We start from the raw sequence: 282,046 nt of genomic DNA, 5'->3' as shown, positions 1-282,046 counted from the left end.
ATCTGTCTCTAATTCTTCAATCAGTCTCTCACTCTGTCTCTCATTCTTCAATCAGTCTCTCCCTCTGTCTCCCATTCTTCAATCAGTCTCTCCCTCTGTCTCTCATTCTTCAATCAGTCTCTCCCTCTGTCTCTCATTCTTCAATCAGTCTCTCCCCCTGTCTCTCATTCTTCAACCAGTCTCTCACTCTGTCTCTCATTCTTCAATTACTCTCTCCCTCTGTCTCCCATTCTTCAATCAGTCTCTCGCTCTGTCTCTCACTCTTCAATCAGTCTCTCCCTCTGTCTCTCATTCTTCAATCAGTCTCTCCCTCTGTCTCTCATTCTTCAATCAGTCTCTCGCTCTGTCTCTCATTCTTCAATCAGTCTCTTCCTCTGTCTCTCATTCTTCAATCAGTCTTTCGCTCTGTCTCCCATTCTTCAATCAGTCTCTCCCTCTGTCTCCCATTCTTCAATCAGTCTCTCCCTCTGTCTCTCATTCTTCAATCAGTCTCTTCCTCTGTCTCTCATTCTTCAATCAGTCTCTCCCTCTGTCTCTCATTCTTCAATCAGTCTCTCGCTCTGTCTCTCATCCTTCAATCAGTCTCTCCCTCTGTCTCTCATTTTTCAAGCAGTCTCTCCATCTGTCTCTCGTTCTTCAATCAGTCTCTCGCTCTGTCTCTCATTCTTCACTCAGTCTCTCCCTCTGTCTCTCATTCTTCAATCAGTCTCTCGCGCTTTCTCTCATTCTTCAATCAGTCTCTCCCTCTGTCTCCCATTCTTCACTCAGTCTCTCCCTCTGTCTCTCATTCTTTAGTCAATCTCTCCCTCTGTCGCACATTCTTCAATCACTCTCTCCCTCTGTCTCTCAGTCTTCAATCAATCTCTCGCTCTGTCTCTCATTCTTCAATCAGTCTCTCCCTCTGTCTCCCATTCTTCAATCAGTCTCTCCCTCTGTCTCTCATTCTTCAATCAGTCTCTCCCTCTGTCTCTCATTCTTCAATCAGTCTCTCCCTCTGTCTCTCACTCTTCAATCAGTCTCTCGCTCTGTCTCTCATTCTTCAATCAGTCTCTCCCTCTGTCTCTCATTCTTCAATCAGTCTCTCCATCTGTCTCTCGTTCTTCAATCAGTCTCTCGCTCTGTCTCTCATTCTTCACTCAGTCTCTCCCTCTGTCTCTCAGTCTTCAATCAGTCTCTCCCTCTGTCTCTCAGTCTTCAAACAGTCTCTCCCTCTGTCTCTCATTCTTCAATCAGTCTCTCCATCTGTCTCTCATTCTTCAATCAGTCTCTCCCTCTGTCTCTCATTCTTCAATCAGTCTCTCCCTCTGTCTCCCATTCTTCAATCAGTCTCTCCCTCTGTCTCTCACTCTTCAATCAGTCTCTCCCTCTGTCTCTCATTCTTCAATCAGTCTCTCCCTCTGTCTCTCATTCTTCAATCAGTCTCTCCCTCTGTCTCCCATTCTTCAATCAGTCTCTCCCTCTGTCTCTCATTCTTCAATCAGTCTCTCCCTCTGCCTCTCACTCTTCAATCAGTCTCTCGCTCTGTCTCTCATTCTTCAATCAGTCTCTTCCTCTGTCTCTCATTCTTCAATCAGTCTTTCGCTCTGTCTCCCATTCTTCAATCAGTCTCTCCCTCTGTCTCCCATTCTTCAATCAGTCTCTCCCTCTGTCTCTCATTCTTCAATCAGTCTCTTCCTCTGTCTCTCATTCTTCAATCAGTCTCTCCCTCTGTCTCTCATTCTTCAATCAGTCTCTCGCTCTGTCTCTCATCCTTCAATCAGTCTCTCCCTCTGTCTCTCATTTTTCAAGCAGTCTCTCCATCTGTCTCTCGTTCTTCAATCAGTCTCTCGCTCTGTCTCTCATTCTTCACTCAGTCTCTCCCTCTGTCTCTCATTCTTCAATCAGTCTCTCGCGCTTTCTCTCATTCTTCAATCAGTCTCTCCCTCTGTCTCCCATTCTTCACTCAGTCTCTCCCTCTGTCTCTCATTCTTTAGTCAATCTCTCCCTCTGTCTCACATTCTTCAATCACTCTCTCCCTCTGTCTCTCAGTCTTCAATCAATCTCTCGCTCTGTCTCTCATTCTTCAATCAGTCTCTCCCTCTGTCTCCCATTCTTCAATCAGTCTCTCCCTCTGTCTCTCATTCTTCAATCAGTCTCTCCCTCTGTCTCTCATTCTTCAATCAGTCTCTCCCTCTGTCTCTCACTCTTCAATCAGTCTCTCGCTCTGTCTCTCATTCTTCAATCAGTCTCTCCCTCTGTCTCTCATTCTTCAATCAGTCTCTCCATCTGTCTCTCGTTCTTCAATCAGTCTCTCGCTCTGTCTCTCATTCTTCACTCAGTCTCTCCCTCTGTCTCTCAGTCTTCAATCAGTCTCTCCCTCTGTCTCTCAGTCTTCAAACAGTCTCTCCCTCTGTCTCTCATTCTTCAATCAGTCTCTCCATCTGTCTCTCATTCTTCAATCAGTCTCTCCCTCTGTCTCTCATTCTTCAATCAGTCTCTCCCTCTGTCTCCCATTCTTCAATCAGTCTCTCCCTCTGTCTCTCACTCTTCAATCAGTCTCTCCCTCTGTCTCTCATTCTTCAATCAGTCTCTCCCTCTGTCTCTCATTCTTCAATCAGTCTCTCCCTCTGTCTCCCATTCTTCAATCAGTCTCTCCCTCTGTCTCTCATTCTTCAATCAGTCTCTCCCTCTGCCTCTCACTCTTCAATCAGTCTCTCCCTCTGTCTCTCATTCTTCAATCAATCTCTCGCTCTGTCTCTCATTCTTCAATCAGTCTCTCCCTCTGTCTCCCATTCTTCAATCAGTCTCTCCCTCGGTCTCTCATTCTTCAATCAGTCTCTCCCTCGGTCTCTCATTCTTCAATCAGTCTCTCCCTCTGTCTCTCACTCTTCAATCAGTCTCTCCCCCTGTCACTCATTCTTCAATCAGTCTCTCCCTCTGTCTCTCATTCTTCAATCAGTCTCTCCCTCTGTCTCCCATTCTTCACTCAGTCTCTCCCTCTGTCTCTCATTCTTCAATCAGTCTCTCGCTCTGTCTCTCATTCTTCAATCAGGCTCTCCCTCTGTCTCTCACTCTTCAATCAGTCTCTCCCTCTGTCTCTCATTCTTCAATTAGTCTCTCCCTCTGTCTCTCATTCTTCAATCAGTCTCTCCCTCTGTCTCTCAGTCTTCAATCACTCTCTCCCTCTGTCTCTCACTCTTCAATCAGCCTCTCGCTCTGTCTCTCATTCTTCAATCAGTCTCTCCCTCTGTCTTTCATTCTTCAACCAGTCTCTCCATCTGTCTCTCATTCTTCAATCAGTCTCCCCCCCTGTCTCTCATTCTTCAACCAGTCTCTCACTCTGTCTCTCATTCTTCAATTCCTCTCTCCCTCTGTCTCCCATTCTTCAATCAGTCTCTCGCACTGTCCCTCATTCTTCAATCAGTCTCTCCCTCTGTCTCTCATTCTTCAATCAGTCTCTCGCTCTGTCTCTCATTCTTCAATCAGTCTCTCCCTCTGTCTCTCATTCTTCAATCAGTCTCTCCCTCTGTCTCTCATTCTTCAATCAGTCTCTCGCTCTGTCTCTCATTCCTCAATCAGTCTCTTCCTCTGTCTCTCATTCTTCAATCAGTCTTTCGCTCTGTCTCCCATTCTTCAATCAGTCTCTCCCTCTGTCTCCCATTCTTCAATCAGTCTCTCCCTCTGTCTCTCATTCTTCAATCAGTCTCTTCCTCTGTCTCTCATTCTTCAATCAGTCTCTCCCTCTGTCTCTCATTCTTCAATCAGTCTCTCGCTCTGTCTCTCATCCTTCAATTAGTCTCTCCCTCTGTCTCTCATTCTTCAATCAGTCTCTCCATCTGTCTCTCGTTCTTCAATCAGTCTCTCGCTCTGTCTCTCATTCTTCACTCAGTCTCTCCCTCTGTCTCTCATTCTTCAATCAGTCTCTCGCACTTTCTCTCATTCTTCAATCAGTCTCTCCCTCTGTCTCCCATTCTTCACTCAGTCTCTCCCTCTGTCTCTCATTCTTTAGTCAGTCTCTCCCTCTGTCTCACATTCTTCAATCACTCTCTCCCTCTGTCTCTCAGTCTTCAATCAATCTCTCGCTCTGTCTCTCATTCTTCAATCAGTCTCTCCCTCTGTCTCCCATTCTTCAATCAGTCTCTCCCTCTGTCTCTCATTCTTCAATCAGTCTCTCCCTCTGTCTCTCATTCTTCAATCAGTCTCTCCCTCTGTCTCTCACTCTTCAATCAGTCTCTCGCTCTGTCTCTCATTCTTCAATCAGTCTCTCCCTCTGTCTCTCATTCTTCAATCAGTCTCTCCATCTGTCTCTCGTTCTTCAATCAGTCTCTCGCTCTGTCTCTCATTCTTCACTCAGTCTCTCCCTCTTTCTCTCAGTCTTCAATCAGTCTCTCCCTCTGTCTCTCATTCTTCAATCAGTCTCTCCCTCTGTCTCTCATTCTTCAATCAGTCTCTCCCTCTGTCTCCCATTCTTCAATCAGTCTCTCGCACTGTCCCTCATTCTTCAATCAGTCTCTCCCTCTGTCTCTCATTCTTCAATCAGTCTCTCGCTCTGTCTCTCATTCTTCAATCAGTCTCTCGCTCTGTCTCTCATTCTTCAATCAGTCTCTCCCTCTGTCTCTCATTCTTCAATCAGTCTTTCGCTCTGTCTCCCATTCTTCAATCAGTCTCTCCCTCTGTCTCCCATTCTTCAATCAGTCTCTCCCTCTGTCTCTCATTCTTCAATCAGTCTCTTCCTCTGTCTCTCATTCTTCAATCAGTCTCTCCCTCTGTCTCTCATTCTTCAATCAGTCCCTCGCTCTGTCTCTCATCCTTCAATCAGTCTCTCCCTCTGTCTCTCATTCTTCAATCAGTCTCTCCATCTGTCTCTCGTTCTTCAATCAGTCTCTCGCTCTCTCTCTCATTCTTCACTCAGTCTCTCCCTCTGTCTCTCATTCTTCAATCAGTCTCTCGCGCTTTCTCTCATTCTTCAATCAGTCTCTCCCTCTGTGTCCCATTCTTCACTCAGTCTCTCCCTCTGTCTCTCATTCTTTAGTCAGTCTCTCCCTCTGTCTCACATTCTTCAATCACTCTCTCCCTCTGTCTCTCAGTCTTCAATCAATCTCTCGCTCTGTCTCTCATTCTTCAATCAGTCTCTCCCTCTGTCTCCCATTCTTCAATCAGTCTCTCCCTCTGTCTCTCATTCTTCAATCAGTCTCTCCCTCTGTCTCTCATTCTTCAATCAGTCTCTCCCTCTGTCTCTCACTCTTCAATCAGTCTCTCGCTCTGTCTCTCATTCTTCAATCAGTCTCTCCCTCTGTCTCTCATTCTTCAATCAGTCTCTCCATCTGTCTCTCGTTCTTCAATCAGTCTCTCGCTCTGTCTCTCATTCTTCACTCAGTCTCTCCCTCTGTCTCTCAGTCTTCAATCAGTCTCTCCCTCTGTCTCTCAGTCTTCAATCAGTCTCTCCCTCTGTCTCTCACTCTTCAATCAGTCTCTCGGTCTGTCTCTCATTCTTCAATCAGTCTCTCCCTCTGTCTCTCATTCTTCAATCAGTCTCTCCATCTGTCTCTCATTCTTCAATCAGTCTCTCCCTCTGTCTCTCATTCTTCAATCAGTCTCTCCCTCTGTCTCCCATTCTTCAATCAGTCTCTCCCTCTGTCTCTCATTCTTCAATCAGTCTCTCCCTCTGTCTCTCATTCTTCAATTAGTCTCTCCCTCTGTCTCTCATTCTTCAATCAGTCTCTCCCTCTGTCTCCCATTCTTCAATCAGTCTCTCCCTCTGTCTCTCATTCTTCAATCAGTCTCTCCCTCTGCCTCTCACTCTTCAATCAGTCTCTCCCTCTGTCTCTCATTCTTCAATCAATCTCTCGCTCTGTCTCTCATTCTTCAATCAGTCTCTCCCTCTGTCTCCCATTCTTCAATCAGTCTCTCCCTCGGTCTCTCATTCTTCAATCAGTCTCTCCCTCTGTCTCTCATTCTTCAATCAGTCTCTCCCTCTGTCTCTCACTCTTCAATCAGTCTCTCCCCCTGTCACTCATTCTTCAATCAGTCTCTCCCTCTGTCTCTCATTCTTCAATCAGTCTGTCCCTCTGTCTCCCATTCTTCACTCAGTCTCTCCCTCTGTCTCTCATTCTTCAATCAGTCTCTCGCTCTGTCTCTCATTCTTCAATCAGGCTCTCCCTCTGTCTCTCACTCTTCAATCAGTCTCTCCCTCTGTCTCTCATTGTTCAATTATTCTCTCCCTCTGTCTCTCATTCTTCAATCAGTCTCTCCCTCTGTCTCTCAGTCTTCAATCACTCTCTCCCTCTGTCTCTCAGTCTTCAATCAGTCTCTCCCTCTGTCTCTCACTCTTCAATCAGCCTCTCGCTCTGTCTCTCATTCTTCAATCAGTCTCTCCCTCTGTCTTTCATTCTTCAACCAGTCTCTCCATCTGTCTCTAATTCTTCAATCAGTCTCTCACTCTGTCTCTCATTCTTCAATCAGTCTCTCCCTCTGTCTCCCATTCTTCAATCAGTCTCTCCCTCTGTCTCTCATTCTTCAATCAGTCTCTCCCTCTGTCTCTCATTCTTCAATCAGTCTCTCCCCCTGTCTCCCATTCTTCAATCAGTCTCTCCCTCTGTCTCTCATTCTTCAATCAGTCTCTCCCTCTGTCTCTCATTCTTCAATCAGTCTCTCCCTCTGTCTCTCACTCTTCAATCAGTCTCTCGCTCTGTCTCTCATTCTTCAATCAGTCTCTCCCTCTGTCTCTCATTCTTCAATCAGTCTCTCCATCTGTCTCTCGTTCTTCAATCAGTCTCTCGCTCTGTCTCTCATTCTTCACTCAGTCTCTCCCTCTTTCTCTCAGTCTTCAATCAGTCTCTCCCTCTGTCTCTCATTCTTCAATCAGTCTCTCCCTCTGTCTCTCATTCTTCAATCAGTCTCTCCCTCTGTCTCCCATTCTTCAATCAGTCTCTCGCACTGTCCCTCATTCTTCAATCAGTCTCTCCCTCTGTCTCTCATTCTTCAATCAGTCTCTCGCTCTGTCTCTCATTCTTCAATCAGTCTCTCGCTCTGTCTCTCATTCTTCAATCAGTCTCTCCCTCTGTCTCTCATTCTTCAATCAGTCTTTCGCTCTGTCTCCCATTCTTCAATCAGTCTCTCCCTCTGTCTCCCATTCTTCAATCAGTCTCTCCCTCTGTCTCTCATTCTTCAATCAGTCTCTTCCTCTGTCTCTCATTCTTCAATCAGTCTCTCCCTCTGTCTCTCATTCTTCAATCAGTCCCTCGCTCTGTCTCTCATCCTTCAATCAGTCTCTCCCTCTGTCTCTCATTCTTCAATCAGTCTCTCCATCTGTCTCTCGTTCTTCAATCAGTCTCTCGCTCTCTCTCTCATTCTTCACTCAGTCTCTCCCTCTGTCTCTCATTCTTCAATCAGTCTCTCGCGCTTTCTCTCATTCTTCAATCAGTCTCTCCCTCTGTGTCCCATTCTTCACTCAGTCTCTCCCTCTGTCTCTCATTCTTTAGTCAGTCTCTCCCTCTGTCTCACATTCTTCAATCACTCTCTCCCTCTGTCTCTCAGTCTTCAATCAATCTCTCGCTCTGTCTCTCATTCTTCAATCAGTCTCTCCCTCTGTCTCCCATTCTTCAATCAGTCTCTCCCTCTGTCTCTCATTCTTCAATCAGTCTCTCCCTCTGTCTCTCATTCTTCAATCAGTCTCTCCCTCTGTCTCTCACTCTTCAATCAGTCTCTCGCTCTGTCTCTCATTCTTCAATCAGTCTCTCCCTCTGTCTCTCATTCTTCAATCAGTCTCTCCATCTGTCTCTCGTTCTTCAATCAGTCTCTCGCTCTGTCTCTCATTCTTCACTCAGTCTCTCCCTCTGTCTCTCAGTCTTCAATCAGTCTCTCCCTCTGTCTCTCAGTCTTCAATCAGTCTCTCCCTCTGTCTCTCACTCTTCAATCAGTCTCTCGGTCTGTCTCTCATTCTTCAATCAGTCTCTCCCTCTGTCTCTCATTCTTCAATCAGTCTCTCCATCTGTCTCTCATTCTTCAATCAGTCTCTCCCTCTGTCTCTCATTCTTCAATCAGTCTCTCCCTCTGTCTCCCATTCTTCAATCAGTCTCTCCCTCTGTCTCTCATTCTTCAATCAGTCTCTCCCTCTGTCTCTCATTCTTCAATTAGTCTCTCCCTCTGTCTCTCATTCTTCAATCAGTCTCTCCCTCTGTCTCCCATTCTTCAATCAGTCTCTCCCTCTGTCTCTCATTCTTCAATCAGTCTCTCCCTCTGCCTCTCACTCTTCAATCAGTCTCTCCCTCTGTCTCTCATTCTTCAATCAATCTCTCGCTCTGTCTCTCATTCTTCAATCAGTCTCTCCCTCTGTCTCCCATTCTTCAATCAGTCTCTCCCTCGGTCTCTCATTCTTCAATCAGTCTCTCCCTCTGTCTCTCATTCTTCAATCAGTCTCTCCCTCTGTCTCTCACTCTTCAATCAGTCTCTCCCCCTGTCACTCATTCTTCAATCAGTCTCTCCCTCTGTCTCTCATTCTTCAATCAGTCTGTCCCTCTGTCTCCCATTCTTCACTCAGTCTCTCCCTCTGTCTCTCATTCTTCAATCAGTCTCTCGCTCTGTCTCTCATTCTTCAATCAGGCTCTCCCTCTGTCTCTCACTCTTCAATCAGTCTCTCCCTCTGTCTCTCATTGTTCAATTATTCTCTCCCTCTGTCTCTCATTCTTCAATCAGTCTCTCCCTCTGTCTCTCAGTCTTCAATCACTCTCTCCCTCTGTCTCTCAGTCTTCAATCAGTCTCTCCCTCTGTCTCTCACTCTTCAATCAGCCTCTCGCTCTGTCTCTCATTCTTCAATCAGTCTCTCCCTCTGTCTTTCATTCTTCAACCAGTCTCTCCATCTGTCTCTAATTCTTCAATCAGTCTCTCACTCTGTCTCTCATTCTTCAATCAGTCTCTCCCTCTGTCTCCCATTCTTCAATCAGTCTCTCCCTCTGTCTCTCATTCTTCAATCAGTCTCTCCCTCTGTCTCTCATTCTTCAATCAGTCTCTCCCCCTGTCTCTCATTCTTCAACCAGTCTCTCACTCTGTCTCTCATTCTTCAATTACTCTCTCCCTCTGTCTCCCATTCTTCAATCAGTCTCTCGCTCTGTCTCTCACTCTTCAATCAGTCTCTCCCTCTGTCTCTCATTCTTCAATCAGTCTCTCCCTCTGTCTCTCATTCTTCAATCAGTCTCTCGCTCTGTCTCTCATTCTTCAATCAGTCTCTTCCTCTGTCTCTCATTCTTCAATCAGTCTTTCGCTCTGTCTCCCATTCTTCAATCAGTCTCTCCCTCTGTCTCCCATTCTTCAATCAGTCTCTCCCTCTGTCTCTCATTCTTCAATCAGTCTCTTCCTCTGTCTCTCATTCTTCAATCAGTCTCTCCCTCTGTCTCTCATTCTTCAATCAGTCTCTCGCTCTGTCTCTCATCCTTCAATCAGTCTCTCCCTCTGTCTCTCATTTTTCAAGCAGTCTCTCCATCTGTCTCTCGTTCTTCAATCAGTCTCTCGCTCTGTCTCTCATTCTTCACTCAGTCTCTCCCTCTGTCTCTCATTCTTCAATCAGTCTCTCGCGCTTTCTCTCATTCTTCAATCAGTCTCTCCCTCTGTCTCCCATTCTTCACTCAGTCTCTCCCTCTGTCTCTCATTCTTTAGTCAATCTCTCCCTCTGTCGCACATTCTTCAATCACTCTCTCCCTCTGTCTCTCAGTCTTCAATCAATCTCTCGCTCTGTCTCTCATTCTTCAATCAGTCTCTCCCTCTGTCTCCCATTCTTCAATCAGTCTCTCCCTCTGTCTCTCATTCTTCAATCAGTCTCTCCCTCTGTCTCTCATTCTTCAATCAGTCTCTCCCTCTGTCTCTCACTCTTCAATCAGTCTCTCGCTCTGTCTCTCATTCTTCAATCAGTCTCTCCCTCTGTCTCTCATTCTTCAATCAGTCTCTCCATCTGTCTCTCGTTCTTCAATCAGTCTCTCGCTCTGTCTCTCATTCTTCACTCAGTCTCTCCCTCTGTCTCTCAGTCTTCAATCAGTCTCTCCCTCTGTCTCTCAGTCTTCAAACAGTCTCTCCCTCTGTCTCTCATTCTTCAATCAGTCTCTCCATCTGTCTCTCATTCTTCAATCAGTCTCTCCCTCTGTCTCTCATTCTTCAATCAGTCTCTCCCTCTGTCTCCCATTCTTCAATCAGTCTCTCCCTCTGTCTCTCACTCTTCAATCAGTCTCTCCCTCTGTCTCTCATTCTTCAATCAGTCTCTCCCTCTGTCTCTCATTCTTCAATCAGTCTCTCCCTCTGTCTCCCATTCTTCAATCAGTCTCTCCCTCTGTCTCTCATTCTTCAATCAGTCTCTCCCTCTGCCTCTCACTCTTCAATCAGTCTCTCGCTCTGTCTCTCATTCTTCAATCAGTCTCTTCCTCTGTCTCTCATTCTTCAATCAGTCTTTCGCTCTGTCTCCCATTCTTCAATCAGTCTCTCCCTCTGTCTCCCATTCTTCAATCAGTCTCTCCCTCTGTCTCTCATTCTTCAATCAGTCTCTTCCTCTGTCTCTCATTCTTCAATCAGTCTCTCCCTCTGTCTCTCATTCTTCAATCAGTCTCTCGCTCTGTCTCTCATCCTTCAATCAGTCTCTCCCTCTGTCTCTCATTTTTCAAGCAGTCTCTCCATCTGTCTCTCGTTCTTCAATCAGTCTCTCGCTCTGTCTCTCATTCTTCACTCAGTCTCTCCCTCTGTCTCTCATTCTTCAATCAGTCTCTCGCGCTTTCTCTCATTCTTCAATCAGTCTCTCCCTCTGTCTCCCATTCTTCACTCAGTCTCTCCCTCTGTCTCTCATTCTTTAGTCAATCTCTCCCTCTGTCTCACATTCTTCAATCACTCTCTCCCTCTGTCTCTCAGTCTTCAATCAATCTCTCGCTCTGTCTCTCATTCTTCAATCAGTCTCTCCCTCTGTCTCCCATTCTTCAATCAGTCTCTCCCTCTGTCTCTCATTCTTCAATCAGTCTCTCCCTCTGTCTCTCATTCTTCAATCAGTCTCTCCCTCTGTCTCTCACTCTTCAATCAGTCTCTCGCTCTGTCTCTCATTCTTCAATCAGTCTCTCCCTCTGTCTCTCATTCTTCAATCAGTCTCTCCATCTGTCTCTCGTTCTTCAATCAGTCTCTCGCTCTGTCTCTCATTCTTCACTCAGTCTCTCCCTCTGTCTCTCAGTCTTCAATCAGTCTCTCCCTCTGTCTCTCAGTCTTCAAACAGTCTCTCCCTCTGTCTCTCATTCTTCAATCAGTCTCTCCATCTGTCTCTCATTCTTCAATCAGTCTCTCCCTCTGTCTCTCATTCTTCAATCAGTCTCTCCCTCTGTCTCCCATTCTTCAATCAGTCTCTCCCTCTGTCTCTCACTCTTCAATCAGTCTCTCCCTCTGTCTCTCATTCTTCAATCAGTCTCTCCCTCTGTCTCTCATTCTTCAATCAGTCTCTCCCTCTGTCTCCCATTCTTCAATCAGTCTCTCCCTCTGTCTCTCATTCTTCAATCAGTCTCTCCCTCTGCCTCTCACTCTTCAATCAGTCTCTCCCTCTGTCTCTCATTCTTCAATCAATCTCTCGCTCTGTCTCTCATTCTTCAATCAGTCTCTCCCTCTGTCTCCCATTCTTCAATCAGTCTCTCCCTCGGTCTCTCATTCTTCAATCAGTCTCTCCCTCGGTCTCTCATTCTTCAATCAGTCTCTCCCTCTGTCTCTCACTCTTCAATCAGTCTCTCCCCCTGTCACTCATTCTTCAATCAGTCTCTCCCTCTGTCTCTCATTCTTCAATCAGTCTCTCCCTCTGTCTCCCATTCTTCACTCAGTCTCTCCCTCTGTCTCTCATTCTTCAATCAGTCTCTCGCTCTGTCTCTCATTCTTCAATCAGGCTCTCCCTCTGTCTCTCACTCTTCAATCAGTCTCTCCCTCTGTCTCTCATTCTTCAATTAGTCTCTCCCTCTGTCTCTCATTCTTCAATCAGTCTCTCCCTCTGTCTCTCAGTCTTCAATCACTCTCTCCCTCTGTCTCTCACTCTTCAATCAGCCTCTCGCTCTGTCTCTCATTCTTCAATCAGTCTCTCCCTCTGTCTTTCATTCTTCAACCAGTCTCTCCATCTGTCTCTCATTCTTCAATCAGTCTCCCCCCCTGTCTCTCATTCTTCAACCAGTCTCTCACTCTGTCTCTCATTCTTCAATTCCTCTCTCCCTCTGTCTCCCATTCTTCAATCAGTCTCTCGCACTGTCCCTCATTCTTCAATCAGTCTCTCCCTCTGTCTCTCATTCTTCAATCAGTCTCTCGCTCTGTCTCTCATTCTTCAATCAGTCTCTCCCTCTGTCTCTCATTCTTCAATCAGTCTCTCCCTCTGTCTCTCATTCTTCAATCAGTCTCTCGCTCTGTCTCTCATTCCTCAATCAGTCTCTTCCTCTGTCTCTCATTCTTCAATCAGTCTTTCGCTCTGTCTCCCATTCTTCAATCAGTCTCTCCCTCTGTCTCCCATTCTTCAATCAGTCTCTCCCTCTGTCTCTCATTCTTCAATCAGTCTCTTCCTCTGTCTCTCATTCTTCAATCAGTCTCTCCCTCTGTCTCTCATTCTTCAATCAGTCTCTCGCTCTGTCTCTCATCCTTCAATTAGTCTCTCCCTCTGTCTCTCATTCTTCAATCAGTCTCTCCATCTGTCTCTCGTTCTTCAATCAGTCTCTCGCTCTGTCTCTCATTCTTCACTCAGTCTCTCCCTCTGTCTCTCATTCTTCAATCAGTCTCTCGCACTTTCTCTCATTCTTCAATCAGTCTCTCCCTCTGTCTCCCATTCTTCACTCAGTCTCTCCCTCTGTCTCTCATTCTTTAGTCAGTCTCTCCCTCTGTCTCACATTCTTCAATCACTCTCTCCCTCTGTCTCTCAGTCTTCAATCAATCTCTCGCTCTGTCTCTCATTCTTCAATCAGTCTCTCCCTCTGTCTCCCATTCTTCAATCAGTCTCTCCCTCTGTCTCTCATTCTTCAATCAGTCTCTCCCTCTGTCTCTCATTCTTCAATCAGTCTCTCCCTCTGTCTCTCACTCTTCAATCAGTCTCTCGCTCTGTCTCTCATTCTTCAATCAGTCTCTCCCTCTGTCTCTCATTCTTCAATCAGTCTCTCCATCTGTCTCTCGTTCTTCAATCAGTCTCTCGCTCTGTCTCTCATTCTTCACTCAGTCTCTCCCTCTTTCTCTCAGTCTTCAATCAGTCTCTCCCTCTGTCTCTCAGTCTTCAATCAGTCTCTCCCTCTGTCTCTCACTCTTCAATCAGTCTCTCGGTCTGTCTCTCATTCTTCATTCAGTCTCTCCCTCTGTCTCTCATTCTTCAATCAGTCTCTCCATCTGTCTCTCAGTCTTCAGTCAGTCTCTCCCTCTGTCTCTCACTCTTCAATCAGCCTCTCGCTCTGTCTCTCATTCTTCAATCAGTCTCTCCCTCTGTCTTTCATTCTCCAACCAGTCTCTCCACCTGTCTCTAATTCTTCAATCAGTCTCTCACTCTGTCTCTCATTCTTCAATCAGTCTCTCCCTCTGTCTCCCATTCTTCAATCAGTCTCTCCCTCTGTCTCTCATTCTTCAATCAGTCTCTCCCTCTGTCTCTCATTCTTCAATCAGTCTCCCCCCCGTCCCTCATTCTTCAACCAGTCTCTCACTCTGTCTCTCATTCTTCAATTACTCTCTCCCTCTGTCTCCCATTCTTCAATCAGTCTCTCGCACTGTCCCTCATTCTTCAATCAGTCTCTCCCTCTGTCTCTCATTCTTCAATCAGTCTCTCGCTCTGTCTCTCATTCTTCAATCAGTCTCTCCCTCTGTCTCTCATTCTTCAATCAGTCTCTCCCTCTGTCTCTCATTCTTCAATCAGTCTTTCCCTCTGTCTCTCATTCTTCAATCAGTCTCTCGCTCTGTCTCTCATTCTTCAATCAGTCTCTCCCTCTGTCTCCCATTCTTCAATCAGTCTCTCCCTCTGTCTCTCATTCTTCAATCAGTCTCTCCCTCTGTCTTTCATTCTTCAATCAGTCTCTCCCTCTGCCTCGCGTTCTTCAATCAGTCTTTCCCTCTGTCTCTCATTCTTCAATCAGTCTCTCCCTCTGTCTCTCGTTCTTCAATCAGTCTCTCCCTCTGTCTCTCATTCGTCAATCAGTCTCTTCCTCTGTCTCGCACTCTTCAATCAGTCTCTCCCTCTGTCTCTCATTCTTCAATCAGTCTCTCCCTCTGTCTCTCATCGTTCAATCAGTCTCTCCTTCTGTCTCTCACTCTTCAATCAGTCTCTCCCTCTGTCTCTCATTCTTCAATCAGTCTCTCCCTCTGTCTCTCATTCTTTAAAAAGTCTCTCACTCTGTCTCTCATTCTTCAATTACTCTCTCCCTCTGTGTCCCATTCTTCAATCAGTCTCTCGCACGGTCCCTCATTCTTCAATCAGTCTCTCCCTCTGTCTCTGATTCTTCAATCAGTCTCTCGCTCTGTCTCTCATTCTTCAATCCGTCTCTCCCTCTGTCTCTCATTCTTCAATCAGTCTCTCCCTCTGTCTCTCATTCTTCAATCAGTCTTTCACTCTGTCTCTCATTCTTCAATCAGTCTCTCGCTCTGTCTTTCATTCTTCAATCAGTCTCTCCCTCTGTCTCCCATTCTTCAATCAGTCTCTCCCTCTGTCTCTCATTCTTCAATCAGTCTCTCCCTCTGTCTCTCATTCTTCAATCAGTCTCTCTCTCTGCCTCGCGTTCTTCAATCAGTCTTTCCCTCTGTCTCTCATTCTTCAATCAGTCTCTCCCTCTGTCTCTCGTTCTTCAATCAGTCTCTCCCTCTGTTTCTCACTCTTCAATCAGTCTCTCCCTCTGCCTCTCATTCTTCAATCAGTCTCTCCCTCTGTCTCTCATTCTTCAATCAGTCTCTCCCTCTGTCTCTCATTCTTCAATCAGTCTCTCCCTCTGCCTCTCACTCTTCAATCAGTCTCTCCCTCTGTCTCACATTCTTCAATCGGTCTGTCCCTCTGTCTCTCATTCTTCAATCAGTCTCTCACTCTGTCTCTCATTCTTCAATCAGTCTTTCGCTCTGTCTCCCATCCTTCAATCAGTCTCTCCCTCTGTCTCCCATTCTTCAATCAGTCTCTCCCTCTGTCTCTCATTCTTCAATTAGTCTCTCCATCTGTCTCTCATTCTTCAATCAGTCTCTCCCTCTTTCTCTCGTTCTTCAATCAGTCTTTCCCTCTGTCTCTCATTCTTCAATCAGGCTCTCCCTCTGTCTCTCGTTCTTCAATCAGTCTCTCCCTCTGTCTCTCACTCTTCAATCAGTCTCTCCCTCTGTCTCTCATTCTTCAATCAGTCTCTCCCTCTGTCTCTCATTCTTCAATCAGTCTCTCTCTGTCTCTCATTCTTCAATTAGTCTCTCGTTCATTCTCTCATTCTTCAATCAGTCTCTCCCTCTGTCTCTCATTCTTCAATCAGTCTCTCCCCCTGTCTCTCGTTCTTCAATCAGTCTCTCGCTCTGTCTCTCATTCTTCACTCAGTCTCTCCCTCTGTCTCTCATTCTTCAATAAGTCTCTCCCTCTGTCTCCCATTCTTCAATCAGTCTCTCCCTCTGTTTCTCATTCTTCAATCAGTCTCTCCCACTGTCTCTCATTCTTCAATCAGTCTTTCCCTCTGTCTCTCATTCTTCAATCAGTCTCTCCCTCCGTCTCTCATTCTTCAATCAGTCTCTTCCTCCGTCTCTCCTACTTCAATCAGTCTCTCCCTCTGTCTCTCATTCTTCAATCAGTCTCTCGCTCTGTCTCTCATTCTTCAATCAGTCTCTCCCTCTGTCTCTCATTCTTCAATCAGTCTCTCCATCTGTCTCTCGTTCTTCAATCAGTCTCTCGCTCTGTCTCTCATTCTTCACTCAGTCTCTCCCTCTGTCTCTCATTCTTCAATCAGTCTCTCGTTCTTTCTCACATTCTTCAATCAGTCTCTCCCTCTGTCTCCCATTCTTCACTCAGTCTCTCCCTCTCTCTCTCATTCTTTAGTCAGTCTCTCCCTCTGTCTCACATTCTTCAATCACTCTCTCTACTCTGTCTCTCAGTCTTCAATCAATCTCTCGCTCTGTCTCTCATTCTTGAATCAGTCTCTCCCTCTGTCTCCCATTCTTCAATCAGTCTCTCCCTCTGTCTCTCATTCTTCAATCAGTCTCTCCCTCTGTCTCTCATTCTTCAATCAGTCTCTCCCTCTGTCTCCCATTCTTCAATCAGTCTCTCCCTCTGTCTCTCATTCTTCAATCAGTCTCTCCCTCTGTCTCTCATTCTTCAATCAGTCTCTCCCTCTGTCTCTCATTCTTCAATCAGTCTCTCCCTCTGTCTCTCACTCTTCAATCAGTCTCTCCCTCTGTCTCTCACTCTTCAATCAGTCTCTCCCTCTGTCTCGCAGTCTTCAATCAGTCTCTCCATCTGTCTGTCTTTCTTCACTCAGTCTCTCCCTCTGTCTCTCATTCTTTAGTCAGTCTCTCCCGCTGTCTCACATTCTTCAATCACTCTCTCCCTCTGTCTCTCATTCTTCAATCAATCTCTCGCTCTGTCTCTCATTCTTCAATCAGTCTCTCCCTCTGTCTCCCATTCTTCAATCAGTCTCTCCCCCGGTCTCCCATTCTTCAATCAGTCTCACCCTCTGTCTCTCATTCTTCAATCAGTCTCTCCCTCTGTCTCTCACTCTTCAATCAGTCTCTCCCTCTGTCACTCATTCTTCAATCAGTCTCTCCCTCTGTCTCTCATTCTTCAATCAGTCTCTCCCTCTGTCTCCCATTCTTCACTCAGTCTCTCCCTCTGTCTCTCATTCTTCAATCAGTCTCTCGCTCTGTCTCTCATTCTTCAATCAGTCTCTCCCTCTGTCTCTCACTCTTCAATCAGACTCTCCCTCTGTCTCTCATTCTTCAATCAGTCTCTCCCTCTGTCTCTCATTCTTCAATCAGTCTCTCCCTCTGTCTCTCAGTCTTCAATCAATCTCTCTCTCTGTCTCTCTGTCTTCCATCAGTCTCTCCCTCTCTCTCTCACTCTTCAATCAGTCTCTCGCTCTGTCTCTCATTCTTCAACCAGTCTCTCCCTCTGTCTCTCATTCTTCAATCAGTCTCTCCTTCTGACTCTAATTCTTCAATCAGTCTCTCCCTCTGTCTCTCATTCTTCAATCAGTCTCTCCCTCTGTCTCCCATTCTTCAATCAGTCTCTCCCTCTGCTTCTCATTCTTCAATCAGTCTCTCCCTCTGTCTCTCATTCTTCAATCAGTCTCTCCCTCTGTCTCTCATTCTTCAATCAGTCTCTCCCTCTGTCTCTCATTCTTCAATCAGTCTCTCCCTCTGCCTCTCACTCTTCAATCAGTCTCTCCCTCTGTCTCTCATTCTTCAATCAGTCCCTCTGTCTCCCATTCTTCAATCAGTCTCTCCCTCTGCCTCGCGTTCTTCAATCAGTCTTTCCCTCTGTCTCTCATTCTTCAATCAGTCTCTCCCTCTGTCTCTCGTTCTTCAATCAGTCTCTCCCTCTGTCTCTCACTCTTCAATCAGTCTCTCCCTCTGCCTCTCATTCTTCAATCAGTCTCTCCCTCTGTCTCCCATTCTTCAATCAGTCTCTCCCTCTGTCTCTCATTCTTCAATCAGTCTCTCCCTCTGTCTCTCATTCTTCAATCAGTCTTTCCCTCTGTCTCTCATCCTTCAATCAGTCTCTCCCTCTGTCTCTCGTTCTTCAATCAGTCTCTCCCTCTGTCTCTCACTCTTCAATCAGTCTCTCCCTCTGTCTCTCATTCTTCAATCAGTCTCTCCCTCTGTCTCACATTCTTCAATCGGTCTGTCCCTCTGTCTCTCATTCTTCAATCAGTCTCTCGCTCTGTCTCTCATTCTTCAATCAGTCTCTCCCTCTGTCTCTCATTCTTCAATCAGTCTTTCGCTCTGTCTCCCATCCTTCAATCAGTCTCTCCCTCTGTCTCCCATTCTTCAATCAGTCTCTCCCTCTGTCTCTCATTCTTCAATTAGTCTCTCCATCTGTCTCTCATTCTTCAATCAGTCTCTCCCTCTTTCTCTCGTTCTTCAATCAGTCTTTCCCTCTGTCTCTCATTCTTCAATCAGGCTCTCCCTCTGTCTCTCGTTCTTCAATCAGTCTCTCCCTCTGTCTCTCACTCTTCAATCAGTCTCTCCCTCTGTCTCTCATTCTTCAATCAGTCTCTCCCTCTGTCTCTCATTCTTCAATCAGTCTCTCTCTGTCTCTCATTCTTCAATTAGTCTCTCGTTCATTCTCTCATTCTTCAATCAGTCTCTCCCTCTGTCTCTCATTCTTCAATCAGTCTCTCCCCCTGTCTCTCGTTCTTCAATCAGTCTCTCGCTCTGTCTCTCATTCTTCACTCAGTCTCTCCCTCTGTCTCTCATTCTTCAATAAGTCTCTCCCTCTGTCTCCCATTCTTCAATCAGTCTCTCCCTCTGTTTCTCATTCTTCAATCAGTCTCTCCCACTGTCTCTCATTCTTCAATCAGTCTTTCCCTCTGTCTCTCATTCTTCAATCAGTCTCTCCCTCCGTCTCTCATTCTTCAATCAGTCTCTTCCTCCGTCTCTCCTACTTCAATCAGTCTCTCCCTCTGTCTCTCATTCTTCAATCAGTCTCTCGCTCTGTCTCTCATTCTTCAATCAGTCTCTCCCTCTGTCTCTCATTCTTCAATCAGTCTCTCCATCTGTCTCTCGTTCTTCAATCAGTCTCTCGCTCTGTCTCTCATTCTTCACTCAGTCTCTCCCTCTGTCTCTCATTCTTCAATCAGTCTCTCGCTCTTTCTCACATTCTTCAATCAGTCTCTCCCTCTGTCTCCCATTCTTCACTCAGTCTCTCCCTCTCTCTCTCATTCTTTAGTCAGTCTCTCCCTCTGTCTCACATTCTTCAATCACTCTCTCCCTCTGTCTCTCAGTCTTCAATCAATCTCTCGCTCTGTCTCTCATTCTTGAATCAGTCTCTCCCTCTGTCTCCCATTCTTCAATCAGTCTCTCCCTCTGTCTCTCATTCTTCAATCAGTCTCTCCCTCTGTCTCTCATTCTTCAATCAGTCTCTCCCTCTGTCTCTCACTCTTCAATCAGTCTCTCCCTCTGTCTCTCATTCTTCAATCAGTCTCTCCCTCTGTCTCTCATTCTTCAATCAGTCTCTCCCTCTGTCTCCCATTCTTCACTCAGTCTCTCCCTCTGTCTCTCATTCTTCAATCAGTCTCTCCCTCTGTCTCTCACTCTTCAATCAGTCTCTCCCTCTGTCTCTCATTCTTCAATCAGTCTCTCCCTCTGTCTCTCATTCTTCAATCAGTCTCTCCATCTGTCTCTCGTTCTTCAATCAGTCTCTCGCTCTGTCTCTCATTCTTCACTCAGTCTCTCCCTCTGTCTCTCAGTCTTCAATCAGTCTCTCCCTCTGTCTCTCATTCTTCAATCAGTCTCTCCCTCTGTCTCTCATTCTTCAATCAGTCTCTCCATCTGTCTCTCATTTTTCAATCAGTCTCTCCCTCTGTCTCTCATTCTTCAATCAGTCTCTCCCTCTGTCTCCCATTCTTCAATCAGTCTCTCCCTCTGTCTCTCATTCTTCAATCAGTCTCTCCCTCTGTCTCTCATTCTTCAATCAGTCTCTCCCTCTGTCTCTCATTCTTCAATCAGTCTCTCCCTCTCTCTCCCATTCTTCAATCAGTCTCTCCCTCTGTCTCTCATTCTTCAATCAGTCTCTCCCTCTGCCTCTCACTCTTCAATCAGTCTCTCCCTCTGTCTCTCATTCTTCAATCAGTCTCTCCCTGTGTCTCCCATTCTTCAATCAGTCTCTCCCTCTGTCTCTCATTCTTCAATCAGTCTCTCCCTCTGTCTCTCATTCTTCAATCAGTCTCTCCCTCTGTCTCTCATTCTTCAGTCTCTCCCTCTGTCTCTCACTCTTCAATCAGTCTCTCCCTCTGTCTCTCACTCTTCAATCAGTCTCTCCCTCTGTCTCGCAGTCTTCAATCAGTCTCTCCATCTGTCTGTCTTTCTTCACTCAGTCTCTCCCTCTGTCTCTCATTCTTTAGTCAGTCTCTCCCGCTGTCTCACATTCTTCAATCACTCTCTCCCTCTGTCTCTCATTCTTCAATCAATCTCTCGCTCTGTCTCTCATTCTTCAATCAGTCTCTCCCTCTGTCTCCCATTCTTCAATCAGTCTCTCCCCCGGTCTCCCATTCTTCAATCAGTCTCACCCTCTGTCTCTCATTCTTCAATCAGTCTCTCCCTCTGTCTCTCACTCTTCAATCAGTCTCTCCCTCTGTCACTCATTCTTCAATCAGTCTCTCCCTCTGTCTCTCATTCTTCAATCAGTCTCTCCCTCTGTCTCCCATTCTTCACTCAGTCTCTCCCTCTGTCTCTCATTCTTCAATCAGTCTCTCGCTCTGTCTCTCATTCTTCAATCAGTCTCTCCCTCTGACTCTCACTCTTCAATCAGACTCTCCCTCTGTCTCTCATTCTTCAATCAGTCTCTCCCTCTGTCTCTCATTCTTCAATCAGTCTCTCCCTCTGTCTCTCAGTCTTCAATCAATCTCTCCCTCTGTCTCTCAGTCTTCCATCAGTCTCTCCCTCTCTCTCTCACTCTTCAATCAGTCTCTCGCTCTGTCTCTCATTCTTCAATCAGTCTCTCCCTCTGTCTCTCATTCTTCAATCAGTCTCTCCTTCTGACTCTAATTCTTCAATCAGTCTCTCCCTCTGTCTCTCATTCTTCAATCAGTCTCTCCCTCTGTCTCCCATTCTTCAATCAGTCTCTCCCTCTGCTTCTCTTTCTTCAATCAGTCTCTCCCTCTGTCTCTCATTCTTCAATCAGTCTCTCCCTCTGTCTCTCATTCTTCAATCAGTCTCTCCCTCTGTCTCTCATTCTTCAATCAGTCTCTCCCTCTGTCTCTCATTCTTCAATCAGTCTCTCCCTCTGTCTCCCATTCTTCAATCAGTCTCTCCCTCTGTCTCTCACTCTTCAATCAGTCTCTCCCTCTGTCTCTCATTCTTCAATCAGTCTCTCCCTCTGTCTCTCATTCTTCAATCAGTCTCTCCCTCTGTCTCTCACTCTTCAATCAGTCTCTCCCTCTGACTCTCATCCTTCAATAAGTCTCTCCCTCTGTCTCTCACTCTTCAATCAGTCTCTCCCTCTTTCTCTCATTCTTCAATCAGTCACTCCCTCTGTCTCTCATTCATCAATCAGTCTCTCCCTCTGTCTCTCACTCTTCAATCAGTCTCTCCCTCTGTCTCTCATTCTTCAATCAGTCTCTCCCTCTGTCTCTCATCCTTCAATCAGTCTGTCCCTCTGTCTCTCACTCTTCAATCAGTCTCTCCCTGTGTCTCTCATTCTTCAATCAGTCTCTCCCTCTGTCTCTCATTCTTCAACCAGTCTCTCACTCTGTCTCACATTCTTCAATTACTCTCTCCCTCTGTCTCCCATTCTTCAATCAGTCTCTCGCACTGTCCCTCATTCTTCAATCAGTCTCTCCCTCTGTCTCTCATTCTTCAATCAGTCTCTCGCTCTGTCTCTCATTCTTCAATCAGTCTCTCCCTCTGTCTCTCATTCTTCAATCAGTCTCTCCCTCTTTCTCTCGTTCTTCAATCAGTCTTTCCCTCTGTCTCTCATTCTTCAATCAGGCTCTCCCTCTGTCTCTCGTTCTTCAATCAGTCTCTCCCTCTGTCTCTCACTCTTCAATCAGTCTCTCCCTCTGTCTCTCATTCTTCAATCAGTCTCTCCCTCTGTCTCTCATTCTTCAATCAGTCTCTCCCTCTGTCTCTCATTCTTCAATCAGTCTCTCGCTCATTCTCTCCTTCTTCAATCAGTCTCTCCCTCTGTCTCTCATTCTTCAATCAGTCTCTCCCTCTGTCTCTCGTTCTTCAATCAGTCTCTCGCTCTGTCTCTCATTCTTCAATCAGTCTCTCCCTCTGTCTCCCATTCTTCAATCAGTCTCTCCCTCTGTCTCTCATTCTTTGATCAGTCTCTCCCACTGTCTCTCATTCTTCAATCAGTCTTTCCCTCTGTCTCTCATTCTTCAATCAGTCTCTCCCTCCGTCTCTCATTCTTCAATCAGTCTCTTCCTCCGTCTCTCATTCTTCAATCAGTCTCTCCCTCTGTCTCTCATTCTTCAATCAGTCTCTCGCTCTGTCTCTCATTCTTCAATCAGTCTCTCCCTCTGTCTCTCATTCTTCAATCAGTCTCTCCATCTGACTCTCGTTCTTCAATCAGTCTCTCGCTCTGTCTCTCATTCTTCACTCAGTCTCTCCCTCTGTCTCTCATTCTTCAATCAGTCTCTCGCTCTTTCTCTCATTCTTTAGTCAGTCTCTCCCTCTGTCTCCCATTCTTCACTCAGTCTCTCCCTCTCTCTCTCATTCTTTAGTCAGTCTCTCCCTCTGTCTCACATTCTTCAATCACTCTCTCCCTCTGTCTCTCAGTCTTCAATCAATCTCTCGCTCTGTCTCTCATTCTTGAATCAGTCTCTCCCTCTGTCTCCCATTCTTCAATCAGTCTCTCCCTCTGTCTCTCATTCTTCAATCAGTCTCTCCCTCTGTCTCTCATTCTTCAATCAGTCTCTCCCTCTGTCTCTCACTCTTCAATCAGTCTCTCCCTCTGTCTCTCATTCTTCAATCAGTCTCTCCCTCTGTCTCTCATTCTTCAATCTGTCTCTCCCTCTGTCTCCCATTCTTCACTCAGTCTCTCCCTCTGTCTCTCATTCTTCAATCAGTCTCTCCCTCTGTCTCTCACTCTTCAATCAGTCTCTCCCTCTGTCTCTCATTCTTCAATCAGTCTCTCCCTCTGCCTCTCATTCTTCAATCAGTCTCTCCATCTGTCTCTCGTTCTTCAATCAGTCTCTCGCTCTGTCTCTCATTCTTCACTCAGTCTCTCCCTCTGTCTCTCAGTCTTCAATCAGTCTCTCCCTCTGTCTCTCAGCCTTCAATCAGTCTCTCCCTCTGTCTCTCACTCTTCAATCAGTCTCTCCCTCTGTCTCTCATTCTTCAATCAGTCTCTCCCTCTGTCTCTCATTCTTCAATCAGTCTCTCCATCTGTCTCTCATTCTTCAATCAGTCTCTCCCTCTGTCTCTCATTCTTCAATCAGTCTCTCCCTCTGTCTCCCATTCTTCAATCAGTCTCTCCCTCTGTCTCTCATTCTTCAATCAGTCTCTCCCTCTGTCTCTCATTCTTCAATCAGTCTCTCCCTCTGTCTCTCATTCTTCAATCAGTCTCTCCCTCTGTCTCCCATTCTTCAATCAGTCTCTCCCTCTGTCTCTCATTCTTCTATCAGTCTCTCCCTCTGCCTCTCACTCTTCAATCAGTCTCTCCCTCTGTCTCTCATTCTTCAATCAGTCTCTCCCTCTGTCTCCCATTCTTCAATCAGTCTCTCCCTCTGTCTCTCATTCTTCAATCAGTCTCTCCCTCTGTCTCTCATTCTTCAATCAGTCTCTCCCTCTGTCTCTCATTCTTCAATCAGTCTCTCCCTCTGTCTCTCACTCTTCAATCAGTCTCTCCCTCTGTCTCTCATTCTTCAATCAGTCTCTCCCTCTGTCTCTCATTCTTCAATCAGTCTCTCCCTCTGTCTCTCAGTCTTCAATCAGTCTCTCCATCTGTCTGTCTTTCTTCACTCAGTCTCTCCCTCTGTCTCTCATTCTTTTGTCAGTCTCTCCCTCTGTCTCACATTCTTCAATCACTCTCTCCCTCTGTCTCTCATTCTTCAATCAATCTCTCGCTCTGTCTCTCATTCTTCAATCAGTCTCTCCCTCTGTCTCTCATTCTTCAATCAGTCTCTCCCTCTGTCTCTCATTCTTCAATCAGTCTCTCCCTCTGTCTCTCACTCTTCAATCAGTCTCTCCCTCTGTCACTCATTCTTCAATCAGTCTCTCCCTCTGTCTCTCATTCTTCAATCAGTCTCTCCCTCTGTCTCCCATTCTTCACTCAGTCTCTCCCTCTGTCTCTCATTCTTCAATCAGTCTCTCGCTCTGTCTCTCATTCTTCAATCAGTCTCTCCCTCTGTCTCTCACTCTTCAATCAGGCTCTCCCTCTGTCTCTCATTCTTCAATCAGTCTCTCCCTCTGTCTCTCATTCTTCAATCAGTCTCTCCCTCTGTCTCTCAGTCTTCAATCACTCTCTCCCTCTGTCTCTCAGTCTTCAATCAGTCTCTCCCTCTGTCTCTCACTCTTCAATCCATCTCTCGCTCTGTCTCTCATTCTTCATTCAGTCTCTCCCTCTGTCTCTCAATCTTCAATCAGTCTCTCCATCTGTCTCTAATTCTTCAATAAGTCTCTCCCTCTGTCTCTCATTCTTCAATCAATCTCTCCCTCTGTCTCCCATTCTTCAATCAGTCTCTCCCTCTGCTTCTCATTCTTCAATCAGTCTCTCCCTCTGTCTCTCATTCTTCAATCAGTCTCTCCCTCTGTCTCTCATTCTTCAATCAGTCTCTCCCTCTGTCTCTCATTCTTCAATCAGTCTCTCCCTCTGTCTCTCATTCTTCAATCAGTCTCTCCCTCTGTCTCTCATTCTTCAATCAGTCTCTCCCTCTGTCTCCCATTCTTCAATCAGTCTCTCCCTCTTTCTCTCACTCTTCAATCAGTCTCTCCCTCTGTCTCTCATTCTTCAATCAGTCTCTCCCTCTGTCTCTCATTCTTCAATCAGTCTCTCCCTCTTTCTCTCATCCTTCAATCAGTCTCTCCCTCTGTCTCTCATTCTTCAATCAGTCTCTCCGTCTGTCTCTCATTCTTCAACCAGTCCCTCACTCTGTCTCTCATTCTTCAATTACTCTCTCCCTCTGTCTCCCATTCTTCAATCAGTCTCTCGCACTGTACCTCATTCTTCAATCAGTCTCTCCCTCTGTCTCTCATTCTTCAATCAGTCTCTCGCTCTGTCTCTCATTCTTCAATCAGTCTCTCCCTCTGTCTCTCATTCTTCAATCAGTCTCTCCCTCTGTCTCTCATTCTTCAATCAGTCTTTCCCTCTGTCTCTCATTCTTCAATCAGTCTCTCCCTCTGTCTCTCATTCTTCAATCAGTCTCTCCCTCTGCCTCGCGTTCTTCAATCAGTCTTTCCCTCTGTCTCTCATACTTCAATCAGTCTCTCCCTCTGTCTCTCGTTCTTCAATCAGTCTCTCCCTCTGTCTCTCACTCTTCAATCAGTCTCTCCCTCTGTCTCTCATTCTTCAATCAGTCTCTCCCTCTGTCTCCCATTCTTCAATCAGTCTCTCCCTCTGTCTCTCATTCTTCAATCAGTCTCTCCCTCTGTCTTTCATTCTTCAATCAGTCTCTCCCTCTGTCTCTCATTCTTCAATCAGTCTTTCCCTCTGTCTCTCATTCTTAAATCAGTCTCTCCCTCTGTCTCTCGTTCTTCAATCAGTCTCTCCCTCTGTCTCTCACTCTTCAATCAGTCTCTCCCTCTGTCTCACATTCTTCAATCAGTCTCTCCCTCTGTCTCTCATTCTTCAATCGGTCTCTCCCTCTGTCTCTCATTCTTCAATCAGTCTCTCGCTCTGTCTCTCATTCTTCAATCAGTCTCTCCCTCTGTCTCTCATTCTTCAATCAGTCTCTCCCTCTGTCTCTCAGTCTTCAATCAGTCTGTCCCTCTGTCTCTCAGTCTTCAATCAGTCTCTCCCTCTGTCTCTCACTCTTCAATGAGTCTCTCGGTCTGCCTCTCATTCTTCAATCAGTCTCTCCCTCTGTCTCTCATTCTTCAATCAGTCTCTCCATCTGTCTCTCATTCTTCAATCAGTCTCTCCCTCTGTCTCTCATTCTTCAATCAGTCTCTCCCTCTGTCTCTCACTCTTCAATCAGTCTCTCCCTCTGTCTCTCATTCTTCAATCAGTCTCTCCCTCTGTCTCTCATTCTTCAATCAGTCTCTCCCTCTGTCTCTCACTCTTCAATCAGTCTCTCCCTCTGTCTCTCATTCTTCAATCAATCTCTCCCTCTGTCTCTCACTCTTCAATCAGTCTCTCCCTCTGTCTCTCATTCTTCAATCAGTCTCTCCCTCTGTCTATCGTTCTTCAATCAGTCTCTCGCTCTGTCTCTCATTCTTCAATCAGTCTCTCCCTCTGTCTCTGATTCTTCAATCAGTCTCTCCCTCTGTCTCTCACTCTTCAATCAGTCTCTCCCTCTGTCTCCCATTCTTCAATCAGTCTCTCCCTCTGTCTCCCATTCTTCACTCAGTCTCTCCCTCTGTCTCTCATTCTTCAGTCAGTCTCTCCCACTGTCTCACATTCTTCAATCACTCTCTCCCTCTGTCTCTCATTCTTCAATCAGTCTCACCCTCTGTCACTCATTCTTCAATCAGTCTCTCCCTCTGTCTCTCACTCTTCAATCAGTCTCTCCCACTGTCACTCATTCTTCAATCAGTCTCTCCCTCTGTCTCTCATTCTTCAATCAGTCTCTCCCTCTGTCTCCCATTCTTCACTCAGTCTCTCCCTCTGTCTCTCATTCTTCAATCAGTCTCTCGCTCTGTCTCTCATTCTTCAATCAGTCTCTCCCTCTGTCTCTCACTCTTCAATCAGACTCTCCCTCTGTCTCTCATTCTTCAATCAGTCTCTCCCTCTGTCTCTCATTCTTCAGTCAGTCTCTCCCTCTGTCTCTCAGTCTTCAATCACTCTCTCCCTCTGTCTCTCAGTCTTCAATCAGTCTCTCCCTCTGTCTCTCACTCTTCATTCAGTCTCTCGCTCTGTCTCTCATTCTTCAATCAGTCACTCCCTCTGTCTCTCATTCTTCAATCAGTCTCTCCTTCTGACTCTAATTCTTCAATCAGTCTCTCCCTCTGTCTCTCATTCTTCAATCAGTCTCTCCCTCTGTCTCCCATTCTTCAATCAGTCTCTCCCTCTGCTTCTCATTCTTCAATCAGTCTCTCCCTCTGTCTCTCATTCTTCAATCAGTCTCTCCCTCTGTCTCTCATTCTTCAATCAGTCTCTCCCTCTGTCTCCCATTCTTCAATCAGTCTCTCCCTCTGTCTCTCACTCTTCAATCAGTCTCTCCCTCGTTCTCTCATTCTTCAATCAGTCTCTCCCTCTGTCTCTCATTCGTCAATCAGTCTCTCCCTCTGTCTCTCACTCTTCAATCAGTCTCTCCCTCTGTCTCTCATTCTTCAATCAGTCTCTCCCTCTGTCTCTCATCCTTCAATCAGTCTCTCCCTCTGTCTCTCACTCTTCAATCAGTCTCTCCCTGTGTCTCTCATTCTTCAATCAGTCTCTCCCTCTGTCTCTCATTCTTCAACCAGTCTCTCACTCTGTCTCTCATTCTTCAATTACTCTCTCCCTCTGTCTCCCATTCTTCAATCAGTCTCTCGCACTGTCCCTCATTCTTCAATCAGTCTCTCCCTCTGTCTCTCATTCTTCAATCAGTCTCTCGCTCTGTCTCTCATTCTTCAATCAGTCTCTCCCTCTGTCTCTCATTCTTCAATCAGTCTCTCCCTCTTTCTCTCGTTCTTCAATCAGTCTTTCCCTCTGTCTCTCATTCTTCAATCAGGCTCTCCCTCTGTCTCTCGTTCTTCAATCAGTCTCTCCCTCTGTCTGTCACTCTTCAATCAGTCTCTCCCTCTGTCTCTCATTCTTCAATCAGTCTCTCCCTCTGTCTCTCATTCTTCAATCAGTCTCTTCCTCTGTCTCTCATTCTTCAATCAGTCTCTCGCTCATTCTCTCCTTCTTCAATCAGTCTCTCTCTCTGTCTCTCATTCTTCAATCAGTCTCTCCCTCTGTCTCTCGTTCTTCAATCAGTCTCTCGCTCTGTCTCTCATTCTTCACTCAGTCTCTCCCTCTGTCTCTCATTCTTCAATCAGTCTCTCCCTCTGTCTCCCATTCTTCAATCAGTCTCTCCCTCTGTCACTCATTCTTCCATCAGTCTCTCCCACTGTCTCTCATTCTTCAATCAGTCTTTCCCTCTGTCTCTCATTCTTCAATCAGTCTCTCCCTCCGTCTCTCATTCTTCAATCAGTGTTTCCTCCGTCTCTCATTCTTCAATCAGTCTCTCCCTCTGTCTCTCATTCTTCAATCAGTCTCTCACTCTGTCTCTCATTATTCAATCAGTCTCTCCCTCTGTCTCTCATTCTTCAATCAGTCTCTCCATCTGTCTCTCGTTCTTCAATCAGTCTCTCGCTCTGTCTCTCATTCTTCACTCAGTCTCTCCCTCTGTCTCTCATTCTTCAATCAGTCACTCGCTCTTTCTCTCATTCTTCAATCAGTCTCTCCCTCTGTCTCCCATTCTTCACTCAGTCTCTCCCTCTCTCTCTCATTCTTTAGTCAGTCTCTCCCTCTGTCTCACATTCTTCAATCACTCTCTCCCTCTGTCTCTCAGTCTTCAATCAATCTCTCGCTCTGTCTCTCATTCTTGAATCAGTCTCTCCCTCTGTCTCCCATTCTTCAATCAGTCTCTCCCTCTGTCTCTCATTCTTCAATCCGTCTCTCCCTCTGTCTCTCATTCTTCAATCAGTCTCTCCCTCTGTCTCTCACTCTTCAATCAGTCTCTCCCTCTGTCTCTCATTCTTCAATCAGTCTCTCCCTCTGTCTCTCATTCTTCAATCAATCTCTCCCTCTGTCTCCCATTCATCACTCAATCTCTCCCTCTGTCTCTCATTCATCAATCAGTCTCTCCCTCTGTCTCTCACTCTTCAATCAGTCTCTCCCTCTTTCTTTCATTCTTCAATCAGTCTCTCCCTCTGTCTCTCATTCTTCAATCAGTCTCTCCCTCTGTCTCCCATTCTTCAATCAGTCTCTCCCTCTGTCACTCATTCTTCCATCAGTCTCTCCCACTGTCTCTCATTCTTCAATCAGTCTTTCCCTCTGTCTCTCATTCTTCAATCAGTCTCTCCCTCCGTCTCTCATTCTTCAATCAGTGTTTCCTCCGTCTCTCATTCTTCAATCAGTCTCTCCCTCTGTCTCTCATTCTTCAATCAGTCTCTCACTCTGTCTCTCATTATTCAATCAGTCTCTCCCTCTGTCTCTCATTCTTCAATCAGTCTCTCCATCTGTCTCTCGTTCTTCAATCAGTCTCTCGCTCTGTCTCTCATTCTTCACTCAGTCTCTCCCTCTGTCTCTCATTCTTCAATCAGTCACTCGCTCTTTCTCTCATTCTTCAATCAGTCTCTCCCTCTGTCTCCCATTCTTCACTCAGTCTCTCCCTCTCTCTCTCATTCTTTAGTCAGTCTCTCCCTCTGTCTCACATTCTTCAATCACTCTCTCCCTCTGTCTCTCAGTCTTCAATCAATCTCTCGCTCTGTCTCTCATTCTTGAATCAGTCTCTCCCTCTGTCTCCCATTCTTCAATCAGTCTCTCCCTCTGTCTCTCATTCTTCAATCCGTCTCTCCCTCTGTCTCTCATTCTTCAATCAGTCTCTCCCTCTGTCTCTCACTCTTCAATCAGTCTCTCCCTCTGTCTCTCATTCTTCAATCAGTCTCTCCCTCTGTCTCTCATTCTTCAATCAATCTCTCCCTCTGTCTCCCATTCATCACTCAATCTCTCCCTCTGTCTCTCATTCATCAATCAGTCTCTCCCTCTGTCTCTCACTCTTCAATCAGTCTCTCCCTCTTTCTTTCATTCTTCAATCAGTCTCTCCCTCTGTCTCTCATTCTTCAATCAGTCTCTCCATCTGTCTCTCGTTCTTCAATCAGTCTCTCGCTCTGTCTCTCATTCTTCACTCAGACTCTCCCTCTGTCTCTCAATCTCTCCCTCTGTCTCTCAGTCTTCAATCAGTCTCTCCCTCTGTCTCTCACTCTTCAATCAGTCTCTCGGTCTGTCTCTCATTCTTCAATCAGTCTCTCCCTCTGTCTCTCATTCTTCAATCAGTCTCTCCATCTGTCTCTCATTCTTCAATCAGTCTCTCCCTCTGTCTCTCATTCTTCAATCAGTCTCTCCCTCTGTCTCCCATTCTTCAATCAGTCTCTCCCTCTGTCTCTCATTCTTCAATCAGTCTCTCCCTCTGTCTCTCATTCTTCAATCAGTCTCTCCCTCTGTCTCTCAGTCTTCAATCAGTCTCTCCCTCTGTCTCTCAGTCTTCAATCAGTCTCTCCCTCTGTCTCTCATTCTTCAATTACTCTCTCCCTCTGTCTCCCATTCTTCAATCAGTCTCTCGCACTGTCCCTCATTCTTCAATCAGTCTCTCCCTCTGTCTCTCATTCTTCAATCAGTCTCTCGCTCTGTCTCTCATTCTACAATCAGTCTCTCCCTCTGTCTCTCATTCTTCAATCAGTCTCTCCCTCTTTCTCTCGTTATTCAATCAGTCTTTCCCTCTGTCTCTCATTCTTCAATCAGGCTCTCCCTCTGTCTCTCAGTCTTCAATCAATCTCTCGCTCTGTCTCTCATTCTTGAATCAGTCTCTCCCTCTGTCTCCCATTCTTCAATCAGTCTCTCCCTCTGTCTCTCATTCTTCAATCCGTCTCTCCCTCTGTCTCTCATTCTTCAATCAGTCTCTCCCTCTGTCTCTCACTCTTCAATCGGTCTCTCCCTCTGTCTCTCATTCTTCAATCAGTCTCTCCCTCTGTCTCTCATTCTTCAATCAATCTCTCCCTCTGTCTCCCATTCATCACTCAATCTCTCCCTCTGTCTCTCATTCATCAATCAGTCTCTCCCTCTGTCTCTCACTCTTCAATCAGTCTCTCCCTCTTTCTTTCATTCTTCAATCAGTCTCTCCCTCTGTCTCTCATTCTTCAATCAGTCTCTCCATCTGTCTCTCGTTCTTCAATCAGTCTCTCGCTCTGTCTCTCATTCTTCACTCAGACTCTCCCTCTGTCTCTCAATCTCTCCCTCTGTCTCTCAGTCTTCAATCAGTCTCTCCCTCTGTCTCTCACTCTTCAATCAGTCTCTCGGTCTGTCTCTCATTCTTCAATCAGTCTCTCCCTCTGTCTCTCATTCTTCAATCAGTCTCTCCATCTGTCTCTCATTCTTCAATCAGTCTCTCCCTCTGTCTCTCATTCTTCAATCAGTCTCTCCCTCTGTCTCCCATTCTTCAATCAGTCTCTCCCTCTGTCTCTCATTCTTCAATCAGTCTCTCCCTCTGTCTCTCATTCTTCAATCAGTCTCTCCCTCTGTCTCTCAGTCTTCAATCAGTCTCTCCCTCTGTCTCTCAGTCTTCAATCAGTCTCTCCCTCTGTCTCTCATTCTTCAATTACTCTCTCCCTCTGTCTCCCATTCTTCAATCAGTCTCTCGCACTGTCCCTCATTCTTCAATCAGTCTCTCCCTCTGTCTCTCATTCTTCAATCAGTCTCTCGCTCTGTCTCTCATTCTACAATCAGTCTCTCCCTCTGTCTCTCATTCTTCAATCAGTCTCTCCCTCTTTCTCTCGTTCTTCAATCAGTCTTTCCCTCTGTCTCTCATTCTTCAATCAGGCTCTCCCTCTGTCTCTCGTTCTTCAATCAGTCTCTCCCTCTGTCTCTCACTCTTCAATCAGTCTCTCCCTCTGTCTCTCATTCTTCAATCAGTCTCTCCCACTGTCTCTCATTCTTCAATCAGTCTCTCCCTCTGTCTCTCATTCTTCAATCAGTCTCTCGCTCATTCTCTCCTTCTTCAATCAGTCTCTCCCTCTGTCTCTCATTCTTCAATCAGTCTCTCCCTCTGTCTCTCGTTCTTCAATCAGTCTCTCGCTCTGTCTCTCATTCTTCACTCAGTCTCTCCCTTTGTCTCTCATTCTTCAATCAGTCTCTCCCACTGTCTCTCATTCTTCAATCAGTCTTTCCCTCTGTCTCTCATTCTTCAATCAGTCTCTCCCTCCGTCTCTCATTCTTCAATCTGTCTTTCCTCCGTCTCTCAATCTTCAATCAGTCTCTCCCTCTGTCTCTCATTCTTCAATCAGTCTCTCGCTCTGTCTCTCATTATTCAATCAGTCTCTCCCTCTGTCTCTCATTCTTCAATCAGTCTCTCCATCTGTCTCTCGTTCTTCAATCAGTCTCTCGCTCTGTCTCTCATTCTTCACTCAGTCTCTCCCTCTGTCTCTCATTCTTCAATCAGTCTCTCGCTCTTTCTCTCATTCTTCAATCAGTCTCTCCCACTGTCTCCCATTCTTCACTCAGTCTCTCCCTCTCTCTCTCATTCTTTCGTCAGTCTCTCCCTCTGTCTCACATTCTTCAATCACTCTCTCCCTTTGTCTCTCAGTCTTCAATCAATCTCTCGCTCTGTCTCTCATTCTTGAATCAGTCTCTCCCTCTGTCTCCCATTCTTCAATCAGTCTCTCCCTCTGTCTCTCATTCTTCAATCAGTCTCTCCCTCTGTCTCTCATTCTTCAATCAGTCTCTCCCTCTGTCTCTCACTCTTCAATCAGTCTCTCCCTCTGTCTCTCATTCTTCAATCAGTCTCTCCCTCTGTCTCTCATTCTTCAATCAGTCTCTCCCTCTGTCTCCCATTCTTCACTCAATCTCTCCCTCTGTCTCTCATTCTTCAATCAGTCTCTCCCTCTGTCTCTCACTCTTCAATCAGTCTCTCCGTCTGTCTCTCATTCTTCAATCAGTCTCTCCCTCTGTCTCTCATTCTTCAATCAGTCTCTCCATCTGTCTCTCTTTCTTCAATCAGTCTCTCGCTCTGTCTCTCATTCTTCACTCAGTCTCTCCCTCTGTCTCTCAGTCTTCAATCAGTCTCTCCCTCTGTCTCTCAGTCTTCAATCAGTCTCTCCCTCTGTCTCTCACTCTTCAATCAGTCTCTCGGTCTGTCTCTCATTCTTCAATCAGTCTCTCCCTCTGTCTCTCATTCTTCAATCAGTCTCTCCATCTGTCTCTCATTCTTCAATCAGTCTCTCCCCCTGTCTCTCATTCTTCAATCAGTCTCTCCCTCTGTCTCCCATTCTTCAATCAGTCTCTCCCTCTGTCTCTCATTCTTCAATCAGTCTCTCCCTCTGTCTCTCATTCTTCAATCAGTCTCTCCCTCTGTCTCTCATTCTTCAATCAGTCTCTCCCTCTGTCTCCCATTCTTCAATCAGTCTCTCCCTCTGTCTCTCATTCTTCAATCAGTCTCTCCCTCTGCCTCTCACTCTTCAATCAGTCTCTCCCTCTGTCTCTCATTCTTCAATCAGTCTCTCCCTCTGTCTCCCATTCTTCAATCAGTCTCTCCCTCTGTCTCTCATTCTTCAATCAGTCTCTCCCTCTGTCTCTCATTCTTCAATCAGTCTCTCCCTCTGTCTCTCATTCCTCAATCAGTCTCTCCCTCTGTCTCTCACTCTTCAATCAGTCTCTCCCTCTGTCTCTCATTCTTCAATCAGTCTCTCCCTCTGTCTCTCATTCTTCAATCAGTCTCTCCCTCTGTCTCTCAGTCTTCAATCAGTCTCTCCATCTGTCTGTCTTTCTTCACTCAGTCTCTCCCTCTGTCTCTCATTCTTTCGTCAGTCTCTCCCTCTGTCTCACATTCTTCAATCACTCTCTCCCTCTGTCTCTCATTCTTCAATCAATCTCTCGCTCTGTCTCTCATTCTTCAATCAGTTTCTCCCTCTGTCTCCCATTCTTCAATCAGTCTCTCCCTCGATCTCTCATTCTTCAATCAGTCTCTCCCTCTGTCTCCCATTCTTCAATCAGTCTCTCCCTCTGTCTCTCATTCTTCAATCCGTCTCTCCCTCTGTCTCTCATTCTTCAATCAGTCCCTCCCTCTGTCTCTCACTCTTCAATCAGTCTCTCCCTCTGTCTCTCATTCTTCAATCAGTCTCTCCCTCTGTCTCTCATTCTTCAATCAATCTCTCCCTCTGTCTCCCATTCTTCACTCAATCTCTCCCTCTATCTCTCATTCTTCAATCAGTCTCTCCCTCTGTCTCTCACTCTTCAATCAGTCTCTCCCTCTTTCTTTCATTCTTCAATCAGTCTCTCCCTCTGTCTCTCATTCTTCAATCAGTCTCTCCATCTGTCTCTCGTTCTTCAATCAGTCTCTCGCTCTGTCTCTCATTCTTCACTCAGACTCTCCCTCTGTCTCTCAGTCTTCAATCAGTCTCTCCCTCTGTCTCTCAGTCTTCAATCAGTCTCTCCCTCTGTCTCTCACTCTTCAATCAGTCTCTCCCTCTGTCTCTCATTCTTCAATCAGTCTCTCCCTCTGTCTCTCATTCTTCAATCAGTCTCTCCCTCTGTCTCTCAGTCTTCAATCAGTCTCTCCCTCTGTCTCTCAGTCTTCAATCAGTCTCTCCCTCTGTCTCCCATTCTTCACTCAGTCTCTCCCTCTCTCTCTCATTCTTTCGTCAGTCTCTCCCTCTGTCTCACATTCTTCAATCACTCTCTCCCTTTGTCTCTCAGTCTTCAATCAATCTCTCGCTCTGTGTCTCATTCTTGAATCAGTCTCTCCCTCTGTCTCCCATTCTTCAATCAGTCTCTCCCTCTGTCTCTCATTCTTCAATCAGTCTCTCCCTCTGTCTCTCATTCTTCAATCAGTCTCTCCCTCTGTCTCTCACTCTTCAATCAGTCTCTCCCTCTGTCTCTCATTCTTCAATCAGTCTCTCCCTCTGTCTCTCATTCTTCAATCAGTCTCTCCGTCTGTCTCTCATTCTTCAACCAGTCCCTCACTCTGTCTCTCATTCTTCAATTACTCTCTCCCTCTGTCTCCCATTCTTCAATCAGTCTCTCGCACTGTACCTCATTCTTCAATCAGTCTCTCCCTCTGTCTCTCATTCTTCAATCAGTCTCTCGCTCTGTCTCTCATTCTTCAATCAGTCTCTCCCTCTGTCTCTCATTCTTCAATCAGTCTCTCCCTCTGTCTCTCATTCTTCAATCAGTCTTTCCCTCTGTCTCTCATTCTTCAATCAGTCTCTCCCTCTGTCTCTCATTCTTCAATCAGTCTCTCCCTCTGCCTCGCTTTCTTCAATCAGTCTTTCCCTCTGTCTCTCATACTTCAATCAGTCTCTCCCTCTGTCTCTCGTTCTTCAATCAGTCTCTCCCTCTGTCTCTCACTCTTCAATCAGTCTCTCCCTCTGTCTCTCATTCTTCAATCAGTCTCTCCCTCTGTCTCCCATTCTTCAATCAGTCTCTCCCTCTGTCTCTCATTCTTCAATCAGTCTCTCCCTCTGTCTTTCATTCTTCAATCAGTCTCTCCCTCTGTCTCTCATTCTTCAATCAGTCTTTCCCTCTGTCTCTCATTCTTCAATCAGTCTCTCCCTCTGTCTCTCGTTCTTCAATCAGACTCTCCCTCTGTCTCTCACTCTTCAATCAGTCTCTCCCTCTGTCTCACATTCTTCAATCAGTCTCTCCCTCTGTCTCTCATTCTTCAATCGGTCTCTCCCTCTGTCTCTCATTCTTCAATCAGTCTCTCGCTCTGTCTCTCATTCTTCAATCAGTCTCTCCCTCTGTCTCTCATTCTTCAATCAGTCTCTCCCTCTGTCTCTCAGTCTTCAATCAGTCTGTCCCTCTGTCTCTCAGTCTTCAATCAGTCTCTCCCTCTGTCTCTCACTCTTCAATGAGTCTCTCGGTCTGCCTCTCATTCTTCAATCAGTCTCTCCCTCTGTCTCTCATTCTTCAATCAGTCTCTCCATCTGTCTCTCATTCTTCAATCAGTCTCTCCCTCTGTCTCTCATTCTTCAATCAGTCTCTCCCTCTGTCTCTCACTCTTCAATCAGTCTCTCCCTCTGTCTCTCATTCTTCAATCAGTCTCTCCCTCTGTCTCTCATTCTTCAATCAGTCTCTCCCTCTGTCTCTCACTCTTCAATCAGTCTCTCCCTCTGTCTCTCATTCTTCAATCAATCTCTCCCTCTGTCTCTCACTCTTCAATCAGTCTCTCCCTCTGTCTCTCATTCTTCAATCAGTCTCTCCCTCTGTCTATCGTTCTTCAATCAGTCTCTCGCTCTGCCTCTCATTCTTCAATCAGTCTCTCCCTCTGTCTCTGATTCTTCAATCAGTCTCTCCCTCTGTCTCTCACTCTTCAATCAGTCTCTCCCTCTGTCTCCCATTCTTCAATCAGTCTCTCCCTCTGTCTCCCATTCTTCACTCAGTCTCTCCCTCTGTCTCTCATTCTTCAGTCAGTCTCTCCCACTGTCTCACATTCTTCAATCACTCTCTCCCTCTGTCTCTCATTCTTCAATCAGTCTCACCCTCTGTCACTCATTCTTCAATCAGTCTCTCCCTCTGTCTCTCACTCTTCAATCAGTCTCTCCCACTGTCACTCATTCTTCAATCAGTCTCTCCCTCTGTCTCTCATTCTTCAATCAGTCTCTCCCTCTGTCTCCCATTCTTCACTCAGTCTCTCCCTCTGTCTCTCATTCTTCAATCAGTCTCTCGCTCTGTCTCTCATTCTTCAATCAGTCTCTCCCTCTGTCTCTCACTCTTCAATCAGACTCTCCCTCTGTCTCTCATTCTTCAATCAGTCTCTCCCTCTGTCTCTCATTCTTCAGTCAGTCTCTCCCTCTGTCTCTCAGTCTTCAATCACTCTCTCCCTCTGTCTCTCAGTCTTCAATCAGTCTCTCCCTCTGTCTCTCACTCTTCATTCAGTCTCTCGCTCTGTCTCTCATTCTTCAATCAGTCACTCCCTCTGTCTCTCATTCTTCAATCAGTCTCTCCTTCTGACTCTAATTCTTCAATCAGTCTCTCCCTCTGTCTCTCATTCTTCAATCAGTCTCTCCCTCTGTCTCCCATTCTTCAATCAGTCTCTCCCTCTGCTTCTCATTCTTCAATCAGTCTCTCCCTCTGTCTCTCATTCTTCAATCAGTCTCTCCCTCTGTCTCTCATTCTTCAATCAGTCTCTCCCTCTGTCTCCCATTCTTCAATCAGTCTCTCCCTCTGTCTCTCACTCTTCAATCAGTCTCTCCCTCGTTCTCTCATTCTTCAATCAGTCTCTCCCTCTGTCTCTCATTCGTCAATCAGTCTCTCCCTCTGTCTCTCACTCTTCAATCAGTCTCTCCCTCTGTCTCTCATTCTTCAATCAGTCTCTCCCTCTGTCTCTCATCCTTCAATCAGTCTCTCCCTCTGTCTCTCACTCTTCAATCAGTCTCTCCCTCTGTCTCTCATTCTTCAACCAGTCTCTCACTCTGTCTCTCATTCTTCAATTACTCTCTCCCTCTGTCTCCCATTCTTCAATCAGTCTCTCGCACTGTCCCTCATTCTTCAATCAGTCTCTCCCTCTGTCTCTCATTCTTCAATCAGTCTCTCGCTCTGTCTCTCATTCTTCAATCAGTCTCTCCCTCTGTCTCTCATTCTTCAATCAGTCTCTCCCTCTTTCTCTCGTTCTTCAATCAGTCTTTCCCTCTGTCTCTCATTCTTCAATCAGGCTCTCCCTCTGTCTCTCGTTCTTCAATCAGTCTCTCCCTCTGTCTGTCACTCTTCAATCAGTCTCTCCCTCTGTCTCTCATTCTTCAATCAGTCTCTCCCTCTGTCTCTCATTCTTCAATCAGTCTCTTCCTCTGTCTCTCATTCTTCAATCAGTCTCTCGCTCATTCTCTCCTTCTTCAATCAGTCTCTCTCTCTGTCTCTCATTCTTCAATCAGTCTCTCCCTCTGTCTCTCGTTCTTCAATCAGTCTCTCGCTCTGTCTCTCATTCTTCACTCAGTCTCTCCCTCTGTCTCTCATTCTTCAATCAGTCTCTCCCTCTGTCTCCCATTCTTCAATCAGTCTCTCCCTCTGTCACTCATTCTTCCATCAGTCTCTCCCACTGTCTCTCATTCTTCAATCAGTCTTTCCCTCTGTCTCTCATTCTTCAATCAGTCTCTCCCTCCGTCTCTCATTCTTCAATCAGTGTTTCCTCTGTCTCTCATTCTTCAATCAGTCTCTCCCTCTGTCTCTCATTCTTCAATCAGTCTCTCACTCTGTCTCTCATTATTCAATCAGTCTCTCCCTCTGTCTCTCATTCTTCAATCAGTCTCTCCATCTGTCTCTCGTTCTTCAATCAGTCTCTCGCTCTGTCTCTCATTCTTCACTCAGTCTCTCCCTCTGTCTCTCATTCTTCAATCAGTCACTCGCTCTTTCTCTCATTCTTCAATCAGTCTCTCCCTCTGTCTCCCATTCTTCACTCAGTCTCTCCCTCTCTCTCTCATTCTTTAGTCAGTCTCTCCCTCTGTCTCACATTCTTCAATCACTCTCTCCCTCTGTCTCTCAGTCTTCAATCAATCTCTCGCTCTGTCTCTCATTCTTGAATCAGTCTCTCCCTCTGTCTCCCATTCTTCAATCAGTCTCTCCCTCTGTCTCTCATTCTTCAATCCGTCTCTCCCTCTGTCTCTCATTCTTCAATCAGTCTCTCCCTCTGTCTCTCACTCTTCAATCAGTCTCTCCCTCTGTCTCTCATTCTTCAATCAGTCTCTCCCTCTGTCTCTCATTCTTCAATCAATCTCTCCCTCTGTCTCCCATTCATCACTCAATCTCTCCCTCTGTCTCTCATTCATCAATCAGTCTCTCCCTCTGTCTCTCACTCTTCAATCAGTCTCTCCCTCTTTCTTTCATTCTTCAATCAGTCTCTCCCTCTGTCTCTCATTCTTCAATCAGTCTCTCCATCTGTCTCTCGTTCTTCAATCAGTCTCTCGCTCTGTCTCTCATTCTTCACTCAGACTCTCCCTCTGTCTCTCAATCTCTCCCTCTGTCTCTCAGTCTTCAATCAGTCTCTCCCTCTGTCTCTCACTCTTCAATCAGTCTCTCGGTCTGTCTCTCATTCTTCAATCAGTCTCTCCCTCTGTCTCTCATTCTTCAATCAGTCTCTCCATCTGTCTCTCATTCTTCAATCAGTCTCTCCCTCTGTCTCTCATTCTTCAATCAGTCTCTCCCTCTGTCTCCCATTCTTCAATCAGTCTCTCCCTCTGTCTCTCATTCTTCAATCAGTCTCTCCCTCTGTCTCTCATTCTTCAATCAGTCTCTCCCTCTGTCTCTCAGTCTTCAATCAGTCTCTCCCTCTGTCTCTCAGTCTTCAGTCAGTCTCTCCCTCTGTCTCTCATTCTTCAATTACTCTCTCCCTCTGTCTCCCATTCTTCAATCAGTCTCTCGCACTGTCCCTCATTCTTCAATCAGTCTCTCCCTCTGTCTCTCATTCTTCAATCAGTCTCTCGCTCTGTCTCTCATTCTACAATCAGTCTCTCCCTCTGTCTCTCATTCTTCAATCAGTCTCTCCCTCTTTCTCTCGTTCTTCAATCAGTCTTTCCCTCTGTCTCTCATTCTTCAATCAGGCTCTCCCTCTCTCTCTCAGTCTTCAATCAATCTCTCGCTCTGTCTCTCATTCTTGAATCAGTCTCTCCCTCTGTCTCCCATTCTTCAATCAGTCTCTCCCTCTGTCTCTCATTCTTCAATCCGTCTCTCCCTCTGTCTCTCATTCTTCAATCAGTCTCTCCCTCTGTCTCTCACTCTTCAATCAGTCTCTCCCTCTGTCTCTCATTCTTCAATCAGTCTCTCCCTCTGTCTCTCATTCTTCAATCAATCTCTCCCTCTGTCTCCCATTCATCACTCAATCTCTCCCTCTGTCTCTCATTCATCAATCAGTCTCTCCCTCTGTCTCTCACTCTTCAATCAGTCTCTCCCTCTTTCTTTCATTCTTCAATCAGTCTCTCCCTCTGTCTCTCATTCTTCAATCAGTCTCTCCATCTGTCTCTCGTTCTTCAATCAGTCTCTCGCTCTGTCTCTCATTCTTCACTCAGACTCTCCCTCTGTCTCTCAATCTCTCCCTCTGTCTCTCAGTCTTCAATCAGTCTCTCCCTCTGTCTCTCACTCTTCAATCAGTCTCTCGGTCTCTCTCTCATTCTTCAATCAGTCTCTCCCTCTGTCTCTCATTCTTCAATCAGTCTCTCCATCTGTCTCTCATTCTTCAATCAGTCTCTCCCTCTGTCTCTCATTCTTCAATCAGTCTCTCCCTCTGTCTCCCATTCTTCAATCAGTCTCTCCCTCTGTCTCTCATTCTTCAATCAGTCTCTCCCTCTGTCTCTCATTCTTCAATCAGTCTCTCCCTCTGTCTCTCAGTCTTCAATCAGTCTCTCCCTCTGTCTCTCAGTCTTCAATCAGTCTCTCCCTCTGTCTCTCATTCTTCAATTACTCTCTCCCTCTGTCTCCCATTCTTCAATCAGTCTCTCGCACTGTCCCTCATTCTTCAATCAGTCTCTCCCTCTGTCTCTCATTCTTCAATCAGTCTCTCGCTCTGTCTCTCATTCTACAATCAGTCTCTCCCTCTGTCTCTCATTCTTCAATCAGTCTCTCCCTCTTTCTCTCGTTCTTCAATCAGTCTTTCCCTCTGTCTCTCATTCTTCAATCAGGCTCTCCCTCTGTCTCTCGTTCTTCAATCAGTCTCTCCCTCTGTCTCTCACTCTTCAATCAGTCTCTCCCTCTGTCTCTCATTCTTCAATCAGTCTCTCCCACTGTCTCTCATTCTTCAATCAGTCTCTCCCTCTGTCTCTCATTCTTCAATCAGTCTCTCGCTCATTCTCTCCTTCTTCAATCAGTCTCTCCCTCTGTCTCTCATTCTTCAATCAGTCTCTCCCTCTGTCTCTCGTTCTTCAATCAGTCTCTCGCTCTGTCTCTCATTCTTCACTCAGTCTCTCCCTTTGTCTCTCATTCTTCAATCAGTCTCTCCCACTGTCTCTCATTCTTCAATCAGTCTTTCCCTCTGTCTCTCATTCTTCAATCAGTCTCTCCCTCCGTCTCTCATTCTTCAATCTGTCTTTCCTCCGTCTCTCAATCTTCAATCAGTCTCTCCCTCTGTCTCTCATTCTTCAATCAGTCTCTCGCTCTGTCTCTCATTATTCAATCAGTCTCTCCCTCTGTCTCTCATTCTTCAATCAGTCTCTCCATCTGTCTCTCGTTCTTCAATCAGTCTCTCGCTCTGTCTCTCATTCTTCACTCAGTCTCTCCCTCTGTCTCTCATTCTTCAATCAGTCTCTCGCTCTTTCTCTCATTCTTCAATCAGTCTCTCCCACTGTCTCCCATTCTTCACTCAGTCTCTCCCTCTCTCTCTCATTCTTTCGTCAGTCTCTCCCTCTGTCTCACATTCTTCAATCACTCTCTCCCTTTGTCTCTCAGTCTTCAATCAATCTCTCGCTCTGTCTCTCATTCTTGAATCAGTCTCTCCCTCTGTCTCCCATTCTTCAATCAGTCTCTCCCTCTGTCTCTCATTCTTCAATCAGTCTCTCCCTCTGTCTCTCATTCTTCAATCAGTCTCTCCCTCTGTCTCTCACTCTTCAATCAGTCTCTCCCTCTGTCTCTCATTCTTCAATCAGTCTCTCCCTCTGTCTCTCATTCTTCAATCAGTCTCTCCCTCTGTCTCCCATTCTTCACTCAATCTCTCCCTCTGTCTCTCATTCTTCAATCAGTCTCTCCCTCTGTCTCTCACTCTTCAATCAGTCTCTCCGTCTGTCTCTCATTCTTCAATCAGTCTCTCCCTCTGTCTCTCATTCTTCAATCAGTCTCTCCATCTGTCTCTCTTTCTTCAATCAGTCTCTCGCTCTGTCTCTCATTCTTCACTCAGTCTCTCCCTCTGTCTCTCAGTCTTCAATCAGTCTCTCCCTCTGTCTCTCAGTCTTCAATCAGTCTCTCCCTCTGTCTCTCACTCTTCAATCAGTCTCTCGGTCTGTCTCTCATTCTTCAATCAGTCTCTCCCTCTGTCTCTCATTCTTCAATCAGTCTCTCCATCTGTCTCTCATTCTTCAATCAGTCTCTCCCCCTGTCTCTCATTCTTCAATCAGTCTCTCCCTCTGTCTCCCATTCTTCAATCAGTCTCTCCCTCTGTCTCTCATTCTTCAATCAGTCTCTCCCTCTGTCTCTCATTCTTCAATCAGTCTCTCCCTCTGTCTCTCATTCTTCAATCAGTCTCTCCCTCTGTCTCCCATTCTTCAATCAGTCTCTCCCTCTGTCTCTCATTTTTCAATCAGTCTCTCCCTCTGCCTCTCACTCTTCAATCAGTCTCTCCCTCTGTCTCTCATTCTTCAATCAGTCTCTCCCTCTGTCTCCCATTCTTCAATCAGTCTCTCCCTCTGTCTCTCATTCTTCAATCAGTCTCTCCCTCTGTCTCTCATTCTTCAATCAGTCTCTCCCTCTGTCTCTCATTCCTCAATCAGTCTCTCCCTCTGTCTCTCACTCTTCAATCAGTCTCTCCCTCTGTCTCTCATTCTTCAATCAGTCTCTCCCTCTGTCTCTCATTCTTCAATCAGTCTCTCCCTCTGTCTCTCAGTCTTCAATCAGTCTCTCCATCTGTCTGTCTTTCTTCACTCAGTCTCTCCCTCTGTCTCTCATTCTTTCGTCAGTCTCTCCCTCTGTCTCACATTCTTCAATCACTCTCTCCCTCTGTCTCTCATTCTTCAATCAATCTCTCGCTCTGTCTCTCATTCTTCAATCAGTTTCTCCCTCTGTCTCCCATTCTTCAATCAGTCTCTCCCTCGATCTCTCATTCTTCAATCAGTCTCTCCCTCTGTCTCCCATTCTTCAATCAGTCTCTCCCTCTGTCTCTCATTCTTCAATCCGTCTCTCCCTCTTTCTCTCATTCTTCAATCAGTCCCTCCCTCTGTCTCTCACTCTTCAATCAGTCTCTCCCTCTGTCTCTCATTCTTCAATCAGTCTCTCCCTCTGTCTCTCATTCTTCAATCAATCTCTCCCTCTGTCTCCCATTCTTCACTCAATCTCTCCCTCTATCTCTCATTCTTCAATCAGTCTCTCCCTCTGTCTCTCACTCTTCAATCAGTCTCTCCCTCTTTCTTTCATTCTTCAATCAGTCTCTCCCTCTGTCTCTCATTCTTCAATCAGTCTCTCCATCTGTCTCTCGTTCTTCAATCAGTCTCTCGCTCTGTCTCTCATTCTTCACTCAGACTCTCCCTCTGTCTCTCAGTCTTCAATCAGTCTCTCCCTCTGTCTCTCAGTCTTCAATCAGTCTCTCCCTCTGTCTCTCACTCTTCAATCAGTCTCTCCCTCTGTCTCTCATTCTTCAATCAGTCTCTCCCTCTGTCTCTCATTCTTCAATCAGTCTCTCCCTCTGTCTCTCAGTTTTCAATCAGTCTCTCCCTCTGTCTCTCAGTCTTCAATCAGTCTCTCCCTCTGTCTCCCATTCTTCACTCAGTCTCTCCCTCTCTCTCTCATTCTTTCGTCAGTCTCTCCCTCTGTCTCACATTCTTCAATCACTCTCTCCCTTTGTCTCTCAGTCTTCAATCAATCTCTCGCTCTGTCTCTCATTCTTGAATCAGTCTCTCCCTCTGTCTCCCATTCTTCAATCAGTCTCTCCCTCTGTCTCTCATTCTTCAATCAGTCTCTCCCTCTGTCTCTCATTCTTCAATCAGTCTCTCCCTCTGTCTCTCACTCTTCAATCAGTCTCTCCCTCTGTCTCTCATTCTTCAATCAGTCTCTCCCTCTGTCTCTCATTCTTCAATCAGTCTCTCCCTCTGTCTCTCATTCTTCAATCAGTCTCTCCCTCTGTCTCTCATTCTTCAATCAGTCTCTCCCTCTGTCTCCCATTCTTCAATCAGTCTCTCCCTCTGTCTCTCATTCTTCAATCAGTCTCTCCCTCTGCCTCTCACTCTTCAATCAGTCTCTCCCTCTGTCTCTCATTCTTCAATCAGTCTCTCCCTCTGTCTCCCATTCTTCAATCAGTCTCTCCCTCTGTCTCTCATTCTTCAATCAGTCTCTCCCTCTGTCTCTCATTCTTCAATCAGTCTCTCCCTCTGTCTCTCACTCTTCAATCAGTCTCTCCCTCTGTCTCTCATTCTTCAATCAGTCTCTCCCTCTGTCTCTCATTCTTCAATCAATCTCTCCCTCTGTCTCCCATTCTTCACTCAATCTCTCCCTCTATCTCTCATTCTTCAATCAGTCTCTCCCTCTGTCTCTCACTCTTCAATCAGTCTCTCCCTCTTTCTTTCATTCTTCAATCAGTCTCTCCCTCTGTCTCTCATTCTTCAATCAGTCTCTGCATCTGTCTCTCGTTCTTCAATCAGTCTCTCGCTCTGTCTCTCATTCTTAACTCAGACTCTCCCTCTGTCTCTCAGTCTTCAATCAGTCTCTCCCTCTGTCTCTCAGTCTTCAATCAGTCTCTCCCTCTGTCTCTCACTCTTCAATCAGTCTCTCGGTCTGTCTCTCATTCTTCAATCAGTCTCTCCCTCTGTCTCTCATTCTTCAATCAGTCTCTCCATCTGTCTCTCATTCTTCAATCAGTCTCTCCCTCTGTCTTTCATTCTTCAATCAGTCTCTCCCTCTGTCTCCCATTCTTCAATCAGTCTCTCCCTCTGTCTCTCATTCTTCAATCAGTCTCTCCCTCTGTCTCTCATTCTTCAATCAGTCTCTCCCTCTGTCTCTCAGTCTTCAATCAGTCTCTCCCTCTGTCTCTCAGTCTTCAATCAGTCTCTCCCTCTGTCTCTCATTCTTCAATTACTCTCTCCCTCTGTCTCCCATTCTTCAATCAGTCTCTCGCACTGTCCCTCATTCTTCAATCAGTCTCTCCCTCTGTCTCTCATTCTTCAATCAGTCTTTCGCTCTGTCTCTCATTCTTCAATCAGTCTCTCCCTCTGTCTCTCATTCTTCAATCAGTCTCTCCCTCTTTCTCTCGTTCTTCAATCAGTCTTTCCCTCTGTCTCTCATTCTTCAATCAGGCTCTCCCTCTGTCTCTCGTTCTTCAATCAGTCTCTCCCCCTGTCTCTCACTCTTCAATCAGTCTCTCCCTCTGTCTCTCATTCTTCAATCAGTCTCTCCCTCTGTCTCTATTTCTTCAATCAGTCTCTCCCTCTGTCTCTCATTCTTCAATCAGCCTCTCGCTCATTCTCTCCTTCTTCAATCAGTCTCTCCCTCTGTCTCTCATTCTTCAATCAGTCTCTCCCTCTGTCTCTCGTTCTTCAATCAGTCTCTCGCTCTGTCTCTCATTCTTCACTCAGTCTCTCCCTCTGTCTCTCATTCTTCAATCAGTCTCTCCCTCTGTCTCCCATTCTTCAATCAGTCTCTCCCTCCGTCTCTCATTCTTCAATTTGTCTTTCCTCCGTCTCTCATTCTTCAATCAGTCTCTCCCTCCGTCTCTCATTCTTCAATCAGTCTTTCCTCCGTCTCTCATTCTTCAATCAGTCTCTCCCTCTGTCTCTCATTCTTCAATCAGTCTCTCGCTCTGTCTCTCATTATTCAATCAGTCTCTCCATCTGTCTCTCATTCTTCAATCAGTCTCTCCATCTGTCTCTCGTTCTTCAATCAGTCTCTCGCTCTGTCTCTCATTCTTCACTCAGTCTCTCCCTCTGTCTCTCATTCTTCAATCAGTCTCTCGCTCTTTCTCTCATTCTTCAATCAGTCTCTCCCTCTGTCTCCCATTCTTCACTCAGTCTCTCCCTCTCTCTCTCATTCTTTCGTCAGTCTCTCCCTCTGTCTCACATTCTTCAATCACTCTCTCCCTCTGTCTCTCATTCTTCAATCAGTCTCTCCCACTGTCTCTCATTCTTCAATCAGTCTTTCCCTCTGTCTCTCATTCTTCAATCAGTCTCTCCCTCCGTCTCTCATTCTGCAATCAGTCTTTCCTCCGTCTCTCATTCTTCAATCAGTCTCTCCCTCTGTCTCTCATTCTTCAATCAGTCTCTCGCTCTGTCTCTCATTATTCAATCAGTCTCTCCCTCTGTCTCTCATTCTTCAATCAGTCTCTCCCTCTGTCTCTCATTCTTCAATCAGTCTCTCCCTCTGTCTCTCAGTCTTCAATCAGTCTCTCCCTCTGTCTCTCAGTCTTCAATCAGTCTCTCCCTCTGTCTCTCATTCTTCAATCAGTCTCTCCCTCTGTCTCCCATTCTTCAATCAGTCTCTCCCTCCGTCTCTCATTCTTCAATCAGTCTTTCCTCCGTCTCTCATTCTTCAATCAGTCTCTCCCTCCGTCTCTCATTCTTCAATCAGTCTTTCCTCCGTCTCTCATTCTTCAATCAGTCTCTCCCTCTGTCTCTCATTCTTCAATCAGTCTCTCGCTCTGTCTCTCATTATTCAATCAGTCTCTCCATCTGTCTCTCATTCTTCAATCAGTCTCTCCATCTGTCTCTCGTTCTTCAATCAGTCTCTCGCTCTGTCTCTCATTCTTCACTCAGTCTCTCCCTCTGTCTCTCATTCTTCAATCAGTCTCTCGCTCTTTCTCTCATTCTTCAATCAGTCTCTCCCTCTGTCTCCCATTCTTCACTCAGTCTCTCCCTCTCTCTCTCATTCTTTCGTCAGTCTCTCCCTCTGTCTCACATTCTTCAATCACTCTCTCCCTCTGTCTCTCATTCTTCAATCAGTCTCTCCCACTGTCTCTCATTCTTCAATCAGTCTTTCCCTCTGTCTCTCATTCTTCAATCAGTCTCTCCCTCCGTCTCTCATTCTTCAATCAGTCTTTCCTCCGTCTCTCATTCTTCAATCAGTCTCTCCCTCTGTCTCTCATTCTTCAATCAGTCTCTCGCTCTGTCTCTCATTATTCAATCAGTCTCTCCCTCTGTCTCTCATTCTTCAATCAGTCTCTCCCTCTGTCTCTCATTCTTCAATCAGTCTCTCCCTCTGTCTCTCAGTCTTCAATCAGTCTCTCCCTCTGTCTCTCAGTCTTCAATCAGTCTCTCCCTCTGTCTCTCATTCTTCAATTACTCTCTCCCTCTGTCTCCCATTCTTCAATCAGTCTCTCGCACTGTCCCTCATTCTTCAATCAGTCTCTCCCTCTGTCTCTCATTCTTCAATCAGTCTCTCGCTCTGTCTCTCATTCTACAATCAGTCTCTCCCTCTGTCTCTCATTCTTCAATCAGTCTCTCCCTCTTTCTCTCGTTCTTCAATCAGTCTTTCCCTCTGTCTCTCATTCTTCAATCAGGCTCTCCCTCTGTCTCTCGTTCTTCAATCAGTCTCTCCCTCTGTCTCTCACTCTTCAATCAGTCTCTCCCTCTGTCTCTCATTCTTCAATCAGTCTCTCCCTCTGTCTCTCATTCTTCAATCAGTCTCTCCCTCTGTCTCTCATTCTTCAATCAGTCTCTCGCTCATTCTCTCCTTCTTCAATCAGTCTCTCCCTCTGTCTCTCATTCTTCAATCAGTCTCTCCCTCTGTCTCTCGTTCTTCAATCAGTCTCTCGCTCTGTCTCTCATTCTTCACTCAGTCTCTCCCTTTGTCTCTCATTCTTCAATCAGTCTCTGTCTCCCATTCTTCAATCAGTCTCTCCCTCTGTCTCTCATTCTTCAATCAGTCTCTCCCACTGTCTCTCATTCTTCAATCAGTCTTTCCCTCTGTCTCTCATTCTTCAATCAGTCTCTCCCTCCGTCTCTCATTCTTCAATCTGTCTTTCCTCCGTCTCTCATTATTCAATCAGTCTCTCCCTCTGTCTCTCATTCTTCAATCAGTCTCTCCATCTGTCTCTCGTTCTTCAATCAGTCTCTCGCTCTGTCTCTCATTCTTCACTCAGTCTCTCCCTCTGTCTCTCATTCTTCAATCAGTCTCTCGCTCTTTCTCTCATTCTTCAATCAGTCTCTCCCTCTGTCTCCCATTCTTCACTCAGTCTCTCCCTCTCTCTCTCATTCTTTCGACAGTCTCTCCCTCTGTCTCTCATTCTTCAATCAGTCTCTCCCTCTGTCTCTCCTTCTTCAATCAGTCTCTCCCTCTGTCTTTCACTCTTCAATCAGTCTCTCCCTCTGTCTCTCATTCTTCAATCAGTCTCTCCCTCTGTCTCTCATTCTTCAACCAGTCTCTCCATCTGTCTCTCGTTCTTCAATCAGTCTCTCGCTCTGTCTCTCATTCTTCACTCATTCTCTCCCTCTGTCTCTCAGTCTTCAATCAGTCTCTCCCACTGTCCCTCAGTCTTCAATCAGTCTCTCCCTCTGTCTCTCACTCTTCAATCAGTCTCTCGGTCTGTCTCTCATTCTTCAATCAGTCTCTCCCTCTGTCTCTCATTCTTCAATCAGTCTCTCCATCTGTCTCTCATTCTTCAATCAGTCTCTCCCTCTGTCTCTCATTCTTCAATCAGTCTCTCCCTCTGTCTCCCATTCTTCAATCAGTCCCTCCCTCTGTCTCTCATTCTTCAATCAGTCTCTCCCTCTGTCTCTCATTCTTCAATCAGTCTCTCCCTCTGTCTCTCATTCTTCAATCAGTCTCTCCCTCTGTCTCCCATTCTTCAATCAGTCTCTCCCTCTGTCTCTCATTCTTCAATCAGTCTCTCTCTCTGCCTCTCACTCTTCAATCAGTCTCTCCCTCTGTCTCTCATTCTTCAATCAGTCTCTCCCTCTGTCTCCCATTCTTCAATCAGTCTCTCCCTCTGTCTCTCATTCTTCAATCAGTCTCTCCCTCTGTCTCTCATTCTTCAATCAGTCTCTCCCTCTGTCTCTCATTCCTCAATCAGTCTCTCCCTCTGTCTCTCACTCTTCAATCAGTCTCTCCCTCTGTCTCTCATTCTTCAATCAGTCTCTCCCTCTGTCTCTCATTCTTCAATCAGTCTCTCCCTCTGTCTCTCAGTCTTCAATCAGCCTCTCCATCTGTCTGTCTTTCTTCAGTCAGTCTCTCCCTCTGTCTCTCATTCTTTCATCAGTCTCTCCCTCTGTCTCACATTCTTCAAGCACTCTCTCCCTCTGTCTCTCATTCTTCAATCAATCTCTCGCTCTGTCTCTCATTCTTCAATCAGTCTCTCCCTCTGTCTCCCATTCTTCAATCAGTCTCTCCCTCGATCTCTCATTCTTCAATCAGTCTCTCCCTCTGTCTCCCATTCTTCAATCAGTCTCTCCCTCTGTCTCTCATTCTTCAATCAGTCTCTCCCTCTGTCTCTCATTCCTCAATCAGTCTCTCCCTCTGTCTCTCATTCTTCAATCAGTCTCTCTCTCTGTCTCTCATTCTTCAATCCGTCTCTCCCTCTGTCTCTCATTCTTCAATCAGTCTCTCACTCTGTCTCTCACTCTTCAATCAGTCTCTCCCTCTGTCTCTCATTCTTCAATCAGTCTCTCCCTCTGTCTCTCATTCTTCAATCAATCTCTCCCTCTGTCTCCCATTCTTCACTCAATCTCTCCCTCTGTCTCTCATTCTTCAATCAGTCTCACCCTCTGTCTCTCACTCTTCAATCAGTCTCTCCCTCTTTCTTTCATTCTTCAATCAGTCTCTCCCTCTGTCTCTCATTCTTCAATCAGTCTCTCCATCTGTCTCTCGTTCTTCAATCAGTCTCTCGCTCTCTCTCTCATTCTTCACTCAGACTCTCCCTCTGTCTCTCAGTCTTCAATCAGTCTCTCCCTCTGTCTCTCAGTCTTCAATCAGTCTCTCCCTCTGTCTCTCACTCTTCAATCAGTCTCTCGGTCTGTCTCTCATTCTTCAATCAGTCCCTCCCTCTGTCTCTCATTCTTCAATCAGTCTCTCCATCTGTCTCTCATTCTTCAATCAGTCTCTCCCTCTGTCTCTCATTCTTCAATCAGTCTCTCCCTCTGTCTCCCATTCTTCAATCAGTCTCTCCCTCTGTCTCTCATTCTTCAATCAGTCTCTCCCTCTGTCTCTCATTCTTCAATCAGTCTCTCCCTCTGTCTCTCAGTCTTCAATCACTCTCTCCCTCTGTCTCTCAGTCTTCAATCAGTCTCTCCCTCTGTCTCTCATTCTTCAATTACTCTCTCCCTCTGTCTCCCATTCTTCAATCAGTCTCTCGCACTGTCCCTCATTCTTCAATCAGTCTCTCCCTCTGTCTCTCATTCTTCAATCAGTCTCTCGCTCTGTCTCTCATTCTTCAATCAGTCTCTCCCTCTGTCTCTCATTCTTCAATCAGTCTCTCCCTCTTTCTCTCGTTCTTCAATCAGTCTTTCCCTCTGTCTCTCATTCTTCAATCAGGCTCTCCCTCTGTCTCTCGTTCTTCAATCAGTCTCTCCCTCTGTCTCTCACTCTTCAATCAGTCTCTCCCTCTGTCTCTCATTCTTCAATCAGTCTCTCCCTCTGTCTCTCATTCTTCAATCAGTCTCTCCCTCTGTCTCTCATTCTTCAATCAGTCTCTCGCTCATTCGCTCCTTCTTCAATCAGTCTCTCCCTCTGTCTCTCATTCTTCAATCAGTCTCTCCCTCTGTCTCTCGTTCTTCAATCAGTCTCTCGCTCTGTCTCTCATTCTTCACTCAGTCTCTCCCTCTGTCTCTCATTCTTCAATCAGTCTCTCCCTCTGTCTCCCATTCTTCAATCAGTCTCCCCCTCTGTCTCTCATTCTTCAATCAGTCTCTCGCACTGTCCCTCATTCTTCAATCAGTCTCTCCCTCTGTCTCTCATTCTTCAATCAGTCTCTCGCTCTGTCTCTCATTCTTCAATCAGTCTCTCCCTCTGTCTCTCATTCTTCAATCAGTCTCTCGCTCTGTCTCTCATTATTCAATCAGTCTCTCCATCTGTCTCTCATTCTTCAATCAGTCTCTCCATCTGTCTCTCGTTCTTCAATCAGTCTCTCGCTCTGTCTCTCATTCTTCACTCAGTCTCTCCCTCTGTCTCTCATTCTTCAATCAGTCTCTCGCTCTTTCTCTCATTCTTCAATCAGTCTCTCCCTCTGTCTCCCATTCTTCACTCAGTCTCTCCCTCTCTCTCTCATTCTTTCGTCAGTCTCTCCCTCTGTCTCACATTCTTCAATCACTCTCTCCCTCTGTCTCTCATTCTTCAATCAGTCTCTCCCACTGTCTCTCATTCTTCAATCAGTCTTTCCCTCTGTCTCTCATTCTTCAATCAGTCTCTCCCTCCGTCTCTCATTCTTCAATCAGTCTTTCCTCCGTCTCTCATTCTTCAATCAGTCTCTCCCTCTGTCTCTCATTCTTCAATCAGTCTCTCGCTCTGTCTCTCATTATTCAATCAGTCTCTCCCTCTGTCTCTCATTCTTCAATCAGTCTCTCCATCTGTCTCTCGTTCTTCAATCAGTCTCTCGCTCTGTCTCTCATTCTTCACTCAGTCTCTCCCTCTGTCTCTCATTCTTCAATCAGTCTCTCGCTCTTTCTCTCATTCTTCAATCAGTCTCTCCCTCTGTCTCCCATTCTTCACTCAGTCTCTCCCTCTCTCTCTCATTCTTTCGTCAGTCTCTCCCTCTGTCTCACATTCTTCAATCACTCTCTCCCTTTGTCTCTCAGTCTTCAATCAATCTCTCGCTCTGTCTCTCATTCTTGAATCAGTCTCTCCCTCTGTCACCCATTCTTCAATCAGTCTCCCCCTCTGTCTCTCATTCTTCAATCAGTCTCTCCCTCTGTCTCTCATTCTTCAATCATTCTCTCCCTCTGTCTCTCACTCTTCAATCAGTCTCTCCCTCTGTCTCTCATTCTTCAATCAGTCTCTCCCTCTGTCTCTCATTCTTCAATCAGTCTCTCCCTCTGTCTCCCATTCTTCACTCAAACTCTCCCTCTGTCTCTCATTCTTCAATCAGTCTCTCCCTCTGTCTCTCACTCTTCAATCAGTCTCTCCCTCTGTCTCTCATTCATCAATCAGTCTCTCCCTCTGTCTCTCATTCTTCAATCAGTCTCTCCATCTGTCTCTCGTTCTTCAGTCAGTCTCTCGCTCTGTCTCTCATTCTTCACGCAGTCTCTCCCTCTGTCTCTCAGTCTTCAATCAGTCTCTCCCTCTGTCTCTCAGTCTTCAATCAGTCTCTCGGTCTGTCTCTCATTCTTCAATCAGTCTCTCCCTCTGTCTCTCATTCTTCAATCAGTCTCTCCATCTGTCTCTAATTCTTCAATCAGTCTCTCCCTCTGTCTCTCATTCTTCAATCAGTCTCTCCCTCTGTCTCCCATTCTTCAATCAGTCTCTCCCTCTGTCTCTCATTCTTCAATCAGTCTCTCCCTCTGACTCTCATTCTTCAATCAGTCTCTCCCTCTGTCTCTCATTCTACAATCAGTCTCTCCTTCTGTCTCCCATTCTTCAATCAGTCTCTCCCTCTGTCTCTCATTCTTCAATCAGTCTCTCCCTCTGCCTCTCACTCTTCAATCAGTCTCTCCCTCTGTCTCTCATTCTTCAATCAGTCTCTCCCTCTGTCTCCCATTCTTCAATCAGTCTCTCCCTCTGTCTCTCATTCTTCAATCAGTCTCTCCCTCTGTCTCTCATTCTTCAATCAGTCTCTCCCTCTGTCTCTCATTCCTCAATCAGTCTCTCCCTCTGTCTCTCACTCTTCAATCAGTCTCTCCCTCTGTCTCTCATTCTTCAATCAATCTCTCCCTCTGTCTCTCATTCTTCAATCAGTCTCTCCCTCTGTCTCACAGTCTTCAATCAGTCTCTCCATCTGTCTGTCTTTCTTCACTCAGTCTCTCCCTCTGTCTCTCATTCTTTCGTCAGTCTCTCCCTCTGTCTCACATTCTTCAATCACTCTCTCCCTCTGTCTCTCATTCTTCAATCAATCTCTCGCTCTGTCTCTCATTCTTCAATCAGTCTCTCCCTCTGTCTCCCATTCTTCAATCAGTCTCTCCCTCGATCTCTCATTCTTCAATCAGTCTCTCCCTCTGTCTCCCATTCTTCAATCAGTCTCTCCCTCTGTCTCTCATTCTTCAATCCGTCTCTCCCTCTGTCACTCATTCTTCAATCAGTCTCTCCCTCTGTCTCTCACTCTTCAATCAGTCTCTCCCTCTGTCTCTCATTCTTCAATCAGTCTATCCCTCTGTCTCTCATTCTTCAATCAATCTCTCCCTCTATCTCCCATTCTTCACTCAATCTCTCCCTCTGTCTCTCATTCTTCAATCAGTCTCTCCCTCTGTCTCTCACTCTTCAATCAGTCTCTCCCTCTTTCTTTCATTCTTCAATCAGTCTCTCCCTCTGTCTCTCATTCTTCAATCAGTCTCTCCATCTGTCTCTCGTTCTTCAATCAGTCTCTCGCTCTGTCTCTCATTCTTCACTCAGACTCTCCCTCTGTCTCTCAGTCTTCAATCAGTCTCTCCCTCTGTCTCTCAGTCTTCAATCAGTCTCTCCCTCTGTCTCTCACTCTTCAATCAGTCTCTCGGTCTGTCTCTCATTCTTCAATCAGTCTCTCCCTCTGTCTCTCATTCTTCAATCAGTCTCTCCATCTGTCTCTCATTCTTCAATCAGTCTCTCCCTCTGTCTCTCATTCTTCAATCAGTCTCTCCCTCTGTCTCCCATTCTTCAATCAGTCTCTCCCTCTGTCTCTCATTCTTCAATCAGTCTCTCCCTCTGTCTCTCATTCTTCAATCAGTCTCTCCCTCTGTCTCTCAGTCTTCAATCAGTCTCTCCCTCTGTCTCTCAGTCTTCAATCAGTCTCTCCCTCTGTCTCTCATTCTTCAATTACTCTCTCCCTCTGTCTCCCATTCTTCAATCAGTCTCTCGCACTGTCCCTCATTCTTCAATCAGTCTCTCCCTCTGTCTCTCATTCTTCAATCAGTCTGTCGCTCTGTCTCTCATTCTTCAATCAGTCTCTCCCTCTGTCTCTCATTCTTCAATCAGTCTCTCCCTCTTTCTCTCGTTCTTCAATCAGTCTTTCCCTCTGTCTCTCATTCTTCAATCAGGCTCTCCCTCTGTCTCTCGTTCTTCAATCAGTCTCTCCCTCTGTCTCTCACTCTTCAATCAGTCTCTCCCTCTGTCTCTCATTCTTCAATCAGTCTCTCCCTCTGTCTCTCATTATTCAATCAGTCTCTCCCTCTGTCTCTCATTCTTCAATCAGTCTCTCGCTCATTCTCTCCTTCTTCAATCAGTCTCTCCCTCTGTCTCTCATTCTTCAATCAGTCTCTCCCTCTGTCTCTCGTTCTTCAATCAGTCTCTCGCTCTGTCTCTCATTCTTCACTCAGTCTCTCCCTCTGTCTCTCATTCTTCAATCAGTCTCTCCCTCTGTCTCCCATTCTTCAATCAGTCTCTCCCTCTGTCTCTCATTCTTCAATCAGTCTCTCCCACTGTCTCTCATTCTTCAATCAGTCTTTCCCTCTGTCTCTCATTCTTCAATCAGTCTCTCCCTCCGTCTTTCATTCTTCAATCAGTCTTTCCTCCGTCTCTCATTCTTCAATCAGTCTCTCCCTCTGTCTCTCATTCTTCAATCAGTCTCTCGCTCTGTCTCTCATTATTCAATCAGTCTCTCCATCTGTCTCTCATTCTTCAATCAGTCTCTCCATCTGTCTCTCGTTCTTCAATCAGTCTCTCGCTCTGTCTCTCATTCTTCACTCAGTCTCTCCCTCTGTCTCTCATTCTTCAATCAGTCTCTCGCTCTTTCTCTCATTCTTCAATCAGTCTCTCCCTCTGTCTCCCATTCTTCAGTCAGTCTCTCCCTCTCTCTCTCATTCTTTCGTCAGTCTCTCCCTCTGTCTCACATTCTTCAATCACTCTCTCCCTCTGTCTCTCAGTCTTCAATCAATCTCTCGCTCTGTCTCTCATTCTTGAATCAGTCTCTCCCTCTGTCTCCCATTCTTCAATCAGTCTCTCCCTCTGTCTCTCATTCTTCAATCAGTCTCTCCCTCTGTATCTCATTCTTCAATCGGTCTCTCCCTCTGTCTCTCACTCTTCAATCAGTCTCTCCCTCTGTCTCTCATTCTTCAATCAGTCTCTCCCTCTGTCTCTCATTCTTCAATCAGTCTCTCCCTCTGTCTCCCATTCCTCACTCAATCTCTCCCTCTGTCTCTCATTCTTCAATCAGTCTCTCCCTCTGTCTCTCACTCTTCAATCAGTCTCTCCCTCTGTCTCTCATTCTTCAATCAGTCTCTCCCTCTGTCTCTCATTCTTCAATCAGTCTCTCCATCTGTCTCTCGTTCTTCAATCAGTCTCTCGCTCTTTCTCTCATTCTTCACTCAGTCTCTCCCTCTGTCTCTCAGTCTTCAATCAGTCTCTCCCTCTGTCTCTCAGTCTTCAATCAGTCTCTCCCTCTGTCTCTCACTCTTCAATCAATCTCTCGGTCTGTCTCTCATTCTTCAATCAGTCTCTCCCTCTGTCTCTCATTCTTCAATCAGTCTCTCCCTCTGTCTCTCATTCTTCAATCAGTCTCTCCCTCTGTCTCTCATTCTTCAATCAGTCTCTCCGTCTGTCTATCATTCTTCAATCAGTCTCTCCCTCTGTCTCTCATTCTTCAATCAGTCTCTCCATCTGTCTCTCATTCTTCAATCAGTCTCTCCCTCTGTCTCTCATTCTTCAATCAGTCTCTCCCTCTGTCTCCCATTCTTCAATCAGTCTCTCCCTCTGTCTCTCATTCTTCAATCAGTCTCTCCCTCTGCCTCTCACTCTTCAATCAGTCTCTCCCTCTGTCTCTCATTCTTCCATCAGTCTCTCCCTCTGTCTCCCATTCTTCAATCAGTCTCTCCCTCTGTCTCTCATTCTTCAATCAGTCTCTCCCTCTGTCTCTCATTCTTCAATCAGTCTCTCCCTCTGTCTCTCATTCCTCAATCAGTCTCTCCCTCTGTCTCTCACTCTTCAATCAGTCTCTCCCTCTGTCTCTCATTCTTCAATCAGTCTCTCCCTCTGTCTCTCATTCTTCAATCAGTCTCTCCCTCTGTCTCTCAGTCTTCAATCAGTCTCTCCATCTGTCTGTCTTTCTTCACTCAGTCTCTCCCTCTGTCTCTCATTCTTTCGTCAGTCTCTCCCTCTGTCTCACATTCTTCAATCACTCTCTCCCTCTGTCTCTCATTCTTCAATCAATCTCTCGCTCTGTCTCTCATTCTTCAATCAGTCTCTCCCTCTGTCTCCCATTCTTCAATCAGTCTCTACCTCGATCTCTCATTCTTCAATCAGTCTCTCCCTCTGTCTCTCATTCTTCAATCAGTCTCTCCCTCTGTCTCTCACTCTTCAATCAGTCTCTCACTCTGTCACTCATTCTTCAATCAGTCTCTCCCTGTGTCTCTCATTCTTCAATCAGTCTCTCCCTCTGTCTCCCATTCTTCACTCAGTCTCTCCCTTTGTCTCTCATTCTTCAATCAGTCTCTCGCTCTGTCTCTCATTCTTCAATCAGTCTCTCCCTCTCTCTCTCACTCTTCAATCAGACTCTCCCTCTGTCTCTCATTCTTCAATCAGTCTCTCCCTCTGTCTCTCATTCTTCAATCAGTCTCTCCCTCTGTCTCTCAGTCTTCAATCACTCTCTCCCTCTGTCTCTCAGTCTTCAATCAGTCTCTCCCTCTGTCTCTCACTCTTCAATCCGTCTCTCGCTCTGTCTCTCATTCTTCAATCAGTCTCTCCCTCTGTCTCTCATTCTTCAATCAGTCTCTCCATCTGTCTCTAATTCTTCAATCAGTCCCTCCCTCTGTCTCTCATTCTTCAATCAGTCTCTCCCTCTGTCTCCCATTCTTCAATCAGTCTCTCCCTCTGCTTCTCATTCTTCAATCAGTCTCTCACTCTTCAATCAGTCTCTCCCTCTGTCTCTCATTCTTCAATCAGTCTCTCCCTCTGTCTCTCATTCTTCAATCAGTCTCTCCCTCTGTCTCTCATTCTTCAATCAGTCTCTCCCTCTGTCTCCCATTCTTCAATCAGTCTCTCCCTCTGTCTCTCACTCTTCAATCAGTCTCTCCCTCTGTCTCTCATTCTTCAATCAGTCTCTCCCTCTGTCTCTCATTCTTCAATCAGTCTCTCCCTCTGTCTCTCACTCTTCAATCAGTCTCTCCCGCTGTCTCTCATCCTTCAATCAGTCTCTCCCTCTGTCTCTCATTCTTCAATCAGTCTCTCCCTCTGTCTCTCATTCTTCAATCAGTCTCTCCCTCTGTCTCCCATTCTTCAATCAGTCTCTCCCTCTGTCTCTCACTCTTCAATCAGTCTCTCCCTCTGTCTCTCATTCTTCAATCAGTCTCTCCCTCTGTCTCTCATCCTTCAATCGGTCTCTCCCTCTGTCTCTCACTCTTCAATCAGTCTCTCCCTCTGTCTCTCATTCTTCAATCAGTCTCTCCCTCTGTCTCTCATTCTTCAACCAGTCTCTCACTCTGTCTCTCATTCTTCAATTACTCTCTCCCTCTGTCTCCCATTCTTCAATCAGTCTCTCGCACTGTCCCTCATTCTTCAATCAGTCTCTCCCTCTGTCTCTCATTCTTCATTCAGTCTCTCGCTCTGTCTCTCATTCTTCAATCAGTCTCTCCCTCTGTCTCTCATTCTTCAATCAGTCTCTCCCTCTGTCTCTCATTCTTCAATCAGTCTTTTCCTCTGTCTCTCATTCTTCAATCAGTCTCTCGCTCTGTCTCTCATTCTTCAATCAGTCTCTCCCTCTGTCTCCCATTCTTCAATCAGTCTCTCCCTCTCTCTCTCATTCTTCAATCAGTCTCTCCCTCTGTCTCTCATTCTTCAATCAGTCTCTACCTCTGCCTCGCGTTCTTCAAACAGTCTTTCCCTCTGTCTCTCATTCTTCAATCAGTCTCTCCCTCTGTCTCTCGTTCTTCAATCAGTCTCTCCCTCTGTCTCTCACTCTTCAAGCAGTCTCTCCCTCTGTCTCTCATTCTTCAATCAGTCTCTCCCTCTGTCTCCCATTCTTCAATCAGTCTCTCCCTCTGTCTCTCATTCTTCAATCAGTCTCTCCCTCTGTCTCTCATTCTTCAATCAGTCTCTCCCTCTGTCTCTCATTCTTCAATCAGTCTTTCCCTCTGTCTCTCATTCTTCAATCAGTCTCTCCCTCTGTCTCTCGTTCTTCAATCAGTCTCTCCCTCTGTCTCTCACTCTTCAATCAGTCTCTCCCTCTGTCTCACATTCTTCAATCAGTCTCTCCCTCTGTCTCTTATTCTTCAATCGGTCTCTCCCTCTGTCTCTCATTCTTCAATCAGTCTCTCGCTCTGTCTCTCATTGTTCAATCAGTCTCTCCCTCTGTCTCTCATTCTTCAATCAGTCTCTCCCTCTGTCTCTCAGTCTTCAATCAGTCTGTCCCTCTGTCTCTCAGTCTTCAATCAGTCTCTCCCTCTGTCTCTCACTCTTCAATGAGTCTCTCGGTCTGCCTCTCATTCTTCAATTAGTCTCTCCCTCTGTCTCTCATTCTTCAATCAGACTCTCCATCTGTCTCTCATTCTTCAATCAGTCTCTCCCTCTGTCTCTCATTCTTCAATCAGTCTCTCCCTCTGTCTCTCACTCTTCAATCAGTCTCTCCCTCTGTCTCTCATTCTTCAATCAGTCTCTCCCTCTGTCTCTCATTCTTCAATCAGTCTCTCCCTCTGTCTATCTTTCTTCAATCAGTCTCTCCCTCTGTCTCTCATTCTTCAATCAGTCTCTCCCTCTGTCTATCGTTCTTCAATCAGTCTCTCGCTCTGTCTCTCATTCTTCAATCAGTCTCTCCCTCTGTCTCTCATTCTTCAATCAGTCTCTCCCTCTGTCTCTCACTCTTCAATCAGTCTCTCCCTCTGTCTCCCATTCTTCAATCAGTCTCTCCCTCAGTCTCCCATTCTTCACTCAGTCTCTCCTTCTGTGTCTCATTCTTCAGTCAGTCTCTCCCTCTGTCTCACATTCTTCAATCACTCTCTCCCTCTGTCTCTCATTCTTCAATCACTCTCTCGCTCTGTCTCTCATTCTTCAATCAGTCTCTCCCTCTTTCTCTCATTCTTCAATCAGTCTCTCCCTCTGTCTCTCACTCTTCAATCTGTCTCTCCCTCTGTCACTCATTCTTCAATCAGTCTCTCCCTCTGTCTCTCATTCTTCAATCAGTCTCTCCCTCTGTCTCCAATTCTTCACTCAGTCTCTCCCTCTGTCTCTCATTCTTCAATCAGTCTCTCGCTCTGTCTCTCACTCTTCAATCAGTCTCTCCCTCTGTCTCCCATTCTTCATTCAGCCTCTCCCTCTGTCTCCCATTCTTCACTCAGTCTCTCCCTCTGTCTCTCATTCTTCAGTCAGTCTCTCCCTCTTTCTCACATTCTTCAATCAGTCTCTCCCTCTGTCTCTCATTCTTCAATCAGTCTCTCCCTCTGTCTCTCGTTCTTCAATCAGTCTCTCCCTCTGTCTCTCACTCTTCAATCAGTCTCTCCCTCTGTCTCACATTCTTCAATCAGTCTCTCCCTCTGTCTCTTATTCTTCAATCGGTCTCTCCCTCTGTCTCTCATTCTTCAATCAGTCTCTCGCTCTGTCTCTCATTGTTCAATCAGTCTCTCCCTCTGTCTCTCATTCTTCAATCAGTCTCTCCCTCTGTCTCTCAGTCTTCAATCAGTCTGTCCCTCTGTCTCTCAGTCTTCAATCAGTCTCTCCCTCTGTCTCTCACTCTTCAATGAGTCTCTCGGTCTGCCTCTCATTCTTCAATTAGTCTCTCCCTCTGTCTCTCATTCTTCAATCAGACTCGCCATCTGTCTCTCATTCTTCAATCAGTCTCTCCCTCTGTCTCTCATTCTTCAATCAGTCTCTCCCTCTGTCTCTCACTCTTCAATCAGTCTCTCCCTCTGTCTCTCATTCTTCAATCAGTCTCTCCCTCTGTCTCTCATTCTTCAATCAGTCTCTCCCTCTGTCTATCATTCTTCAATCAGTCTCTCCCTCTGTCTCTCATTCTTCAATCAGTCTCTCCCTCTGTCTATCGTTCTTCAATCAGTCTCTCGCTCTGTCTCTCATTCTTCAATCAGTCTCTCCCTCTGTCTCTCATTCTTCAATCAGTCTCTCCCTCTGTCTCTCACTCTTCAATCAGTCTCTCCCTCTGTCTCCCATTCTTCAATCAGTCTCTCCCTCAGTCTCCCATTCTTCACTCAGTCTCTCCTTCTGTGTCTCATTCTTCAGTCAGTCTCTCCCTCTGTCTCACATTCTTCAATCACTCTCTCCCTCTGTCTCTCATTCTTCAATCACTCTCTCGCTCTGTCTCTCATTCTTCAATCAGTCTCTCCCTCTGTCTCTCATTCTTCAATCAGTCTCTCCCTCTGTCTCTCACTCTTCAATCTGTCTCTCCCTCTGTCAATCATTCTTCAATCAGTCTCTCCCTCTGTCTCTCATTCTTCAATCAGTCTCTCCCTCTGTCTCCAATTCTTCACTCAGTCTCTCCCTCTGTCTCTCATTCTTCAATCAGTCTCTCGCTCTGTCTCTCACTCTTCAATCAGTCTCTCCCTCTGTCTCCCATTCTTCATTCAGCCTCTCCCTCTGTCTCCCATTCTTCACTCAGTCTCTCCCTCTGTCTCTCATTCTTCAGTCAGTCTCTCCCTCTTTCTCACATTCTTCAATCAGTCTCTCCCTCTGTCTCTCATTCTTCAATCAGTCTCTCCCTCTGTCTCTCATTCTTCAATCAGTCTCTCCATCTGTCTCTCAGTCTTCAATCAATCTCTCCATCTGTCTGTCTTTCTTCACTCAGTCTCTCCCTCTGTCTCTCATTCTTTCGTCAGTCTCTCCCTCTGTCTCACATTCTTCAATCACTCTCTCCCTCTGTCTCTCATTCTTCAATCAATCTCTCGCTCTGTCTCTCATTCTTCAATCAGTCTCTCCCTCTGTCTCCCATTCTTCAATCAGTCTCTCCCTCGATCTCTCATTCTTCAATCAGTCTCTCCCTCTGTCTCTCATTCTTCAATCAGTCTCTCCCTCTGTCTCTCACTCTTCAATCAGTCTCTCCCTCTGTCACTCATTCTTCAATCAGTCTCTCCCTGTGTCTCTCATTCTTCAATCAGTCTCTCCCTCTGTCTCCCATTCTTCACTCAGTCTCTCCCTCTGTCTCTCATTCTTCAATCAGTCTCTCGCTCTGTCTCTCATTCTTCAATCAGTCTCTCCCTCTGTCTCTCACTCTTCAATCAGACTCTCCCTCTGTCTCTCATTCTTCAATCAGTCTCTCCCTCTGTCTCTCATTCTTCAATCAGTCTCTCCCTCTGTCTCTCAGTCTTCAATCACTCTCTCCCTCTGTCTCTCAGTCTTCAATCAGTCTCTCCCTCTGTCTCTCACTCTTCAATCCGTATCTCGCTCTGTCTCTCATTCTTCAATCAGTCTCTCCCTCTGTCTCTCATTCTTCAATCAGTCTCTCCCTCTGTCTCTCATTCTTCAATCAGTCTCTCCCTCTGTCTCTCATTCTTCAATCAGTCTCTCCCTCTGTCTCTCAGTCTTCAATCACTCTCTCCCTCTGTCTCTCAGTCTTCAATCAGTCTCTCCCTCTGTCTCTCACTCTTCAATCCGTATCTCGCTCTGTCTCTCATTCTTCAATCAGTCTCTCCCTCTGTCTCTCATTCTTCAATCAGTCTCTCCATCTGTCTCTAATTCTTCAATCAGTCTCTCCCTCTGTCTCTCAGTCTTCAATCAGTCTCTCCCTCTGTCTCTCAGTCTTCAATCAGTCTCTCCCTCTGTCTCTCACTCTTCAATCAGTCTCTCGGTCTGTCTCTCATTCTTCAATCAGTCTCTCCCTCTGTCTCTCATTCTTCAATCAGTCTCTCCATCTGTCTCTCATTCTTCAATCAGTCTCTCCCCCTGTCTCTCATTCTTCAATCAGTCTCTCCCTCTGTCTCCCATTCTTCAATCAGTCTCTCCCTCTGTCTCTCATTCTTCAATCAGTCTCTCCCTCTGTCTCTCATTCTTCAATCAGTCTCTCCCTCTGTCTCTCATTCTTCAATCAGTCTCTCCCTCTGTCTCCCATTCTTCAATCAGTCTCTCCCTCTGTCTCTCATTCTTCAATCAGTCTCTCCCTCTGCCTCTCACTCTTCAATCAGTCTCTCCCTCTGTCTCTCATTCTTCAATCAATCTCTCCCTCTGTCTCCCATTCTTCAATCAGTCTCTCCCTCTGTCTCTCATTCTTCAATCAGTCTCTCCCTCTGTCTCTCATTCTTCAATCAGTCTCTCCCTCTGTCTCTCATTCCTCAATCAGTCTCTCCCTCTGTCTCTCACTCTTCAATCAGTCTCTCCCTCTGTCTCTCATTCTTCAATCAGTCTCTCCCTCTGTCTCTCATTCTTCAATCAGTCTCTCCCTCTGTCTCTCAGTCTTCAATCAGTCTCTCCATCTGTCTGTCTTTCTTCACTCAGTCTCTCCCTCTGTCTCTCATTCTTTCGTCAGTCTCTCCCTCTGTCTCACATTCTTCAATCACTCTCTCCCTCTGTCTCTCATTCTTCAATCAATCTCTCGCTCTGTCTCTCATTCTTCAATCAGTTTCTCCCTCTGTCTCCCATTCTTCAATCAGTCTCTCCCTCGATCTCTCATTCTTCAATCAGTCTCTCCCTCTGTCTCCCATTCTTCAATCAGTCTCTCCCTCTGTCTCTCATTCTTCAATCCGTCTCTCCCTCTTTCTCTCATTCTTCAATCAGTCCCTCCCTCTGTCTCTCACTCTTCAATCAGTCTCTCCCTCTGTCTCTCATTCTTCAATCAGTCTCTCCCTCTGTCTCTCATTCTTCAATCAATCTCTCCCTCTGTCTCCCATTCTTCACTCAATCTCTCCCTCTATCTCTCATTCTTCAATCAGTCTCTCCCTCTGTCTCTCACTCTTCAATCAGTCTCTCCCTCTTTCTTTCATTCTTCAATCAGTCTCTCCCTCTGTCTCTCATTCTTCAATCAGTCTCTCCATCTGTCTCTCGTTCTTCAATCAGTCTCTCGCTCTGTCTCTCATTCTTCACTCAGACTCTCCCTCTGTCTCTCAGTCTTCAATCAGTCTCTCCCTCTGTCTCTCAGTCTTCAATCAGTCTCTCCCTCTGTCTCTCACTCTTCAATCAGTCTCTCCCTCTGTCTCTCATTCTTCAATCAGTCTCTCCCTCTGTCTCTCATTCTTCAATCAGTCTCTCCCTCTGTCTCTCAGTCTTCAATCAGTCTCTCCCTCTGTCTCTCAGTCTTCAATCAGTCTCTCCCTCTGTCTCCCATTCTTCACTCAGTCTCTCCCTCTCTCTCTCATTCTTTCGTCAGTCTCTCCCTCTGTCTCACATTCTTCAATCACTCTCTCCCTTTGTCTCTCAGTCTTCAATCAATCTCTCGCTCTGTCTCTCATTCTTGAATCAGTCTCTCCCTCTGTCTGTCTTTCTTCACTCAGTCTCTCCCTCTGTCTCTCATTCTTTCGTCAGTCTCTCCCTCTGTCTCACATTCTTCAATCACTCTCTCCCTCTGTCTCTCATTCTTCAATCAATCTCTCGCTCTGTCTCTCATTCTTCAATCAGTCTCTCCCTCTGTCTCCCATTCTTCAATCAGTCTCTCCCTCGATCTCTCATTCTTCAATCAGTCTCTCCCTCTGTCTCTCATTCTTCAATCAGTCTCTCCCTCTGTCTCTCACTCTTCAATCAGTCTCTCCCTCTGTCACTCATTCTTCAATCAGTCTCTCCCTGTGTCTCTCATTCTTCAACCAGTCTCTCCCTCTGTCTCCCATTCTTCACTCAGTCTCTCCCTCTGTCTCTCATTCTTCAATCAGTCTCTCGCTCTGTCTCTCATTCTTCAATCAGTCTCTCCCTCTGTCTCTCACTCTTCAATCAGACTCTCCCTCTGTCTCTCATTCTTCAATCAGTCTCTCCCTCTGTCTCTCATTCTTCAATCAGTCTCTCCCTCTGTCTCTCAGTCTTCAATCACTCTCTCCCTCTGTCTCTCAGTCTTCAATCAGTCTCTCCCTCTGTCTCTCACTCTTCAATCCGTATCTCGCTCTGTCTCTCATTCTTCAATCAGTCTCTCCCTCTGTCTCTCATTCTTCAATCAGTCTCTCCCTCTGTCTCTCATTCTTCAATCAGTCTCTCCCTCTGTCTCTCATTCTTCAATCAGTCTCTCCCTCTGTCTCTCAGTCTTCAATCACTCTCTCCCTCTGTCTCTCAGTCTTCAATCAGTCTCTCCCTCTGTCTCTCACTCTTCAATCCGTATCTCGCTCTGTCTCTCATTCTTCAATCAGTCTCTCCCTCTGTCTCTCATTCTTCAATCAGTCTCTCCATCTGTCTCTAATTCTTCAATCAGTCTCTCCCTCTGTCTCTCAGTCTTCAATCAGTCTCTCCCTCTGTCTCTCAGTCTTCAATCAGTCTCTCCCTCTGTCTCTCACTCTTCAATCAGTCTCTCGGTCTGTCTCTCATTCTTCAATCAGTCTCTCCCTCTGTCTCTCATTCTTCAATCAGTCTCTCCATCTGTCTCTCATTCTTCAATCAGTCTCTCCCCCTGTCTCTCATTCTTCAATCAGTCTCTCCCTCTGTCTCCCATTCTTCAATCAGTCTCTCCCTCTGTCTCTCATTCTTCAATCAGTCTCTCCCTCTGTCTCTCATTCTTCAATCAGTCTCTCCCTCTGTCTCTCATTCTTCAATCAGTCTCTCCCTCTGTCTCCCATTCTTCAATCAGTCTCTCCCTCTGTCTCTCATTCTTCAATCAGTCTCTCCCTCTGCCTCTCACTCTTCAATCAGTCTCTCCCTCTGTCTCTCATTCTTCAATCAGTCTCTCCCTCTGTCTCCCATTCTTCAATCAGTCTCTCCCTCTGTCTCTCATTCTTCAATCAGTCTCTCCCTCTGTCTCTCATTCTTCAATCAGTCTCTCCCTCTGTCTCTCATTCCTCAATCAGTCTCTCCCTCTGTCTCTCACTCTTCAATCAGTCTCTCCCTCTGTCTCTCATTCTTCAATCAGTCTCTCCCTCTGTCTCTCATTCTTCAATCAGTCTCTCCCTCTGTCTCTCAGTCTTCAATCAGTCTCTCCATCTGTCTGTCTTTCTTCACTCAGTCTCTCCCTCTGTCTCTCATTCTTTCGTCAGTCTCTCCCTCTGTCTCACATTCTTCAATCACTCTCTCCCTCTGTCTCTCATTCTTCAATCAATCTCTCGCTCTGTCTCTCATTCTTCAATCAGTTTCTCCCTCTGTCTCCCATTCTTCAATCAGTCTCTCCCTCGATCTCTCATTCTTCAATCAGTCTCTCCCTCTGTCTCCCATTCTTCAATCAGTCTCTCCCTCTGTCTCTCATTCTTCAATCCGTCTCTCCCTCTTTCTCTCATTCTTCAATCAGTCCCTCCCTCTGTCTCTCACTCTTCAATCAGTCTCTCCCTCTGTCTCTCATTCTTCAATCAGTCTCTCCCTCTGTCTCTCATTCTTCAATCAATCTCTCCCTCTGTCTCCCATTCTTCACTCAATCTCTCCCTCTATCTCTCATTCTTCAATCAGTCTCTCCCTCTGTCTCTCACTCTTCAATCAGTCTCTCCCTCTTTCTTTCATTCTTCAATCAGTCTCTCCCTCTGTCTCTCATTCTTCAATCAGTCTCTCCATCTGTCTCTCGTTCTTCAATCAGTCTCTCGCTCTGTCTCTCATTCTTCACTCAGACTCTCCCTCTGTCTCTCAGTCTTCAATCAGTCTCTCCCTCTGTCTCTCAGTCTTCAATCAGTCTCTCCCTCTGTCTCTCACTCTTCAATCAGTCTCTCCCTCTGTCTCTCATTCTTCAATCAGTCTCTCCCTCTGTCTCTCATTCTTCAATCAGTCTCTCCCTCTGTCTCTCAGTCTTCAATCAGTCTCTCCCTCTGTCTCTCAGTCTTCAATCAGTCTCTCCCTCTGTCTCCCATTCTTCACTCAGTCTCTCCCTCTCTCTCTCATTCTTTCGTCAGTCTCTCCCTCTGTCTCACATTCTTCAATCACTCTCTCCCTTTGTCTCTCAGTCTTCAATCAATCTCTCGCTCTGTCTCTCATTCTTGAATCAGTCTCTCCCTCTGTCTCCCATTCTTCAATCAGTCTCTCCCTCTGTCTCTCATTCTTCAATCAGTCTCTCCCTCTGTCTCTCATTCTTCAATCAGTCTCTCCCTCTGTCTCTCACTCTTCAATCAGTCTCTCCCTCTGTCTCTCATTCTTCAATCAGTCTCTCCCTCTGTCTCTCATTCTTCAATCAGTCTCTCCCTCTGTCTCTCATTCTTCAATCAGTCTCTCCCTCTGTCTCTCATTCTTCAATCAGTCTCTCCCTCTGTCTCCCATTCTTCAATCAGTCTCTCCCTCTGTCTCTCATTCTTCAATCAGTCTCTCCCTCTGCCTCTCACTCTTCAATCAGTCTCTCCCTCTGTCTCTCATTCTTCAATCAGTCTCTCCCTCTGTCTCCCATTCTTCAATCAGTCTCTCCCTCTGTCTCTCATTCTTCAATCAGTCTCTCCCTCTGTCTCTCATTCTTCAATCAGTCTCTCCCTCTGTCTCTCATTCCTCAATCAGTCTCTCCCTCTGTCTCTCACTCTTCAATCAGTCTCTCCCTCTGTCTCTCATTCTTCAATCAGTCTCTCCCTCTGTCTCTCATTCTTCAATCAGTCTCTCCCTCTGTCTCTCAGTCTTCAATCAGTCTCTCCATCTGTCTGTCTTTCTTCACTCAGTCTCTCCCTCTGTCTCTCATTCTTTCGTCAGTCTCTCCCTCTGTCTCACATTCTTCAATCACTCTCTCCCTCTGTCTCTCATTCTTCAATCAATCTCTCGCTCTGTCTCTCATTCTTCAATCAGTTTCTCTCTCTGTCTCCCATTCTTCAATCAGTCTCTCCCTCGATCTCTCATTCTTCAATCAGTCTCTCCCTCTGTCTCCCATTCTTCAATCAGTCTCTCCCTCTGTCTCTCATTCTTCAATCCGTCTCTCCCTCTGTCTCTCATTCTTCAATCAGTCTCTCCCTCTGTCTCTCACTCTTCAATCAGTCTCTCCCTCTGTCTCTCATTCTTCAATCTGTCTCTCCCTCTGTCTCTCATTCTTCAATCAATCTCTCCCTCTGTCTCCCATTCTTCACTCAATCTCTCCCTCTATCTCTCATTCTTCAATCAGTCTCTCCCTCTGTCTCTCACTCTTCAATCAGTCTCTCCCTCTTTCTTTCATTCTTCAATCAGTCTCTCCCTCTGTCTCTCATTCTTCAATCAGTCTCTGCATCTGTCTCTCGTTCTTCAATCAGTCTCTCGCTCTGTCTCTCATTCTTAACTCAGACTCTCCCTCTGTCTCTCAGTCTTCAATCAGTCTCTCCCTCTGTCTCTCAGTCTTCAATCAGTCTCTCCCTCTGTCTCTCACTCTTCAATCAGTCTCTCGGTCTGTCTCTCATTCTTCAATCAGTCTCTCCCTCTGTCTCTCATTCTTCAATCAGTCTCTCCATCTGTCTCTCATTCTTCAATCAGTCTCTCCCTCTGTCTTTCATTCTTCAATCAGTCTCTCCCTCTGTCTCCCATTCTTCAATCAGTCTCTCCCTCTGTCTCTCATTCTTCAATCAGTCTCTCCCTCTGTCTCTCATTCTTCAATCAGTCTCTCCCTCTGTCTCTCAGTCTTCAATCAGTCTCTCCCTCTGTCTCTCAGTCTTCAATCAGTCTCTCCCTCTGTCTCTCATTCTTCAATTACTCTCTCCCTCTGTCTCCCATTCTTCAATCAGTCTCTCGCACTGTCCCTCATTCTTCAATCAGTCTCTCCCTCTGTCTCTCATTCTTCAATCAGTCTTTCGCTCTGTCTCTCATCCTTCAATCATTCTCTCCCTCTGTCTCTCATTCTTCAATCAGTCTCTCCCTCTTTCTCTCGTTCTTCAATCAGTCTTTCCCTCTGTCTCTCATTCTTCAATCAGGCTCTCCCTCTGTCTCTCGTTCTTCAATCAGTCTCTCCCCCTGTCTCTCACTCTTCAATCAGTCTCTCCCTCTGTCTCTCATTCTTCAATCAGTCTCTCCCTCTGTCTCTATTTCTTCAATCAGTCTCTCCCTCTGTCTCTCATTCTTCAATCAGTCTCTCGCTCATTCTCTCCTTCTTCAATCAGTCTCTCCCTCTGTCTCTCATTCTTCAATCAGTCTCTCCCTCTGTCTCTCGTTCTTCAATCAGTCTCTCGCTCTGTCTCTCATTCTTCACTCAGTCTCTCCCTCTGTCTCTCATTCTTCAATCAGTCTCTCCCTCTGTCTCCCATTCTTCAATCAGTCTCTCCCTCCGTCTCTCATTCTTCAATTTGTCTTTCCTCCGTCTCTCATTCTTCAATCAGTCTCTCCCTCCGTCTCTCATTCTTCAATCAGTCTTTCCTCCGTCTCTCATTCTTCAATCAGTCTCTCCCTCTGTCTCTCATTCTTCAATCAGTCTCTCGCTCTGTCTCTCATTATTCAATCAGTCTCTCCATCTGTCTCTCATTCTTCAATCAGTCTCTCCATCTGTCTCTCGTTCTTCAATCAGTCTCTCGCTCTGTCTCTCATTCTTCACTCAGTCTCTCCCTCTGTCTCTCATTCTTCAATCAGTCTCTCGCTCTTTCTCTCATTCTTCAATCAGTCTCTCCCTCTGTCTCCCATTCTTCACTCAGTCTCTCCCTCTCTCTCTCATTCTTTCGTCAGTCTCTCCCTCTGTCTCACATTCTTCAATCACTCTCTCCCTCTGTCTCTCATTCTTCAATCAGTCTCTCCCACTGTCTCTCATTCTTCAATCAGTCTTTCCCTCTGTCTCTCATTCTTCAATCAGTCTCTCCCTCCGTCTCTCATTCTGCAATCAGTCTTTCCTCCGTCTCTCATTCTTCAATCAGTCTCTCCCTCTGTCTCTCATTCTTCAATCAGTCTCTCGCTCTGTCTCTCATTATTCAATCAGTCTCTCCCTCTGTCTCTCATTCTTCAATCAGTCTCTCCCTCTGTCTCTCATTCTTCAATCAGTCTCTCCCTCTGTCTCTCAGTCTTCAATCAGTCTCTCCCTCTGTCTCTCAGTCTTCAATCAGTCTCTCCCTCTGTCTCTCATTCTTCAATCAGTCTCTCCCTCTGTCTCCCATTCTTCAATCAGTCTCTCCCTCCGTCTCTCATTCTTCAATCAGTCTTTCCTCCGTCTCTCATTCTTCAATCAGTCTCTCCCTCCGTCTCTCATTCTTCAATCAGTCTTTCCTCCGTCTCTCATTCTTCAATCAGTCTCTCCCTCTGTCTCTCATTCTTCAATCAGTCTCTCGCTCTGTCTCTCATTATTCAATCAGTCTCTCCATCTGTCTCTCATTCTTCAATCAGTCTCTCCATCTGTCTCTCGTTCTTCAATCAGTCTCTCGCTCTGTCTCTCATTCTTCACTCAGTCTCTCCCTCTGTCTCTCATTCTTCAATCAGTCTCTCGCTCTTTCTCTCATTCTTCAATCAGTCTCTCCCTCTGTCTCCCATTCTTCACTCAGTCTCTCCCTCTCTCTCTCATTCTTTCGTCAGTCTCTCCCTCTGTCTCACATTCTTCAATCACTCTCTCCCTCTGTCTCTCATTCTTCAATCAGTCTCTCCCACTGTCTCTCATTCTTCAATCAGTCTTTCCCTCTGTCTCTCATTCTTCAATCAGTCTCTCCCTCCGTCTCTCATTCTTCAATCAGTCTTTCCTCCGTCTCTCATTCTTCAATCAGTCTCTCCCTCTGTCTCTCATTCTTCAATCAGTCTCTCGCTCTGTCTCTCATTATTCAATCAGTCTCTCCCTCTGTCTCTCATTCTTCAATCAGTCTCTCCCTCTGTCTCTCATTCTTCAATCAGTCTCTCCCTCTGTCTCTCAGTCTTCAATCAGTCTCTCCCTCTGTCTCTCAGTCTTCAATCAGTCTCTCCCTCTGTCTCTCATTCTTCAATTACTCTCTCCCTCTGTCTCCCATTCTTCAATCAGTCTCTCGCACTGTCCCTCATTCTTCAATCAGTCTCTCCCTCTGTCTCTCATTCTTCAATCAGTCTCTCGCTCTGTCTCTCATTCTACAATCAGTCTCTCCCTCTGTCTCTCATTCTTCAATCAGTCTCTCCCTCTTTCTCTCGTTCTTCAATCAGTCTTTCCCTCTGTCTCTCATTCTTCAATCAGGCTCTCCCTCTGTCTCTCGTTCTTCAATCAGTCTCTCCCTCTGTCTCTCACTCTTCAATCAGTCTCTCCCTCTGTCTCTCATTCTTCAATCAGTCTCTCCCTCTGTCTCTCATTCTTCAATCAGTCTCTCCCTCTGTCTCTCATTCTTCAATCAGTCTCTCGCTCATTCTCTCCTTCTTCAATCAGTCTCTCCCTCTGTCTCTCATTCTTCAATCAGTCTCTCCCTCTGTCTCTCGTTCTTCAATCAGTCTCTCGCTCTGTCTCTCATTCTTCACTCAGTCTCTCCCTTTGTCTCTCATTCTTCAATCAGTCTCTGTCTCCCATTCTTCAATCAGTCTCTCCCTCTGTCTCTCATTCTTCAATCAGTCTCTCCCACTGTCTCTCATTCTTCAATCAGTCTTTCCCTCTGTCTCTCATTCTTCAATCAGTCTCTCCCTCCGTCTCTCATTCTTCAATCTGTCTTTCCTCCGTCTCTCATTCTTCAATCAGTCTCTCCCTCTGTCTCTCATTCTTCAATCAGTCTCTCGCTCTGTCTCTCATTATTCAATCAGTCTCTCCCTCTGTCTCTCATTCTTCAATCAGTCTCTCCATCTGTCTCTCGTTCTTCAATCAGTCTCTCGCTCTGTCTCTCATTCTTCACTCAGTCTCTCCCTCTGTCTCTCATTCTTCAATCAGTCTCTCGCTCTTTCTCTCATTCTTCAATCAGTCTCTCCCTCTGTCTCCCATTCTTCACTCAGTCTCTCCCTCTCTCTCTCATTCTTTCGTCAGTCTCTCCCTCTGTCTCTCATTCTTCAATCAGTCTCTCCCTCTGTCTCTCCTTCTTCAATCAGTCTCTCCCTCTGTCTTTCACTCTTCAATCAGTCTCTCCCTCTGTCTCTCATTCTTCAATCAGTCTCTCCCTCTGTCTCTCATTCTTCAATCAGTCTCTCCATCTGTCTCTCGTTCTTCAATCAGTCTCTCGCTCTGTCTCTCATTCTTCACTCATTCTCTCCCTCTGTCTCTCAGTCTTCAATCAGTCTCTCCCACTGTCCCTCAGTCTTCAATCAGTCTCTCCCTCTGTCTCTCACTCTTCAATCAGTCTCTCGGTCTGTCTCTCATTCTTCAATCAGTCTCTCCCTCTGTCTCTCATTCTTCAATCAGTCTCTCCATCTGTCTCTCATTCTTCAATCAGTCTCTCCCTCTGTCTCTCATTCTTCAATCAGTCTCTCCCTCTGTCTCCCATTCTTCAATCAGTCCCTCCCTCTGTCTCTCATTCTTCAATCAGTCTCTCCCTCTGTCTCTCATTCTTCAATCAGTCTCTCCCTCTGTCTCTCATTCTTCAATCAGTCTCTCCCTCTGTCTCCCATTCTTCAATCAGTCTCTCCCTCTGTCTCTCATTCTTCAATCAGTCTCTCTCTCTGCCTCTCACTCTTCAATCAGTCTCTCCCTCTGTCTCTCATTCTTCAATCAGTCTCTCCCTCTGTCTCCCATTCTTCAATCAGTCTCTCCCTCTGTCTCTCATTCTTCAATCAGTCTCTCCCTCTGTCTCTCATTCTTCAATCAGTCTCTCCCTCTGTCTCTCATTCCTCAATCAGTCTCTCCCTCTGTCTCTCACTCTTCAATCAGTCTCTCCCTCTGTCTCTCATTCTTCAATCAGTCTCTCCCTCTGTCTCTCATTCTTCAATCAGTCTCTCCCTCTGTCTCTCAGTCTTCAATCAGCCTCTCCATCTGTCTGTCTTTCTTCAGTCAGTCTCTCCCTCTGTCTCTCATTCTTTCATCAGTCTCTCCCTCTGTCTCACATTCTTCAAGCACTCTCTCCCTCTGTCTCTCATTCTTCAATCAGTCTCTCACTCTGTCTCTCACTCTTCAATCAGTCTCTCCCTCTGTCTCTCATTCTTCAATCAGTCTCTCCCTCTGTCTCTCATTCTTCAATCAATCTCTCCCTCTGTCTCCCATTCTTCACTCAATCTCTCCCTCTGTCTCTCATTCTTCAATCAGTCTCACCCTCTGTCTCTCACTCTTCAATCAGTCTCTCCCTCTTTCTTTCATTCTTCAATCAGTCTCTCCCTCTGTCTCTCATTCTTCAATCAGTCTCTCCATCTGTCTCTCGTTCTTCAATCAGTCTCTCGCTCTCTCTCTCATTCTTCACTCAGACTCTCCCTCTGTCTCTCAGTCTTCAATCAGTCTCTCCCTCTGTCTCTCAGTCTTCAATCAGTCTCTCCCTCTGTCTCTCACTCTTCAATCAGTCTCTCGGTCTGTCTCTCATTCTTCAATCAGTCCCTCCCTCTGTCTCTCATTCTTCAATCAGTCTCTCCATCTGTCTCTCATTCTTCAATCAGTCTCTCCCTCTGTCTCTCATTCTTCAATCAGTCTCTCCCTCTTTCTCCCATTCTTCAATCAGTCTCTCCCTCTGTCTCTCATTCTTCAATCAGTCTCTCCCTCTGTCTCTCATTCTTCAATCAGTCTCTCCCTCTGTCTCTCAGTCTTCAATCACTCTCTCCCTCTGTCTCTCAGTCTTCAATCAGTCTCTCCCTCTGTCTCTCATTCTTCAATCAGTCTCTCCCTCTGTCTCTCAGTCTTCAATCACTCTCTCCCTCTGTCTCTCAGTCTTCAATCAGTCTCTCCCTCTGTCTCTCACTCTTCAATCAGTCTCTCCCTCTGTCTCTCATTCTTCAATCAGTCTCTCCCTCTGTCTCTCATTATTCAATCAGTCTCTCCCTCTGTCTCTCATTCTTCAATCAGTCTCTCGCTCATTCTCTCCTTCTTCAATCAGTCTCTCCCTCTGTCTCTCATTCTTCAATCAGTCTCTCCCTCTGTCTCTCGTTCTTCAATCAGTCTCTCGCTCTGTCTCTCATTCTTCACTCAGTCTCTCCCTCTGTCTCTCATTCTTCAATCAGTCTCTCCCTCTGTCTCCCATTCTTCAATCAGTCTCTCCCTCTGTCTCTCATTCTTCAATCAGTCTCTCCCACTGTCTCTCATTCTTCAATCAGTCTTTCCCTCTGTCTCTCATTCTTCAATCAGTCTCTCCCTCCGTCTTTCATTCTTCAATCAGTCTTTCCTCCGTCTCTCATTCTTCAATCAGTCTCTCCCTCTGTCTCTCATTCTTCAATCAGTCTCTCGCTCTGTCTCTCATTATTCAATCAGTCTCTCCATCTGTCTCTCATTCTTCAATCAGTCTCTCCATCTGTCTCTCGTTCTTCAATCAGTCTCTCGCTCTGTCTCTCATTCTTCACTCAGTCTCTCCCTCTGTCTCTCATTCTTCAATCAGTCTCTCGCTCTTTCTCTCATTCTTCAATCAGTCTCTCCCTCTGTCTCCCATTCTTCAGTCAGTCTCTCCCTCTCTCTCTCATTCTTTCGTCAGTCTCTCCCTCTGTCTCACATTCTTCAATCACTCTCTCCCTCTGTCTCTCAGTCTTCAATCAATCTCTCGCTCTGTCTCTCATTCTTGAATCAGTCTCTCCCTCTGTCTCCCATTCTTCAATCAGTCTCTCCCTCTGTCTCTCATTCTTCAATCAGTCTCTCCCTCTGTATCTCATTCTTCAATCGGTCTCTCCCTCTGTCTCTCACTCTTCAATCAGTCTCTCCCTCTGTCTCTCATTCTTCAATCAGTCTCTCCCTCTGTCTCTCATTCTTCAATCAGTCTCTCCCTCTGTCTCCCATTCCTCACTCAATCTCTCCCTCTGTCTCTCATTCTTCAATCAGTCTCTCCCTCTGTCTCTCACTCTTCAATCAGTCTCTCCCTCTGTCTCTCATTCTTCAATCAGTCTCTCCCTCTGTCTCTCATTCTTCAATCAGTCTCTCCATCTGTCTCTCGTTCTTCAATCAGTCTCTCGCTCTTTCTCTCATTCTTCACTCAGTCTCTCCCTCTGTCTCTCAGTCTTCAATCAGTCTCTCCCTCTGTCTCTCAGTCTTCAATCAGTCTCTCCCTCTGTCTCTCACTCTTCAATCAATCTCTCGGTCTGTCTCTCATTCTTCAAACAGTCTCTCCCTCTGTCTCTCATTCTTCAATCAGTCTCTCCCTCTGTCTCTCATTCTTCAATCAGTCTCTCCCTCTGTCTCTCATTCTTCAATCAGTCTCTCCGTCTGTCTATCATTCTTCAATCAGTCTCTCCCTCTGTCTCTCATTCTTCAATCAGTCTCTCCCTCTGTCTCTCATTCTTCAATCAGTCTCTCCCTCTGTCTCTCATTCTTCAATCAGTCTCTCCCTCTGTCTCCCATTCTTCAATCAGTCTCTCCCTCTGTCTCTCATTCTTCAATCAGTCTCTCCCTCTGCCTCTCACTCTTCAATCAGTCTCTCCCTCTGTCTCTCATTCTTCCATCAGTCTCTCCCTCTGTCTCCCATTCTTCAATCAGTCTCTCCCTCTGTCTCTCATTCTTCAATCAGTCTCTCCCTCTGTCTCTCATTCTTCAATCAGTCTCTCCCTCTGTCTCTCATTCCTCAATCAGTCTCTCCCTCTGTCTCTCACTCTTCAATCAGTCTCTCCCTCTGTCTCTCATTCTTCAATCAGTCTCTCCCTCTGTCTCTCATTCTTCAATCAGTCTCTCCCTCTGTCTCTCAGTCTTCAATCAGTCTCTCCATCTGTCTGTCTTTCTTCACTCAGTCTCTCCCTCTGTCTCTCATTCTTTCGTCAGTCTCTCCCTCTGTCTCACATTCTTCAATCACTCTCTCCCTCTGTCTCTCATTCTTCAATCAATCTCTCGCTCTGTCTCTCATTCTTCAATCAGTCGCTCCCTCTGTCTCCCATTCTTCAATCAGTCTCTACCTCGATCTCTCATTCTTCAATCAGTCTCTCCCTCTGTCTCTCATTCTTCAATCAGTCTCTCCCTCTGTCTCTCACTCTTCAATCAGTCTCTCACTCTGTCACTCATTCTTCAATCAGTCTCTCCCTGTGTCTCTCATTCTTCAATCAGTCTCTCCCTCTGTCTCCCATTCTTCACTCAGTCTCTCCCTCTGTCTCTCATTCTTCAATCAGTCTCTCGCTCTGTCTCTCATTCTTCAATCAGTCTCTCCCTCTCTCTCTCACTCTTCAATCAGACTCTCCCTCTGTCTCTCATTCTTCAATCAGTCTCTCCCTCTGTCTCTCATTCTTCAATCAGTCTCTCCCTCTGTCTCTCAGTCTTCAATCACTCTCTCCCTCTGTCTCTCAGTCTTCAATCAGTCTCTCCCTCTGTCTCTCACTCTTCAATCCGTCTCTCGCTCTGTCTCTCATTCTTCAATCAGTCTCTCCCTCTGTCTCTCATTCTTCAATCAGTCTCTCCATCTGTCTCTAATTCTTCAATCAGTCCCTCCCTCTGTCTCTCATTCTTCAATCAGTCTCTCCCTCTGTCTCCCATTCTTCAATCAGTCTCTCCCTCTGCTTCTCATTCTTCAATCAGTCTCTCACTCTTCAATCAGTCTCTCCCTCTGTCTCTCATTCTTCAATCAGTCTCTCCCTCTGTCTCTCATTCTTCAATCAGTCTCTCCCTCTGTCTCTCATTCTTCAATCAGTCTCTCCCTCTGTCTCCCATTCTTCAATCAGTCTCTCCCTCTGTCTCTCACTCTTCAATCAGTCTCTCCCTCTGTCTCTCATTCTTCAATCAGTCTCTCCCTCTGTCTCTCATTCTTCAATCAGTCTCTCCCTCTGTCTCTCACTCTTCAATCAGTCTCTCCCGCTGTCTCTCATCCTTCAATCAGTCTCTCCCTCTGTCTCTCATTCTTCAATCAGTCTCTCCCTCTGTCTCTCATTCTTCAATCAGTCTCTCCCTCTGTCTCCCATTCTTCAATCAGTCTCTCCCTCTGTCTCTCACTCTTCAATCAGTCTCTCCCTCTGTCTCTCATTCTTCAATCAGTCTCTCCCTCTGTCTCTCATCCTTCAATCGGTCTCTCCCTCTGTCTCTCACTCTTCAATCAGTCTCTCCCTCTGTCTCTCATTCTTCAATCAGTCTCTCCCTCTGTCTCTCATTCTTCAACCAGTCTCTCACTCTGTCTCTCATTCTTCAATTACTCTCTCCCTCTGTCTCCCATTCTTCAATCAGTCTCTCGCACTGTCCCTCATTCTTCAATCAGTCTCTCCCTCTGTCTCTCATTCTTCATTCAGTCTCTCGCTCTGTCTCTCATTCTTCAATCAGTCTCTCCCTCTGTCTCTCATTCTTCAATCAGTCTCTCCCTCTGTCTCTCATTCTTCAATCAGTCTTTTCCTCTGTCTCTCATTCTTCAATCAGTCTCTCGCTCTGTCTCTCATTCTTCAATCAGTCTCTCCCTCTGTCTCCCATTCTTCAATCAGTCTCTCCCTCTCTCTCTCATTCTTCAATCAGTCTCTCCCTCTGTCTCTCATTCTTCAATCAGTCTCTACCTCTGCCTCGCGTTCTTCAAACAGTCTTTCCCTCTGTCTCTCATTCTTCAATCAGTCTCTCCCTCTGTCTCTCGTTCTTCAATCAGTCTCTCCCTCTGTCTCTCACTCTTCAAGCAGTCTCTCCCTCTGTCTCTCATTCTTCAATCAGTCTCTCCCTCTGTCTCCCATTCTTCAATCAGTCTCTCCCTCTGTCTCTCATTCTTCAATCAGTCTCTCCCTCTGTCTCTCATTCTTCAATCAGTCTCTCCCTCTGTCTCTCATTCTTCAATCAGTCTTTCCCTCTGTCTCTCATTCTTCAATCAGTCTCTCCCTCTGTCTCTCGTTCTTCAATCAGTCTCTCCCTCTGTCTCTCACTCTTCAATCAGTCTCTCCCTCTGTCTCACATTCTTCAATCAGTCTCTCCCTCTGTCTCTTATTCTTCAATCGGTCTCTCCCTCTGTCTCTCATTCTTCAATCAGTCTCTCGCTCTGTCTCTCATTGTTCAATCAGTCTCTCCCTCTGTCTCTCATTCTTCAATCAGTCTCTCCCTCTGTCTCTCAGTCTTCAATCAGTCTGTCCCTCTGTCTCTCAGTCTTCAATCAGTCTCTCCCTCTGTCTCTCACTCTTCAATGAGTCTCTCGGTCTGCCTCTCATTCTTCAATTAGTCTCTCCCTCTGTCTCTCATTCTTCAATCAGACTCTCCATCTGTCTCTCATTCTTCAATCAGTCTCTCCCTCTGTCTCTCATTCTTCAATCAGTCTCTCCCTCTGTCTCTCACTCTTCAATCAGTCTCTCCCTCTGTCTCTCATTCTTCAATCAGTCTCTCCCTCTGTCTCTCATTCTTCAATCAGTCTCTCCCTCTGTCTATCTTTCTTCAATCAGTCTCTCCCTCTGTCTCTCATTCTTCAATCAGTCTCTCCCTCTGTCTATCGTTCTTCAATCAGTCTCTCGCTCTGTCTCTCATTCTTCAATCAGTCTCTCCCTCTGTCTCTCATTCTTCAATCAGTCTCTCCCTCTGTCTCTCACTCTTCAATCAGTCTCTCCCTCTGTCTCCCATTCTTCAATCAGTCTCTCCCTCAGTCTCCCATTCTTCACTCAGTCTCTCCTTCTGTGTCTGATTCTTCAGTCAGTCTCTCCCTCTGTCTCACATTCTTCAATCACTCTCTCCCTCTGTCTCTCATTCTTCAATCACTCTCTCGCTCTGTCTCTCATTCTTCAATCAGTCTCTCCCTCTGTCTCTCATTCTTCAATCAGTCTCTCCCTCTGTCTCTCACTCTTCAATCTGTCTCTCCCTCTGTCACTCATTCTTCAATCAGTCTCTCCCTCTGTCTCTCATTCTTCAATCAGTCTCTCCCTCTGTCTCCAATTCTTCACTCAGTTTCTCCCTCTGTCTCTCATTCTTCAATCAGTCACTCGCTCTGTCTCTCACTCTTCAATCAGTCTCTCCCTCTGTCTCCCATTCTTCATTCAGCCTCTCCCTCTGTCTCCCATTCTTCACTCAGTCTCTCCCTCTGTCTCTCATTCTTCAGTCAGTCTCTCCCTCTTTCTCACATTCTTCAATCAGTCTCTCCCTCTGTCTCTCATTCTTCAATCAGTCTCTCCCTCTGTCTCTCGTTCTTCAATCAGTCTCTCCCTCTGTCTCTCACTCTTCAATCAGTCTCTCCCTCTGTCTCACATTCTTCAATCAGTCTCTCCCTCTGTCTCTTATTCTTCAATCGGTCTCTCCCTCTGTCTCTCATTCTTCAATCAGTCTCTCGCTCTGTCTCTCATTGTTCAATCAGTCTCTCCCTCTGTCTCTCATTCTTCAATCAGTCTCTCCCTCTGTCTCTCAGTCTTCAATCAGTCTGTCCCTCTGTCTCTCAGTCTTCAATCAGTCTCTCCCTCTGTCTCTCACTCTTCAATGAGTCTCTCGGTCTGCCTCTCATTCTTCAATTAGTCTCTCCCTCTGTCTCTCATTCTTCAATCAGACTCTCCATCTGTCTCTCATTCTTCAATCAGTCTCTCCCTCTGTCTCTCATTCTTCAATCAGTCTCTCCCTCTGTCTCTCACTCTTCAATCAGTCTCTCCCTCTGTCTCTCATTCTTCAATCAGTCTCTCCCTCTGTCTCTCATTCTTCAATCAGTCTCTCCCTCTGTCTATCATTCTTCAATCAGTCTCTCCCTCTGTCTCTCATTCTTCAATCAGTCTCTCCCTCTGTCTATCGTTCTTCAATCAGTCTCTCGCTCTGTCTCTCATTCTTCAATCAGTCTCTCCCTCTGTCTCTCATTCTTCAATCAGTCTCTCCCTCTGTCTCTCACTCTTCAATCAGTCTCTCCCTCTGTCTCCCATTCTTCAATCAGTCTCTCCCTCAGTCTCCCATTCTTCACTCAGTCTCTCCTTCTGTGTCTCATTCTTCAGTCAGTCTCTCCCTCTGTCTCACATTCTTCAATCACTCTCTCCCTCTGTCTCTCATTCTTCAATCACTCTCTCGCTCTGTCTCTCATTCTTCAATCAGTCTCTCCCTCTGTCTCTCATTCTTCAATCAGTCTCTCCCTCTGTCTCTCACTCTTCAATCTGTCTCTCCCTCTGTCAATCATTCTTCAATCAGTCTCTCCCTCTGTCTCTCATTCTTCAATCAGTCTCTCCCTCTGTCTCCAATTCTTCACTCAGTCTCTCCCTCTGTCTCTCATTCTTCAATCAGTCTCTCGCTCTGTCTCTCACTCTTCAATCAGTCTCTCCCTCTGTCTCCCATTCTTCATTCAGCCTCTCCCTCTGTCTCCCATTCTTCACTCAGTCTCTCCCTCTGTCTCTCATTCTTCAGTCAGTCTCTCCCTCTTTCTCACATTCTTCAATCAGTCTCTCCCTCTGTCTCTCATTCTTCAATCAGTCTCTCCCTCTGTCTCTCATTCTTCAATCAGTCTCTCCATCTGTCTCTCAGTCTTCAATCAGTCTCTCCATCTGTCTGTCTTTCTTCACTCAGTCTCTCCCTCTGTCTCTCATTCTTTCGTCAGTCTCTCCCTCTGTCTCATATTCTTCAATCACTCTCTCCCTCTGTCTCTCATTCTTCAATCAATCTCTCGCTCTGTCTCTCATTCTTCAATCAGTCTCTCCCTCTGTCTCCCATTCTTCAATCAGTCTCTCCCTCGATCTCTCATTCTTCAATCAGTCTCTCCCTCTGTCTCTCATTCTTCAATCAGTCTCTCCCTCTGTCTCTCACTCTTCAATCAGTCTCTCCCTCTGTCACTCATTCTTCAATCAGTCTCTCCCTGTGTCTCTCATTCTTCAATCAGTCTCTCCCTCTGTCTCCCATTCTTCACTCAGTCTCTCCCTCTGTCTCTCATTCTTCAATCAGTCTCTCGCTCTGTCTCTCATTCTTCAATCAGTCTCTCCCTCTGTCTCTCACTCTTCAATCAGACTCTCCCTCTGTCTCTCATTCTTCAATCAGTCTCTCCCTCTGTCTCTCATTCTTCAATCAGTCTCTCCCTCTGTCTCTCAGTCTTCAATCACTCTCTCCCTCTGTCTCTCAGTCTTCAATCAGTCTCTCCCTCTGTCTCTCACTCTTCAATCCGTATCTCGCTCTGTCTCTCATTCTTCAATCAGTCTCTCCCTCTGTCTCTCATTCTTCAATCAGTCTCTCCATCTGTCTCTAATTCTTCAATCAGTCCCTCCCTCTGTCTCTCATTCTTCAATCAGTCTCTCCCTCTGTCTCCCATTCTTCAATCAGTCTCTCCCTCTGCTTCTCATTCTTCAATCAGTCTCTCCCTCTGTCTCTCACTCTTCAATCAGTCTCTCACTCTGTCTCTCATTCTTCAATCAGTCTCTCCCTCTGTCTCTCATTCTTCAATCAGTCTCTCCCTCTGTCTCTCATTCTTCAATCAGTCTCTCCCTCTGTCTCCCATTCTTCAATCAGTCTCTCCCTCTGTCTCTCACTCTTCAGTCAGTCTCTCCCTCTGTCTCTCTTTCTTCAATCAGTCTCTCCCTCTGTCTCTCATTCTTCAATCAGTCTCTCCCTCTGTCTCTCACTCTTCAATCAGTCTCTCCCTCTGTCTCTCATCCTTCAATCAGTCTCTCCCTCTGTCTCTCACTCTTCAATCAGTCTCTCCCTCTGTCTCTCATTCTTCAATCAGTCTCTCCCTCTGTCTCTCATTCGTCAATCAGTCTCTCCCTCTGTCTCTCACTCTTCAATCAGTCTCTCCCTCTGTCTCTCATTCTTCAATCAGTCTCTCCCTCTGTCTCTCATCCTTCAATCAGTCTCTCCCTCTGTCTCTCACTCTTCAATCAGTCTCTCCCTCTGTCTCTCATTCTTCAATCAGTCTCTCCCTCTGTCTCTCATTCTTCAACCAGTCTCTCACTCTGTCCCTCATTCTTCAATTACTCTCTCCCTCTGTCTCCCATTCTTCAATCAGTCTCTCGCACTGTCCCTCATTCTTCAATCAGTCTCTCCCTCTGTCTCTCATTCTTCAATCAGTCTCTCGCTCTGTCTCTCATTCTTCAATCAGTCTCTCCCTCTGTCTCTCATTCTTCAATCAGTCTTTCCCTCTGTCTCTCATTCTTCAATCAGTCTCTCGCTCTGTCTCTCATTCTTCAATCAGTCTCTCCCTCTGTCTCCCATTCTTCAATCAGTCTCTCCCTCTGTCTCTCATTCTTCAATCAGTCTCTCCCTCTGTCTCTCATTCTTCAATCAGTCTCTACCTCTGCCTCGCTTTCTTCAATCAGTCTTTCCCTCTGTCTCTCATTCTTCAATCAGTCTCTCCCTCTGTCTCTCGTTCTTCAATCAGTCTCTCCCTCTGTCTCTCACTCTTCAAGCAGTCTCTCCCTCTGTCTCTCATTCTTCAATCAGTCTCTCCCTCTGTCTCCCATTCTTCAATCAGTCTCTCCCTCTGTCTCTCATTCTTCAATCAGTCTCTCCCTCTGTCTCTCATTCTTCAATCAGTCTCTCCCTCTGTCTCTCATTCTTCAATCAGTCTTTCCCTCTGTCTCTCATTCTTCAATCAGTCTCTCCCTCTGTCTCTCGTTCTTCAATCAGTCTCTCCCTCTGTCTCTCACTCTTCAATCAGTCTCTCCCTCTGTCTCACATTCTTCAATCAGTCTCTCCCTCTGTCTCTCATTCTTCAATCGGTCTCTCCCTCTGTCTCTCATTCTTCAATCAGTCTCTCGCTCTGTCTCTCATTGTTCAATCAGTCTCTCCCTCTGTCTCTCATTCTTCAATCAGTCTCTCCCTCTGTCTCTCAGTCTTCAATCAGTCTGTCCCTCTGTCTCTCAGTCTTCAATCAGTCTCTCCCTCTGTCTCTCATTCTTCAATGAGTCTCTCGGTCTGTCTCTCATTCTTCAATTAGTCTCTCCCTCTGTCTCTCATTCTTCAATCAGTCTCTCCATCTGTCTCTCATTCTTCAATCAGTCTCTCCCTCTGTCTCTCATTCTTCAATCAGTCTCTCCCTCTGTCTCTCACTCTTCAATCAGTCTCTCCCTCTGTCTCTCATTCTTCAATCAGTCTCTCCCTCTGTCTCTCATTCTTCAATCAGTCTCTCCCTCTGTCTCTCACTCTTCAATCAGTCTCTCCCTCTGTCTCTCATTCTTCAATCAGTCTCTCCCTCTGTCTCTCATTCTTCAATCAGTCTCTCCCTCTGTCTCTCACTCTTCAATCAGTCTCTCCCTCTGTCTCTCAGTCTTCAATCAGTCTCTCCATCTGTCTGTCTTTCTTCAATCAGTCGCTCCCTCTGTCTATCATTCTTTAATCAGTCTCTCGCTCTGTCTCTCATTCTTCAATCAGTCTCTCCCTCTGTCTATCGTTCTTCAATCAGTCTCTCGCTCTGTCTCTCATTCTTCAATCAGGCTCTCCCTCTGTCTCTCATTCTTCAATCAGTCTCTCCCTCTGTCTCTCACTCTTCAATCAGTCTCTCCCTCTGTCTCCCATTCTTCAATCAGTCTCTCCCTCTGTCTCCCATTCTTCACTCAGTCTCTCCTTCTGTCTCTCATTCTTCAGTCAGTCTCTCCCTCTGTCTCACATTCTTCAATCACTCTCTCCCTCTGTCTCTCATTCTTCAATCACTCTCTCGCTCTGTCTCTCATTCTTCAATCAGTCTCTCCCTCTGTCTCTCATTCTTCAATCAGTCTCTTCCTCTGTCTCTCACTCTTCAATCAGTCTCTCCCTCTGTCACTCATTCTTCAATCAGTCTCTCCCTCTGTCTCTCATTCTTCAATCAGTCTCTCCCTCTGTCTCCAATTCTTCACTCAGTCTCTCCCTCTGTCTCTCATTCTTCAATCAGTCTCTCCCTCTGTCTCTCACTCTTCAATCAGTCTCTCCCTCTGTCTCTCAGTCTTCAATCAGTCTCTCCATCTGTCTGTCTTTCTTCAATCAGTCACTCCCTCTGTCTATCATTCTTCAATCAGTCTCTCGCTCTGTCTCTCATTCTTCAATCAGTCTCTTGCTCTGTCTCTCATTCTTCAATCAGTCTCTCCCTCTGTCTCTCACTCTTCAATCAGTCTCTCCCTCTGTCTCCCATTCTTCATTCAGCCTCTCCCTCTGTCTCTCATTCTTCAATCAGTCTCTCCCTCTGTCTCTCAGTCTTCAATCAGTCTCTCCCTCTGTCTCTCACTCTTCAATCAGTCTCTCCCTCTGTCTCTCATTCTTCAATCAGTCTCTCCCTCTGTCTCTCATTCTTCAATCACTCTCTCCCTCTGTCTCTCAGTCTTCAATCACTCTCTCCCTCTGGCTCTCAGTCTTCAATCAGTCTCTCCATCTGTCTCTCACTCTTCAGTCAGTCTCTCGCTCTGTCTCTCATTCTTCAATCAGTCTCTCCCTCTGTCTCTCATTCTTCAATCAGTCTCTCCATCTGTCTCTCATTCTTCAATCAGTCTCTCCCTCTGTCTCCCATTCTTCAATCAGTCTCTCCCTCTGTCTCTCATTCTTCAAGCAGTCTCTACCTCTGTCTCTCATTCTTCAATCAGTCTCTCCCTCTGTCTCCGATTCTTCAATCAGTCTCTCCCTCTGTCTGTCATTCTTCAATCAGTCTCTCCCTCTGTCTCTCATTCTTCAATCAGTCTCTCCCTCTGTCTCTCGTTCTTCAATCAGTCTCTCCCTCTGCGTCCAATCCTTCAATCAGTCTCTCCCTCTGTCTCTCATGCTTCAATCAGTCTCTCGCTCTGTCCCTCATTCTTCAATCAGTCTCTCCCTCTGTCTCTCTTTCTTCAATGAGTCTCTCGCTCTGTCTCTCATGCTTCAATCAGTCTCTCCCTTTGTCTCTCATCCTTCAATCAGTCTCTCCCTCTGTCTCTCACTCTTCAATCAGTCTCTCCCTCTGTCTCTCATTCTTCAATCAGTCTCTCCCTCTGTCTCTCACTCTTCAATCAGTCTCTCCCTCTGTCACTCATTCTTCAATCAGTCTCTCCCTCTGTCTCTCATTCTTCAATCAGTCTCTCCCTCTGTCTCCAATTCTTCACTCAATCTCTCCCTCTGTCTCTCATTCTTCAATCAGTCTCTCCCTCTGTCTCTCACTCTTCAATCAGTCACTCCCTCTGTCTCTCAGTCTTCAATCAGTCTCTCCATCTGTCTGTCTTTCTTCAATCAGTCACTCCCTCTGTCTATCATTCTTCAATCAGTCTCTCGCTCTGTCTCTCATTCTTCAATCAGTCTCTCCCTCTGTCTCTCATTCTTCAATCAGTCTCTCCCTCTGTCTCTCACTCTTCAATCAGTCTCTCCCTCTGTCTCCCATTCTTCATTCAGCCTCTCCCTCTGTCTCCCATTCTTCACTCAGTCTCTCCCTCTGTCTCTCATTCTTCAGTCAGTCTCTCCCTCTTTCTCACATTCTTCAATCACTCTCTCCCTCTGCCTCTCATTCTTCAATCAATCTCTCGCTCTGTCTCTCATTCTTCAATCAGTCTCTCCCTCTGTCTCTCATTCTTCAATCAGTCTCTCCCTCTGTCTCTCACTCTTCAATCAGTCTCTCCCTCTGTCACTCATTCTTCAATCAGTCTCTCCATCTGTCTCTCATTCTTCAATCAGTCTCTCCCTCTGTCTCCCATTCTTCACTCAGTCTCTCCCTCTGTCTCTCATTCTTCAATCAGTCTCTCCCTCTGCCTCTCATTCTTCAATCAGTCTCTCCCTCTGTCTCTCACTCTTCAATCAGTCTCTCCCTCTGTCTCTCATTCTTCAATCAGTCTCGCCCTCTGTCTCTCATTCTTCAATCAGTCTCTCCCTCTGTCTCTCAGTCTTCAATCACTCTCTCCCTCTGGCTCTCAGTCTTCAATCAGTCTCTCCCTCTGTCTCTCACTCTTCAATCAGTCTCTCGCTCTGTCTCTCATTCTTCAATCAGTCTCTCCCTCTGTCTCTCATTCTTCAATCAGTCTCTCCATCTGTCTCTCATTCTTCAATCAGTCTCTCCCTCTGTCTCCCATTCTTCAATCAGTCTCTCCCTCTTTCTCACATTCTTCAATCACTCTCTCCCTCTGCCTCTCATTCTTCAATCAATCTCTCGCTCTGTCTCTCATTCTTCAATCAGTCTCTCCCTCTGTCTCTCATTCTTCAATCAGTCTCTCCCTCTGTCTCTCACTCTTCAATCAGTCTCTCCCTCTGTCACTCATTCTTCAATCAGTCTCTCCATCTGTCTCTCATTCTTCAATCAGTCTCTCCCTCTGTCTCCCATTCATCACTCAGTCTCTCCCTCTGTCTCTCATTCTTCAATCAGTCTCTCCCTCTGCCTCTCATTCTTCAATCAGTCTCTCCCTCTGTCTCTCACTCTTCAATCAGTCTCTCCCTCTGTCTCTCATTCTTCAATCAGTCTCTCCCTCTGTCTCTCATTCTTCAATCAGTCTCTCCCTCTGACTCTCAGTCTTCAATCACTCTCTCCCTCTGGCTCTCAGTCTTCAATCAGTCTCTCCCTCTGTCTCTCACTCTTCAATCAGTCTCTCGCTCTGTCTCTCATTCTTCAATCAGTCTCTCCCTCTGTCTCTCATTCTTCAATTAGTCTCTCCATCTGTCTCTCATTCTTCAATCAGTCTCTCCCTCTGTCTCCCATTCTTCAATCAGTCTCTCCCTCTGTCTCTCATTCTTCAATCAGTCTCTACCTCTGTCTCTCATTCTTCAATCAGTCTCTCCCTCTGTCTCCGATTCTTCAATCAGTCTCTCCCTCTGTCTGTCATTCTTCAATCAGTCTCTCTCTCTGTCTCTCAATCTTCAATCAGTCTCTCCCTCTGTCTCTCATTCTTCAATCAGTCTCTCCATCTGTCTCTCATTCTTCAATCAGTCTCTCCCTCTGTCTCCCATTCTTCAATCAGTCTCTCCCTCTGTCTCTCATTCTTCAATCAGTCTCTACCTCTGTCTCTCATTCTTCAATCAGTCTCTCCCTCTGTCTCCGATTCTTCAATCAGTCTCTCCCTCTGTCTGTCATTCTTCAATCAGTCTCTCCCTCTGTCTCTCAATCTTCAATCAGTCTCTCCCTCTGTCTCTCATTCTTCAATCAGTCTCTCCCTCTGTCTCTCGTTCTTCAATCAGTCTCCCCTCTGCGTCCAATCCTTCAATCAGTCTCTCCCTCTGTCTCTCATGCTTCAATCAGTCTCTCCCTCTGTCTCCAATCCTTCAATCAGTCTCTCGCTCTGTCACTCAATCTTCAATCAGTCTCTCCCTCTGTCTCTCATTCTTCACTCAGTCTCTCCCTCTGTCTCCCATTCTTCAATCAGTCTCTCCCTCTGTCTCTCATTCTTCAATCAGTCTCTTGCTCTGTCTCTCATTCTTCAATCAGTCTCTCGCTCTGTCCCTCATTCTTCAATCAGTCTCTCCCTCTGTCTCTCGTTCTTCAATGAGTCTCTCGCTCTGTCTCTCATGCTTCAATCAGTCTCTCCCTCTGTCTCTCATCCTTCAATCAGTCTCTCCCAATTCCAATTCCAATTCCAATTCCAATTAAAATGCTTTATTGGCATGAAAGTTTACAGAGAACCATATTGCCAAAGCTTACATAGCAAAAAGGTACAGTTTTCCAACATTCTGTAGGTGTCAATCGATTTGACATTTGTTGGGTACATACAATATTACTTTTAAACAATATTAATTTTAAACAGTCTTTGTACTTCATTTGGTACGTTCAATATTAATTTTAAACAGTCTTAATTTTAAACAGTCCTCAGGTTGTGACATGTTGTTACATATTTGGCCCCAAGGTATGGTCTGTCTCCTTCTCCTAGGACTAATCTCAATTTTGACAGATCATCCAATTCCTTGAAATCTGGGGTTGTTTGGCTTAGCTTGTTGAATAATATGTTTCTTGATGTGTTGAATTTTTCGCATTTTTCTCTCATTCTTCAATCAGTCTCTCCCTCTGTCTCTCACTCTTCAATCAGTCTCACCCTCTGTCTCTCAGTCTTCAATCAGTCTCTCCCTCTGTCTCCCATTCTTCACTCAGTCTCTGCCTCTGTCTCTCATTCTTCAATCAGTCTCTCCCTCTGTCTCTCTTTCTTCAATCAGTCTCTCCCTGTCTCTCTTTCTTCAATCAGTCTCTTGCTCTCTCTCTCATTCTTCAATCAGTCACTCCCTCTGTCTCCCATTCTTCAATCAGTCTCTCCCTCTGTCTCTCATTCTTCAATCATTCTCTCCCTCTGTCTCTCATTCTTCAATCAGTCTCTCCCTCTGTCTCTCATTCTTCAATCAGTCTCTCCCTCTGTCTCCCATTCTTGAATCAGTCTCTCCCTCTCTCTCATTCTTCAATCAATCTCTCCCTCTCTCTCTCATTCTTCAATCAGTCTCTCCCTCTGTCTCTCATTCTTCAATCAGTCTCTCCCTCTGTCTCCGATTCTTCAATCAGTCACTCCCTCTGTCTCTCATTCTTCAATCAGTCTCTCCCTCTGTCTCTCATTCTTCAATCAGTCTCTCCCTCTGTCTCCAATTATTCAATCAGTCTCTCCCTCTATCTCTCGTTCTTCAATCAGTCTCTCCATCTGTCTCTCATTCTTCAATCAGTCTCTCGCTCTGTCTCTCATTCTTCAATCAATCTCTACCTCTGTCTCTCATTCTTCAACCAGTCTCTCCCTCTGTCTCTCATTCTTCAATCAGTCTCTCCCTCTCTCTCTCGTTCTTCAATCAGTCTCTCCCTCTGCCTCCAATCCTTCAATCAGTCTCTCCCTCTGTCACTCATTCTTCAATCAGTTTCTCCCTCTGTCTCCAATCCTTCAATCAGTCCATCGCTCTGTCTCTCAATCTTCAATCAGTCTCTCCCTCTGTCTCCCATTCTTCAATCAGTCTCTCCCTCTGTCTCTCATTCTTCAATCAGTCTCTCCCTCTGTCTCCGATTCTTCAATCAGTCTCTCCCTCTGTCTCTCATTCTTCAATCAGTCTCTCCCTCTGTCTCTCGTTCTTCAATCAATCATTCCCTCTGTCTCTCATTCTTCAATCAGTCTCTCCCTCTGTCTCCCATTCTTCAATCAGTCTCTTCCTCTGTCTCTCATTCTTCAATCAGTCTCCCCTGTCTCTCTTTCTTCAATCAGTCTCTCCCTCTGTCTCTCTTTCTTCAATCAGTCTCTCGCTCTGTCTCTCATTCTTCAATCAGTCTCTCCCTCTGTCTCCCATTCTTCATTCAGTCTCTCCCTCTGTCTTTCATTCTTCAATCAGTCTCTCCCTCTGTCTCTCATTCTTCAATCATTCTCTCCCTCTCTCTCTCATTATTCAATCAGTCTCTCCCTCTGTCTCTCATTCTTCAATCAGTCTCTCCCTCTGTCTCCCATTCTTCAGTCAGTCTCTCCCTCTGTCTCTCACTCTTCAGTCTCTCCCTCTGTCTCTCATTCTTCAATCGGTCTCTCCATCTGTCTCTCATTCTTCAATCAGTCTCTCCCTCTGTCTTTCAATCTTCAATCAGTCTCTCCCTCTGTCTCTCATTCTTCAATTAGTCTCTCGCTCTGTCTCTCATTCTTCAATCAGTCTCTCCCTCTGTCTCTCATTCTTCAATCAGTCTCTCCCTCTGTCTCTCATTCTTCAATCAGTCTATCGCTCTGTATCTCGTTCTTCAATCAGTCTCTCCTTCTGTCTCTCGTTCTTCAATCAGTCTCTCCCTCTGTCTCCGAGTCTTCAATCAGTCTCTCCCTCTGTCTCTCATTCTTCAATCAGTCTCTCGCTCTATCTCTCATTCTTCAATCAGGCTCTCCCTCTGTCTCTCATTCTTCAATCAGTCTCTCCCTCTGTCTCTCCTTCTTGAATCAGTCTCTCCCTCTGTCTCTCACTCTTCAATCAGTCTCTCCCTCTGTCTCTCGTTCTTCAATCAGTCTCTCCCTCTGTCTCTCAATCTTCAATCAGTCTCTCCCTCTGTCTCTCATTCTTCAATCAGTCTCTCCCTCTGTCTCTCATTCTTCAATCAGTCTCTCGCTCTGTCTCTCATTCTTCAATCAGTCTCTCCCTCTGTCTCTCAGTCTTCAATCAGTCTCTCCCTCTGTCTCCCATTCATCAATCAGTCTCTCCCTCTGTCTCTCATTCTTCAATCAGTCTCTCCCTCTGTCTCTCATTCTTCAATCAGTCTCTCCCTCTGTCTCCCGTTCTTCAATCAGTCTCTCCCTCTATCTCTCATTCTTCAATCAGTCTCTCGCTCTGTCTCCCATTCTTCAATCAGTCTCTCCCTCTGTCTCTCATTCTTCAATCAGTCTCTCCCTCTGTCTCTCATTCTTCAATCAGTCTCTCCCTCTCTCTCTCATTCTTCAATCAGTCTCTCCCTCTGTCTCCGATTCTTCAATCAGTCTCTCCCTCTGTCTTTCATTCTTCAATCAGTCTCCCCCTCTGTCTCTCGTTCTTCAATCAGTCACTCCCTCTGTCTCTCATTCTTCAACCAGTCTCTCCCTCTGTCCCTCATTCGTCAATCAGTCTCTCCCTCTGTCTCTCATTCTTCAATCAGTCTCTCCCTCTGTCTCCGATTATTCAATCAGCCTCTCCCTCTGTCTCTCGTTCTTCAATCAGTCTCTCCATCTGTCTCTCATTCTTCAATCAGTCTCTCCCTCTGTCTCTCATTCTTCAATCAGTCTCTCCCTCTGTCTCTCGTTCTTCAATCAGTCTCTCCCTCTGCGTCCAGTCCTTCAATCAGTCTCTCCCTCTGTCTCTCATGCTTCAATCAGTCTCCCCCTCTGTTTCCAATCCTTCTATCAGTCTCTCGCTCTGTCACTCAATCTTCAATCAGTCTCTCCCTCTGTCTCTCATTCTTCACTCAGTCTCTCCCTCTGTCTCCCATTCTTCAATCAATCTCTCCCTCTGTCTCTCATTCTTCAATCAGTCTCTTGCTCTGTCTCTCATTCTTCGATCAGTCTCTCGCTCTGTCCCTCATTCTTCAATCAGTCTCTCCCTCTGTCTCTCGTTCTTCAATGAGTCTCTCGCTCTGTCTCTCATGCTTCAATCAGTCTCTCCCTCTGTCTCTCGTCCTTCAATCAGTCTCTCCCTCTGTCTCTCATTCTTCAATCAGTCTCTCGCTCTGTCTCTCATTCTTCAATCAGTCTCTCCCTCTGTCTCTCATTCTTCAATCAGTCTCTCCCTCTGTCTTTCGTTCTTCAATCAGTCTCTCCCTCGGCCTCTCACTCTTCAATCAGTCTCTCCCTCTGTCTCCCATTCTTCAATCAGTCTCTCCCTCTGTCTCTCACTCTTCAATCAGTCTCTCCCTCTGTCTCTCATTCTTCAATCAGTCTCTCCCTCTGTCTCTCATTCTTCAATCAGTCTCTCCCTCTGTCTCTCATTCTTCAATCAGTCTCTCCCTCTGTCTCTCATTCTTCAATCAGTATCTCGCCCTGTCTGTCATTCGTCAATCAGTCTCTCCCTCTGTCTCTCATTCTTCAATCAGTCTCTCCCTCTGTCTCTCATTCTTCAATTAGTCTCTCCATCTGTCTCTCATTCTTCAATCAGTCTCTCCCTCTGTCTCCCATTCTTCAATCAGTCTCTCCCTCTGTCTCTCATTCTTCAATCAGTCTCTACCTCTGTCTCTCATTCTTCAATCAGTCTCTCCCTCTGTCTCCGATTCTTCAATCAGTCTCTCCCTCTGTCTGTCATTCTTCAATCAGTCTCTCTCTCTGTCTCTCAATCTTCAATCAGTCTCTCCCTCTGTCTCTCATTCTTCAATCAGTCTCTCCATCTGTCTCTCATTCTTCAATCAGTCTCTCCCTCTGTCTCCCATTCTTCAATCAGTCTCTCCCTCTGTCTCTCATTCTTCAATCAGTCTCTACCTCTGTCTCTCATTCTTCAATCAGTCTCTCCCTCTGTCTCCGATTCTTCAATCAGTCTCTCCCTCTGTCTGTCATTCTTCAATCAGTCTCTCCCTCTGTCTCTCAATCTTCAATCAGTCTCTCCCTCTGTCTCTCATTCTTCAATCAGTCTCTCCCTCTGTCTCTCGTTCTTCAATCAGTCTCCCCTCTGCGTCCAATCCTTCAATCAGTCTCTCCCTCTGTCTCTCATGCTTCAATCAGTCTCTCCCTCTGTCTCCAATCCTTCAATCAGTCTCTCGCTCTGTCACTCAATCTTCAATCAGTCTCTCCCTCTGTCTCTCATTCTTCACTCAGTCTCTCCCTCTGTCTCCCATTCTTCAATCAGTCTCTCCCTCTGTCTCTCATTCTTCAATCAGTCTCTTGCTCTGTCTCTCATTCTTCAATCAGTCTCTCGCTCTGTCCCTCATTCTTCAATCAGTCTCTCCCTCTGTCTCTCGTTCTTCAATGAGTCTCTCGCTCTGTCTCTCATGCTTCAATCAGTCTCTCCCTCTGTCTCTCATCCTTCAATCAGTCTCTCCCAATTCCAATTCCAATTCCAATTCCAATTAAAATGCTTTATTGGCATGAAAGTTTACAGAGAACCATATTGCCAAAGCTTACATAGCAAAAAGGTACAGTTTTCCAACATTCTGTAGGTGTCAATCGATTTGACATTTGTTGGGTACATACAATATTACTTTTAAACAATATTAATTTTAAACAGTCTTTGTACTTCATTTGGTACGTTCAATATTAATTTTAAACAGTCTTAATTTTAAACAGTCCTCAGGTTGTGACATGTTGTTACATATTTGGCCCCAAGGTATGGTCTGTCTCCTTCTCCTAGGACTAATCTCAATTTTGACAGATCATCCAATTCCTTGAAATCTGGGGTTGTTTGGCTTAGCTTGTTGAATAATATGTTTCTTGATGTGTTGAATTTTTCGCATTTTTCTCTCATTCTTCAATCAGTCTCTCCCTCTGTCTCTCACTCTTCAATCAGTCTCACCCTCTGTCTCTCAGTCTTCAATCAGTCTCTCCCTCTGTCTCCCATTCTTCACTCAGTCTCTGCCTCTGTCTCTCATTCTTCAATCAGTCTCTCCCTCTGTCTCTCTTTCTTCAATCAGTCTCTCCCTGTCTCTCTTTCTTCAATCAGTCTCTTGCTCTCTCTCTCATTCTTCAATCAGTCACTCCCTCTGTCTCCCATTCTTCAATCAGTCTCTCCCTCTGTCTCTCATTCTTCAATCATTCTCTCCCTCTGTCTCTCATTCTTCAATCAGTCTCTCCCTCTGTCTCTCATTCTTCAATCAGTCTCTCCCTCTGTCTCCCATTCTTGAATCAGTCTCTCCCTCTCTCTCTCATTCTTCAATCAATCTCTCCCTCTCTCTCTCATTCTTCAATCAGTCTCTCCCTCTGTCTCTCATTCTTCAATCAGTCTCTCCCTCTGTCTCCGATTCTTCAATCAGTCACTCCCTCTGTCTCTCATTCTTCAATCAGTCTCTCCCTCTGTCTCTCATTCTTCAATCAGTCTCTCCCTCTGTCTCCAATTATTCAATCAGTCTCTCCCTCTATCTCTCGTTCTTCAATCAGTCTCTCCATCTGTCTCTCATTCTTCAATCAGTCTCTCGCTCTGTCTCTCATTCTTCAATCAATCTCTACCTCTGTCTCTCATTCTTCAACCAGTCTCTCCCTCTGTCTCTCATTCTTCAATCAGTCTCTCCCTCTCTCTCTCGTTCTTCAATCAGTCTCTCCCTCTGCCTCCAATCCTTCAATCAGTCTCTCCCTCTGTCACTCATTCTTCAATCAGTTTCTCCCTCTGTCTCCAATCCTTCAATCAGTCCATCGCTCTGTCTCTCAATCTTCAATCAGTCTCTCCCTCTGTCTCCCATTCTTCAATCAGTCTCTCCCTCTGTCTCTCATTCTTCAATCAGTCTCTCCCTCTGTCTCCGATTCTTCAATCAGTCTCTCCCTCTGTCTCTCATTCTTCAATCAGTCTCTCCCTCTGTCTCTCGTTCTTCAATCAATCATTCCCTCTGTCTCTCATTCTTCAATCAGTCTCTCCCTCTGTCTCCCATTCTTCAATCAGTCTCTTCCTCTGTCTCTCATTCTTCAATCAGTCTCCCCTGTCTCTCTTTCTTCAATCAGTCTCTCCCTCTGTCTCTCTTTCTTCAATCAGTCTCTCGCTCTGTCTCTCATTCTTCAATCAGTCTCTCCCTCTGTCTCCCATTCTTCATTCAGTCTCTCCCTCTGTCTTTCATTCTTCAATCAGTCTCTCCCTCTGTCTCTCATTCTTCAATCATTCTCTCCCTCTCTCTCTCATTATTCAATCAGTCTCTCCCTCTGTCTCTCATTCTTCAATCAGTCTCTCCCTCTGTCTCCCATTCTTCAGTCAGTCTCTCCCTCTGTCTCTCACTCTTCAGTCTCTCCCTCTGTCTCTCATTCTTCAATCGGTCTCTCCATCTGTCTCTCATTCTTCAATCAGTCTCTCCCTCTGTCTTTCAATCTTCAATCAGTCTCTCCCTCTGTCTCTCATTCTTCAATTAGTCTCTCGCTCTGTCTCTCATTCTTCAATCAGTCTCTCCCTCTGTCTCTCATTCTTCAATCAGTCTCTCCCTCTGTCTCTCATTCTTCAATCAGTCTATCGCTCTGTATCTCGTTCTTCAATCAGTCTCTCCTTCTGTCTCTCGTTCTTCAATCAGTCTCTCCCTCTGTCTCCGAGTCTTCAATCAGTCTCTCCCTCTGTCTCTCATTCTTCAATCAGTCTCTCGCTCTATCTCTCATTCTTCAATCAGGCTCTCCCTCTGTCTCTCATTCTTCAATCAGTCTCTCCCTCTGTCTCTCCTTCTTGAATCAGTCTCTCCCTCTGTCTCTCACTCTTCAATCAGTCTCTCCCTCTGTCTCTCGTTCTTCAATCAGTCTCTCCCTCTGTCTCTCAATCTTCAATCAGTCTCTCCCTCTGTCTCTCATTCTTCAATCAGTCTCTCCCTCTGTCTCTCATTCTTCAATCAGTCTCTCGCTCTGTCTCTCATTCTTCAATCAGTCTCTCCCTCTGTCTCTCAGTCTTCAATCAGTCTCTCCCTCTGTCTCCCATTCATCAATCAGTCTCTCCCTCTGTCTCTCATTCTTCAATCAGTCTCTCCCTCTGTCTCTCATTCTTCAATCAGTCTCTCCCTCTGTCTCCCGTTCTTCAATCAGTCTCTCCCTCTATCTCTCATTCTTCAATCAGTCTCTCGCTCTGTCTCCCATTCTTCAATCAGTCTCTCCCTCTGTCTCTCATTCTTCAATCAGTCTCTCCCTCTGTCTCTCATTCTTCAATCAGTCTCTCCCTCTCTCTCTCATTCTTCAATCAGTCTCTCCCTCTGTCTCCGATTCTTCAATCAGTCTCTCCCTCTGTCTTTCATTCTTCAATCAGTCTCCCCCTCTGTCTCTCGTTCTTCAATCAGTCACTCCCTCTGTCTCTCATTCTTCAATCAGTCTCTCCCTCTGTCCCTCATTCGTCAATCAGTCTCTCCCTCTGTCTCTCATTCTTCAATCAGTCTCTCCCTCTGTCTCCGATTATTCAATCAGCCTCTCCCTCTGTCTCTCGTTCTTCAATCAGTCTCTCCATCTGTCTCTCATTCTTCAATCAGTCTCTCCCTCTGTCTCTCATTCTTCAATCAGTCTCTCCCTCTGTCTCTCGTTCTTCAATCAGTCTCTCCCTCTGCGTCCAGTCCTTCAATCAGTCTCTCCCTCTGTCTCTCATGCTTCAATCAGTCTCCCCCTCTGTTTCCAATCCTTCTATCAGTCTCTCGCTCTGTCACTCAATCTTCAATCAGTCTCTCCCTCTGTCTCTCATTCTTCACTCAGTCTCTCCCTCTGTCTCCCATTCTTCAATCAATCTCTCCCTCTGTCTCTCATTCTTCAATCAGTCTCTTGCTCTGTCTCTCATTCTTCGATCAGTCTCTCGCTCTGTCCCTCATTCTTCAATCAGTCTCTCCCTCTGTCTCTCGTTCTTCAATGAGTCTCTCGCTCTGTCTCTCATGCTTCAATCAGTCTCTCCCTCTGTCTCTCGTCCTTCAATCAGTCTCTCCCTCTGTCTCTCATTCTTCAATCAGTCTCTCGCTCTGTCTCTCATTCTTCAATCAGTCTCTCCCTCTGTCTCTCATTCTTCAATCAGTCTCTCCCTCTGTCTTTCGTTCTTCAATCAGTCTCTCCCTCGGCCTCTCACTCTTCAATCAGTCTCTCCCTCTGTCTCCCATTCTTCAATCAGTCTCTCCCTCTGTCTCTCACTCTTCAATCAGTCTCTCCCTCTGTCTCTCATTCTTCAATCAGTCTCTCCCTCTGTCTCTCATTCTTCAATCAGTCTCTCCCTCTGTCTCTCATTCTTCAATCAGTCTCTCCCTCTGTCTCTCATTCTTCAATCAGTATCTCGCCCTGTCTGTCATTCGTCAATCAGTCTCTCCCTCTGTCTCTCATTCTTCAATCAGGCTCTCCCTCTGTCTCTCAGTCTTCAATCAGCCTCTTCCTCTGTCTCTCAATCTTCAATCAGTCTCTCCCTCTGCCTGTCTTTCTTCAATCAGTCTCTCCCTCTGTCTCTCATTCTTCAATCAGTCTCTCCCTCTGTCTCTCACTCTTCAATCAGTCTCACCCTCTGTCTCTCAGTCTTCAATCAGTCTCTCCCTCTGTCTCCCATTCTTCATTCAGTCTCTGCCTCTGTCTCTCATTCTTCAATCAGTCTCTCCCTCTGTCTCTCTTTCTTCAATCAGTCTCTCCCTGTCTCTCTTTCTTCAATCAGTCTCTCGCTCTCTCTCTCATTCTTCAATCAGTCACTCCCTCTGTCTCCCATTCTTCAATCAGTCTCTCCCTCTGTCTCTCATTCTTCAATCATTCTCTCCCTCTGTCTCTCATTCTTCAATCAGTCTCTCCCTCTGTCTCTCATTCTTCAATCAGTCTCTCCCTCTGTCTCCCATTCTTGAATCAGTCTCTCCCTCTGTCTCTCATTCTTCAATCAATCTCTCCCTCTGTCTCTCATTCTTCAATCAGTCTCTCCCTCTGTCTCTCATTCTTCAATCAGTCTCTCCCTCTGTCTCCGATTCTTCAATCAGTCTCTCCCGCTGTCTCTCATTCTTCAATCAGTCTCTCCCTCTGTCTCTCGTTCTTCAATCAGTCACTCCCTCTGTCTCTCATTCTTCAATCAGTCTCTCCCTCTGTCTCTCATTCTTCAATCAGTCTCTCCCTCTGTCTCCGATTATTCAATCAGTCTCTCCCTCTGTCTCTCGTTCTTCAATCAGTCTCTCCATCTGTCTCTCATTCTTCAATCAATCTCTACCTCTGTCTCTCATTCTTCAATCATTCTCTCCCTCTGTCTCTCATTCTTCAATCAGTCTCTCCCTCTGTCTCTCATTCTTCAATCAGTCTCTCCCTCTGTCTCTCATTCTTCAATCAGTCTCTCCCTCTGTCTCTCATTCTTCAATCAGTCTCTCCCTCTGTCTCTCATTCTTCAATCAGTCTCTCCCTCTGTCACTCATTCTTCAATCAGTCTCTCCCTGTGTCTCTCATTCTTCAATCAGTCTCTCCCTCTGTCTCCCATTCTTCACTCAGTCTCTCCCTCTGTCTCTCATTCTTCAATCAGTCTCTCGCTCTGTCTCTCATTCTTCAATCAGTCTCTCCCTCTGTCTCTCACTCTTCAATCAGACTCTCCCTCTGTCTCTCATTCTTCAATCAGTCTCTCCCTCTGTCTCTCATTCTTCAATCAGTCTCTCCCTCTGTCTCTCAGTCTTCAATCACTCTCTCCCTCTGTCTCTCAGTCTTCAATCAGTCTCTCCCTCTGTCTCTCACTCTTCAATCCGTATCTCGCTCTGTCTCTCATTCTTCAATCAGTCTCTCCCTCTGTCTCTCATTCTTCAATCAGTCTCTCCATCTGTCTCTAATTCTTCAATCAGTCCCTCCCTCTGTCTCTCATTCTTCAATCAGTCTCTCCCTCTGTCTCCCATTCTTCAATCAGTCTCTCCCTCTGCTTCTCATTCTTCAATCAGTCTCTCCCTCTGTCTCTCACTCTTCAATCAGTCTCTCACTCTGTCTCTCATTCTTCAATCAGTCTCTCCCTCTGTCTCTCATTCTTCAATCAGTCTCTCCCTCTGTCTCTCATTCTTCAATCAGTCTCTCCCTCTGTCTCCCATTCTTCAATCAGTCTCTCCCTCTGTCTCTCACTCTTCAGTCAGTCTCTCCCTCTGTCTCTCTTTCTTCAATCAGTCTCTCCCTCTGTCTCTCATTCTTCAATCAGTCTCTCCCTCTGTCTCTCACTCTTCAATCAGTCTCTCCCTCTGTCTCTCATCCTTCAATCAGTCTCTCCCTCTGTCTCTCACTCTTCAATCAGTCTCTCCCTCTGTCTCTCATTCTTCAATCAGTCTCTCCCTCTGTCTCTCATTCGTCAATCAGTCTCTCCCTCTGTCTCTCACTCTTCAATCAGTCTCTCCCTCTGTCTCTCATTCTTCAATCAGTCTCTCCCTCTGTCTCTCATCCTTCAATCAGTCTCTCCCTCTGTCTCTCACTCTTCAATCAGTCTCTCCCTCTGTCTCTCATTCTTCAATCAGTCTCTCCCTCTGTCTCTCATTCTTCAACCAGTCTCTCACTCTGTCCCTCATTCTTCAATTACTCTCTCCCTCTGTCTCCCATTCTTCAATCAGTCTCTCGCACTGTCCCTCATTCTTCAATCAGTCTCTCCCTCTGTCTCTCATTCTTCAATCAGTCTCTCGCTCTGTCTCTCATTCTTCAATCAGTCTCTCCCTCTGTCTCTCATTCTTCAATCAGTCTCTCCCTCTGTCTCTCATTCTTCAATCAGTCTTTCCCTCTGTCTCTCATTCTTCAATCAGTCTCTCGCTCTGTCTCTCATTCTTCAATCAGTCTCTCCCTCTGTCTCCCATTCTTCAATCAGTCTCTCCCTCTGTCTCTCATTCTTCAATCAGTCTCTCCCTCTGTCTCTCATTCTTCAATCAGTCTCTACCTCTGCCTCGCTTTCTTCAATCAGTCTTTCCCTCTGTCTCTCATTCTTCAATCAGTCTCTCCCTCTGTCTCTCGTTCTTCAATCAGTCTCTCCCTCTGTCTCTCACTCTTCAAGCAGTCTCTCCCTCTGTCTCTCATTCTTCAATCAGTCTCTCCCTCTGTCTCCCATTCTTCAATCAGTCTCTCCCTCTGTCTCTCATTCTTCAATCAGTCTCTCCCTCTGTCTCTCATTCTTCAATCAGTCTCTCCCTCTGTCTCTCATTCTTCAATCAGTCTTTCCCTCTGTCTCTCATTCTTCAATCAGTCTCTCCCTCTGTCTCTCGTTCTTCAATCAGTCTCTCCCTCTGTCTCTCACTCTTCAATCAGTCTCTCCCTCTGTCTCACATTCTTCAATCAGTCTCTCCCTCTGTCTCTCATTCTTCAATCGGTCTCTCCCTCTGTCTCTCATTCTTCAATCAGTCTCTCGCTCTGTCTCTCATTGTTCAATCAGTCTCTCCCTCTGTCTCTCATTCTTCAATCAGTCTCTCCCTCTGTCTCTCAGTCTTCAATCAGTCTGTCCCTCTGTCTCTCAGTCTTCAATCAGTCTCTCCCTCTGTCTCTCATTCTTCAATGAGTCTCTCGGTCTGTCTCTCATTCTTCAATTAGTCTCTCCCTCTGTCTCTCATTCTTCAATCAGTCTCTCCATCTGTCTCTCATTCTTCAATCAGTCTCTCCCTCTGTCTCTCATTCTTCAATCAGTCTCTCCCTCTGTCTCTCACTCTTCAATCAGTCTCTCCCTCTGTCTCTCATTCTTCAATCAGTCTCTCCCTCTGTCTCTCATTCTTCAATCAGTCTCTCCCTCTGTCTCTCACTCTTCAATCAGTCTCTCCCTCTGTCTCTCATTCTTCAATCAGTCTCTCCCTCTGTCTCTCATTCTTCAATCAGTCTCTCCCTCTGTCTCTCACTCTTCAATCAGTCTCTCCCTCTGTCTCTCAGTCTTCAATCAGTCTCTCCATCTGTCTGTCTTTCTTCAATCAGTCGCTCCCTCTGTCTATAATTCTTTAATCAGTCTCTCGCTCTGTCTCTCATTCTTCAATCAGTCTCTCCCTCTGTCTATCGTTCTTCAATCAGTCTCTCGCTCTGTCTCTCATTCTTCAATCAGGCTCTCCCTCTGTCTCTCATTCTTCAATCAGTCTCTCCCTCTGTCTCTCACTCTTCAATCAGTCTCTCCCTCTGTCTCCCATTCTTCAATCAGTCTCTCCCTCTGTCTCCCATTCTTCACTCAGTCTCTCCTTCTGTCTCTCATTCTTCAGTCAGTCTCTCCCTCTGTCTCACATTCTTCAATCACTCTCTCCCTCTGTCTCTCATTCTTCAATCACTCTCTCGCTCTGTCTCTCATTCTTCAATCAGTCTCTCCCTCTGTCTCTCATTCTTCAATCAGTCTCTTCCTCTGTCTCTCACTCTTCAATCAGTCTCTCCCTCTGTCACTCATTCTTCAATCAGTCTCTCCCTCTGTCTCTCATTCTTCAATCAGTCTCTCCCTCTGTCTCCAATTCTTCACTCAGTCTCTCCCTCTGTCTCTCATTCTTCAATCAGTCTCTCCCTCTGTCTCTCACTCTTCAATCAGTCTCTCCCTCTGTCTCTCAGTCTTCAATCAGTCTCTCCATCTGTCTGTCTTTCTTCAATCAGTCACTCCCTCTGTCTATCATTCTTCAATCAGTCTCTCGCTCTGTCTCTCATTCTTCAATCAGTCTCTTGCTCTGTCTCTCATTCTTCAATCAGTCTCTCCCTCTGTCTCTCACTCTTCAATCAGTCTCTCCCTCTGTCTCCCATTCTTCATTCAGCCTCTCCCTCTGTCTCTCATTCTTCAATCAGTCTCTCCCTCTGTCTCTCAGTCTTCAATCAGTCTCTCCCTCTGTCTCTCACTCTTCAATCAGTCTCTCCCTCTGTCTCTCATTCTTCAATCAGTCTCTCCCTCTGTCTCTCATTCTTCAATCACTCTCTCCCTCTGTCTCTCAGTCTTCAATCACTCTCTCCCTCTGGCTCTCAGTCTTCAATCAGTCTCTCCATCTGTCTCTCACTCTTCAATCAGTCTCTCGCTCTGTCTCTCATTCTTCAATCAGTCTCTCCCTCTGTCTCTCATTCTTCAATCAGTCTCTCCATCTGTCTCTCATTCTTCAATCAGTCTCTCCCTCTGTCTCCCATTCTTCAATCAGTCTCTCCCTCTGTCTCTCATTCTTCAAGCAGTCTCTACCTCTGTCTCTCATTCTTCAATCAGTCTCTCCCTCTGTCTCCGATTCTTCAATCAGTCTCTCCCTCTGTCTGTCATTCTTCAATCAGTCTCTCCCTCTGTCTCTCATTCTTCAATCAGTCTCTCCCTCTGTCTCTCGTTCTTCAATCAGTCTCTCCCTCTGCGTCCAATCCTTCAATCAGTCTCTCCCTCTGTCTCTCATGCTTCAATCAGTCTCTCCCTCTGTCTCCAATCCTTCAATCAGTCTCTCGCTCTGTCACTCAATCTTCAATCAGTCTCTCCCTCTGTCTCTCATTCTTCACTCAGTCTCTCCCTCTGTCTCCCATTCTTCAATCAGTCTCTCCCTCTGTCTCTCATTCTTCAATCAGTCTCTTGCTCTGTCTCTCATTCTTCAATCAGTCTCTCGCTCTGTCCCTCATTCTTCAATCAGTCTCTCCCTCTGTCTCTCTTTCTTCAATGAGTCTCTCGCTCTGTCTCTCATGCTTCAATCAGTCTCTCCCTTTGTCTCTCATCCTTCAATCAGTCTCTCCCTCTGTCTCTCACTCTTCAATCAGTCTCTCCCTCTGTCTCTCATTCTTCAATCAGTCTCTCCCTCTGTCTCTCACTCTTCAATCAGTCTCTCCCTCTGTCACTCATTCTTCAATCAGTCTCTCCCTCTGTCTCTCATTCTTCAATCAGTCTCTCCCTCTGTCTCCAATTCTTCACTCAATCTCTCCCTCTGTCTCTCATTCTTCAATCAGTCTCTCCCTCTGTCTCTCACTCTTCAATCAGTCACTCCCTCTGTCTCTCAGTCTTCAATCAGTCTCTCCATCTGTCTGTCTTTCTTCAATCAGTCACTCCCTCTGTCTATCATTCTTCAATCAGTCTCTCGCTCTGTCTCTCATTCTTCAATCAGTCTCTCCCTCTGTCTCTCATTCTTCAATCAGTCTCTCCCTCTGTCTCTCACTCTTCAATCAGTCTCTCCCTCTGTCTCCCATTCTTCATTCAGCCTCTCCCTCTGTCTCCCATTCTTCACTCAGTCTCTCCCTCTGTCTCTCATTCTTCAGTCAGTCTCTCCCTCTTTCTCACATTCTTCAATCACTCTCTCCCTCTGCCTCTCATTCTTCAATCAATCTCTCGCTCTGTCTCTCATTCTTCAATCAGTCTCTCCCTCTGTCTCTCATTCTTCAATCAGTCTCTCCCTCTGTCTCTCACTCTTCAATCAGTCTCTCCCTCTGTCACTCATTCTTCAATCAGTCTCTCCATCTGTCTCTCATTCTTCAATCAGTCTCTCCCTCTGTCTCCCATTCTTCACTCAGTCTCTCCCTCTGTCTCTCATTCTTCAATCAGTCTCTCCCTCTGCCTCTCATTCTTCAATCAGTCTCTCCCTCTGTCTCTCACTCTTCAATCAGTCTCTCCCTCTGTCTCTCATTCTTCAATCAGTCTCTCCCTCTGTCTCTCATTCTTCAATCAGTCTCTCCCTCTGTCTCTCAGTCTTCAATCACTCTCTCCCTCTGGCTCTCAGTCTTCAATCAGTCTCTCCCTCTGTCTCTCACTCTTCAATCAGTCTCTCGCTCTGTCTCTCATTCTTCAATCAGTCTCTCCCTCTGTCTCTCATTCTTCAATCAGTCTCTCCATCTGTCTCTCATTCTTCAATCAGTCTCTCCCTCTGTCTCCCATTCTTCAATCAGTCTCTCCCTCTTTCTCACATTCTTCAATCACTCTCTCCCTCTGCCTCTCATTCTTCAATCAATCTCTCGCTCTGTCTCTCATTCTTCAATCAGTCTCTCCCTCTGTCTCTCATTCTTCAATCAGTCTCTCCCTCTGTCTCTCACTCTTCAATCAGTCTCTCCCTCTGTCACTCATTCTTCAATCAGTCTCTCCATCTGTCTCTCATTCTTCAATCAGTCTCTCCCTCTGTCTCCCATTCATCACTCAGTCTCTCCCTCTGTCTCTCATTCTTCAATCAGTCTCTCCCTCTGCCTCTCATTCTTCAATCAGTCTCTCCCTCTGTCTCTCACTCTTCAATCAGTCTCTCCCTCTGTCTCTCATTCTTCAATCAGTCTCTCCCTCTGTCTCTCATTCTTCAATCAGTCTCTCCCTCTGACTCTCAGTCTTCAATCACTCTCTCCCTCTGGCTCTCAGTCTTCAATCAGTCTCTCCCTCTGTCTCTCACTCTTCAATCAGTCTCTCGCTCTGTCTCTCATTCTTCAATCAGTCTCTCCCTCTGTCTCTCATTCTTCAATTAGTCTCTCCATCTGTCTCTCATTCTTCAATCAGTCTCTCCCTCTGTCTCCCATTCTTCAATCAGTCTCTCCCTCTGTCTCTCATTCTTCAATCAGTCTCTACCTCTGTCTCTCATTCTTCAATCAGTCTCTCCCTCTGTCTCCGATTCTTCAATCAGTCTCTCCCTCTGTCTGTCATTCTTCAATCAGTCTCTCTCTCTGTCTCTCAATCTTCAATCAGTCTCTCCCTCTGTCTCTCATTCTTCAATCAGTCTCTCCATCTGTCTCTCATTCTTCAATCAGTCTCTCCCTCTGTCTCCCATTCTTCAATCAGTCTCTCCCTCTGTCTCTCATTCTTCAATCAGTCTCTACCTCTGTCTCTCATTCTTCAATCAGTCTCTCACTCTGTCTCCGATTCTTCAATCAGTCTCTCCCTCTGTCTGTCATTCTTCAATCAGTCTCTCCCTCTGTCTCTCAATCTTCAATCAGTCTCTCCCTCTGTCTCTCATTCTTCAATCAGTCTCTCCCTCTGTCTCTCGTTCTTCAATCAGTCTCCCCTCTGCGTCCAATCCTTCAATCAGTCTCTCCCTCTGTCTCTCATGCTTCAATCAGTCTCTCCCTCTGTCTCCAATCCTTCAATCAGTCTCTCGCTCTGTCACTCAATCTTCAATCAGTCTCTCCCTCTGTCTCTCATTCTTCACTCAGTCTCTCCCTCTGTCTCCCATTCTTCAATCAGTCTCTCCCTCTGTCTCTCATTCTTCAATCAGTCTCTTGCTCTGTCTCTCATTCTTCAATCAGTCTCTCGCTCTGTCCCTCATTCTTCAATCAGTCTCTCCCTCTGTCTCTCGTTCTTCAATGAGTCTCTCGCTCTGTCTCTCATGCTTCAATCAGTCTCTCCCTCTGTCTCTCATCCTTCAATCAGTCTCTCCCAATTCCAATTCCAATTCCAATTCCAATTAAAATGCTTTATTGGCATGAAAGTTTACAGAGAACCATATTGCCAAAGCTTACATAGCAAAAAGGTACAGTTTTCCAACATTCTGTAGGTGTCAATCGATTTGACATTTGTTGGGTACATACAATATTACTTTTAAACAATATTAATTTTAAACAGTCTTTGTACTTCATTTGGTACGTTCAATATTAATTTTAAACAGTCTTAATTTTAAACAGTCCTCAGGTTGTGACATGTTGTTACATATTTGGCCCCAAGGTATGGTCTGTCTCCTTCTCCTAGGACTAATCTCAATTTTGACAGATCATCCAATTCCTTGAAATCTGGGGTTGTTTGGCTTAGCTTGTTGAATAATATGTTTCTTGATGTGTTGAATTTTTCGCATTTTTCTCTCATTCTTCAATCAGTCTCTCCCTCTGTCTCTCACTCTTCAATCAGTCTCACCCTCTGTCTCTCAGTCTTCAATCAGTCTCTCCCTCTGTCTCCCATTCTTCACTCAGTCTCTGCCTCTGTCTCTCATTCTTCAATCAGTCTCTCCCTCTGTCTCTCTTTCTTCAATCAGTCTCTCCCTGTCTCTCTTTCTTCAATCAGTCTCTTGCTCTCTCTCTCATTCTTCAATCAGTCACTCCCTCTGTCTCCCATTCTTCAATCAGTCTCTCCCTCTGTCTCTCATTCTTCAATCATTCTCTCCCTCTGTCTCTCATTCTTCAATCAGTCTCTCCCTCTGTCTCTCATTCTTCAATCAGTCTCTCCCTCTGTCTCCCATTCTTGAATCAGTCTCTCCCTCTCTCTCTCATTCTTCAATCAATCTCTCCCTCTCTCTCTCATTCTTCAATCAGTCTCTCCCTCTGTCTCTCATTCTTCAATCAGTCTCTCCCTCTGTCTCCGATTCTTCAATCAGTCACTCCCTCTGTCTCTCATTCTTCAATCAGTCTCTCCCTCTGTCTCTCATTCTTCAATCAGTCTCTCCCTCTGTCTCCAATTATTCAATCAGTCTCTCCCTCTATCTCTCGTTCTTCAATCAGTCTCTCCATCTGTCTCTCATTCTTCAATCAGTCTCTCGCTCTGTCTCTCATTCTTCAATCAATCTCTACCTCTGTCTCTCATTCTTCAACCAGTCTCTCCCTCTGTCTCTCATTCTTCAATCAGTCTCTCCCTCTCTCTCTCGTTCTTCAATCAGTCTCTCCCTCTGCCTCCAATCCTTCAATCAGTCTCTCCCTCTGTCACTCATTCTTCAATCAGTTTCTCCCTCTGTCTCCAATCCTTCAATCAGTCCATCGCTCTGTCTCTCAATCTTCAATCAGTCTCTCCCTCTGTCTCCCATTCTTCAATCAGTCTCTCCCTCTGTCTCTCATTCTTCAATCAGTCTCTCCCTCTGTCTCCGATTCTTCAATCAGTCTCTCCCTCTGTCTCTCATTCTTCAATCAGTCTCTCCCTCTGTCTCTCGTTCTTCAATCAATCATTCCCTCTGTCTCTCATTCTTCAATCAGTCTCTCCCTCTGTCTCCCATTCTTCAATCAGTCTCTTCCTCTGTCTCTCATTCTTCAATCAGTCTCCCCTGTCTCTCTTTCTTCAATCAGTCTCTCCCTCTGTCTCTCTTTCTTCAATCAGTCTCTCGCTCTGTCTCTCATTCTTCAATCAGTCTCTCCCTCTGTCTCCCATTCTTCATTCAGTCTCTCCCTCTGTCTTTCATTCTTCAATCAGTCTCTCCCTCTGTCTCTCATTCTTCAATCATTCTCTCCCTCTCTCTCTCATTATTCAATCAGTCTCTCCCTCTGTCTCTCATTCTTCAATCAGTCTCTCCCTCTGTCTCCCATTCTTCAGTCAGTCTCTCACTCTGTCTCTCACTCTTCAGTCTCTCCCTCTGTCTCTCATTCTTCAATCGGTCTCTCCATCTGTCTCTCATTCTTCAATCAGTCTCTCCCTCTGTCTTTCAATCTTCAATCAGTCTCTCCCTCTGTCTCTCATTCTTCAATTAGTCTCTCGCTCTGTCTCTCATTCTTCAATCAGTCTCTCCCTCTGTCTCTCATTCTTCAATCAGTCTCTCCCTCTGTCTCTCATTCTTCAATCAGTCTATCGCTCTGTATCTCGTTCTTCAATCAGTCTCTCCTTCTGTCTCTCGTTCTTCAATCAGTCTCTCCCTCTGTCTCCGAGTCTTCAATCAGTCTCTCCCTCTGTCTCTCATTCTTCAATCAGTCTCTCGCTCTATCTCTCATTCTTCAATCAGGCTCTCCCTCTGTCTCTCATTCTTCAATCAGTCTCTCCCTCTGTCTCTCCTTCTTGAATCAGTCTCTCCCTCTGTCTCTCACTCTTCAATCAGTCTCTCCCTCTGTCTCTCGTTCTTCAATCAGTCTCTCCCTCTGTCTCTCAATCTTCAATCAGTCTCTCCCTCTGTCTCTCATTCTTCAATCAGTCTCTCCCTCTGTCTCTCATTCTTCAATCAGTCTCTCGCTCTGTCTCTCATTCTTCAATCAGTCTCTCCCTCTGTCTCTCAGTCTTCAATCAGTCTCTCCCTCTGTCTCCCATTCATCAATCAGTCTCTCCCTCTGTCTCTCATTCTTCAATCAGTCTCTCCCTCTGTCTCTCATTCTTCAATCAGTCTCTCCCTCTGTCTCCCGTTCTTCAATCAGTCTCTCCCTCTATCTCTCATTCTTCAATCAGTCTCTCGCTCTGTCTCCCATTCTTCAATCAGTCTCTCCCTCTGTCTCTCATTCTTCAATCAGTCTCTCCCTCTGTCTCTCATTCTTCAATCAGTCTCTCCCTCTCTCTCTCATTCTTCAATCAGTCTCTCCCTCTGTCTCCGATTCTTCAATCAGTCTCTCCCTCTGTCTTTCATTCTTCAATCAGTCTCCCCCTCTGTCTCTCGTTCTTCAATCAGTCACTCCCTCTGTCTCTCATTCTTCAATCAGTCTCTCCCTCTGTCCCTCATTCGTCAATCAGTCTCTCCCTCTGTCTCTCATTCTTCAATCAGTCTCTCCCTCTGTCTCCGATTATTCAATCAGCCTCTCCCTCTGTCTCTCGTTCTTCAATCAGTCTCTCCATCTGTCTCTCATTCTTCAATCAGTCTCTCCCTCTGTCTCTCATTCTTCAATCAGTCTCTCCCTCTGTCTCTCGTTCTTCAATCAGTCTCTCCCTCTGCGTCCAGTCCTTCAATCAGTCTCTCCCTCTGTCTCTCATGCTTCAATCAGTCTCCCCCTCTGTTTCCAATCCTTCTATCAGTCTCTCGCTCTGTCACTCAATCTTCAATCAGTCTCTCCCTCTGTCTCTCATTCTTCACTCAGTCTCTCCCTCTGTCTCCCATTCTTCAATCAATCTCTCCCTCTGTCTCTCATTCTTCAATCAGTCTCTTGCTCTGTCTCTCATTCTTCGATCAGTCTCTCGCTCTGTCCCTCATTCTTCATTCAGTCTCTCCCTCTGTCTCTCGTTCTTCAATGAGTCTCTCGCTCTGTCTCTCATGCTTCAATCAGTCTCTCCCTCTGTCTCTCGTCCTTCAATCAGTCTCTCCCTCTGTCTCTCATTCTTCAATCAGTCTCTCGCTCTGTCTCTCATTCTTCAATCAGTCTCTCCCTCTGTCTCTCATTCTTCAATCAGTCTCTCCCTCTGTCTTTCGTTCTTCAATCAGTCTCTCCCTCGGCCTCTCACTCTTCAATCAGTCTCTCCCTCTGTCTCCCATTCTTCAATCAGTCTCTCCCTCTGTCTCTCACTCTTCAATCAGTCTCTCCCTCTGTCTCTCATTCTTCAATCAGTCTCTCCCTCTGTCTCTCATTCTTCAATCAGTCTCTCCCTCTGTCTCTCATTCTTCAATCAGTCTCTCCCTCTGTCTCTCATTCTTCAATCAGTATCTCGCCCTGTCTGTCATTCGTCAATCAGTCTCTCCCTCTGTCTCTCATTCTTCAATCAGGCTCTCCCTCTGTCTCTCAGTCTTCAATCAGCCTCTTCCTCTGTCTCTCAATCTTCAATCAGTCTCTCCCTCTGCCTGTCTTTCTTCAATCAGTCTCTCCCTCTGTCTCTCATTCTTCAATCAGTCTCTCCCTCTGTCTCTCACTCTTCAATCAGTCTCACCCTCTGTCTCTCAGTCTTCAATCAGTCTCTCCCTCTGTCTCCCATTCTTCATTCAGTCTCTGCCTCTGTCTCTCATTCTTCAATCAGTCTCTCCCTCTGTCTCTCTTTCTTCAATCAGTCTCTCCCTGTCTCTCTTTCTTCAATCAGTCTCTCGCTCTCTCTCTCATTCTTCAATCAGTCACTCCCTCTGTCTCCCATTCTTCAATCAGTCTCTCCCTCTGTCTCTCATTCTTCAATCATTCTCTCCCTCTGTCTCTCATTCTTCAATCAGTCTCTCCCTCTGTCTCTCATTCTTCAATCAGTCTCTCCCTCTGTCTCCCATTCTTGAATCAGTCTCTCCCTCTGTCTCTCATTCTTCAATCAATCTCTCCCTCTGTCTCTCATTCTTCAATCAGTCTCTCCCTCTGTCTCTCATTCTTCAATCAGTCTCTCCCTCTGTCTCCGATTCTTCAATCAGTCTCTCCCGCTGTCTCTCATTCTTCAATCAGTCTCTCCCTCTGTCTCTCGTTCTTCAATCAGTCACTCCCTCTGTCTCTCATTCTTCAATCAGTCTCTCCCTCTGTCTCTCATTCTTCAATCAGTCTCTCCCTCTGTCTCCGATTATTCAATCAGTCTCTCCCTCTGTCTCTCGTTCTTCAATCAGTCTCTCCATCTGTCTCTCATTCTTCAATCAGTCTCTCGCTCTGTCTCTCATTCTTCAATCAATCTCTACCTCTGTCTCTCATTCTTCAACCAGTCTCTCCCTCTGTCTCTCATTCTTCAATCAGTCTCTCCCTCTCTCTCTCGTTCTTCAAACAGTCTCTCCCTCTGCCTCCAATCCTTCAATCAGTCTCTCCCTCTGTCTCTCACTCTTCAATCAGTCTCTCCCTCTGTCTCCAATCCTTCAATCAGTCCATCGCTCTGTCTCTCAATCTTCAATCAGTCTCTCCCTCTGTCTCCCATTCTTCAATCAGTCTCTCCCTCTGTCTCTCATTCTTCAATCAGTCTCTTGCTCTGTCTCTCATTCTTCAATCAGTCTCTCGCTCTGTCTCTCATTCTTCAATCAGTCTCTCCCTCTGTCTCTCGTTCTTCAATCAGTCTCTCGCTCTGTCTCTCATGCTTCAATCAGTCTCTCCCTCTGTCTCTCATCCTTCAATCAGTCTCTCCCTCTGTCTCTCATTCTTCAATCAGTCTCTCGCTCTGTCTCTCATTCTTCAATCAGTCTCTCCCTCTGTCTCTCATTCTTCAATCAGTCTCTCCCTCTGTCTTTCGTTCTTCAATCAGTCTCTCCCTCGGCCTCTCACTCTTCAATCAGTCTCTCTCTCTGTCTCCCATTCTTCAATCAGTCTCTCCCTCTGTCTCTCACTCTTCAATCAGTCTCTCCCTCTGTCTCTCGTTCTTCAATCAGTCTCTCCCTCTGTCTCTCAATCTTCTATCAGTCTCTCCCTCTGTCTCTCATTCTTCAATCAGTCTCTCCCTCTGTCTCTCATTCTTCAATCAGTCTCTCGCTCTGTCTCTCATTCTTCAATCAGTCTCTCCCTCTGTCTCTCAGTCTTCAATCAGTCTCTCCCTCTGTCTCCCATTCTTCAATCAGTCTCTCCCTCTGTCTCTCATTCTTCAATCAGTCTCTCCCTCTCTCTCTCATTCTTCAATCAGTCTCTCCCTCTGTCTCCCATTCTTCAATCAGTCTCTCCCTCTGTCTCTCAATCTTCAATCAGTCTCTCGCTCTGTCTCCCATTCTTCAATCAGTCTCTCCCTCTGTCTCTCATTCTTCAATCAGTCTCTCCCTCTGTCTCTCATTCTTCAATCAGTCTCTCCCTCTGTCTCTCATTCTTCATTCAGTCTCTCCCTCTGTCTCCGATTCTTCAATCAGCCTCTCCCTCTGTCTCTCATTCTTCAATCAGCCTCGCCCTCTGTCTCTCGTTCTTCAATCAGTCATTCCCTCTGTCTCTCATTCTTCAATCAGTCTCTCCCTCTGTCTCTCACTCTTCAATCAGTCTCTCCCTCTGTCTCCGATTATTCAATCAGTCTCTCCCTCTGTCTCTCGTTCTTCAATCAGTCTCTCCATCTGTCTCTCATTCTTCAATCAGTCTCTCGCTCTGTCTCTCATTCTTCAATCAATCTCTCCCTCTATCTCTCATTCTTCAATCAGTCTCTCCCTCTGTCTCTCATTCTTCAGTCAGTCTCTCCCTCTGTGTCTCGTTCTTCAATCAGTCTCTCCCTCTGCCTCCAATCCTTCAATCAATCTCCCCCTCTGTCTCTCATTCTTCAATCAGTCTCTCCCTCTTTCTCCAATCCTTCAATCTGCCTCTCGCTCTGTCTCTCAATCTTCAATCAGTCTCTCCCTCTGTCTCTCATTCTTCACTCAGTCTCTCCCTCTGTCTCCCATTCTTCAATCAGTCTCTCCCTCTGTCTCTCATTCTTCAATCAGTCTCTTGCTCTGTCTCTCATTCTTCAATCATTCTCTCGCTCTGTCTCTCATTCTTCAATCAGTCTCTCCCTCTGTCTCTCATTCCTCAATCATCTCTCCCTTTGTCTCTCATTCTTCAATAAGTCCCTCCCTCTGTCTCTCATTCTTCAATCAGTCTCTCCCTCTGTCTCTCATGCTTCAATCAGTCTCTCCCTCTGTCTCTCATCCTTCAATCAGTCTCTCCCTCTGTCTCTCATTCTTCAATCAGTCTCTCGCTCTGTCTCTCATTCTTCAATCAGTCTCTCCCTCTGTCTTTCATTCTTCAATAAGTCTCTCCCTCGGCCTGTCACTCTTCAATCAGTCTCTCCCTCTGTCTCCCATTCTTCAATCAGTCTCTCCCTCTGTCTCTCACTCTTCAATCAGTCTCTACCTCTGTCACTCATTCTTCAATCAGTCTCTCCCCCTGTCTCTCATTCTTCAATCAGGATCTCCCTCTGTCTCTCAGTCTTCAATCAGTCTCTCCCTCTGTCTCTCAATCTTCAGTCAGTCTCTCCCTCTGTCTCTCATTCTTCAATCAGTCTCTCCCTCTGTCTCTCATTCTTCAATCAGTCTCTCCCTCTGTCTCTCACTCTTCAATCAGTCTCACACTCTCTCTCTCAGTCTTCAATCAGTCTCTGCCTCTTTCTCTCATTCTTCAATCAGTCTCTCCCTCTGTCTCTCAATCTTCAATCAGTCTCTCCCTCTGTCTCTCATTCTTCAATCAGTCTCTCCCTCTGTCTCCCATTCTTCACTCAGTCTCTCCCTCTGTCACTCATTCTGCAATCAGTCTCTCCCTCTGTCTCTCATTCTTCAATCAGTCTCTCCCTCTGTCTCTCACTCTTCAATCAGTCTCTCCCTCTGTCTCTCATTCTTCAATCAGTCTCTCCCTCTGTCTCTCATTCTTCAATCAGTCTCTCCCTCTGTCTCTCAGTCTTCAATCACTCTCTCCCTCTGGCTCTCAGTCTTCAATCAGTCTCTCCCTCTGTCTCTCACTCTTCAATCAGTCTCTCGCTCTGTCTCTCATTCTTCAATCAGTCTCTCCCTCTGTCTCTCATTCTTCAATCAGTCTCTCCATCTGTCTCTCATTCTTCAATCAGTCTCTCCCTCTGTCTCCCATTCTTCAATCAGTCTCTCCCTCTGTCTCTCATTCTTCAATCAGTCTCTACCTCTGTCTCTCATTCTTCAATCAGTCTCTCCCTCTGTCTCCGATTCTTCAATCAGTCTCTCCCACTGTCTGTCATTCTTCAATCAGTCTCACCCTCTGTCTCTCAATCTTCAATCAGTCTCTCCCTCTGTCTCTCATTCTTCAATCAGTCTCTCCCTCTGTCTCTCGTTCTTCAATCAGTCTCTCCCTCTGCGTCCAATCCTTCAATCAGTCTCTCCCTCTGTCTCTCATGCTTCAATCAGTCTCTCCCACTGTCTCCAATCCTTCAATCAGTCTCTCGCTCTGTCACTCAATCTTCAATCAGTCATTCCCTCTGTCTCTCATTCTTCAATCAGTCTCTCCCTCTGTCTCTCACTCTTCAATCAGTCTCTCCCTCTGTCTCCGATTATTCAATCAGTCTCTCCCTCTGTCTCTCGTTCTTCAATCAGTCTCTCCATCTGTCTCTCATTCTTCAATCAGTCTCTCGCTCTGTCTCTCATTCTTCAATCAATCTCTCCCTCTATCTCTCATTCTTCAATCAGTCTCTCCCTCTGTCTCTCATTCTTCAATCAGTCTCTCCCTCTGTGTCTCGTTCTTCAATCAGTCTCTCCCTCTGCCTCCAATCCTTCAATCAATCTCCCCCTCTGTCTCTCATTCTTCAATCAGTCTCTCCCTCTGTCTCCAATCTTTCAATCTGTCTCTCGCTCTGTCTCTCAATCTTCAATCAGTCTCTCCCTCTGTCTCTCATTCTTCACTCAGTCTCTCCCTCTGTCTCCCATTCTTCAATCAGTCTCTCCCTCTGTCTCTCATTCTTCAATCAGTCTCTTGCTCTGTCTCTCATTCTTCAATCACTCTCTCGCTCTGTCTCTCATTCTTCAATCAGTCTCTCCCTCTGTCTCTCATTCCTCAATCATCTCTCCCTTTGTCTCTCACTCTTCAATAAGTCGCTCCCTCTGTCTCTCATTCTTCAATCAGTCTCTCCCTCTGTCTCTCATGCTTCAATCAGTCTCTCCCTCTGTCTCTCATCCTTCAATCAGTCTCTCCCTCTGTCTCTCATTCTTCAATCAGTCTCTCGCTCTGTCTCTCATTCTTCAATCAGTCTCTCCCTCTGTCTTTCGTTCTTCAATAAGTCTCTCCCTCGGCCTGTCACTCTTCAATCAGTCTCTCCCTCTGTCTCCCATTCTTCAATCAGTCTCTCCCTCTGTCTCTCACTCTTCAATCAGTCTCTACCTCTGTCACTCATTCTTCAATCAGTCTCTCCCCCTGTCTCTCATTCTTCAATCAGGATCTCCCTCTGTCTCTCAGTCTTCAATCAGTCTCTCCCTCTGTCTCTCAATCTTCAGTCAGTCTCTCCCTCTGTCTCTCATTCTTCAATCAGTCTCTCCCTCTGTCTCTCATTCTTCAATCAGTCTCTCCCTCTGTCTCTCACTCTTCAATCAGTCTCACACTCTGTCTCTCAGTCTTCAATCAGTCTCTGCCTCTTTCTCTCATTCTTCAATCAGTCTCTCCCTCTGTCTCTCAATCTTCAATCAGTCTCTCCCTCTGTCTCTCATTCTTCAATCAGTCTCTCCCTCTGTCTCCCATTCTTCACTCAGTCTCTCCCTCTGTCACTCATTCTGCAATCAGTCTCTCCCTCTGTCTCTCATTCTTCAATCAGTCTCTCCCTCTGTCTCTCACTCTTCAATCAGTCTCTCCCTCTGTCTCTCATTCTTCAATCAGTCTCTCCCTCTGTCTCTCATTCTTCAATCAGTCTCTCCCTCTGTCTCTCAGTCTTCAATCACTCTCTCCCTCTGGCTCTCAGTCTTCAATCAGTCTCTCCCTCTGTCTCTCACTCTTCAATCAGTCTCTCGCTCTGTCTCTCATTCTTCAATCAGTCTCTCCCTCTGTCTCTCATTCTTCAATCAGTCTCTCCATCTGTCTCTCATTCTTCAATCAGTCTCTCCCTCTGTCTCCCATTCTTCAATCAGTCTCTCCCTCTGTCTCTCATTCTTCAATCAGTCTCTACCTCTGTCTCTCATTCTTCAATCAGTCTCTCCCTCTGTCTCCGATTCTTCAATCAGTCTCTCCCACTGTCTGTCATTCTTCAATCAGTCTCACCCTCTGTCTCTCAATCTTCAATCAGTCTCTCCCTCTGTCTCTCATTCTTCAATCAGTCTCTCCCTCTGTCTCACGTTCTTCAATCAGTCTCTCCCTCTGCGTCCAATCCTTCAATCAGTCTCTCCCTCTGTCTCTCATGCTTCAATCAGTCTCTCCCACTGTCTCCAATCCTTCAATCAGTCTCTCGCTCTGTCACTCAATCTTCAATCAGTCTCTCCCTCTGTCTCTCATTCTTCACTCAGTCTCTCCCTCTGTCTCCCATTCTTCAATCAGTCTCTCCCTCTGTCTCTCATTCTTCAATCAGTCTCTTGCTCTGTCTCTCATTCTTCAATCAGTCTCTCGCTCTGTCCCTCATTCTTCAATCAGTCTCTCCCTCTGTCTCTCGTTCTTCAATGAGTCTCTCGCTCTGTCTCTCATGCTTCAATCAGTCTCTCCCTCTGTCTCTCATCCTTCAATCAGTCTCTCCCTCTGTCTCTCATTCTTCAATCAGTCTCTCGCTCTGTCTCTCATTCTTCAATCAGTCTCTCCCTCTGTCTCTCATTCTTCAATCAGTCTCTCCCTCTGTCTTTCGTTCTTCAATCAGTCTCTCCCTCGGCCTCTCACTCTTCAATCAGTCTCTCCCTCTGTCTCCCATTCTTCAATCAGTCTCTCCCTCTGTCTCACACTCTCCAATCAGTCTCTCCCTCTGTCTCTCATTCTTCAATCAGTCTCTCCCTCTGTCTCTCATTCTTCAATCAGTCTCTCCCTCTGTCTCTCATTCTTCAATCAGTCTCTCCCTCTGTCTCTCATTCTTCAATCAGTCTCTCCCTCTGTCTCCAATCCTTCAATCTGTCTCTCGCTCTGTCTCTCAATCTTCAATCAGTCTCTCCCTCTGTCTCTCATTCTTCACTCAGTCTCTCCCTCTGTCTCCCATTCTTCAATCAGTCTCTCCCTCTGTCTCTCATTCTTCAATCAATCTCTTGCTCTGTCTCTCATTCTTCAATCATTCTCTCGCTCTGTCTCTCATTCTTCAATCAGTCTCTCCCTCTGTCTCTCATTCCTCAATCATCTCTCCCTTTGTCTCTCATTCTTCAATAAGTCGCTCCCTCTGTTTCTCATTCTTCAATCAGTCTCTCCCTCTGTCTCTCATGCTTCAATCAGTCTCTCCCTCTGTCTCTCATCCTTCAATCAGTCTCTCCCTCTGTCTCTCATTCTTCAATCAGTCTCTCGCTCTGTCTCTCATTCTTCAATCAGTCTCTCCCTCTGTCTTTCATTCTTCAATAAGTCTCTCCCTCGGCCTGTCACTCTTCAATCAGTCTCTCCCTCTGTCTCCCATTCTTCAATCAGTCTCTCCCTCTGTCTCTCACTCTTCAATCAGTCTCTACCTCTGTCACTCATTCTTCAATCAGTCTCTCCCCCTGTCTCTCATTCTTCAATCAGGATCTCCCTCTGTCTCTCAGTCTTCAATCAGTCTCTCCCTCTGTCTCTCAATCTTCAGTCAGTCTCTCCCTCTGTCTCTCATTCTTCAATCAGTCTCTCCCTCTGTCTCTCATTCTTCAATCAGTCTCTCCCTCTGTCTCTCACTCTTCAATCAGTCTCACACTCTGTCTCTCAGTCTTCAATCAGTCTCTGCCTCTTTCTCTCATTCTTCAATCAGTCTCTCCCTCTGTCTCTCAATCTTCAATCAGTCTCTCCCTCTGTCTCTCATTCTTCAATCAGTCTCTCCCTCTGTCTCCCATTCTTCACTCAGTCTCTCCCTCTGTCACTCATTCTGCAATCAGTCTCTCCCTCTGTCTCTCATTCTTCAATCAGTCTCTCCCTCTGTCTCTCACTCTTCAATCAGTCTCTCCCTCTGTCTCTCATTCTTCAATCAGTCTCTCCCTCTGTCTCTCATTCTTCAATCAGTCTCTCCCTCTGTCTCTCAGTCTTCAATCACTCTCTCCCTCTGGCTCTCAGTCTTCAATCAGTCTCTCCCTCTGTCTCTCACTCTTCAATCAGTCTCTCCCTCTGTCTCCGATTCTTCAATCAGTCTCTCCCACTGTCTGTCATTCTTCAATCAGTCTCACCCTCTGTCTCTCAATCTTCAATCAGTCTCTCCCTCTGTCTCTCATTCTTCAATCAGTCTCTCCCTCTGTCTCTCGTTCTTCAATCAGTCTCTCCCTCTGCGTCCAATCCTTCAATCAGTCTCTCCCTCTGTCTCTCATGCTTCAATCAGTCTCTCCCACTGTCTCCAATCCTTCAATCAGTCTCTCGCTCTGTCACTCAATCTTCAATCAGTCATTCCCTCTGTCTCTCATTCTTCAATCAGTCTCTCCCTCTGTCTCTCACTCTTCAATCAGTCTCTCCCTCTGTCTCCGATTATTCAATCAGTCTCTCCCTCTGTCTCTCGTTCTTCAATCAGTCTCTCCATCTGTCTCTCATTCTTCAATCAGTCTCTCGCTCTGTCTCTCATTCTTCAATCAATCTCTCCCTCTATCTCTCATTCTTCAATCAGTCTCTCCCTCTGTCTCTCATTCTTCAATCAGTCTCTCCCTCTGTGTCTCGTTCTTCAATCAGTCTCTCCCTCTGCCTCCAATCCTTCAATCAATCTCCCCCTCTGTCTCTCATTCTTCAATCAGTCTCTCCCTCTGTCTCCAATCCTTCAATCTGTCTCTCGCTCTGTCTCTCAATCTTCAATCAGTCTCTCCCTCTGTCTCTCATTCTTCACTCGGTCTCTCCCTCTGTCTCCCATTCTTCAATCAGTCTCTCCCTCTGTCTCTCATTCTTCAATCAGTCTCTTGCTCTGTCTCTCATTCTTCAATCATTCTCTCGCTCTGTCTCTCATTCTTCAATCAGTCTCTCCCTCTGTCTCTCATTCCTCAATCATCTCTCCCTTTGTCTCTCACTCTTCAATAAGTCGCTCCCTCTGTCTCTCATTCTTCAATCAGTCTCTCCCTCTGTCTCTCATGCTTCAATCAGTCTCTCCCTCTGTCTCTCATCCTTCAATCAGTCTCTCCCTCTGTCTCTCATTCTTCAATCAGTCTCTCGCTCTGTCTCTCATTCTTCAATCAGTCTCTCCCTCTGTCTTTCGTTCTTCAATAAGTCTCTCCCTCGGCCTGTCACTCTTCAATCAGTCTCTCCCTCTGTCTCCCATTCTTCAATCAGTCTCTCCCTCTGTCTCTCACTCTTCAATCAGTTTCTACCTCTGTCACTCATTCTTCAATCAGTCTCTCCCCCTGTCTCTCATTCTTCAATCAGGATCTCCCTCTGTCTCTCAGTCTTCAATCAGTCTCTCCCTCTGTCTCTCAATCTTCAGTCAGTCTCTCCCTCTGTCTCTCATTCTTCAATCAGTCTCTCCCTCTGTCTCTCATTCTTCAATCAGTCTCTCCCTCTGTCTCTCACTCTTCAATCAGTCTCACACTCTGTCTCTCAGTCTTCAATCAGTCTCTGCCTCTTTCTCTCATTCTTCAATCAGTCTCTCCCTCTGTCTCTCAATCTTCAATCAGTCTCTCCCTCTGTCTCTCATTCTTCAATCAGTCTCTCCCTCTGTCTCCCATTCTTCACTCAGTCTCTCCCTCTGTCACTCATTCTGCAATCAGTCTCTCCCTCTGTCTCTCATTCTTCAATCAGTCTCTCCCTCTGTCTCTCACTCTTCAATCAGTCTCTCCCTCTGTCTCTCATTCTTCAATCAGTCTCTCCCTCTGTCTCTCATTCTTCAATCAGTCTCTCCCTCTGTCTCTCAGTCTTCAATCACTCTCTCCCTCTGGCTCTCAGTCTTCAATCAGTCTCTCCCTCTGTCTCTCACTCTTCAATCAGTCTCTCGCTCTGTCTCTCATTCTTCAATCAGTCTCTCCCTCTGTCTCTCATTCTTCAATCAGTCTCTCCATCTGTCTCTCATTCTTCAATCAGTCTCTCCCTCTGTCTCCCATTCTTCAATCAGTCTCTCCCTCTGTCTCTCATTCTTCAATCAGTCTCTACCTCTGTCTCTCATTCTTCAATCAGTCTCTCCCTCTGTCTCCCATTCTTCAATCAGTCTCTCCCTCTGTCTCTCATTCTTCAATCAGTCTCTACCTCTGTCTCTCATTCTTCAATCAGTCTCTCCCTCTGTCTCCCATTCTTCAATCAGTCTCACCCTCTGTCTCTCAATCTTCAATCAGTCTCTCCCTCTGTCTCTCATTCTTCAATCAGTCTCTCCCTCTGTCTCTCGTTCTTCAATCAGTCTCTCCCTCTGCGTCCAATCCTTCAATCAGTCTCTCCCTCTGTCTCTCATGCTTCAATCAGTCTCTCCCACTGTCTCCAATCCTTCAATCAGTCTCTCGCTCTGTCACTCAATCTTCAATCAGTCTCTCCCTCTGTCTCTCATTCTTCACTCAGTCTCTCCCTCTGTCTCCCATTCTTCAATCAGTCTCTCCCTCTGTCTCTCATTCTTCAATCAGTCTCTTGCTCTGTCTCTCATTCTTCAATCAGTCTCTCGCTCTGTCCCTCATTCTTCAATCAGTCTCTCCCTCTGTCTCTCGTTCTTCAATGAGTCTCTCGCTCTGTCTCTCATGCTTCAATCAGTCTCTCCCTCTGTCTCTCATCCTTCAATCAGTCTCTCCCTCTGTCTCTCATTCTTCAATCAGTCTCTCGCTCTGTCTCTCATTCTTCAATCAGTCTCTCCCTCTGTCTCTCATTCTTCAATCAGTCTCTCCCTCTGACTTTCGTTCTTCAATCAGTCTCTCCCTCGGCCTCTCACTCTTCAATCAGTCTCTCCCTCTGTCTCCCATTCTTCAATCAGTCTCTCCCTCTGTCTCACACTCTCCAATCAGTCTCTCCCTCTGTCTCTCATTCTTCAATCAGTCTCTCCCTCTGTCTCTCATTCTTCAATCAGTCTCTCCCTCTGTCTCTCATTCTTCAATCAGTCTCTCCCTCTGTCTCTCATTCTTCAATCAGTATCTCGCTCTGTCTATCATTCGTCAATCAGTCTCTCCCTCTGTCTCTCATTCTTCAATCAGGCTCTCCCTCTGTCTCTCAGTCTTCAATCAGCCTCTCCCTCTGTCTCTCAATCTTCAGTCAGTCTCTCCCTCTGCCTGTCTTTCTTCAATCAGTCTCTCCCTCTGTCTCTCATTCTTCAATCAGTCTCTCCCTCTGTCTCTCACTCTTCAATCAGTCTCACCCTCTGTCTCTCAGTCTTCAATCAGTCTCTCCCTCTGTCTCCCATTCTTCACTCAGTCTCTGCCTCTGTCTCTCATTCTTCAATCAGTCTCTCCCTCTGTCTCTCTTTCTTCAATCAGTCTCTCCCTGTCTCTCTTTCTTCAATCAGTCTCTCGCTCTCTCTCTCATTCTTCAATCAGTCACTCCCTCTGTCTCCCATTCTTCAATCAGTCTCTCCCTCTGTCTCTCATTCTTCAATCATTCTCTCCCTCTGTCTCTCATTCTTCAATCAGTCTCTCCCTCTGTCTCTCATTCTTCAATCAGTCTCTCCCTCTGTCTCCCATTCTTGAATCAGTCTCTCCCTCTCTCTCTCATTCTTCAATCAATCTCTCCCTCTGTCTCTCATTCTTCAATCAGTCTCTCCCTCTGTCTCCAATTATTCAATCAGTCTCTCCCTCTGTCTCTCGTTCTTCAATCAGTCTCTCCATCTGTCTCTCATTCTCCAATCAGTCTCTCCCTCTGTCTCTCATTCTTCAATCAATCTCTACCTCTGTCTCTCATTCTTCAACCAGTCTCTCCCTCTGTCTCTCATTCTTCAATCAGTCTCTCCCTCTCTCTCTCGTTCTTCAATCAGTCTCTCCCTCTGCCTCCAATCCTTCAATCAGTCTCTCTCTCCGTCTCTCATTCTTCAATCAGTCTCTCCCTCTGTCTCCAATCCTTCAATCAGTCCATCGCTCTGTCTCTCAATCTTCAATCAGTCTCTCCCTCTGTCTCCCATTCTTCAATCAGTCTCTCCCACTGTCTCTCATTCTTCAATCAGCCTCTCCCTCTGTCTCCGATTCTTCAATCAGTCTCTCCCTCTGTTTCTCATTCTTCAATCAGTCTCTCCCTCTGTCTCTCGTTCTTCAATCAGTCTCTCCCTCTGTCTCTCATTCTTCAATCAGTCTCTCCATCTGTCTCTCATTCTTCAATCAGTCTCTCCCTCTGTCTCCCATTCTTCAATCAGTCTCTCCCTCTGTCTCTCATTCTTCAATCACTCTCTCCCTCTGGCTCTCAGTCTTCAATCAGTCTCTCCCTCTGTCTCTCACTCTTCAATCAGTCTCTCGCTCTGTCTCTCATTCTTCAATCAGTCTCTCCCTCTGTCTCTCATTCTTCAATCAGTCTCTCCATCTGTCTCTCATTCTTCAATCAGTCTCTCCCTCTGTCTCCCATTCTTCAATCAGTCTCTCCCTCTGTCTCTCATTCTTCAATCAGTCTCTACCTCTGTCTCTCATTCTTCAATCAGTCTCTCCCTCTGTCTCCGATTCTTCAATCAGTCTCTCCCTCTGTCTGTCATTCTTCAATCAGTCTCACCCTCTGTCTCTCAATCTTCAATCAGTCTCTCCCTCTGTCTCTCATTCTTCAATCAGTCTCTCCCTCTGTCTCTCGTTCTTCAATCAGTCTCTCCCTCTGCGTCCAATCCTTCAATCAGTCTCTCCCTCTGTCTCTCATGCTTCAATCAGTCTCTCCCTCTGTCTCCAATCCTTCAATCAGTCTCTCGCTCTGTCACTCAATCTTCAATCAGTCTCTCCCTCTGCCTCTCATTCTTCACTCAGTCTCTCCCTCTGTCTCCCATTCTTCAATCAGTCTCTCGCTCTGTCTCTCATTCTTCAGTCAGTCTCTCCCTCTGTCTCTCATTCTTCAATCAGTCTCTCCCTCTGTCTTTCGTTCTTCAATCAGTCTCTCCCTCGGCCTCTCACTCTTCAATCAGTCTCTCCCTCTGTCTCCCATTCTTCAATCAGTCTCTCCCTCTGTCTCTCACTCTTCAATCAGTCTCTCCCTCTGTCTCTCATTCTTCAATCAGTCTCTCCCTCTGTCTCTCATTCTTCAATCAGTCTCTCCCTCTGTCTCTCATTCTTCAATCAGTCTCTCCCTCTGTCTCTCATTCTTCAATCAGTATCTCGCTCTGTCTATCATTCGTCAATCAGTCTCTCCCTCTGTCTCTCATTCTTCAATCAGGCTCTCCCTCTGTCTCTCAGTCTTCAATCAGCCTCTCCCTCTGTCTCTCAATCTTCAATCAGTCTCTCCCTCTGCCTGTCTTTCTTCAATCAGTCTCTCCCTCTGTCTCTCATTCTTCAATCAGTCTCCCCCTCTGTCTCTCACTCTTCAATCAGTCTCTCCCTCTGTCTCCCATTCTTCACTCAGTCTCTGCCTCTGTCTCTCATTCTTCAATCAGTCTCTCCCTCTGTCTCTCTTTCTTCAATCAGTCTCTCCCTGTCTCTCTTTCTTCAATCAGTCTCTCGCTCTCTCTCTCATTCTTCAATCAGTCACTCCCTCTGTCTCCCATTCTTCAATCAGTCTCTCCCTCTGTCTCTCATTCTTCAATCATTCTCTCCCTCTGTCTCTCATTCTTCAATCAGTCTCTCCCTCTGTCTCTCATTCTTCAATCAGTCTCTCGCTCTGTCTCCCATTCTTGAATCAGTCTCTCCCTCTCTCTCTCATTCTTCAATCAATCTCTCCCTCTGTCTCTCATTCTTCAATCAGTCTCTCCCTCTGTCTCTCATTCTTCAATCAGTCTCTCCCTCTGTCTCCGATTCTTCAATCAGTCACTCCCTCTGTCTCTCATTCTTCAATCAGTCTCTCCCTCTGTCTCTCATTCTTCAATCAGTCTCTCCCTCTGTCTCCAATTATTCAATCAGTCTCTCCCTCTGTCTCTCGTTCTTCAATCAGTCTCTCCATCTGTCTCTCATTCATCAATCAGTCTCTCCCTCTGTCTCTCATTCTTCAATCAATCTCTACCTCTTTCTCTCATTCTTCAACCAGTCTCTCCCTCTGTCTCTCATTCTTCAATCAGTCTCTCCCTCTCTCTCTCGTTCTTCAATCAGTCTCTCCCTCTGCCTCCAATCCTTCAATCAGTCTCTCCCTCTGTCTCTCATGCTTCAATCAGTCTCTCCCTCTGTCTCCAATCCTTCAATCAGTCTCTCGCTCTGTCACTCAATCTTCAATCAGTCTCTCCCTCTGTCTCTCATTCTTCACTCAGTCTCTCCCTCTGTCTCCCATTCTTCAATCAGTCTCTCCCTCTGTCTCTCATTCTTCAATCAGTCTCTTGCTCTGTCTCTCATTCTTCAATCAGTCTCTCGCTCTGTCCCTCATTCTTCAATCAGTCTCTCCCTCTGTCTCTCGTTCTTCAATGAGTCTCTCGCTCTGTCTCTCATGCTTCAATCAGTCTCTCCCTCTGTCTCTCATCCTTCAATCAGTCTCTCCCTCTGTCTCTCATTCTTCAATCAGTCTCTCGCTCTGTCTCTCATTCTTCAATCAGTCTCTCCCTCTGTCTCTCATTCTTCAATCAGTCTCTCCCTCTGTCTTTCGTTCTTCAATCAGTCTCTCCCACGGCCTCTCACTCTTCAATCAGTCTCTCCCTCTGTCTCTCATTCTTCAATCAGTCTCTCCCTCTGTCTCTCATTCTTCAATCAGTATCTCGCTCTGTCTATCATTCGTCAATCAGTCTCTCCCTCTGTCTCTCATTCTTCAATCAGGCTCTCCCTCTGTCTCTCAGTCTTCAATCAGCCTCTCCCTCTGTCTCTCAATCTTCAATCAGTCTCTCCCTCTGCCTGTCTTTCTTCAATCAGTCTCTCCCTCTGTCTCTCATTCTTCAATCAGTCTCTCCCTCTGTCTCTCACTCTTCAATCAGTCTCACCCTCTGTCTCTCAGTCTTCAATCAGTCTCTCCCTCTGTCTCCCATTCTTCCCTCAGTCTCTGCCTCTGTCTCTCATTCTTCAATCAGTCTCTCCCTCTGTCTCTCTTTCTTCAATCAGTCTCTCCCTGTCTCTCTTTCTTCAATCAGTCTCTCGCTCTCTCTCTCATTCTTCAATCAGTCACTCCCTCTGTCTCCCATTCTTCAATCAGTCTCTCCCTCTGTCTCTCATTCTTCAATCATTCTCTCCCTCTGTCTCTCATTCTTCAATCAGTCTCTCCCTCTGTCTCTCATTCTTCAATCAGTCTCTCCCTCTGTCTCCCATTCTTGAATCAGTCTCTCCCTCTCTCTCTCATTCTTCAATCAATCTCTCCCTCTGTCTCTCATTCTTCAATCAGTCTCTCCCTCTGTCTCTCATTCTTCAATCAGTCTCTCCCTCTGTCTCCGATTCTTCAATCAGTCACTCCCTCTGTCTCTCATTCTTCAATCAGTCTCTCCCTCTGTCTCTCATTCTTCAATCAGTCTCTCCCTCTGTCTCCAATTATTCAATCAGTCTCTCCCTCTGTCTCTCGTTCTTCAATCAGTCTCTCCATCTGTCTCTCATTCTTCAATCAGTCTCTCCCTCTGTCTCTCATTCTTCAATCAATCTCTACCTCTGTCTCTCATTCTTCAACCAGTCTCTCCCTCTGTCTCTCATTCTTCAATCAGTCTCTCCCTCTCTCTCTCGTTCTTCAATCAGTCTCTCCCTCTGCCTCCAATCCTTCAATCAGTCTCTCCCTCTGTCTCTCATTCTTCAATCAGTCTCTCCCTCTGTCTCCAATCCTTCAATCAGTCCATCGCTCTTTCTCTCAATCTTCAATCAGTCTCTCCCTCTGTCTCCCATTCTTCAATCAGTCTCTCCCACTGTCTCTCATTCTTCAATCAGCCTCTCCCTCTGTCTCCGATTCTTCAATCAGTCTCTCCCTCTGTTTCTCATTCTTCAATCAGTCTCTCCCTCTGTCTCTCGTTCTTCAATCAATCATTCCCTCTGTCTCTCATTCTTCAATCAGTCTCTCCCTCTGTCTCCCATTCTTCAATCAGTCTCTCCCTCTGTCTCTCATTCTTCAATCAGTCTCTCCATCTGTCTCTCATTCTTCAATCAGTCTCTCCCTCTGTCTCCCATTCTTCAATCAGTCTCTCCCTCTGTCTCTCATTCTTCAATCACTCTCTCCCTCTGGCTCTCAGTCTTCAATCAGTCTCTCCCTCTGTCTCTCACTCTTCAATCAGTCTCTCGCTCTGTCTCTCATTCTTCAATCAGTCTCTCCCTCTGTCTCTCAGTCTTCAATCACTCTCTCCCTCTGGCTCTCAGTCTTCAATCAGTCTCTCCCTCTGTCTCTCACTCTTCAATCAGTCTCTCGCTCTGTCTCTCATTCTTCAATCAGTCTCTCCCTCTGTCTCTCATTCTTCAATCAGTCTCTCCATCTGTCTCTCATTCTTCAATCAGTCTCTCCCTCTGTCTCCCATTCTTCAATCAGTCTCTCCCTCTGTCTCTCATTCTTCAATCAGTCTCTACCTCTGTCTCTCATTCTTCAATCAGTCTCTCCCTCTGTCTCCGATTCTTCAATCAGTCTCTCCCTCTGTCTGTCATTCTTCAATCAGTCTCACCCTCTGTCTCTCAATCTTCAATCAGTCTCTCCCTCTGTCTCTCATTCTTCAATCAGTCTCTCCCTCTGTCTCTCGTTCTTCAATCAGTCTCTCCCTCTGCGTCCAATCCTTCAATCAGTCTCTCCCTCTGTCTCTCATGCTTCAATCAGTCTCTCCCTCTGTCTCCAATCCTTCAATCAGTCTCTCGCTCTGTCTCTCATTCTTCAATCAGTCTCTCCCTCTGTCTCTCATTCTTCAATCAGTCTCTCCCTCTGTCTTTCGTTCTTCAATCAGTCTCTCCCTCGGCCTCTCACTCTTCAATCAGTCTCTCCCTCTGTCTCCCATTCTTCAATCAGTCTCTCCCTCTGTCTCTCACTCTTCAATCAGTCTCTCCCTCTGTCTCTCATTCTTCAATCAGTCTCTCCCTCTGTCTCTCATTCTTCAATCAGTCTCTCCCTCTGTCTCTCATTCTTCAATCAGTCTCTCCCTCTGTCTCTCATTCTTCAATCAGTATCTCGCTCTGTCTATCATTCGTCAATCAGTCTCTCCCTCTGTCTCTCATTCTTCAATCAGGCTCTCCCTCTGTCTCTCAGTCTTCAATCAGCCTCTCCCTCTGTCTCTCAATCTTCAATCAGTCTCTCCCTCTGCCTGTCTTTCTTCAATCAGTCTCTCCCTCTGTCTCTCATTCTTCAATCAGTCTCTCCCTCTGTCTCTCACTCTTCAATCAGTCTCACCCTCTGTCTCTCAGTCTTCAATCAGTCTCTCCCTCTGTCTCCCATTCTTCACTCAGTCTCTGCCTCTGTCTCTCATTCTTCAATCAGTCTCTCCCTCTGTCTCTCTTTCTTCAATCAGTCTCTCCCTGTCTCTCTTTCTTCAATCAGTCTCTCGCTCTCTCTCTCATTCTTCAATCAGTCACTCCCTCTGTCTCCCATTCTTCAATCAGTCTCTCCCTCTGTCTCTCATTCTTCAATCATTCTCTCCCTCTGTCTCTCATTCTTCAATCAGTCTCTCCCTCTGTCTCTCATTCTTCAATCAGTCTCTCCCTCTGTCTCCCATTCTTGAATCAGTCTCTCCCTCTCTCTCTCATTCTTCAATCAATCTCTCCCTCTGTCTCTCATTCTTCAATCAGTCTCTCCCTCTGTCTCTCATTCTTCAATCAGTCTCTCCCTCTGTCTCCGATTCTTCAATCAGTCACTCCCTCTGTCTCTCATTCTTCAATCAGTCTCTCCCTCTGTCTCTCATTCTTCAATCAGTCTCTCCCTCTGTCTCCAATTATTCAATCAGTCTCTCCCTCTGTCTCTCGTTCTTCAATCAGTCTCTCCATCTGTCTCTCATTCTTCAATCAGTCTCTCCCTCTGTCTCTCATTCTTCAATCAATCTCTACCTCTGTCTCTCATTCTTCAACCAGTCTCTCCCTCTGTCTCTCATTCTTCAATCAGTCTCTCCCTCTCTCTCTCGCTCTTCAATCAGTCTCTCCCTCTGCCTCCAATCCTTCAACCAGTCTCTCCCTCTGTCTCTCATTCTTCAATCAGTCTCTCCCTCTGTCTCCAATCCTTCAATCAGTCCATCGCTCTGTCTCTCAATCTTCAATCAGTCTCTCCCTCTGTCTCCCATTCTTCAATCAGTCTCTCCCACTGTCTCTCATTCTTCAATCAGCCTCTCCCTCTGTCTCCGATTCTTCAATCAGTCTCTCCCTCTGTTTCTCATTCTTCAATCAGTCTCTCCCTCTGTCTCTCGTTCTTCAATCAATCATTCCCTCTGTCTCTCATTCTTCAATCAGTCTCTCCCTCTGTCTCCCATTCTTCAATCAGTCTCTCCCTCTGTCTCTCATTCTTCAATCAGTCTCTCCCTCTGTCTCTCATTCTTCAATCAGTCTCTCCCTCTGTCTCTCATTCTTCAATCAGTCTTTCCCTCTGTCTCTCATTCTTCATTCAGTCTCTCCCTCTGTCTCTCGTTCTTCAATCAGTCTCTCCCTCTGTCTCTCACTCTTCAATCAGTCTCTCCCTCTGTCTCACATTCTTCAATCAGTCTCTCCCTCTGTCTCTCATTCTTCAATCGGTCTCTCCCTCTGTCTCTCATTCTTCAATCAGTCTCTCGCTCTGTCTCTCATTGTTCAATCAGTCTCTCCCTCTGTCTCTCATTCTTCAATCAGTCTCTCCCTCTGTCTCTCAGTCTTCAATCAGTCTGTCCCTCTGTCTCTCATTCTTCAACCAGTCTCTCCCTCTGTCTCTCATTCTTCAATCAGTCTCTCCCTCTCTCTCTCGTTCTTCAATCAGTCTCTCCCTCTGCCTCCAATCCTTCAACCAGTCTCTCCCTCTGTCTCTCATTCTTCAATCAGTCTCTCCCTCTGTCTCCAATCCTTCAATCAGTCCATCGATCTGTCTCTCAATCTTCAATCAGTCTCTCCCTCTGTCTCCCATTCTTCAATCAGTCTCTCCCACTGTCTCTCATTCTTCAATCAGCCTCTCCCTCTGTCTCCGATTCTTCAATCAGTCTCTCCCTCTGTTTCTCATTCTTCAATCAGTCTCTCCCTCTGTCTCTCGTTCTTCAATCAATCATTCCCTCTGTCTCTCATTCTTCAATCAGTCTCTCCCTCTGTCTCCCATTCTTCAATCAGTCTCTCCCTCTGTCTCTCATTCTTCAATCAGTCTCTCCCTCTGTCTCTCATTCTTCAATCAGTCTCTCCCTCTGTCTCTCATTCTTCAATCAGTCTTTCCCTCTGTCTCTCATTCTTCATTCAGTCTCTCCCTCTGTCTCTCGTTCTTCAATCAGTCTCTCCCTCTGTCTCTCACTCTTCAATCAGTCTCTCCCTCTGTCTCACATTCTTCAATCAGTCTCTCCCTCTGTCTCTCATTCTTCAATCGGTCTCTCCCTCTGTCTCTCATTCTTCAATCAGTCTCTCGCTCTGTCTCTCATTGTTCAATCAGTCTCTCCCTCTGTCTCTCATTCTTCAATCAGTCTCTCCCTCTGTCTCTCAGTCTTCAATCAGTCTGTCCCTCTGTCTCTCAGTCTTCAATCAGTCTCTCCCTCTGTCTCTCATTCTTCAATGAGTCTCTCGGTCTGCCTCTCATTCTTCAATTAGTCTCTCCCTCTGTCTCTCATTCTTCAATCAGTCTCTCCATCTGTCTCTCATTCTTCAATCAGTCTCTCCCTCTGTCTCTCATTCTTCAATCAGTCTCTCCCTCTGTCTCTCACTCTTCAATCAGTCTCTCCCTCTGTCTCTCATTCTTCAATCAGTCTCTCCCTCTGTCTCTCATTCTTCAATCAGTCTCTCCCTCTGTCTCTCACTCTTTAATCAGTCTCTCCCTCTGTCTCTCATTCTTCAATCAGTCTCTCCCTCTGTCTCTCATTCTTCAATCAGTCTCTCCCTCTGTCTCTCACTCTTCAATCAGTCTCTCCCTCTGTCTCTCAGTCTTCAATCAGTCTCTCCATCTGTCTGTCTTTCTTCAATCAGTCTCTCCCTCTGTCTATGATTCTTCAATCAGTCTCTCGCTCTGTCTCTCATTCTTCAATCAGTCTCTCCCTCTGTCTATCGTTCTTCAATCAGTCTCTCGCTCTGTCTCTCATTCTTCAGTCAGTCTCTCCCTCTGTCTCTCATTCTTCAATCAGTCTCTCCCTCTGTCTCTCACTCTTCAATCAGTCTCTCCCTCTGACTCCCATTCTTCAATCAGTCTCTCCCTCTGTCTCCCATTCTTCACTCAGTCTCTCCTTCTGTCTCTCATTCTTCAGTCAGTCTCTCCCTCTGTCTCACATTCTTCAATCACTCCCTCCCTCTGTCTCTCATTCTTCAATCACTCTCTCGCTCTTTCTCTCATTCTTCAATCAGTCTCTCCCTCTGTCTCTCATTCTTCAATCAGTCTCTCCCTCTGTCTCTCACTCTTCAATCAGTCTCTCCCTCTGTCACTCATTCTTCAATCAGTCTCTCCCTCTGTCTCTCATTCTTCAATCAGTCTCTCCCTCTGTCTCCAATTCTTCACTCAGTCTCTCCCTCTGTCTCTCATTCTTCAATCAGTCTCTCCCTCTGTCTCTCAGTCTTCAATCAGTCTCTCCATCTGTCTGTCTTTCTTCAATCAGTCACTCCCTCTGTCTATCATTCTTCAATCAGTCTCTCGCTCTGTCTCTCATTCTTCAATCAGTCTCTTGCTCTGTCTCTCATTCTTCAATCAGTCTCTCCCTCTGTCTCTCACTCTTCAATCAGTCTCTCCCTCTGTCTCCCATTCTTCATTCAGCCTCTCCCTCTGTCTCCCATTCGTCACTCAGTCTCTCCCTCTGTCTCTCATTCTTCAGTCAGTCTCTCCCTCTTTCTCACATTCTTCAATCACTCTCTCCCTCTGCCTCTCATTCTTCAATCAATCTCTCGCTCTGTCTCTCATTCTTCAATCAGTCTCTCCCTCTGTCTCTCATTCTTCAATCAGTCTCTCCCTCTGTCTCTCACTCGTCAATCAGTCTCTCCCTCTGTCACTCATTCTTCAATCAGTCTCTCCCTCTGTCTCCCATTCTTCACTCAGTCTCTCCCTCTGTCTCTCATTCTTCAATCAGTCTCTCCCTCTGTCTCTCAGTCTTCAATCAGTCTCTCCCTCTGTCTCTCACTCTTCAATCAGTCTCTCCCTCTGTCTCTCATTCTTCAATCAGTCTCTCCCTCTGTCTCTCATTCTTCAATCAGTCTCTCCCTCTGTCTCTCAGTCTTCAATCACTCTCTCCCTCTGGCTCTCAGTCTTCAATCAGTCTCTCCCTCTGTCTCTCACTTTTCAATCAGTCTCTCGCTCTGTCTCTCATTCTTCAATCAGTCTCTCCCTCTGTCTCTCATTCTTCAATCAGTCTCTCCATCTGTCTCTCATTCTTCAATCAGTCTCTCCCTCTGTCTCCCATTCTTCAATCAGTCTCTCCCTCTGTCTCTCATTCTTCAATCAGTCTCTACCTCTGTCTCTCATTCTTCAATCAGTCTCTCCCTCTGTCTCCGATTCTTCAATCAGTCTCTCCCTCTGTCTGTCATTCTTCAATCAGTCTCTCCCTCTGTCTCTCAATCTTCAATCAGTCTCTCCCTCTGTCTCTCATTCTTCAATCAGTCTCTCCCTCTGTCTCTCGTTCTTCAATCAGTCTCTCCCTCTGCGTCCAATCCTTCAATCAGTCTCTCCCTCTGTCTCTCAGGCTTCAATCAGTCTCTCCCTCTGTCTCCAATCCTTCAATCAGTCTCTCGCTCTGTCACTCAATCTTCAATCAGTCTCTCCCTCTGTCTCTCATTCTTCACTCAGTCTCTCCCTCTGTCTCCCATTCTTCAATCAGTCTCTCCCTCTGTCTCTCATTCTTCAATCAGTCTCTTGCTCTGTCTCTCATTCTTCAATCAGTCTCTCGCTCTGTCCCTCATTCTTCAATCAGTCTCTCCCTCTGTCTCTCGTTCTTCAATGAGTCTCTCGCTCTGTCTCTCATGCTTCAATCAGTCTCTCCCTTTGTCTCTCATCCTTCAATCAGTCTCTCCCTCTGTCTCTCACTCTTCAATCAGTCTCTCCCTCTGTCTCTCATTCTTCAATCAGTCTCTCCCTCTGTCTCTCACTCTTCAATCAGTCTCTCCCTCTGTCACTCATTCTTCAATCAGTCTCTCCCTCTGTCTCTCATTCTTCAATCAGTCTCTCCCTCTGTCTCCAATTCTTCACTCAGTCTCTCCCTCTGTCTCTCATTCTTCAATCAGTCTCTCCCTCTGTCTCTCACTCTTCAATCAGTCTCTCCCTCTGTCTCTCAGTCTTCAATCAGTCTCTCCATCTGTCTGTCTTTCTTCAATCAGTCACTCCCTCTGTCTATCATTCTTCAATCAGTCTCTCGCTCTGTCTCTCATTCTTCAATCAGTCTCTCCCTCTGTCTCTCATTCTTCAATCAGTCTCTCCCTCTGTCTCTCACTCTTCAATCAGTCTCTCCCTCTGTCTCCCATTCTTCATTCAGCCTCTCCCTCTGTCTCCCATTCTTCACTCAGTCTCTCCCTCTGTCTCTCATTCTTCAGTAAGTCTCTCCCTCTTTCTCACATTCTTCAATCACTCTCTCCCTCTGCCTCTCATTCTTCAATCAATCTCTCGCTCTGTCTCTCATTCTTCAATCAGTCTCTCCCTCTGTCTCTCATTCTTCAATCAGTCTCTCCCTCTGTCTCTCACTCTTCAATCAGTCTCTCCCTCTGTCACTCATTCTTCAATCAGTCTCTCCCTCTGTCTCTCATTCTTCAATTAGTCTCTCCCTCTGTCTCCCATTCTTCAATCAGTCTCTCCCTCTGTCTCTCATTCTTCAATCAGTCTCTCCCTCTGTCTCTCATTCTTCAATCAGTCTCTCCCTCTGTCTCTCACTCTTCAATCAGTCTCTCCCTCTGTCTCTCATTCTTCAATCAGTCTCTCCCTCTGTCTCTCATTCTTCAATCAGTCTCTCCCTCTGTCTCTCAGTCTTCAATCACTCTCTCCCTCTGGCTCTCAGTCTTCAATCAGTCTCTCCCTCTGTCTCTCACTCTTCAATCAGTCTCTCGCTCTGTCTCTCATTCTTCAATCAGTCTCTCCCTCTGTCTCTCATTCTTCAATCAGTCTCTCCATCTGTCTCTCATTCTTCAATCAGTCTCTCCCTCTGTCTCCCATTCTTCAATCAGTCTCTCCCTCTGTCTCTCATTCTTCAATCAGTCTCTACCTCTGTCTCTCATTCTTCAATCAGTCTCTCCCTCTGTCTCCGATCCTTCAATCAGTCTCTCCCTCTGTCTGTCATTCTTCAATCAGTCTCTCCCTCTGTCTCTCAATCTTCAATCAGTCTCTCCCTCTGTCTCTCATTCTTCAATCAGTCTCTCCCTCTGTCTCTCGTTCTTCAATCAGTCTCTCCCTCTGCGTCCAATCCTTCAATCAGTCTCTCCCTCTGTCTCTCATTCTTCAATCAGTCTCTCCATCTGTCTCTCATTCTTCAATCACTCTCTCCCTCTGCCTCTCATTCTTCAATCAATCTCTCGCTCTGTCTCTCATTCTTCAATCAGTCTCTCCCTCTGTCTCTCATTCTTCAATCAGTCTCTCCCTCTGTCTCTCACTCTTCAATCAGTCTCTCCCTCTGTCACTCATTCTTCAATCAGTCTCTCCCTCTGTCTCTCATTCTTCAATCAGTCTCTCCCTCTGTCTCCCATTCTTCACTCAGTCTCTCCCTCTGTCTCTCATTCTTCAATCAGTCTCTCCCTCTGTCTCTCATTCTTCAATCAGTCTCTCCCTCTGTCTCTCACTCTTCAATCAGTCTCTCCCTCTGTCTCTCATTCTTCAATCAGTCTCTCCCTCTGTCTCCCATTCTTCAATCAGTCTCTCCCTCTGTCTCTCATTCTTCAATCAGTCTCTACCTCTGTCTCTCATTCTTCAATCAGTCTCTCCCTCTGTCTCCGATTCTTCAATCAGTCTCTCCCTCTGTCTGTCATTCTTCAATCAGTCTCTCCCTCTGTCTCTCAATCTTCAATCAGTCTCTCCCTCTGTCTCTCATTCTTCAATCAGTCTCTCCCTCTGTCTCTCGTTCTTCAATCAGTCTCTCCCTCTGCGTCCAATCCTTCAATCAGTCTCTCCCTCTGTCTCTCATTCTTCAATCAGTCTCTCCATCTGTCTCTCATTCTTCAATCACTCTCTCCCTCTGCCTCACATTCTTCAATCAATCTCTCGCTCTGTCTCTCATTCTTCAATCAGTCTCTCCCTCTGTCTCTCATTCTTCAATCAGTCTCTCCCTCTGTCTCTCACTCTTCAATCAGTCTCTCCCTCTGTCACTCATTCTTCAATCAGTCTCTCCCTCTGTCTCTCATTCTTCAATCAGTCTCTCCCTCTGTCTCCCATTCTTCACTCAGTCTCTCCCTCTGTCTCTCATTCTTCAATCAGTCTCTCCCTCTGTCTCTCATTCTTCAATCAGTCTCTCCCTCTGTCTCTCACTCTTCAATCAGTCTCTCCCTCTGTCTCTCATTCTTCAATCAGTCTCTCCCTCTGTCTCTCATTCTTCAATCAGTCTCTCCCTCTGTCTCTCAGTCTTCAATCACTCTCTCCCTCTGGCTCTCAGTCTTCAATCAGTCTCTCCCTCTGTCTCTCACTCTTCAATCAGTCTCTCGCTCTGTCTCTCATTCTTCAATCAGTCTCTCCCTCTGTCTCTCATTCTTCAATCAGTCTCTCGCTCTGTCTCTCATTCTTCAATCAGTCTCTACCTCTGTCTCTCATTCTTCAATCAGTCTCTCCCTCTGTCTTTCGTTCTTCAATCAGTCTCTCCCTCGGCCTCTCACTCTTCAATCAGTCTCTCCCTCTGTCTCCCATTCTTCAATCAGTCTCTCCCTCTGTCTCTCACTCTTCAATCAGTCTCTCCCTCTGTCTCTCATTCTTCAATCAGTCTCTCCCTCTGTCTCTCATTCTTCAATCAGGCTCTCCCTCTGTCTCTCATTCTTCAATCAATCTCTCCCTCTGTCTCTCATTCTTCAATCAGGATCTCGCTCTGTCTGTCATTCGTCAATCAGTCTCTCCCTCTGTCTCTCATTCTTCAATCAGGCTCTCCCTCTGTCTCTCAGTCTTCAATCAGCCTCTCCCTCTCTCTCTCAATCTTCAATCAGTCTCTCCCTCTGCCTGTCTTTCTTCAATCAGTCTCTCCCTCTGTCTCTCATTCTTCAATCAGTCTCTCCCTCTGTCTCTCACTCTTCAATCAGTCTCACCCTCTGTCTCTCAGTCTTCAATCAGTCTCTCCCTCTGTCTCCCATTCTTCACTCAGTCTCTGCCTCTGTCTCTCATTCTTCAATCAGTCTCTCCCTCTGTCTCTCTTTCTTCAATCAGTCTCTCCCTGTCTCTCTTTCTTCAATCAGTCTCTCGCTCTCTCTCTCATTCTTCAATCAGTCACTCCCTCTGTCTCCCATTCTTCAATCAGTCTCTCCCTCTGTCTCTCATTCTTCAATCATTCTCTCCCTCTGTCTCTCATTCTTCAATCAGTCTCTCCCTCTGTCTCTCATTCTTCAATCAGTCTCTCCCTCTGTCTCCCATTCTTGAATCAGTCTCTCCCTCTCTCTCTCATTCTTCAATCAATCTCTCCCTCTGTCTCTCATTCTTCAATCAGTCTCTCCCTCTGTCTCTCATTCTTCAATCAGTCTCTCCCTCTGTCTCCGATTCTTCAATCAGTCACTCCCTCTGTCTCTCATTCTTCAATCAGTCTCTCCCTCTGTCTCTCATTCTTCAATCAGTCTCTCCCTCTGTCTCCAATTATTCAATCAGTCTCTCCCTCTGTCTCTCGTTCTTCAATCAGTCTCTCCATCTGTCTCTCATTCTTCAATCAGTCTCTCGCTCTGTCTCTCATTCTTCAATCAATCTCTACCTCTGTCTCTCATTCTTCAACCAGTCTCTCCCTCTGTCTCTCATTCTTCAATCAGTCTCTCCCTCTCTCTCTCGTTCTTCAATCAGTCTCTCCCTCTGCCTCCAATCCTTCAATCAGTCTCTCCCTCTGTCACTCATTCTTCAATCAGTTTCTCCCTCTGTCTCCAATCCTTCAATCAGTCCATCGCTCTGTCTCTCAATCTTCAATCAGTCTCTCCCTCTGTCTCCCATTCTTCAATCAGTCTCTCCCTCTGTCTCTCATTCTTCAATCAGTCTCTCCCTCTGTCTGCGATTCTTCAATCAGTCTCTCCCTCTGTCTCTCATTCTTCAATCAGTCTCTCCCTCTGTCTCTCGTTCTTCAATCAATCATTCCCTCTGTCTCTCATTCTTCAATCAGTCTCTCCCTCTGTCTCCCATTCTTCAATCAGTCTCTTCCTCTGTCTCTCATTCTTCAATCAGTCGCCCCTGTCTCTCTTTCTTCAATCAGTCTCTCCCTCTGTCTCTCTTTCTTCAATCAATCTCTCGCTCTGTCTCTCATTCTTCAATCAGTCTCTCCCTCTGTCTCCCATTCTTCATTCAGTCTCTCCCTCTGTCTTTCATTCTTCAATCAGTCTCTCCCTCTGTCTCTCATTCTTCAATCATTCTCTCCCTCTCTCTCTCATTATTCAATCAGTCTCTCCCTCTGTCTCTCATTCTTCAATCAGTCTCTCCCTCTCTCTCCCATTCTTCAGTCAGTCTCTCCCTCTGTCTCTCACTCTTCAGTCTCTCCCTCTGTCTCTCATTCTTCAATCGGTCTCTCCATCTGTCTCTCATTCTTCAATCAGTCTCTCCCTCTGTCTCTCATTCTTCAATTAGTCTCTCGCTCTGTCTCTCATTCTTCAATCAGTCTCTCCCTCTGTCTCTCATTCTTCAATCAGTCTCTCCCTCTGTCTCTCATTCTTCAATCAGTCTATCGCTCTGTATCTCGTTCTTCAATCAGTCTCTCCCTCTGTCTCTCGTTCTTCAATCAGTCTCTCCCTCTGTCTCCGAGTCTTCAATCAGTCTCTCCCTCTGTCTCTCATTCTTCAATCAGTCTCTCGCTCTATCTCTCATTCTTCAATCAGGCTCTCCCTCTGTCTCTCATTCTTCAATCAGTCTCTCCCTCTGTCTCTCCTTCTTGAATCAGTCTCTCCCTCTGTCTCTCACTCTTCAATCAGTCTCTCCCGCTGTCTCTCAGTCTTCAATCAGTCTCTCCCTCTGTCTCCCATTCATCAATCAGTCTCTCCCTCTGTCTCTCATTCTTCAATCAGTCTCTCCCTCTGTCTCTCATTCTTCAATCAGTCTCTCCCTCTGTCTCCCGTTCTTCAATCAGTCTCTCCCTCTATCTCTCATTCTTCAATCAGTCTCTCGCTCTGTCTCCCATTCTTCAATCAGTCTCTCCCTCTGTCTGTCATTCTTCAATCAGTCTCTCCCTCTGTCTCTCAATCTTCAATCAGTCTCTCCCTCTGTCTCTCATTCTTCAATCAGTCTCTCCCTCTGTCTCTCGTTCTTCAATCAGTCTCTCCCTCTGCGTCCAATCCTTCAATCAGTCTCTCCCTCTGTCTCTCATGCTTCAATCAGTCTCTCCCTCTGTCTCCAATCCTTCAATCAGTCTCTCGCTCTGTCACTCAATCTTCAATCAGTCTCTCCCTCTGTCTCTCATTCTTCACTCAGTCTCTCCCTCTGTCTCCCATTCTTCAATCAGTCTCTCCCTCTGTCTCTCATTCTTCAATCAGTCTCTTGCTCTGTCTCTCATTCTTCAATCAGTCTCTCGCTCTGTCCCTCATTCTTCAATCAGTCTCTCCCTCTGTCTCTCGTTCTTCAATGAGTCTCTCGCTCTGTCTCTCATGCTTCAATCAGTCTCTCCCTCTGTCTCTCATCCTTCAATCAGTCTCTCCCTCTGTCTCTCATTCTTCAATCAGTCTCTCGCTCTGTCTCTCATTCTTCAATCAGTCTCTACCTCTGTCTCTCATTCTTCAATCAGTCTCTCCCTCTGTCTTTCGTTCTTCAATCAGTCTCTCCCTCGGCCTCTCACTCTTCAATCAGTCTCTCCCTCTGTCTCCCATTCTTCAATCAGTCTCTCCCTCTGTCTCTCACTCTTCAATCAGTCTCTCCCTCTGTCTCTCATTCTTCAATCAGTCTCTCCCTCTGTCTCTCATTCTTCAATCAGGCTCTCCCTCTGTCTCTCATTCTTCAATCAGTCTCTCCCTCTGTCTCTCATTCTTCAATCAGGATCTCGCTCTGTCTGTCATTCGTCAATCAGTCTCTCCCTCTGTCTCTCATTCTTCAATCAGGCTCTCCCTCTGTCTCTCAGTCTTCAATCAGCCTCTCCCTCTCTCTCTCAATCTTCAATCAGTCTCTCCCTCTGCCTGTCTTTCTTCAATCAGTCTCTCCCTCTGTCTCTCATTCTTCAATCAGTCTCTCCCTCTGTCTCTCACTCTTCAATCAGTCTCACCCTCTGTCTCTCAGTCTTCAATCAGTCTCTCCCTCTGTCTCCCATTCTTCACTCAGTCTCTGCCTCTGTCTCTCATTCTTCAATCAGTCTCTCCCTCTGTCTCTCTTTCTTCAATCAGTCTCTCCCTGTCTCTCTTTCTTCAATCAGTCTCTCGCTCTCTCTCTCATTCTTCAATCAGTCACTCCCTCTGTCTCCCATTCTTCAATCAGTCTCTCCCTCTGTCTCTCATTCTTCAATCATTCTCTCCCTCTGTCTCTCATTCTTCAATCAGTCTCTCCCTCTGTCTCTCATTCTTCAATCAGTCTCTCCCTCTGTCTCCCATTCTTGAATCAGTCTCTCCCTCTCTCTCTCATTCTTCAATCAATCTCTCCCTCTGTCTCTCATTCTTCAATCAGTCTCTCCCTCTGTCTCTCATTCTTCAATCAGTCTCTCCCTCTGTCTCCGATTCTTCAATCAGTCACTCCCTCTGTCTCTCATTCTTCAATCAGTCTCTCCCTCTGTCTCTCATTCTTCAATCAGTCTCTCCCTCTGTCTCCAATTATTCAATCAGTCTCTCCCTCTGTCTCTCGTTCTTCAATCAGTCTCTCCATCTGTCTCTCATTCTTCAATCAGTCTCTCGCTCTGTCTCTCATTCTTCAATCAATCTCTACCTCTGTCTCTCATTCTTCAACCAGTCTCTCCCTCTGTCTCTCATTCTTCAATCAGTCTCTCCCTCTCTCTCTCGTTCTTCAATCAGTCTCTCCCTCTGCCTCCAATCCTTCAATCAGTCTCTCCCTCTGTCACTCATTCTTCAATCAGTTTCTCCCTCTGTCTCCAATCCTTCAATCAGTCCATCGCTCTGTCTCTCAATCTTCAATCAGTCTCTCCCTCTGTCTCCCATTCTTCAATCAGTCTCTCCCTCTGTCTCTCATTCTTCAATCAGTCTCTCCCTCTGTCTCCGATTCTTCAATCAGTCTCTCCCTCTGTCTCTCATTCTTCAATCAGTCTCTCCCTCTGTCTCTCGTTCTTCAATCAATCATTCCCTCTGTCTCTCATTCTTCAATCAGTCTCTCCCTCTGTCTCCCATTCTTCAATCAGTCTCTTCCTCTGTCTCTCATTCTTCAATCAGTCGCCCCTGTCTCTCTTTCTTCAATCAGTCTCTCCCTCTGTCTCTCTTTCTTCAATCAATCTCTCGCTCTGTCTCTCATTCTTCAATCAGTCTCTCCCTCTGTCTCCCATTCTTCATTCAGTCTCTCCCTCTGTCTTTCATTCTTCAATCAGTCTCTCCCTCTGTCTCTCATTCTTCAATCATTCTCTCCCTCTCTCTCTCATTATTCAATCAGTCTCTCCCTCTGTCTCTCATTCTTCAATCAGTCTCTCCCGCTCTCTCCCATTCTTCAGTCAGTCTCTCCCTCTGTCTCTCACTCTTCAGTCTCTCCCTCTGTCTCTCATTCTTCAATCGGTCTCTCCATCTGTCTCTCATTCTTCAATCAGTCTCTCCCTCTGTCTCTCATTCTTCAATTAGTCTCTCGCTCTGTCTCTCATTCTTCAATCAGTCTCTCCCTCTGTCTCTCATTCTTCAATCAGTCTCTCCCTCTGTCTCTCATTCTTCAATCAGTCTATCGCTCTGTATCTCGTTCTTCAATCAGTCTCTCCCTCTGTCTCTCGTTCTTCAATCAGTCTCTCCCTCTGTCTCCGAGTCTTCAATCAGTCTCTCCCTCTGTCTCTCATTCTTCAATCAGTCTCTCGCTCTATCTCTCATTCTTCAATCAGGCTCTCCCTCTGTCTCTCATTCTTCAATCAGTCTCTCCCTCTGTCTCTCCTTCTTGAATCAGTCTCTCCCTCTGTCTCTCACTCTTCAATCAGTCTCTCCCGCTGTCTCTCAGTCTTCAATCAGTCTCTCCCTCTGTCTCCCATTCATCAATCAGTCTCTCCCTCTGTCTCTCATTCTTCAATCAGTCTCTCCCTCTGTCTCTCATTCTTCAATCAGTCTCTCCCTCTGTCTCCCGTTCTTCAATCAGTCTCTCCCTCTATCTCTCATTCTTCAATCAGTCTCTCGCTCTGTCTCCCATTCTTCAATCAGTCTCTCCCTCTGTCTCTCATTCTTCAATCAGTCTCTCCCTCTGTCTCTCATTCTTCAATCAGTCTCTCCCTCTCTCTCTCATTCTTCAATCAGTCTCTCCCTCTGTCTCCGATTCTTCAATCAGTCTCTCCCTCTGTCTTTCATTCTTCAATCAGTCTCCCCCTCTGTCTCTCGTTCTTCAATCAGTCACTCCCTCTGTCTCTCATTCTTCAATCAGTCTCTCCCTCTGTCCCTCATTCGTCAATCAGTCTCTCCCTCTGTCTCTCATTCTTCAATCAGTCTCTCCCTCTGTCTCCGATTATTCAATCAGCCTCTCCCTCTGTCTCTCGTTCTTCAATCAGTCTCTCCATCTGTCTCTCATTCTTCAATCAGTCTCTCGCTCTGTCTCTCATTCTTCAATCGATCTATCCCTCTCTCTCATTCTTCAATCAGTCTCTCCCTCTGTCTCTCATTCTTCAATCAGTCTCTCCCTCTGTCTCCGATTCTTCAATCAGTCTCTCCCTCTGTCTGTCATTCTTCAATCAGTCTCTCCCTCTGTCTCTCAATCTTCAATCAGTCTCTCCCTCTGTCTCTCATTCTTCAATCATTCTCTCCCTCTGTCTCTCGTTCTTCAATCAGTCTCTCCCTCTGCGTCCAGTCCTTCAATCAGTCTCTCCCTCTCTCTCTCATGCTTCAATCAGTCTCCCCCTCTGTTTCCAATCCTTCTATCAGTCTCTCGCTCTGTCACTCAATCTTCAATCAGTCTCTCCCTCTGTCTCTCATTCTTCAATCAATCTCTCCCTCTGTCTCTCATTCTTCAATCAGTCTCTTGCTCTGTCTCTCATTCTTCAATCAGTCTCTTGCTCTGTCACTCAATCTTCAATCAGTCTCTCCCTCTGTCTCTCATTCTTCAATCAATCTCTCCCTCTGTCTCTCATTCTTCAATCGGTCTCTCCATCTGTCTCTCATTCTTCAATCAGTCTCTCCCTCTGTCTCTCATTCTTCAATTAGTCTCTCGCTCTGTCTCTCATTCTTCAATCAGTCTCTCCCTCTGTCTCTCATTCTTCAATCAGTCTCTCCCTCTGTCTCTCATTCTTCAATCAGTCTATCGCTCTGTATCTCGTTCTTCAATCAGTCTCTCCCTCTGTCTCTCGTTCTTCAATCAGTCTCTCCCTCTGTCTCCGAGTCTTCAATCAGTCTCTCCCTCTGTCTCTCATTCTTCAATCAGTCTCTCGCTCTATCTCTCATTCTTCAATCAGGCTCTCCCTCTGTCTCTCATTCTTCAATCAGTCTCTCCCTCTGTCTCTCCTTCTTGAATCAGTCTCTCCCTCTGTCTCTCACTCTTCAATCAGTCTCTCCCGCTGTCTCTCAGTCTTCAATCAGTCTCTCCCTCTGTCTCCCATTCATCAATCAGTCTCTCCCTCTGTCTCTCATTCTTCAATCAGTCTCTCCCTCTGTCTCTCATTCTTCAATCAGTCTCTCCCTCTGTCTCCCGTTCTTCAATCAGTCTCTCCCTCTATCTCTCATTCTTCAATCAGTCTCTCGCTCTGTCTCCCATTCTTCAATCAGTCTCTCCCTCTGTCTCTCATTCTTCAATCAGTCTCTCCCTCTGTCTCTCATTCTTCAATCAGTCTCTCCCTCTCTCTCTCATTCTTCAATCAGTCTCTCCCTCTGTCTCCGATTCTTCAATCAGTCTCTCCCTCTGTCTTTCATTCTTCAATCAGTCTCCCCCTCTGTCTCTCGTTCTTCAATCAGTCACTCCCTCTGTCTCTCATTCTTCAATCAGTCTCTCCCTCTGTCCCTCATTCGTCAATCAGTCTCTCCCTCTGTCTCTCATTCTTCAATCAGTCTCTCCCTCTGTCTCCGATTATTCAATCAGCCTCTCCCTCTGTCTCTCGTTCTTCAATCAGTCTCTCCATCTGTCTCTCATTCTTCAATCAGTCTCTCGCTCTGTCTCTCATTCTTCAATCGATCTATCCCTCTCTCTCATTCTTCAATCAGTCTCTCCCTCTGTCTCTCATTCTTCAATCAGTCTCTCCCTCTGTCTCCGATTCTTCAATCAGTCTCTCCCTCTGTCTGTCATTCTTCAATCAGTCTCTCCCTCTGTCTCTCAATCTTCAATCAGTCTCTCCCTCTGTCTCTCATTCTTCAATCATTCTCTCCCTCTGTCTCTCGTTCTTCAATCAGTCTCTCCCTCTGCGTCCAGTCCTTCAATCAGTCTCTCCCTCTCTCTCTCATGCTTCAATCAGTCTCCCCCTCTGTTTCCAATCCTTCTATCAGTCTCTCGCTCTGTCACTCAATCTTCAATCAGTCTCTCCCTCTGTCTCTCATTCTTCAATCAATCTCTCCCTCTGTCTCTCATTCTTCAATCAGTCTCTTGCTCTGTCTCTCATTCTTCAATCAGTCTCTCGCTCTGTCCCTCATTCTTCAATCAGTCTCTCCCTCTGTCTCTCGTTCTTCAATGAGTCTCTCGCTCTGTCTCTCATGCTTCAATCAGTCTCTCCCTCTGTCTCTCGTCCTTCAATCAGTCTCTCCCTCGGCCTCTCACTCTTCAATCAGTCTCTCCCTCTGTCTCCCATTCTTCAATCAGTCTCTCCCTCTGTCTCTCACTCTTCAATCAGTCTCTCCCTCTGTCTCTCATTCTTCAATCAGTCTCTCCCTCTGTCTCTCATTCTTCAATCAGTCTCTCCCTCTGTCTCTCATTCTTCAATCAGTCTCTCCCTCTGTCTCTCATTCTTCAATCAGTATCTCGCCCTGTCTGTCATTCGTCAATCAGTCTCTCCCTCTGTCTCTCATTCTTCAATCAGGCTCTCCCTCTGTCTCTCAGTCTTCAATCAGCCTCTCCCTCTGTCTCTCAATCTTCAATCAGTCTCTCCCTCTGCCTGTCTTTCTTCAATCAGTCTCTCCCTCTGTCTCTCATTCTTCAATCAGTCTCTCCCTCTGTCTCTCACTCTTCAATCAGTCTCACCCTCTGTCTCTCAGTCTTCAATCAGTCTCTCCCTCTGTCTCCCATTCTTCACTCAGTCTCTGCCTCTGTCTCTCATTCTTCAATCAGTCTCTCCCTCTGTCTCTCTTTCTTCAATCAGTCTCTCCCTGTCTCTCTTTCTTCAATCAGTCTCTCGCTCTCTGTCTCATTCTTCAATCAGTCACTCCCTCTGTCTCCCATTCTTCAATCAGTCTCTCCCTCTGTCTCTCATTCTTCAATCATTCTCTCCCTCTGTCTCTCATTCTTCAATCAGTCTCTCCCTCTGTCTCTCATTCTTCAATCAGTCTCTCCCTCTGTCTCCCATTCTTGAATCAGTCTCTCCCTCTGTCTCTCATTCTTCAATCAATCTCTCCCTCTGTCTCTCATTCTTCAATCAGTCTCTCCCTCTGTCTCTCATTCTTCAATCAGTCTATCCCTCTGTCTCCGATTCTTCAATCAGTCTCTCCCTCTGTCTCTCATTCTTCAATCAGTCTCTCCCTCTGTCTCTCGTTCTTCAATCAGTCACTCCCTCTGTCTCTCATTCTTCAATCAGTCTCTCCCTCTGTCTCTCATTCTTCAATCAGTCTCTCCCTCTGTCTCCGATTATTCAATCAGTCTCTCCCTCTGTCTCTCGTTCTTCAATCAGTCTCTCCATCTGTCTCTCATTCTTCAATCAGTCTCTCGCTCTGTCTCTCATTCTTCAATCAATCTCTACCTCTGTCTCTCATTCTTCAACCAGTCTCTCCCTCTGTCTCTCATTCTTCAATCAGTCTCTCCCTCTCTCTCTCGTTCTTCAATCAGTCTCTCCCTCTGCCTCCAATCCTTCAATCAGTCTCTCCCTCTGTCTCTCACTCTTCAATCAGTCTCTCCCTCTGTCTCCAATCCTTCAATCAGTCCATCGCTCTGTCTCTCAATCTTCAATCAGTCTCTCCCTCTGTCTCCCATTCTTCAATCAGTCTCTCCCTCTGTCTCTCATTCTTCAATCAGTCTCTCCCTCTGTCTCTCGTTCTTCAATCAGTCTCTCGCTCTGTCTCTCATGCTTCAATCAGTCTCTCCCTCTGTCTCTCATCCTTCAATCAGTCTCTCCCTCTGTCTCTCATTCTTCAATCAGTCTCTCGCTCTGTCTCTCATTCTTCAATCAGTCTCTCCCTCTGTCTCTCATTCTTCAATCAGTCTCTCCCTCTGTCTTTCGTTCTTCAATCAGTCTCTCCCTCGGCCTCTCACTCTTCAATCAGTCTCTCTCTCTGTCTCCCATTCTTCAATCAGTCTCTCCCTCTGTCTCTCACTCTTCAATCAGTCTCTCCCTCTGTCTCTCGTTCTTCAATCAGTCTCTCCCTCTGTCTCTCAATCTTCTATCAGTCTCTCCCTCTGTCTCTCATTCTTCAATCAGTCTCTCCCTCTGTCTCTCATTCTTCAATTAGTCTCTCGCTCTGTCTCTCATTCTTCAATCAGTCTCTCCCTCTGTCTCGCAGTCTTCAATCAGTCTCTCCCTCTGTCTCCCATTCTTCAATCAGTCTCTCCCTCTGTCTCTCATTCTTCAATCAGTCTCTCCCTCTCTCTCTCATTCTTCAATCAGTCTCTCCCTCTGTCTCCCATTCTTCAATCAGTCTCTCCCTCTGTCTCTCAATCTTCAATCAGTCTCTCGCTCTGTCTCCCATTCTTCAATCAGTCTCTCCCTCTGTCTCTCATTCTTCAATCAGTCTCTCCCTCTGTCTCTCATTCTTCAATCAGTCTCTCCCTCTCTCTCTCATTCTTCATTCAGTCTCTCCCTCTGTCTCCGATTCTTCAATCAGTCTCTCCCTCTGTCTCTCATTCTTCAATCAGCCTCGCCCTCTGTCTCTCGTTCTTCAATCAGTCATTCCCTCTGTCTCTCATTCTTCAATCAGTCTCTCCCTCTGTCTCTCACTCTTCAATCAGTCTCTCCCTCTGTCTCCGATTATTCAATCAGTCTCTCCCTCTGTCTCTCGTTCTTCAATCAGTCTCTCCATCTGTCTCTCATTCTTCAATCAGTCTCTCGCTCTGTCTCTCATTCTTCAATCAATCTCTCCCTCTGTCTCTCATTCTTCAATCAGTCTCTCCCTCTGTCTCTCATTCTTCAATCAGTCTCTCCCTCTGTGTCTCGTTCTTCAATCAGTCTCTCCCTCTGCCTCCAATCCTTCAATCAGTCTCCCCCTCTGTCTCTCATTCTTCAATCAGTCTCTCCCTCTGTCTCCAATCCTTCAATCTGTCTCTCGCTCTGTCTCTCAATCTTCAATCAGTCTCTCCCTCTGTCTCTCATTCTTCACTCAGTCTCTCCCTCTGTCTCCCATTCTTCAATCAGTCTCTCCCTCTGTCTCTCATTCTTCAATCAGTCTCTTGCTCTGTCTCTCATTCTTCAATCAGTCTCTCGCTCTGTCTCTCATTCTTCAATCAGTCTCTCCCTCTGTCTCTCATTCCTCAATCATCTCTCCCTTTGTCTCTCATTCTTCAATAAGTCGCTCCCTCTGTCTCTCATTCTTCAATCAGTCTCTCCCTCTGTCTCTCATGCTTCAATCAGTCTCTCCCTCTGTCTCTCATCCTTCAATCAGTCTCTCCCTCTGTCTCTCATTCTTCAATCAGTCTCTCCCTCTGTCTTTCGTTCTTCAATAAGTCTCTCCCTCGGCCTGTCACTCTTCAGTCAGTCTCTCCCTCTGTCTCCCATTCTTCAATCAGTCTCTCCCTCTGTCTCTCACTCTTCAATCAGTCTCTACCTCTGTCTCTCATTCTTCAATCAGTCTCTCCCCCTGTCTCTCATTCTTCAATCAGGATCTCCCTCTGTCTCTCAGTCTTCAATCAGTCTCTCCCTCTTTCTCTCAATCTTCAATCAGTCTCTCCCTCTGTCTCTCATTCTTCAATCAGTCTCTCCCTCTGTCTCTCATTCTTCAATCAGTCTCTCCCTCTGTCTCTCACTCTTCAATCAGTCTCACACTCTGTCTCTCAGTCTTCAATCAGTCTCTGCCTCTTTCTCTCATTCTTCAATCAGTCTCTCCCTCTGTCTCTCAATCTTCAATCAGTCTCTCCCTCTGTCTCTCATTCTTCAATCAGTCTCTCCCTCTGTCTCCCATTCTTCACTCAGTCTCTCCCTCTGTCTCTCATTCTTCAATCAGTCTCTCCCTCTCTCTCTCATTCTTCAATCAGTCTCTCCCTCTGTCTCTCACTCTTCAATCAGTCTCTCCCTCTGTCTCTCATTCTTCAATCAGTCTCTCCCTCTGTCTCTCATTCTTCAATCAGTCTCTCCCTCTGTCTCTCAGTCTTCAATCACTCTCTCCCTCTGGCTCTCAGTCTTCAATCTGTCTCTCCCTCTGTCTCTCACTCTTCAATCAGTCTCTCGCTCTGTCTCTCATTCTTCAATCAGTCTCTCCCTCTGTCTCTCATTCTTCAATCAGTCTCTCCATCTGTCTCTCATTCTTCAATCAGTCTCTCCCTCTGTCTACCATTCTTCAATCAGTCTCTCCCTCTGTCTCTCATTCTTCAATCAGTCTCTACCTCTGTCTCTCATTCTTCAATCAGTCTCTCCCTCTGTCTCCGATTCTTCAATCAGTCTCTCCCTCTGTCTGTCATTCTTCAATCAGTCTCTCCCTCTGTCTCTCAATCTTCAATCAGTCTCTCCCTCTGTCTCTCATTCTTCAATCAGTGTCTCCCTCTGTCTCTCGTTCTTCAATCAGTCTCTCCCTCTGCGTCCAATCCTTCAATCAGTCTCTCCCTCTGTCTCTCATGCTTCAATCAGTCTCTCCCTCTGTCTCCAATCCTTCAATCAGTCTCTCGCTCTGTCACTCAATCTTCAATCAGTCTCTCCCTCTGTCTCTCATTCTTCACTCAGTCTCTCCCTCTGTCTCCCATTCTTCAATCAGTCTCTCCCTCTGTCTCTCATTCTTCAATCAGTCTCTTGCTCTGTCTCTCATTCTTCAATCAGTCTCTCGCTCTGTCCCTCATTCTTCAATCAGTCTCTCCCTCTGTCTCTCGTTCTTCAATGAGTCTCTCGCTCTGTCTCTCATGCTTCAATCAGTCTCTCCCTCTGTCTCTCATCCTTCAATCAGTTTCTCCCTCTGTCTCTCATTCTTCAATCAGTCTCTCGCTCTGTCTCTCATTCTTCAATCAGTCTCTCCCTCTGTCTCTCATTCTTCAATCAGTCTCTCCCTCTGTCTTTCGTTCTTCAATCAATCTCTCCCTCGGCCTCTCACTCTTCAATCAGTCTCTCCCTCTGTCTCCCATTCTTCAATCAGTCTCTCCCTCTGTCTCTCACTCTTCAATCAGTCTCTCCCTCTGTCTCTCATTCTTCAATCAGTCTCTCCCTCTGTCTCTCATTCTTCAATCAGTCTCTCCCTCTGTCTCTCATTCTTCAATCAGTCTCTCCCTCTGTCTCTCATTCTTCAATCAGTATCTCGCTCTGTCTATCATTCGTCAATCAGTCTCTCCCTCTGTCTCTCATTCTTCAATCAGGCTCTCCCTCTGTCTCTCAGTCTTCAATCAGCCTCTCCCTCTGCCTGTCTTTCTTCAATCAGTCTCTCCCTCTGTCTCTCATTCTTCAATCAGTCTCTCCCTCTGTCTCTCACTCTTCAATCAGTCTCACCCTCTGTCTCTCAGTCTTCAATCAGTCTCTCCCTCTGTCTCCCATTCTTCACTCAGTCTCTGCCTCTGTCTCTCATTCTTCAATCAGTCTCTCCCTCTGTCTCTCTTTCTTCAATCAGTCTCTCCCTGTCTCTCTTTCTTCAATCAGTCTCTCGCTCTCTCTCTCATTCTTCAATCAGTCACTCCCTCTGTCTCCCATTCTTCAATCAGTCTCTCCCTCTGTCTCTCATTCTTCAATCATTCTCTCCCTCTGTCTCTCATTCTTCAATCAGTCTCTCCCTCTGTCTCTCATTCTTCAATCAGTCTCTCCCTCTGTCTCCCATTCTTGAATCAGTCTCTCCCTCTCTCTCTCATTCTTCAATCAATCTCTCCCTCTGTCTCTCATTCTTCAATCAGTCTCTCCCTCTGTCTCTCATTCTTCAATCAGTCTCTCCCTCTGTCTCCGATTCTTCAATCAGTCACTCCCTCTGTCTCTCATTCTTCAATCAGTCTCTCCCTCTGTCTCTCATTCTTCAATCAGTCTCTCCCTCTGTCTCCAATTATTCAATCAGTCTCTCCCTCTGTCTCTCGTTCTTCAATCAATCTCTCCATCTGTCTCTCATTCTTCAATCAGTCTCTCCCTCTGTCTCTCATTCTTCAATCAATCTCCACCTCTGTCTCTCATTCTTCAACCAGTCTCTCCCTCTGTCTCTCATTCTTCAATCAGTCTCTCGCTCTCTCTCTTGTTCTTCAATCAGTCTCTCCCTCTGCCTCCAATCCTTCAAACAGTCTCTCCCTCTGTCTCTCATTCTTCAATCAGTCTCTCCCTCTGTCTCCAATCCTTCAATCAGTCCATCGCTCTGTCTCTCAATCTTCAATCAGTCTCTCCCTCTGTCTCCCATTCTTCAATCAGTCTCTCCCACTGTCTCTCATTCTTCAATCAGTCTCTCCCTCTGTCTCCGATTCTTCAATCAGTCTCTCCCTCTGTCTCTCATTCTTCAATCAGTCTCTCCCTCTGTCTCTCGTTCTTCAATCAATCATTCCCTCTGTCTCTCATTCTTCAATCAGTCTCCCCTGTCTCTCTTTCTTCAATCAGTCTCTCCCTCTGTCTCTCTTTCTTCAATCAGTCTCTCGCTCTGTCTCTCATTCTTCAATCAGTCTCTCCCTCTGTCTCCCATTCTTCATTCAGTCTCTCCCTCTGTCTTTCATTCTTCAATCAGTCTCTCCCTCTGTCTCTCATTCTTCAATCATTCTCTCCCTCTCTCTCTCATTATTCAATCAGTCTCTCCCTCTGTCTCTCATTCTTCAATCAGTCTCTCCCTCTGTCTCTCATTCTTCAATCAGTCTCTCCCTCTGTCTCCCATTCTTCAGTCGGTCTCTCCCTCTGTCTCTCACTCTTCAGTCTCTCCCTCTGTCTCTCATTCTTCAATCGGTCTCTCCATCTGTCTCTCATTCTTCAATCAGTCTCTCCCTCTGTCTTTCAATCTTCAATCAGTCTCTCCCTCTGTCTCTCATTCTTCAATTAGTTTCTCGCTCTGTCTCTCATTCTTCAATCAGTCTCTCCCTCTGTCTCTCATTCTTCAATCAGTCTCTCCCTCTGTCTCTCATTCTTCAATCAGTCTATCGCTCTGTATCTCGTTCTTCAATCAGTCTCTCCCTCTGTCTCTCGTTCTACAATCAGTCTCTCCCTCTGTCTCCGAGTCTTCAATCAGTCTCTCCCTCTGTCTCTCATTCTTCAATCAGTCTCTTGCTCTGTCTCTCATTCTTCAATCAGGCTCTCCCTCTGTCTCTCATTCTTCAATCAGTCTCTCCCTCTGTCTCTCCTTCTTGAATCAGTCTCTCCCTCTGTCTCTCACTCTTCAATCAGTCTCTCCCTCTGTCTCTCGTTCTTCAATCAGTCTCTCCCTCTGTCTCTCAATCTTCAATCAGTCTCTCCCTCTGTCTCTCATTCTTCAATCAGTCTCTCCCTCTGTCTCTCATTCTTCAATCAGTCTCTCCCTCTGTCTCTCAATCTTCAATCAGTCTCTCCCTCTGTCTCTCATTCTTCAATCAGTCTCTCCCTCTGTCTCTCGTTCTTCAATCAGTCTCTCCCTCTGCGTCCAGTCCTTCAATCAGTCTCTCCCTCTGTCTCTCATTCTTCAATCAGTCTCCCCCTCTGTTTCCAATCCTTCTATCAGTCTCTCGCTCTGTCACTCAATCTTCAATCAGTCTCTCCCTCTGTCTCTCATTCTTCACTCAGTCTCTCCCTCTGTCTCCCATTCTTCAATCAATCTCTCCCTCTGTCTCTCATTCTTCAATCATTCTCTTGCTCTGTCTCTCATTCTTCAATCAGTCTCTCGCTCTGTCCCTCATTCTTCAATCAGTCTCTCCCTCTGTCTCTCGTTCTTCAATGAGTCTCTCGCTCTGTCTCTCATGCTTCAATCAGTCTCTCCCTCTGTCTCTCGTCCTTCAATCAGTCTCTCCCTCTGTCTCTCATTCTTCAATCAGTCTCTCGCTCTGTCTCTCATTCTTCAATCAGTCTCTCCCTCTGTCTCTCATTCTTCAATCAGTCTCTCCCTCTGTCTTTCGTTCTTCAATCAGTCTCTCCCTCGGCCTCTCACTCTTCAATCAGTCTCTCCCTCTGTCTCCCATTCTTCAATCAGTCTCTCCCTCTGTCTCTCACTCTTCAATCAGTCTCTCCCTCTATCTCTCATTCTTCAATCAGTCTCTCCCTCTGTCTCTCATTCTTCAATCAGTCTCTCCCTCTGTCTCTCATTCTTCAATCAGTCTCTCCCTCTGTCTCTCATTCTTCAATCAGTATCTCACCCTGTCTGTCATTCGTCAATCAGTCTCTCCCTCTGTCTCTCATTCTTCAATCAGGCTCTCCCTCTGTCTCTCAGTCTTCAATCAGCCTCTCCCTCTGTCTCTCAATCTTCAATCAGTCTCTCCCTCTGCCTGTCTTTCTTCAATCAGTCTCTCCCTCTGTCTCTCATTCTTCAATCAGTCTCTCCCTCTGTCTCTCACTCTTCAATCAGTCTCACCCTCTGTCTCTCAGTCTTCAATCAGTCTCTCCCTCTGTCTCCCATTCTTCACTCAGTCTCTGCCTCTGTCTCTCATTCTTCAATCAGTCTCTCCCTCTGTCTCTCTTTCTTCAATCAGTCTCTCCCTGTCTCTCTTTCTTCAATCAGTCTCTCGCTCTCTCTCTCATTCTTCAATCAGTCACTCCCTCTGTCTCCCATTCTTCAATCAGTCTCTCCCTCTGTCTCTCATTCTTCAATCATTCTCTCCCTCTGTCTCTCATTCTTCAATCAGTCTCTCCCTCTGTCTCTCATTCTTCAATCAGTCTCTCCCTCTGTCTCCCATTCTTGAATCAGTCTCTCCCTCTGTCTCTCATTCTTCAATCAATCTCTCCCTCTGTCTCTCATTCTTCAATCAGTCTCTCCCTCTGTCTCTCATTCTTCAATCAGTCTCTCCCTCTGTCTCCGATTCTTCAATCAGTCTCTCCCTCTGTCTCTCATTCTTCAATCAGTCTCTCCCTCTGTCTCTCGTTCTTCAATCAGTCACTCCCTCTGTCTCTCATTCTTCAATCAGTCTCTCCCTCTGTCTCTCATTCTTCAATAAGTCTCTCCCTCTGTCTCCGATTATTCAATCAGTCTCTCCCTCTGTCTCTCGTTCTTCAATCAGTCTCTCCATCTGTCTCTCATTCTTCAATCAGTCTCTCGCTCTGTCTCTCATTCTTCAATCAATCTCTACCTCTGTCTCTCATTCTTCAACCAGTCTCTCCCTCTGTCTCTCATTCTTCAATCAGTCTCTCCCTCTCTCTCTCGTTCTTCAATCAGTCTCTCCCTCTGCCTCCAATCCTTCAATCAGTCTCTCCCTCTGTCTCTCACTCTTCAATCAGTCTCTCCCTCTGTCTCAATCCTTCAATCAGTCCATCGCTCTGTCTCTCAATCTTCAATCAGTCTCTCCCTCTGTCTCCCATTCTTCAATCAGTCTCTCCCTCTGTCTCTCTTTCTTCAATCAGTCTCTTGCTCTGTCTCTCATTCTTCAATCAGTCTCTCGCTCTGTCTCTCATTCTTCAATCAGTCTCTCCCTCTGTCTCTCGTTCTTCAATCAGTCTCTCGCTCTGTCTCTCATGCTTCAATCAGTCTCTCCCTCTGTCTCTCATCCTTCAATCAGTCTCGCCCTCTGTCTCTCATTCTTCAATCAGTCTCTCCCTCTGTCTCTCGTTCTTCAATCAATCATTCCCTCTGTCTCTCATTCTTCAATCAGTCTCTCCCTCTGTCTCCCATTCTTCAATCAGTCTCTTCCTCTGTCTCTCATTCTTCAATCAGTCTCCCCTGTCTCTCTTTCTTCAATCAGTCTCTCCCTCTGTCTCTCTTTCTTCAATCAGTCTCTCGCTCTGTCTCTCATTCTTCAATCAGTCTCTCCCTCTGTCTCCCATTCTTCATTCAGTCTCTCCCTCTGTCTTTCATTCTTCAATCAGTCTCTCCCTCTGTCTCTCATTCTTCAATCATTCTCTCCCTCTCTCTCTCATTATTCAATCAGTCTCTCCCTCTGTCTCTCATTCTTCAATCAGTCTCTCCCTCTGTCTCTCATTCTTCAATCAGTCTCTCCCTCTGTCTCCCATTCTTCAGTCGGTCTCTCCCTCTGTCTCTCACTCTTCAGTCTCTCCCTCTGTCTCTCATTCTTCAATCGGTCTCTCCATCTGTCTCTCATTCTTCAATCAGTCTCTCCCTCTGTCTTTCAATCTTCAATCAGTCTCTCCCTCTGTCTCTCATTCTTCAATTAGTTTCTCGCTCTGTCTCTCATTCTTCAATCAGTCTCTCCCTCTGTCTCTCATTCTTCAATCAGTCTCTCCCTCTGTCTCTCATTCTTCAATCAGTCTATCGCTCTGTATCTCGTTCTTCAATCAGTCTCTCCCTCTGTCTCTCGTTCTACAATCAGTCTCTCCCTCTGTCTCCGAGTCTTCAATCAGTCTCTCCCTCTGTCTCTCATTCTTCAATCAGTCTCTTGCTCTGTCTCTCATTCTTCAATCAGGCTCTCCCTCTGTCTCTCACTCTTCAATCAGTCTCTCCCTCTGTCTCTCCTTCTTCAATCAGTCTCTCCCTCTGTCTCTCAATCTTCAATCAGTCTCTCCCTCTGTCTCTCATTCTTCAATCAGTCTCTCCCTCTGTCTCTCATTCTTCAATCAGTCTCTCCCTCTGTCTCTCAATCTTCAATCAGTCTCTCCCTCTGTCTCTCATTCTTCAATCAGTCTCTCCCTCTGTCTCTCGTTCTTCAATCAGTCTCTCCCTCTGCGTCCAGTCCTTCAATCAGTCTCTCCCTCTGTCTCTCATGCTTCAATCAGTCTCCCCCTCTGTTTCCAATCCTTCTATCAGTCTCTCGCTCTGTCACTCAATCTTCAATCAGTCTCTCCCTCTGTCTCTCATTCTTCACTCAGTCTCTCCCTCTGTCTCCCATTCTTCAATCAATCTCTCCCTCTGTCTCTCATTCCTCAATCATTCTCTTGCTCTGTCTCTGATTCTTCAATCAGTCTCTCGCTCTGTCCCTCATTCTTCAATCAGTCTCTCCCTCTGTCTCTCGTTCTTCAATGAGTCTCTCGCTCTGTCTCTCATGCTTCAATCAGTCTCTCCCTCTGTCTCTCGTCCTTCAATCAGTCTCTCCCTCTGTCTCCCATTCTTCAATCAGTCTCTCGCTCTGTCTCTCATTCTTCAATCAGTCTCTCCCTCTGTCTCTCATTCTTCAATCAGTCTCTCCCTCTGTCTTTCGTTCTTCAATCAGTCTCTCCCTCGGCCTCTCACTCTTCAATCAGTCTCTCCCTCTGTCTCCCATTCTTCAATCAGTCTCTCCCTCTGTCTCTCACTCTTCAATCAGTCTCTCCCTCTATCTCTCATTCTTCAATCAGTCTCTCCCTCTGTCTCTCATTCTTCAATCAGTCTCTCCCTCTGTCTCTCATTCTTCAATCAGTATCTCACCCTGTCTGTCATTCGTCAATCAGTCTCTCCCTCTGTCTCTCATTCTTCAATCAGGCTCTCCCTCTGTCTCTCAGTCTTCAATCAGCCTCTCCCTCTGTCTCTCAATCTTCAATCAGTCTCTCCCTCTGCCTGTCTTTCTTCAATCAGTCTCTCCCTCTGTCTCTCATTCTTCAATCAGTCTCTCCCTCTGTCTCTCACTCTTCAATCAGTCTCACCCTCTGTCTCTCAGTCTTCAATCAGTCTCTCCCTCTGTCTCCCATTCTTCACTCAGTCTCTGCCTCTGTCTCTCATTCTTCAATCAGTCTCTCCCTCTGTCTCTCTTTCTTCAATCAGTCTCTCCCTGTCTCTCTTTCTTCAATCAGTCTCTCGCTCTCTCTCTCATTCTTCAATCAGTCACTCCCTCTGTCTCCCATTCTTCAATCAGTCTCTCCCTCTGTCTCTCATTCTTCAATCATTCTCTCCCTCTGTCTCTCATTCTTCAATCAGTCTCTCCCTCTGTCTCTCATTCTTCAATCAGTCTCTCCCTCTGTCTCCCATTCTTGAATCAGTCTCTCCCTCTGTCTCTCATTCTTCAATCAATCTCTCCCTCTGTCTCTCATTCTTCAATCAGTCTCTCCCTCTGTCTCTCATTCTTCAATCAGTCTCTCCCTCTGTCTCCGATTCTTCAATCAGTCTCTCCCTCTGTCTCTCATTCTTCAATCAGTCTCTCCCTCTGTCTCTCGTTCTTCAATCAGTCACTCCCTCTGTCTCTCATTCTTCAATCAGTCTCTCCCTCTGTCTCTCATTCTTCAATCAGTCTCTCCCTCTGTCTCCGATTATTCAATCAGTCTCTCCCTCTGTCTCTCGTTCTTCAATCAGTCTCTCCATCTGTCTCTCATTCTTCAATCAGTCTCTCGCTCTGTCTCTCATTCTTCAATCAATCTCTACCTCTGTCTCTCATTCTTCAACCAGTCTCTCCCTCTGTCTCTCATTCTTCAATCAGTCTCTCCCTCTCTCTCTCGTTCTTCAATCAGTCTCTCCCTCTGCCTCCAATCCTTCAATCAGTCTCTCCCTCTGTCTCTCACTCTTCAATCAGTCTCTCCCTCTGTCTCAATCCTTCAATCAGTCCATCGCTCTGTCTCTCAATCTTCAATCAGTCTCTCCCTCTGTCTCCCATTCTTCAATCAGTCTCTCCCTCTGTCTCTCTTTCTTCAATCAGTCTCTTGCTCTGTCTCTCATTCTTCAATCAGTCTCTCGCTCTGTCTCTCATTCTTCAATCAGTCTCTCCCTCTGTCTCTCGTTCTTCAATCAGTCTCTCGCTCTGTCTCTCATGCTTCAATCAGTCTCTCCCTCTGTCTCTCATCCTTCAATCAGTCTCGCCCTCTGTCTCTCATTCTTCAATCAGTCTCTCGCTCTGTCTCTCATTCTTCAATCAGTCTCTCCCTCTGTCTCTCATTCTTCAATCAGTCTCTCCCTCTGTCTTTCGTTCTTCAATCAGTCTCTCCCTTGGCATCTCACTCTTCAATCAGTCTCTCTCTCTGTCTCCCATTCTTCAATCAGTCTCTCCCTCTGTCTCTCACTCTTCAATCAGTCTCTCCCTCTGTCTCTCGTTCTTCAATCAGTCTCTCCCTCTGTCTCTCAATCTTCTATCAGTCTCTCCCTCTGTCTCTCATTCTTCAATCAGTCTCTCCCTCTGTCTCTCATTCTTCAATCATTCTCTCGCTCTGTCTCTCATTCTTCAATCAGTCTCTCCCTCTGTCTCTCAGTCTTCAATCAGTCTCTCCCTCTGTCTCCCATTCTTCAATCAGTCTCTCCCTCTGTCTCTCATTCTTCAATCAGTCTCTCCCTCTGTCTCTCATTCTTCAATCAGTCTCTCGCTCTGTCTCTCATTCTTCAATCAGTCTCTCCCTCTGTCTCTCAGTCTTCAATCAGTCTCTCCCTCTGTCTCCCATTCTTCAATCAGTCTCTCCCTCTGTCTCTCATTCTTCAATCAGTCTCTCCCTCTGTCTCTCACTCTTCAATCAGTCTCTCCCTCTGTCTCAATCCTTCAATCAGTCCATCGCTCTGTCTCTCAGTCTTCAATCAGTCTCTCCCTCTGTCTCCCATTCTTCAATCAGTCTCTCCCTCTGTCTCTCTTTCTTCAATCAGTCTCTTGCTCTGTCTCTCATTCTTCAATCAGTCTCTCGCTCTGTCTCTCATTCTTCAATCAGTCTCTCCCTCTGTCTCTCGTTCTTCAATCAGTCTCTCGCTCTGTCTCTCATGCTTCAATCAGTCTCTCCCTCTGTCTCTCATCCTTCAATCAGTCTCGCCCTCTGTCTCTCATTCTTCAATCAGTCTCTCGCTCTGTCTCTCATTCTTCAATCAGTCTCTCCCTCTGTCTCTCATTCTTCAATCAGTCTCTCCCTCTGTCTTTCGTTCTTCAATCAGTCTCTCCCTTGGCCTCTCACTCTTCAATCAGTCTCTCTCTCTGTCTCCCATTCTTCAATCAGTCTCTCCCTCTGTCTCTCACTCTTCAATCAGTCTCTCCCTCTGTCTCTCGTTCTTCAATCAGTCTCTCCCTCTGTCTCTCAATCTTCTATCAGTCTCTCCCTCTGTCTCTCATTCTTCAATCAGTCTCTCCCTCTGTCTCTCATTCTTCAATCAGTCTCTCGCTCTGTCTCTCATTCTTCAATCAGTCTCTCCCTCTGTCTCTCAGTCTTCAATCAGTCTCTCCCTCTGTCTCCCATTCTTCAATCAGTCTCTCCCTCTGTCTCTCATTCTTCAATCAGTCTCTCCCTCTCTCTCTCATTCTTCAATCAGTCTCTCCCTCTGTCTCCCATTCTTCAATCAGTCTCTCCCTCTTTCTCTCAATCTTCAATCAGTCTCTCGCTCTGTCTCCCATTCTTCAATCAGTCTCTCCCTCTGTCTCTCATTCTTCAATCAGTCTCTCCCTCTGTCTCTCATTCTTCAATCAGTCTCTCCCTCTGTCTCTCATTCTTCATTCAGTCTCTCCCTCTGTCTCCGATTCTTCAATCAGTCTCTCCCTCTGTCTCTCATTCTTCAATCAGCCTCGCCCTCTGTCTCTCATTCTTCAATCAGTCATTCCCTCTGTCTCTCATTCTTCAATCAGTCTCTCCCTCTGTCTCTCACTCTTCAATCAGTCTCTCCCTCTGTCTCCGATTATTCAATCAGTCTCTCCCTCTGTCTCTCGTTCTTCAATCAGTCTCTCCATCTGTCTCTCATTCTTCAATCAGTCTCTCGCTCTGTCTCTCATTCTTCAATCAATCTCTCCCTCTGTCTCTCATTCTTCAATCAGTCTCTCCCTCTGTCTCTCATTCTTCAATCATTCTCTCCCTCTGTGTCTCGTTCTTCAATCAGTCTCTCCCTCTGCCTCCAATCCTTCAATCAGTCTCCCCCTCTGTCTCTCATTCTTCAATCAGTCTCTCCCTCTCTCTCCAATCCTTCAATCTGTCTCTCACTCTCTCTCAATCTTCAATCAGACTCTCCCTCTGTCTCTCATTCTTCACTCAGTCTCTCCCTCTGTCTCTCATTCCTCAATCATCTCTCCCTTTGTCTCTCATTCTTCACTCAGTCTCTCCCTCTGTCTCTCAATCTTCAATCAGTCTCTCCCTCTGTCTCTCATTCTTCAATCAGTCTCTCCCTCTGTCTCTCATTCTTCAATCAGTCTCTTGCTCTGTCTCTCATTCTTCAATCAGTCTCTCGCTCTGTCTCTCATTCTTCAATCAGTCTCTCCCTCTGTCTCTCATTCCTCAATCATCTCTCCCTTTGTCTCTCATTCTTCACTCAGTCTCTCCCTCTGTCTCTCAATCTTCAATCAGTCTCTCCCTCTGTCTCTCATTCTTCAATCAGTCTCTCCCTCTGTCTCTCATTCTTCAATCAGTCTCTTGCTCTGTCTCTCATTCTTCAATCAGTCTCTCGCTCTGTCTCTCATTCTTCAATCAGTCTCTCCCTCTGTCTCTCATTCCTCAATCATCTCTCCCTTTGTCTCTCATTCTTCAATAAGTCGCTCCCTCTGTCTCTCATTCTTCAATCAGTCTCTCCCTCTGTCTCTCATGCTTCAATCAGTCTCTCCCTCTGTCTCTCATCCTTCAATCAGTCTCTCCCTCTGTCTCTCATTCTTCAATCAGTCTCTCGCTCTGTCTCTCATTCTTCAATCAGTCTCTCCCTCTGTCTTTCGTTCTTCAATAAGTCTCTCCCTCGGCCTGTCACTCTTCAATCAGTCTCTCCCTCTGTCTCCCATTCTTCAATCAGTCTCTCCCTCTGTCTCTCACTCTTCAATCAGTCTCTACCTCTGTCTCTCATTCTTCAATCAGTCTCTCCCTCTGTCTCTCATTCTTCAATCAGGATCTCCCTCTGTCTCTCAGTCTTCAATCAGTCTCTCCCTCTGTCTCTCAATCTTCAATCAGTCTCTCCCTCTGTCTCTCATTCTTCAATCAGTCTCTCCCTCTGTCTCTCATTCTTCAATCAGTCTCTCCCTCTGTCTCTCACTCTTCAATCAGTCTCACACTCTGTCTCTCAGTCTTCAATCAGTCTCTGCCTCTTTCTCTCATTCTTCAATCAGTCTCTCCCTCTGTCTCTCATTCTTCAATCAGTCTCTCCCTCTGTCTCTCTTTCTTCAATCATTCTCTCCCTCTGTCTCTCATTCTTCAATCAGTCTGTCCCTCTGTCTCTCATTCTTCAATCAGTCTCTCCCTCTGTCTCCCATTCTTCAGTCAGTCTCTCCCTCTGTCTCTCACTCTTCAGTCTCTCCCTCCGTCTCTCATTCATCAATCAGTCTCTCCCTCTGTCTGTCATTCTTCAATCAGTCTCTCGCTCTGTCTCTCATTCTTCAATCAGTCTCTCCCTCTGTCTCTCTTTCTTCAATCAGTCTCTCCCTCTGTCTCTCTTTCTTCAATCAGTCTCTCGCTCTGTCTCTCATTCTTCAATCAGTCTCTCCCTCTGTCTCCCATTTTTCAATCAGTCTCTCCCTCTGTCTCTCATTCTTCAATCAGTCTCTCCCTCTGTCTCCCATTCTTCAATCAGTCTCTCCCTCTGTCTCTCATTCTTCAATCAGTCTCTCCCTCTGTCTGTCATTCTTCAATCAGTCTCTCGCTCTGTCTCTCATTCTTCAATCAGTCTCTCCCTCTGTCTCTCTTTCTTCAATCAGTCTCTCCCTCTGTCTCTCTTTCTTCAATCAGTCTCTCGCTCTGTCTCTCATTCTTCAATCAGTCTCTCCCTCTGTCTCCCATTTTTCAATCAGTCTCTCCCTCTGTCTCTCATTCTTCAATCAGTCTCTCCCTCTGTCTCCCATTCTTCAATCAGTCTCTCCCTCTGTCTCTCATTCTTCAATCCGTCTCTCCCTCTGTCTCTCATTCTTCAATCAGTCTCTCCCTCTGTCTCTCATTCTTCAATCAGTCTCTCCCTCTGTCTCTCATTCTTCAATCAGTCTCTCCCTCTGTCTCTCTTTCTTCAATCATTCTCTCCCTCTGTCTCTCATTCTTCAATCAGTCTGTCCCTCTGTCTCTCATTCTTCAATCAGTCTCTCCCTCTGTCTCCCATTCTTCAGTCAGTCTCTCCCTCTGTCTCTCACTCTTCAGTCTCTCCCTCCGTCTCTCATTCATCAATCAGTCTCTCCCTCTGTCTGTCATTCTTCAATCAGTCTCTCGCTCTGTCTCTCATTCTTCAATCAGTCTCTCCCTCTGTCTCTCTTTCTTCAATCAGTCTCTCCCTCTGTCTCTCTTTCTTCAATCAGTCTCTCGCTCTGTCTCTCATTCTTCAATCAGTCTCTCCCTCTGTCTCCCATTTTTCAATCAGTCTCTCCCTCTGTCTCTCATTCTTCAATCAGTCTCTCCCTCTGTCTCCCATTCTTCAATCAGTCTCTCCCTCTGTCTCTCATTCTTCAATCAGTCTCTCCCTCTGTCTGTCATTCTTCAATCAGTCTCTCGCTCTGTCTCTCATTCTTCAATCAGTCTCTCCCTCTGTCTCTCTTTCTTCAATCAGTCTCTCCCTCTGTCTCTCTTTCTTCAATCAGTCTCTCGCTCTGTCTCTCATTCTTCAATCAGTCTCTCCCTCTGTCTCCCATTTTTCAATCAGTCTCTCCCTCTGTCTCTCATTCTTCAATCAGTCTCTCCCTCTGTCTCCCATTCTTCAATCAGTCTCTCCCTCTGTCTCTCATTCTTCAATCCGTCTCTCCCTCTGTCTCTCATTCTTCAATCAGTCTCTCCCTCTGTCTCTCATTCTTCAATCAGTCTCTCCCTCTGTCTCTCACTCTTCAGTCAGTCTCTCCCTCTGTCCCTCATTCTTCAATCAGTCTCTCGCTCTGTCTCTCATTCTTCAGTCAGTAACATAGAGATAGGAACAGGAGTAGGCCATTCGGCCCTTCGAGCCTGCTCCGCCATTCAATGAGATCATGGCTGATCCTCGTCTGAGATCATAGCTGATCTTACCAGTTCAGTACCCCGTCCCCGCCTTTTCTCCGTAACCCTTAATCCCCTTAGCCTTCAGAAATATATCCAATTCTCTCTTGAAAATATTTATTGAATTAGCCTTCACAGCCCTCTGTGGCAGGGAATTCCACAGGCTCACCACTCTTTGAGTGAAGAAATTCTTCCTCATCTCTGTTTTAAATGATTTGCCCGCTATTTTTAGACTGTGGCCCCTGGTTCTGTGCTCCCTGGCCATTGGAAACATTCTCTCAGAATTCAGCCTGTCCAGGCCTGCCATAATTTTATATGTTTCGATGAGATCCCCTCTCAATCTTCTAAACTCCAGTGAGTACAAGCCCAAACTATTTAATCTCTCTTCGTAGGTCATTCCCGCCATTCCAGGTATCAGCCTGGTGAATCGCCGTTGCACTCTTTCCATGGCAAGAACATCCTTCCGCAGATGGGGCGACCAAAACTGTACACAATACTCCAGATGCGGTCTCACCAGCACCTTGTACAGCTGTAGTAAGGTATCCCTATTCCTATACTCGAACCCCCTTGATATGAAGGCCAACATACCATTTGCCTTCTTAATCGCCTGTTGCACCTGCATGCTCTCCTTCAGTGACTGGTGCACAAGAACACCCAGGTCCCTCTGCACTTCCCCATCTCCCAATCTATTGCCATTTAGATAATAATCTACCCTCCTGTTTTTACCCCCAAAGTGGATAACCTCGCATTTATCCACATTATAGTGCATCTGCCACGTATCCGCCCATTCCCCCAACCTGTCCAAATCGCACTGTAGCCTCCTGACATCCTCATCAGAGCCCACCCCTCCTCCTAGTTTAGTGTCGTCAGCGAATTTGGAAATATTGCATCCAATTCCCTGATCCAGATCATTTATATATATTGTGAACAGCTGGGGTCCCAGGACAGATCCTTGCGGCACCCCGCTGGTCACTGCCTGCCACTCTGAAAACGAGCCGTTTATTCCAACTCTCTGTTTTCTATCCGCCAGCCAGTTCTCTATCCACGTTAATACTTTGCCCCCAATCCCATGAGCCTTAATTTTGCATGACAATCTTTTGTGTGGAACCTTATCGAAGGCTTTCTGGAAGTCAAGGTACACCACATCCACTGGCTCTCCCCCATCTATTTTACCAGTTACTTCCTCAAAAAATTCCAGCAGATTAGTCAAACACGATTTACCCTTTGTAGATCCATGTTGACTCTGTCCGATCCTTTCCCCATTTGTCAAGTGCTCCGCTATTTTATCCTTAATAATGGACTCTAGCATTTTGCCCACAACCGATGTAAGGCTTACTGGTCTATAATTCCCTGCTTTCTCTCTACCCCCCTTTTTAAATATTGGGGTAACATTAGCTACCCTCCAATCCACGGGTACTGTTCCTGAGTCAATGGAGTTCCGGAAGATGATCCTTAGAGCATCTGCTATCTCCAGGGCCACCTCCTTAAGTACCCTAGGATGTAGTTTATCAGGCCCCGGGGATTTGTCGGCCTTCAGTCCCCTCAACTTACCCAACACCATATCCCTAGAGATACTAATTTCTGTCAGCTCCTCCCTCTCATTAGTCCCTATGTTTGCCGATATTCCTGGGAGGTTATTTGTGTCCTCCTTTGTGAATACAGAACCAAAGTATGAGTTTAATTGGTCTGCCATTTCCTTATTCTCCATTATATATTCTCCCGAATCGGACTGCAGGGGACCGACTTGGGATTTTACCAGTCTTTTCCTCCTGATATACCGATAAAAGCTTTTGCAGTCTGTCTTTATTTTTGCTGCAAGTTTACTTTCGTATTCTATTTTCCCCTTCCTGATTAATCCCTTTGTCCTCTTCTGCTGTATCCTGTACTGCCCCCAATCTTCCGGTCAGGTGCTTTTTTTTGCCAGTTGATATGCCCTTTTTTTTGATTTTATGCTGTCCCTAATTTCCCTCGTTATCCACGGTTGAGTCACCTTTTTAGGTTTATTTTTATGCCAAACCGGTATAAACATGTTCTGGAATTCTTCCATTCTATCTTTGAATGCTTGCCATTGTCTATCCACTGTCAATCCCCCCAGAAACACCACCCAATCAATCTTACCCAATTCCCGTCTCATACCCTCGTAATTCCCTTTATTTAAGTTCTGGACCTTAGTCTCTGATTCAATTTCCTCACTCTCCATCTCGACTGAGAGCTCGATCATATTATGATCGCTCTGACCCAAGGGGCCTCGTACAAGAAGATTGGTGATAAGTCCCTTCTCATTGCACAATACCCAGTCTAAAATGGCCTGATCTCGAGTCGGCTCCTCGACATATTGGTCCAGATAACCGTCCCGAAAACATTCCAGGAATTCCTCCTCCTCAGAATTTTTACTAATTTGGGTAGTCCAATCAATATGTAAATTAAAGTCACCCATGATGACAGCTGTGCTCTTATCGCACGCTTCTCTAATTTCCCTTTTTATGCCTTCCCTCACCTCCATATTACTATTTGGAGGCCTATATATCACACCCACTAACGTTTTTCTCCCCTTGCTATTTCTCATTTCTACCCATACAGATTCCGTTTCATCCGAGTTAATATCCTTCCTTTCCATTGCATTAATCCCCTCCTTTACCAGCAATGCTACCCCACCTCCCCTACCTTTTTGCCGATCCTTCCTAAATATTGTATATCCCTGGATGTTAAGTTCCCAGCCTTGCCCACCCTGCAGCCACGTTTCTGTAATCCCAATCAAATCATACTTGTTTACCTCTATTTCCACAACTAATTCATCCACCTTGTTCCTAATGCTTCTAGCATTAAGATACAAAGCCTTCAGGCTTGCTTTTTTCACACTCTCATTATGAATTAGTTTGGCCCTTTGTGTTTCTCTCCTTTGCTTATTGCTTCTCACCTTTCTACCATCAGTCTCTTGCTCTGTCTCTCATTCTTCAATCAGTCTCTCCCTCTGTCTCTCACTCTTCAGTCAGTCTCTCCCTCTGTCTCCCATTCTTCAATCAGTCTCTCCCTCTGTCTCTCATGCTTCAATCAGTCTCTCCCTCTGTCTCTCATCCTTCAATCAGTCTCTCCCTCTGTCTCTCATTCTTCAATCAGTCTCTCGCTCTGTCTCTCATTCTTCAATCAGTCTCTCCCTCTGTCTTTCGTTCTTCAATAAGTCTCTCCCTCGGCCTGTCACTCTTCAATCAGTCTCTCCCTCTGTCTCCCATTCTTCAATCAGTCTCTCCCTCTGTCTCTCACTCTTCAATCAGTCTCTACCTCTGTCTCTCATTCTTCAATCAGTCTCTCCCTCTGTCTCTCATTCTTCAATCAGGATCTCCCTCTGTCTCTCAGTCTTCAATCAGTCTCTCCCTCTGTCTCTCAATCTTCAATCAGTCTCTCCCTCTGTCTCTCATTCTTCAATCAGTCTCTCCCTCTGTCTCTCATTCTTCAATCAGTCTCTCCCTCTGTCTCTCACTCTTCAATCAGTCTCACACTCTGTCTCTCAGTCTTCAATCAGTCTCTGCCTCTGTCTCTCATTCTTCAATCAGTCTCTCCCTCTGTCTCTCATTCTTCAATCAGTCTCTCCCTCTGTCTCTCTTTCTTCAATCATTCTCTCCCTCTGTCTCTCATTCTTCAATCAGTCTCTCCCTCTGTCTCTCTTTCTTCAATCAGTCTCTCCCTCTGTCTCTCATTCTTCAATCAGTCTCTCCCTCTGTCTCTCATTCTTCAATCAGTCTGTCCCTCTGTCTCTCATTCTTCAATCAGTCTCTCCCTCTGTCTCCCATTCTTCAGTCAGTCTCTCCCTCTGTGTCTCACTCTTCAGTCTCTCCCTCCGTCTCTCATTCATCAATCAGTCTCTCCCTCTGTCTGTCATTCTTCAATCAGTCTCTCCCTCTGTCTCTCTTTCTTCAATCAGTCTCTCCCTCTGTCTCTCTTTCTTCAATCAGTCTCTCGCTCTGTCTCTCATTCTTCAATCAGTCTCTCCCTCTGTCTCCCATTTTTCAATCAGTCTCTCCCTCTGTCTCTCATTCTTCAATCAGTCTCTCCCTCTGTCTCCCATTCTTCAATCAGTCTCTCCCTCTGTCTCTCATTCTTCAATCAGTCTCTCCCTCTGTCTCTCATTCTTCAATCAGTCTCTCCCTCTGTCTCTCACTCTTCAGTCAGTCTCTCCCTCTGTCCCTCATTCTTCAATCAGTCTCTCGCTCTGTCTCTCATTCTTCAATCAGTGTCTCGCTCTGTCCCTCATTCTTTAATCAGTCTCCCCCTCTGTCTCTCATTCTTCAATCAGTCTCTCCCTCTGTCTCTCATTTTTAAATCAGTCTCTCCCTCTGTCTCTCATTCTTCAATCAGTCTCTCCCTCTGTCTCTCATTCTTCAATCAGTCTCTCCCTCTGTCTCCCATTCTTCAATCAGTCTCTCCCTCTGTCTCTCATTCTTCAATCAGTCTCTCCCTCTGTCTCTCATTCTTCAATCAGTCTCTCCCTCTGTCTCTCATTCTTCAATCAGTCTCTGCCTCTGTCTCTCATTCTTCAATCAGTCTCTCCCACTGTCTCCCATTCTTCAATCAGTCTCTCCCTCTGTCTCTCATTCTTCAATCAGTCTCTCCCTCTGTCTCTCTTTCTTCAATCAGTCTCTCGCTCTGTCTCTCATTCTTCAATCAGTCTCTCCCTCTGTCTCTCATTCTTCAATCAGTCTCTCCCTCTGTCTCTCATTCTTCAATCAGTCTCTCCCTCTGTCTCCCATTCTTCAATCAGTCTCTCCCTCTGTCTCTCATTCTTCCATCAGTCTCTCCCTCTGTCCCTCATTCTTCATTCAGTCTCTCCCTCTGTCCCTCATTCTTCAATCAGTCTCTCCCTCTGTCACTCCGATTCTTTAATCAGTCTCTCCCTCTGTCCCTCATTCTTCAATCAGTCTCTCCCTCTGTCTCTCCGATTCTTCAATCAGTCTCTCCCTCTGTCTCTCATTCTTCAATCAGTCTCTCCCTCTGCTTCCAATCCTTCAATCAGTCTCTCCCTCTGTCTCTCATTCTTCAATCAGTGTCTCGCTCTGTCCCTCATTCTTTAATCAGTCTCCCCCTCTGTCTCTCATTCTTCAATCAGTCTCTCCCTCTGTCTCTCATTTTTAAATCAGTCTCTCCCTCTGTCTCTCATTCTTCAATCAGTCTCTCCCTCTGTCTCTCATTCTTCAATCAGTCTCTCCCTCTGTCTCCCATTCTTCAATCAGTCTCTCCCTCTGTCTCTCATTCTTCAATCAGTCTCTCCCTCTGTCTCACATTCTTCAATCAGTCTCTCCCTCTGTCTCTCATTCTTCAATCAGTCTCTCCCTCTGTCTCCCATTCTTCAATCAGTCTCTCCCTCTCTCTCTCATTCTTCAATCAGTCTCTCCCTCTGTCTCTCATTCTTCAATCAGTCTCTCCCTCTGTCTCTCATTCTTCAATCAGTCTCTGCCTCTGTCTCTCATTCTTCAATCAGTCTCTCCCACTGTCTCCCATTCTTCAATCAGTCTCTCCCTCTGTCTCTCATTCTTCAATCAGTCTCTCCCTCTGTCTCTCTTTCTTCAATCAGTCTCTCGCTCTGTCTCTCATTCTTCAATCAGTCTCTCCCTCTGTCTCTCATTCTTCAATCAGTCTCTCCCTCTGTCTCTCATTCTTCAATCAGTCTCTCCCTCTGTCTCCCATTCTTCAATCAGTCTCTCCCTCTGTCTCTCATTCTTCCATCAGTCTCTCCCTCTGTCCCTCATTCTTCATTCAGTCTCTCCCTCTGTCCCTCATTCTTCAATCAGTCTCTCCCTCTGTCACTCCGATTCTTTAATCAGTCTCTCCCTCTGTCCCTCATTCTTCAATCAGTCTCTCCCTCTGTCTCTCCGATTCTTCAATCAGTCTCTCCCTCTGTCTCTCATTCTTCAATCAGTCTCTCCCTCTGCTTCCAATCCTTCAATCAGTCTCTCCCTTTGTCTCTAATTCTTCAATCAATCTCTCCCTCTCTCTCCAATCCTTCAATCAGTCTCTCGCTCTGTCTCTCAATCTTCAATCAGTCTCTCCCTCTGTCTCTCATTCTTCACTGAGTCTCTCCCTCTGTCTCCCATTCTTCTATCTGTCTCTCCCTCTGTCTCTCATTCTTCAACCAGTCTCTTGCTCTGTCTCTCATTCTTCAATCAGTCTCTCGCTCTGTCTCTCGTTCTTCAATCAGTCTTTCCATCTGTCTCTCGTTCCTCAATCAGCCTCTCCCTCTGTCTCTCATTCTTCAATCAGTCTCTCCCTCTGTCTCTCATTCTTCAATCAGTCTCTCCCTCTGTCTCTCGTTCTTCAATCAGTCTCTCGCTCTGTCTCTCATTCTTCAATCAGTCTCTCCCTCTGTCTCTCATCCTTCAATCAGTCTCTCCCTCTCTCTCATTCTTCTATCAGTCTCTCGCTCTGTCTCTCATTCTTCAATCAGTCTCTCCCCCTCTGTCTCTCATTCTTCAGTCAGTCTCTCCCTCTGTCTCCCATTCTTCAATTAGTCTCTCCCTCTGTCTCTCACTCTTCAATCAGTCTCTCCCTCTGTCTCTCATTCTTCAATCAGTCTCTCGCTCTGTCTCTCATTCTTCAATCAGTCTCTCCCTCTGTCTCTCATTCTTCAATCAGTCTCTCCCTCTGACTCTCATTCTTCAATCAGTCTCTCGCTCTGCCTCTCATTCTTCAATCAGTCTCTCCCTCTGTCTCTCATTCTTCAATCAATCTCTCCCTCTGTCTCTCATTCTTCAATCAGTCTCTCGCTCTGTCTCTCGTTCTTCAATCAGTCTCTCCCTCTGTCTCTCGTTCTTCAATCAGTCTCTCCCTCTGTCTCCGAGTCTGCAATCAGTCTCTCCCTCTGTCTCTCATTCTTCAATCAGTCCCTCGCTCTATCGCTAATTCTTAAATCAGTCTCTCCCTCTGTCTCTCATTCTTCAATCAGTCTCTCCCTCTGTCTCTCATTCTTCAATCGGTCTCTCCCTCTGTCTCTCACTCTTCAATCAGTCTCTCCCTCTGTCTCTCGTTCTTCAATCAGTCTCTCCCTCTGTCTCTCAATCTTCAATCAGTCTCTCCCTCTGTCTCTCATTCTTCAATCAGTCTCTCCCTCTGTCTCTCATTCTTCAATCACTTTCTCGCTCTGTCTCTCATTCTTCAATCAGTCTCTCCCTCTGTCTCTCAGTCTTCAATCAGTCTCTCACTCTGTCTCTCATTCTTCAATCAGTCTCTCCCTCTGTCTCCCATTCTTCAATCAGTGTCTCTCATTCTTCAATCAGTCTCTCGCTCTGTCTCCCATTCTTCAATCAGTCACTCCCTCTGTCTCTCATTCTTCAATCAGTCTCTCCCTCTGTCTCTCATTCTTCAATCAGTCTCTCCCTCTGTCTCTCATTCTTCAATCAGTCTCTCCCTCTGTCTCCGATTCTTCAATCAGTCTCTCCCCCTGTCTCTCATTCTTCAATCAGTCTCTCCCTCTGTCTCTCATTCTTCAATTAGTCACTCCCTCTGTCTCTCAATCTTCAATCAGTCTCTCCCTCTGTCTCTCATCCTTCAATCAGTCTCTCCTTCTGTCTCTCATTCTTCAATCAGTCTCTCGCTCTGTCTCTCATTCTTCAATCAGTCTCTCCCTCTGTCTCTCATCCTTCAATCAGTCTCTCCTTCTGTCTCTCATTCTTCAATCAGTCTCTCGCTCTGTCTCTCATTCTTCAATCAGTCTCTCCCTCTGTCTCTCATTCTTCAATCAGTCTCTCCCTCTGTCTTTCGTTCTTCAATCAGTCTCTCCCTCGGCCTCTCACTCTTCAATCAGTCTCGCCCTCTGTCTCCCATTCTTCAATCAGTCTCTCCCTCTGTCTCTCACTCTTCAATCAGTCTCTCCCTCTGTCTCTCATTCTTCAATCAGTCTCTCCCTCTGTCTCTCATTCTTCAATCAGTCTCTCCCTCTGTCTCTCATTCTTCAATCAGTCTCTCCCTCTGTCTCTCATTCTTCAATCAGTTCTCGCTCTGTCTCTCATTCTTCAATCAGCCTCTCCCTCTGTCTCTCATTCTGAAATCAGTCTCTCCCTCTGTCTCTCATTCTTCAATCAGTCTCTCCCTCTGTCTCTCATTCTTCAATCAGTCTCTCCCTCTGTCTCTCATTCTTCAATCAGTCTCTCCCTCTTTCTCTCATTCTTCAATCAGTCTCTCCCTCTGTCTCCGATTCTTCAATCAGTCTCTCCCTCTGTCTCTCATTCTTCAATCAGTCTCTCCCTCTGTCTCTCGTTCTTCAATCAGTCACTCCCTCTGTCTCTCATTCTTCAATCGGTCTCTCCCTCTGTCTCTCATTCTTCAATCAGTCTCTCCCTCTGTCTCTGATTCTTCAATCAGTCTCTCCCTCTGTCTCTCATTCTTCAATCAGTCTCTCCCTCTGTCTCTCATTCTTAAATCAGTCTCTCGCTCTGTCCCTCATTCTTCAATCAATCTCTCCCTCTGTCTCTCATTCTTCAATCAGTCTCTCCCCCTCTCTCTCATTCTTCAATCAGTCTCTCCCTCTGTCTCTCATTCTTCAATCAGTCTCTCCCTCTGTCTCTCATTCTTCAATCAGTCTCTCCCTCTGTCTCTCATTCTTCAATCAGTCTCTCCCTCTGTCTCTCATTCTTCAATCAATCTCTCCCTCTGTCTCTCATTCTTCAATCAGTCTCTTGCTCTGTCTCTCATTCTTCGATCAGTCTCTCGCTCTGCCTCTCATTCTTCAATCAGTCTCTCCCTCTGTCTCTCATTCCTCCATCAGTCTCTCCCTCTGTCTCTCATTCTTCAATCAGTCTCTCCCACTGTCTCCCATTCTTCAATCAGTCTCTCCCTCTGTCTCTCATTCTTCAATCAGTCTCTCCCTCTGTCTCTCTTTCTTCAATCAGTCTCTCGCTCTGTCTCTCATTCTTCAATCAGTCTCTCCCTCTGTCTCTCATTCTTCAATCAGTCTCTCCCTCTGTCTCTCATTCTTCAATCAGTCTCTCCCTCTGTCTCCCATTCTTCAATCAGTCTCTCCCTCTGTCTCTCATTCTTCCATCAGTCTCTCCCTCTGTCTCTCATTCTTCAATCAGTCTCTCCCACTGTCTCCCATTCTTCAATCAGTCTCTCCCTCTGTCTCTCATTCTTCAATCAGTCTCTCCCTCTGTCTCTCTTTCTTCAATCAGTCTCTCGCTCTGTCTCTCATTCTTCAATCAGTCTCTCCCTCTGTCTCTCATTCTTCAATCAGTCTCTCCCTCTGTCTCCCATTCTTCAATCAGTCTCTCCCTCTGTCCCTCATTCTTCATTCAGTCTCTCCCTCTGTCCCTCATTCTTCAATCAGTCTCTCCCTCTGTCACTCCGATTCTTTAATCAGTCTCTCCCTCTGTCCCTCATTCTTCAATCAGTCTCTCCCTCTCTCTCTCCGATTCTTCAATCAGTCTCTCCCTCTGTCTCTCATTCTTCAATCAATCTCTCCCTCTGTCTCCAATCCTTCAATCAGTCTCTCGCTCTGTCTCTCAATCTTCAATCAGTCTCTCCCTCTGTCTCTCATTCTTCACTCAGTCTCTCCCTCTGTCTCCCATTCTTCTATCAGTCTCTCCCTCTGTCTCTCATTCTTCAACCAGTCTCTTGCTCTGTCTCTCTTTCTTCAATCACTCTCTCGCTCTGTCTCTCTTTCTTCAATCAGTCTCTCCCTCTGTCTCCCATTCTTCAATCAGTCTCTCCCTCTGTCTCTCATTCTTCAATCAGTCTCTCCCTCTGTCTCCCATTCTTCAATCAGTCTCTCCCTCTGTCTCTCATTCTTCAATCAGTCTCTCCCTCTGTCTCTCATTCTTCAATCAGTCTCTCCCTCTGTCTCTCATTCTTCAATCAGTCTCTCCCTCTGTCTCTCATTCTTCAATCAGTCTCTCCCTCTGTCCCTCATTCTTCAATCAGTCTCTCGCTCTGTCTCTCATTCTTCAATCAGTGTCTCGCTCTGTCCCTCATTCTTCAATCAGTCTCTCCCTCTGTCTCTCATTCTTCAATCAGTCTCTCCCTCTGTCTCTCATTCTTCAATCAGTCTCTCCCTCTGTCTCCCATTCTTCAATCAGTCTCTCCCTCTGTCCCTCGTTCTTCATTCAGTCTCTCCCTCTGTCCCTCATTCTTCAATCAGTCTCTCCCTCTGTCACTCCGATTCTTTAATCAGTCTCTCCCTCTGACCCTCATTCTTCAATCAGTCTCTCCCTCTGTCTCTCCGATTCTTCAATCAGTCTCTCCCTCTGTCTCTCAATCTTCAATCAGTCTCTCCCTCTGTCTCTCATTCTTCACTCAGTCTCTCCCTCTGTCTCCCATTCTTCTATCAGTCTCTCCCTCTGTCTCTCATTCTTCAACCAGTCTCTTGCTCTGTCTCTCATTCTTCAATCAGTCTCTCGCTCTGTCTCTCGTTCTTCAATCAGTCTTTCCCTCTGTCTCTCGTTCCTCAATCAGTCTCTCCCTCTGTCTCTCATTCTTCAATCAGTCTCTCCCTCTGTCTCTCATTCTTCAATCAGTCTCTCCCTCTGTCTCTCGTTCTTCAATCAGTCTCTCGCTCTGTCTCTCATTCTTCAATCAGTCTCTCCCTCTGTCTCTCATCCTTCAATCAGTCTCTCCCTCTCTCTCATTCTTCTATCAGTCTCTCACTCTGTCTCTCATTCTTCAATCAGTCTCTCCCCCTCTGTCTCTCATTCTTCAGTCAGTCTCTCCCTCTGTCTCCCATTCTTCAATCAGTCTCTCCCTCTGTCTCTCACTCTTCAATCAGTCTCTCCCTCTGTCTCTCATTCTTCAATCAGTCTCTCGCTATGTCTCTCATTCTTCAATCAGTCTCTCCCTCTGTCTCTCATTCTTCAATCAGTCTCTCCCTCTGACTCTCATTCTTCAATCAGTCTCTCGCTCTGTCTCTCATTCTTCAATCAGTCTCTCCCTCTGTCTCTCATTCTTCAATCAATCTCTCCCTCTGTCTCTCATTCTTCAATCAGTCTCTCGCTCTGTCTCTCGTTCTTCAATCAGTCTCTCCCTCTGTCTCTCGTTCTTCAATCAGTCTCTCCCTCTGTCTCCGAGTCTGCAATCAGTCTCTCCCTCTGTCTCTCATTCTTCAATCAGTCTCTCGCTCTATCGCTAATTCTTAAATCAGTCTCTCCCTCTGTCTCTCATTCTTCAATCAGTCTCTCCCTCTGTCTCTCATTCTTCAATCGGTCTCTCCCTCTGTCTCTCACTCTTCAATCAGTCTCTCCCTCTGTCTCTCGTTCTTCAATCAGTCTCTCCCTCTGTCTCTCAATCTTCAATCAGTCTCTCCCTCTGTCTGTCATTCTTCAATCAGTCTCTCCCTCTGTCTCTCATTCTTCAATCACTTTCTCGCTCTGTCTCTCATTCTTCAATCAGTCTCTCCCTCTGTCTCTCAGTCTTCAATCAGTCTCTCACTCTGTCTCTCATTCTTCAATCAGTCTCTCCCTCTGTCTCCCATTCTTCAATCAGTCTCTCCCTCTGTCTCTCATTCTTCAATCAGTCTCTCGCTCTGTCTCCCATTCTTCAGTCACTCCCTCTGTCTCTCATTCTTCAATCAGTCTCTCCCTCTGTCTCTCATTCTTCAATCAGTCTCTCCCTCTGTCTCTCATTCTTCAATCAGTCTCTCCCTCTGTCTCCGATTCTTCAATCAGTCTCTCCCCCTGTCTCTCATTCTTCAATCAGTCTCTCCCTCTGTCTCTCGTTCTTCAATTAGTCACTCCCTCTGTCTCTCAATCTTCAATCAGTCTCTCCCTCTGTCTCTCATCCTTCAATCAGTCTCTCCTTCTGTCTCTCATTCTTCAATCAGTCTCTCGCTCTGTCTCTCATTCTTCAATCAGTCTCTCCCTCTGTCTCTCATCCTTCAATCAGTCTCTCCTTCTGTCTCTCATTCTTCAATCAGTCTCTCGCTCTGTCTCTCATTCTTCAATCAGTCTCTCCCTCTGTCTCTCATTCTTCAATCAGTCTCTCCCTCTGTCTTTCGTTCTTCAATCAGTCTCTCCCTCGGCCTCTCACTCTTCAATCAGTCTCGCCCTCTGTCTCCCATTCTTCAATCAGTCTCTCCCTCTGTCTCTCACTCTTCAATCAGTCTCTCCCTCTGTCTCTCATTCTTCAATCAGTCTCTCCCTCTGTCTCTCATTCTTCAATCAGTCTCTCCCTCTGTCTCTCATTCTTCAATCAGTCTCTCCCTCTGTCTCTCATTCTTCAATCAGTCTCTCGCTCTGTCTCTCATTCTTCAATCAGCCTCTCCCTCTGTCTCTCATTCTTCAATCAGTCTCTCCCTCTGTCTCTCATTCTTCAATCAGTCTCTCCCTCTGTCTCTCATTCTTCAATCAGTCTCTCCCTCTGTCTCTCATTCTTCAATCAGTCTCTCCCTCTGTCTCTCATTCTTCAATCAGTCTCTCCCTCTGTCTCCGATTCTTCAATCAGTCTCTCCCTCTGTCTCTCATTCTTCAATCAGTCTCTCCCTCTGTCTCTCGTTCTTCAATCAGTCACTCCCTCTGTCTCTCATTCTTCAATCGGTCTCTCCCTCTGTCTCTCATTCTTCAATCAGTCTCTCCCTCTGTCTCTGATTCTTCAATCAGTCTCTCCCTCTGTCTCTCATTCTTCAATCAGTCTCTCCCTCTGTCTCTCATTCTTAAATCAGTCTCTCGCTCTGTCCCTCATTCTTCAATCAATCTCTCCCTCTGTCTCTCATTCTTCAATCAGTCTCTCCCCCTCTCTCTCATTCTTCAATCAGTCTCTCCCTGTCTCTCGTTCTTCAATCAGTCTCTCCCTCTGCCTCCAATCCTTCAATCAGTCTCTCCCTCTGTCTCTCATTCTTCAATCAGTCTCTCCCTCTGTCTCTCATTCTTCAATCAGTCTCTCCCTCTGTCTCTCATTCTTCAATCAGTCTCTCCCTCTGTCTCTCATTCTTCAACCAGTCTCTTGCTCTGTCTCTCATTCTTCAATCAGTCTCTCGCTCTGTCTCTCATTCTTCAATCAGTCTCTCCCTCTGTCTCTCATTCCTCCATCAGTCTCTCCCTCTGTCTCTCATTCTTCAATCAGTCTCTCCCACTGTCTCCCATTCTTCAATCAGTCTCTCCCTCTGTCTCTCATTCTTCAATCAGTCTCTCCCTCTGTCTCTCTTTCTTCAATCAGTCTCTCGCTCTGTCTCTCATTCTTCAATCAGTCTCTCCCTCTGTCTCTCATTCTTCAATCAGTCTCTCCCTCTGTCTCTCATTCTTCAATCAGTCTCTCCCTCTGTCTCCCATTCTTCAATCAGTCTCTCCCTCTGTCTCTCATTCTTCCATCAGTCTCTCCCTCTGTCCCTCATTCTTCATTCAGTCTCTCCCTCTGTCCCTCATTCTTCAATCAGTCACTCCCTCTGTCACTCCGATTCTTCAATCAGTCTCTCCCTCTGTCCCTCATTTTTCAATCAGTCTCTCCCTCTGTCTCTCCGATTCTTCAATCAGTCTCTCCCTCTGTCTCTCATTCTTCAATCAGTCTCTCCCTCTGCTTCCAATCCTTCAATCAGTCTCTCCCTTTGTCTCTCATTCTTCAATCAATCTCTCCCTCTGTCTCCAATCCTTCAATCAGTCTCTCGCTCTGTCTCTCAATCTTCAATCAGTCTCTCCCTCTGTCTCTCATTCTTCACTCAGTCTCTCCCTCTCTCTCCCATTCTTCTATCAGTCTCTCCCTCTGTCTCTCATTCTTCAACCAGTCTCTTGCTCTGTCTCTCATTCTTCAATCAGTCTCTCGCTCTGTCTCTCGTTCTTCAATCAGTCTTTCCCTCTGTCTCTCGTTCCTCAATCAGTCTCTCCCTCTGTCTCTCATTCTTCAATCAGTCTCTCCCTCTGTCTCTCATTCTTCAATCAGTCTCTCCCTCTGTCTCTCGTTCTTCAATCAATCTCTCGCTCTGTCTCTCATTCTTCAATCAGTCTCTCCCTCTGTCTCTCATCCTTCAATCAGTCTCTCCCTCTCTCTCATTCTTCTATCAGTCTCTCGCTCTGTCTCTCATTCTTCAATCAGTCTCTCCCCCTCTGTCTCTCATTCTTCAGTCAGTCTCTCCCTCTGTCTCCCATTCTTCAATCAGTCTCTCCCTCTGTCTCTCACTCTTCAATCAGTCTCTCCCTCTGTCTCTCATTCTTCAATCAGTCTCTCGCTCTGTCTCTCATTCTTCAATCAGTCTCTCCCTCTGTCTCTCATTCTTCAATCAGTCTCTCCCTCTGACTCTCATTCTTCAATCAGTCTCTCGCTCTGTCTCTCATTCTTCAATCAGTCTCTCCCTCTGTCTCTCATTCTTCAATCTGTCTCTCCCTCTGTCTCTCGTTCTTCAATCAGTCTCTCCCTCTGTCTCCGAGTCTGCAATCAGTCTCTCCCTCTGTCTCTCATTCTTCAATCAGTCTCTCGCTCTATCGCTAATTCTTAAATCAGTCTCTCCCTCTGTCTCTCATTCTTCAATCAGTCTCTCCCTCTGTCTCTCATTCTTCAATCGGTCTCTCCCTCTGTCTCTCACTCTTCAATCAGTCTCTCCCTCTGTCTCTCGTTCTTCAATCAGTCTCTCCCTCTGTCTCTCAATCTTCAATCAGTCTCTCCCTCTGTCTCTCATTCTTCAATCAGTCTCTCCCTCTGTCTCTCATTCTTCAATCACTTTCTCGCTCTGTCTCTCATTCTTCAATCAGTCTCTCCCTCTGTCTCTCATTCTTCAATCAATCTCTCCCTCTGTCTCTCATTCTTCAATCAGTCTCTCCCTCTGTCTCCCATTCTTCAATCAGTCTCTCCCTCCGTCTCTCATTCTTCAATCAGCCTCTCCCTCTGTCTCTCATTCTTCAATCAGTCTCTCCCTCTGTCTCTCATTCTTCAATCAGTCTCTCCCTCTGTCTCTCATTCTTCAATCAGTCTCTCCCTCTGTCTCTCATTCTTCAATCAGTCTCTCCCTCTGTCTCTCATTCTTCAATCAGTCTCTCCCTCTGTCTCCGATTCTTCAATCAGTCTCTCCCTCTGTCTCTCATTCTTCAATCAGTCTCTCCCTCTGTCTCTCGTTCTTCAATCAGTCACTCCCTCTGTCTCTCATTCTTCAATCGGTCTCTCCCTCTGTCTCTCATTCTTCAATCAGTCTCTCCCTCTGTCTCTGATTCTTCAATCAGTCTCTCCCTCTGTCTCTCATTCTTCAATCAGTCTCTCCCTCTGTCTCTCATTCTTAAATCAGTCTCTCGCTCTGTCCCTCATTCTTCAATCAATCTCTCCCTCTGTCTCTCATTCTTCAATCAGTCTCTCCCCCTCTCTCCGATTCTTCAATCAGTCTCTCCCCCTGTCTCTCATTCTTCAATCAGTCTCTCCCTCTGTCTCTCGTTCTTCAATTAGTCACTCCCTCTGTCTCTCAATCTTCAATCAGTCTCTCCCTCTGTCTCTCATCCTTCAATCAGTCTCTCCTTCTGTCTCTCATTCTTCAATCAGTCTCTCGCTCTGTCTCTCATTCTTCAATCAGTCTCTCCCTCTGTCTCTCATCCTTCAATCAGTCTCTCCTTCTGTCTCTCATTCTTCAATCAGTCTCTCGCTCTGTCTCTCATTCTTCAATCAGTCTCTCCCTCTGTCTCTCATTCTTCAATCAGTCTCTCCCTCTGTCTTTCGTTCTTCAATCAGTCTCTCCCTCGGCCTCTCACTCTTCAATCAGTCTCGCCCTCTGTCTCCCATTCTTCAATCAGTCTCTCCCTCTGTCTCTCACTCTTCAATCAGTCTCTCCCTCTGTCTCTCATTCTTCAATCAGTCTCTCCCTCTGTCTCTCATTCTTCAATCAGTCTCTCCCTCTGTCTCTCATTCTTCAATCAGTCTCTCCCTCTGTCTCTCATTCTTCAATCAGTCTCTCGCTCTGTCTCTCATTCTTCAATCAGCCTCTCCCTCTGTCTCTCATTCTTCAATCAGTCTCTCCCTCTGTCTCTCATTCTTCAATCAGTCTCTCCCTCTGTCTCTCATTCTTCAATCAGTCTCTCCCTCTGTCTCTCATTCTTCAATCAGTCTCTCCCTCTGTCTCTCATTCTTCAATCAGTCTCTCCCTCTGTCTCCGATTCTTCAATCAGTCTCTCCCTCTGTCTCTCATTCTTCAATCAGTCTCTCCCTCTGTCTCTCGTTCTTCAATCAGTCACTCCCTCTGTCTCTCATTCTTCAATCGGTCTCTCCCTCTGTCTCTCATTCTTCAATCAGTCTCTCCCTCTGTCTCTGATTCTTCAATCAGTCTCTCCCTCTGTCTCTCATTCTTCAATCAGTCTCTCCCTCTGTCTCTCATTCTTAAATCAGTCTCTCGCTCTGTCCCTCATTCTTCAATCAATCTCTCCCTCTGTCTCTCATTCTTCAATCAGTCTCTCCCCCTCTCTCTCATTCTTCAATCAGTCTCTCCCTGTCTCTCGTTCTTCAATCAGTCTCTCCCTCTGCCTCCAATCCTTCAATCAGTCTCTCCCTCTGTCTCTCATTCTTCAATCAGTCTCTCCCTCTGTCTCTCATTCTTCAATCAGTCTCTCCCTCTGTCTCTCATTCTTCAATCAGTCTCTCCCTCTGTCTCTCATTCTTCAACCAGTCTCTTGCTCTGTCTCTCATTCTTCAATCAGTCTCTCGCTCTGTCTCTCATTCTTCAATCAGTCTCTCCCTCTGTCTCTCATTCCTCCATCAGTCTCTCCCTCTGTCTCTCATTCTTCAATCAGTCTCTCCCACTGTCTCCCATTCTTGAATCAGTCTCTCCCTCTGTCTCTCATTCTTCAATCAGTCTCTCCCTCTGTCTCTCTTTCTTCAATCAGTCTCTCGCTCTGTCTCTCATTCTTCAATCAGTCTCTCCCTCTGTCTCTCATTCTTCAATCAGTCTCTCCCTCTGTCTCTCATTCTTCAATCAGTCTCTCCCTCTGTCTCCCATTCTTCAATCAGTCTCTCCCTCTGTCTCTCATTCTTCCATCAGTCTCTCCCTCTGTCCCTCATTCTTCATTCAGTCTCTCCCTCTGTCCCTCATTCTTCAATCAGTCACTCCCTCTGTCACTCCGATTCTTCAATCAGTCTCTCCCTCTGTCCCTCATTTTTCAATCAGTCTCTCCCTCTGTCTCTCCGATTCTTCAATCAGTCTCTCCCTCTGTCTCTCATTCTTCAATCAGTCTCTCCCTCTGCTTCCAATCCTTCAATCAGTCTCTCCCTTTGTCTCTCATTCTTCAATCAATCTCTCCCTCTGTCTCCAATCCTTCAATCAGTCTCTCGCTCTGTCTCTCAATCTTCAATCAGTCTCTCCCTCTGTCTCTCATTCTTCACTCAGTCTCTCCCTCTCTCTCCCATTCTTCTATCAGTCTCTCCCTCTATCTCTCATTCTTCAACCAGTCTCTTGCTCTGTCTCTCATTCTTCAATCAGTCTCTCGCTCTGTCTCTCGTTCTTCAATCAGTCTTTCCCTCTGTCTCTCGTTCCTCAATCAGTCTCTCCCTCTGTCTCTCATTCTTCAATCAGTCTCTCCCTCTGTCTCTCATTCTTCAATCAGTCTCTCCCTCTGTCTCTCGTTCTTCAATCAGTCTCTCGCTCTGTCTCTCATTCTTCAATCAGTCTCTCCCTCTGTCTCTCATCCTTCAATCAGTCTCTCCCTCTCTCTCATTCTTCTATCAGTCTCTCGCTCTGTCTCTCATTCTTCAATCAGTCTCTCCCCCTCTGTCTCTCATTCTTCAGTCAGTCTCTCCCTCTGTCTCCCATTCTTCAATCAGTCTCTCCCTCTGTCTCTCACTCTTCAATCAGTCTCTCCCTCTGTCTCTCATTCTTCAATCAGTCTCTCGCTCTGTCTCTCATTCTTCAATCAGTCTCTCCCTCTGTCTCTCATTCTTCAATCAGTCTCTCCCTCTGACTCTCATTCTTCAATCAGTCTCTCGCTCTGTCTCTCATTCTTCAATCAGTCTCTCCCTCTGTCTCTCATTCTTCAATCTGTCTCTCCCTCTGTCTCTCGTTCTTCAATCAGTCTCTCCCTCTGTCTCCGAGTCTGCAATCAGTCTCTCCCTCTGTCTCTCATTCTTCAATCAGTCTCTCGCTCTATCGCTAATTCTTAAATCAGTCTCTCCCTCTGTCTCTCATTCTTCAATCAGTCTCTCCCTCTGTCTCTCATTCTTCAATCGGTCTCTCCCTCTGTCTCTCACTCTTCAATCAGTCTCTCCCTCTGTCTCTCGTTCTTCAATCAGTCTCTCCCTCTGTCTCTCAATCTTCAATCAGTCTCTCCCTCTGTCTCTCATTCTTCAATCAGTCTCTCCCTCTGTCTCTCATTCTTCAATCACTTTCTCGCTCTGTCTCTCATTCTTCAATCAGTCTCTCCCTCTGTCTCTCATTCTTCAATCAGTCTCTCCCTCTGTCTCTCATTCTTCAATCAGTCTCTCCCTCTGTCTCCCATTCTTCAATCAGTCTCTCCCTCCGTCTCTCATTCTTCAATCAGCCTCTCCCTCTGTCTCTCATTCTTCAATCAGTCTCTCCCTCTGTCTCTCATTCTTCAATCAGTCTCTCCCTCTGTCTCTCATTCTTCAATCAGTCTCTCCCTCTGTCTCTCATTCTTCAATCAGTCTCTCCCTCTGTCTCTCATTCTTCAATCAGTCTCTCCCTCTGTCTCCGATTCTTCAATCAGTCTCTCCCTCTGTCTCTCATTCTTCAATCAGTCTCTCCCTCTGTCTCTCGTTCTTCAATCAGTCACTCCCTCTGTCTCTCATTCTTCAATCGGTCTCTCCCTCTGTCTCTCATTCTTCAATCAGTCTCTCCCTCTGTCTCTGATTCTTCAATCAGTCTCTCCCTCTGTCTCTCATTCTTCAATCAGTCTCTCCCTCTGTCTCTCATTCTTAAATCAGTCTCTCGCTCTGTCCCTCATTCTTCAATCAATCTCTCCCTCTGTCTCTCATTCTTCAATCAGTCTCTCCCCCTCTCTCTCATTCTTCAATCAGTCTCTCCCTCTGTCTCTCGTTCTTCAATCAGTCTCTCCCTCTGCCTCCAATCCTTCAATCAGTCTCTCCCTCTGTCTCTCATTCTTCAATCAGTCTCTCCCTCTGTCTCTCATTCTTCAATCAGTCTCTCCCTCTGTCTCTCATTCTTCAATCAGTCTCTCCCTCTGTCTCTCATTCTTCAACCAGTCTCTTGCTCTGTCTCTCATTCTTCAATCAGTCTCTCGCTCTGTCTCTCATTCTTCAATCAGTCTCTCCCTCTGTCTCTCATTCCTCCATCAGTCTCTCCCTCTGTCTCTCATTCTTCAATCAGTCTCTCCCACTGTCTCCCATTCTTCAATCAGTCTCTCCCTCTGTCTCTCATTCTTCAATCAGTCTCTCCCTCTGTCTCTCTTTCTTCAATCAGTCTCTCGCTCTGTCTCTCATTCTTCAATCAGTCTCTCCCTCTGTCTCTCATTCTTCAATCAGTCTCTCCCTCTGTCTCTCATTCTTCAATCAGTCTCTCCCTCTGTCTCCCATTCTTCAATCAGTCTCTCCCTCTGTCTCTCATTCTTCCATCAGTCTCTCCCTCTGTCCCTCATTCTTCATTCAGTCTCTCCCTCTGTCCCTCATTCTTCAATCAGTCACTCCCTCTGTCACTCCGATTCTTCAATCAGTCTCTCCCTCTGTCCCTCATTTTTCAATCAGTCTCTCCCTCTGTCTCTCCGATTCTTCAATCAGTCTCTCCCTCTGTCTCTCATTCTTCAATCAGTCTCTCCCTCTGTCTCTCGTTCTTCAATCAGTCTCTCGCTCTGTCTCTCATTCTTCAATCAGTCTCTCCCTCTGTCTCTCATCCTTCAATCAGTCTCTCCCTCTCTCTCATTCTTCTATCAGTCTCTCGCTCTGTCTCTCATTCTTCAATCAGTCTCTCCCCCTCTGTCTCTCATTCTTCAGTCAGTCTCTCCCTCTGTCTCCCATTCTTCAATCAGTCTCTCCCTCTGTCTCTCACTCTTCAATCAGTCTCTCCCTCTGTCTCTCATTCTTCAATCAGTCTCTCGCTCTGTCTCTCATTCTTCAATCAGTCTCTCCCTCTGTCTCTCATTCTTCAATCAGTCTCTCCCTCTGACTCTCATTCTTCAATCAGTCTCTCGCTCTGTCTCTCATTCTTCAATCAGTCTCTCCCTCTGTCTCTCATTCTTCAATCTGTCTCTCCCTCTGTCTCTCGTTCTTCAATCAGTCTCTCCCTCTGTCTCCGAGTCTGCAATCAGTCTCTCCCTCTGTCTCTCATTCTTCAATCAGTCTCTCGCTCTATCGCTAATTCTTAAATCAGTCTCTCCCTCTGTCTCTCATTCTTCAATCAGTCTCTCCCTCTGTCTCTCATTCTTCAATCGGTCTCTCCCTCTGTCTCTCACTCTTCAATCAGTCTCTCCCTCTGTCTCTCGTTCTTCAATCAGTCTCTCCCTCTGTCTCTCAATCTTCAATCAGTCTCTCCCTCTGTCTCTCATTCTTCAATCAGTCTCTCCCTCTGTCTCTCATTCTTCAATCACTTTCTCGCTCTGTCTCTCATTCTTCAATCAGTCTCTCCCTCTGTCTCTCATTCTTCAATCAGTCTCTCCCTCTGTCTCTCATTCTTCAATCAGTCTCTCCCTCTGTCTCCCATTCTTCAATCAGTCTCTCCCTCCGTCTCTCATTCTTCAATCAGCCTCTCCCTCTGTCTCTCATTCTTCAATCAGTCTCTCCCTCTGTCTCTCATTCTTCAATCAGTCTCTCCCTCTGTCTCTCATTCTTCAATCAGTCTCTCCCTCTGTCTCTCATTCTTCAATCAGTCTCTCCCTCTGTCTCTCATTCTTCAATCAGTCTCTCCCTCTGTCTCCGATTCTTCAATCAGTCTCTCCCTCTGTCTCTCATTCTTCAATCAGTCTCTCCCTCTGTCTCTCGTTCTTCAATCAGTCACTCCCTCTGTCTCTCATTCTTCAATCGGTCTCTCCCTCTGTCTCTCATTCTTCAATCAGTCTCTCCCTCTGTCTCTGATTCTTCAATCAGTCTCTCCCTCTGTCTCTCATTCTTCAATCAGTCTCTCCCTCTGTCTCTCATTCTTAAATCAGTCTCTCGCTCTGTCCCTCATTCTTCAATCAATCTCTCCCTCTGTCTCTCATTCTTCAATCAGTCTCTCCCCCTCTCTCCGATTCTTCAATCAGTCTCTCCCCCTGTCTCTCATTCTTCAATCAGTCTCTCCCTCTGTCTCTCGTTCTTCAATTAGTCACTCCCTCTGTCTCTCAATCTTCAATCAGTCTCTCCCTCTGTCTCTCATCCTTCAATCAGTCTCTCCTTCTGTCTCTCATTCTTCAATCAGTCTCTCGCTCTGTCTCTCATTCTTCAATCAGTCTCTCCCTCTGTCTCTCATCCTTCAATCAGTCTCTCCTTCTGTCTCTCATTCTTCAATCAGTCTCTCGCTCTGTCTCTCATTCTTCAATCAGTCTCTCCCTCTGTCTCTCATTCTTCAATCAGTCTCTCCCTCTGTCTTTCGTTCTTCAATCAGTCTCTCCCTCGGCCTCTCACTCTTCAATCAGTCTCGCCCTCTGTCTCCCATTCTTCAATCAGTCTCTCCCTCTGTCTCTCATTCTTCAATCAGTCTCTCCCTCTGTCTCCGATTCTTCAATCAGTCTCTCCCTCTGTCTCTCATTCTTCAATCAGTCTCTCCCTCTGTCTCTCGTTCTTCAATCAGTCACTCCCTCTGTCTCTCATTCTTCAATCGGTCTCTCCCTCTGTCTCTCATTCTTCAATCAGTCTCTCCCTCTGTCTCTGATTCTTCAATCAGTCTCTCCCTCTGTCTCTCATTCTTCAATCAGTCTCTCCCTCTGTCTCTCATTCTTAAATCAGTCTCTCGCTCTGTCCCTCATTCTTCAATCAATCTCTCCCTCTGTCTCTCATTCTTCAATCAGTCTCTCCCCCTCTCTCTCATTCTTCAATCAGTCTCTCCCTGTCTCTCGTTCTTCAATCAGTCGCTCCCTCTGCCTCCAATCCTTCAATCAGTCTCTCCCTCTGTCTCTCATTCTTCAATCAGTCTCTCCCTCTGTCTCTCATTCTTCAATCAGTCTCTCCCTCTGTCTCTCATTCTTCAATCAGTCTCTCCCTCTGTCTCTCATTCTTCAACCAGTCTCTTGCTCTGTCTCTCATTCTTCAATCAGTCTCTCGCTCTGTCTCTCATTCTTCAATCAGTCTCTCCCTCTGTCTCTCATTCCTCCATCAGTCTCTCCCTCTGTCTCTCATTCTTCAATCAGTCTCTCCCACTGTCTCCCATTCTTCAATCAGTCTCTCCCTCTGTCTCTCATTCTTCAATCAGTCTCTCCCTCTGTCTCTCTTTCTTCAATCAGTCTCTCGCTCTGTCTCTCATTCTTCAATCAGTCTCTCCCTCTGTCTCTCATTCTTCAATCAGTCTCTCCCTCTGTCTCTCATTCTTCAATCAGTCTCTCCCTCTGTCTCCCATTCTTCAATCAGTCTCTCCCTCTGTCTCTCATTCTTCCATCAGTCTCTCCCTCTGTCCCTCATTCTTCATTCAGTCTCTCCCTCTGTCCCTCATTCTTCAATCAGTCACTCCCTCTGTCACTCCGATTCTTCAATCAGTCTCTCCCTCTGTCCCTCATTTTTCAATCAGTCTCTCCCTCTGTCTCTCCGATTCTTCAATCAGTCTCTCCCTCTGTCTCTCATTCTTCAATCAGTCTCTCCCTCTGCTTCCAATCCTTCAATCAGTCTCTCCCTTTGTCTCTCATTCTTCAATCAATCTCTCCCTCTGTCTCCAATCCTTCAATCAGTCTCTCGCTCTGTCTCTCAATCTTCAATCAGTCTCTCCCTCTGTCTCTCATTCTTCACTCAGTCTCTCCCTCTCTCTCCCATTCTTCTATCAGTCTCTCCCTCTGTCTCTCATTCTTCAACCAGTCTCTTGCTCTGTCTCTCATTCTTCAATCAGTCTCTCGCTCTGTCTCTCGTTCTTCAATCAGTCTTTCCCTCTGTCTCTCGTTCCTCAATCAGTCTCTCCCTCTGTCTCTCATTCTTCAATCAGTCTCTCCCTCTGTCTCTCATTCTTCAATCAGTCTCTCCCTCTGTCTCTCGTTCTTCAATCAGTCTCTCGCTCTGTCTCTCATTCTTCAATCAGTCTCTCCCTCTGTCTCTCATCCTTCAATCAGTCTCTCCCTCTCTCTCATTCTTCTATCAGTCTCTCGCTCTGTCTCTCATTCTTCAATCAGTCTCTCCCCCTCTGTCTCTCATTCTTCAGTCAGTCTCTCCCTCTGTCTCCCATTCTTCAATCAGTCTCTCCCTCTGTCTCTCACTCTTCAATCAGTCTCTCCCTCTGTCTCTCATTCTTCAATCAGTCTCTCGCTCTGTCTCTCATTCTTCAATCAGTCTCTCCCTCTGTCTCTCATTCTTCAATCAGTCTCTCCCTCTGACTCTCATTCTTCAATCAGTCTCTCGCTCTGTCTCTCATTCTTCAATCAGTCTCTCCCTCTGTCTCTCATTCTTCAATCTGTCTCTCCCTCTGTCTCTCGTTCTTCAATCAGTCTCTCCCTCTGTCTCCGAGTCTGCAATCAGTCTCTCCCTCTGTCTCTCATTCTTCAATCAGTCTCTCGCTCTATCGCTAATTCTTAAATCAGTCTCTCCCTCTGTCTCTCATTCTTCAATCAGTCTCTCCCTCTGTCTCTCATTCTTCAATCGGTCTCTCCCTCTGTCTCTCACTCTTCAATCAGTCTCTCCCTCTGTCTCTCGTTCTTCAATCAGTCTCTCCCTCTGTCTCTCAATCTTCAATCAGTCTCTCCCTCTGTCTCTCATTCTTCAATCAGTCTCTCCCTCTGTCTCTCATTCTTCAATCACTTTCTCGCTCTGTCTCTCATTCTTCAATCAGTCTCTCCCTCTGTCTCTCATTCTTCAATCAGTCTCTCCCTCTGTCTCTCATTCTTCAATCAGTCTCTCCCTCTGTCTCCCATTCTTCAATCAGTCTCTCCCTCCGTCTCTCATTCTTCAATCAGCCTCTCCCTCTGTCTCTCATTCTTCAATCAGTCTCTCCCTCTGTCTCTCATTCTTCAATCAGTCTCTCCCTCTGTCTCTCATTCTTCAATCAGTCTCTCCCTCTGTCTCTGATTCTTCAATCAGTCTCTCCCTCTGTCTCTCATTCTTCAATCAGTCTCTCCCTCTGTCTCTCATTCTTAAATCAGTCTCTCGCTCTGTCCCTCATTCTTCAATCAATCTCTCCCTCTGTCTCTCATTCTTCAATCAGTCTCTCCCCCTCTCTCTCATTCTTCAATCAGTCTCTCCCTCTGTCTCTCGTTCTTCAATCAGTCTCTCCCTCTGCCTCCAATCCTTCAATCAGTCTCTCCCTCTGTCTCTCATTCTTCAATCAGTCTCTCCCTCTGTCTCTCATTCTTCAATCAGTCTCTCCCTCTGTCTCTCATTCTTCAATCAGTCTCTCCCTCTGTCTCTCATTCTTCAACCAGTCTCTTGCTCTGTCTCTCATTCTTCAATCAGTCTCTCGCTCTGTCTCTCATTCTTCAATCAGTCTCTCCCTCTGTCTCTCATTCCTCCATCAGTCTCTCCCTCTGTCTCTCATTCTTCAATCAGTCTCTCCCACTGTCTCCCATTCTTCAATCAGTCTCTCCCTCTGTCTCTCATTCTTCAATCAGTCTCTCCCTCTGTCTCTCTTTCTTCAATCAGTCTCTCGCTCTGTCTCTCATTCTTCAATCAGTCTCTCCCTCTGTCTCTCATTCTTCAATCAGTCTCTCCCTCTGTCTCTCATTCTTCAATCAGTCTCTCCCTCTGTCTCCCATTCTTCAATCAGTCTCTCCCTCTGTCTCTCATTCTTCCATCAGTCTCTCCCTCTGTCCCTCATTCTTCATTCAGTCTCTCCCTCTGTCCCTCATTCTTCAATCAGTCACTCCCTCTGTCACTCCGATTCTTCAATCAGTCTCTCCCTCTGTCCCTCATTTTTCAATCAGTCTCTCCCTCTGTCTCTCCGATTCTTCAATCAGTCTCTCCCTCTGTCTCTCATTCTTCAATCAGTCTCTCCCTCTGCTTCCAATCCTTCAATCAGTCTCTCCCTTTGTCTCTCATTCTTCAATCAATCTCTCCCTCTGTCTCCAATCCTTCAATCAGTCTCTCGCTCTGTCTCTCAATCTTCAATCAGTCTCTCCCTCTGTCTCTCATTCTTCACTCAGTCTCTCACTCTCTCTCCCATTCTTCTATCAGTCTCTCCCTCTGTCTCTCATTCTTCAACCAGTCTCTTGCTCTGTCTCTCATTCTTCAATCAGTCTCTCGCTCTGTCTCTCGTTCTTCAATCAGTCTTTCCCTCTGTCTCTCGTTCCTCAATCAGTCTCTCCCTCTGTCTCTCATTCTTCAATCAGTCTCTCCCTCTGTCTCTCATTCTTCAATCAGTCTCTCCCTCTGTCTCTCGTTCTTCAATCAGTCTCTCGCTCTGTCTCTCATTCTTCAATCAGTCTCTCCCTCTGTCTCTCATCCTTCAATCAGTCTCTCCCTCTCTCTCATTCTTCTATCAGTCTCTCGCTCTGTCTCTCATTCTTCAATCAGTCTCTCCCCCTCTGTCTCTCATTCTTCAGTCAGTCTCTCCCTCTGTCTCCCATTCTTCAATCAGTCTCTCCCTCTGTCTCTCACTCTTCAATCAGTCTCTCCCTCTGTCTCTCATTCTTCAATCAGTCTCTCGCTCTGTCTCTCATTCTTCAATCAGTCTCTCCCTCTGTCTCTCATTCTTCAATCAGTCTCTCCCTCTGACTCTCATTCTTCAATCAGTCTCTCGCTCTGTCTCTCATTCTTCAATCAGTCTCTCCCTCTGTCTCTCATTCTTCAATCTGTCTCTCCCTCTGTCTCTCGTTCTTCAATCAGTCTCTCCCTCTGTCTCCGAGTCTGCAATCAGTCTCTCCCTCTGTCTCTCATTCTTCAATCAGTCTCTCGCTCTATCGCTAATTCTTAAATCAGTCTCTCCCTCTGTCTCTCATTCTTCAATCAGTCTCTCCCTCTGTCTCTCATTCTTCAATCGGTCTCTCCCTCTGTCTCTCACTCTTCAATCAGTCTCTCCCTCTGTCTCTCGTTCTTCAATCAGTCTCTCCCTCTGTCTCTCAATCTTCAATCAGTCTCTCCCTCTGTCTCTCATTCTTCAATCAGTCTCTCCCTCTGTCTCTCATTCTTCAATCACTTTCTCGCTCTGTCTCTCATTCTTCAATCAGTCTCTCCCTCTGTCTCTCAGTCTTCAATCAGTCTCTCACTCTGTCTCTCATTCTTCAATCAGTCTCTCCCTCTGTCTCCCATTCTTCAATCAGTCTCTCCCTCCGTCTCTCATTCTTCAATCAGTCTCTCGCTCTGTCTCCCATTCTTCAATCAGTCACTCCCTCTGTCTCTCATTCTTCAATCAGTCTGTCCCTTTGTCTCTCATTCTTCAATCAGTCTCTCCCTCTGTCTCTCATTCTTCAATCAGTCTCTCCCTCTGTCTCCGATTCTTCAATCAGTCTCTCCCCCTGTCTCTCATTCTTCAATCAGTCTCTCCCTCTGTCTCTCGTTCTTCAATTAGTCACTCCCTCTGTCTCTCAATCTTCATTCAGTCTCTCCCTCTGTCTCTCATCCTTCAATCAGTCTCTCCTTCTGTCTCTCATTCTTCAATCAGTCTCTCGCTCTGTCTCTCATTCTTCAATCAGTCTCTCCCTCTGTCTCTCATCCTTCAATCAGTCTCTCCTTCTGTCTCTCATTCTTCAATCAGTCTCTCGCTCTGTCTCTCATTCTTCAATCAGTCTCTCCCTCTGTCTCTCATTCTTCAATCAGTCTCTCCCTCTGTCTTTCGTTCTTCAATCAGTCTCTCCCTCGGCCTCTCACTCTTCAATCAGTCTCGCCCTCTGTCTCCCATTCTTCAATCAGTCTCTCCCTCTGTCTCTCACTCTTCAATCAGTCTCTCCCTCTGTCTCTCATTCTTCAATCAGTCTCTCCCTCTGTCTCTCATTCTTCAATCAGTCTCTCCCTCTGTCTCTCATTCTTCAATCAGTCTCTCCCTCTGTCTCTCATTCTTCAATCAGTCTCTCGCTCTGTCTCTCATTCTTCAATCAGCCTCTCCCTCTGTCTCTCATTCTGAAATCAGTCTCTCCCTCTGTCTCTCATTCTTCAATCAGTCTCTCCCTCTGTCTCTCATTCTTCAATCAGTCTCTCCCTCTGTCTCTCATTCTTCAATCAGTCTCTCCCTCTGTCTCTCATTCTTCAATCAGTCTCTCCCTCTGTCTCCGATTCTTCAATCAGTCTCTCCCTCTGTCTCTCATTCTTCAATCAGTCTCTCCCTCTGTCTCTCGTTCTTCAATCAGTCACTCCCTCTGTCTCTCATTCTTCAATCGGTCTCTCCCTCTGTCTCTCATTCTTCAATCAGTCTCTCCCTCTGTCTCTGATTCTTCAATCAGTCTCTCCCTCTGTCTCGCATTCTTCAATCAGTCTCTCCCTCTGTCTCTCATTCTTAAATCAGTCTCTCGCTCTGTCCCTCATTCTTCAATCAATCTCTCCCTCTGTCTCTCATTCTTCAATCAGTCTCTCCCCCTCTCTCTCATTCTTCAATCAGTCTCTCCCTCTGTCTCTCGTTCTTCAATCAGTCTCTCCCTCTGCCTCCAATCCTTCAATCAGTCTCTCCCTCTGTCTCTCATTCTTCAATCAGTCTCTCCCTCTGTCTCTCATTCTTCAATCAGTCTCTCCCTCTGTCTCTCATTCTTCAATCAGTCTCTCCCTCTGTCTCTCATTCTTCAATCAGTCTCTTGCTCTGTCTCTCATTCTTCAATCAGTCTCTCGCTCTGTCTCTCATTCTTCAATCAGTCTCTCCCTCTGTCTCTCATTCCTCCATCAGTCTCTCCCTCTGTCTCTCATTCTTCAATAAGTCTCTCCCTCTGTCTCGCATTCTTCAATCAGTCTCTCCCTCTGTCTCTCGTTCTTCAATCAGTCTCTCGCTCTGTCTCTCATTCGTCAATCAGTCTCTCCCTCTGTCTCTCATCCTTCAATCACTCTCTCCCTCTGTCTCTCATTCTTCAATCAGTCTCTCGCTCAGTCTCTCATTCTTCAATCAGTCTCTCCCTCTGTCTCTCATTCTTCTATCAGTCTCTCCCTCTGTCTTTCGTTCTTCAATCAGTCTCTCCCTCGGCCTCTCACTCTTCAATCAGTCTCTCCCTCTGTCTCCCTTTCTTCAATCAGTCTCTCCCTCTGTCTCTCACTCTTCAGTCTCTCCCCCTGTCTCTCATTCTTCAATCGGTCTCTCACTCTGTCTCTCATTCTTCAATCAGTCTCTCCCTCTGTCTCTCATTCTTCAATCAGTCTCTCACTCTGTCTCCCATTCTTCAATCAGTCTCTCCCTCTGTCTCTCACTCTTCAATCAGTCTCTCCCTCTGTCTCTCACTCTTCAATCAGTCCCTCCCTCTGTCTCTCATTCTTCAATCAGTCTCTCCCTCTGCCTCTCATTCTTCAATCAGTCTCTCCCTCTGTCTCTCATTCTTCAATCAGTCTCTCCCTCTGTCTCTCACTCTTCAATCAGTCTCTCCCTCTGTCTCTCATTCATCCATCAGTCTCGCCCTCTGTCTCCCATTCTTCAATCAGTCTCTCCCTCTGTCTCTCATTCTTCAATCAGTCTCTCCCTCTGTCTCTCATTCTTCAATCAGTCTCTCCCTCTGTCTCTCATTCTTCAATCAGTCTCTCCCTCTGTCTCTCATTCTGCAATCAGTCTCTCGCTCTGTCTCTCATTCTTCAATCAGTCTCTCCCTCTGTCTCTCATTCTTCAATCAGTCTCTCGCTCTGTCTCTCATTCTTCAATCAGTCTCTCCCTCTGTCTCTCTTTCTTCAATCAGTCTCTCCCTCTCTCTCTTTCTTCAATCAGTCTCTCGCTCTGTGTCTCATTCTTCAATCAGTCTCTCCCTCTGTCTCCCATTCTTCAATCAGTCTCTCCCTCTGTCTCCCATTCTTCAATCAGTCTCTCCCTCTCTCTCTCATTCTTCAATCACTCTCTCCCTCTGTCTCTCATTCTTCAATCAGTCTCTCCCTCTGTCTCTCATTCTTCAATCAGTCTCTCCCTCTGTCTCTCATTCTTCAATCAGTCTCTCCCTCTGTCTCTCATTCTTCAATCAGTCTCTTGCTCTGTCTCTCACTCTTCAATCAGTCTCTCGCTCTGTCTCTCATTCTTCAATCAGTCTCTCCCTCTGTCTCTCATTCCTCCATCAGTCTCTCCCTCTGTCTCTCATTCTTCAATAAGTCTCTCCCTCTGTCTCGCATTCTTCAATCAGTCTCTCCCTCTGTCTCTCGTTCTTCAATCAGTCTCTCGCTCTGTCTCTCATTCTTCAATCAGTCTCTCCCTCTGTCTCTCATCCTTCAATCAGTCTCTCCCTCTGTCTCTCATTCTTCAATCAGTCTCTCGCTCTGTCTCTCATTCTTCAATTAGTCTCTCCCTCTGTCTCTCATTCTTCTATCAGTCTCTCCCTCTGTCTTTCGTTCTTCAATCAGTCTCTCCCTCGGCCTCTCACTCTTCAATCAGTCTCTCCCTCTGTCTCCCTTTCTTCAATCAGTCTCTCCCTCTGTCTCTCACTCTTCAGTCTCTGCCCCTGTCTCTCATTCTTCAATCGGTCTCTCACTCTGTCTCTCATTCTTCAATCAGTCTCTCCCTCTGTCTCTCATTCTTCAATCAGTCTCTCCCTCTGTCTCCCATTCTTCAATCAGTCTCTCCCTCTGTCTCTCACTCTTCAATCAGTCTCTCCCTCTGTCTCTCACTCTTCAATCAGTCTCTCCCTCTGTCTCTCATTCTTCAATCAGTCTCTCCCTCTGCCTCTCATTCTTCAATCAGTCTCTCCCTCTGTCTCTCATTCTTCAATCAGTCTCTCCCTCTGTCTCTCATTCTTCAATCAGTCTCTCGCTCTGTCTCTCATTCTTCAATCAGTTTCTCCCTCTGTCACTCTTTCTTCAATCAGTCTCTCCCTCTCTCTCTTTCTTCAATCAGTCTCTCGCTCTGTCTCTCATTCTTCAATCAGTCTCTCCCTCTGTCTCCCATTCTTCAATCAGTCTCTCCCTCTGTCTCTCATTCTTCAATCAGTCTCTCCCTCTGTCTCCCATTCTTCAATCAGTCTCTCCCTCTGTCTCTCATTCTTCAATCAGTCTCTCCCGCTGTCCCTCATTCTTCATTCAGTCTCTCCCTCTGTCCGTCATTCTTCAATCAGTCTCTCCCTCTGTCCCTCATTCTTCAACCAGTCTCTCCCTCTGTCCCTCATTCTTCAACCAGTCTCTCCCTCTGTCCCTCATTCTTCAATCAGTCTCTCCCTCTGTCTCATTCTTCAATCAGTCTCTCCCTCTGTCTCTCATTCTTCAATCAGTCTCTCCCTCTGTCTCTCATTCTTCAATCAGTCTCTCCCTCTGTCTCTCATTCTTCAATCAGTCTCTCCCTCTGTCTCTCATTCTTCAATCAGTCTCTCCCTCTGTCTCTCAATCTTCAATCAGTCTCTCCCTCTGTCTCTCATTCTTCAATCAGTCTCTCCCTCTGTCTCTCATTCTTCAATCAGTCTCTCCCTCTGTCTCTCATTCTTCAATCCGTCTCTCCCTCTGTCTCTCATTCTTCAATCAGTCTCTCCCTCTGTCTCTCAATCTTCAATCAGTCTCTCCCTCTGTCTCTCATTCTTCAATCAGTCTCTCCCTCTGTCTCTCATTCTTCAATCACTTTCTCGCTCTGTCTCTCATTCTTCAATCAGTCTCTCCCTCTGTCTCTCAGTCTTCAATCAGTCTCTCACTCTGTCTCTCATTCTTCAATCAGTCTCTCCCTCTGTCTCCCATTCTTCAATCAGTCTCTCCCTCCGTCTCTCATTCTTCAATCAGTCTCTCGCTCTGTCTCCCATTCTTCAATCAGTCACTCCCTCTGTCTCTCATTCTTCAATCAGTCTGTCCCTTTGTCTCTCATTCTTCAATCAGTCTCTCCCTCTGTCTCTCATTCTTCAATCAGTCGCTCCCTCTGTCTCCGATTCTTCAATCAGTCTCTCCCCCTGTCTCTCATTCTTCAATCAGTCTCTCCCTCTGTCTCTCGTTCTTCAATTAGTCACTCCCTCTGTCTCTCAATCTTCATTCAGTCTCTCCCTCTGTCTCTCATCCTTCAATCAGTCTCTCCTTCTGTCTCTCATTCTTCAATCAGTCTCTCGCTCTGTCTCTCATTCTTCAATCAGTCTCTCCCTCTGTCTCTCATCCTTCAATCAGTCTCTCCTTCTGTCTCTCATTCTTCAATCAGTCTCTCGCTCTGTCTCTCATTCTTCAATCAGTCTCTCCCTCTGTCTCTCATTCTTCAATCAGTCTCTCCCTCTGTCTTTCGTTCTTCAATCAGTCTCTCCCTCGGCCTCTCACTCTTCAATCAGTCTCGCCCTCTGTCTCCCATTCTTCAATCAGTCTCTCCCTCTGTCTCTCACTCTTCAATCAGTCTCTCCCTCTGTCTCTCATTCTTCAATCAGTCTCTCCCTCTGTCTCTCATTCTTCAATCAGTCTCTCCCTCTGTCTCTCATTCTTCAATCAGTCTCTCCCTCTGTCTCTCATTCTTCAATCAGTCTCTCGCTCTGTCTCTCATTCTTCAATCAGCCTCTCCCTCTGTCTCTCATTCTGAAATCAGTCTCTCCCTCTGTCTCTCATTCTTCAATCAGTCTCTCCCTCTGTCTCTCATTCTTCAATCAGTCTCTCCCTCTGTCTCTCATTCTTCAATCAGTCTCTCCCTCTGTCTCTCATTCTTCAATCAGTCTCTCCCTCTGTCTCCGATTCTTCAATCAGTCTCTCCCTCTGTCTCTCATTCTTCAATCAGTCTCTCCCTCTGTCTCTCGTTCTTCAATCAGTCACTCCCTCTGTCTCTCATTCTTCAATCGGTCTCTCCCTCTGTCTCTCATTCTTCAATCAGTCTCTCCCTCTGTCTCTGATTCTTCAATCAGTCTCTCCCTCTGTCTCGCATTCTTCAATCAGTCTCTCCCTCTGTCTCTCATTCTTAAATCAGTCTCTCGCTCTGTCCCTCATTCTTCAATCAATCTCTCCCTCTGTCTCTCATTCTTCAATCAGTCTCTCCCCCTCTCTCTCATTCTTCAATCAGTCTCTCCCTCTGTCTCTCGTTCTTCAATCAGTCTCTCCCTCTGCCTCCAATCCTTCAATCAGTCTCTCCCTCTGTCTCTCATTCTTCAATCAGTCTCTCCCTCTGTCTCTCATTCTTCAATCAGTCTCTCCCTCTGTCTCTCATTCTTCAATCAGTCTCTCCCTCTGTCTCTCATTCTTCAATCAGTCTCTTGCTCTGTCTCTCATTCTTCAATCAGTCTCTCGCTCTGTCTCTCATTCTTCAATCAGTCTCTCCCTCTGTCTCTCATTCCTCCATCAGTCTCTCCCTCTGTCTCTCATTCTTCAATAAGTCTCTCCCTCTGTCTCGCATTCTTCAATCAGTCTCTCCCTCTGTCTCTCGTTCTTCAATCAGTCTCTCGCTCTGTCTCTCATTCGTCAATCAGTCTCTCCCTCTGTCTCTCATCCTTCAATCACTCTCTCCCTCTGTCTCTCATTCTTCAATCAGTCTCTCGCTCAGTCTCTCATTCTTCAATCAGTCTCTCCCTCTGTCTCTCATTCTTCTATCAGTCTCTCCCTCTGTCTTTCGTTCTTCAATCAGTCTCTCCCTCGGCCTCTCACTCTTCAATCAGTCTCTCCCTCTGTCTCCCTTTCTTCAATCAGTCTCTCCCTCTGTCTCTCACTCTTCAGTCTCTCCCCCTGTCTCTCATTCTTCAATCGGTCTCTCACTCTGTCTCTCATTCTTCAATCAGTCTCTCCCTCTGTCTCTCATTCTTCAATCAGTCTCTCACTCTGTCTCCCATTCTTCAATCAGTCTCTCCCTCTGTCTCTCACTCTTCAATCAGTCTCTCCCTCTGTCTCTCACTCTTCAATCAGTCTCTCCCTCTGTCTCTCATTCTTCAATCAGTCTCTCCCTCTGCCTCTCATTCTTCAATCAGTCTCTCCCTCTGTCTCTCATTCTTCAATCAGTCTCTCCCTCTGTCTCTCACTCTTCAATCAGTCTCTCCCTCTGTCTCTCATTCATCCATCAGTCTCGCCCTCTGTCTCCCATTCTTCAATCAGTCTCTCCCTCTGTCTCTCATTCTTCAATCAGTCTCTCCCTCTGTCTCTCATTCTTCAATCAGTCTCTCCCTCTGTCTCTCATTCTTCAATCAGTCTCTCCCTCTGTCTCTCATTCTGCAATCAGTCTCTCGCTCTGTCTCTCATTCTTCAATCAGTCTCTCCCTCTGTCTCTCATTCTTCAATCAGTCTCTCGCTCTGTCTCTCATTCTTCAATCAGTCTCTCCCTCTGTCTCTCTTTCTTCAATCAGTCTCTCCCTCTCTCTCTTTCTTCAATCAGTCTCTCGCTCTGTCTCTCATTCTTCAATCAGTCTCTCCCTCTGTCTCCCATTCTTCAATCAGTCTCTCCCTCTGTCTCCCATTCTTCAATCAGTCTCTCCCTCTCTCTCTCATTCTTCAATCACTCTCTCCCTCTGTCTCTCATTCTTCAATCAGTCTCTCCCTCTGTCTCTCATTCTTCAATCAGTCTCTCCCTCTGTCTCTCATTCTTCAATCAGTCTCTCCCTCTGTCTCTCATTCTTCAATCAGTCTCTTGCTCTGTCTCTCACTCTTCAATCAGTCTCTCGCTCTGTCTCTCATTCTTCAATCAGTCTCTCCCTCTGTCTCTCATTCCTCCATCAGTCTCTCCCTCTGTCTCTCATTCTTCAATAAGTCTCTCCCTCTGTCTCGCATTCTTCAATCAGTCTCTCCCTCTGTCTCTCGTTCTTCAATCAGTCTCTCGCTCTGTCTCTCATTCTTCAATCAGTCTCTCCCTCTGTCTCTCATCCTTCAATCAGTCTCTCCCTCTGTCTCTCATTCTTCAATCAGTCTCTCGCTCTGTCTCTCACGCTTCAATTAGTCTCTCCCTCTGTCTCTCATTCTTCTATCAGTCTCTCCCTCTGTCTTTCATTCTTCAATCAGTCTCTCCCTCGGCCTCTCACTCTTCAATCAGTCTCTCCCTCTGTCTCCCTTTCTTCAATCAGTCTCTCCCTCTGTCTCTCACTCTTCAGTCTCTGCCCCTGTCTCTCATTCTTCAATCGGTCTCTCACTCTGTCTCTCATTCTTCAATCAGTCTCTCCCTCTGTCTCTCATTCTTCAATCAGTCTCTCCCTCTGTCTCCCATTCTTCAATCAGTCTCTCCCTCTGTCTCTCACTCTTCAATCAGTCTCTCCCTCTGTCTCTCACTCTTCAATCAGTCTCTCCCTCTGTCTCTCATTCTTCAATCAGTCTCTCCCTCTGCCTCTCATTCTTCAATCAGTCTCTCCCTCTGTCTCTCATTCTTCAATCAGTCTCTCCCTCTGTCTCTCATTCTTCAATCAGTCTCTCCCTCTGTCTCTCATTCTGCAATCAGTCTCTCGCTCTGTCTCTCATTCTTCAATCAGTCTCTCCCTCTGTCTCTCATTCTTCAATCAGTCTCTCGCTCTGTCTCTCATTCTTCAATCAGTTTCTCCCTCTGTCACTCTTTCTTCAATCAGTCTCTCCCTCTCTCTCTTTCTTCAATCAGTCTCTCGCTCTGTCTCTCATTCTTCAATCAGTCTCTCCCTCTGTCTCCCATTCTTCAATCAGTCTCTCCCTCTGTCTCTCATTCTTCAATCAGTCTCTCCCTCTGTCTCCCATTCTTCAATCAGTCTCTCCCTCTGTCTCTCATTCTTCAATCAGTCTCTCCCGCTGTCCCTCATTCTTCATTCAGTCTCTCCCTCTGTCCGTCATTCTTCAATCAGTCTCTCCCTCTGTCCCTCATTCTTCAACCAGTCTCTCCCTCTGTCCCTCATTCTTCAACCAGTCTCTCCCTCTGTCCCTCATTCTTCAATCAGTCTCTCCCTCTGTCTCATTCTTCAATCAGTCTCTCCCTCTGTCTCTCATTCTTCAATCAGTCTCTCCCTCTGTCTCTCATTCTTCAATCAGTCTCTCCCTCTGTCTCTCATTCTTCAATCAGTCTCTCCCTCTGTCTCTCATTCTTCAATCAGTCTCTCCCTCTGTCTCTCAATCTTCAATCAGTCTCTCCCTCTGTCTCTCATTCTTCAATCAGTCTCTCCCTCTGTCTCTCATTCTTCAATCCGTCTCTCCCTCTGTCTCTCATTCTTCAATCAGTCTCTCCCTCTGTCTCTCATTCTTCAATCAGTCTCTCCCTCGGTCTCTCATTCTGCAATCAGTCTCTCCCTCTGTCTCTCATTCTTCAATCAGTCTCTCCCTCTGTCTCTCATTCTTCAATCAGTCTCTCCCTCTGTCTCTCGTTCTTCAATCAGTCTCTCCCACTGTCTCCGATTCCTCAATCAGTCTCTCCCTCTGTCTCCGATTCTTCAATCGGTCTCTCCCTCTGTCTCTCATTCTTCAATCAGTCTCTCCCTCAGTCTCCCATTCTTCAATCAGTTTCTCCCTCTGTCTTTCATTCTTCAATCAGTCTCTCGCTCTGTCTCTCATTCTTCAATCAGTCTCTCCCTCTGTCTCTCATTCTTCAATCAGTCTCTCCCTCTGTCTCTCATTCTTCAAGCAGTCTCTCGCTCTGTCTCTCATTCTTCAATCAGTCTCTCCCTCTGTCTCTCTTTCTTCAATCAGTCTCTCCCTCTCTCTCTTTCTTCCATCAGTCTCTCGCTCTGTCTCTCATTCTTCAATCAGTCTCTCCCTCTGTCTCCCATTCTTCAATCAGTCTCTCGCTCTGTCTCTCATTCTTCAATCAGTCTCTCCCTCTGTCTCCCATTCTTCAATCAGTCTCTCGCTCTGTCTCTCATTCTTCAATCAGTCTCTCCCCCTGTCTCTCATTCTTCAATCAGTCTCTCCCTCTGTCTCTCATTCTTCAATCAGTCTCTCCCTCTGTCTCTCATTCTTCAATCAGTCTCTCCCTCTGTCCCTCATTCTTCAATCAGTCTCTCCCTCTGTCTCTCATTCTTCAATCAGTCTCTCGCTCTGTCTCTCATTCTTCAATCAGTCTCTCCCTCTGTCTCTCATTCTTCAATCAGTCTCTCGCTCTGTCTCTCATTCTTCAATCAGTCTCTCCCTCTGTCTCTCATTCTTCAATCAGTCTCTCGCTCTGTCTCTCATTCTTCAATCAGTCTCTCCCTCTGTCTCTCATTCTTCAATGAGCCTCTCCCTCTGTCTCTCATTCTTCGATGAGCCTCTCCCTCTGTCTCTCATTCTTCAATCAGTCTCTCCCTCTGTCTCTCAGTCTTCAATCAGTCTCTCCCTCTGCCTCTCATTCTTCAATCAGTCTCTCCCTCTGTCTCTCATTCTTCAATCAGTCTCTCCCTCTGTCTCTCATTCTTCAATCAGTCTCTCCCTCTGTCTCTCAGTCTTCAATCAGTCTCTCCCTCTGCCTCTCATTCTTCAATCAGTCTCTCGCTCTGTCTCTCATTCTTCAATCAGTCTCTCCCTCTGTCTCCCATTCTTCAATCAGTCTCTCGCTCTGTCTCTCATTCTTCAATGAGCCTCTCCCTCTGTCTCTCATTCTTCAATGAGCCTCTCCCTCCATCTCCGATCCTTCCATAAGTGTCTCCCTCTGTCTTCCCCAAATCAGGATATATTCCCAGCTCCCCTAAACCAGTCTTTAACAGGCTACTTGATGGATGGAACAAAGCAACAGTATAATGGTGGAAGGCTGCAACTAGAAATCACTTCTATAAATGCCACGCAAATTTACCAGCTACATTTACAGCAACATAGGATTGGGAACTTTATTATTAAAGAACATTTTGGAGCTAATCGAAACTTTATTTGTCTTTTTAACACTGTTGAATGTACTCAGTTTGGGGACAAGTGATAAGAGATTGGCTTATCAAATAATGTAAATGAAATAGCTTCAATCTTATCTTATAAAAAGTCATCAAAGAGATACCTTTTCATGGCTTCCTGCCAAACACAAACACGATAGGCATTGTTGCTCCTCTGGGCTTTGTAGCAGGACCATTGCTATTCCTTTGTTATATTATTGGGCTGCCAAAAGTCGATCCTTATTTCAATGTTTATTATGTGCGATAGCACAGGTGTATACAATGCCCCGCATACTTGTAAAGTCTATTGAAAAGATATTAACTAAGGATGTAATTAAAGTGGGTTGTATGTGAAACCTGTAACACCAAATACTGATAAAACTGGTTCTTTACTGATCCAATTCAATCAGTGCCTTGCTAGTGTTGATTTATTTTCTCAAAGGATCGTTGCTTTTCTTGTGTTGAGATAATGGATGGATTGCAAGTCTGGAGTTGCACATTTCTTATTAAGATACACATATCCAATTTAGATGGTACAATTTAAAAAAAAATCATATCCAGCTCTGGCTGCTTGAAGGATTCTAACTACTTCATTTTTATTATGCAGTTCAGTTGTGGGGATTGTGCAGGAAACATGAACCGTGGAGTGCAAGTACCTCAGCATATAGCAAGAGGAATGAACAGAATGTGTGGGCCAGGGCCGTGGACAAGTTAAACTGATGGTGCTTTATTGTTATTTTTTTTTGTTGCGGCCTGGGTGATTGCTTCTGTGAAGCGTCTTGGAACATTGTGTTACATTATAGGTGCTTTACAAATAGAAGTTGTTGTTGTACTAGTCACTGTCATGGTGTCAGCTGTGGCTCAGTGGGTAGCACACTTGCCTCTGAGTCAGAAGGTTGTGGGTTCAAGACCCATTCCAGGAACTCGAGCACATAAAACTAGGCTGACACTCAAGGGAGTGCTGCACTGTCGGAGAGATGCTGCTTTTCAAGTAAGACATTAAACCGAGGCCCCGTCTGCACTCTCAGGTGAACGTAAAAGATCTCATGACATTATTTCGAAGATGAGCAGGGGAGTTATCCCTGGGGCCCTGGCCAATATTTATCCCCCAATCAACATAACAAAAGCAGATGATCTGGTCATTATCACATTGCTGTTTGTGGGAGCTTACTGTGCGCAAATTGGCTGCCCCATTTCCTACATTACAACAGTGACTACACTTCAAAATTATTTCATTGGCTGTAAAGCGCTTTGGACCGTCTGCTGGTCATGAAAGGTGCTATATAAATGCAAGTCTTTCTTTCTTACTTGTGTCATGTTGTGCACCACCCTTCCTCCCACTCTACCATTGCCACCCTGCCACCTTACCCTGGCGCTCCCTCCCTAAACACCTTTGTCTTATGACATCACTCTCACCTTCAAAAGCCTCTTTAAAATGTATCTTGGTCACCTCAGCTCAGCTCCCTCCTACCTCTCTCTTGTCACTCTTCCATTGGTGGCAGAGCCTTCTGTCATTTTGACCCTTTTCATTGGAAATCCCTCCCTAAACAGCCTATCATTTCATCTGAAAGATTTCTCACTCCAGAGACTTGAGCACAAAATCTAGGTTGCCACTCTAGTTCAGTACTGAGGGACTGCCATCTTTCGGATGAGCCCTTAAACTGAGGCCTTGTTCGCCCTCTCAGATGGGCGTAAAAGATCTCATGGCACTATTTCAAAGAAGAGAAGATGGAGTTCACACCAGTGTCCTGACCAATATCTATCCCTCAGACAACATCATTAAAAAAAAATATTTGCAATACCTAGCCATGTATGTAGTATTGAAGCAAAGTGCTCATTCTAGTTTTTGGTAGGTGCCCATTGAACTGAAAGGGCTCGATTTTCATTGGGCCATGGAGTCGGGATTGGAGGCATGCGGGGGGCTAAATTCCCAAAATCGGGGGTCCCGACACCATCCCACCCCCAACCCGCCTCCATGCCAGTTTCAAAGGAGGCGGGTACCCACCCTGCACTGGGACCCGCCTCCCCGAGGCGGGAAGGGATTCGTGCCAATTAACTGCCTGTTAACAGGTAGTTAACAGACAGTTTTTAGCCTAATCCCTATTTTTAAGCTTGAACTGTGGGATTCCCGACGGCTCCAAACCACGCCAAGTTAGAGGAGTCGGGCCGTCGGGTTGAAGGACTTGGAGGGGTCGAGATGTCGGTGTTCAGGTGAGTGATGTGTGCATGAGTGCAAAGGTAAGTGTGTTTGGTGTGTCTAAAGTGATGAAAGAAGTGTAAATGACCTTTTCTTACCTTTTCAGCCTTCCTTCCTTTAGGTCTCGGGAGTCCCTCATCTCACCGGCACAGAAAGCAGAATGGCTGCGAACTGTCAAAAGTGACAGCCTTCAGCTTTCTGTGCAGGAGAGATTTCTAACTGAGTCTGTGGAGAAGGACTCATGTTAGAAGTAAGACTGTCAGTGTTTGACAGCTTCAAACAGCTGTGAAACACTGATATTTCATCTGTTAAAATGCCTTGACCAATGAAATTTCAGTCTGTGATGTCACCTGTTGCCGGGTGGCCCTTAATTGGCCTGCTGAGCCTGCTGGGTGGTCTCAACAAGGTCAATCAAGTTAAAATCGCGTGGATTGGCCGCATCTCGATGGAGGCGGGACTACAACCCCGAAAGTTGTAGTCCCGCCTCCAACCCGACTCCTGAATGAAAATCCAGCCCAAAATCTCAATGAAGGTTGTGTAGGGGTGAAAAAAGAGAAAATGCTGGAAATGCACTTTAGGCATTTTCTGCAAAGAATATGTTTACATTCATGCTGTCTAATTGTATAACACTTTATTACATTGTGCATCTGTCAGTTTATTCACATTAACTATCCTTTTCCCCTCACCTGTAAAGAGTGAAGGTGGGTTAATGCTGGCCCTTCATCAGTTCTGACAGTGGGCCTACACCAGAACGGTTAATCCACCTTTTCATTTCTCTTCACAATTTCTGATGGGGCCTGCTGTGTATTTCCACCATTTTCATTTTCATTCACAAGACCTGCATTGCATATAAAAGTGATGAGAGCCGTACCATTGAGCACCCTGAGACTTTCTGTGGATGTGGCCTGTTGTAAGGCTTGCTCCACTTGCGCTCGTCGCTTCCTGGCCGTTATCTCATTGGTGTCTGTGGGATCGTACTGTGTGGAAATGCTCGCCGTGTTTCCTACATCACCACAGTGGCTACACTTCAAAAAAACTACTTCATTGGCTGTAAAGTCCTGAGGCCGTGAAAGGTGCTATATAAATGCAACATTTTCTTTCTTATAAAAAAATATAGATGGGAAAGTGAGCTTTGCAAGGTTAGTGGATGAATGATTATTACGTCTGTTTAAATTACTTTGTCTGCTGAATTAGCGTGAGCACACAGTGGGTAATTCCAGTCCTATAAATCTTCTAACAATGTGACCAAAAAATGTGTCTTTTTGGGTCATCACGTCAGTCTGACATGATCTCCATGTCAGCCGTGGCTCAGTGGGTAGGTGGGTAGCACTCTTGCACTCTGAGTCTGAAGGTTGTGGGTTCACGTCCCACTCCAGAGGCTTGAGCGCATAAAGCTAGGCTGACACTTCAGTGCAGTGGTGAGGGAGTGCTGCACTGTCGGAGGTGCCATCTTTCGGATGAGTCTTTAAACCAAGGCCCTGTCTGCTCTCTCAGGTGGATGTAAAAGATCCCACAGCACTATTTCGAAGAAGAGCAGGAGAGTTCTCCCCGGTGTCCTGGCCATTATTTATCCCTCAATTAACATAGCAAAAACAGATTATCTGATCATTATCACGTTGCTGTTTGTGGGAGCTTGCTGTGCGCAAATTGGCTGCTACGTTTACCCATATTATAACAGTGTGGGCTGTAAAGCGCTTTGAGACGTCCGGTGGTTGTGAAAGGCGCTATATAAATGCGTCTTTCTTTTATCTCATTGATTTTTTTGTAGATTTTATTCTGTTGTTATTTGAGCAGCGCATCATTTTCAGAGTGAGTGACGCATAATGTTATCAAAATACCGGAATTGTTTTACATCAAGGTCATTCACTTCAGCAATGCTTCCCTGGAGAAGATATATAAGTGATAGTCAAAGAGGCAGACTTCAATTACATTTGAGCCAGACTGCCAGTGCTGATGAGAACTAGACATGGAGTTTGTGGGCATCATTTATTAATGCTCTATTTACAACATGTTCACTCCTGACTGCGTTCAAGCTGGGATTCTTAAAAGTTAACTTATGTGACTTATGTAAGATTATTGGATTTTTTTTTGGAGTAGTCTCAAACGGAGTGAGCACAGAATGAGCTTGAGTTGGAGCTCCCAATGGGCACAGTGGAGTAAGGCAGCCCCTTTCCCACCGTCGCCATCACCGGTGTAGTATGAGCCGCATAGACCAGAGGGTTCCAGCTTCGATTCCGCTCTGTGCTGAGTTAACTGATTTCAGCCAGTGCAGTGGCTGGGACACCACAGCTGGTCTTGGCAGCCATTGTATAAGACGGGGAAGGAAAGAGCCGGAGCTCGCACTGCTGAGCACTCTCTTCTGGAAAGCGTACATGTGCCGATGTCAAGTAAGACCTAGATTGGCCTCAACTGTAATGCCTCCACTTGCTCATGTTTAAGGGCTGTGCTGCTGGCTCTGAGTCTCACTACATCCAACTGGGTGGCACGGAATTGGGCACAATGCTGTGGGCCTCTATCCAACCCAGTTCACTCTAGGGAAGCTCCAGACCAGCAGTTAAGCCTCTCAATCTCTGTTCTTTACTGCCTAGGCTCACACATGAAGAATGGCCACCACTGTGAGCTCCTCCTGGGCTGTGGATGCTCGGGGAGCTGCACCCCCGGGAGAGTCAACATCTTTTGAAGAGGGAAGACTATTGGAAAAAGCTTCACACGTCAAACCGAATGCACACAAAAACAAGAAGGGTTGCCATTGATTCTCTGATCCCTTAAAAGCACAGTGAGTTTCTGACAGAAATGTGATCATGTTAGTGCCCATTATCAAGAGAGAGCTTATGGTACTTTAATTATACCCCAGTCTAAGGTCCCTGGACTATTTGAAAGCTTGGTGAGGCTGAATGGATAGCTGTTGGGAGACCAGGGCTACTCTTTACAACCATGACTCCAATTGGAAAACCCAACCCTGCTGCAGAGCACAGAAACATTGAGACCCACACCACCACCCTTTGACACACCACAGGGATGCTGAAGTAACAATTCTGGTGATTGGAGCACTCAGGTGTGACGCTGCTCTATAGTCCAGCCAAAGTCTCCAGCATCATCACCATCTGCTACGTGCTGCACACATTTTCCATCGAAAAGGGAGTGAGCAGGCAACAGGACAATTAATAGGCTTAGAGGATTGTAGATCCACAGGAAAAGAACAAAGAAAAGGAAGGCGACTGGGATAGAAATGATGCACTGGCGGAGAGACAGGTGCAGAACTCTGCGATTGTAAACCATTTCCAGCAATGGACACATCCTGTTACGCACCAGTGGAAAGAAAATCAGGCAGGTTCAACAACAGGCGGGCGAACCGTTCTGCATGCTACCGCCCAGGTAACGACGTTGAGAATTACCCCAATTATGTGTTCTTAAACTACTCGGCAACCTAAGGCTGCATCCAAGTGCTTCATGAGTGGGAAGAGCAACTGTACTAGCAGGTTGCTGTTGGGACGTATAATCCTAATGAGATGTCTGTGGTCTTAAACCTCTAGGTGCAGGGTAACATCACATGAGATGTTCCTGCAATGGTTGGAGCCACATTCCACAACGCAGTGATTGTCCATGCCTGCCCACCTTCTGGCACTTCATCAATCCTTTGAGGAGCCCAGTTGGAATGGAAGAACACGCAGACACCCTGAGAGGAAGCAGCCTCATCAGACCCTTCTCCTGCCACTCCCCACCCCCAGTACTTGGCACCCCAGCCGGATGATCAGCATTGTACAGTAGCATAGTCTATAGGGTGTCTCTGATTGGGCTAAAGCCTTTGGGGAAAATCAGCTAGTCTGTCAAATCTGTAGTGACAGACTGACTGCGGTAAGTGGGTGCCCAAGGCCTCAATGGCACCAGTCACAATAGTCATGAAAGACTGTTGTTCTGACCTTGCTCCCTCTTTGCTTTAGGGTTCCCCTGAAAATGTCACTGATTCTGTGGGGCTCTGCATTTCTATAAATCCTTCACGCGCAGTCTTGTTGGAGGTGCACCACTGCACGTTCTTCAGACTCGTCATAACAAACTCAAGGCTGTAGAAAATGCCTTTTGCTTCTGCATTAATTCCCATCTGCAGACAGGGTCAGTAGGAAGTCAATTCCTTGTCGATACAGTCGACGTATATTGCGGGCTCGCCAGCCTGGCCAAATCCTTCTTTCATTTTTCTCTCCTGCTACAATCTCTGTGAACTCAGAATCACCCAGTGCACCATCTTCAGACTCACTAACTGCACCTTGAGGTGCTCGTATCTGTGCTGGTGCTTGGCGCAGGTAGAATTGTTGACACAACATATAGGCCCGTATTTCCAATCGGAGGCTTCCTGCGTGCGGAGGCCTCCAATCTGGAAAAATCTACGGACTTACCTGAGGGCTCCTGAGGTCCAGACACTTCCGATCCTGGGCCTCTCCAAACTCGAAATGCGCAGGGCCCACGTATCCCAGAGGTGCAGGCAGTTCGCAAGCGTCCCTGGGATCACGTGGGCCATGGGGAGCCAATAGGAGATAGACCCGTCAAATATATGAATGGAGATCACCCCAAAAACACAGTAAAACATTAAATATATTTTTTTTTAAATCATGTTTTTAAAATGAGTTGAAATTACAATAAATTAAATATTTTTAACAAAAATTTAATTTTTTGAAAAAAATAATTAAAGTTTTTTTACGGGGCTAAAAATAAACTTGCCTTTTTTAAAAGTATTTTAAAATTATAAATGAGTGAAAAAAATGTTTTTTTTCTTTACTTTTTTCAATTCTTATGCTGGTAAAAGCAGGCCTTACACATGCTTTTACCGGTGTAAGATTTCTAAGGGTTTTCTGCGGGCAGAGGTTCTCCAGAAAGCGGAACTCTCCCCCCGCAGAGGCCCTTCTCCAGGGCAGGCGTGCGATTTGTCAAGAGCATTCTTGACAGATCAGAAATACCGGTTTTCAGCACATGCGCTTTGCACGCCTGAAGCCGGCATTTCCGATGTCCCTATGGGTGTGTACTCAGCCCGTACCCACCCGTAGGCATCGGAAAATATGGTCCATAATGTGAAGTGCCTGAGTTTCTGGTGCCACTTCCTCTGGTCTATGCATCTTGGGAAGAATCTAGAGGAACAGAAGTGGAGTAACAATTGCAATGCATCCCCAGATAAGGGGTAAGACCATAAGACATTGTATGCATCACGCAGATGCTTTGCACATGTAGCCTACTGTGAGGATTTAGAAAATGAGGATGCTTGCTGAGTGGTGGCACTGTACCATCAACCTGGTCCTCGCCGGCATCTTGTAACTCTGCTTCTCGCCTGGCAGCCGGCCAAATGGACAAGCTGACTGGTGGGTGGGAGGGAACACCAGCAGCAATCGGGAGGCAATCAGGAGCAGGGGGGGGGGAGGTCGGCAATCGGGAGAGTGGAGAGAGGCCGCGATCGGGAGGAGAAAAAGTGGTCGACAAGCGAGAGGGCTGAGGGGTCGGGGGGGGGAGGTGAGGGGGGCTGGCGATCGGGGCTGGGGGAGGCCGGAGGCTTCCTTGAGGGGCTGGGCGGAAGCAGTCCTGCTCGTCCTGGCCCACAAAGAGTGCTGAAAAAGGCACTTATCTTGTGGAGACGGTAGCTCCTGCTTTCCTTTCACTGCCGGTATTCCCGATTCCTGGGAAACCGGTGCAGCCGCAGTGAATTTTAAATCGGTCTCCCAGTTGCACTGTGGGAGCCCGGTTTAAATACATTAATGAAGTTTCCCTACTCTCCATGGCGGGACACCCCAATATCCATCGGCCTAAAAAAAGAGTGCTTATCTGCACGAATATCTTTGCGGCCTTCTGCGCATGCACACGGTATCCCGGAGACGCACCTGCGCACCCAATCCCCTTCTGTGTATGTGCGCTGTTTACCAAAGCCGCGCGTGCACAGTACCCAATGGTTGTGGCCTACAGCGTGGCCTCGCTTTCCTCGGCTCTGAAGGAGAAGGTCACTGGATCCATTGGTGGCCGGGGGCGGGGTGGGGTAAGAGAGCGTATCAGTGGGGGGAGAAATAGGGAATTGGAGGAGGTAGAGAGAGAGAGGAGATCAGAGGCGGAGAGAAAGAGGGGGAGAGAGAGGAGGGGCGAGAGAGAGGAGAAAGAAAGACTTACATTTCTATAGCACTTTTCACAACCACCGGAAGCCTCAAAGCGCTTTACAGCCAGTGAAGTATTTTTGGAGTGTAGTCACAGTTATAATGTGGGATGAGAGAGGGGAGAGAGAGAGCAGGGCAGAGAGAGAGGAAAGGAGAGAGGGAGGAGGGGGAGAGAAGAGGGGAGAGAGAGAGGAGGGGAGAGAGAGGAGGGGAGAGAGAGATAGGAGGAGGAGGATGGGGGAAAAGAGAAGGGGACAGAGAGGAGGAGGAGGAACGGAGAGAGGGAGAGGAGGGGGAGAGAGTATCGAAGGGAGAGGTCAGGAACTCGGAAGGAGAGAAGGTCATGATCTCAGAAGGAGAGAGGGTCAGGAACTCGGAAGGAGAGAAGGTCATGATCTCAGAAGGAGAGAGGGTCAGGAACTCAGAAGGAGAGAGGGTCAGGAACTCAGAAGGAGAGAGGGTCAGGAACTCGGAAGGAGAGAGGGTCAGGAACTCAGAAGGAGAGAGGGTCAGGAACTCGGAAGGAGAGAGGGTCAGGAACTCGGAAGGAGAGAGGGTCAGGAACTCGGAAGGAGAGAGGGTCAGGAACTCGGAAGGAGAGAGGGTCAGGAACTCGGAAGGAGAGAGGGTCAGGAACTCGGAAGGAGAGAGGGTCAGGAACTCGGAAGGAGAGAGGGTCAGGAACTCGGAAGGAGAGAGGGTCAGGAACTCGGAAGGAGAGAGGGTCAGGAACTCGGAAGGAGAGAGGGTCAGGAACTCGGAAGGAGAGAGGGTCAGGAACTCGGAAGGAGAGAGGGTCAGGAACTCGGAGGTGGGTAGAGAGCACAGAGAGCATAGTGGGGATGGGGGAAGAACATGATCCAGGTCTAAAGGGAGAGATGAGAGTGAGAACGTGATCCAGATGGTAAGATGAATTACGTTCTTCCACCCCCACCCCCTTTACACCTGCACCACATTCTCCCTCTCCTCCCGCTAGACCTGGTTGATTTCTCGGAAAGCTCGGTGCATGTGTGGCAAGTGACATCATTTGATTGGATGAAATCCGGAAATCATGAAATTGTCACTATTCACTTCATACCCAATATATCTGTTAACAATCCATGACCCACACACAATGCCCCATCTATGGGGGGACGGGGGTAGGTCAGGAACTTGTTGGGAGGAGAAGCTCAGGAACCTGGAGGGGGGAGGAACTTGGGCAGAGGGAGAAGGTTAGGAACCCGGTGGGGTGGGGGGGAGGGGGGCGGCTGGTGGTGCGGGGGAGGTCAGGGACTTGGGAGGGTGGGGAAGGAGGTCAGAAACTTGGGGGGAGAAGGTCAGGGCCAGGGTCAGGAACTTGTTGGGGAGGGAAAAGGTCAGAAACTCTGGGGGGTGGGAGGAGGTTAGGAACTTGTTGAGGGGTCAGGAACTTGTTTTGTGGGGTGGGAGAAGGTCTTAATCTGTGAGGGTGAGCCCTGTCCGTTCTATGTGAGCTTTGTTCTGTCTGGAGCCTGGCAGTCAGAATGGCTCAAACTGCACTTTGCAAAGTAATTGATTTCTTAGGCAGGCAAGATCTAATTACACTTTCCAGTGAAACTGCTGGGTGTATCTTGTCCTCCAAGGGGACCAATCAGGAATCTGGTGTTGGAAATAAATACGACCCCTAAAAAAGGCGGTGGGCAGTGGGTTAGGGACGCATTTCCCGTAATTAACTCTTTAACACCCTCCCGACACCCTCCTGCCTGTCATGGTGGGTGTCATGAATCTTATCATTCATGAAGAAATGACTCATGAAATAACACTGGTTGGCCAGCTGGTGGCGCCGTCCAAGGAGTATAAATACTCAGGCATGGGCCCAGCTTGCCCAGGACGTTTTTGTAACCAGGAACTAGTGATGTAACTAGAATCTCATGGTTGTGAAACAGTTGATTAAAGCCTTGTTTTATACTCAACCAAGTGCTTAGTGAGTTTTCTTACATCAGTGGGGTTACTATTCACGATCAAAACTCTGTGTCTCAGTCTCTGACGGTCTGTTACTCAGATATGCCTGCCTGATTTGAGTGAGTCTTGTCAGTCACTCTACCTCAAGCGGTGATGGATTAGTCTTGTTGGCTCACACCTCTTCCATTTGTGGACCTCCCCCATGGTTGAATAGCCGACTGACACTCGCTGTCTAGCCTCGCGCATGAAAAATGGCCACATGGTTGGAGTACGGGAGGGCAGCCCCGTCAATGGAATTGTGTCTCAGCTAAGGGCCAGCGTCTTCAGGAAAGGAGGGGATGCAAATTGGACATGGGAAATATACATGGGAATGTGCCTTTTTATCCAGAATGGTTTCTGCAAAATAACTTAAATGTTTAAACCAAAATGAATAATTGTCACTTGTAATGAGTGACTCTTGGCAGGTCTGAGGGACAGCTGGAGATACAATGCTTACTTCTGCATGGAAGCTGTTTGTTGGCGGGATTACCGATTATTAATAGCACTGCTTGATGTCTCTCAGGGGAGGCTGGGGAAGGAACTTCAGTCCTGAAATTATGATCCTGGGTTGCCAGCATACAAATGCCAATATATGAATTCATACTGTCTTTGTCTGAAGGGCCTCTCTCCGCTATTTTAGCAGTGCTGTTAAGCCAATTATTTTAAACAGGTGACTGCTTCGGCTATTAAGAACATAAGAAATAGAAGCAGGAGTAAGCTATTCGGCCCGTCGAGCCTGCTCCACCGTTCAATAATATCATGGTTCATCTTCTACCTCATCTCCACCTTCCCGCACTATCCCTATAACCCTTGATTCCCTTAATATCCAAAAATCTATCGCTCTCTATCTTGAATATACTCAACGACTGAGCCTCCACAGCCCTCTGGGGTAGAGAATTCCAAAAATTCACCACCCTTTGAGTGAAGAAATTTCCACTCATCTCAGTCCTAAATGGCCGACCCCTTATTCTGAAACTGTGACCCCCCTAGTTCTCGACCCCCCAGTCAGGGGTAACATCCTCCCTGCATCTTCCCTGTCAAACCCCTGAAGAATTTTATATGTTTCAATGAGATCACCTCGCAATCTTCGAAGCTATAGGGAATATATGCCTAGTCTACTCAATCTCTCCTCATAGGACAATCCCCTCATCCCATGGTCTGATGTTACCATGGCTGTGTTAATGGAGGGACTCTGTCTATCCATTTTAGAATGATAGTACAGGGTTGATAGAAGCAGACTGTTACCAGAAATTGAAGGGTTTAAGAACACAGGGGGGCCTTAGATACAAGATTAAATGTAAGATTTAGAACAGAAGGCAGGAGAACCTTCTTTACATAGAGAGTTGTGAGGCTGTGGAATCCGTTTCCAGGCTTAGTGGCTGAGGCCAAAACTATGTCAACATTGAAGATTAGATTGGAGAGGTGGATGAAGGAAAAGGAATAGAAGGGATATGGGAACAGCGTGGGTAAACGTGATTAGAACTATTGGCTCATGTGAAGGGTAAACGCCTAAACATTCTCGTTGGGCCGAATGGTCTGTTTCCATGTTGAAACTTCTATATGTTCTGTTTTATTCCAGGCTGATAGGGTGGGCAAATACAAACACCCAGAGCAACATTAATAATTTTTAAAATGACAGCCCGCCCACATTAAAAATGAGTACTGATGAATTTAAATAACAATCTAAATAACAGTTACTGTCCTCCGGGCGCATAAAGGGAAGGTTAGACCTCCACTGTCCCGGGCTCTGCCCCCAATCACGAGGCACTCCCGAAAACCCTCCCCGCGACTTACCCAAGTGCCTGGAGCCGTTCCCTCAGTCCTCAGTGGCAGCCTCCTGTCGCTTGACATTGAGCTCCCGCCTGCTGGCCAGGGGCTTCCAGATGACTTCCCCTGGGTGATTTTAATTGACTGTCCACCCAGTTTCTACCAGGCGGGCAGGATTAAAATCGCACCTTAAGTGTCTGTGTTTCATATTAACTTCCCTATGTAATTTAGATGCCTTCTCTTATCAATCGGTATATTAATTAGGCAGCTGGCTGGACACATACTGCACTAGACAGGAGTTTGCAAGGTGCAATCTGTCAGCACAGGTTGAGCTGCTGGATATAAACCGTGGAGAAGGTTATTCAATCTTCGATTACAATGCCACCTAAGTCAAGCTCAAAGTAAGGACATGATCGGGACATAGTGATCTCATGGCACCATTCAAAGACGAACAGGGAGTTCTTCCAGTGTCATGAGAAATATTCCTCCCTCCACCAACACCACCAAAGCACAAAACAACTGCCCATTCATCTCATAGCTGCTTATGGGATCTTGCTGCGCGTAGAATGCCGGCATGTTCGGCAGTCACTACACATCAAAGTAACCCATTGGGGTAGATCTTGTCTTTGTGAGATCGTGTCAAATGGGTGATAGTGAGTTGACAGCCCGAATTAAATTGAAGTCCTTGGAAATAAAAAATCGGGAGGGATGTAAAACGGGCTACCTATTCGCTCTCACCTGATTAACACTATCGCACAGAGTCACAATCTACTCCACTGTGTGTGAAGCTCTTCGAGATATTTCTGAGAGATGTGATAAGCCACTTTTAAAATGTTTTTACATGAGAGGTAAAAGATATGTGGGTAGTAAGTGGCAATATTAGTGAGTAATAGGATGGGAGAACGCCCATTTCAAAAAAATATAATTTTACATCTATCTATCTACCTATCTATATATATATATAAATTATAATATAAAAGGATAGTGGTGTCTGTCTGTCTGTCTGGGCATCACTCAAAAGTTATAGAGCGTACCTACACATATGTTATATCAAAAGGAAGGTTATGATTAGAAAGGTGTCCTAGGCATATTTACTTTTTGGTCAGACAAAAATTGTTCGGACAGTAGACAAAAAACGTTTAAAATTCCGCTCATTCGCGGTTGGCCAATCATACGGGGGAAATCCGCTCATTAGCATTGAGTGACGTGAAGGTTGACCAATCCTATGGGGGGAGCGTGCTGCGTCATGGGGGGCGTTTCATGGCATGTGTGGGCGGGGCCTAATCCTTCAAACTGAAAAGCAAGCAGCGGCCATTGTTGTTTGTGATGGAGCAACTCTGCCTCTGTCTGACCATGGGCCCCAGTCTCACCCTCACCCTCCTCCTTCTCTCCGCTTTCTCCCCTCTCTCCTGTCACCCCAGCCTCTCCGCTCACGGGTTGTTTTCATCCACGGTGGATGAGCTGCCTGCAGGCCTTGAAGCCTCGGCCTCTCCTCGCCAGCCACGCCCGAGCTAGGCACCGCCCGTCCCGCTGAGCCCGATTCCAAACCAGCGGCCCGCCGTCGCCGCCATCTTGGTAAAGGCTGGCCTCCTCCTTCTCTCCGCTTTCTCCCCTCTCTCCTGTCACCCGGGCCTCTCCGCTCTGCAGGATGTCACTGCCGAGCTCTTCGGGTCAGAGGGAGCGGGAGCTCAGCTCAGGTGACTCGGGCCGGGCCTCAGGCACTACGCCGCCCACGGGGTCTCCGCCGCTTTCTCCCCTCTCTCCTGTCACCCCGGCCTCGCGGAAGTAGGAGCAGCGATGATGGGCCGGCAGGAAGGAGCTGCTGCTCGGGGCCGTGGTCGCTGCCCTTCGCCCGGAGGCTCGCCTACTTTGACGGCCATTTCGAGCGGCTGTGCAGGCGTCGGCTGCCCGCCTCCGGGCCCGAGTGGCGCCGGGTGCTGGAGCCTCTGCTCCGCTGTGGGGCTGAACCGACCGGCACCCGGGCTCGCTCCCACTCGGGCCACCGCACCATGGCGCTGGCCGCCGCCGCCCTGCTCTCGCTCGGCTGCTGCTTCCTCCTCTGCAGCCACCCCGGCGCTCGCTTCTTGAGCTTCTGCGGCCGGACTCTGCTCATCCAGGTCGGTGTCCGCCTTGACCTCTGCGAGAGGCTGCATTGCCAATGCTTTCAAAATATCTCTCTTTATTGTAGTGGATGTCAGAGGGATTCTAAGAAACGCCGTTAACCCAGCTTGCATTTAACTAGCGCCTTCAACTTCTAACTTCTCCCCCCCACCCCCCTTTCCCCCTTCCCCCCACCCCTTTCCCCCCACCCCTTCCCCCCACCCCCAACCCCCCTTTCCTCCCCCCACCCCCACAACCCCCCTTTCCCCCCCCAACACCCCTTCCCACCCCTTTCCCCCCACCCCTTTTCCCTCACCCCTTTCCCCCATCCCTCTCTCTCTCTCCTTCCCTCTCTCCTTCCCTCTCCCTCTCTGTCTCTCTCTCCTTCCCTCTGTCTCTCTCTCCTCTCTCTCTCTCGCTCTCCTTCCCTCTCTCTCTCTCTCTCCTTCCCTCTCTCTCTCCTTCCCTCTCTCTCTCCTCCCCTCTCTCTCTCCTTCCTCTCTGTCTCTCTCTCCTTCCCTCTCATTCTCTCTCTCTCTCCTTCCCTCTCTCTCTCTCTCTCTCCTTCCCTCTCTCTCTCTCTCCTTCCTCTCTCTCTCTCTCTCTCCTTCCCTCTCTCTCCCTCCCTCTCTCTCTCTCTCCTTCCCTCTCTCTCTCTCTCCTTCCCTCTCTCTCTCTCTCTCCTCTCTCTCTCTCTCTCCTTCCCTCTCTCCTCTCTCTCTCTCTCCTCCCCTCTCTCTCTCTTCTTCTCTCTCTCTCCTTCCCTCTCTCTCTCTCTATTCATCCCTCTCTCTCTCCTTCCCTCTCTCTCTCCTTCCTCTCTCTCTCCTTCCCTCTCTCTCTCTCCTTCCCTCTCTCTCTCTCCTTCCCTCTCTCTACTTCCCCCTCCCTCTTTCCCTCTCTCTCTCTCTCCTTCCCTCTCTCTCTCTCCTTCCCTCTCTCTCTCTCTCTCTCTCTCTCTCCTTCTCCCTCTCTCTCTCTCTCCTTCCCTCTCTCTCTCCTCTCTCTCTCTCTCTCTCTCCTTCCTTCTCAGTTCAAATGCTTTATTGGCATGAAAGTTTACAGAGAACCATATTGCCAAAGCTTACATAGCAAAAAGGTACAGTTTTCCAACATTCTGTAGGTGTCAATCGATTTGACATTTGTTGGGTATATACAATATTACTTTTAAACAATATTAATTTTAAACAGTCTTTCTACTTCATTTGGTACGTTCAATATTAATTTTAAACAGTCTTACTTTTAAACAGTCCTCAGGTTGTGACATGTTGTTACATATTTAGCCCCAAGGTATGGTCTGTCTCCTTCTCCTAGGACTAATCTCAATTTTGACAGATCATCCAATTCCTTGAAATCTGGGGTTGTTTGGCTTAGCTTGTTGAATAATATGTTTCTTGATGTGTTGAATTTTTCGCATTTTAGGAGGAAATGCATTTCTGTTTCAACCTCGCCAGCCAGACATTGATCGCATATTCTATTCTCTCTAGGCTGCCAGGATTTCTTGTATCTGCCTTTTTCAATTTCCAGTTGGTGGTCGCTTAGTCTGTACCTGGTGAGGGTCTGTCTCTGTTTTGTGTCTCTGATGGTCGTGAGGTAGTCTGCCAGTTTATATTCTCTTTTTAGGGCCCGGTAACATTCTAATCTGCTTTGGGTTTAGCTCTTGGGTCTGAAAGGCTTTGAAATGAAGGGTGTCTGGGGAGCTAGATTTGAGGTGATTTAGGAAGTTTAGTGCTCGTTTTTGGATGTTTAGTATCAGTGGGTATCTGCCTAGTTCGGCTCTGCATGCATTTGTTGGCGTTTTTCTTTGGGTGCGAAGGATGCTTCGGCAGAATTCTGCATGTAGGGCTTCTATTGTGTGTTTTTCCCATTTAGTGTAGCTTTGGTGATTTAGCGGGCCCCATACTTCACTACCGTACAGTGCAATGGGCAGGATTATGCTGTCAAAAATTTTGAGCCAGATTTTGATTGGGATTTGGATGTTGTAGAATTTTCTTTTTATTGCATATAGGGCTCTTCGGGCTTTTTCTTTTAGTGCATTCACTGCTATGCTGAAGCTCCCTGATGCTGTAATAGTTAGACCAAGGTAGGTGTAGCTCATAGTGTGTCCTATAGTGGTATCACTGAGGGTAAACTGGTATTTGTTTTCCTGACATCTGGGTCTTTTCTGAAAAATCACTCTCTCTCTCTCCTTCCCTCTCTCCAATTCCAATTCCAATTCCAATTAAAATGCTTTATTGGCATGAAAGTTTACAGAGAACCATATTGCCAAAGCTTACATAGCAAAAAGGTACAGTTTTCCAACATTCTGTAGGTGTCAATCGATTTGACATTTGTTGGGTACATACAATATTACTTTTAAACAATATTAATTTTAAACAGTCTTTGTACTTCATTTGGTACGTTCAATATTAATTTTAAACAGTCTTAATTTTAAACAGTCCTCAGGTTGTGACATGTTGTTACATATTTGGCCCCAAGGTATGGTCTGTCTCCTTCTCCTAGGACTAATCTCAATTTTGACAGATCATCCAATTCCTTGAAATCTGGGGTTGTTTGGCTTAGCTTGTTGAATAATATGTTTCTTGATGTGTTGAATTTTTCGCATTTTAGGAGGAAATGCATTTCTGTTTCAACCTCGCCAGCCAGACATTGATCGCATATTCTATTCTCTCTAGGCTGCCAGGATTTCTTGTATCTGCCTTTTTCAATTTCCAGTTGGTGGTCGCTTAGTCTGTACCTGGTGAGGGTCTGTCTCTGTTTTGTGTCTCTGATGGTCGTGAGGTAGTCTGCCAGTTTATATTCTCTTTTTAGGGCCCGGTAACATTCTAATCTGCTTTGGCTTTCGGTTATTTTGTTCCAATGTTCCAGGTAGGTTTCTTTGCATTTTTTAATGATTTGGTTCACTCGGATTGGTGTTTGGGCGGCTGTGTTGGTCTGGGGCTGGTCAGGGTCCGGCTGAGTACTTAGTTTCCGTAGCAGCTGACTCAGGGGACTCTTTTCTGGGTTTAGCTCTTGGGTCTGAAAGGCTTTGAAATGAAGGGTGTCTGGGGAGCTAGATTTGAGGTGATTTAGGAAGTTTAGTGCTCGTTTTTGGATGTTTATTATCAGTGGGTATCTGCCTAGTTCGGCTCTGCATGCATTTGTTGGCGTTTTCCTTTGGGTGCGAAGGATGCTTCGGCAGAATTCTGCATGTAGGGCTTCTATTGTATGTTTTTCCCATTTAGTGTAGCTCCTTCTCTCTCTCTCTCTCTCCTTCCCTCTCTCTCTCTGTCTCTCTCTCTCCTTCCCTCTCTCTCTCTGTCTCTCTCTCTCCTTCCCTCTTTCTCTCTGTCTCTCTCTCTCCTTCTCCCTCTCTCTCTCTCTCTCTCCTTCCCTCTCTCTCTCTCCTTCTCTCTCCCTCTCTCTCCTTCCCTCTCTCTCTCTCTCCTTCCCCTCTCTCTCTCTCTCTCTCCTTCTCTCTCTCTCCTCTCTCTCTCTCTCCTTCCCCCTCTCTCTCTCTCTCTCCTTCCCCCTCTCTCTCTCTCCTTCCCCCTCTCTCTCTCTCTCCTTCCCCCTTTCTCTCTCTCTCCTTCCCCCTCTCTCTTTCCCTCTCTCTCTCTCTTTCCCTCTCTCTCTCTCCTTCCCTCTCTCTCTCTCCTTCCCTCTCTCTCTCTCTCCTTCCCCCTCTCTCTCTCTCTCCTCTCTCTCTCCTTCTCTCTCTCTCTCTCTCCTTCCCTCTCTCTCTCTGTCTCTCTCTCTCCTTCCCTCTCTCTCTCTGTCTCTCTCTCTCCTTCCCTCTTTCTCTCTGTCTCTCTCTCTCCTTCCCTCTCTCTCTCTCTCTCTCTCCTTCCCTCTCTCTCTCTCTATTCTTCCCTCTCTCTCTCCTTCCCTCTCTCTCTCTCTCTCCTTCCTTCTCTCTCTCCTTCCCTCTCTCTCCTTCCCTCTCTCTCTCTGTCTCTCTCTCTCCTTCCCTCTCTCTCTCTGTCTCTCTCTCTGCTTCCCTCTCTCTCTCTGTCTCTCTCTCTCCTTCCCTCTCTCTCTGTCTCTCTCTCTCCTTCCCTCTCTCTCTCTGTCTCTCTCTCTCCTTCCCTCTCTCTCTCTCCTTCTCTCTCTCCTTCCCCCTCTCGCTCTCTATCCTTCCCCCTCTCTCTCTCCTTCCCCCGCTCTCTCTCCTTCCCCCTCTCTCTCCTTCCCCCTCTCTCTCCTTCCCCCTCCCCCTTTCTCTCTCTCTCCTTCCCCCTCTCTCTTTCCCTCTCTCTCTCTCTCTCCTTCCCACACAGACAGACAGACAAACTCATTTATATATATAAAAATTATTTGTACTTTTTTCATAACAACATGCCCTCAAAAAACCCTCGACACCACCGGGCACTCCAGCTAGTAGAATATACAGCACAGAAACAGGCTATTCAGGCCAACCAGTCCATGCCGGCGTTTATGTTCCTCTTGCGCTTCCTCCTGTCTTTCCTCATCTAACTCTATCAGCTGAACCCTCTATTCCCTTCTCCCTCATATGCTTGTCTAGCCTCCACTTAAATGCATCTATACTATTCGCCTCAACTACATTCTCACCACTCTCTGGGGAAAGAGGTTTCTTCTGAATTCCCGATTGGATTTCTTGGTGACTATCTTATATTGATGGCCTCTAGTTTTGCTCTTCCCCACAAGTGGAAACATTCTCTCTGTATCCACTCTACCAAAACCTTTCATAATTTTAAAGACCTCTATTAGGTCACCTCTTAGCCTTTTCTTTTCAAGAGAAAAGAGACCCAGCCTGTTCTTCCTTTCCTGATAGGTATACCCTCGCATTTCTGGTATCATTCTTGTAAATCTTTTTTGCACCCTCTCCAGTGTCTCCAGGTCCTTTTTATAATATGGTGACCAGAACTGTACGCAGTACTCCAAGTGTGGTCTAACTAAGGTTCGATACAGGTTTAGCATAACTTCTCTACTTTTCAATTCTATCCCTCTAGAAATAAACCCTAGTGCTTGGTTTGCTTTTTTATGGCCTTGTTAACCTGTGTCGATACTTTTAGTGATTTGTGTATTTGTACTCCAAGATCCCGTTGTTCCTCTACCCCATTTAGATTCTTATTTTCCACGTAATAAGTGACCTCCCTATTTTTCTTACCAAAATGTAATACCTCACACTTATCTGTGTTGAAATTCATTTGCCAATTATATGCCCATTCTGCAAGTTTATTCATGTCTTCTTGTCGTCTGTTGCAGTCCTCCTCAGTATTGGTTACCTCTCCTCCTCCCCCCAACCACCAATTTGGTGTCATCTGCAAATTTCAAAATTGTGTTTTTGATTCCAAAGTCTAAATAGTTAATATAAATTGTGAACAAAAGTGATCCCAGCACTGATCCTTGTGGGACGCCACAACCCACCTTCTGCCACTCTGAATAGCTACCCTTTACCCCTACTCTGTCTGTCTTGCAGCCAGCTAGCTATCCATTCCGCTACCTGTCCCCTGACTCTGCAAATTACCTTATTCATCATGCGGCGCTTTACAAGAGCTTGTTTGAGGAAAATATGCAATGGTAGTTGAATTAATTTTCAGGCATTTAAAAGGGTTAAACAGGAACAGCAATAGCTTAAAACACAGGATAAAGAAAGTCAGATTCACAATATCACGTGAAAGCTCCCAGCCAGAATGATGATGAGTAACTTATTTACCAGCAGTCCGAGTGATCGCCTTGTGGGTTTCTGCAGTTCCACTTATTTGATTCAATTCATTTGAGAAACCTCCTGCTGTATTTTTGTGCTGCTGAAAAAGGTCCTTCTTAAGAAAACAAATCCCTTTTGTGTGAGGGTTGGAGTTGCTCCTGTGTGTAGCTGCAACGTTCTTCTGTAGGGACAAAGGTTTGTATTTACATAAATCCTAGCTTTGGCACGATGGAATATTTAGTCTTTATAAAGAAGCTCAAAGGAGAAATGAAAGGAGCCAAGTTGTATCAGAACTGAACAGCAAGAAACACTGATGAATTGTGCCAGGGACGCTGGATACCAGAACTGCAGATGAAAAACACCACCAAAAATTAGAACCACATAACGAGGGAATAGCAAGCATAGTCCCCTCGCGCTGTCCCATCACCATCCCTCAAATCAGACCACACGGGCTACTAGACTACCAGCAATTACAGACACTGCTCTCTCCATCAATCCAACAAAGGTTAGTGGTGTGCTCAGCAATAAATCAGCAGTTTCTCACTCACCAACCATGAGTTATGAAAAATAATAAAGGGTGCAATAAACCATAATTTTATCACCGTCCTTGGCCTCTTGTACTGTTCCACGGAAGCTCAACGTAAACTCGAGGAACAGCACCTCATCTTCCGATTAGGCACTCTGCAGCCTTCCGGTCTCAATATCGAGTTCAACAATTTCAGATCATAACCTCGGCCCCTATTTCATTTTTACTTATATTTTTCCACTCCTTTCCTTCCCCCCCCCCTTTTTCCTTTTGTTTCTCTCTCACACCTGGCAGCTATCTTTTGCCCTGCCAGCACACTTTACACCTAATCCCAGCCTATTACCATCTCGTCTAGCTTCTAATCTCTTTTACTTCTTTTGGTTCTTTTATTCTTTTGTCCGATCGCAGCCCTGCCTTCGATCTAGTTCCTTTTCTCTCCAGTTTTGAAGAAGGGTCAAACCCGAAACGTCAACTCAAATTTCTCTCCACAGATGTTGCCTGACCTGCTGAGTTTTTCCAGCATTTTCTGTTATAATTTTATACACATGGTTCCTTTCAAGTGTCATTCTAATATATAACTATAATAATATTTTTTGTAACTATTTGGTAAGTCAGACTCGTAGGCTGGAATTTTCCCGGTGCTGAGCGTGCGGGTTTGGGGGGGAGCGGGTCGGGAGTTAAAATCAAGGAAAATGACAGCGCGTCGGGAACCCGCCGTCATCCCGCCAACTTCCCTTCCGCATTTAACTCGGGTGCGTTTCGAGGCGAGCCACGGGCCCGCTCGGGAGAGGCGGGCAACCTCATTGAGGTCATTAACTACTTGATGAGAGACCTTTAACTGCCTTTTTAACCTCAGATTTTGGCTTCAACTTGTTGTGCACGGGATTCACGCACCTCGGGAACCTCGCCTGTGAAGGGGAGGCGGAAGCTCAGTGGCCATTGTGCGAGTTCATTAAGTGACAGCTGGAAAAAACACATAAATACTCAGACCTCACACCTGCTTCCTTGCTTAATGGAAAGGCTCTTGCTGACACCATTTTTTGCAGAGATTTAGCTGTCAGGAGTTTCCAGGTCATTTCTGCAACCTTGGAAGCCACTCTCACTACATTGCCAGTCACTATCATTACATTGAGGGATTGGGCCTCTGATCTCCACTTTACCTGCCATATATTAGATCAGCATGGGTGCCACTTATGTTGTCTCACCTTGGACCTCAGAATCGGACCAAGATGAGCCCCAGCATCAACAAACCAGCCACACCAGCAGCAGCAACCACAACACCAGCAGCAGCAGCAACCACAACAGCAGCCTTCTCCTCAACGACCTGATGCTCCACAGGAGAAAGGGGATCAGCACAGGGCAGCACAGCGCCGGAGGCGATACCCCCAACACAGGCTATACAGGCAGAGGATGAGCTTCCTCAACATGACTGAGCAGCAGTGCTTCAGGAGGCTCAGGCTATCGCGCCAGGTCATCACAGACATTTGTAGCTTGCTGGAACAAGACCTGCTGCCCAGAGGACCTGGTGGACATGCCTTAACAGTGGCTGTCAAAGTCACCACCGCCCTCAACTTCTTCGCCTCAGGCTCTTTCCAGGGACCTGCAGCAGACATTTGCAGGATCTCGCAGTCGGCCATCCACAGATGCATCGCCCAGGCGACTGATGCCATGTTTCAAGGTCAGTCACTTATGTAAACATTGCCACTGATGAAGCCAGTGTTACTGAGCAGGCGCCCGGCTTTGCGGCTCTGGCTGGCTTCATACAGGTGCAGGCGACATCGACTGCACACATGTGGCCATCAAGGCACCCCCACATCACCCAGGAGTGTTTGTGAACCGCAAGGGCGTCCGCTCCCTCAATGTGCAGCTCGTCTGCAACCATAAAAAGATGATTATACAAGCATACGCCAGATTCCCTGACAGCTGCCATGACTCTTTCGTCCCTCGCCAGTCCACCCTCCCTCAGCTCTTCACTCCTCCAAACAGACTTACCAGCTGGCTGCTTGGAGACAAGCGCTATCCACTGAAGATGTGGCTCATGACACCCTTGAGGAGGCCAAGTAATGAGGCCGAGGAGCGTTATAATGGCAGCCACATGTCCACCAGATGTGTCATAGAGCAAGCAATCGGCATGATGAAGATGCGCTTCAGATGTCTTGACAGATCTGGAGGAGCTCTTCAATATGCACTAGGGTCTCCAGAATCATCGTTGTATGCTGGAGGAGGAGGAGGAACAGGTGGAACAGGAGGAGGAGGAGGAGGAGGAACCTGAAGGTGAGATGACACCAGCAGTGGCGCACATTGCTGCCTGGGAGGCCCGGGATGGCCTCATCATGGCCCGATTTACTTAAATTGCACCAGTGCATCCATATGGCTGCCAGATGCTGTACTAACTTCACCCCTTCAACAACAACAACTTGTATTTATATAAAGGAAGACTTGCATTTATTCAGCGCCTTTCATGACCACCGGACTTCTCAAAGTGCTTTACAACCAATGAAGTACTTTTGAAGTGGAGTCACTGTTGTAATGTGGGAAATATAGCATCTTTAATGGAATAAAACATCCCAAGGCGCTGCACAGGAGTATTTTAAGACAAAAAATTTGACACCGAGCCACATAAGGATAAATTAGGGCAGGTGACCAAAAGCTTGGTCAAAGAGGTAGGTTTTAAGGAGCGTCTTAAAGCAGGAAAGAGAGGTAGCGAGGCAGAGAGGTTTAGGCAGGGAATTCCAGAGGTTAGGGTGTAGGCAACAGAAGGCACGGCCACCAAAGGTTGAGCGATTATAATCAGAGATGCTCAAGAGGGCAGAATTAGAGGAGCGCAGAGATCTCGGAGGGTTGTGGGGCTGAAGGAGATTACAGAGATAGGGAGGGGCGAGGCCATGGAGGGATTTGAAAACAAGGATGAGAATTTTGAAATCGAGGCGCTGCTTAACACCACAAAGCGGTCCTACAATGATCAAGCCATTCCTATCACCCAAATTCCTATTTCTCGAGGTTCAGTAATGTCTCACCATTCACTCCAAGTGACAAAGCCACCTCCCAGGTAGCAGGCAAAAATGGACAAGACGGGAAAGTTGTGCAAAGAAATAAATTTATGTGTGTCATAAATATAACTGAAACTTAACATTAACTTCTTTTCATATATCCATGTGCATACCCTTGTGCATCTAGGATTGTGTTTTTTTGCTTACGCGTGCTTCTACGAGGTGCACATTGATGTAAGAAAAAGGAGACTTACCATCAAGTAACTTTAAAGTAAGCTTTAAGTAACTTATAAACACACTATATACACAAGAGAGGTCTTTACCATGCCTCTGGTAGAAGCCTCTTACAATACTGAACAGACCAGTATTTATACCAGTCCAACAGGAAGTGACATATGACAGGAAGTGAGGTATGTACACAGTTCATAGTTCATAGTTCACAGGAAGTGATGACATAACTTCCCGGATGTTATCATTTTTATCACATTCTTCCCTCCTGCAGGATGAGGAGGCTGTAGTCTACCTTTTGGTCCGTAGCCGCCGAACAAGGAAGAGTCGCACCCGTTTGGATTCCCGTCGTAGAGGGTCGCTGGTCCGCTTACATGCGGTTGGCCATTGGTCAGAGTCTGTGTGGCCTGGATTGCCCTGTGAAGGGTCGGGGAGATCATGGCTTCGAGTACGAGCCCCAATAGGTTCAAAGTCGGACTGCCTCTGTTCAGAGGGAGGTGCAGAGCTGGTCTGTGGTGGATCAGTACTTTCATGCGCGGTACTGGGAGGGTCGCAACCTTGAGCACGGGGTTCTACCGGCACCAAGCTAGTTGGTGTCCGATCAGGATCCTGGAGAGGGGTACCCGATAGGTCCCAAGAGTTTCCTGGTGAAATGCCATCACCCGATGTCCCACTAGGTCCTGGTGGGCAGGGAGCCAGATCCCATAATGATACGGTAGATTCTCGGCCATCGGAATATCGTATGTTTGCATAGGTGGGGTTGGCATCGGTTAGTTCGACCTCGTCTACAAGAGGGTCATTTTTAGACGTCCGAACGTATCTTCGGAGTAATACAGGTCCAGGAGTAGTTAGCCATGACGGGAGTGATGTCCCATGAGATGAGCGACGCTGGAATCCAAAGAACCGCTCATGAGGTGTAGTATTTGTGGCTGTAGAAAGCAGGGACCGTATAGAGTGCAATGCATCCGGAAGCACTGTTTCCCATTGCTGGTCTGGTAGGCCCCAAGATCTTAAAGCGAGACGTACGGAATTCCAGATGATACCGTTATACCTCTCTACCTGCCCATTTCCGATGGGATGGTATGGTGTTGTTTTGCTTGTAGCAATTCCCCGTTCTGAGAGGTAGTCCTTGAGTTCCCTTGACATAAAGGATGGACCCCGATCTGAGTGAATATAAGCCGGCATGCCACAGAGAGAAAATACCTGCTCAAGGCAGCAGATTACTGTGGACGCCAGCATATTGGAGCAGGGGAAGGCAAACGGAAAACGTGAATATTCGTCGATCATGGTGAGCAAATATGTGTTCCGAGTTGAAGAGGGCACTGGGCCCTTAAAATTGACGCTAAGTCGTTGCATCGGTTGGGTTGCATGTATGAGTATACCATCTGAGGGGCGGAAGAACTGAGGTTTTAATTCCGCACAAAGCCGGCATTCTGAGCATATTTTCTTTACATCTCTAGTGGAAAAAGGGAGATTCCGTGATCGTACGAAATGTAGCATGCGCGTAACGCCAGGATGACACAAACCATTGTGGACATCCATGAGAGTGGAGGATGACATAGTGGAGCAGAATGCCCGTGTGAGGGTGTCCGGGGCCACATTCTCCTTGCCAGGCCGATAGAGAATGGTATAACCAAAAGAGGCCAGTTCCATCCTCCAAAGTTGTATTTTATTATTCTTAATTTTGGTTCGTTTTCGATTATCGAGCATGAAGGCGACTGATCGTTGGTCCGTGATCAATGTAAAGTGCTGGCGAGCTAGAAAATGGTTCCACTTCCGTACTGCCTCTATGATGGCTGTGGCTTCTTTCTCAACTGGAGGATAATGTAGCTCGGCACCTTGTAAGGTCCTGGACATAAATGCTACAGGACGACCTTCCTGATTCAGAGTAGCCGAGATCGCCACCTCCGAGGCATCACATTCAACCACGAAAGGGAGATTCTCATCAATGGAGTGAAGAGTCGCTTTCTCCAACTGTTTTTTGAGAAGGTTAAAGGCTGCAACAGCCGCTGTTCCCAGTGGAAATGATCTAGCATGCAGCAAGGGTTGGATTTCGTCCGAAAAAAGAGGAATCCATTTAGCGTAGTATGCAAACAGACCGAGAGCCCGACGTAAAGAAGCCGGATTCTTAGGTGACGGGAGCTCTTGGAGCGGGCGAAGTCTTTCTGGGTCTGGCTTAATGATACCATTGCCTACGCAGTAGCCAAGGATGTTGATGGTCGGTTGCGACTCAACAGATTTGGATTCATTCAGGGTCAAATTACGGCGATGGAGGGCATCCCGAAATTTTTGGAGGTTGGAGTCGTGTTCCTGTTGATCGTGACCTGCAATGGTAATGTTATCAAGATAGGGAAAAGTGTCCCTTAGGTTTTCCTGCTTAACCAGGCCATCCATTGCCCGTTGAAAGACAGCCACTCCATTAGTAACCCCGAATGGGAGGCGACGAAATTGGTACAGCCGTCCATTAGCCTCAAAGGCTGTGTACTGCTTATCTGAGACCTTCAAGGGTAACTGATGATAGGCACTTTTTAAATCGTAAGTTGAGAACACTTTGTATTTGGCCAGTTTATTAACCATATCATCAATGCGTGGCAATGGGTAGGCGTCCAAGTCGGTATATTGATTGATGGTTTGCGAATAATCGATGCATAGTCGCTGTTTGTGAGGTTTTAGAGGGTTCTTGACAATGACGACTTGAGCCCGCCAGGGCGACGAACATGGTTCAATGATATCCTCTGCTAGAAGTCGAGAGATTTCAGCCGCAATAAAAGATTGGTCTTCCTGATTAAAGCGCCGCGATTTCGTTATTATTGGTTGGCATTGAGGCGGAATACTGGCAAATAATGAGGGTTCATCAAGTGAAGCTGCTGATAATGCACAAAATGGTAATTTAGATGGTATATTAGAAATAGTAAGTCCGGGTTTGGATCCACCAAACTCAATGGTGAGTTTCTTATGCTGTTTTTGGAAGTCCAGCCCTAAGAGGAGATCACTACATAAGTCTTTGAGCACCGAAAGTCGGGTGGAGGGATACACACGACCATGAAGTGTCATATCAACAACACAAAAGCCGGAGATTCTGGTATTAAGTGATGACTGGGCCATCGCAATTGCCTGGTCCGATGGGAAGACATGTAGTTTCAATTTCGCAACAATCTGTTCCTTAATGAAACTATCAGTACTTCCTGAGTCAATTAAGGCATCTAAGGTATGCCCTTTAATTGAAATTTTTGTGGCTGCCTGAGACAGGTTCTGTGGGCAAGCAGCTGTAATTGGTGTCGTTGCACAGAGAGTGGCTAAAACTCTCGGTGTGCTTCTTCGGGAGAGAGCTCGAGAGGAAGCTTGATAGGTCCTAGCTGGAGCATCTTGATAGGCCCTAATTGGGGCAGTTCGGTAGGCCTTAGCTGGATTGGCCCTCGTAGAGGCCCTTGATAGGCAAACTTTAGCAAAGTGTCCTTTTTTCCCGCAATAACTGCAGATTGCATTGCGAGCAGGGCAGGTTTTCCTAGGGTGAAAAGCATCTCCACAAAAGAAGCATTCCTTCCTAGATTGCCAAGAGGCTGCTAAAGTGGGGTCGTCCTCCTCTTCTTCATCAGAATTATCAGAATTAGATTCCCCCATGATAGGGTTCACCTGAGACCGCTTGAATTGTCTGGTTGCAGCTACAGCAGCAGATCGAGATCTGGGCAGCTGATAGAGGTCTGCATTTCTCTTTGCCAAATCCAGTGAACAAGCTAGGTCAAAAGCTTTTTGTAGCTCAAGTGTTTTACTTTCTAGTAGATGCTGGCGTATAAATGGAGAGGCAATCCCGCAGATGAAAGCATCACGAATCATTTCTTGGCGGTACAGCTCAGCTGAGGCTGCCTGAAAGTTACAATCTACGCTGAGCCTGCGAAGCTCTTGCAGGAATTCGTCAATTGATTCCCCTGGCCCTTGTCGGGCTGTGGCCAGTAGATGTCTAGCATAGACCTCATTTGGGGTCTTCGCATACAGTTTCTTAAGTGCCCGAATCACCTCTTCGTAATTATCCCATTCATCAACATATTCGAACACTTTTGGGGTCACATAATTGACAAGTATCTTCAATTTAGCAGGAGCATCCGCTTTACATTCATCCAGAAAATTCTCAAAAGTACAATACCAATGCTTCCATACCCTGCCAGCTGCTGGTGTATTCGGGTCCAAGTCCAGATGAATAGGTCTAAGGATTTTCTCCATGATGGGTGGTTCCCTGGATCCTTAACTTCCGAGTTTGTCTGAAGGTCTAGTATTTGTCAGTGTAAATACTAAGTTACTTAAATTGATGTAAGAAAAAGGAGACTTACCATCAAGTAACTTTAAAGTAAGCTTTAAGTAACTTATAAACACACTATATACACAAGAGAGGTCTTTACCATGCCTCTGGTAGAAGCCTCTTACAATACTGAACAGACCAGTATTTATACCAGTCCAACAGGAAGTGACATATGACAGGAAGTGAGGTATGTACACAGTTCATAGTTCATAGTTCACAGGAAGTGATGACATAACTTCCCGGATGTTATCATTTTTATCACACACACCCTGTGGCTTCAGCAGAGGTAGAGGCAGCCTGCTCAATTCCCGGCTGCGACTGCTTAGATACTTTTGGTGGACGTCCTCTGGGTTTTGGAGCCTGTGAGGGCCCCGCCAAAGACTGCTCCTCCTGAACCTGTGCAGGGGCAGACTTGGCCATCGGGATCCAAGGCAGCATGTGGGGCTATGACTGAGGGGGAGGCAATGGAGGAGAAGTGGGAGCACTGCGAGAAGAGCCCCCACTTCCATGTCCCCTCGCACCATCATCCCTCTCATGGGCCACCCGCACTTCCCTGCTAGCAGTGGGGCGATGAAGGCCCATGTCTACGTTAATATCCCTCCTCGAGATGAGGTCAGTGAGCTTCTGCAATCTGTTGTCCACAGCTAGCATGTGTTCATGTGAGTGGCACATTTGCTGCTCCATGCAGGCGGCCATCCTTTCCATGGAGCAGCACATCGTCACCATCGACTATGAGATGGTGGTGCTCATGTTGGAGATGGACTCCTCCATTCTCTGAACATTTCCATACATCGTAGCTGCAAATGATGCCAGAGCCTCCTGCAATTGTTGCTGCCCCTCCAAGATCACCCTCTTTCTCGATGGCCCCCGAGGCTCAGCGTCTGCATGCAGCTCAGCAGAGCTTGGAGCGTCCTGTGCCCTCCGGCGTGGAGTCTCCACTGCTGCCCCTGTCAACACCATCTGCTCTTGCTCACTTGTGAATTGTGAGACACCAGGTGACAACCCTACTCTATCTCTCACAGAACCCACCGAGGTGTGCAGATCTGCGCTGGTGCTGGGTGCACATGGGTCTGCTGACCGTGCACCCTCAGAGGCTGGAGCTCCCTCTGAAGAGTTGTCTTCCTCCTCTGGCTGGACAGTGGGGTGGGGGGGGGGGGCACTTGATGGGCCTGTGGGAGAGTAAAGAGATGAATTCGAAGAGTTATGAAAAGAATGGGTAAGTTACCATTATGCACATGATGACATTTCACTGGCTGCTGACATCAGTCACCATATGAGTGACTGTTGCATGCCATGCGATTTAATTCTGTCACCAGGTTTCTCGCTCCATTTCCCACCACCAGCAGCTCTGCAACTCCAAAGATTTCAAAACCCTCCTCCTCTGCTGGAGTCAAATTTGTGAAGACTGGAGGGTCGCCTCCGGTTCTCTGCATCTTCCTGTTGTTGTGGGCTCTCTTCTCCTGCAAGGAGGGGAAGAAGAGAACTTTGAGTGAGAGTGATGGAATGAGTGTAAGGAATGGATGGGCTACTTCTGCAGAGGATGAATATGAGGGAGTGGATATGAGGAGTGAATATTGCCAAATGGCCTCCTTCTGTGGTGTTACTTGCTATGATTGCATTAGGATGAGGGTGAGTGTCAGTGGTGGTTAGTCAGATGGGGATGTGAGTAGGTGCATAGACAGAGAGGGATGGGTGCACCTGCAATGTAGGCTTGAGAAGGCAGAGTGATGGGATTGTGGTGACAGGCACATCAGGATGAAGGTGAGTGTGACATTGCACTCACCTTTCCTGACCTCATGAGATCATTGAATCTTTTGCGGCACTGGATCCACGTCCTCTTCACCACATCCCTGCTGTTGACCTCCTCTGCGATCTCTAGCCATGCCCTCTTAGTGTCTTTGGCTGGACTTTTTCTGCTATCCGCAGGGAAGAGGACTTCCCTGCAAGCTCTTACTTCCTGGACCAGCACTTCCAGGGTGGCATCTGGGAATTTTGGCGCTGCCCTCTGTCTTTGTGTCTCCATGACCCACAGAATTGTCAATGTTATTCAGCAATTTTGAACATTCCATCTTCTAACAATACACGACGTAAAAACATTCCCCTAACCCATCCCTTTGTCCATTTGGTGCTGAGCTTAAATTGATGCCCTCTAGTTATTGACTCACTGACCAGTGGAAATACATTTTCCTGATTTTCCTTATCAAAACACTTCATAATTTTGAACACCTCCATCAGATCGCCTCTTAACCTTCTTTGTTCCAATTAAAATTGCCTCAATTTCAGAGAATAGAATCATAGAATGAAGCAGCACAGAAGGAGGCCATTCAGCCCATCGCGCCTGTGCTGGCTCTTTGCAAAAGCTATCCAATTAGACCCATTCCCCTGCTCTTTCCCTAGAGCTCTGCAAAATTTTCCCCTTCAGGTATTTATCCAATTCCTTTTTGAAAGTTACTATTTCATCTGCTTCCACCGCCCTTTCAAGCAGTGCATTCCAGATCACAACAAGTCGCCGTGTTAATATTTCTCCTCATCTCACCTCTGGTTGTTTTGCCAATTACCTTAAATCTGTTTCCTCTGGTTACCATCCCTTCTGCCACTGGAAACAGTTTCTTCTTATTTACGCTATCAAATCCCTTGAAGATTTTGAACACCTCTATTAAATCTCCCCTTAACCTTCTCTGCTCTAAGGAGTATCTCCTCATAACTAAAGCCTCTTATCCCTGGTGCCACATTATTGAATCTTTTCTATAACCTCTCTATGGGCTTGATATTCTTCCCAAAGTAAGGCACACAAACCTGGAAACAATATTCTAACTGCACTCTAATCCCACATGCTTTTTTTAACAGTTTTTTCAATTTATCATTCTACTTTAAAAATATGCATTTATATAAAGCCTTATGAAGTCCTCAGCATGTCCCAAAGTTCTTAAAGGGAATAGAATATGCTTAATGTGTTTACTGCAATGGTTTAAAAATGTAAAAGGGTGCGGAGAGAGGGCTGTCGGAGGTGCTGTCTTTCGGATGAGATGTTAAACCGAGGTCCCGTCTGCCCCCTCAGGTGGACATAAAAGATCCCTTGGCACTGCGCTTGCACCTACGGGAAGGCGCCGAATACCTCGAGTCTCTTCGCCGGGAGCAAGCGGAAGCCAAGCGCAAGCAGCGCACGTCAACCCAAGCACCTCACCCACCCGCCCCTTCAACCACCGTCTGCCCCACCTGTGACAGAGACTGTGGGCTGGATTTTCATTGAGGAGGCGGGTAGGAGGCGGCTGTACAACTTTTAGGGTTGTAGTCCCGCCTCCATTGAGTTCTAGCCAACCCACGCGATTTAGACTTGATTGACCTTGTTGAGCCCGCCCAGCGGGCTCAGCAGGCCAATTAAGGGCCACCCGGCAACAGGTGACATCACAGATTGAAATTTCATCTGTCAAGACCTTTTGACAGATGAAATATCAGTGTATCACAGCTGTTTGAAGCTGTCAAACACTGACAATCTGTACTCCAGGTTAATTCTTTCCTCTCAGGATGGCCTAGAGATCTCCCCGGAACACAAAGCAGAGGCTGCAGATTTTGACAGCTGGCAGCCATTCTGCTTTCTGTGCCGGTGTGATGAGGGACTCCCGAGACCTGAAGGAAGGAAGGCTGTAAAGGTAAATAAAGGTTAGTAGAACTTCTTTAAAGACTTTACACAGACCAAACACACTTACCTCTGCACTCATGCACCCATCACTCACCTGAACACCGGACATCTCGACCCCTCCAAGCCCTTCATCCCGACGGCCCGCCTCGCAAACTTGGCATGGTTTGGAGCCATCGGGAATTCCACATTTCAACAATGAAAATAGGGATTAGGCTAAAAACTGCCTGTTAACTACCTGTTAACATACAATTAATTGGCACTAATCCCCTTCCTGCCTCGGGGAGACGGGTCCCAGTGCGGGGCGGGTACCCGCCTCCTTTGAACCTGGCATGGAGGCGGGTTGGGGGCAGGATGGGGTCGGGACCCCCGATTTCGAGATTTTAAACCCCCACACACCTCCAATCCCGACTCCACGGCCCAATGAGAATCCAGCCCTGTAGGTCCCACATTGGATTCATCAGTCACCTGAGAACTCATTTTAATGTGGAATGTAATGATATCAGCAAATAGTGATGTTATTTGCCTGTTCGATTATGATGCCTTAATAGCATGTTTGCAGGTATTGATTACTTATGCCTGACCAGCAGAGGTCATGTGACCTAGACAAGCAAGGCAGTTTAGTTTAGTTTCAGTTTCGTTTTAGATGCACCACAAGCATCGTGTCTCCTGTAAAAGCTGTATAACAGAGTTGAACAAACTTTAGATTAAAAGTCATTCTCTTTCATAAATGTCTCGTCATTGAACCCACAAAGAAATCAATACATGGTGTCAGAAGTGGCTGAAAGAGAAAAAAATCTGAAGTTAAATCAGCTCTCCACAGATTAGCAAGCCAAAAGAGAACATCGTTACTTACCATTAGAGAATAGCTAACGAAGTGAAAAATGGAAGGTTTACTCCCACCGGCGACGCTTCAGTTGACAGGTAATGTGGCTGAAAATTGGAGAAGGTTCAAAAAACGTGTGGGTTTGTATTTATCAGCAATCGGAGCTGACGAGAAAGGTAATAAAAGGAAATCGTCACTGTTCTTACATGTCGTGGGTGATGAAGCGCTGGAGGTGTATAATAATTTCACATTCGCTGCTGATGGAGACAAAATGAAGTTAGATAAAATAATGGAACAGTTTGAGGCCTACTGCATACCTAAATGTAACGTGACGTTTGAGAGGCACAGATTTTTCACAGGTGTTCAGAAAATGGGTGAGACTATTGATCAGTATGTGACTGAACTGAGAAACAGAAGCAAATCATGTGAATTTGGGGGACTGACAGACTTGCTGATAAAAGACAGACTGGTGTGTGGTATTCCAGATAATGGTCTAAGGGAAAGACTGCTAAGAGAGCAAGATCTAGACCTGGGAAAAGCCATAGCACTGTGTAGGGCTACAGAGACTGTGAAGTTGCAGGCAAAGGAGCTGTTCAGTGACAATAGCTGCAACGTGGATGCAGTGAGAATGAACGGACATAAACCGTTTAACAAAAAGAGCGTCAATGTGAAAAAAGAGGCGTGGCCAGCGAACGAAAATGAAAGGGACAATCGAAAGACATGTAGTCGATGCGGTACACAGCATCCACCAAAAAAGTGTCCAGCATATGGTAAAACATGCAATAGTTGTAACAAAAACAACCATTATGCCCGCTGCTGCAAGAACCAAGTGCAACAAAGCAAGGTCCATGCAGTAGATGAAAGCGACATAGAGGAGTTGTATGTAGATGTTGTGTCTGAAAACAAAAAAGAAGAAAGAGACTGGATGTTGACACTAAAAGTGAATGCCTACGTGGACATGATCACAAGTGCACTGCCCATAGCAGATGCAAAAATGGAGCTCATAAAGACTGAGACAAACAAAGATGAAACAATGAGACGACTGAGGAAAAGCATCTTGGATGGATGGCCCAACATGAAGCGAGACTGCTCACCTGACATGGCAGAGTACTGGAACTGCAGGGCGGAACTATCAGTGGTCGAAGACATCATCTACAAAGGAAGTTAAATAGTTATCCCAAAGAGTCTGAGAGAAGAGATGTTAAAAAAGACCCATGGAGGACATCTGGGAATCGAAAAGTGTAAGAAAAGAGCACGAGAGGTGATGTACTGGCCACGAATCAACCAAGATGTGACAAATGAGGTGTCAAACTGCACAATATGCCTGAAATATCGAGCAAGCAATCCGGTAGAACCACTAAAGCCACACCCAGCACCAGACAGACCTTACCAGAAGGTAGGCGCTGACCTATTCGTATGTCAAGGGAAGCACTATCTTGTAGTCACAGACTATTACTCCCTGTATCCAGAGGTTTGTAGACTGTACACCACCACTGCAGATGCTGTGATAACATGTATGAAAGCCATATTCTCCAGACATGGCGTGGCAAGCGAGGTCTTCACAGACAACGGACCCCAGTTTTACAATGCAAGTTTCCGACACTTTGCCAAAGAGTGGGACTTTGTCCACACAACGTCAAGTCCTCACTATCCACAGTCCAATGGACTAGTGGAAAAATCGGTCCAGACAGTGAAAAGACTGATGTACAAGGCAAAAGACAGTGGAACTGACTTCTATCAAAGCATGCTTGTATACCGCACAACGCCGCTCGAGTGTGGTATGTCACCAGCCCAACTCCTGATGGGACGTCGGCTAAGGTCAAACCTACCCATCCCGGAGAACCTCCTGAAAACAAAAGAGGGGGAGAAAGTGAGGAAGTTCAAAGAACAACAGAAAGAAAAGCAAAAGTACTACTATGACAGAGGAACACAAAACCTACCTGAACTCCGCACTGGTGACCAAGTAAGGTTGAAAGACAAAACAAACACATGGACTCAGAAGGGAACTGTCCTGAGTGAAGTTCAACCAAGTTCATACACCATTCAGACAGATGAGGGTGCTGTTCTGAGAAGAAATCGTCGAGATCTTCTCATGGGACCAGCCACAGCAGGTCAAGAGACTGATACTGTTGAACAACCTGATCACACAGCTGAGAACACATCATCTGAGGCAACAACTCAGATTCAAGGACAATCAATCAAAAAATCCTCAAGACACGTGAAGCCTCCTGAGAGACTCATTGAGCAGGTGTAAGGACTATTGTTATAGAAGGAAGTAATGTTATCTTATTCTTTCTTCAAGTTCTAGTGTATTGACATATTTCATGTGAACACACAAAGCAAGGTTAAAAAACCTTGATCATGATAAAGATAATGTAAGTTCATTAAGTGTTACAGTTAAAATGCAGATTAATACAAAGAAAACATGTGGTTAGTTAAAAGTAAAATACTTTTGTTTTAAGAAAGGGAGATGTAATGATATCAGCAAATAGTGATGTTATTTGCCTGTTCGATTATGATGCCTTAATAGCATGTTTGCAGGTATTGATTACTTATGCCTGACCAGCAGAGGTCATGTGACCTAGACAAGCAAGGCAGTTTAGTTTAGTTTCAGTTTCATTTTAGATGCACCACAAGCATCGTGTCTCCTGTAAAAGCTGTATAAAAGAGTTGAACAAACTTTAGATTATAAGTCATTCTCTTTCATAAATGTCTCGTCATTGAACCCACAAAGAAATCAATACAGAAGCAAGTCATCCTCGGTTCCGAGGGACTGCCTAAGAAGAAGACATTGGCTCCCGGTCCGACAATGCCTCAATTTTAAAATCCTCATCCTTGTTTTCAAATCCATCCATGGCCTCGCCCCTCCCTATCTCTGTAATCTCCTCCAGCCCTACAGCCCTATAGAAATGCAAGTTGTTACTGTTGTTGATGAGGAACTATCAGTTTTAACTCCTTATGCAACCACAAAGCTAACTTAGGGTGCGGTTACACTACAATTGCAGCACTGGTGTAAAGCGGTTTTATTTTCCACTGACTCTGTAGTTATAATGTAAATGCTGCCTGAATCCATTGATTGGGTTTGATGGGTGATTGCAACAAATCAGACTGAGACTCCCTGGAGGAGGGAGGCTAATTTCATGTGTTACTTCAGAATTGGTTTAGGCCTTAACACTCGAATTGCAGTGCATGGGTTTAGCGTTAGTGCGAAGCTCATAGTGTAACTCTACCCTTAGTGTAACTCTACCCTTAGTGTAACTCTACCCTTAGTGTAACTCTACCAATAGTGTAACTCTACCCTTAGTGTAACTCTACCCTTAGTGTAACTCTACCAATAGTGTAACTCTACCCTTAGTGTAACTCTACCTTTAGTGCAACTCTACCCTGAGTGTAACTCTACGCTTAGTGTAACTCTACCCTTAGTGTAACTCTACCTTTAGTGTAACTCTACCCTTAGTGTAACTCTACGCTTAGTGTAACTCTACCCTTAGTGTAACTCTACCTTTAGCGTAACTCTACCTTAGTGTAACTCTACCCTTAGTGTAACTCTACCAATAGTGTAACTCTACCCTTAGTGTAACTCTACCCTTAGTGTAACTCTACCAATAGTGTAACTCTACCCTTAGTGTAACTCCACCTTTAGTGTAACTCTACCCTTAGTGTAACTCTTCCTTTAGTGTAACTCTACCCTTAGTGTAACTGTACCTTTAGTGTAACTCTACCTTTAGTGTAACTATACCTTTAGTGTAACTCTACCCTTAGTGTAACTCTACCTTTAGTGTAACTCTACCCTTAGTGTAACTCTACCCTTAGTGTAACTCTACCCTTAGTGTAACTCGACGTTTAGTGTAACTCTACCATTAGTGTAACTCTACCCTTAGTGTAACTCTACTCTTAGTGTAACTCTACATTTAGTGTAACTCTACCCTGAGTGTAACTCTACCCTTAGTGTAATACTACCTTTAGTGTAACGCTACATTTAGTGTAGCTCTAACCTTAGTGTAACTCTACCCTTAGTGTAACTCTACCCTTAGTGTAAATATACCTTTAGTGTAACTCTACACTTAGTGTAACTCTACCCTTAGTGTAACTCTACCCTGAGTGTAACTCTACCCTTAGTGTAATACTACCTTTAGTGTAACTCTACCCTTAGTGTAACTCTACCTTTAGTGTAACTATATCTTAGTGTAACTCTCCCCTTAGTGTAACTCTACCCTTAGTGAAACTCTACCTTTAGTGTAACTCTACCTTTAGTGTAACTCTACCTTTAGTTTAACTATACCCTTAGTGTAACTATACCTTCAGTGTAACTCTACCCTTAGTGTAATACTACCTTTAGTGTAACTCTACCCTTAGTGTAACTCTACCTTTAGTGTAACTATACCCTTAGTGTAACTCTCCCCTTTGTGTAACTCTACCCTTAGTGTAACTCTACCTTTAGCGTAACTCTACCTTTAGTGTAACTCTACCTTTAGTGTAACTATACCCTTAGTGTAACTCTACATTTAGTGTAACTATACCCTTAGTGTAACTATACCTTTAGTGTAACTCTACCCTTAGTGTAACTCTACCCTTAGTGTAACTCTACCTTTAGCGTAACTCTACCCTTAGTGTAACTCTACCCTTAGTGTAACTCTACCTTTAGCGTAACTCTACCCTTAGTGTAACTCTACCAATAGTTCAACTCTACCCTTAGTGTAACTCTACCTTTAGTGTAACTCTACCCTTAGTGTAACTCTACCTTTAGTGTAACTCGACCAATAGTTTAACTCTACCCTTAGTGTAACTCTACATTTAGTGTAACTCTACATTTAGTGTAACTCTACCAATAGTTTAACTCTACCCTTACTGCAACTCTACCCATGGTGTAACTCTACGCTTAGTGTAACTCTACCCTTAGTGTAACTCTACCCTTAGTGTAATTCTACCTTTAGTGCAACTATACCCTTAGTGTAACTCTACCCTTAGTGTAACTCTACCCTTAGTGTAACTCTACCTTTAGTATAACTCTACCCTTAGTGTAACTCTACCTTTAGTGTAACTCTACCCTTAGTGTAACTCTACCCTTAATGTAACTCTACCCTCAGTGTAACTCTACCTTTAGTATAACTCTACCCTTAGTGTAACTCTACCCTTAGTGTAACTCTACCTTTAGTATAACTCTACCCTTAGTGTAACTCTACCTTTAGTGTAACTCTACCTTCAGTGTAACTCTACCCTTAGTGTAACTCTACCTTTAGTGTAACTGTACCTTTAGTGTAACTCTACCCTTAGTGTAACTCTACCTATCGTATAACTATACCCTTAGTGTAACTCTACCCTTAGTGTAACTCTACCCTTAATGTAACTCTACCTTTCGTATTACTATACCCTTAGTGTAAATCTACCTTTAGTGTAACTCTCCCCTTAGTGTAACTCTACCCTTAGTGTAACTCTACTCTTAGTGTAACTCTACCTTTAGTGTAACTGTAACTTTAGTGGAACTCTACCCTTAGTGTAACTCTACCCTTAGTGTAACTCTACCCTTAGCGTAACTCTACCTTTAGTGTAACCCTACCCTTAGTGTAACTCTCCCCTGAGTGTAACTCTACCCTTAGTGTAACTCTACCCTTAGTTTAACTCTACCCTTAGTGTAACGCTACCCTTACTGTAACTCTACCCTTAGTGTAACTCTACCCTTACTGTAACTCTACCCTTAGTGTAACTCTACCCTTAGTGTAACTCTACCCTTAGTGTAACTCTACCTTTAGTGTAACTCTACCCTTAGTGTAACTCTACCCTTAGTATAACTCTACCTTTAGTGTAACTCCACCCTTAGTGTAACTCTACCTTTAGTGTAAGTCTACCCTTAGTGTAACTCTACCTTTAGTGTAACTCTACCAATAGTGTAACTCTACCCTTAGTGTAACTCCACCTTTAGTGTAACTCTACCCTTAGTGTAACTCTTCCTTTAGTGTAACTCTACCCTTAGTGTAACTGTACCTTTAGTGTAACTCTACCTTTAGTGTAACTATACCTTTAGTGTAACTCTACCCTTAGTGTAACTCTACCTTTAGTGTAACTCTACCCTTAGTGTAACTCTACCCTTAGTGTAACTCTACCCTTAGTGTAACTCGACGTTTAGTGTAACTCTACCATTAGTGTAACTCTACCCTTAGTGTAACTCTACTCTTAGTGTAACTCTACATTTAGTGTAACTCTACCCTGAGTGTAACTCTACCCTTAGTGTAATACTACCTTTAGTTTAACGCTACATTTAGTGTAGCTCTAACCTTAGTGTAACTCTACCCTTAGTGTAACTCTACCCTTAGTGTAAATATACCTTTAGTGTAACTCTACACTTAGTGTAACTCTACCCTTAGTGTAACTCTACCCTGAGTGTAACTCTACCCTTAGTGTAATACTACCTTTAGTGTAACTCTACCCTTAGTGTAACTCTACCTTTAGTGTAACTATATCTTAGTGTAACTCTCCCCTTAGTGTAACTCTACCCTTAGTGAAACTCTACCTTTAGTGTAACTCTACCTTTAGTGTAACTCTACCTTTAGTTTAACTATACCCTTAGTGTAACTATACCTTCAGTGTAACTCTACCCTTAGTGTAATACTACCTTTAGTGTAACTCTACCCTTAGTGTAACTCTACCTTTAGTGTAACTATACCCTTAGTGTAACTCTCCCCTTTGTGTAACTCTACCCTTAGTGTAACTCTACCTTTAGCGTAACTCTACCTTTAGTGTAACTCTACCTTTAGTGTAACTATACCCTTAGTGTAACTCTACATTTAGTGTAACTATACCCTTAGTGTAACTATACCTTTAGTGTAACTCTACCCTTAGTGTAACTCTACCCTTAGTGTAACTCTACCTTTAGCGTAACTCTACCCTTAGTGTAACTCTACCCTTAGTGTAACTCTACCTTTAGCGTAACTCTACCCTTAGTGTAACTCTACCAATAGTTCAACTCTACCCTTAGTGTAACTCTACCTTTAGTGTAACTCTACCCTGAGTGTAACTCTACCTTTAGTGTAACTCGACCAATAGTTTAACTCTACCCTTAGTGTAACTCTACATTTAGTGTAACTCTACATTTAGTGTAACTCTACCAATAGTTTAACTCTACCCTTACTGCAACTCTACCCATGGTGTAACTCTACGCTTAGTGTAACTCTACCCTTAGTGTAACTCTACCCTGAGTGTAATTCTACCTTTAGTGCAACTATACCCTTAGTGTAACTCTACCCTTAGTGTAACTCTACCCTTAGTGTAACTCTACCTTTAGTATAACTCTACCCTTAGTGTAACTCTACCTTTAGTGTAACTCTACCCTTAGTGTAACTCTACCCTTAATGTAACTCTACCCTCAGTGTAACTCTACCTTTAGTATAACTCTACCCTTAGTGTAACTCTACCCTTAGTGTAACTCTACCTTTAGTATAACTCTACCCTTAGTGTAACTCTACCTTTAGTGTAACTCTACCTTCAGTGTAACTCTACCCTTAGTGTAACTCTACCTTTAGTGTAACTGTACCTTTAGTGTAACTCTACCCTTAGTGTAACTCTACCTATCGTATAACTATACCCTTAGTGTAACTCTACCCTTAGTGTAACTCTACCCTTAATGTAACTCTACCTTTCGTATTACTATACCCTTAGTGTAAATCTACCTTTAGTGTAACTCTCCCCTTAGTGTAACTCTACCCTTAGTGTAACTCTACTCTTAGTGTAACTCTACCTTTAGTGTAACTGTAACTTTAGTGGAACTCTACCCTTAGTGTAACTCTACCCTTAGTGTAACTCTACCCTTAGCGTAACTCTACCTTTAGTGTAACCCTACCCTTAGTGTAACTCTCCCCTGAGTGTAACTCTACCCTTAGTGTAACTCTACCCTTAGTTTAACTCTACCCTTAGTGTAACACTACCCTTACTGTAACTCTACCCTTAGTGTAACTCTACCCTTACTGTAACTCTACCCTTAGTGTAACTCTACCCTTAGTGTAACTCTACCCTTAGTGTAACTCTACCTTTAGTGTAACTCTACCCTTAGTGTAACTCTACCCTTAGTATAACTCTACCTTTAGTGTAACTCCACCCTTAGTGTAACTCTACCTTTAGTGTAAGTCTACCCTTAGTGTAACTCTACCTTTAGTGTAACTCTACCTTTAGTGTAACTCTACCCTTAGTGTAACTCTCCCCTTAGTGTAACTCTACCCTTAGTGTAACTCTACCCTTAGTGTAACTCTCCCCTTAGTGTAACTCTACCCTTAGTGTAACTCTACCCTTAGTGTAACTCTACCTTTAGTGTAACTCTACCTTTAGTGTAACTCCACCCTTAGTGTAACTCTACCCTTAGTGTAACTCTACCCTTAGTGTAACTCTCCCCTTAGTGTAACTCTACCTTTAGTGTAACTCTACCCTTAGTGTAACTCTACCCTTAGTGTAACTCTCCCCTTAGTGTAACTCTACCCTTAGTGTAACTCTACCCTTAGTGTAACTCTACCTTTAGTGTAACTCTACCCTTAGTGTAACTCTACCCTTAGTGTAACTCTACCCTTAGTATAACTCTCCCATTAGTGTAACTCTACCCTTCGTATAACTCTACCCTTAGTGTAACTCTACCCTTAGTGTAACTCTACCTTTAGTGTAACTCTACCTTTAGTGTAACTCTACCTTTAGTTTAACTATACCCTTAGTGTAACTATACCTTTAGTGTAACTCTACCCTTAGTGTAACTCTACCCTTAGTGTAACTCTACCTTTAGCATAACTCTACCTTTAGTGTAACTCTACCTTTAGTGTAACTATACCCTTAGTGTAACTCTACCTTCAGTGTAACTATACCCTTAGTGTAACTATACCTTTAGTGTAACTCTACCCTTAGTGTAACTCTACCCTTAGTGTAACTCTACCTTTAGCGTAACTCTACCCTTAGTGTAACTCTACCCTTAGTGTAACTCTACCTTTAGCGTAACTCTACCCTTAGTGTAACTCTACCAATAGTTCAACTCTACCCTTAGTGTAACTCTACCTTTAGCGTAACTCTACCCTTAGTGTAACTCTACCTTTAGTGTAACTCGACCAATAGTTTATCTCTACCCTTAGTGTAACTCTACATTTAGTGTAACTCTACCTTTAGTGTAACTCTACCAATAGTTTAACTCTACCCTTACTGCAACTCTACCCATGGTGTAACTCTACCCTTAGTGTAACTCTACCCTTAGTGTAACTCTACCCTTAGTGTAATTCTACCTTTAGTGCAACTATACCCTTAGTGTAACTCTACCCTTAGTGTAACTCTACCCTTAGTGTAACTCTACCTTTAGTATAACTCTACCCTTAGTGTAACTCTACCCTTAATGTAACTCTACCCTTAGTGTAACTCTACCTTTAGTATAACTCTACCCTTAGTGTAACTCTACCCTTAGTGTAACTCTACCTTTAGTATAACTCTACCCTTAGTGTAACTCTACCTTTAGTGTAACTCTACCTTCAGTGTAACTCTACCCTTAGTGTAACTCTACCTTTAGTGTAACTGTACCTTTAGTGTAACTCTACCCTTAGTGTAACTCTACCTATAGTATAACTATACCCTTAGTGTAACTCTACCCTTAGTGTAACTCTACCCTTAATGTAACTCTACCTTTCGTATTACTATACCCTTAGTGTAACTCTACCCTAAGTGTAACTCTACCCTTAGTGTAAATCTACCCTTACTGTAACTCTACCCTTAGTGTAACTCTACCCTTAGTGTAACTCTACCCTTAGTGTAACTCTACGCTTAGTGTAACTCTACCTTTAGTGTAACTCTACCTTTAATGTAATCTACACTTAGTGTAACTCTACCCTTAGTGTAACTCTACCCTTAGTGTAACTCTACCCTTAGTGTAACTCTCCCCTTAGTGTAACTCTACCCTTAGTGTAACTCTACCCTTAGTGTAACTCTACCCTTAGTGTAACTCTACCCTTAGTGTAACTCTACCCTTAGTATAACTCTCCCATTAGTGTAACTCTACCCTTCGTATAACTCTACCCTTAGTGTAACTCTACCCTTAGTGTAACTCTACCTTTAGTGTAACTCTACCTTTAGTGTAACTCTACCTTTAGTTTAACTATACCCTTAGTGTAACTATACCTTCAGTGTAACTCTACCCTTAGTGTAATACTACCTTTAGTGTAACTCTACCCTTAGTGTAACTCTACCTTTAGTGTAACTATCCCCTTAGTGTAACTCTCCCCTTTGTGTAACTCTACCCTTAGTGTAACTCTACCTTTAGCGTAACTCTACCTTTAGTGTAACTCTACCTTTAGTGTAACTATACCCTTAGTGTAACTCTACCTTTAGTGTAACTATACCCTTAGTGTAACTATACCTTTAGTGTAACTCTACCCTTAGTGTAACTCTACCCTTAGTGTAACTCTACCTTTAGCGTAACTCTACCCTTAGTGTAACTCTACCCTTAGTGTAACTCTACCTTTAGCGTAACTCTACCCTTAGTGTAACTCTACCAATAGTTCAACTCTACCCTTAGTGTAACTCTACCTTTAGCGTAACTCTACCCTTAGTGTAACTCTACCTTTAGTGTAACTCGACCAATAGTTTATCTCTACCCTTAGTGTAACTCTACATTTAGTGTAACTCTACCTTTAGTGTAACTCTACCAATAGTTTAACTCTACCCTTACTGCAACTCTACCCATGGTGTAACTCTACCCTTAGTGTAACTCTACCCTTAGTGTAACTCTACCCTTAGTGTAATTCTACCTTTAGTGCAACTATACCCTTAGTGTAACTCTACCCTTAGTGTAACTCTACCCTTAGTGTAACTCTACCTTTAGTATAACTCTACCCTTAGTGTAACTCTACCCTTAATGTAACTCTACCCTTAGTGTAACTCTACCTTTAGTATAACTCTACCCTTAGTGTAACTCTACCCTTAGTGTAACTCTACCTTTAGTATAACTCTACCCTTAGTGTAACTCTACCCTTAGTGTAACTCTACCCTTAGTGTAACTCTACCCTTAGTGTAACTCTACCCTTAGTGTAACTCTCCCCTTAGTGTAACTCTACCCTTAGTGTAACTCTACCCTTAGTGTAACTCTACCTTTAGTGTAACTCTACCCTTAGTGTAACTCTCCCCTTAGTGTAACTCTACCCTTAGTGTAACTCTACCTTTAGTGTAACTCTACCTTTAGTGTAACTCTACCTTTAGTGTAACTCTACCCTTAGTGTAACTCTCCCCTTAGTGTAACTCTACCCTTAGTGTAACTCTCCCCTTAGTGTAACTCTACCCTTAGTGTAACTCTACCTTTAGTGTAACTCTACCTTTAGTGTAACTCTACCCTTAGTGTAACTCTCCCCTTAGTGTAACTCTACCCTTAGTGTAACTCTACCCTTACTGTAACTCTACCCTTAGTGTAACTCTACCTTTAGTGTAACTCTACCCTTAGTGTAACTCTACCCTTAGTATAACTCTACCTTTAGTGTAACTCTACCCTTAGTGTAATACTACCTTTAGTGTAACTCTACCCTTAGTGTAACTCTACCTTTAGTGTAACTATATCTTAGTGTAACTCTCCCCTTAGTGTAACTCTACCCTTAGTGAAACTCTACCTTTAGTGTAACTCTACCTTTAGTGTAACTCTACCTTTAGTTTAACTATACCCTTAGTGTAACTATACCTTCAGTGTAACTCTACCCTTAGTGTAATACTACCTTTAGTGTAACTCTACCCTTAGTGTAACTCTACCTTTAGTGTAACTATACCCTTAGTGTAACTCTCCCCTTTGTGTAACTCTACCCTTAGTGTAACTCTACCCTTAGCGTAACTCTACCTTTAGTGTAACTCTACCTTTAGTGTAACTATACCCTTAGTGTAACTCTACATTTAGTGTAACTATACCCTTAGTGTAACTATACCTTTAGTGTAACTCTACCCTTAGTGTAACTCTACCCTTAGTGTAACTCTACCTTTAGCGTAACTCTACCCTTAGTGTAACTCTACCCTTAGTGTAACTCTACCTTTAGCGTAACTCTACCCTTAGTGTAACTCTACCAATAGTTCAACTCTACCCTTAGTGTAACTCTACCTTTAGTGTAACTCTACCCTTAGTGTAACTCTACCTTTAGTGTAACTCGACCAATAGTTTAACTCTACCCTTAGTGTAACTCTACATTTAGTGTAACTCTACATTTAGTGTAACTCTACCAATAGTTTAACTCTACCCTTACTGCAACTCTACCCATGGTGTAACTCTACGCTTAGTGTAACTCTACCCTTAGTGTAACTCTACCCTTAGTGTAATTCTACCTTTAGTGCAACTATACCCTTAGTGTAACTCTACCCTTAGTGTAACTCTACCCTTAGTGTAACTCTACCTTTAGTATAACTCTACCCTTAGTGTAACTCTACCTTTAGTGTAACTCTACCCTTAGTGTAACTCTACCCTTAATGTAACTCTACCCTCAGTGTAACTCTACCTTTAGTATAACTCTACCCTTAGTGTAACTCTACCCTTAGTGTAACTCTACCTTTAGTATAACTCTACCCTTAGTGTAACTCTACCTTTAGTGTAACTCTACCTTCAGTGTAACTCTACCCTTAGTGTAACTCTACCTTTAGTGTAACTCTACCTTTAGTGTAACTCTACCCTTAGTGTAACTCTACCTATCGTATAACTATACCCTTAGTGTAACTCTACCCTTAGTGTAACTCTACCCTTAATGTAACTCTACCTTTCGTATTACTATACCCTTAGTGTAAATCTACCTTTAGTGTAACTCTCCCCTTAGTGTAACTCTACCCTTAGTGTAACTCTACTCTTAGTGTAACTCTACCTTTAGTGTAACTGTAACTTTAGTGGAACTCTACCCTTAGTGTAACTCTACCCTTAGTGTAACTCTACCCTTAGCGTAACTCTACCTTTAGTGTAACCCTACCCTTAGTGTAACTCTCCCCTGAGTGTAACTCTACCCTTAGTGTAACTCTACCCTTAGTTTAACTCTACCCTTAGTGTAACGCTACCCTTACTGTAACTCTACCCTTAGTGTAACTCTACCCTTACTGTAACTCTACCCTTAGTGTAACTCTACCCTTAGTGTAACTCTACCCTTAGTGTAACTCTACCCTTAGTGTAACTCTACCTTTAGTGTAACTCTACCCTTAGTGTAACTCTACCCTTAGTATAACTCTACCTTTAGTGTAACTCCACCCTTAGTGTAACTCTACCTTTAGTGTAAGTCTACCCTTAGTGTAACTCTACCTTTAGTGTAACTCTACCTTTAGTGTAACTCTACCCTTAGTGTAACTCTCCCCTTAGTGTAACTCTACCCTTAGTGTAACTCTACCCTTAGTGTAACTCTCCCCTTAGTGTAACTCTACCCTTAGTGTAACTCTACCTTTAGTGTAACTCTACCTTTAGTGTAACTCTACCCTTAGTGTAACTCTACCCTTAGTGTAACTCTACCCTTAGTGTAACTCTCCCCTTAGTGTAACTCTACCTTTAGTGTAACTCTACCCTTAGTGTAACTCTACCCTTAGTGTAACTCTACCCTTAGTGTAACTCTACGCTTAGTGTAACTCTACCTTTAGTGTAACTCTACCTTTAATGTAATCTACACTTAGTGTAACTCTACCCTTAGTGTAACTCTACCCTTAGTGTAACTCTACCCTTAGTGTAACTCTCCCCTTAGTGTAACTCTACCCTTAGTCTAACTCTACCTTTAGTGTAACTCTACCTTTAGTGTAACTCTACCTTTAGTTTAACTATACCCTTAGTGTAACTATACCTTTAGTGTAACTCTACCCTTAGTGTAACTCTACCCTTAGTGTAACTCTACCTTTAGCGTAACTCTACCTTTAGTGTAACTCTACCTTTAGTGTAACTATACCCTTAGTGTAACTCTACCTTTAGTGTAACTATACCCTTAGTGTAACTCTACCCTTAGTGTAACTCTACCCTTAGTGTAACTCTACCTTTAGCGTAACTCTACCCTTAGTGTAACTCTACCCTTAGTGTAACTCTACCTTTAGCGTAACTCTACCCTTAGTGTAACTCTACCAATAGTTCAACTCTACCCTTAGTGTAACTTTACCTTTAGAGTAACTCTACCCTTAGTGTAACTCTACCTTTAGTGTAACTCGACCAATAGTTTATCTCTACCCTTAGTGTAACTCTACATTTAGTGTAACTCTACCTTTAGTGTAACTCTACCAATAGTTTAACTCTACCCTTACTGCAACTCTACCCATGGTGTAACTCCACCCTTAGTGTAAATCTACCCTTAGTGTAACTCTACCCTTAGTGTAATTCTACCTTTAGTGCAACTATACCCTTAGTGTAACTCTACCCTTAGTGTAACTCTACCCTTAGTGTAACCCTACCTTTAGTATAACTCTACCCTTAGTGTAACTCTACCCTTAATGTAACTCTACCCTTAGTGTAACTCTACCTTTAGTATAACTCTACCCTTAGTGTAACTCTACCCTTAGTGTAACTCTACCTTTAGTATAACTCTACCCTTAGTGTAACTCTACCTTTAGTGTAACTCTACCTTCAGTGTAACTCTACCCTTAGTGTAACTCTACCTTTAGTGTAACTGTACCTTTAGTGTAACTCTACCCTTAGTGTAACTCTACCTATAGTATAACTATACCCTTAGTGTAACTCTACCCTTAGTGTAACTCTACCCTTAATGTAACTCTACCTTTCGTATTACTATACCCTTAGTGTAACTCTACCCTTAGTGTAACTCTACCCTTAGTGTAAATCTACCCTTACTGTAACTCTACCCTTAGTGTAACTCTACCCTTAGTGTAACTCTACCCTTAGTGTAACTCTACGCTTAGTGTAACTCTACCTTTAGTGTAACTCTACCTTTAATGTAATCTACACTTAGTGTAACTCTACCCTTAGTGTAACTCTACCCTTAGTGTAACTCTACCCTTAGTGTAACTCTCCCCTTAGTGTAACTCTACCCTTAGTGTAACTCTACCCTTAGTGTAACTCTACCCTTAGTGTAACTCTACCCTTAGTGTAACTCTACCCTTAGTATAACTCTCCCATTAGTGTAACTCTACCCTTCGTATAACTCTACCCTTAGTGTAACTCTACCCTTAGTGTAACTCTACCTTTAGTGTAACTCTACCTTTAGTGTAACTCTACCTTTAGTTTAACTATACCCTTAGTGTAACTATACCTTCAGTGTAACTCTACCCTTAGTGTAATACTACCTTTAGTGTAACTCTACCCTTAGTGTAACTCTACCTTTAGTGTAACTATCCCCTTAGTGTAACTCTCCCCTTTGTGTAACTCTACCCTTAGTGTAACTCTACCTTTAGCGTAACTCTACCTTTAGTGTAACTCTACCTTTAGTGTAACTATACCCTTAGTGTAACTCTACCTTTAGTGTAACTATACCCTTAGTGTAACTATACCTTTAGTGTAACTCTACCCTTAGTGTAACTCTACCCTTAGTGTAACTCTACCTTTAGCGTAACTCTACCCTTAGTGTAACTCTACCCTTAGTGTAACTCTACCTTTAGCGTAACTCTACCCTTAGTGTAACTCTACCAATAGTTCAACTCTACCCTTAGTGTAACTCTACCTTTAGCGTAACTCTACCCTTAGTGTAACTCTACCTTTAGTGTAACTCGACCAATAGTTTATCTCTACCCTTAGTGTAACTCTACATTTAGTGTAACTCTACCTTTAGTGTAACTCTACCAATAGTTTAACTCTACCCTTACTGCAACTCTACCCATGGTGTAACTCTACCCTTAGTGTAACTCTACCCTTAGTGTAACTCTACCCTTAGTGTAATTCTACCTTTAGTGCAACTATACCCTTAGTGTAACTCTACCCTTAGTGTAACTCTACCCTTAGTGTAACTCTACCTTTAGTATAACTCTACCCTTAGTGTAAATCTACCCTTAACGTAACTCTACCCTTAGTGTAACTCTACCTTTAGTATAACTCTACCCTTAGTGTAACTCTACCCTTAGTGTAACTCTACCTTTAGTATAACTCTACCCTTAGTGTAACTCTACCCTTAGTGTAACTCTACCCTTAGTGTAACTCTACCCTTAGTGTAACTCTCCCCTTAGTGTAACTCTACCCTTAGTGTAACTCTACCCTTAGTGTAACTCTACCTTTAGTGTAACTCTACCCTTAGTGTAACTCTACCCTTACTGTAACTCTACCCTTAGTGTAACTCTACCCTTAGTGTAACTCTACCCTTAGTGTAACTCTACCCTTAGTGTAACTCTACCTTTAGTGTAACTCTACCCTTAGTGTAACTCTACCCTTAGTATAACTCTACCTTTAGTGTAACTCCACCCTTAGTGTAACTCTACCTTTAGTGTAAGTCTACCCTTAGTGTAACTCTACCTTTAGTGTAACTCTACCTTTAGTGTAACTCTACCCTTAGTGTAACTCTCCCCTTAGTGTAACTCTACCCTTAGTGTAACTCTACCCTTAGTGTAACTCTCCCCTTAGTGTAACTCTACCCTTAGTGTAACTCTACCCTTAGTGTAACTCTACCTTTAGTGTAACTCTACCTTTAGTGTAACTCTACCCTTAGTGTAACTCTACCCTTAGTGTAACTCTACCCTTAGTGTAACTCTCCCCTTAGTGTAACTCTACCTTTAGTGTAACTCTACCCTTAGTGTAACTCTACCCTTAGTGTAACTCTACCCTTAGTGTAACTCTACGCTTAGTGTAACTCTACCTTTAGTGTAACTCTACCTTTAATGTAATCTACACTTAGTGTAACTCTACCCTTAGTGTAACTCTACCCTTAGTGTAACTCTACCCTTAGTGTAACTCTCCCCTTAGTGTAACTCTACCCTTAGTGTAACTCTACCCTTAGTGTAACTCTACCCTTAGTGTAACTCTACCCTTAGTGTAACTCTACCCTTAGTGTAACTCTACCCTTAGTATAACTCTCCCATTAGTGTAACTCTACCCTTCGTATAACTCTACCCTTAGTGTAACTCTACCCTTAGTGTAACTCTACCTTTAGTGTAACTCTACCTTTAGTGTAACTCTACCTTTAGTTTAACTATACCCTTAGTGTAACTATACCTTTAGTGTAACTCTACCCTTAGTGTAACTCTACCCTTAGTGTAACTCTACCTTTAGCGTAACTCTACCTTTAGTGTAACTCTACCTTTAGTGTAACTATACCCTTAGTGTAACTCTACCTTTAGTGTAACTATACCCTTAGTGTAACTATACCTTTAGTGTAACTCTACCCTTAGTGTAACTCTACCCTTAGTGTAACTCTACCTTTAGCGTAACTCTACCCTTAGTGTAACTCTACCCTTAGTGTAACTCTACCTTTAGCGTAACTCTACCCTTAGTGTAACTCTACCAATAGTTCAACTCTACCCTTAGTGTAACTCTACCTTTAGCGTAACTCTACCCTTAGTGTAACTCTACCTTTAGTGTAACTCGACCAATAGTTTATCTCTACCCTTAGTGTAACTCTACATTTAGTGTAACTCTACCTTTAGTGTAACTCTACCAATAGTTTAACTCTACCCTTACTGCAACTCTACCCATGGTGTAACTCTACCCTTAGTGTAACTCTACCCTTAGTGTAACTCTACCCTTAGTGTAATTCTACCTTTAGTGCAACTATACCCTTAGTGTAACTCTACCCTTAGTGTAACTCTACCCTTAGTGTAACTCTACCTTTAGTATAACTCTACCCTTAGTGTAACTCTACCCTTAATGTAACTCTACCCTTAGTGTAACTCTACCTTTAGTATAACTCTACCCTTAGTGTAACTCTACCCTTAGTGTAACTCTACCTTTAGTATAACTCTACCCTTAGTGTAACTCTACCTTTAGTGTAACTCTACCTTCAGTGTAACTGTACCTTTAGTGTAACTCTACCCTTAGTGTAACTCTACCTATAGTATAACTATACCCTTAGTGTAACTCTACCCTTAGTGTAACTCTACCCTTAATGTAACTCTACCTTTCGTATTACTATACCCTTAGTGTAACTCTACCCTTAGTGTAACGCTACCCTTAGTGTAAATCTACCCTTACTGTAACTCTACCCTTAGTGTAACTCTACCCTTAGTGTAACTCTACCCTTAGTGTAACTCTACGCTTAGTGTAACTCTACCTTTAGTGTAACTCTACCTTTAATGTAATCTACACTTAGTGTAACTCTACCCTTAGTGTAACTCTACCCTTAGTGTAACTCTACCCTTAGTGTAACTCTCCCCTTAGTGTAACTCTACCCTTAGTGTAACTCTACCCTTAGTGTAACTCTACCCTTAGTGTAACTCTACCCTTAGTATAACTCTCCCATTAGTGTAACTCTACCCTTCGTATAACTCTACCCTTAGTGTAACTCTACCCTTAGTGTAACTCTACCTTTAGTGTAACTCTACCTTTAGTGTAACTCTACCTTTAGTTTAACTATACCCTTAGTGTAACTATACCTTCAGTGTAACTCTACCCTTAGTGTAATACTACCTTTAGTGTAACTCTACCCTTAGTGTAACTCTACCTTTAGTGTAACTATCCCCTTAGTGTAACTCTCCCCTTTGTGTAACTCTACCCTTAGTGTAACTCTACCTTTAGCGTAACTCTACCTTTAGTGTAACTCTACCTGTAGTGTAACTATACCCTTAGTGTAACTCTACCTTTAGTGTAACTATACCCTTAGTGTAACTATACCTTTAGTGTAACTCTACCCTTAGTGTAACTCTACCCTTAGTGTAACTCTACCTTTAGCGTAACTCTACCCTTAGTGTAACTCTACCCTTAGTGTAACTCTACCTTTAGCGTAACTCTACCCTTAGTGTAACTCTACCAATAGTTCAACTCTACCCTTAGTGTAACTCTACCTTTAGCGTAACTCTACCCTTAGTGTAACTCTACCTTTAGTGTAACTCGACCAATAGTTTATCTCTACCCTTAGTGTAACTCTACATTTAGTGTAACTCTACCTTTAGTGTAACTCTACCAATAGTTTAACTCTACCCTTACTGCAACTCTACCCATGGTGTAACTCTACCCTTAGTGTAACTCTACCCTTAGTGTAACTCTACCCTTAGTGTAATTCTACCTTTAGTGCAACTATACCCTTAGTGTAACTCTACCCTTAGTGTAACTCTACCCTTAGTGTAACTCTACCTTTAGTATAACTCTACCCTTAGTGTAACTCTACCCTTAGTGTAACTCTACCTTTAGTATAACTCTACCCTTAGTGTAACTCTACCCTTAGTGTAACTCTACCCTTAGTGTAACTCTACCCTTAGTGTAACTCTCCCCTTAGTGTAACTCTACCCTTAGTGTAACTCTACCCTTAGTGTAACTCTACCTTTAGTGTAACTCTACCCTTAGTGTAACTCTCCCCTTAGTGTAACTCTACCCTTAGTGTAACTCTACCTTTAGTGTAACTCTACCTTTAGTGTAACTCTACCCTTAGTGTAACTCTCCCCTTAGTGTAACTCTACCCTTAGTGTAACTCTCCCCTTAGTGTAACTCTACCCTTAGTGTAACTCTACCCTTAGTGTAACTCTACCCTTAGTGTAACTCTACCTTTAGTGTAACTCTACCCTTAGTGTAACTCTACCCTTAGTATAACTCTACCTTTAGTGTAACTCCACCCTTAGTGTAACTCTACCTTTAGTGTAAGTCTACCCTTAGTGTAACTCTACCTTTAGTGTAACTCTACCTTTAGTGTAACTCTACCCTTAGTGTAACTCTCCCCTTAGTGTAACTCTACCCTTAGTGTAACTCTACCCTTAGTGTAACTCTCCCCTTAGTGTAACTCTACCCTTAGTGTAACTCTACCCTTAGTGTAACTCTACCTTTAGTGTAACTCTACCTTTAGTGTAACTCTACCCTTAGTGTAACTCTACCCTTAGTGTAACTCTACCCTTAGTGTAACTCTCCCCTTAGTGTAACTCTACCTTTAGTGTAACTCTACCCTTAGTGTAACTCTACCCTTAGTGTAACTCTACCCTTAGTGTAACTCTACGCTTAGTGTAACTCTACCTTTAGTGTAACTCTACCTTTAATGTAATCTACACTTAGTGTAACTCTACCCTTAGTGTAACTCTACCCTTAGTGTAACTCTACCCTTAGTGTAACTCTCCCCTTAGTGTAACTCTACCCTTAGTGTAACTCTACCCTTAGTGTAACTCTACCCTTAGTGTAACTCTACCCTTAGTGTAACTCTACCCTTAGTATAACTCTCCCATTAGTGTAACTCTACCCTTCGTATAACTCTACCCTTAGTGTAACTCTACCCTTAGTGTAACTCTACCTTTAGTGTAACTCTACCTTTAGTGTAACTCTACCTTTAGTTTAACTATACCCTTAGTGTAACTATACCTTTAGTGTAACTCTACCCTTAGTGTAACTCTACCCTTAGTGTAACTCTACCTTTAGCGTAACTCTACCTTTAGTGTAACTCTACCCTTAGTGTAACTCTACCTTTAGCGTAACTCTACCTTTAGTGTAACTCTACCTTTAGTGTAACTATACCCTTAGTGTAACTCTACCTTTAGTGTAACTATACCCTTAGTGTAACTATACCTTTAGTGTAACTCTACCCTTAGTGTAACTCTACCCTTAGTGTAACTCTACCTTTAGCGTAACTCTACCCTTAGTGTAACTCTACCCTTAGTGTAACTCTACCTTTAGCGTAACTCTACCCTTAGTGTAACTCTACCAATAGTTCAACTCTACCCTTAGTGTAACTCTACCTTTAGCGTAACTCTACCCTTAGTGTAACTCTACCTTTAGTGTAACTCGACCAATAGTTTATCTCTACCCTTAGTGTAACTCTACATTTAGTGTAACTCTACCTTTAGTGTAACTCTACCAATAGTTTAACTCTACCCTTACTGCAACTCTACCCATGGTGTAACTCTACCCTTAGTGTAACTCTACCCTTAGTGTAACTCTACCCTTAGTGTAATTCTACCTTTAGTGCAACTATACCCTTAGTGTAACTCTACCCTTAGTGTAACTCTACCCTTAGTGTAACTCTACCTTTAGTATAACTCTACCCTTAGTGTAACTCTACCCTTAATGTAACTCTACCCTTAGTGTAACTCTACCTTTAGTATAACTCTACCCTTAGTGTAACTCTACCCTTAGTGTAACTCTACCTTTAGTATAACTCTACCCTTAGTGTAACTCTACCTTTAGTGTAACTCTACCTTCAGTGTAACTGTACCTTTAGTGTAACTCTACCCTTAGTGTAACTCTACCTATAGTATAACTATACCCATAGTGTAACTCTACCCTTAGTGTAACTCTACCCTTAATGTAACTCTACCTTTCGTATTACTATACCCTTAGTGTAACTCTACCCTTAGTGTAACGCTACCCTTAGTGTAAATCTACCCTTCCTGTAACTCTACCCTTAGTGTAACTCTACCCTTAGTGTAACTCTACCCTTAGTGTAACTCTACGCTTAGTGTAACTCTACCTTTAGTGTAACTCTACCTTTAATGTAATCTACACTTAGTGTAACTCTACCCTTAGTGTAACTCTACCCTTAGTGTAACTCTACCCTTAGTGTAACTCTCCCCTTAGTGTAACTCTACCCTTAGTGTAACTCTACCCTTAGTGTAACTCTACCCTTAGTGTAACTCTACCCTTAGTGTAACTCTACCCTTAGTATAACTCTCCCATTAGTGTAACTCTACCCTTCGTATAACTCTACCCTTAGTGTAACTCTACCCTTAGTGTAACTCTACCTTTAGTGTAACTCTACCTTTAGTGTAACTCTACCTTTAGTTTAACTATACCCTTAGTGTAACTATACCTTCAGTGTAACTCTACCCTTAGTGTAATACTACCTTTAGTGTAACTCTACCCTTAGTGTAACTCTACCTTTAGTGTAACTATCCCCTTAGTGTAACTCTCCCCTTTGTGTAACTCTACCCTTAGTGTAACTCTACCTTTAGCGTAACTCTACCTTTAGTGTAACTCTACCTGTAGTGTAACTATACCCTTAGTGTAACTCTACCTTTAGTGTAACTATACCCTTAGTGTAACTATACCTTTAGTGTAACTCTACCCTTAGTGTAACTCTACCCTTAGTGTAACTCTACCTTTAGCGTAACTCTACCCTTAGTGTAACTCTACCCTTAGTGTAACTCTACCTTTAGCGTAACTCTACCCTTAGTGTAACTCTACCAATAGTTCAACTCTACCCTTAGTGTAACTCTACCTTTAGCGTAACTCTACCCTTAGTGTAACTCTACCTTTAGTGTAACTCGACCAATAGTTTATCTCTACCCTTAGTGTAACTCTACATTTAGTGTAACTCTACCTTTAGTGTAACTCTACCAATAGTTTAACTCTACCCTTACTGCAACTCTACCCATGGTGTAACTCTACCCTTAGTGTAACTCTACCCTTAGTGTAACTCTACCCTTAGTGTAATTCTACCTTTAGTGCAACTATACCCTTAGTGTAACTCTACCCTTAGTGTAACTCTACCCTTAGTGTAACTCTACCTTTAGTATAACTCTACCCTTAGTGTAACTCTACCCTTAGTGTAACTCTACCTTTAGTATAACTCTACCCTTAGTGTAACTCTACCCTTAGTGTAACTCTACCCTTAGTGTAACTCTACCCTTAGTGTAACTCTCCCCTTAGTGTAACTCTCCCCTTAGTGTAACTCTACCCTTAGTGTAACTCTACCCTTAGTGTAACTCTACCTTTAGTGTAACTCTACCCTTAGTGTAACTCTCCCCTTAGTGTAACTCTACCCTTAGTGTAACTCTACCTTTAGTGTAACTCTACCTTTAGTGTAACTCTACCTTTAGTGTAACTCTACCCTTAGTGTAACTCTCCCCTTAGTGTAACTCTACCCTTAGTGTAACTCTCCCCTTAGTGTAACTCTACCCTTAGTGTAACTCTACCTTTAGTGTAACTCTACCTTTAGTGTAACTCTACCCTTAGTGTAACTCTCCCCTTAGTGTAACTCTACCCTTAGTGTAACTCTACCCTTACTGTAACTCTACCCTTAGTGTAACTCTACCTTTAGTGTAACTCTACCCTTAGTGTAACTCTACCCTTAGTATAACTCTACCTTTAGTGTAACTCTACCCTTAGTGTAACTATACCCTTAGTGTAACTCTACCTTTAGTGTAACTCTACCCTTAGTGTAACTCTACCTTTAGTGTTACTCTACCTTTAGTGTAACTCTACCCTTAGTGTAACTCTACCCTTAGTGTAACTCTACCCTTAGTGTAACTCTACCCTTAGTATAACTCTACCTTTAGTGTAACTCTACCCTTAGTGTAACTATACCCTTAGTGTAACTCTACCTTTAGTGTAACTCTACCTTTAGTGTAACTCTACCCTTAGTGTAACTCTACCCTTAGTGTAACTCTACCTTTAGTGTAACTCTACCTTTAGTGTAACTCTACCCTTAGTGTAACTGTACCTTTAGTGTAACTCTACCCTTAGTGTAACTCTACCCTTAGTGTAACTCTACCCTTAGTGTAACTCTACCTTTAGTGTAACTCTACCCTTCGTATAACTCTACCTTTAGTGTAACTCTACCTTTAGTGTAACTCTACCCTTAGTGTAACTCTACCCTTAGTGTAACTCTACCTTTAGTGTAACTCTACCCTTAGTGTAACTCTACCCTTAGTGTAACTCTACCTTTAGTGTAACTCTACCCTTAGTGTAACTCTACCCTTAGTGTAACTCTACCTTTAGTGTAACTCTACCCTTAGTGTAACTCTACCCTTAGTGTAATTATACCCTTAACGACTTAATCGACTTCTTGTTCATACCCCTCCATTTCCCTCCAGCACCTTCATTCCTGCATTACGATGACAACGGAGGCACAGTGTGGGGGCAGGAACATCACAGTCACATTGGAGAAATTTTTTTGCCCTCGGCAACATAGATATCACCACAATTTTTGCTTAATGATGATTTAATAAACTTATTTAAACAAACATAAAACAGGGGCTTTGGATGAAAAGCCTCTACCCAAAGTTTGAACTTTTCTTTTTGATTTCAGAGGCACATGGAGCTGCTGTATGCTTTCTAGAATTTTATGTTGACTTACGTAGAATTACATAGAATGTACAGCACAGAAACTGGCCATTTGGCCCAACTGGCCCATGCCGGTGTTTATGCTCCACACGAACCGTCTCCCACCTTACTTCAATTAACCCTATCAACCTATCCTTCTATTCCTTTCTCCCTCATGTCTTTATCTAGCTTCCCCTTTAAAATAAAGTAGGCACTATCAAGGCCAGATTATCTCTTAGTATGCAAAAGCAAAAGGATGCTGAAAATCTGAAATAAAAACAGAAAATGCTGGAAACACTCAGCAGGTCAGGCAGCATCTGTGGAGAGAGAAACAGAGTTAACGTTTCAGGTCGATGACCCTGATTTCCGTACATTAAAACAGTGACTACATTTCAAAAGTACTTAATTGGCTGTAAAGTGCTTTGGGATGTCCTGCGGTCATGAAAGGTTCTATGTAAATGCAAGGTCTTTCTTTCTTATTTCTTCCCTCCCTCAACCAACACCAGTAAAACCAAATTAACTGGTCATTCCTGTGGTGTATGTAACTTGTTCCACCTTAAGAGAACTTAAACCTGTTCCACCTTAAGAGATGTACTACTTTCTCTGGCTGCTGTATACGGTAATATCGGTGGTGACCACACCGGTATATAAGTGCTGTGTAGTAATCTGCTGGGTAGTACAGCCCTAACCTCCGAATAGTAAAGACCTATTGAAAAGTTATTCTTGTAGTCTGTGTCAGTAATTGACCTTAAATATAACTGGAACACACAGACTTAACAGTGGCGACGAGTCCGATCTTACCCTGCAGCAGTTTACATCCACGGCAGCTTGGTCCTCAGAACGGGCGTCGAGAAGAGGCATCCACCCTCATCATCCTGCTGAACAGCACGTCGCGCGGGAGGCATCGAGGACCCGGAGTGAAGAAGAGAAATTCTGAACTCGAAGCCCCCATCAGCGGCAGACAGCTATCTTCCTTCTACCACGGTGGTGGGTAAGCCAATCAGTGAAAGTCGGCCGCGTTGGCTGTAGCGAAGGGGAGGGAAGACGGAGGAAAGAGGGCGGTGAAATCGACCGCGGCCGGTGAAAAGGGCCGGGCCGCATTCGGGCCGAAAGGCACAGCGACTGGGGCAGCTGAAGGCGCGAGAGCCGCGGTGAATTTGAACGCAGCGGGTGCACATAACCGGGCTGCAAGAAGGGCTGCGAGGCGCGACGGCAGGGAAGCGCGAATGCCCACGGGAACCGCGGTGGAGTAGAAGCAGCGTCGGGGGAGTTGTTAACCACTGGGGAGGCGAGACCGGCAGCAGCACAGCAATCGCCATTGCAGCCAGCGGGTGAAGAAGACGAGCGCGGGAAAGACCGCCATTTTGAAAAAAAAAAAAATTGCAAAGATGCCTAAACATGGGAACATTAATACTTTTGATAGCAACATCGAAGATTGGGCCACGTATGTAGAACGCATAGAAGTTTATTGTAGAGCAAATAAGATACCAGATGGGGAGAAAGCACTAACCTTATTAAACTTAATGGGTGCGAAGACATACGGGCAATTGAAACACCTTCTATCACCAGAGAAACCGGCGGATAAGACTTTCGCGGATATTGTTACCGTCCTGAAAAATCATTTAAGCCCCACGCCGCTGATGCTAGCGGAACGATTTAAATTTTACAGCAGAAAGCAGCTGAAAGATGAAAGCAATGCTGAATTTTTAATTGAATTGTGTAAGCTAGCAAAGTACTGTCAGTTTGGAACAGGACTAACAGATGCGCTAAGAGATAAATTTGTGTGTGGATTGTTAAAAGAAGAGACACAAAAGCGACTGCTTGAGGAGAATGAGCTGACGCTTGATAAAGCTGTCGCTATGGCAGCATCGCATGAAGCCGCAGCGAGAGGCACGGCGGTAATGCAGCTACGGTCACCGGAACTCAGCACAAATCAAATGGTCTTGGGTACAGTAAAATGTTATCGTTGTGGAAAGACAACGCACGATCAGAACCAGTGCTGGTTCAAAAATAAGGAATGCAGAAAATGTGGCAGGCTTGGTCACATAGCTAAAGTATGCCGGTCAGGAGAGAAGACCAGCAACAAAAAGTCACCGCAGGGAAAGTACAGAAAGGTACACAAGGTGACAGAGAACAGTTCGAACGAACAGATGTCAGATTCAGACGCCAGCAGTAATGAACTGGGTAGCTTAAGAGTACACAACGTTGGTAAGGAAGCAGACCTCCAGACAATTTGGGTCACACTTCAGATAGCAGGAGTCCAAGTGAAGATGGAATTGGACACTGGATCGGCATTGACGGTCAGGAATAAGAAAGATTACAAAAGGTTATTCCAACATATTCCCCTACGGGATACGGAGATTGTATTGAAAACATACACGGGGCAAAGAGTATACCCCATCGGAAAGATAGAGGTAAAGGTGGTCCACAAGGGCAAAGAAAGCCGAGGAATGGACTTATATGTGCTACCTGAAGGAGGTCCACCACTACTGGGACGGGAGTGGATTAGAAAAATGAATATGGACTGGCATTCCTTAAAAGCACTAACGGTAGATGCCAGGGAAACAGATGTCAAACCTAAGCGATTGTCCAGAATATTGGACGATGCTAAAGAGGTGTTCCAGCAGGGACTGGGAACACTGAGAGGAATTACGGCAAACATCAAGATTGAAGAACATGCACAACCAAAATTTTTCAAAGCCAGACTGGTACCCTATGCGATACGACCTGCTGTGGAAGCGGAGCTGGAAGCGCTAGAACGTTCAGGAGTACTGTCTAAGGTAGACTGGAGTGAGTGGGCTACGCCAATTGTTCCCGTGATGAAACGTCCCTCGAGCAACAAGCTGGGAGAACCAGGGAAGGTTCGCATCTGTGGAGATTTCAAGATCACTGTTAATCCGGTGCTTCACACGGTGCAGTATCCGCTTCCACGGATTGAGGATATCTTCGATTCATTGTCGGGCGGGAAACACTTCACCAAGATAGACCTGGCGCAGGCGTACTTACAGATGGAAGTTGAGGAAGAGTCACGCCAGTACCTCACGATCAACACGCATAGAGGCTTGTACCGGTATAATAGACTGGTTTTTGGAGTGGCATCGGCTCCAGCAATTTGGCAGAGGGCCATGGAGCAGGTATTACAGGGAATTCCAGGCACACAATGTTACCTGGACGATATTCTGATTGCAGGAGATGGTGACGAGGAACACCTCGCAAATTTGGAACTGGTGCTCATCAGATTGAAAGAATATGGACTTCGAGTTAATCGGCAGAAATGTGAGTTCTTTCAGAAGCGGATCTCGTACTGTGGCCATGTCATTGACCAGGAGGGACTTCATAAGTCTCCTGACAAGATCGAAGTGGTTGTGAAGGCTCCCGCTCCGGTTAATGTATCTCAGTTGAGGTCGTTCCTAGGATTGATTAACTATTACCATAAGTTTCTGCCAAATTTATCCACGGTACTGCACCCGCTGAACGCTCTTTTGGAGAAGGGAGTACCATGGGAGTGGAGCGAGGACTGTAAGAAGACCTTTCGCAAAAGCAAGGAATTGATAACCTCAGAGGAAGTGTTGGCTCAGTTCAACCCAACACTGCCTATTTGTTTGGCTTGTGATGCTTCTCCATATGGTATTGGGGCAGTACTCTCACACAAGTTGCCAAATGGCACGGAGAGCCCAGTCGCGTTCGCATCCAGATCATTGACCTCCGCTGAGCGCAACTATGCTCAGATAGATAGGGAGGCTCTCAGCCTTGTGTGGGGAGTAAAGAAGTTTAATCATTACCTGCAGGGCCAAAAGTTTACGCTTCTGACAGACCATCAGCCGTCGGTATCCATTTTTAACCCTAAGAAGGGTGTGTCGGTGATGACAGCACAGAGACTCCAGAGATGGTCCCTTTTCCTAGGGGCACATCAATATCAGATAGAATTCAAAGGTACAAAGCAGCATGGTAATGCTGATGGGCTGTCGCGCCTGCCACTACCTGAAGAAGAGGAGACAACGAAGGTCGACCCTGTTGAGTTATTTCACTCGACCATCATCGAGTGTTTACCAGTCACCAATGCAAGTATTGAAAGAGAAACCAGGAACGACCCGACACTGTCCCGAGTCTACGAGGTGACAGTGAAGGGATGGCCAGCACATGGTGATTCTCTGTTACCGGCATTCTCAGCAAGACGAGACCAGCTGTCCGTCTGTCAAGGAACATTGATGTATGGAACGAGAGTGATTATTCCTCCTAAGTTAAGGGAAAGAGTTCTAAAGGAACTGCATGAAGGTCATCTGGGGGGAGTCAAGATGAAAAGCCTTGCTAGGGCTTATGTGTGGTGGCCAGGTATCGACCAACAGATAGAGGAGCTGACGAAAAGCTGCTCAGGGTGCCAAAAAGTGCAAAATGCACCTCCGATTGCACCGCTGCATCCATGGGAATGGCCTTCAGCCCCATGGCAACGCGTACATATTGACTTTGCTGGTCCATTCATGGACTCCATGTTTCTAATTGCGGTGGACGCACATTCTAAATGGCCAGAAGTGATCAAGATGACTACCACTACTTCAGAAAAGACAATTGCGGTGTTAAGAACGATATTCGCAAGGAACGGATTGCCAGAACAAATATGTTCCGACAACGGACCACAGTTCGTGTCAGAAGAATTCCAAAAATTCTTAAAGAAGAATGGGGTGAAACATTATACCTCTGCCCCATATCATTCGGCTAAAAATGGGTTGGCCGAGAGATTTGTACAAACATTCAAAAAGGCAATAAAGGCCATGAGCGAAGATCAGATTCCACTACAACATAAGGTGGACAAGTTTCTACTGGCATATCGAAACGCCACTCATGCAGTGACAAACCAAAGTCCTGCCATGATGTTTTATAACAGGAGGTTGCGGTCCAGGTTGGACTTGTTAAAACCAAATGTGCGGAGGGAAGTTGAAAACAAACAGTTCCAGCATATAAATAACAAGACCACTCGGAGTTTCGAGGTAGGACAACCAGTGTTGGCCAGGGACTATGGAAACGAGAAATGGCAATCCGGAACAATTCGGGCCAGACAAGGACCCCTGATGTACACGGTAGATGTTGGTAAAAATGTAATACGGCGTCATGCTGACCAACTGGTAGAATCGAGAACAAGGGTCGAACCCATGGTTACGACAGAGACAACCGTGGGAGAAGTTAGTGAACCTGAAGCATCTACCTCGGCAGTGAATGTACCTGATGATGATGTCCAAGACATAAGAGACCAACTAGAGGAGTCACCTCAGCAACAAGAATCAGAGACCCCTGAAAGGCGTTATCCAACTCGAATCAGGAGGCCTCCTGAGAGACTGAACCTTTGAACTGTTTCTACATGAAGTTGTATATGTATATATGTTATTATGTTATGTTAAATGGGGATATAACTGTTAAGCTAAAAAGGGAGGATTGTGGTGTATGTAACTTGTTCCACCTTAAGAGAACTTAAACCTGTTCCACCTTAAGAGATGTCCTACTTTCTCTGGCTGCCGTATACGGTAATACCGGTGGTGACCACACCGTTATATAAGTGCTGTGTAGTAATTTGCTGGGTAGTACAGCCCTAACCTCCGAATAGTAAAGACCTATTGAAAAGTTATTCTTGTAGTCTGTGTCAGTAATTGACCTTAAATATAACTGGAACACACAGACTTAACAATTCCAGCCATCACTGTACATGGGATCTTCCTGTGTGCAAAACAGTAGCTGTGTTTGCCCAGCAGCCACTGTAATCCAGTATATGAAATGTTTTTGAGAGATGTGAGAGACTTTCTCTTTTCTGTTGCTTACGGCTCCCCTCTTGTTCTCTTGGACCTGTTCTGGCTTGTCCTTGTCAGTCACATAAAAGGGAGCTCTCCAGCTCGACCATGGCAACTCTGATGAATGGTGACATCTGCAGTGTTAACCGACGTACTGAGAATACCCACATCCAGCACCAGATAATAACTCGAAGGAAAGTTATAGACAGGGTTAGAAAGAGCCATAACTCCACATTCCCACAGCTGCAATAGCCTCGACTGCCAAAAATGTATTCATCGGTTTTCAAAATTTACAACATGCTCTGTTTTCATTGCCACTCTGAGCCGACTGTTCCACTCGCTGAAGTTGAGGCTGAATTTTCATGGCTCTGAGATCATAAACGGAGAGGAATCTGAGTGGGTGGGGGTGGAATATTGGGTGGGACTCACTTGCACCGGGGCCTCTGCCCCTTTTACCAGCCATCAAAATTTCCAATTAATTTGAATGCGTGCACACACTACACTCATTCACAGATGGGCAGGTATGTGCAAATACAAGAATCCAAAACTCGGCTGCCCGTGTCCGAACTCGCACCAAGTCCCGTTCGCCCATCACCCCTGAGCTCGCTGACCTACATTGGCTCCCCATTAAGCAACGCCTCGATTTCAAAATTCTCATCCTTGTTTTCAAATCCCTCCATGGCCTCGCCCCTCCCTATCTCTGTAATCTCCTTCAGCCCCACAACCCCTTGAGATATCTGCACTCCTCAAATTCTGCCCTCCTGAGCATCCCTGATTATAATCGCTCAACCTTTGGTGGCCGTGCCTTCAGCTGCCTAGGCCCTAAGCTCTGGAATTCCCTGCCTAAACCTCTCTGCCTCGCTACCTCTCTTTCCTCCTTTAAGACACTCCGTAAAACCTACCTCTTTGACCAAGCTTTTGGTCACCTGCCCTAATTTCTCCTTATGTGGCTCAGTGTCAAATTTTTTTGTCTTACAATACTCCTGTGCAGCGCCTTGGGACGTTTTACTATGTTAAAGGCGCTATATAAATACAATTGTTGTTGTTGTTGCTAAATATTGTCATATAGCCTGATTCCAGCCAATTGTGCTTTAATAGTCCTGGGCACAGTCTCGCTACGTGGCCCTGGAATCCATTGTCACGAAGGGCATCGGGGGGGAGGGTACCAATTCAAATTTAAAGGGGGATTTCTCTTCTGGAAGTGATCCTCCAATGATTTCCTTTGCTCCGCCATTGGGGGCCATGCCTTAAGCTGCCAGGCCCTAAACTCAGGAATTCCCTCCCAAAACCTCTCCAGCCCTCTCCTCTCCTTTAAGACGCTCCTTAAAACCTATCTCTTTGACCAAGCTTTTGGTCACACGTCCTAATATCTCTTTACGTGGTTCGGTATCAAAATTTGGTCTGATTTACGCTCCTGTGAAGCACCTTGGGATGTTTCACCACCCTGAAGGCGCTATATAAATGCAAATTGTTATTGTTGCTGTTGATTGCAGTAGAGAAACCGGCCATTTAGAAACAGGCCAATTTTTTTTTAAGTTGCTAAATCCCTTTGGCCGACACTGCTGGCTCTCCAACTGTGCGGCAAAGATCCGCAGCATGTCTCCTTCCCCCTGCGAGAGGTGAGCCCCCCGCCCCCCCAACCCCCAGAGGCACTGCAAATGACGGGGCCCCCCACTAACTATACGAAAATATTCCTGATCCTGGAAAGTGGGAAGAGGGCTAGGGGTGCTAGTAGCAGGCGGATGGGAATCCCTCCCCATTATCCCTACAAAGGCCGAACAGGTCCAGAGGGAAACTTGGGATCGATATATCTTATTCTTGCTCCAATCCCGACCGACACGCTGAACATTTTTAACATGGTTTGTCCCTCAACGTGAGCTTTCTCGGCTTATTATCATGCCTTCTAGTTCTCTGCTCAAACAAAGTGCCCATGTCCATTCAACTCAGTAACGTTCAGTCGTTGATGTAGGAATGTTTCATCCCAGCAAACAAGCTCGAATTATAAAAATGATCTGATTTTAGTGCACCACTGAAACTGCCATGTCCCTGTTTAGGCTACAGAAACCCCTGTGGCTAATCCACAGGAGTCTTGAATGAAGTACTGAATTCCTAGACTGCGGCTGGGTTGCATGTTGTAGATGGAGCCTTTGAAGCTAACTGATAACAGGCAGCAGTGTTTGTTCCCCTGGTTCAAGCAGTTCGGATTCACATCCTCTTCGATCTGCAAATGCTTTCGACAAGTGATGAAAGCTGAGCTGAGTGCCAATGAAGGCAGATGGTTACTGTTCCCCTCAAGTCCCAGCAGTAAATGCTCAGGCCCCAAACGTCCCAGGTTCCAGCCCCAGTCTGTGGTGAGTTAGCTGCCTGGGAAGTGAGACTAGAAGAGGCCTTAGTGGCTCTCGGCTAGGAAGGGGACAAGATAAACCAGGGTTTCTTCTCCTCATTACAATCTAGTGACCCATGCTGGAAAGTGGGCACATATGGATGTAGGGAAAGGATAGAATAGGGCTTGGCTGTGGTGTCCTCCATGTTGGACTAGCCTACCAATACTCACTGTCTAGGCTTGTACATGAAGGATGGCCACCTGGATGAGATTGTGGAGAACTGCTGCTGCCAGTGGCATTGTAACCCAGCAAGACATAGGCCTAAAAATTCAGTTGATTTGCGCCTCCCATTAGCGCCCTAACAGGGCACAAAGCAACTAGTGCCTGGGCGCGGTGCTGCCAATGCCTCCTGCGAAATTCAGTGTGAGGTTAGCGGCGGCAGTAACCGTTAGCATCCCGCAGCGCTGTGCCGCCGCCAATGATGTCATCGCCGTGCACAGCGCCCTGCTCGCGCCCCGACCGCGATCTTCTGTAGCGCACCCTGACTTACCGCCGGACGCTATGTGGGGGGGCTACCTGCGGCCAGGGCGGCGGAAATTAAAGGGGAGGTGCTGGGTGGCCATTTTTGTTGCTGGCCGCCTGCCAGCACCTGCCCCTTCGGCCGTCCCCGGCCTCCTCTGCAGCCCCCCCCCCCCCCGCGGAGTGCCGGCTGCGCTCCGCGAGCCCGGCACTTCTCTTGAGTGCCGGGCTCTTTTGCCGGCACTCCGATCCCTGGTGGCCAAGCTGGGCTCCTGGTTGCGTTGCGTTAGGCCCCTCCCCTTTAAGAAGGGGAGGAAGGCCTGCAGTACCACTGCACAATGTGCCGCTGACCGTGGCGCTGTGGCGCATAGTGCCACGATATTCACTCGCAGCACCCCAAGAGCTACCGGTGAATTTCGGCCGCAGGGGCACTAATTTTTTTGGGGTGCTAAAAGTAGCGCCCCGGCGAAGTTAGCGCCCCAAAGGGGGCACAATCCAATTTTTCCCCCATAGTCACTTAGGTGTTAGTCATGGCTCAGTTGGTAGCACTAACGCCTGAGTCAGAAGGTTGTGGGTTCAAGTTCCACTCCAAAGAATTGAGCACAAAATCTAGGCTGACACTGAGGGAATGCTGCACTGTCAGAGATGTTGTCTTTCAGATGAGACTTTAAACCAAGGCCCCATCTGCTCTCTCAGGTGGACATAAAAGATCCCATGGCACTATTTCGAAGAAGAGCAGGGGAGTTATCCCCAGTGTCCTGGCCAATATTTATCCCTCAACCAACATTCACTAAAACAGATTATCTGGTCACTACCACATTGCTGTTTGTGGGAGCTTGCTGTGCGCAAATTGGCTGCTGCGTTTCCTACATTACAACAGTGACTGCACTTCAAAAGTAACAAATTGGCTGTAAATGTTTGGGACGTCCTGAGGTCGTGAGTGGTGCTATATAAACGTTCCTCCCTCAACCCACACCAACAAAAGCAAAAAGGGAGGCCTTTCCTCCCCTCACTGTACATGGGATCTTCCTGTGTGCAAAACAGTTGCTGTGTTTGCCCAGCAGCCACTGTAATCCAGTATGTGAAATGTTGCGAGCGACATTCTTTTTTCTGTTGCTTACGGCTCCCCTCTTGTTCTCTTGGACCTGTTCAGGCTTGTCCTTGTCAGTACATAAAAGGGAGCTCTCCAGCTTGGCCAAGGCAATTCTGATGAATGGTGACATCTGCGCTGTTAGCCTACAGACTGCGAAGACCCACATCCGGCACCAGATAATAGCTCGAGGTAGTGCCAAGAGTTTACATTTCAAAATTACTTCATTGGCTGTAAAGCACTTTGGGGCGTCCTGTAGTCATGAAAGTTCTTTCTTTCTTAGAACAATCAACTCAGTACAGATGAGGGATCGAAGCTGGGACGTTTCTGCTTTGTATGGTTCAGTTACATGCTGACTTTACCAACTGAGCCATTGGCCTCGATATTAACGGGAGGGCGGGGAGGGTCTGGGGGCAAGACCTGGGACGCAGAGGTCCTGCCGATCTTAACAGCAGGACATCTACAGACTTCCACGTGACACCAGGCCAGATTGACTACCTGGCCAGACGGCAGGGGTAGAAATGAATGGCAGGAGGCCGCAGACGGGGACCCGTGAGGATGGTCCCCGGCAGCCAGTGGAAGGAGGGTTGTGCATGAGATCGGGGGTGACATGAATCTTGCCATTCATGTAGAAATGACTTATGAAATAATACTGGGCGGCCTGCTGGTGGCGCTGTCCAGGGAGAATATAAATACTCGGGCACGGGCCCAGCTTGCTCAGGACATTTTGTAAACAGAAACAAGTGAAGGACAACTAGACCTCCATGTTGTGAAACAGTTGATTAAAGCCTTGTTTAATACTCAGACCAAGTGCCCAGTAGTTTTCTTACGTCAGTGGGTTCCAGCGAGATCGGGGTGGCGGGGGAAGCCGGGGCAGGGGAGGACCAAGGAACCCTTGAGGGGCCTGGCCGGAGCACTCCTGCTCTCCCGAGCCCATAAGGGGTTCTAAAAGGAACAGATCTTTAATACGTACCTTGGTCAATCGGTGACTCCCGCCTTGGATCTACTGCCGGGCAGACGACAAGCATGGGACGCCCCCTGACGGCCACATCGCGGCACCGATAATGTCAACTGGACGCGACCTTTGAATGCTAACTAGGCCCCTGTCTGCCTTTTGCGGGAGCCTTGTCGATGGCATGGTTTGGGACAATAAAAATTTAAATGGCCGGGAAGTTGAAGGGTTGGAGCCGGAAGAGGTTAAAATCGCGGCCACGCAAGATAGGCAGGTAAATTCTGCACTCCAAAGGAGTGCAAGTCAGAGATCAAGGAACTAGTCGTAATTCTCCAGCCATGCTCCCTATCAGTATGCCAGAAGCTGGGAGCACAGGGGCACTAAATTCTCCCTATAAAGTTGGTTTTAACTCTTACAGCCCAGGTTGATTTAATGACTTAATTAAAATTGACCTTCAAAGCTCACAACCATTGTGTGCTTATCTGAATATACATCACACTGTCTACATAATAATAATGATGACAACTGCTGGCTATGCAAATCACAAGGAGAGACTTTTATTCAGGTGCTCTTGGAATGTCCTGTTAATCATGAGTTCTGAGGTGATAGTCATGCAAATATTGCAGAATCTCAAATTCCCATATCTCCAGGATTATTAATAATGGCAAATTCATCCATTGTTGAGTTCCTTGCCCAATGTGAAATACTCAGTCAACACCAGGCTCATGGAGACCAGGAAAGTAAAAAGGGCAAGCTATGAATCTTCTGATTATTATCCGAACTTTTTGTAATTGAGATACACTTGCAGGCAGTATCAGAATGGCAGATGTTACCAGGGGCTGACAGGCATGTGGTTTTGCTCCTAGAATTCCCCACACGGGAACTCGATGGTCTCTGCTGTGGCACTGAGAGTAGATGGTTACCTCAACCTTGCCATTTCCTACGTCCTCTCAACTCCCATGGTCTTGATCACTGACAAGGCCATCTCCAACCACTTCCTTGTGTGTGTGCTAGGCCGATGTAACAGAGCCTGGTCTCCAATCGTCTTGGACCCCCTTGCCATTGGACCAAGACCTTGCTCTGTCAAGCCCGTGTGGTAGCTGGTGTGCAACGGCCACCCCACGTTAAAAGAATTCATGCACAGGCATCTTCCACCCTTTAAAATGAAGTTCGGGACCTGGAACGTCAGGACCCTCATGGACAACCCCAACAGCGACAGACCGGAATGCCGTACTGCTCCACCTGTGACAGAGACTGTAGGTCCTACATTGGACTCATCAGTTACCTGAGAACTAATTTTTAGTGTGGAAGCAAGTCATCCTCGGTTCCGAGGGACTGCCTAAGAAGAAGAAGGTGGTTAATAGAGGTTAAGCTGCTTGTGTCACCCAGACACATTCTTGTACCTCTCCCATTGACTGGCTGAAGAGAAGCAGAGGCCGAGGAGGCTGCTGCCTGCCTGCTCTCTAGGTCAAGGAAAACTGCAGAAATCATAGAATGATGCAGCGCAGAAGAAGGCCATTTGGCCCATCGTGCCTGTGACGGCTCTTTGAAAGAGCTCGCCAATTCGTCCCACTCCCCTGCTCTTTCTCCATAGCCCTGCACTTTTTTTTCCTTTTTAAGTATATATCCAATGCTCTTTCGAAAGTTTCTTTTTTTATTCGTTTTTATGGGATGTGGGCATCGCTGGCATTTATTGCCCATCCCTAATTGCCCTTGAGAAGGTGGTGGTGAGCGGCTTCTTGAACCGCTGCAGTCCGTGTGGTGAAGGTACTCCCACAGTGCTGTTAGGGAGGGAGTTCCAGGATTTTGACCCAGCGACGATGAAGGATCGGCGATATACTTCCAAGTCAGGACGGTGTGTGACTTGGAGATGGTGGTGTTCCCATGCGTCTGCTGCCCTTGTCCTTCTAGGTGGAAGAGGTCGCGGGTTTGGAAGGTGCTGTCGAAGAAGCCTTGGCGAGTTGCTGCAATGCATCTTGTAGATGGTACATACAGCAGCCACGGTACGCCGGTGGTGGAGGGAGTGAATGTTTAAGGTGGTAGAGGGGGTGCCAATCAAGCGGGCTGCTTTGTCCTGGATGGTGTCGAGCTTCTTGAGTGTTGTTGGAGCTGCACTCATCCAGGAAAGTGGAGAGTATTCCATCACACTCCTTACTTGTGCCTTGTAGATGGTCGAAAGGCTTTGGGGAGTCAGGAAGTGAGACACTCGCCGCAGAATACCCAGCCTCTGAACTGCTCTTGTTGCCACAGTATTTATGTGGCTGGTTACTATTGAATCTGATTCCACCGCTCTTTCAGGCAGTGCATTCCAGATCATAACAACTCGCTGCGTAAAAAAATTCTCCTCGTCTCCCCCCTGGTTCTTTTGCTAATGATCTTAAATCTGTGCCCTCTGGTTTCTGACCCTCCTGCCTGTGGAAACAGTTTCTGCCTATCCACTCTATCAAAACCCCTCAATGGAAATGAGAATATTTTAAATTGGATGGAGGAGTTTTTCAAGGGGGCAGGCTGAACCAGCTCTATGTAACACCACATGACTCTAGAACGTTCAACCAATGATTGCCACACCATTTAAGCTGCTACGGAAGCCACAGCAGAACAAATAACATTAAAATTAATGCGGCTCAACTGATTCACCAAAGCACCAAAACCGTGAACCAATTTTCTAAAAAGTAGTTCTGAAGTAGCTTAGGCATAATGTAAATAATGAGAAATAATATTCATGGCTCCCTTGCCTCTTAAAAGTAATATTATTAACTCAGCCACACAGAGCAGAATGTTTATTCTGTGCTAAATTATCTTATCTCTGCCAGGATGCCAGCAGAGTGGAGCAATGTACCCCATGGCTAGGTGGGTAAAGTCAGCCAGGGCTCCAGAGCACTACCCAGCGATGCCTGCTGTATAGTGCACATGCATCCTGCCCATGCTACCCTCCATCGTCAGAAAGCTGACCAACACCCATTGCTTAGGCTCATTCATTGTCCAGGCCCTGTCAACCATGCAAAATCCTTCTCTCTAGCATCCAGGGACTGGTATCTAAGGCCAAGATATTGCAGGATGTCAGCGGGCGGGATCAGTGGCGGGTCGGGTGGGGAAATGTTTTTTTTTGATAGCGGGTCAGGAACCTGCTGTCAACCCGCCGCAACGCACCTTTCCCAATGTTGGGTCAGTCAGTGCTGAGCAGACCCGACCGGCAATAGCGGGCGACCCAATTAAACTCATTAGCATCTAGTTGACAGATGATTAACAGGCTTTTTCAACTTACCTTTTGAGTTTAACTGCATGACCATGGGAACCACACTGTTTGAGGACCACGGCTGTAACCTGAGGCGGGAGTTCAGATTACTTGAGAGCTTCAAATGTACAGTAAAAGCTTCCACCTGACAGATCATCACTTTCCTCAGCCACAAGCTGTTTCTCAGTCCATTTCCAGCACAGATTTTGCAGGCTTTCCACTTTCCACTCTCCATTCAGTGTCACCTTATTGGAAGAACTCTGATGCTGCACAGGACACAGGGCATCAGCACCCGACCACACTGCTGCCCGGGACACCAGGGATGGCATCACCATCACCAGATTTACTTCACTTGATGCTGTACACCCTGGCTGCCACATGATGCGCCAGGTTGGCACCACCCCACACCAACACCATAAAGCATCTCTACAATGTCCAAGCCATTCCTTTCACACTCATCACCATTGCAGGGGCACCGTTATGTCTTGCCAATCACTGCAACTCACTAAGACACTTCCAAAGGTGCACACACATCTGTCCAAGACCAGAAAGTGTTGAAAATAAAGGTTTCAATGTTTGACAGCACATTATCAGAAACTTTATATGAACATTGGATAAAACACTCAAGTGGCTACCCTTGTGTGTTAGTTGGCACTTGGATGAGGGTGAGTGTGAGGGGTGGCTAGTGAGATGGGGATGTGATAATGTAGATAGAGAGGGATGGGTGGAGGTGCAAGGTAAGTTGGTGTGAGTAAGGATGTGCAGGAGTAGGGTAGGGAATGCAGAGTGATGGGGATGTGAAGAGAGGCATAGCAGGATGAGGTTGAGTGTGGCTTTGTACTAACGTTTCGTGACCTAATGAGATCATTGAAAGGTTTGCGCCACTGCAGCCTGGTCCTCCTGACGACATCCCTGCTTGTGACCTCCTCTGCAATCTGCAACCAGGCTGTGTTGATCTCCTGGGGAGGTCTCTTCCGCCCATCGGAAGGGAAGAGGACCTCCCTGCGTGCTCTGACTCCCTCCATAAGCAGATGGAGGGAGTAATGGGAGAACCTGGGTGCAGCCGTGCACCCCTGTGCAGTTATTGTCAGTGTTTGCAACACCTCAGTGCTGCAGTGCTCTGACAGCACAAATGTCAAAAGAAAGTTGGCCATGGTTCCTTTAAGGAAACTGGCTGATGGCGCGACATGAATGATGTCACCAGACCCGCTTCATCTAATTGGACCGGGAAACGCGCTGGGCGGGTTTAACAAGCCCTATCAATGGAAATTCATTTTCCAGAGCGGGATGGAGCTAGCAGCGGGGCTGCGACCCACCACCGACCCTGGCCGCACCGGACCTGCTGAGGTATGGAAAACCTCGGCCTAAGTTAGGAAAACTGTCCCACAGATTAGCCAAGCAACAGTCCTGACATAGTCATACTCCATAGGATCATACCTATTAGTCTACTTCCCAGGTTCCTCCAAGGAATCAAGGCCAAGTAAACCTTCTGGTGATTACAACCTACCGTGCTTCCACCCAACCGCGCCACCCCCCCACCCCCCCCAACCCCCCCCCCACCCCATCAAGTGACAAATCAGTACTCCTCTCTGGATGGGGGGCTTCAATGTCCACCACCAAGAGTACCATCACTGACCAAGCTGGCCAAGTTCTGAACGACCTAGCTGCCAGATTGGGCCAGTGTCAGGTAGTAAGGGAACCAACATGAGGTAGCAACCTACTTGACCTCGTCCTCATCCATCTATCTGTTGTTTGTGATAGCATCGATAGGAGTGACCATCGCATAATCCTTGTGAAGTCAAAGGCCGGAATTGTGCCTACCTGGGCGGAACTGGTGCGGGCAGTGTCCGTGGCAGGTCATGACCCCACAACTGGCTACATCCCACTGTTGAAAATGAACTTACCTTAATGGGGCCTATTAAGCCCTTCCAGCACGTTACCCGGCCCAATGAGATGGAGCGGGTCTGGTGACGTCATTCATGACGTGTTTTCAGCTGGGACCTTTAAAGGGACCGTGGCCACATTACATTTGAAGTTTAATCTAACACAGTGCTGTCAGTGCACTACAGCATTGGAGTGCTGCAAACACTGACAATGACTACACAGAGGCAGATGGCTGCACCAAGTTTCTCTGATGACCACCTCCATATGCTTATGGAGGGAGTTGGAGCACACAGGGATGTCCTCTTCCATTCCGATCGGTGGAAGAGACCTCCCCAGGAGACCAACACAGCCTGGTTGCAGATTGCAGAGGACTCAGATGAGGACCTCGATGGGGAGGCATTTAGAAGAAGGGTGATGGGCATGCACACGGAGGTGATAGGTGCAATGGCAAGTAAGGAACGTGGAGGAGTCCGCCTCCAACATTGCACAAGGCTCTGCACGCACTGTAATGATATCAGCAAATAGTGATGATATTTGTCTGTGTTTGATTACTTATGCCTTACAGCATATTTGTCTGTGTTTTTGATTGCTTGTGCCTGAGCAGCAGAGGTCATGTGACACAGACAAGCAGGCTGACAAGCTTTTACTTTCAGTTTGATTCTAGATGCATCACAGCATAGTGTGTTCTGTAAAGGCTGTTAAAAAGAGTTGAATAGACTTTAGATTAAAACAACTTTCTCTTTCATAAATGAGTCGTTATTGAACCCACAAAGAAATCAATACATGATGTCAGAAGTGGCTGAAAGAGAAAAAATCTGAAAGTAGCAACGCGATGGGACAGTGAAAGGAGTTGTGGCAAGTAAACGAAATCAGCTCTCCACATATTAGCAAGCCAGAAGAGAACATCGTTGCTTACCATTAGAGAATAGCTAACGAAGTGAAAAATGGAAGGTTTACTCCCACCGGCGACGCTTCAGTTGTCAGGTAATGTGGCTGAAAATTGGAGGAGATTCAAACAACGTGTAGGGTTGTATTTATCAGCAATCGGAGCTGACGATAAAAGTAATAAAAAGAAATCGTCACTGTTTTTACATGTCGTGGGTGACGAAGCGCTCGAGGTGTATAATAACTTCACATTTGATGTTGATGGAGACAAAATTAAGCCAGATAAAATAATGGAACAGTTTGAGGCCTACTGCATACCTAAACGCAACGTGACCTTTGAGAGGCACAAATTTTTCACATGTGTACAGAAAATCGGCGAGACTATTGATCAGTATGTGACTGAACTGAGAAACCGGAGCAAATCGTGTGAATTTGGGGGACTCACAGACTCGCTGATAAAAGACAGACTGGTGTGTGGTATTCCAGATAATGGTCTAAGGGAAAGACTGCTACGAGAGCAAGATCTAGACCTGGGAAAAGCCATAGCACTGTGTAGGGCTACAGAGACTGTGAAGTTGCAGGCAAAGGAGCTGTTCAGTGACAGTAGCTGCAACGTGGATGCAGTGAGAAAGAACGGATACAAACCGTTTAACAAAGAGAGCGCCAATGTGAAAAAAGAGACGTGGCCAGCAAACGAAAATGAAAGGGACAATCGGAAGCCATGTAGTCGATGCGGTACACAGCATCCACCAAGAAAGTGTCCAGCATATGGTAAAACTTGCAATAGATGCAACAAAAACAACCATTATGCCCGTTGCTGTAAGAACCAAGTGCAACAAGGCAAGGTCCATACAGTAGATGAAAGCGAGATAGAGGAATTCTATGTAGATGTTGTGTCTGAAAACAAAAAAGAAGAAAGAGACTGGATGTTGACACTAAAAGTGAACGACATACATATTCCATTTAAATTGGATACTGGAGCACAAGTTAATGTGATATCAGAGACCGATTTTAAGAGAATTAGACCCAGACCAAAGTTACATGGAATACAAGTGAAAGTGACCGGATACTCAGGTACTGATATACCAGTGAAAGGAAAATGCATTGTCAAAGTAACACACAAGGACAGAGAGCACATGCTAGCATTAATCGTGGTGCCAAAGGATGTGCAAGCCATACTAGGTTTAAAAGCCTGTGAGAGACTGAACCTGGTAAAGAGAGTCCTCGTTGTGGAAAGTGAAAGAGAGACAGTCTATGATGAGCTGAATGTTGCGTACACACCGGGTAAGCTGATGTATACAGCAGACACGTTGTCCAGAGCTGTTGACCCAGGAGAGCCTGCAAACACAGTGAAAAGACTGAAGTACAAGGCAAAAGACAGTGGAACTGACTTCGACCAGAGCATGCTTGTATACCGCACAACGCCGCTCGAGTGTGGTATGTCACCAGCCCAACTCCTGATGGGACGTCGGCTAAGGTCAAACCTACCCATCCCGGAGAACCTCCTGAAAACAAAAGAGGGGGAGAAAGTGAGGAAGTTCAAAGAACAACAGAAAGTAAAGCAAAAGTACTATTATGACAGAGGAACACAAAACCTACCTGAACTCCACACTGGTGACCAAGTAAGGTTCAAAGACAAAACAAACACATGGACTCAGAAGGGAACTGTCCTGAGTGAAGTTCAACCAAGATCATACACCATTCAGACAGATGAGGGTGCTGTTCTGAGAAGAAATCGTCGAGATCTTCTCATGGGACCAGCCACAGCAGGTCAAGAGACTGATACTGTTGAACAACCTGATCACACAGCTGAGAACCAATCATCTGAGGCAACAACTCAGATTCAAGGACAATCAATCAGAAAATCCTCAAGACACGTGAAGCCTCCTGAGAGACTCATTGAGCAAATTTAAGGACTATTGTTATAGAAGGAAGTAATGTTATCTTATTCTTTCTTCAAGTTCTAGTGTATTGACATATTTCATGTGAACACACAAAGCAAGGGTAAAAAACCTTGATCATGATAATGATAATGTAAGTTCATTAAATGTTGTTAGTTAAAAGTAAAATACTTTTGTTTTAAGAAAGAGAGATGTAATGATATCAGCAAATAGTGATGATATTTGTCTGTGTTTGATTACTTATGCCTTACAGCATATTTGTCTGTGTTTTTGATTGCTTGTGCCTGAGCAGCAGAGGTCATGTGACACAGACAAGCAGGCTGACAAGCTTTTACTTTCAGTTTGATTCTAGATGCATCACAGCATAGTGTGTTCTGTAAAGGCTGTTCAAAAGAGTTGAATAGACTTTAGATTAAAACAACTTTCTCTTTCATAAATGAGTCGTTATTGAACCCACAAAGAAATCAATACACGCACCATGGAGCCCATCATTTCCAGTCTGCAAAGGGTAGTAGACTCCCAAAGAGACCGTGGCGACCCAGACCTGATGCCACGTGTGATGGGTGATCTGGCAGCTTCCATTGCAGCACAGGCGGAAGTGACACAACGTCTAAGTGCTGTAATGCAGTCTATGCTTGGTGCCATTCAATCTCAGACTGCTCTCCTGCAGTCTCAGCTTGATGCCACGCAAGCTCTGACTGCTGCTATCGTGGCTGGGTCTACCACCGTCGACTGGGGCTTTCACAGAGTCGCAGCAGGCCAGCAATCTGTGCTCCAGCAGATTGGTAGGGATGCTGAGGTGCTGCCCCAGGGAAGTGGCAGTGAGTCAGTGGAGCAAGAACCTGCTGTCCTCTCTCAGGATGACAGCATTCCTGCTCCCATCACTGCCACTCCACCATTACCCTTGTTGCTGTCTGTCATCCAGCCAGCCCAGACTGCTGCCGCCGATGCTGAGGTGATGCAGTCTACAGCCAGGCCTTCCAAGTCCAGAGCTGGTCGAGGGCGTCCTGCAAGGCCATCTGAAGTCTCCCACATAGACACTCAGCAGCCTTCCACCAGCCTTGCTGCAGCCTCTGGGCCAACACTTCGTAGGAGCACTAGAGTAGGCAAAGGCACAGTAATGAGAGGCGCTAAGGGATTGCACAAGGTTGAATAGTTAATATTTTTGTTGTAAATATGTGTTCACTGATTATTAAATTTATGAATTCAGTTTGGATTCTTCTGTGGTGTCTCTCATTTCAGCTTTGCGCTGTGATATGGCCTGCGACAGGGATGGAATGATGAGGATGTGGTGAGCAATGGGGATCTGGGTTTTAATTCAGTCGAACTACAGTCTGATGAGGCGATCACGGACCGCCCTTCCGGAAGTCCGATTGAGTGGCTGCCTCCTCCCTTGCTCCCGATCCTCTTCCTCCCCCTCTCCCTCTTCCTCCTCCAGAGGTGGTCCCACAATCCCTAGTGGCAAGGGCTGGACCCACATGATGGCCAAGTTGTGGAGCACGCAGCAGACCACCACGAAATGGGAACCCGCTCAGCCGAGTACTGGAGGGCTCCTCCCGAGCAGTCAAGGCAGCGAAACCATTGCTTCAGTAGGCCGATGGTTTGCTCGATGATGTTCCTGCTGGCAGCATGGCTCGCATTATATGAGTGCTGGGCAGGAGTGTTGGGGTTGCGGAGGGGAGTCATGAGCCAGGTGGAGAGCGGATAGCCCTTGTCTCCGAGCAGCCAGCCGCGAGCTTGATGTGGTGGCTGGAAGAGTGCTGGCACACCGGTCTGGCACAGGATGAAGGCATCGTGGCTGCTGCCAGGATAGTGGGCATTGACATTGAGAATTTGCTGTCTGTGGTCACACACCAACTGCACATTAAGTGAGTGGTAGCCTTTGCGGTTACAGAATATCTCAGGATTGTTATGCAGTGCCCACAAAGCCACATGGGTGCAGTCAATGGCGCCCTGCACCATGGGGAATCCCGCTATCCTGGCAAAGCCACATGCACACTTGTCCTGCTTCACTCTGGTGATGGGGAAGGAAATGTAGTCTCTTCTCCTACAGTAGAGAGCCTCTGTGACCTTCCAGATGCAGTGATGGATGGCAAACTGCGAGATGTTAGCTATGTCTCCTGTTGCAGACTGGAAGGATCCGCTGACAAAGAAATTGAGGGTGACGGTGACCTTGACTGCCAATGAGAGAGCCATGGTCGCCCTGATCTGAAGCTGGAGGTCTGGTTGCAGGAGGTGGTAGAGTTCTGTGACCACCTCCTTGGTGACGCGGAGCCTCCTAATACACTGCTCCTGGCTTAATTGGAGGTAGGAGAAGTGCTCTCTGAACACCCTCAGAGGGTAAAGCCTCCTGTTGAGAGCCCTGATGGCCCTCCTCCTCCCACTGGCCACATCTTCCAGTCTTTCTCGCTGCCTCTGCTCCCTCCGCCGTAGATCCTGGAGGGTGAGGTCGACTGCCAGTAGAGCCCCCATTAATGTAACCAAGTGTAGCACTTTGATTTCTTTAAGAATAAATGTAGCTACTTTTTATTTGCCACAAAACTCCTGATACAAAATAACCTTGAAATTACTGAATGAAACTGCTTGGACTATGTGAAACTGACAAGAAACCACTGAAACTCCACTAACCTGACAGCTGGGAGTTATTACCGATGATCCCTTTAAATAATGTCCCTGGAGCCGGCTTCCTGGTGCTTCACGGCAGCTCTCCCTATCGCGGGCGGTCAGCCAGCGTTGCACACGCACTGACATCACGATCCACCTGGCGTTGAGTCTCCCGGTGATAACTGTTACCAGCAGCGCTGCAGGTGGCGGGGGGAGGCGGGTGCGGGATTTGGCATGCGGCACTGGATTCGCCTCACCCCAGCAATAATGCTCCAGCACTCCATTAGCACCATCTGCTGGTGCTAACAGGAGGCACTAAGGGGACAAATTTTTCTCCCATAGAATCTTACAGCACAGAAGGAGGCCATTTGGCCATTGAATCTGTGCTGGCTCTTTGAAAGAGCGATCCAATTAGTCCCAATCCCTTGCTGTTTCCCCATAGTGCTGCAAATTTTTCCTTATCAATTCAACTTTTGAAAGTTACTATTGAATCTGCTTCTACCACTCTTTCAGGCAGTGCTTTCCAGATCACAACAACTCGCTGCATAAAAAAATGTCTCCCCATCTACCCTCTAGTTCTTTTCCAATTATCTTAAAGCTGACTGCTCTGGTTACCAACCTTCCTGGCAGTGGAAACAGTTTCTCCCAATCTACTCTATCAAAACCCCTCATCACTTTAAATACCTCCATTAAATCTCTCCTTAACCATCTCTGCTCGAAGGGGAGCAATCCCAGCTTCCCTAGTCTCTCCACACAGCGGAGATTTCTCATCCCTGGTACCATGCAGTGGGTGGGGAAGAAGTGGCCGGCAGCAGTCCTGGTGGGGGAAATGGAGCTCGGCATGGGAAAGCAGTCTAATTTTGCCCCATTTCAGGGAAAGCTGCTCATATTGTTGTCATGGGGAACTGAGGTCAATTGAAGAACTCCTACTGCTACTTCAGCTGCCAGTAGCTGATTCATTAAGGATGGGTAGAAGGGAGGAAGGGAGAGAGGGAAGGAAGGGGAAAAGAGGGAAGGAAGGAGAGAAGGAAGGAGAGAAGGAAGGAAGGAAGGAAGGAAGGAAGGAAGGAAGGAAGGAAGGAAGGAAGGAAGGAAGGAGAGAAGGAGGGAAGGAGAGAGGGAAGGAAGGAAGGATGGAAAGAGAGAAGGAGAGGGGGAAGGAGGGAAGGAAGGAAGAAATGACAGAAGGAGGGAAGGAAGGAAGGAAGGAAAGATGGAAGGAGAGAAGGAGGGAGGAAAGGAGGGAAGGAAGGAAGAAATGACGGAAGGAGGGAAGGAAGGAAGGATGGAAGGATCGAAGGAGAGAAGGAGGGAGGGAAGGAGGGAAGGAAGGAAGAATAGAAGGAGAGAAGGAGGGAGGGAAGGAGGGAAGGATGGAAGGAGAGAAGGAGATTAGGAGGGAGGGAAGGAGGGAAGGATGGAAGGAGAGAAGGAAGGAGGGAAGGAAGGAAGGATAGAAGGAGAGAAGGAGGGAGGGAAGGATGGAAGGAGAGAAGGAGAGAAGGAGGGAGGGAATAAAGGAAGGAAGGATAATTCAGCTCAAAAACTCTTAATATAATGAATTAATTTGAAGTGCCATGCCTGTTGGCAAACGTGTCAGCTATTTTGCATACAGCATGATCGCCACAGCTTTGAGATAAATAACCAGTTAATCCATCCTTAATGGTGTTTGTTGAAGGAGGAATGTTGGAATGTTGGTCAGTGTTAAGTCTGTGTGTTATAGTGAGAATTACTACACAGACCACAAGAGTAAATTTTAACAGGTCTTTACTAGTCGAAGGTCAGGGCTGAACTGCCCAATAAATCATTACACAGCACTTATATACCGGTGTGGTCACCACCGGTATTACAGTATACAGCAGCCAAGATAAAGTAGTGCATCTCTTAAAATAGTTCTCTTAAAGGTGGAACGGTTACATACACCACAATCCTCCCTTTTTAGCTTAACAATATATATTCCCCATTAAACATAACATAATAACATATATACACAACTTCATGTAAAAACAGTTCACAGATTCAGTCTCTGAGGAGGCCTCCTGATCCGAGACGGATAACGCCTTTCAGGGGTCTCTGGTTCTCGTTTCTGGGGTGACTCATCTAATAGTCCTTCACTGGACTTAACAGCTTGAACTTTCGTAACTTCAGAACCAGCATTGTTGACTTCTAAAGGCTCGAGTACCTTGGGAGGTTTTTCTGCTTCCAGACTGATTTGGCTCAGTTTGGAGGGACCACGTGCGTGACCTGGTAGGGGTGATAATGGTTCAGATGAGTCATCATCTTCTGCTTCCTCTCTATTGTCTTCTATTTCCTCCATCACTTCAGCTTTTGCCTCTGCCACCAATTCCCTGAGTGGCTTATTACTGCTGACACTGCTCACAAAAGGGTGCTCTTTCTTCTTAGCTTTCAACTGATCGATGAATTTGACATATTCCCTTTCTTGCTCAGCTTTGATTCGTTTGGCCTCATCGCGCAGACGTTTTGTGTGTTCCTGTTCCATTTTCTCAATCAGCTGCTTCTGCTGTCTTTCCAGATTCTCCCACTCTGTGTCAAAGAACTTTTTCTTTGCATTCATCTCTTGCTCAAAACGGTGAATCATTTGTTCTAATTGCTGTTGTAGTTTGAAATTGAGTTGAGTTCGAGCCCGGTGTTCCTCAGAAATGTGCATGTCTGTAGACTGGACAGACTCAGAATTCTCTGTCAAACTATGTTGTTGTTGTTCAGTGGAATTCTGTTCTGATACTTTGTTCTCTTCTGAAGCATTTATGCACTCCTTCGTTTTTCCATCATTAGTCTGCAAGTCCATTTTAGACTTGTCTTTTGCACATGGGCTGGTCTTACCATCATCAGTTCCAGAGTCTGAGCTGATTGTCTTCACCAAGTTCTCACTCTCTGCTTTGTCACTGTCACTGCTGCATATGCCCTCATCCAATATTCTGGACAATCGTTCAGGTTTAACATCTTTTTTTCCGGAATCTACCGTTATTGCTTTTAGGGAGTGCCGGTCCATATTTATTTTCCTGATCCACTCCCGTCCCAGAAGTGGTGGACTTCCCTCAGGTAGTACATATATGTCCATTCCTTGGTGTTCTTTGCCCTGGTGTACCACCTTGACTTTTATCTTTCCGATGGGGTATACTCTTTGCCCCGTGTATGTCTGCAATATTATCTCCGTATCCTGTAGGGGAATATGTGTGAATAACCTTTTGTAATCTTGCTTATTCATGACCGTCAACGCTGATCCAGTGTCCAATTCCATCTTCACTTGGACTCCTGCTATCTGAAGTGTGACCCAGATAGTTTGTAGGTCAGCTTCCTTACTCACATTGTGAATTCGCAGACTACCCAGTTCCTTGCTGTTGGAGTCTGAATCCGAATTCTGTTCATCCGAACTCTTCTCAGCCACCTTATGTACCTTTCTGCACTTTTCCTGCGGTGACTTTTTGTTGCTGGTCTTCTTTCCTGACCGGCATGCTTTAGCTATGTGACCAAGCTTGCCACATTTTGTACATTCCTGGTTTTTAAACCAGCATTGGTTCTGATCGTGTGTTGTCTTCCCACAACGATAACATTTCGTTGTACCCAAAGCCATTTGATCTACGCTGAGTACCGCTGCCTTCAGCTGCATTTCCACAGTGCCTCTCGCTGCGGCTTTGTGCGATGCTGCAATAGTGACAGCCTTATCAAGTGTAAGGTCATTCTCTTCAAGTAGCCGCTTTTGTGTTCCTTCTTTCGACAATCCACACACGAATTTGTCTCTCAGTGCCTCTGTCAGTCTTTCCCCAAACTGACAGTATTTTGCTAGCTTACGCAGTTCAATTAAATACTCCGCGTTGCTTTCCTCTTTCCGTTGCGTTCTCGCATAAAATTTAAATCGTTCCGCTAACATCAGCGGTGTGGGGTTCAAATGATTTCTCAGGACGGCAACAATATTAGCGAAAGTCTGATCCGCCGGTTTAGCTGGTGATAGAAGATGCTTCAATAGCCCGTATGTCTTCGCACCCATTGAGTTTGGTAAGGTTAGTGCTTTATCTTTATTTGATATTTAATTTGCCTTACGATAAATCTCTATGCGTTCTACATACGTGGCCCAATCTTCAACATCGGAATCGAAATCGTTGATGTTACCACGCTTAGGCATCCTCGCAATCTTCTTGAGAAACAAAAAGAAATTTTTCTTTTTCTTTTTTTTCAAAATGGCGGTTTCCCGCGCTTGTCTTCTTCCCCCGCCTACGAAAATGGCGGCTTCCCGTGTTTGCCTTTCTCCCCCGCTGGCTGTAATGGCGATTGCCGTATTGCTGCATTCGCCCTCCCCAGCGGTTCTCAAATCGTGCCTCCCAGCCCCTCTTGCAGTCCGGTCCTTTCCCCCAGCTGCGGCTGAGTTCTCCGCGGTTTTTTTTAAATTTTCTCCCGCGCCTTACGCTGTCCCGGTCGCTGCGCCTCGTGGCCTTGGTAGCTGCCCGGCCTTTTTCACCGGTCGCGGTCGAGCTCTCTCTCGACGCTGTTGCGTCTCCCAGCCCGCTTGCAGCCCGGTCTTTTACGCCGGCTGCGTTTGCATTCACCGCGGCTCCCGTGCCTTACGCTGCCCCAGTCTCAGCGCCTCTGGCCCCGACTTCTGTCCGGCTCTTTTCCCCGGCCGTGGTCGAGTTCTCCGCCCTTATATCCTCCATTTTTCCCTCCCCTACTTCACAGCCAACGTGGCCGACTTGCTGCTCGTCGCTGATCGGCTTACCCACCACCGTGATAGAAGGGATGATCACTGCCTGTTGCTGATGGAAGGCTTCGTATCAGGATTCTTCCTTTGCTCTTCAGACCCGCGTCTTTTCTCAGCAGGATGATGAGGGCGGATGCCTCCTCCCAACGCCCGTCAAACTGCCTTGGATGTATCTCTGCCGCAGGGTAAGATCGTACTCGTCGCCACTGTTAAGTCTGTGTGTTATAGTGAGAATTACTACACAGACCACAAGAGTAAATTTTAACAGGTCTTTACTAGTCGAAGGTCAGGGCTGAACTGCCCAATAAATCATTACACAGCACTTATATACCGGTGTGGTCACCACCGGTATTACAGTATACAGCAGCCAAGATAAAGTAGTGCATCTCTTAAAATAGTTCTCTTAAAGGTGGAACGGTTACATACACCACAGTCAGGGCACTAGAGTTTTTATTTTCAAATAGTGCTGGAGATGGTTAAAGTCCTTCTGAACAGGCAGATGAAGCCTCGGTTTAACTTTTTATTTGAAGGAGCATCAGTACAGGATTATGTGCTTAAATGGTGGAGTGCAGCTTGAACCCACGGCCACCTTAATTCGGGGATGAGAGTCCTACCAACAAAGGTTACAACAAATAGGCGGGGAAGTGAGCTGAAGAATTTAAACCTAAAAGCATAGAAATACGCACCATGGTAGTGAATTTCCGTGAGGGTCCTGATGATTGGCCACTGTAACTTCAACAGGAGAGTCGTGTAAATCCTAGAACAGCGGAGATTCATCTCCCCTGTTTCACAGACAGGGAGCTACATATATTTGTTCAACAGTTTTTGAAAAGTAAAGAGGAAAATCTTGCATTTTCTCCTCAAAAAACAGCAACATTGGGGGTAATTTTAGCCTAATTCCCCGGGTGGGAAACCCACGGGATTGGGTGGAACGCCGGTTTTACACCCCGCCCAATATTGATCTCCTAAAGACCAATGGAGAGTAAAATCGGACGGGATGTAAAGCCAGCGTCGCACCCAATCCCGTCCGTTTCCCGACGGGCGGGCTTGTTTAAAATGCGCCCAATATCTTTGCATCCAAATGACTGGACTGTGAAAAAAAAAATGGAAAGTAAGGCTCAAGATTTGGAGGAAAATGACGGGCTGGAATCTGTCGACATTGGAGGACAATCACTCGAGGTGGATAAATCAGCTGAGAATGAATGCAAGGAGGACGTCAACTCTACTTCAGGGTCCTCCACGTGAGGGTAAGGTCACCTAAGAAGCTAAGCACAAATACATGAAGCAACACCTCAGCCACAGAGGTCACAGGGCAAATCTCTCCTTGACTTCCACCACCCTCTCCAGTACAGCTTGAGGGCAGGCGATACGAAGTGCAGGGCACAGAATGCAGCAGTAATTCGAGCAGCAGAGTGACTTAACAACCTTTCATCGGCGAAAGCAAAGTGTTTCCCACAGCTGCTTGAACAGGTTGGCTCAATGACCAGTCTGATGACGACATTGGTCCATAACCAGCTATATAGCTCAGGACTGTTCCAGTCAGAGCTCTAGCGTCTTCTGATGGCCAGTATAGCCCAATTAACGAGACAGCCTTAAACATAAGAACATAAGAAATAAGAGCAGGAGTAGGCCATACGGCCCCTCATCCATGCTCCGCCATTCAATAAGATCATGGCTGATCATCGACCTCAACTCTGCCTTCCCACCCAATCCTCATATCCCTTGATTCCCCTAGAGTCCAAAATATCTATCTCAGCCTTGAATATACTCAAAGACTCAGCATTCACAGCCCTCTGGGGCAGAGAATTCCAAAGATGCACAACCCTCTGAGTGAAGAAATTCCTCCTCATTTCAGTCTTAAATGGCCGACCCCTTATCCTGAGACTATACCCTCCCCTAGTTCTAGACTCTCCAGCCAGGGGAAACAACCTCTCAGCATCTACCCTGTCAATCCCCTTCAGAATCTTGTATGTTTCAATGAGATAATCTCCCATTCTTCTAAACTCCAGAGAGTATCGGCCCAATCTACTCAATCTCTCCTCATAGGACAGCCCCCTCATCCCAGGGATCAATCTAGTGAACCTTTGTTGCACCGCCTCTAAGGCATGTATGTCCTTCCTCAGATAAGGAGGCCAAAACTGTGCACAGTACTCCAGGTGTGTTAAATGTCACTGTAGTGATGTGGGGCTGGCTCTGTAAGGGACAATTTTGCAGATTCCGATTAAATTTATTAATCTTTCAGTACTTTTTCACATTGTGTTTTATTTAGTAATAACTTACTTCACATATATATATACTTTTCCTTTCCAGTGTCCTTCCTTCCCTGAAAGCACTGACCCGTGTTGGGTGCAGGTATGTAAATGCCAGCTGCCCTCTGGTACCTCACCCACATGGCCATTCTTTGTGTGTGAACCTAGACAATGCCATCAGGCTGGTTGGCCACAATAGCCATCATAGCAGACCCCAATCCTGCCTTTGACTCAAGTCCACACAAGCACACTCTCCAGGACAGATCACTGGATAGCATTCAGGAAGTGAAACCCTAGATGATGTATCAGTCTTCCTAGGCCAGGGTGCTGAGGCCAATTGCAACATCCCAAGCGGCACCCAAACTAAAATCAGCTAACCGTGAGCAGGCCTGGTATTGAACCTGGGACCTTCCTGAACAGTATGGCTCAATTCCATTACTTTAATGACACCTTCTATCATGTGGGATCTTGCTGTGTGCAAATTGGCTGCTGCGTTTCCTACATTACACCAGTGACTACACTTCAAAAGTGCCTCATTGGATGTAAAGCGGCTTGGGACATCCTGAGGTCATGAAAGGCGCTATACAAATGCAATGATTTCACTTGTCTCAATTGGTAGTATTCCTGAGTCTGAAGCTTGTGGTTGAAGCCCCACTCCACGACTTCAAGACATAACCAAATCTGATAGTTCAGTGCAGTACTGAAGGAGTGCTGCATTGTTGGAGGTGCTGATTTTTGGATCAGAAGGAAAAAAAAAGACTTGCATTTATATAGTGCCTTTCCGACCTCAGGACCTCCCAAGCGCTTTACAGTCAGTGAAGAACTTTTTGAAGTGCAGTCACTGTTTTAATGTAGAAAGACATTAAGCTGAGGCCCTGTCTGCCTGCTCAGCTGGACACACAAGATCCCGTGTGATGTGCCTCAATGAATCCGAGACTCGACGTTAACGGAGCAAAGCAAGGCTTTTATTAACTAAGAAAGTAATACACAGTGGAGAAGTGTCTCCCATCCAAAGATCTGCTGCACTGTCTGTGAGACAGTGCAGCCTGCTTAAGTAGTGGCCAGGTATGGGCGGAGCCCTACACACAATACAGTACCGGAGTGGAAACGAAACTGAAACTAAACTAAACACAGAGAATACAGTGCCTGAGAACACAGAGAATACAGTGCCTGATGAACGGCATATTTCATCACATTCACCCCTTCTATAGATTTAGTCTGTTCGGGGGTTTGATAGTCCTCTGTGACCGACGTGGTGCCGCGGGTGTCGGCTGGGTGTCCCCGGTGGCCTCCTGGGTCTCTGCCGGGGGCGCCGCCAGGGTTGTTGAAGGGGTAGTTGGTGGGGGCAATGTTGGTCGATGTTCTTCCGGGGGTGATGAAAGAGTAGTGGGTGGGTAAGAGTTGCTGTGATCGCTGTTGCTGCTGTTGTCGTGGTTGTTGTCGTTACCGGCTGGGGCGACGTCTTTTATGGACACGGTGTCCTCCCTTCCGTCGGCGTGCCGGACATACGCGTATTGGGGGTTGGCGTGGAGTAGGTGCACTGACTCCACGAGAGGGTCCGTCTTGTGGCCCCTCACATGCCTTCGTACAAATACCGGACCTGGGGTGGAGAGCCATGACGGCATGGATACGCCTGAGGTGGATTTCCGGGGAAAGACAAACATTCGTTCATGAGGCATGGCATTAGTGGCAGTACACAATAGCGACCGTATCGAATGCAGCACATCTGGGAGGACTTCCTGCCAGCGGGAGATAGGGAGGCCCTTGGTCCTTAGAGCTAGAGTGACTGCTTTCCATACTGTCCCGTTCTCTCGCTCCACCTGGCCGTTACCCTGGGAGTTGTAGCTGGTGGTACGGCTCATGGCGATCCCCCTAGACAGCATGTACTGGCGTAGCTCTTCATTCATGAAGGACGCCCCCCTATCCGTGTGGATGTAGCTTGGCATACCGAACAGGCAGAACAGGCTGTTGAGGCATTTAATGACCGTGGCGCTGGTCATGTCTAGGCAGGGGAAGGCGAATGGGAAACGGGAGTATTCGTCCACAATGTTCAGGAAGTAAACATTGCGGTCGACTGACGGGAGGGGGCCCTTGAAATCTAAGCTGAGCCGCTCAAAGGGCCGTGTAGCTTTGATTAAGTGGGCTCTATCTGGGCGGTAGAACCGAGGCTTGCACTCAGCGCAAGTGCGGCAGTTCCTGGTCAGAGACCGAACTTCCTCAATCGAGTAGGGTAAGTTGCGGGACTTTATGAAGTGGAACAGCCGCGTGACCCCTGGGTGGCAGAGGTCGTTGTGGAGGGTCTGTAGCCGATCCCCGGTGGCGCTGGCACACATCCCTCGTGAGAGGGCGTCGGGGGATTCGTTAAGGGCCCCTGGCCGGTAAATGATGTCATACTCGAAGGTGGAGAGCTCGATCCGCCACCTGAGAATCTTATCATTTTTAATCTTCCCCTTCTGTTTATTTTTAAACATAAACGCTACCGACCGTTGGTCGGTAAGTAGGGTGAAGCGTTTGCCGGCTAGGTAGTGGCGCCAGTGGCGCACTGCCTCCAGGATGGCTTGGGCCTCCTTTTCCACGGAGGAGTGTCTGATCTCGGGCCCTTGGAGGGTCCTCGAGAAGAAAGCTACGGGCCGCCCCGCCTGGTTGAGGGTGGCCGCCAAGGCAAAGTCAGACGCATCACTTTCCACTTGAAATGGAGTGTTCTCGTCCACTGCCTGTAGCGTGGCCCACTCAATATCCTGCTTAATGCTTTTGAAGGCGGCGTGGGCCTCAGCAGAGAGCGGAAAAGAGGCTGCTTTCAAGAGGGGGCGGGCTTTGTCGGAGTAGTTGGGGACCCATTGGGAATAATAAGAAAATAACCCCAGGCACCTTTTCAGGGCTTTGGGAGTGTTGGGCAGGGGCAGCTCCCGTAGGGGGCGCAATCGGTCGGGGTCTGGTCCGATTTCCCCATTCTCCACCACGCTGCCTAGTATGCAGAGGCGCTTGGTGTTGAAAACGCACTTGTCCTCGTTGTAAGTGAGGTTGAGTTTTTGTGCGGTTTTCAGGAACCTCTCGAGGTTCGAGTCATGAACCTGCTGGTTGTGACCGCAGATGGTGACGTTGTCGAGGTAGGGGAAGGTTGCCTGCAAGTGGTGGTCATCGACCATGCGGTCCATCTCCCTCTGGAAGACCGAGACCCCATTCATCACCCCAAAGGGGACTCTGAGGAATTGGTAGAGGCGTCCGTTCGCCTCGAAGGCGGTGTACGGGCGGTCCTCTGGTCTGATAGGGAGCTGGTGGTACGCTGACTTGAGGTCGATGGTGGAGAACACCCGGTATTGGGCGATTTGGTTCACCATCTCGGATATGCGGGGTAGCAGGTAGGCATCTAGCTGGGTGTATAGATTAACCGTCTGGCTATAATCTATCACCATCCGCTTCTTCTCGCTACCCCTCACCACCACCACTTGGGCGCGCCACGGGCTGTTGCTGCGTTCGATAATGCGCTCCTTCAGGAGCCTGTCTACCTCGGTCGCGATAAACCGCCTGTCCTCCCAGCTGCACCTCCTGCTTTTGGTCGCTATTGGCCGGCAGTTGGGAGTAAGGTTCGCGAATAGCGAAGGCGGCTTTACCTTCAGGGTAGCCAGACCGCACACTGTGAGGGGCGGCTGGGACCCACCGTAATTGAGCGTGATGCTTTGGTGGTGGCACTGGAAATCCAGGCCCAAGATCACGCTCGCACATAGATTCTTCATGATTAACAATTTAAAATTATCGTATACAGTTCCGTTAATGGACAATTGTACCGCGCAGTAACCCATAACGGTCGATGTCTGGGTTTTATCAGCCATAGAGATGGTGCCCCGAGCAGGGACCACCGTTAGAGAGAGTTGTTGTGCTAGTTCAGGGTGGATAAAACTCTCCGTGCTTCCACTGTCAATTAAACATTTAACCCCGCACCCGTTTACCTCGATGTCCACCATTGATTTGGATAGCGGGTGCGGTCTGGTCTGGTCCACTGTGACCGATGTCACTGTAGGGCCCTGATCGAGACAAGATGGCATCCACGCTGTCTGCTCACAAGATGGCGGACCCCACGAGGTCGGGCAAGATGGCGTCCAAGATGGCCGCTCCCACGGCGCACACGCGGCGGTGGCGGGTTTTCCAGCGGGGTTCCCTCTGCACACCTTCCCAAAGTGCCCCTTCTTACCGCACTTAAAGCAGGTGGTGCCTTTCGCCGGGCACAGGTTTCTGGTGTGCTTCGGCTGCCCGCAGAAGTAGCAGTTGGGGCCCCGACGCGTCACAGCTGTCGTAGGGCTTCTGGGGGGAGAGCGGGGCCCCGACGGTGTCGGGCTGCCGGGCGGGGAAGATGCCTTCCAAGATGGCGGCACCCTTGGTGCACACGTGGCGGCGTGGGCGGCGCGGGCTGAAGAGTAGGCGTCCAAGTTTCTCTGGGCCACATCCAGGGATCGCGCTGTGTCCACAGCCTGTTTCAGGTCCAATCCCGTTTTTTCCAGTAGTCTCTGCTGGATGTAAGTGGAGCTGAGGCCTGTGATAAAGGCATCACGAACAAGCTCGTCAGTGTACACTGCGGCTTTTACATCTTGGCACTTGCAGTCTTTGCCAAGCGTTTTCAGGGTGACTAGGAACTCATCCAGCGATTCCCCAGGTCGCTGTGCGCGAGTAGCGAGCAGATGCCTAGCGTACACCTCATTCGTAGGCTGCTGGTAATGCGCCTTTAGGATGTCGCAGGCGGCCGGGTACGTGTCGGCGTCTTGGATGAGGGGGTAAACTCGGTGGCTTACCCAATTCCGCAGGATTCCGAGTTTCATGCTTTCGGCGTCCGTAGCGCCTGTGACGGCTACGGAATTGTCCAGGAAGAATTCCATACACTTAAACCAGTGTCCGAAGCGTGCCGATGCGTCCGAAGCATGCTGGTCCAAATCCAAATGTTCGGGTTTCAAGAGTTGATCCATTGCGTTGAAAATTTAGTTAATAAAATTGATGTGCCTCAATGAATCCGAGACTCGACGTTAACGGAGCAAAGCAAGGCTTTTATTAACTAAGAAAGTAATACACAGTGGAGAAGTGTCTCCCATCCAAAGATCTGCTGCACTGTCTGTGAGACAGTGCAGCCTGCTTAAGTAGTGGCCAGGTATGGGCGGAG

This window comes from Somniosus microcephalus, chromosome 25 (genome assembly GCF_052327205.1).
Source record: "Somniosus microcephalus isolate GS21.2 chromosome 25, FLI_Smic_1.0, whole genome shotgun sequence".
NCBI classification, from domain to species: domain Eukaryota; kingdom Metazoa; phylum Chordata; class Chondrichthyes; order Squaliformes; family Somniosidae; genus Somniosus; species Somniosus microcephalus.
Note: the sequence above shows the minus strand (reverse complement) of the source record.